Source organism: Eretmochelys imbricata, chromosome 4 (genome assembly GCF_965152235.1).
Source record: "Eretmochelys imbricata isolate rEreImb1 chromosome 4, rEreImb1.hap1, whole genome shotgun sequence".
In the NCBI taxonomy this organism is placed as follows: domain Eukaryota; kingdom Metazoa; phylum Chordata; order Testudines; family Cheloniidae; genus Eretmochelys; species Eretmochelys imbricata.
This window is the reverse complement of record NC_135575.1, coordinates 83,929,721-84,218,078: the sequence shown is the minus strand read 5'-3', so window position 1 is coordinate 84,218,078 and position 288,358 is coordinate 83,929,721. Positions and strand designations below refer to the sequence as shown.

At 40.2% G+C, this 288,358-nt stretch overlaps 1 protein-coding gene across 8 annotated transcripts; it reads left to right on the top strand.

Moving 5' to 3' along the window:
• Positions 1-140,014: 140,014 nt before the first annotated feature.
• Positions 140,015-262,337, top strand: SORBS2 (sorbin and SH3 domain containing 2). 8 transcript variants are annotated; one of them, XM_077814546.1, is made up of 20 exons: positions 140,015-140,111; positions 143,700-143,726; positions 145,122-145,246; positions 175,645-175,786; positions 178,435-178,610; positions 185,139-185,205; positions 186,354-186,398; positions 187,620-187,806; positions 193,856-193,970; positions 214,891-214,940; positions 218,106-218,284; positions 221,626-223,185; positions 227,624-227,715; positions 230,629-230,675; positions 232,357-232,471; positions 232,567-232,695; positions 236,739-236,942; positions 257,087-257,136; positions 259,484-259,590; positions 260,358-262,337. In XM_077814546.1, the coding sequence occupies exons 1-20, from the start codon at positions 140,051-140,053 to the stop codon at positions 260,417-260,419; spliced, it is 3,540 nt and encodes a 1,179-aa protein (XP_077670672.1). In that variant the 5' UTR covers positions 140,015-140,050; the 3' UTR covers positions 260,420-262,337. The 8 variants fall into 8 exon arrangements, with proteins under 8 accessions (XP_077670672.1, XP_077670669.1, XP_077670673.1 ...); XM_077814543.1 differs by having other exon boundaries at positions 140,051-140,111; positions 145,191-145,246; XM_077814547.1 differs by lacking the exon at positions 221,626-223,185 and adding an exon at positions 206,797-206,853 and having other exon boundaries at positions 140,051-140,111; positions 227,627-227,715.
• Positions 262,338-288,358: the final 26,021 nt, after the last annotated feature.

Here is a 288,358-nt window from a genome sequence, read left to right as displayed (position 1 = left end):
CCCAAATTCGAGCCGGCAAGGCCGATTGAAGCGCTAATCCACTTGTGAGGGGTGGAGTAAGGAAATAGATTTTAAGAGCCCTTTAAGTCGAAATAAAGGGCTTCATCGTGTGGACGGGTGCAGGTTTACATCGATTTAATGCTGCTAAATTCGACCTAAAGTCCTAGTGTAGACCAGGGTTAAGAGGGGAGGGAATGTGGTGTTTAGATGTTGCTTGTAAGTATTAGAATTGGGAGCACTGGCTGAAAGGACAGGAAGGAGGGGGGAGGAGTTGAAGAGGATGAGGGAGAAGTAAATGAGGGTTCAGCAGCAGCTTGGAAAAGAGGTTTCTACTTTGAAAAATAAAGTCCTGTTGAAGTTTGTTAGTATCTTGCCTGGCTACTACAACAGTACACTAGAGCTGGAAGTGTAATTTCCAGCCTGAGTAGAATAGCAATGCTAGCTGTAATTGAGCTAGCATGTTAAAAATAGAAGTGTGGATGTTGTGGCCTGGGCAGGGGGACAGGGCTAGCCACCAAAGTACAAATCCACCCAGGATTTTAGGTACTTGCTCCAGCACATAGCCTGTCTCACCGCCATTGCTGCAAAGACTACACTTGTATTTTTAGCACAATGGTTTGATCAGTGCTAGCACAGATATGTATACCTGAGCTGGAAATTACAGCTCCAGCTCCAGTGTAGACATATGCTTTGTAGTTAGGAACCAAAAGTAAAGGTCAGACACTGGAAATGTGGAGGAAGAGATCACAGTATGCTATTTTAAAAAAAAGAGCAAAAATCTGCATTCAAGAATAATGAAAGGAAAACGAGCCAGTTCCTACTTAAAAAATAGTGTCTGATTTCTTTGTGCTTGTAACAAAATATGGAAATTCTTTAATTTAAAATAGCTTTGCATTTTGTTACAAATGCCTTTTTGATGATATGTTTTGTATGCCTTTTTGATGATATGCCTATTTGTATGCCTATTGACATGATGAAGTTTGATTTGAGTGTTCTGTTCTTCTCTCCTGTGATGGGGTGTTCACCCTACACTAGCCTAGGAGTGGTTAATGAGCCTGAGAAGGGAACAATTAACCAGATAGGCCAGAGCTGAGGGGAATCAGATGGCCTAAGTAATCCCCTGAATGATGAAGGAGCCCAGCCGAGAATGAACAGGTGGGGTTAGGGTAAAGCCAGGAAGCTAGCAGCAGAAAGGGGCTGCTATGAGGAAGCCTCTACCCACTGTCTGGATATTAGAGAGGCAAAGAAGGAAACCTAAGTGGAGACAGTGTACAAAAAGCCTCATGGAAATGGCAGCAATTTTTAAGACCGTGCAGACCTGTCTGGGATTAGAGGGTCCCTGAGTTGGAACCCAGAGGAGAGGGTTGGCCCAGGTTCCCCTGCCAGCCAGTGAGGAAGTGACACAGTCTGAGCAGTGTATGGTAAGACTGTCATACTCTAGGACAGGGGTGGGCAAACTTTTTGGCCCAAGTGCCACATTGGGGTTGCCAAACTGTATGGAAGACTGTGCCTCCCCAAACAGCCTGGTTCCCACCCCCTATCCACCCCCTCCCACTTCCCGCACCCCTCAGAATTCCCGACCCATCCAACCCCCCCTGCTCCTTGTCCCCTAACCACCACCTTCTGGGACCCCCCCATCCAACCTCTGGAACCCTACCCCCTATTCAACCCCCCTGCTCCCAGTCCCCTGAGTGCCCCAACCCTTGTCCACACCCCTGCCCCCTGACCGGCCCCCCAAGACCGCATGCCTGTCCAACCCCCGGTTCCTTGTCCCCTGACCGCTATCCACACCCCCACCCCCTGACAGTTCCCCGGGAGCCCACGCCTATCCCGCCCCCCCGTTCCACATCCCCTGACCCCTATCCACACACCCCACCCCCAACGGGCCCCCCCAGGACTCCCAAGCTTATCCAACCCCCCTTTCCCTGTCCCTCCGCCCCATCCAACTGCCCCCTGTCCCCTGACTGCTCCCCAGGACCCCCTCGCCCCTTATCCAACAACTCCCCCCCCGCTCCCTACCCCCTTACCATGCCGCTCAGAGCATCATGTCTGGCAGCCGTGCTGCCCGGCCGGAGCTAGATGCGCTGCCCTGCAGGAGTACGCAGCCCCACTGCCCAGAGTGCTGACAGCACGGTGGTGTGGCTGCGGGGGTGTGGGGACAGCAGGGGAGGGGCTGGGGGTAGCCTCCCCGGCCAGGAGCTCAGGGGCTGGGCAGGACGGTCCAGCGGGCCGGGTGTGGCCCACGGGCCATAGTTTGTCCACCTGTGCTCTAGCAGAATATTATTTAAAAGAGACCCCACAGATATAATCACTTGGCTTTGAAGGGAGGTAATCTAATTTATGGAAAACCCCACAGATCATTTGGGAGGAAGGATTTTTGTCATTTGTCTTTCTTAAATTATGAACATGATAATTTCTCAAAACAAACAGAAAACCAAAGTGCTTCATTTTATTATGATGGACTGTTCTGCTATATCTGTACACTTCATATTTTCCCTGTGTACTCCTGTGTTCTCAGTCCTATCTGTGGCATTTATGCATATACAGCATTTGTTGTATTGTTAGTCACACTCATATGGTTCTGTAATCTGTCGTGTTTTACTGATTCTTAAAAGAATTAAATAAAATGTTGCTATGTATGGGGCTTTGTCTCTATTCTGAGAGTGATTAGGATGGAAAGGATGTTGTTTGTAGCACTTTGTCAGCTCATCCTTTACTCTGCTTGATACTCCTATATTATATGTGGGGGAACAAAGGATTAAATCCATACTTGGAGTATGGCATATGCACATTTGTCAACATACATTCTTCATATTCAAATATTAAATTGGGTCTGAAGATTGAAGATGGCTCAAGAAACAACATAGAGCTGTACTAGTATCTCTTTTGCTGTGTTGCCTGCAGCATTCTCTTGCAGATAAAACTAGGTGGTTCTTTTTTAGAAGTTATAAAGGCACCTTGTAAGAGCCACAACTTAGCTTAAAAGGGATAACTTCACTATTGACTTTCCTGATTTATAATCCTTTCAAAGGGTTGTTGCACTGTATGGTAACAAAGGCAGCAATAAGAATTCATCAGAATTTCCCAGCCTTTATTTTCCAGCACACTTGGGGACAGTTTTCTGTTCAGGTTGTTGTTCAAGCATATCAAATGTGTACTTTTCTACACCAGTTTCCACTGATCCATGTCATAATGTTGCTATGTCAGGGCTAGAATAATAATAAAAAAAAAGGACTCTCTGATCACTTCACTAAACTAGAGGAGTAATTTTCCAAGCAAGGGATATTCCTTGGCACCAAATTCATACAGATAAATTCAGCAGCATTAAGTTGGTCAATCTAACAAGAATTTAAAAGGTGGGCTGATTTTTCAGAAGTACACATCAGTGGCCTATCTGTGTTCTTACTGAAGGCAATGGTAAAATTCCCTTTTACTTCAATAGGAGCAGAGTTAAAATAATGCTGAGAACTTTTAAAATCCCACACAGTGTTTAATGGCTAGTCCTTTCATACATTTCCAGTCTTAAGGGTTTTTTTCATTCAGAAGCTATTAACAAATGAAGGACCTTTGTATGTTTTGGTGGTGGTTTAGGGGAGGGATCAATGAAATATAAGATGGAGAAACTCTAATTACTTGTATCACTGTTGCTACCATTTAAATTAATGGAGCCATATTTTGCATTTAGATACTGTGTTTAACTCCCATTGACTTCAGTGAGAGTTTTGTGTGTACATAGGGAGGGCAAATCTGGGTGGGTTTGAACAGATTATTTGCAATAATGTATTAAATATACAAATTACAGATAACGGTCTAACATTTCAAAAGTGATTAATGATTATGGGTGCCTCAATCAATTTTTCAGGCCAAGACACTTTAAAAGGGCCTGATTTTTTCAGAACTTGCTGAGCATCCACTTTGAGATTGAGAACGATTTGTGGTGTTTTAAGTTGGGCAATCACAAATATTAGTCATTTTTGTAGATTAGGGCAAAACATTTTGGGTGTGGTATCCTCACTTAATTTATGAACCATCATCATCTTTCTGTATTAAAAAAAAAATCTAAATTTTCTAAATGACCTCTGAAAACAAGAAAGGTTCTCTCCATCTAAACATAAAGTAAATTCATTAGTTTCATAAAAGGGTGTAAAGATGACAGCTCTATTTCACCATTGCTCTTTGGTAACTGTCGAAATTAATACTTCAGTGTTACATTATGTCAAGAAAAGAGGAGATTTCACATCTATTATTTAATTTTTCTTATTAGAGATTTTTAGATATGCCATCATTGATATAAAAAAGTCTCCTTTATATGCATTACATCTGAGCCCTATCTCTATCATCAAACTACGGACAACAGAACCGGGGTTTAACTATTCTGAACTCTGGGAAAAATTCAGATTCAGATCTGAACTTGGCATCTCTGGCTCATTCTTCTGGTCTATGGCTGGTTTTGCTTTTTAAGGAATCTGAAGCTGTGTTAGTGCTAAGTAAAATTATTGTTACTGTGTCCCTGTTACTATACATGAACAGTTCTGAAACTGTGGTCCATGGATGACCTGTTGGTGGTCCCTGGGCAGCTGGTTGGTCACATGATGTTAAACTCTCTTCATTTAGACCTGAAATATTCCATTAAAAAAAGCTAAAATAACATTAAAATATTTTAATCTTCATGTTCTATATAAGGAATTGTTCTAGTTGCAACATGAATGTGTGTGTCTCATATTAAATTGCAAGTTTTGGGGGCAGAGACCTGGCTTTCTGTATGTTGTATGAAGGCCCAATACACTCTGGGCACTATATATATAATAATACTAATTCCTCCACCAGACAAATTGTCTGACTGTACTTGAACATAAATTTCATTCTTCAGTGTTTTATATGCAGCGTTGTACAATCACAGCACTTGCTTTAACTCTATATTCTCCTTAATTTTGTCATGCAGGGTGGGAGAAATGTAAGGCCATTTAGTTGTCCATTAGGTTAGATTTAATTGTGAATAAATTATACTTAGTTGTTCCGCTCTTAATTTTTGACGGTTGTTCACTACTTTGCTCTTGAAACCTTGTCATAAATATAAAGGGAAGGGTAACCACCTTTCTGTATACAGTGCTATAAAATCCCTCCTGGCCAGAAGCAACATCCTGTTACCTGTAAAGGGTTAAGAAGCTCAGCTAACCTGGCTGGCACCTGGCCCAAAGGACCAATAAGGGGACAAGATACTTTCAGATCTTGCAAGGGGGGGAAGGCTTTTGTTTATGTGGTAGTTCTCTCTTGGGACTGAGAGAGGCCAGACAGAAATCCATCTTCTCCAACCCATCCTAATCCAAGTCTCCAATATTGCAACCAGTATAGGTAGGCCAGGCAAGGCGGATTAGTTTGTCTTTTGTTTTATCTGAATTTTCCCTGTGTTAAGAGGGAGGTTTATTCCTGTTTTCTGTAACTTTAAGGTTTTGCCCAGAGGGGGATCCTCTGTGTTTTGAATCTGAATATCCTGTAAAGTATTTTCCATCCTGATTTTACAGAGGTGATTCTTTTACCTTTTCTTTAATTAAAATTCTTCTTTTAAGAACCTGATTGATTTTTCATTGTTCTTAAGATCCAAGGGTTTGGGTCTGTGTTCACCTGTACAAATTGGTGAGGATTATTATCAAGCCTTCCCCAGGAAAGGAGGTGTAGGGCTTGGGGGGATATTTTTGGGGAAGACGTCTCCAAGTGGTCTCTTTCCCTGTTCTTTGTTTAAAATGCTTGGTGGTGGCAGCATACGGTTCAAAGACAAGGCAAAGTTTGTACCTTGAGGAAGTTTTTAACCTAAGCTGGTAAGAATAAGCTTAGGGGATCTTTCATGCGGGTCCCCACATCTGTACCCTAGAGTTCAGAGTGGGGAAAGAACCCTGACAAACCTGAGAATATTGGTAGCAGTGGATAAAAAAAATTCAGTAGTTTCCGGATTTGGCCATTCTGCTTTCTCAAGTGCCCACATGCACTGGTCCTTTGTTCCTTGCAGTGATATTTGCCTGAGGATTGGAAGTGTTTAGTTCTGTTTTGGGCATGAGTAGGTTCATGAAAGATTAAAAAGACTTGGAACAAAAACACATGTTCAGATTTTCTCTTTGTTAATGGGTGGGACACTTTGGCGAAGAGGATGTGGCAGTTCTGAGAAAGTAAACATTGTTTCTAGGAAAGGAAATCCCTCTTTTGTTTGTCTTTCAAAAAGAGAGAAAATTATCTGATTATGATTTTAAAATTTTAATCTATAGACATACCCAGGGCAATGTCTCACTTAAATTATGACCTTAACATCATCTTTGATTCTGAACTCTCCTCCGGTTCTCCCACATCTCTCACATTTTTTACATCTGCCTGTCATCACACCTGCAGTACTGCCTGTGCATGACACTGAAATCTCCATCCATCCTCTGCTCTCCTCTAGCCTTCATCATAACTCTATTCCTGAGTGTCAGCTCTCTGGGCTCCAATATGTGCAGAATGCTGCTGCCTAACTATTCCCCACATATAATGAAGTATAGCCGTTATCATCTCAAAACTCAAAGGGTTCCACTGTCTCATCATTTGAGAATCCACTTCAAATTGCCTTCCTTCTCTATTCCTTACACTCAACTGGCAGTGGCCTCTTCTCTGTTCCATGCAATCTCAATGCTGTAGGCAGATAAGAGATAATGCTCTCCCTTGTTTGCAGCTTCTGCCTTTTGAAGTACCTGTCCTCTGCCTTTCTACTTCAGTCATTGACTCATCATCTCAATTCAAATCTCTGCTGAAAACAACGTAAGGCCAAATTCTGTCCCTGCAGGGGCTTCCCACCAGTGGTATCACGTGGGTTCTGTTGTACAGTGGAGGGGCCAGATTCTGAGGTGCACCGCAGTCTTTGCACCGCACAATGCTCTCCTTCATGGAGGCTGCCTGTACATTCTCACACTGAGGAGGGCAATGTCCGAGAACCCACTGCTATGTGGATCATCCTGTCTTCACCTAGTTCCCCACAAATTGGCAGATAATGTCTGCAGAGGCTTTTGCAGCCTTCCTACAGGCTGGGGAGTAGAGCTGATTCTTCTCTCCTAACTCTACCTGCACAGCTTCTCAGGGTTCATCCAATGTTTGGGCTGTACACCTGCTGTGCATTTTCTCTATTGGTTCCTTCATAATTGTTGTGTCTGCAATTCTGTTTGTAGCTGTAAAGCATTTGAGATAGTTTGTATGAAAGGTGTAACACAAAGCAAAATTGTGTTGCATTTTGTCTTTCGCCGACCAGTACTCTGGTGATACGTCTCATAAAACGAATTAGACATAGCTTACAACTTTTAAACAAGAAAGGGTAAAGTGATGATTTGGTAAAGGAGTACCGTGAGGTCCCACTTCAGGTGCATCCTTCAGCTCCCAAGAATCCGGAGCAGAAAGAAGAGGGAAAAGCTGCATCTTCTTTGTTACATTACAATGACATAGCATAAACCGAGATTTTCAAAAGAACTAGTGATTTGGGTGCTTCCATTTTTGGGTGTCCAGTGTGCAATATCTTAAATGGGCCTGGTTTCCAGAGATTGGGTGTGGAGCATTTTCTGAAAATTGGCCCTCTTCAACATGACTCAAGTTGGGCACCCAAAAATCAAGGTGCCCAGAAGCCCTAGTCACTTTTGAAAATGGTATCCATATAGTCTTCTCTTCATGGTCACTGATAGAGGAGATTACCCATACAGGGAAGCAAATGGTGGAAATACACAGTTGTGCTTTTCGTTTTTTAATTTTATTTTGTTTTTCTGAAATAATGTCACTAAGTGGATTAGCATCAAAAGACAATGAAAGAGGAACAGTGTGCCAAAAGAGGAGGATTAGTAAATTGATGTCAAAATAATTTAGACAATATTCACTACACAGACTATCCACCTCCTTTACCACCCTAACATCTACTGTTTGGATGTAAGACTTTACTCCGTGCTATCTCCCTATAGCCCAGAAGTTAATTCTGGCTGTGAATCATTGGGCAGAAAGTGATGAACTAGCAATGCAGCTACAGTCCCGTGCTGCCTCGTGCGCTCTGAACATCAGCTTTTTTCCCCTCAGCCAAGAAAAGCACTATATACTTTACACAAATGTTTCAAACCAATAAAGATTGTACTACAGTTAATGGTACAGTGGGGAACTCAAATGGCAAACAAAAGCCATTTTCACTTGTTAACTGTCAAAGTAATATGTGATAAATTACTAAATATTTAATATGTTTATCTGTTAACAAAAATGACTTCAGCACTGATTTCCTGAGTCACTGTCTCAAAGGGCCAAGGATTGCACAGTAACTACAATGGCAGTGGGAGCACATCAGTATTTTCTAAACTTATTTTAGAGATTAAAGTCAGGGGACTCCAGCTCTTCCTAGAAGCACAAGTAAAGCTCTTCCTTCCCTAGCACTTCCAGAAGGACTTGCCAGGAAGAGGGGAAATCTGACAAGAGGAGAAGGTACCTTGCTTGAGGATGGTCTGTGGCTTAGGAATAATGCTGCAGAAGAAGAGGAGACATCCTTGGTCTCTTCATTTCCAAAAAGAACTATCATTTTTATTATGTATTTAAATACTGCCCACTATGTGCTAGGCACTTTGCAGTCACTCTGGAATTATTGTCCCTGCTCTGAAAAGCTTACATTCTGTGGACAGATGAGTAGATCCAGGTTATAGTAAGGGGAAACAGCTCTTGTGTATCTTGTCCCAATACTGTCATAACTGAGGTCTCAGGGAATCCTTAATCAAAAATTCAGTTTAGAAACAGAGCTGAAATTCAAGCCCATCCTTATACTTATCATTAATTCTAAAGAAAATAATTAATTAAATTAATATTAATAAAACTAAACCAATAAGCTGTTCCCTTCCCTATGTGTGTCTTAGATTGTAAGCTCCTCCAGGCATGGGACCAGAGTCCATTGTCAGTGTCTAATAAATAATATAAAAGGCCAAATATTGTATTATGATAATTACAATAATACTGCTGTGTAATAGCATCCTGAAGCATTTATCCCTTGAGAATGATATTGTGACCTGTTACAGATGAAATTACATATTCTCCATTCCAACAATCTGATAGGCATAAATAAAAACATATTAAGACATATTTTCTGGGTGATCAGTCCCATGTTTTATTGTCTTGCTGTGCTCAGCATTTCTAGTTAGAACAACGTTGACGCTGATCATTACTTTCATGACATAAGTTTTCTATTCAGCCTCTTCCTGTCTTGAAGCTTTCAAACTTCATATTGTCTGCAGCCATGGTAAGCCTACTTTGTGTCTAATTTATTGTTGCCTATTATTACTATGCAAGCCTGCTCTCACGTAAGTCAAGTGTGTACCTCCCAGTGGTGTGAAGCTGACAGGCCAACTTTCATCGAGTAGAAACTCAAGAGTGAAACACAGAACCTTCCACAGATTATGGGTCTCTTGAGGGAGAAGAAAAAGGAGACTTCACTGTATGGCTGTGTCTATATCTATAGAACCTGTTTTTCACAAAGGAAAACTAGAATGATATCCATAAGTATCAAAGTGAAAAAGAAACTCCCTGCAAAAAATGAATAGTTTGATGCTTAGCATTTCCATTAAAGGCACTAACAAATTGAAATCACTTCTATTTCAGATGTCACAAAGCATTTTTTTTTTGATTTGTTGATATTTTATTTTGGCATAGATCATCCTATTTTAACTTTTTGTGGATTAACACAAAGATTTGGTTCAATAAAACTTTGTCAAAAGTCAAGGCGGATAACATTACCAAATCACTAACCTTACCGTAAGAGATCTCTCAGGACGTGTGATTGATGGACAGTCCCTTTGTCAAGCCCATAAAAGTGGGCTCCTCCCAGAAGTCATAGGCCACAAAATCCTGTTTACCATTATTTTCCCCGCTGAGAAAATCAGTGAGTTCCCTACTGCCATAGTAATTCATTTAGAGGTGATGCCTCTCTGATTATGAAGAAAACCATATAAACAGTGGAGACACCTGATGTGGTTTCCAAAGATTCCAATGTCTAGCTGGAAAATTTTAGAAAACATGCCCAGATACAAGTATCACTGAATAGTTTGAATTGCAAAAAGCAGAGCTAGTCCAAGTCTGCATTTTAAGGATCATGGTAGTACTACATTTGATTGTTTTTTATGGCTACCTCCCAATTATCTGTGCTCACCAGGTCCTAAACACTACCTTTCCTGGACTCTGGAGGGTAAACGACTGCATGCTTAGATTGTGTGAAAAAGACAGTGTTGTGTGAAAGAGTCTTAGAGGTCAATGACTGAGACTTAGGAGGATCCTGAGGTCTTCTAGCCTGTGCTAAGCCAGTGATTCATTTGACCATGAGGAAGTTGCTTGACCTCCTTGTGCTTCAATCAAACCAAGGTAGGAAATTGAGTGAAAACTCAGGGCCTCGCTGAAAAACAGATGCATAGCTTATGACTGGAGAACTGCAAATATAGTACCTATTTTTAAGTGAGGACCAAAAATTGATCTAGGAAACTACAGGCCTGTTAGCTTGACCTCAGTTGAATGCAACCCCTTAGAACAAATCTTGAAAGGGAGAGTAATTAACAACATAGCGGTAAACAGTAATTGAGATAAAATCCATGTTTTTACAAAGGTAGATCGTGCCAGATGAACCTGATTTGTTTCTTTGAAAAGATATTGCATTTTTTTTGTCTGAAAAATTATGTAGGTCTAATCTACCTCGATTTCAGTAAAGCATTTGATGCAGTTCCACATGGGAAATTTAGTTATATTGGAGAAGATGGGGATTAATATGAGAATTGAAAGTTGGGTAAGGAACTGGTTAAATGGGAGACTACAGTGGGTCACACTGAAAGATGAACTATCCGGCTGGCGGGAAGTTATTAGTGGAGTTTCTCAAGGATCGGTCTTGGGCCCAATCTTATTTAACATTTTCATTAATGACCTTGGAACAAAAAGTAGGAGTGTGCTAATAAAATTTTCAGATGGCAAAGTTGGGAGGTATTAACAATACAGGAAAAGGCCAGAATGTCACACAAGAAGATTTGGATGACCTTGAAAACTGGAGTAACAGAAATGGGATGAAATTTAATAGTGCAAGGTCATACATTCAGGGACCAACAACAAGAGTCTTTGCTATAAGCTGAGGACTTGCCAGCTGGAAGCATCAGAGGAGAAAGAATTGAGTGTATTGGTCGATCACAGGATAACTATGAGCCACGAATATGATGTGGCTATGAAAGAGGCTAGTACAGTCCTAAAATGCAGTAGAGATAGGAGGTATTATAGGTGGAAGTATTATTACCATTATACAAGGCACTGGTGAGATCTTGTGGAATACTGTGTGCAATTCTGGTCTCCCTTGTTTAAGAAAGATAAATTCAAACTGGAACAGGTGCAGACAAGGATTTACAAGGATGATCAGAGAAATGGAGAACCTGTTTTATGAGAGGAGACTTAAGGAGCTTGGCTTGTTTAGCCTAACAAAATGAAAGCTGAGGGGACATATGATTGCTCTCTGTAAATACATCAGTGTGAAAATTACCTCTCTGTAAAGGGCCAGCACATGGCCTAATGCCACCTTGTTCCCACTTATGCACACAGTGGGGCTAATCTATTATGTTTAGCCTCCTGCACAAAGGTGAATTTTGCCCCAAGTTTACCGTGGGTGTAGCCCTTTAAAATACTTTGTTCTCTCATCTCCTGTTGCATTCTCACTGTACCTCACAGGTTCAGGGCCTATGTCTGTAATTAAAAAACACAGTAAGTGATCATAGCTCTGGCAGAAAAGAGAGCATGTAAAGAAAAGTGACCTTGTACAAAGTTCCTGAAACAATGGGCTGGCAGTACACACACAGAACTTGGTAAACAATAGACTCCTGATTTGTATTTCCTGCAAAATCCTTTTGCATATTTATGCTCTCTACATTTTTGTAATAATTTGAAATTAACATTTGAGCAGAGGCAAGTCTGTTTTACTAGCAACGTAACTGGAATATTATGTCTGTACAATTTATCAGTTGTAGTTGCAGTTAACACAGCTTTTTTAGTTTATGAGAATAAGGATAATAAGACTGATGCCAGTTAAATGTAATTGGCATAGGTACTGGATGTGGATTAACACAGATTATTGAGGAGCAGCTATACATTTTTGGAGTCAATAGCATGCTTTTTTTAACAAGCCTTTTGAAAGGTATTTCTCTTCATCCTGAGAATTTCCTTTCCTGATTTAATACAGTTATTTGGCATTCATGTTTGCTTATATGGCAGGAGTATTGACATCATAATTTTTTGAAGGATGGTATTCTCATGTAATGTCAGAATGAAGGTATCCCAGTATGTTTAATAATAATCCGAAACACATAGTGCAGTGGGTCTACAGGCTGACTGAATAATGTCATTCACACTTCCTTAGACATCAGGAGTGAAATCCTCATCTCATGAAGTCAATGGAAGTTTTCCCATAGAATTTGATGGGGCTAAAATTTCACCCTAGACCTGGTTTTCTGAGAATGTGATTGGCAGGGAGCCTGGAGTTCTCCAAAGCTAAATAATAATTTCCCAAGCTTTCAGAACTGATGACTCCTTTCCAGATTAAGAATGTTTTTGTGAGTGTTGTCTAACAAGAATCCAAATTGTGAGCAGGTGAAATTTTGTAATTATGACCATACCTGTTAAGTATGATGTCTGAAAAACAAATTTTATAAAGGAGATAAAACTAACAATTTAATATGTTGGATGAGTCTTTCTTATAGACAAAAGCTGTTCCATATAAAGTTGGATAGAGGAAATAATAGACTTAATTCATTTTTAGTTGATGGTCAATATCTAATTTTTATTGCAAGCATTGAAGATGTGGGAAAAGGTGAAGTACTCAATGCTTTTTTTTCCTCGGTCTTCACAGACAAGGTCAGCTCCCAGACTGCTGCACTGAGCAACACAGTATGAGGAGGAGGTGAGAAGCCCTCAATGGGGAAAGAAAAGGTTAAGGACTATTTAGAAAAGCTGGACGTGCACAAGTCCATGGGTCCAGATCAAGTGCATCCAAGGGTGCTGAGGGAGTTGGCTGATGTGATTGCAGAGCCATTGGCCATTATCTTTCAAAAATTTGTGGTGATTGTGGGAGGTCCCGGACGATAGGAAAAAGGCAAATATAGTGCCCATATTTTAAAAGGGAAGAAAGAGAACCTGGGGAACTACAGACTGGTCAGCCTCACTTCAGTCCCTGGCAAAATCATGGAGCAGGTCCTCAAGGAATCGATTTTGAAGCACTTGGAGGAGAGGAAGGTGATCAGGAACAGTCAACATGGATTTACCAAGGGCAAGTCATGCCTGACCAACCTGATTGCCTTCTATGATGAGATAATTGGCTCTGTGGATATGGGGAAAGCGGTGGATGTGATATATCTCGAATTTAGCAAAGCTTTTGATACTGTCTCCCACAGTATTCTTGCCAGCAAGTTTAAAAAGTATGGATTGGATGAATGGACTATAAGGTGGATAGAAAGCTGGCTAGATTGTTGGGGTCAATGGTTAGTGATCAACAGCTTGATGTCTAGTTGGCAGCCGGTATCAAGCGGAGTGCTTCTGGGGTCGGTCTTCTTCAACATCTTTATCAGTGATCTGGATGATGGGATTAATTGCACCCTCAGCAAGTTTGCAGATGACACTAAGCTGGGAGGAGAGGTAGATACGCTGGAGGGTAGGTATAGGGTCCAGAGTGACCTAGAAAAATGGGAGGATTGGGCCAAAAGAAATCTGATGAGGTTCAACAAGGACAAGTGCAGAGTCTTGCACTTAGGATGGAAGAATCCCATGCACCGCTACAGTCTGGGGACCAACTGACTAAGCAGCAGTTCTGCAGAAAAGGACCTGGGGATCACAGTGGACAAGAAACTGGATATGAGTCAACAGTGTACTCTTGTTGCAAAGAAGGCTGATGGCATGTTGGGCTATATTAGTAGGAGCATTGCCAGCAGATCGAGGGAAGTGATTGTTCCCCTCTATTCGGCACTGGTGAGGCCACAATTGTGTCCAGTTTTGGTCCCCGCACTACCGAAGGGATGTGGACAAATTGGAGAGAGTCCAGTGGAGGGCAACAAAAATGATTAGGGGGCTGGGACACATGACTTATGAGGAGAGGCTGAGGGGACTGGGGTTATTTAGTCTGCAGAAGAGAAGAGGGAGGGGGGGGATTTGATAGCAGCCTTCAACTACCTGAAGGGAGGTTCCAAAGGGGATGGAGGTAGGCTGTTCTCAGTGGTGGCAGATGACAGAACAAGAAGCAATGGTCTCAAGTTGCAGTGGGGAGGTCTAGGTTGGATATTAGGAAACACTATTTCATGAGGAGGGTGGTGAAGCACTGGAATGGGTTACCTAGGGAGGTGGTGGAATCTCCATCCTTAGAGGTTTTTAAGGCCCGGCTTGACAAAGCCTTGGCTGGGATGATTTAGTTGGCGTGGTCCTGCTTTGAGCAGGGGATTGGACTAGATGACCTCCTGAGGTCTCTTCCAACCCTAATAATCTATGATTCTAAGAGAAAACCGTCTCCTCAAAGTACAAGGAGGAAAATGACAACAGAACTTTCAAGGCACCTGCAAGTAAAGCTAAGTTACTAGAGAAAGTCAACTGCAGAATTTTTTCATGAGAGATACCTGTCAATTTGTCTTACAATGATCCAGTCAGTGCTGATGAGTCAGTAACATCTTGGATGCAGGGTCTTCTGATCCACTTCTTTCACATAGGAGTTATTGGGGAAAATAGTACTACAGCTGGGCCTGCAGTTCCTTGGGACAGTCACTTTCAATGGTCAGATGCTTCCTGATAATTCCTGGCTGGCTCCTCAGTTCCCTCCACAAAATCTAAGCCAAGAGGAAACTACTACAAGTTTCCTGCTTGTGCTCAGGAAGACCAAATTCAAAGTTTTCTGATGAATCACGCATGGACGGAACATTTGAGTTCCAGCCGTGGCGAAGAAAGCTCAGCTCATTCAGCAAGGCAGGATAAGCAATGACACCCAAAATGAATTATTGATGGACTCCACAAAGGGAGATTGATCATTCAGAAAAACCTTCTGTCATAAATATAAAGGGAAGGGTAAACCCCTTTAAAATCCCTCCTGGCCAGAGGAAAAATCCTCTCACCTGTAAAGGGTTAAGAAGCTAAAGCTAACCTCGCTGGCACCTGACCAAAATGACCAATGAGGAGACAAGATACTTTCAAAAGCTGGGAGGAGGGAGAGAAACAAAGGGTCTGGGTCTGTCTGTCTATATGCTGCTTTTGCCGGGGATAGAACAGGCATGGAGTCTTAGAATTTTTAGTAAGTAATCTAGCTAGATATGGGTTAGATTATGATTTCTTTAAATGGCTGAGAAAAGAATTGTGCTGAATAGAATGACTATTTGTGTCTGTGTGTCTTTTTTTGTAACTTAAGGTTTTGCCTAGAGGGATTCTCTATGTTTTGAATCTAATTATCCTGTAAGGTATCTACCATCCTGATTTTACAGGGGTGATTCCTTTACTTCTATCTACTTCTATTTCTATTAAAAGTCTTCTTTTAAGAAAACTGAATGCTTTTTCATTGTTCTCAGATCCAAGGGTTTGGGTCTGTGGTCACCTATGCAAATTGGTGAGGATTTTTACCAAACCTTTCCCAGGAAGTGGGGTGCAAGGTTGGGAGAATTTTGGGGGGAAAGATGTGTCCAAACTACGTTTCCCGGTAAACCCAGTTAGAGTTTGGTGGTGGCAGTGATTATTCCAAGGACAAAGGATAAAATTAATTTGTACCTTGGAGAAGTTTTAACCTAAGCTGGTAAAAGTAAGCTTAGGAGGTTTTCATGCAGGTCCCCACATCTGTACCCTAGAGTTCAGAGTGGAGGAGGAACCTTGACACCTTCACTTCTGCTCTTAAAATAAAGAGCTGACTTAGCTGTCATGAGGTGAAGTGCTGTCTCACTTCATCTGGAAAGTGGAGTTGGTTGTAAGAAGAATCCATGATAAGAGAGCAATGTCAAAAAATCAAAAATACATTGCATAGCCTTTAATAAAGTTCACTACTTTACAAGTACTCCTTTTCTTTTTGTAAAAACAGTATATTTCAGACTTCCAGGCAGCAAGAGCTTGGGAGCACATAACAAACTAAAGCTGTGAGGCTTTATGTGTAGTGTTTTGGATCCATGCGACTGGTCTGCTATTCTTATCCGTGAACACCTTGGCACCATCCATGCAGATTGCAATCCACCACTCCCACTGGGTGTGGAAATCTTTGACTTCTTCCTGCAATGTCTTGAATAAAGTAGTCTCTTGTTGTTTGTCCTGGCAAAGCTGTATATAAGAGTGTCTGCTTTAATAAACAATTGGAAACATACATTGCAACACTAGAAATTATGCAGCACCAGATATATCATTTAATTCATGAAGTTCTTGGGCATCCTCAGCCATGTCACTAATATGGTACAAAAGAGTAAAGCATAGCAAAAATTTTTGGACAAAAGAGTTTTAGCAGAGAAATGTAGATCTGGATAGACTAAAACACATTGTGAATTAATGTCAAATTTGTCTAATTGTTTTGGTGGGGGGTGGATTAAAAAAAATCACATTTTTAAAAATGCAATATTTCCATTTTTCAAATAAAAAAAGTAAAATAAAGCCTCAAAAATGAAAGTGTTTCATTCAATCCAAAACAGAACTTTTTTTACTTTTCAGTTTTCCAGAACATTAAAATATTTTTCCGCCAATTTCCCCCCCTCCGATCAGCTAGGGAACCAAAAAGATCAGTTGTTTGCACAGTTGTACATAACAGTACTATTTGGAAAACGGCATTATTTGGTAGCAGTTCAGGCCCTATACTTTTTAAAACCGATGGAGCAATGTTATTCCACCTTTACATTGTTGTATGGTTCGTAGAGATACCTAAAAGTCCTTGAAGGGTTCTTTGATAACATGGCCACACCAAGTAATCAAGTTTTGTTGGATTTTTTTTCAAAGCTTCCGGTTTTCTTGGGGGTGGGGAGGGTGAAGTGATACGTATTTGTTTTTTAAATCTCACAGTAAATTTGAGGCTTCGTGATCTTGGCTGCCAACACTTCAGAACACATTCTACCCTGTGGTCAGGGATCAGCACTGTGTCCGTGGTAAAAATTTTGAGGTCTGTGGTGATTTTTCAAAAAATTTAATGACTGAATGACGTAACCGCCCTTCCCCTCCGCTCCCCCCCCCCCCCCATGTACATATATATATATATAACAAAACATTTTGTATGGGACTTCTATTTTATATAAGGAAATCCAGACAGATGGGCACACATGCAGATACAGGTTCAATATTGTATTATTAGCTGAAGCTCTAGGAGTTTTCTGCATGCACTCTCATCTTTCACTAGACTACACTAATCCGCCAGCTGGGATTCTCAGGTTAAAACAATATGGTGTATGTCTTTAAAGGTATATCCTGTTACAGAGCTGACATTGTTTATACTTTTTTATTACCAAAAATGTATTGATACTTTTTTTTCCCAAATGTTTGTTTTTGCATGACCTCCTATGACCCCCTGAGCTTCCTCCATGACTTCCAAAGGGCTTGCACGTTATCCCAAGGGTGGCTATCCCTATATATAAACTTGTAGTCACTATTATATTGTGATTCTTCAACCACAGGCTATACTGAAGTGGAGCATATGTGGAGAGGCTGAGCAGCAGCAGGGTACCTCAGAAGCATTCTGGCTGCCTTGGCTAAAAAGCAAAAAAAGGTCTGGGAAAGTTCCATTCAGGAGAGAGCGCTCTGGCACCCTTTTAAAGAGTATAGTATGGGCTCCACTTCTCTTGCTCTGCTCTGCTCTCTCTTTCAGAAAGGGATGAGGGAGGTGGCCCCAGCTGTACCTTACGGTGGCCCTTTTGGAGATAGACTTGTATGCAGGAGAAAGCTCCTTGCACATCACCTTCTACCCTTGCAAATAAGCTTCAGGACTTATTTCTGCTCCCATTGAAATCACTGGAAGTTTTAGCCATTGTCATTAAAGAAAGCAAGGTTGGACCCTCTCTCCGGGTCTTCAATGAGAATTTATTTGGCTCACAGTGGTCAATCATAGTAGCACAAAGGCACAGAACTGAGGAGGGGATCTGCCCCAATGGACTTTTTTTTAGGTTTTTTTTACTCTTTTCTGTAATAATTCATACAGGAAAATGGGGCTGTCACATATAGGAGAATTATGTCAGAAATAGCACTCCAAGGGTGATCACAAAGTTGTGTAGAAGTAACACTCACAATAATAATAATAATAATTTACACCTGGTTATACTGTGCTTAAGTTATGGGATCTGAACAGCTTTCAAACTAATCTGGGAAATTTTCCAAAGGAGGAACAATTCTCCAGCCACTGCATACAGACAATTCCCATTGACTTGTCTAGGAGTTGATCATTTGCAGTGGCTGGAGAAGTAGGCCTAGGAAACTGTTTCTGGTGAATTCCTATAATTATTATATTTTCCCCTCAATAACTGTCCCAAACTCCCATTATCACTAATAGAAGGTATGTAGATATTTTGAAGAGACAATTGTCTCTGTATCTGTGCTTTGTGTCTGTTTTGCTAATAAACATAGGGATGATCAGATCTGGCCTGGAGAGGGCCAGATGGTATGTACATTTTTAGTAATATTTACAGAGTATAACACATTTCTAACTCACCATCATCTGATAAGATTTATATCCAGTGGCTGAAATGAATGATTAACATATACCAAAGCAGTACTACTGAGCAGGGTAGTACGTGCTATGAAAGATAACAGGTATGTTATGATTTACACAAAATAAATTGCAAAGAACATATAATAAACAATGTAAGGTGCCAAGATGGAATATGTGCTGATGGTAAATCAGGGAGCTCAATGTAGTGAATGGCTGTCTTCTGAAAAGATATATAGCACTGCATAGTAGCGGACATTAGAGAATCTTACTTCAGTAATAATTGGACATTAAGATACAGCTACAATGTTGTATGTGTGATATCGGTGTATAGTGTAATAGAGCTGAACTCTTCTGTACCTCTATGGATGAATGTTTGTGGTAAGATAGTGGTCCTAGATTGATTTGGCTGACATTCAAACAGTTGAGAAGGTGACTGAGCATCTCCTTTTTATAACATTTCCTTCATTCTAATCGTGTGTGTGTTAATAGGAACCGACAACTTAGAATGAAGCAATAATAATGCTTAACTTAGCAGTCAAATATTTAGTGGTTATGTTGTTTGTTAACAGTTGTTCTTAACGGGGCACTACAATGGTAAGGATCAGTTTTGTGAGAATCCTTCCCCTTACATAGAAGAGTAAGTTCCTTTTTGGACTTTGACAGCTTCATCACTGTGATTGGCCCTGCATTATGGTGTGTGAGCACGTTATTTTTAATTGGACATTTGCTCATTCGTGTTTTTGTTAAAATTGCCAATATATAATTGCTTTACCACATGGGTGCTTTATTGGGTTGCTGTATTTTTGTCTGATATCCTGACTCAGGCATCAGGGAAAACATTCCTCAAATGCCAGCCACTCTCAGACCATATATCAAAAAATCTGAAGCTGTCCAATGATTGAGCTCATAAAACCTATCCAAATGAGCAAACCAGTTAAGTAAAAATCTGAGCTGGATTTAAAGATGTAATAAAGCATTTTATAATCTACGCAGCATGGACTTGTTTTGGATCCAGGTTAGAAAGTAACTTCAGAACGCTATTTTTTCCTTCTGACGGAAATAACAGACTTGTGAAGGGCAGTCCACAGTGATGTGGTGGGATGTGAGAAGTTGTCTTGATGACGCACAGTAATCGGTGCCTGTCACAATTGGTAGGAAAAGATTTATAGAGGACATCCTGAAAAGCTGCTTCACATGACAGAAGAAGCGATTTCAGTTCACTGATGTTATCTGTAAGCCCCAAAGAAACCAGCTTTCATGCACCAGAAGAGCATGAGTATGAAGCTAAGTTTTTCTGTGATCAGTAGCCCAAATTGAGTAAATGCTTTGTTTTCCTTGTCATTTTTTTCAGTAGGTGCAGGCAGGTATCTGGGTAACTCCATTATGTCACTGAATGGTCCCTGGTCCTTACTGAGAAGACGAGCTACAGTCTCAGGCCACAGTCAGAAATATTTAGACATTCAAAAAATAGCACTCTTGACACTGAAAATTTAGATGCAAACTGAAAATAAACTGCTGGGAGACTGGATTGCCATCAGACACTGACATCACCTAGATCAAAAAAACTTGAATGCAAAATGAGCAAATGAGAAAGCCTACCAGCTCAGAGAAACCCTTTTGTGGAGATGGCACAGCATCTTCAGTGGTGATTAAACTTGAAGCTACTTTTCCAAGCTAAAAGAAAATATAGTGGTTAATTTCCTGAGCCCATAGGTAATATAGTCTTAAAGGCCCCAGATGTGTGTTTTACATTATTTTTCTGCATCAACATTACTTGTTCCTTCTGTTTCTTTAAATGAAAATTTGGACAATGCACAAAGTTGTTGTTGTGGGTTTCCTGATTTTTATGTGTGTGAATGTTTTGCATTTTAATCCTGACTGTAGGCAAACCCGTCCGTTGCTGAAAATAGCTCAAATGCTCCTAGAACAGTAGTACCAGCCAGCAGCTGAGATTCATTTACTCTCTTATCCCCTTCTCTGTTTCTCCCCTACAGATTCCTGGATTTGACTTAAACTTAAACCTTTGTAGTGCAAACCTTTAAAAAAGGCTAAATAAACAAGAACTGCATGTACAAGGGAAGAAGCACTTACTTCCTCTGCACTTGAGAAACAGCCAAGCTGGTCTGTCCGGTAAGTCATATATATTTTTTGTTAAACATATGTTCTATGTTTTCTTACTGCACTCATGACTGACTTTCTTGATGATCTAGCTAATATTCAGAGAGAACCTGCCACTTATTACTAGTATTTCTTAGCCATATGTTCTATTTCTGTACATAAGTGCAAACCCAATTATGTTGTACAGAAGCAAGAGTCTAGGTCCTGCTTTACTGTGCCTTTTTTGAGGGTCTCTGAAATATTCATCTAAAGTTGTATGTACTGAATTTTAGAATGGGCTGGGTTTTAAATTTTAATAATTTAGCTCTCAGGTTGTATCCAAATCATAAGAGAAGATCTAAAGCAAAACCCCAGATCACTGTATTTTTAGATTTCTTCCTGCTTTTAGTGTTTGAAAGTTAGTAGAATACAATCAACTATCTAAGTAAAGAGAATTTCTCAATTATAGCACATAAATCCTCAGTGTTTAAAATCATCTTTCCCATTGATTCACTAGTGTTGCTTGGTTTGCTTGTTTGTTGCATGTGGTGCAGAGACAATATATAATCTAAAACGTTAACATGTGCAATGTAAAATTTAATTTTTCTTTTACTGATGTTAATGTATGCACCTAGTTAATCTGTGGTGTTGGCACGTTTACCAGCAGGCTTCTTTAACCTACTCATAAAATATTTCTGTAACTGCCCTTTACTCTATTATAAGGATACTTGATGTGGCTTACAGTTTTCAAAGTGCTTTGATCTGTGTACTTCCAACATAACATTTAATTTGATTATGGGGTGTTAACGTATCTTGGGTGGGGGGAATGTTTTGCTATGGTGATATGACAACACCTTCTGAATAAAAACTTTGATTTGTCGACTACATTCCTGTATTCTTCCTTACTATGAACAAAATGAAGAAAATGTCTAAAAAAGCAAAACCAATTCTTCCATTTCTGAGATCAATCACTTTTTTGAGCTTCGATGATCAGCTTCCTGCTGCATGCTATGACTTCTCTAAGCAAGAAGCTAGCATTAAATGACAGCTTACAGAGACATAGTCCATCAGCTCACATACACTGTGGACCACTGGCTTACCATAATTACTATGTTCTTGTGTACTGTATGCCTCAGTTCAGCATAGTTGGTTTTTCAATCTTTGCCATAGAAAAACCTGGAATTAGAGTTCACATTTTAAAAAAAAGTTTCTTGAAACCCTGGGCCATATGTCAAAGCAAAGCTACATTTAAAAATACAGTAGTGTTCTGTCTTAAACTTTTCATGAGGGGAAAGTTGTTGGGGTCAATTCTTTTATTGAAAAGCTGTGACCGGGCTTCCTAACTCATTTAATTTAATTTTCAGTTTACTTTTTGTACAAGAAAAATTCACATAAAGTTATAAAGTGTGTATATCGTTTTTATTGTATAATATATATATTTGGTAAAAAATATAGACTTGTATAAAAATTAACATCTTGGGTGTCTTGTGATATTTGTTCAGAAATGCAGGTTTTGGTCAGAGCCCTGTGCTAGTGTTTCCCACTGCTATGGGAGACCTGGATCCCATTCCTGGACTCTTGCTCGCCTGGGCCACCAGGTGTTGATAATTCTGGGCAGGTAGCAACCTCAGAGCTGTGTGGGATTTGCATCACTCAGCAGACACACCTCTGGCTGATTGACTCTTCCTCACCTAATAAGCGCATTCAGATAGCTAGTGAGATGATGCATAATAATCCAGTGACCTGGTGGTTATTTTGTCCATTTAAGTATCAGACTAAACCACCTTGTCAAGCTACATTCCAGTCTCTGACCAAAAGGAATCAACTGGCCTGTGCCTCTCCGCAACAATCTGTCCTTCTTTGTGCCTCAATGCTGGGCCACCCCAGCCACCTTCTCCCATCCACTTCTCATAAACCACCTCTTCTACTCATCTAGAGCTCTTCTCTCCTACCTACTTGTCTTCCTGAACAGTGAGCCTGTTGCCTTCTTATCCCTCACCAAAAGACCCCACTTCCTCTTCCCCCAGCTTGATCACTCTTTTTTCACTGATGTACCCAGCTTTTCCAACGTGCAGTAATGACCGCTTATCTGTTAGCCCATTTGTGGATGGCCCATTATGAAGAGGTTTTTAAGGACCTCTGAAAGGAATACTGTTTAGAGAGAAGGTTGGTTGCTGTAATATGGTCCCCTGTGGAGTGAGCATGTGCTTGTAGATGAAAGTCAGGAAGAAATGTGTGTTTCTCCGCAACAGAGCCTTTTGGAGAAAAAAATACAACAAAACTATATTCTTGGCAAAACTTTCCAAATACTATTTTTTATCAGAATAATATCTGAGTTATGTAAAGTAAGTGTGAAGGAATGTCTATAACTGGGAATTTTCCACTTTAAAATGAAGAAACATTTCATTAAAAAAAATTATAGTCAAATAAAATTGCTCAGGAACTGAGACCAAGTAATGCTAAATTTCAGGTTAGCATTAATTTTTAGGATAAGCTCCAGCAATTAGGAGTCAGTATGTGAAATGCTGACACAATCTGAATTGTAGTGGTGTGAATGTGGCACCATAAGTAAATCAGCTGAATGAAGGAAGTCTCAGGAGAGCAATGGAATGTCTTTCTTTGCTTAAATATACCTCTGCATTCATGAAGAACACACAGTAACATTTTGTGCAGGTTTCTCCCTTTTGACAGTGTGTCTTTGTTCACTCTCCAAAGGTGATGTCAAATATGTCAGTGAAAAAATAATAAACTTCCTGGTTTACATTTTTTATTTTACTTAACTGATATGCTCCCAGGGAGCCTTATAAGTCTTGAATAGCCTAGTGCTGTTACTTGTAATGCAATGTGTTTGGAGAGTAAAGGATCACTCAGAGCAGTTAGTGTTGGTTGAATAAACAAATGTGACCTGTCACCACTGTCTATAAATTTAAACAGAGGAGTATGTGTAAGCTTTTGATAATGGAGCCTACACATCTGATCAAATAAGACATCTCAGAATTTCCTTGATTTGTTCCCGATGTACAGGTCTGTTTTCCAGATACAGTGATTGCTTTCAGGATGTGTTGCTTCTAGAAACAATTAAGGTTCTATCCTGATAGCTAGGAATACTTGTGTAGTAAGAATTTTTCACGCTGATAAAGAATTTGAATTTAACATCTGTTCTGCCATCAGTGAACATGGGTAGCTCCTGTGGAGATTACTGTGAGTTACACACACTTATCAATAGCAGAGATTAGTGGGTATTTGTTCTAACTGAATGTTGTTTAACGCTATGTGACCATGTTGAAACAGAAAATAAGACTGTTTAAAAATAGTAGAACAAAGTATGCAGAATGGCTGAAATTCATCCATTGTGTGAAGGGCAGCACACTGCCCTCTTTACTACTTAAGGATCAGAGTGGGGATGCACCAGGGTCAACTGGCTGAGCATGTCTGCCTATTTACTGCAAGCCACAAAAGTAGTCTCCGCACTGGGCCTACAAAGATCAGCACAGAAGGTTGAGGGTGATAGTGGATAGTTCTGGGACAAGCCCAGGGCAATGGTTCAGCATTGACATAGATAATTTGCCTCTATACCCAAGACAACTTGTGGAGAGGGATGCAGCTGCTGTTGTACCCTAGTAGTCCCTCTGTATAAGTCGAGTAAGGATAGCAGCTGCAGAGAGCTAATAGCCCTGCACTGGTGGCACTTCTCATACGTATAGCTGGAACACTCAGGTTTTATGTAGGTGGAATAAGTAATAAACTTGATTCTTCTTTCACAACATGGTGGAAGTGAGAGCAGAATCATGCTCACTATTCTTTATTTCTATTCACTCGTGTTATGGAATGAACTGAATGAAGACCAGATAGAGCTGTGCTGTTTGACTTCAACAGCTGGACAGCTATTTGTCATCTAATAAAGTCACAGAGTCACAAATTATGTCCTAATGTAGCATCACAGTGTTTACTTTGTCTAGTTGCACTGTTGCAACTCATCATCATTATGTAGAGCTGTAATGTTGTGACGTGATGGCATATTATGTAAGAACTTCATCTTTTCTCCCTTCACGCTGGCTGCTGGGAAGGGGGCTCCCCTTTTTCTCTTGTTCCCCATTACTGCCTTGTGGGAAAAAGAAGGACATTTCCTCTTCCTTCTGTCTCCTTGGCTTGGGAAACACCCTTACCCCTGGAGGGGCTCCAGTCACTTCAGAGCCAACAGAGTGCCATTAAGACAGAGGGTCTTGGAGAAAGACGTCCTGATAAGCCTTCTGCAGTTTGTGGGGAGTGAGTTAAGGTTGTAGTACCTTGTCTTTACAATATAATAGTCATCTGGTAGTGAGCAAAATTGACTGCAAAATTGTTTTGATGGCAATCTTCTTCTTTTATATGCTCATAACTTTCCAAAAGAACTCTTACCTTCTGGGCTGAAATTTCTGCTGTTTGGTCTCTGAACAGATGGGAATATCCACGATAGAAAACTTTGACTTTTTGGCCAAAAATCTAAAACCAAAGTAGTTCAATTTGTAAACACCACTGTGGTGCTTCACTGAAGGTGTAGTTTAGGTAATTCATATTCCTATTCTTCTCTACAGGCAAAAGTCTCTGATCAGTCTATCTTTCCCATGATGCACCATGGTTCCCCTCTTTGTGAGGCAAGGCAATGCATTATGGGAGTACTATGGTCATGGTGCATCATGGGAAATAAGTCTGACTTGGCAGCCCAGCCCAGAGGAGAATGGGGACATGAAGCATTAAAACTAGAATTTCCACGAGGCACTGAGATGGCATATCTGAATTGATATGTTTGTTTACAGCCAAAATATTTTGGTTTTCCAATGAAAGCTGGAGACTTTTCAGTTCTCAGACATTTTTTGGTGAAAAATTGAAATAATTGTGGAAAGCAGATATTTTTCCCCCCAAAAATAATGTAATAGAAAACTCAATTTCCCATCAAAAATAGTTTCATTGGAAAATTTTAACCAACCCTAGCGTATGGTCTAGTTTGAAAAATATTGATTGGTTAATAATATGTAGCTCTTACATAGCACTTTTCATCATAAAAGTAAAGTTATGAACTATACTGAAAGCTATCTTAACTGTGTGTTTCTTCTTATAGAGAGATAAGGCATGTATGTGTGCATTTTTTTAAGTTCACACCTAAGTGTGTATCTATTAGGTGCATCTTTGAATTTATTTTAGTAAGCCTCAGTTATCCTTAAAGAATTAATGACTTAAGTTCATGTATAAGAGTGTGCTTGTCTATGTATATTAGTAGTTTAATGACTAATGTGTGTCATTAGTGGTTTAACTCACTAAATATTCAATACTCTTTAGCATTTGAGGAGGCTTAAATACGTATGCCACCCTAAAGCCTAGGAAGCTTAACTGCTTGGTCCCCCTTAAAGATTTTTTCCATCCTTGTTTAAAAAAAAAAAATCAAAAAAACAGTGGCCAACTAGATCCATGTCTGGCAGAAACTCCCCATATGTGGCTCTTCTCTGGTCTTTGCAGAAATGTGAAAGAGGATAGCTGCTTTTGCAGCACCATTCCACTGTTCCTGAGACCCTACGATGGACTGTCTTAATGTTAAGGAGCTCTGAGACCAGCAGATGAAGCATAAATTGTATTTCCTTTGCTAAAAGCTTCTCCACGCTGTAAATGCTGTTGAGCTAACATTGCTGATGAGCCCTTTTTCGTTTCCTGTCTTTATCTGTCACCTTACCATTGTACCACCACCCTTTTTATGTAATAAGCAGATTGCAGATAGAACTGTCGATTAGTGAGAATGTAAACAAATCATATTACGATCAGGGCAATCTATGAAATACAACAGTAATACCATTTTGTATTGATTTGGGCCTTTTCAATGCCTAGGTTTGGCATTATCAATAATCTATTTACATTAGTTCAAAGCAGGACAGGCGTGCAATGTGGGTAACTTAATTTGCTACTGGAAGCCTGATTTTCCTATTTCCTCATAGGTCCTGAATCAGGATGTCAGATTTTTGCATAAATGTAATAGGGAGTGCTCCATATCAAAGTATTAACCTCAGTAGCTCACAGGGCCAGTTCCAACCTGACATTGTGCTCCCTGTGATTTGAGGCATGTGTTCCAAACCCAGGCTCACATACCTCATATCAAGGGATGTCATTCATTTGGGTTGGGTGGTTTCCTAAATTCCACACACATTTGGTGTCCTATCCTTTCTACTGCTGAAAATTGTTTACATCAGGAATAAAAAGAATATGAAACTGAGGTTACAGAAAGAGCGAATTAAACTAAATGAATGAATTGCCACCATAATTGGTTTTCTGCACAAATTTACTTGTCCATCTGTCCCCTCCCTCCCTTCCTCATTTTGGATGTTTGTCACACTTTGTGTTCCAGATTTTGGTGTTGGCAGTGTTAGAGGTATGCACACTGTTGGTTGTCATTCTTTGCTGCAGTGATGTTAAATTAATTGGACAAACTTTGAAATGTGAACGTAAAAGTCATTTCAAGCAACAATTTAAATTATAAATGTGCAAAAAGTAGCTATAATAAGTCGAGTCAACAGCAGCATAGAGGATAGAGACAAGAAAGATCATTTGAGATTATAGGCAATGGAAGGTAGAGGGAAGTAGAAGTGAGTGATAGCAAAAGAGGTGATAGGAGTAAAATAAGGGAGGAGAGGAAGTCCAATACAGAGAAAGGGAAAATGCAGAAGAGGTATTGGAAGAGAGACCACACTTCTTAGCAAGGAGCACTGCCTCAAAAGCAGGCATATTCAGGGGGCCAGATCCTCAGCCCCAATACACTCAGTGTTGGTGGCCAGCTGGGGATTCGCCCAGTGCATCCAGCTCTGCATGGGCCCACTCACAGCCCTGAGTATACGGAACTTGCTAGAGGGAGGGGGCATTCTCCTCAGCTACTGCAATGAGTCTTTGCTAAGTTAGAGCTGCCTGGACTGGCTACCAGCAGTCCTATACATCAGGGAATCCAAAGATGGAGTAAAGTCGCCTGTGATTCCCCCTTCCGACCAGGTCCTGTATTTGAAGATCAAGACCAGTAACTGGACTATTGCAGCAACAGCTGAGGCCCAAATTAACCTGGCACAAATGGGACTCAAACAGATAAAAGAAATTAACACTCAGTGGTGAAGTGGGAAGAGAGAACAGTGAAAAAAGAGAAGGGAGAGTCACATCAAGGGTTGGACTTTCAGAAGTGCTCAGTGTTGGCCCTGATGCTGCTCCCATTGAAGTCAATAGCTCCCATTCACTTAAACGGGAGCCACATTAAGCCAATGCTGAGTGCTTCTGAAAATCCAAGACTGTAGTGGGGGGAGGAAACCCAGAAGGCTGCCTCTGCTATAGGAACTCAGTATCGGAGCCAAATGTATCTACTTATGTTGACATTCTCTCTTGAAATGTCTAATAGTAGTACAGATATAGCATTTTGCACTAATGGATTTGCATGGAGGAAATTAGATTCAGGCAAGTGTTCAAATTAATTCATAGGTAGAACGGGGACTGTAATTCATAATTCCATGTGCTGTCAAGAAAATATAAATATGTCTAGGAAATAAATGTCAGTAGCTGCCCAGTTTTGTTTTTTTTTTTATTGTGAATTATATTAAAAAGCTCTAAATCCACTACTAGGTGAAATTCTGGGTAGTGGTTATCCTGTATGAAGTCCTAAATGGCCTAGGCTCAAACTCTATTCGGTACCATCTCTGAGTTATTATATGATCTGTGCTCATTGGAACCCTGAAACTTGATGCCATGTGAAGCTTGTGTATGGTAGTGGGAGCACTTTCTATGTAGTGAGCCTACATATATGGAATTCACTCCCTGTAGACATAGGATAAGCACAAGGCCGGTAGCTTAGAAACAGTTGCATGATTCACTGCTTTAGTGAGGACATTCCAATTGATTAAATGCTAGTTTCCTTTGTTATTATGTTCACAACAGATACACAGAGAAGTTAAATAAAAACATAGAATACTGTCTCTGGAAGGTTGTAGTGGGACACTGCACACAGAACCCAAGAACAGAGAGACAAAGGAAGGCTGCTCTCTAAAACAGACACAACTCACCCCTTCTTTGTATGGGCTGTTTGGCTGCATACTGATTGCTGCTAGGCTGGCCCAGATCACATAATTCTCTGTAGAGTCCCCAGCTGGGGAAAATAGAACCAGGAAATATCCTGGAATTTAAAGTGACAGACTACAGTTGTAAGAGTTTTCAATAAAACCTATCCTAGATGATTGGTAAAGCTTCAGGGAGAAGGTCAGCATGCTATTTGATCTCTTACTGAGATCTTGAAGGCCTCTTACACTGCTTAAATATCCATGGTGACAGGTGCCTAATAAATGCTTGTAAAAGGAAGTGATCAGAAATTCAATAAATGTTTGACAAACATAATAATTGGGAATGCGTGTATCAGATAAAGTGAAACACCAGCTGACCTAAACCTTCATCCAGAAGAACTCTAATGGCACCCAAACAGGACCTTTTTCAAGTTCAATAGTTTGGATATATGTGAAGATCTTTGTTTTTGATTTGTTTTCTCATTTTCGTTTTCACAAACCTTTGTATTTCCAGGTTCCAGTTAGAACCAGAAGCAGAGGTGCCAGTCTTTGGAACTTCAGACTTTCAAATTTAGCCTGTTACTAATAATTATGCAAACTTGGCCCAAAAACTAACTAGGACTGGACAAATGTTTCTGGTGGAAATCTGTGCCACTTGAATAAGCCCTGTCAGAGCCTGACAAACATTTAACATGACGGTGCAGGTTTGGCGAGCCTTGGAATCAGCTGGCAGAACTACTTGTTGCAAGCTGCTTATTTATTGGGTTTGGCCTTTTGTTTGTTTGTGAATTATCTGGGAATCCATCATAACTTGAAGAAACTTGGTTTTTATTCATAATTGTTCTAACAAAACTTTAAAGAATATATTTGTGTCTATTGGATTGTCATAAACTAGTGAATGTTTTAAGTACACTTAGTATTTTGAATTCAATCTGCTTGACTGGTCAGCTAAGTCACACAATGTAGTTCTTTGAGTGGTTGCAGATATGTATTCCACTCAGGTGTGCATGTGCCTGGCACATCGCAGCCGGAGAATTTTGGGTTCTAGACTTTCCCTGGCTACATAAGGGCAGCATTGCCCCAACTCTCCTCAGTTCCTTCTCACCACCCTCAGCAGGAGTCGGAGCATTCTGTGTGATGATTGACCTCACAGTGTTTTTCTCAGTTACAGTACCCTGGGAATTTATTGTATATAGCAGTCATGGCCAAACAGAGCCTTGCAGTTAAAGTATAACTCATGGAGCCCCCACCCCCATTCTTTGCCTACCAGACTGGGAGCAGGGGGGAGCTTGGGGCTTCTGCCCTGCGGTGGGCTGGTGGGAGTAGGGACTTCTGCCCTGCAGTGGGGTGGTGGGACTAGGGACTTCTTCCCTGCAGGGAGTGGGGTATAAGGGCTTTCGCCCCACACCCCAGCAGGCACCAGCTCACAGAACAAGTTGTGCATGTCTTGCGTCTTTCAAACTTCTGAAGATTATTGTATGCGGCTCGAAGGATTGGTTAGTTTGGCCACTCCTGGTATATAATTCATTGTAGTGTAGCTTAGTAGCACTTTTAGGTTTAGTTACAGTGGTTAGGATAGATAGTTAACGTGGGTGATGCCTTCGCTGGGGTTTACACATTGCCCATCATGTGGGGTAGCTATCCCCACTAGAGACTCTTCCCCCACCCCCCCACTCGTAGCGAGGTGCTCTATATGCAAGTCATTTAAGAAGCCAATGCAGGTGCGAGAAACAGCACCTCTAAGAGCGGGCCATGAGGTCTGCTTCAGCAGAGGACCTCTTCAGACCTCTTCCTATAGAGCTGACGGGAGATGTGGCTCCTGGCTCAAGATCCAGTGCTTCCCCTAACAGGAAGAGAGACATTGTTTTCCTTCTTTGTGTCCACCAAGGAAGAGACGCCATGAGACCAATTGGGACCAGTCCAGGACTTGAAAGGATTCCTCTTTGTCTTCTAAGAGGAGTGCTGACTGGCACTGAGAGTCATATGTATGATGGAACTGTGTCCTCTAACCGCTCTCAGGTACTGTGCTGAGATCAATGGGACTCTATACCATTGACTCCAGTTTTGGCCATGAAACATTTGTTGAGTCTGGTACTGACAAAGATATCATCAGCACCCACCATCTCCACGCCATTGACATACCAGGTGGCATCAATCCTGCTTTGCCTTTCCATTCCAGATTCCCCTGCAGTTCAGGGGCTGTCAGCTACCATGGTTTCTACTTCATTCTGCTGTGCCATTGGCCCTGCCAGGGCAGGTTGTGGAGCCGTCATGCTCGTCAGCACCCATTCCACACCGTCCAGAGTTCAGACTGAAGAGTTGCTGCCAGTGTCCTTTGTGGTGCCGAGGGGTTAATCGTGGGGATGCTATCTTTGGCACTGACAGTGTCCTTAACAGATGGTCTCTGCACCATCATTGGTCTGGTGCCAATTACAAGGGCAATGCCTCTCCCAGTACCAACAGCATCAACTACTCATTCATCTGCTGCACCAGTGCCTTCTCTGTATTATGTGCCGGACAAGGCTGACTGTTTGCTGCCTCAGGGGTGGTGCCTCCATTCACACTGGATGACTTCTAGGGCTCCTTGAGATCAGGGACTTCTTACTCTTCCCCCTCATCTTCGAAGCACCATTCTCCGTCCTTGGATCACCATTGGTACTGGGATCAGCACCGTTCCTGCAGTAGGGATTGCAGTCCCTAGCCTAGTACCTACTGCCCACCAATCGTCTCCTTGGGATGTACCTCAGTCTGGAAGATCCTGCTCTTTGATATAGTCCAGGTCAAAATCACTGATTTCAGCTGCATTTTCTATTCCTGAGCTGTCACAATATAGCTGCTTGCCCCTAGGTAAACACCAGCATCATATATTGCTAATGCTTTTGTATGTATTAAAAAAGAATCTCAAAAAGGGTTAAAGGTGTAAGTGTAAAGCAAAAAATTCCTTTGCAGGTAATAAAAGGCCAAAGGGGGAGGGAAGGGAAAAAGAAACGGGTTAACTCAACAATTCAGCTAGGCTCAAAAATGAGGGGCAAAACTGCCACTCAAGGCCCATGCACACAAGCTCCCTGCTGCTAAACAGCCAAAAGCCTATTTAAAAAAAAACCCCTAAACCAAACAAACCTAAAAAAAAAAATGCAAAACTCGTAAAAATGCAAAGGTTAGCAAATAAAAACATAACAGTCTTGTGACCCTAAAGCCAACATGTTTTTAAAATGCCAAAAAAGCCTCAAAAGGACAGTTTAAACTGGTACAAAAAGCGCAAAGAACAAAGGTCCCTAAGCAAAACGCCCCAGAAGAACCCAGGACTTAAAACCCTCCCAAAAGCTAAAGCGAGTTGGAGATCAACAGCAGACCCTGAACAACCCGTGCACGGGACAAGAACTCCCGTTCATCCTTCCCCCTCTTCTTACATTACATCCAGGCTTGGCCAGCCTCGGGTAGTGCAGGTATAAGTATAAAAGTGGGTTAGGGCTTGGGGCACTAACACTTTCTTCCTTCCTCTAAGTGGCGTGGAGAAGCCCCCCACCCAGCACTTTCTGCTGTTATTTCTTTTTATTTTATTTATAAAGCTTTAAAACTCAGTTACTTGGTGTGCTCTGTCATCTCCTCCCCTAACAATCCTGCGGCCTCAGCCTAATCACCTAACGCCTCAGGCAGATGGTAACAAAAATCTGTCAGTTTTGGTGGAGAATTGCCGGGAGGGGGGCCTGTGGAGCGCACCAACTGTTCTGCCCTTGGCATTTTATGTTTGCTCTATCTGGCACTGTTGGTATTACATGTTAAAAAACTTATAATTAAACATGTGCCCATTCTTAGCCGTAGTATGACTGAAAACCAAAGAAAGGTTTAGCATTCTTCTCTCCACCCTGGTTGGCGGGGGAAAGGTGCAGGTGGGTATACCCCCGGTTGTAGAAGTCCCGGGTAATAGGAGGAGGACTTAAAAATTCTTGCTCCAAGCAAACAATCCTCAGTGCATACACCCTCAGCAGTAGCATGCCTAAGTTAAAGAGGAGAACTTACCGTGTCTCGCTCTGCCCGGGAAGAGTTTTATTTGGTGTATGAACTCTCAGTGGTATTAGACCAGGTAATATGGAGGGAGGTTTAGCGTCTCTCCCTCCGGCCCGAAAGGGGAAGGGTGAACATTGTAAGCCCTGGTGCAATCGTGGGCAACCTAAAATTTCAAGTAACTAAAAAAACCTTAAAAGCTCTACTAACAAATTGTAACAAAAAAGTTATAAAAATTTAAAAAATTCATAAAAAATATGTTCAGGCAATATTTTCTATATAAAAGCCAACTCTAAAAGAGTGTGGGCAAACAGTGGTAGCACCTGTATAAAAATGTTTAAAAGGAAGCAATTCAAAGATAATACTTTGTTCAAAAGATTACTCCTTTTAAACAAATCTTGCTCTGTTAAACCAAAATCTAAAAAATATAGGAGTTTGGGCAGTATAGTATTTCTTGTAAGTAATATTATGGTAATTCCACAATTTAAAAAAAATGTTTAAGGAAAGGGACCAGAAGGGGTGGGGGCTAATTAAGTAGCCCACCCTCCATCCTAAATTGGTAGTAAAACAAAGCCTGTGCCCATGGAAAGGGATAGTGCAGCAAGGAAAACAGGATTGGGCTCAAACAAGCAGGCAAGCAACAAATAAAAAAAGTAAAAAACAGGTTAAAAGCCCTAACGGCATAGTTAGCAAAAAAATAAAAAACAATAAAAAAAATGCAAACATCAAAAATTCAAATCCCTAAAACAGTATTTAAAATAATAAAATCTAAATGAATTAAAATGTCTTTTTAAAAAATAAGCAAATTTTAAAAAATTAATTCGGCAAAGGCTGGAGGGATTAAGCAATTAAACATTGTAACAGTATTTTAAAAAATCTTATAAAAAAAATTCTTGGTTTCTTTGCAACCATTCTGAAGGAAAAATGGGCCCTTTTCCAAAAAAAAGTCTGTAAATAATCCAAGCAAAAAAAAAATTATCTTAATTACAATCAGTTAACTATAAACATTTAATCAAATTTGCTAAAAAAATGAAAGGGTTCTATTAAAACTTAACTGCCCCAAATGTATAAAAAATGTAATCTATAGACAGCTATATAAAAACAAAGCAGTGTATATTGTAGAAGGGGTAAAAAACATTCAAACATATCATGCTACTTAATTAAAATCCTAATAGGGCTCCAAAGAAAGCCACAATAAGTTGTGTTTTCTTTTTCAAATTTTTGTATGTTTTAAAAGCAAAAATTAAAAATAAACAGTAATCAAAATTCTGATAAAAGTTAATTGTGTGTCCCTTTTAAAACAAAGTCTCTAAGCTGCTAATGGCTTTCAATCCAAATGCAAACTAAAAAGCATCTGTGTTAATGGAAGTTACCTAACTAATAAAGGTAAAAGCCATTAAAACCTAGCCTGTGTATAAAACAAACACAGGAAAATATGGGGGTAATTCCTCTGTTTTGCCTGCAATCAGCAAAAATATTTGTAAAATATATATATATATATATATTAAGGAATAATCTGCCACCCCCAAAGGGGTAAAAATATGTTATTTTTGTCTTTCAAAAAATAAAAAAACACTAATGCCAGCTAAAAAGCAACCCAAAATACCATAGATCTACCGTCAAAATAAAAATTGTGTTCTATGTTTTGTCTTGTGTTGTTTGTCTTGTTGCTAGCACTGTTGTGTATTAAATATTGGAAAAAAAATCTTCAGGTAGCAGATACCATATTAGGAAAATTAATTTTAAAGCAAAAGTTATAAATACTATAAACCTAAAAATAATTAAAAATGAATTAAGCTCTCTGTCCCAGCTACAGGACAGCCTAATACAAAAACAAATAAAAATAAAAAACCATACTGCTATAGCTGTGGAATGTACTAAAATGCAAATACTTGCTTTGTCCACCTTAAAACACAATATGTTTTGGGTAATATCAAAAAACACTAAGGTTTTAATACACTCGCTAAAGCAAAGGAAAAGATCACTGTTTAATACTTATCAATACAAATAAATACAGTATGTTTCTAGCATAGTAAAGCCAAACCTTTTAATTAAAAAATTGTTATTAAAAATGCACACCAGCAAGCTCTAAAAGCAAAAATATAAGAAGTGAGCCCACTCCTCATATGGCACATGGAATCCTTCTGGCTACCCCAAACCTTAAGCCAGTGGGCTGGGGAGGGAGGGAAGCTATTAAACACCAGAGGTTGTACTGAGTGGACTCTTCAAAAGTGGGTGTGCTTGTCCGTGCCTATTGCTCCAAAGTAAAAACATTTCACTAAAATCCTGTGTATAAAATAAATTAAATAATAAAACCAAAATACTGTATAATGAGTAATGTGTATTTATTAATTCCTAAAAAAAAAAGCTGAAAAAAAATAAAAGTGTTAGCAACCCATTAATAAACAAATGTAAATATAATGTAAGTACTGGGTTTACCAATAATCACATTTACTGTTTGCCACAACCAAAAAAAATCTCACCTTTGCTCAATTAAAAAAAAAGCTATGTAAAACCCACAAAGCTATAAAGGCCGCTTTAAATAAAAAAAAAAAAAAAAGCCAAGCATAAAAAAATCATTACAAATATCCAAAAATGGCAAATTAAAAACAAGGTAATGTTGCAAAAGCTAAAAAAGGCAACCCACAGTCTAACCGCCAAGTGGGTGGGTCCATACTCCATTGTAAATTGCATCTCCCTGGTAGTGTACCACCTTCAGCTACCCGGTAAACTAAAATAAATGCATGCCAATCAGCTCAAAACATACGTTTTTCCTTAGGTTTCTGGTCATGGCCTTGTGGGCCTCGGTTATGGACCAGCCAGGACCTGCCTGGACCATCCAGGTTTCCATTTGTTCATAAAATTATCTAAATAATTATAATTATATATATAAAAAAATACCTCCAAAGGCTCTCCCTAGCTCAAGCTGTGAAAGGGGCCCAAGCCACAGTGTTGCGAAAGGCTGGAGGGGAGGTGCCTTAAAAACAATGCATAGTCTAAATAAACACAGCAAGGACACAGCAAAATACCTGATGGGTGGCCTCAAACCTCCCATGGTCCCATGGGGACAAACCCTATTCCTCCTGTGGTAGCCTTAAGTGAAATAAAAGGCCCTTTGGCAAGCAGTAGCAGCCCCTAATCCCTGAACAAAATATCATTGTTTTAACCTCCTGAACCAGGCAGACAACATCTATGACAAAAGTCAAAAAAGGCTGTTACAAAACAACTAATAATTTTTAAAGTTTTTTGTCTGTGCCTCAGTTTCCCCAGTAGGCGCATTTATGTTGTTCTTTTTCTTTCACTGTTGCTTTGTTAACAAAATAAGGCAGTAATTGTGAGAGCCCAGAGACACGCCAAACAAAAGTGGTAAAACCGCTTTTGCTGCTTCAGGCCTGCAAAATTCGTCAGGGCAAAACAATACAGATGCCTCCTCCTTCGCAGTGTTGCAACACACATTTAATTTGGAGAAAGCTGCCTTTGTCACAGCCATCCGGATGGGGCATCTATGCCAACAAAAAAATGTGCTATGTTATTTCATTAACAAAGCCAAAAGCTACTACTCGCTAGTGTAGGCAATCGTTCTCGCCCTAACAATTTTGTTTGTGGTATATTGCTGCTTGTGTAAAAGGCCAACGGTAACACTAGCCACCATTTCAGAGGGAGGGTAAAAACCAAAATGTTGATTCGGGATCAAGGGGGGGACTGTCACAATATAGCTGCCCCCCTCAGAGGGGGTCCCCTGGGTAAACACCAGCATCATATATTGCTGATGCTTTTGTATGTATTAAAAAGAATATCGAAAAGGGTTAAGGTGTAAGTGTAAAGCAAAAAATTCCTTTGCAGGTAGCAAAAGGCCAAAGGGGAAGAAGGGAAAAAGAAACGGGTTAACTCAACAATTCAGCTAGGCTCAAAAATAAGGGGCAAAACTGCCGCTCAAGGCCAATGCACACACAAACAAGCTCCCTGCTGCTAAATATCCAAAGCCTATTAAAAAAAACACTAAACCAAACAAACCTAAAAAAAAGCAAAAAACTAATAAAAATGCAAAGGTCAGCAAATAAAAACATAACAGTCTCGCGACCCTAAAGCCAATGTCTCTTTCCATCTCAACTGGGAATCAACTCTGGTGTATGCCTTCCCTCCAATCCCAGTCATCCCACAGGTCATTCTCAAGATGAAGTTAGGTCATATCAAACTGATTCTCATTCCTACAGCTTGTCTGAGGCAATGTCTGTTCTCTCTGATCTTCTCAGTCTGTCAGTTTGACCTCCTATATTGCTTTTCCTCTTCATTCCATCCTACTAATTCAGCACCACGGTGAAGTTTTGCATCCAGCACTCTACATCTCATGGCATGGATGCTACATCGCTAAATGAGGAAGAACAATGTTCAGAAGTTGTTCGACAAGTATTGCTTAACAGCAGGAAGTCCTCTAGTAGGATGACTTATTTGACCAAGTGGAAACATTTTTTGTTTAGTTGCTTGCTCAGGGAATTCAGCTAATGCTGGCCTGTATTCAGGACATTTTGTAGTATCTGTTACACCTTCAGTCTTCTGATCTCTCACTCAGCACACTGAAGATTCACTTGACAGCAACCATAGTGGTGAGGTTTCTAAGGAGAATCAATTTTCTCCACCTGACTGTATAAGAGCAGATTCTTTTGCTGGACCTTAATAGTGTCCTGGATGCCCTCATGGGTCCTTCATTTGAGCCCTTGGCAACCTGCTCTGTCCCTCTTGTGCCAGAAGACAGCCTTTCTTGTAGCTATAACATCTGCAAAGAAAGTATGTGAGCTGCATGCCTTAATGGCAGAGCCACTGGTGTACAGCTTTTCAAGGACAATGTGGCCAAACAGCCACATCCAAATTTTTATCAAAAGTGGTTCTGCAGTTTCTTGTTAACAAAATGATTTACCAGTTTTCTTTCCTAAACCACACTCTCACTGTGGATGAACAGCGACTTCACACCTTGGATGTGAGACGATTCTGGGCGTACTATCTGGACAGACCTAAGCCTTTTTGGGCATTGCCTTGTCTGTTCATCTCCTGTGCAGATCGGATGAGGGGTGAGGTGGTCTCTGGGCAAATGATTTCCAAATGGATAACTTCATTGCATCAGCATATGAAGTAGTTCACACCATATCCTCACAGATTGTGGGCTCATTTGATGATGTTAATAGCATTCCTCAGTGATGTTTCAATATTGGACATTTGCAGGGCTGCTCTCTGGTCTTCTTTATGTACTTTTACCAGACACTGGGATTACCACTGTATCTAGGTCAGATGCAGACTTTGAGAAGGCAGTTATGCAGCCATTCTTTGAGCAGATTCTGAGCCTCATATTTTGTAAGTACTGCTTGTGAGTCACCTAAGTGGAATACACATCTGGAACCACTCAAGGAAAAGACCATTACTACACTGTGTTGTAACTCTTGTTCTTTGAGATGTGGGTGCAGATGTTTATTCCACAACCCACCCTACATCCCCTCTGCTTTGGGGGTCTCTACTCCTGATGTTTGATGTGAAATAACTGAAGGGGGTCCAGGCAATACTGCTCTTAAATAGTCGGGGGGTGGGGTGAGAGCCACAGGATGTGAGTGCTGCCCCTATGGGTACTGCTAGGCAAAATTCTCCGGCTTCTATGTACTGGGCATATGCACGCGTGCGCACATACACATGGAATAAACATCTGCACCCACACCTGGAAGAACAGTTACTATACAGGTAAGTCACAGTCTTTTCCCATCCCCTAATTAGCTTGGACTAATCTTTGTGAAAAGAAGTAGTACCTGAAGAAATTATTCAGACACTGAGTCTGTTGAGGAGAGAACAGTGTGTCACGCTGCAGGCAATAAGCAAATATTGGCTATTTTAGATCATTTAAAATCTTTCCTTTTCCCCTTTAGCACAAAAAATGAATATTATTTTTGGATTTTGTATAAAGACCCCAGAGAAAGAAAAATAAGTCAGATTTATTGGCTGTCTTGAAGATTTCTCATTTAGTTTTCTCTTATTTGTTTTTTATTATTATTATTGGTAGATTTCCACCGTGTGTGTGAGAGGAGAGTGATGTATATATTTGACAGCCAAACATGCATTTCCAGATCAAATACTCTTTTCTATATAGAAATAAGTTAGTTACCAAGAGTATATTTGTATTTACTCAAATAAAACCTCCTTCCCAAACATTTTTATGAACAAAGTTCAGTTGCACAAATCTCTGTGGAAAAGCTAACGGGAAGGATATTCGCATGATTGGATCAAACTACAAATATATCTTCCCACTATTCATCAATTTCTAATTGTGATGTCATCATGTTGTGAAACCAGCCCAGAAGACCTCATGTTCCAGAAGTCTAAACCTGGATAATGGGTGTCAGATATCTGGCTGCATCTGATCAAGAAGAACACTGTGCTCACCAAGACCATCCTTAGAAACCTGAAGGAGATAATTAGCTGCTTCAGAACACCAATGGCTGTCTTCTGGCATATGAAACCTATGGGCTCGCAGATCATTGGCTATATGAATAGAAAATGGCACATACTAACACTCTGGAGATAAATTTTAGCATTCATGTTGTGCTGATCTTATCCCAATATCAACATTCAGAATCTATTTTCAATTAATGTCAAATTTTAGTGACTACCACTAACAACTGGCTGTTTATTTTCACATTGTAAAGTTGAAATGTGAAATTTATTCTATAAATTAAAAATAAAATCTGGTGCCTGCATCAGTAATACTTCTGATTCTGTCGTTATGGGAATGGAGTGATATCTTGCCTTAATTGCATCACTGCTGAAGCATATGTTTAATTATTTCAACTCATTTGCCACCTTCAAATTCCTGATTCGTGTCTTTATGCACCCAGACAAATTACATAATATTTGTGTTATCCAGCCAGCTAATATCACATCAGATGATAGTAGGCTGTGTTCCACAGTGAACAAGAGGAAAAACAGAGTATTAAAATAAGGCACTGAATGGAAACAAAACAAAGCGCCCTGTAGGCAGTGTATGCAGTTAGCCACATATGCATAGATTTTCTGACAGTAGTCTTTCCACTTGTATTTTTTTCCTATTTTTTTCTTTTGACTGAGAGCTTAACACATCTTAATTTAACATGCAGTTCTTTCTCTAAATCCATTGCTATATAATCTGTCAGTGCAAACACTATTCATGTTCTGCTGTGTGAAGTTACACACACTGATGGCTAACACTTGTAAATTCCCACCTGAAAACATAGTGATAATTCTTTCACTAAGGTGAGAAAAACTGATAGCAAAGGTCTGTATGGATTAACATCTCATTAAATCTTTTAATAATCATTCGTATTTATCTAAATGCAGCAGCAAAACATTAAAATACATTAATTCTGGCTTAGCTTTTAATATTTTATATAGAACTTTATTTTTGATAGATGATTAATTTTATATATATGCACTCACTAACTATATAATCAGTGTAGTGTTCATCTTTGAAATTTATCATGAAAATGTACCAGTCAGACAGAAAATCTGCTCTAGTTACCCTTACTAAGAAAATGACTCTAGTGAAAGAAGAATAAGAAAAAAAAACCGCCTGGAAAAACAGTTTACTCTGTTTTTGTGTAGCACCTACCACAACTGGGCCCTGAAGCCAACTGCTTACTGTAATACAAGTAATGAAAATAAATTTAATTTAGTCACCCAACACAATCAGTTTTTTGTTGTGAGCCAAGTGGGTGACTAGTAGTAGTATGTTGTGGTGATATGCATGTGGTAAATTGTGATGTGGTAAATTGCCTGCACTCTGCCTACTAATCCATTTCCTTCATGGCTTATTCTAACATCCCCTTGCCACCACTGTGAGATGGACCCATTTCAATCTCATGGTGATAAAATCTTTGTACCACACTACAGTAGAACCTCAAAGATGTAAACACCAGAGTGATGGACTGACCGGTCTACCGGACACTAGGGAGAACCAGAAGTAAGCAATCAGGCAGCATCAGAGACCAAAATAAAAAGAGCGAATACTGTATTTTGCCTGTACTGCATCTTACAGGTAGGCACATCTGCGTTGCCTGTCCCCACCCTCACACCCCCTAATCACCATCGCGCAGGGCAGCCGCTTACAGGTAGGAGGTGGTGAATGCTGTTTTCCCCTTTCCCTCCCCCCTGGCTCAGAGGGGGACAAGCTTGAAAGCTCAGAGCCTGGGAAAGAAACTTCCTGAGATGCTTCCGAAACTTGGAGTGTAAGCTGCTGGAGCGTGAGCCCAAGCTCCTGCCTGCACACTGCCCTCTGGAGGAGCAGCTGAGTTTTAAAGGACCAGAGCCTGCACCGCATGCCCACTGACACTGCAGTGCCCCAGGGTGCCTCACTCATAACTCTTGCAGCCAGGGGGCTAGAACCAGCTGCTTAACCCCAGCCCCACTCCCTGGGCAGGCACTGCAGAGCTGTGAGCCCCAGCTCTGAGCAGTCCGCCATGAGGAGCATCCCATAATGGCTTGTTCAGAGTCATGAACGTTTCAGAGTTACAAACAACCTCCGTTCCCGAGGTGTCTGTAACTCTGAGATTCTACTGTATCATATATTCTCTCTGTTTAGCATGTTCCTGTGTAGTTGCAGCTTATGGAAGAAATCTTCTGGCCATACTGTGTCTAGAAAAGGGGACTGACAAAAGGGTATGTTACTTGAAACTCCAAACTGAGGTGATTATTAATACTGATGGTAGCCTTTCCACCAATGGGAAATAGTTTTGTATTAAAACTCTACCCTGTGGGGACTGGAAATGGTCTCCGGTCCTTTCATCTCGAGATTCCGAATCTCAGTCTGGTCCAAGTAAATAATGGCCAAAATTTGTGACCATTGGATGGTGTTTGAAAGGTCTATGTGAAACAAATCTAGTACCCTTAGTTCATTTCCCATTGAATAAGTGTGCATATCACAAAAACTACCACCAGTGTTGACATTAAATGGCATCCCTCTTGTGTGTCTCAGAAGGGTGGCCATGGTTGGACTGGGCACTGAACTTAAACTATTCTTTCTCCTTTAGAAGAGGTCCCTCTAGGTTAAGACTGAGGCTTATTTGTCAGGCAGATTTGGAATGTTTATATTTGTGTAACTCATGCCTTACCTATGCTGTGAAGTAAATTAAGCACTTCATTCTTCAGAGCAGTGTATCTGGCCCATTTCATGTGTTTTTAAAAAATCAACCCAGTCATGTATACTTGTGCAAAGTGGGTGGAGAATTCTGATTGGGTAGCATTTTACACCAGCATGACACTCATTTAGCACAGATATAAGTGAAGGTTGTAAAGAATGTGGCACATGGCTTGATGTCCCAAAGTTTATATTGTAAGGTCCCAGTCATGAACCTTTGTGCTTGTTTGGAGAGAGACCGTTGTGCTTGTTTTGAGCCATGTTGACTTAAATGGATCTGTGTGAGAGCATTAGAGACTGCCTGGGAGTCTCTGATTGCAGGAGCGGGACCTGAATTTGGATGTGATATGGCAAATGGGGATAAGAAACAGAAGGAATGGGGAAGGACAATGGGTTACAGAAAAAAAATCAGTTCCTTCATTAAGGGACTGCTCTTGATGATATAATTAAAACTGCTTTTAATATATTATTTTTATAATGTTCCTCGAGTGCTGCAATAGGTACAAAATTAATTCAGTGTCTCAAATATAATCTTTTTTTCCTTCACTTTTAAATGGGCTACAGCATCTGCCACCCTTTTCTGAAAATAACTTTTGACCAGCCAGAACAATGATACAAAACTATTTGAGAGCATACAATTCTGTCTGTGATGTGGTTTGTTTGTCGTTCCATGGAGGTGACTGTTAGATAAATACTGCAAGTAATAAGTCAGTCATCAGTACAAAATATAAGAATAAAAACCTTCAGTAAATCATATTCTTTTTACAACTATATTAATCACTTGAGCAGCTATTATAGAAATGACCTTTTGGCTATTAAAATATTGTTGCTCAACAGATACTCTATAGTTTTAAAGTTGGCTGTGGGTAGTATATTATTATTTTTCTTGTAATCATTTGTATTCGAGATGGAATCCTGGAGGGGTCAAAACCATTTTCTCCTCTGTTTAGCTTGTTTCCCAAAAGGCCACCAACCTTTCACCATCAAGCACTGGTGTGCCTTCAGAGTCTCTCAACATTACCATTAATGGTAAAGATTCCATGACAGGCTTTCAACCCCTTGTTTATGAATGCACTGTCTGCCTACAGAGCTCATTACATATATCACTTATTAAGCATGAGTTCCTGGAAATTCATTTTCTAACAACAACATATGTTTCTTAACAAATCCTTTAGATGATTAAGATGTTTCCTTGATTTGTACATTTACTGTGCATCCTCACTAATCATCCAGTTAAAAACTGGTGACACTAGGCAGTTAGCAAAGAATAAACTTATGTTCTAATAAAATATTAAGAGTTAGATGTACTGTTGCCATTATGAGTTAGGTTAAACTGTTAAATGAATTAATTTTTTTTGTTTTAGATATTTAGAAGGTTGCAGAACTGGCAAAATAGGGAGCTAGAAACCAAGTCCTCTGTTTCCTACTGGATTTTACCACTGAGCAATTTGCTACTAAAGATGGCACTGTGACAATGAAGAAAGGTTAAGGAAGGCCAATAAACTAATTCAGTATTGTGTAGAATTACATGTGGCGCCCTCCTGTCTGTCACAGATGAAGTTGAAACTGAAATTATTTCTTAGGTTAGAACTAGTCAGTGAGCGGAAAATGAGCAGTCCGTGGCACTGACCTATCTACAGAAAATATGAAAGGTTTGAATCTAACATATTGTCTGCTTTGTCAAAAAAAATATTGGTGAAAGATATTCCTCTGCATTTGATTTCTGATCTGTGAATCACACCCTACGTGCAGGGCTGAACACATAGCTACACGTTCAATATATGCCCTACATGAACATAAAGCCTCATCCAGTAAACTCTCACGTGAGCAAATGCATGACATTTTGAACCTGCAAAAATGAGGATGGGTCAAGGTCTCATTAAAAATCAGGCCTATGGTGTGCAATTGAAACACACACATTCATAACAACAGGTGTGGTGCTGAAAAACCTGCCTTAATATAATAAAAAAAAATTAAGAGAAACTTCAGCAAGATAAGTGAGACTTGGCAGGTCTGTTAATATTAGTAAGTTTATAATTATACAACAGGATAACTACATGTCCATGCAGAGTGAAGGGAACTTTGGCTGCTATTCTCACTGAGAAATTCTCTTTATTTTAGGCCAATTAGTATAGTGAGTAGAGTTTTTTTTTTACTGAATCATTTCTCTTTTTTGTTTGTTTTTGTAAAAAAAGTCCACCCTGAGAAATACTGAACGAAACATTCCACCATGAAGGCAGCTCAAATATTCTTCTTGTTAATTGACAAGATATAAGGGGGAAAAACCTCCTTGAAAGGGCAGAGAAGTTCATTTGCTTCCGCAAGGCCTTTGGTGTAGTGACTCTGCATTTTCAGGGTGGTTTCTCTGCCTGACAGTTTGAGCACTATAGAGAAGGTTTCTAGAACTCTGCCTAAGAAAGCACATATTGCACTGCTTAAGTGAAGAAAGGCATCTCCCGCCTCCCTCAGGGGCTGAGTCACAACTTGTGGCAATCATTGGAGTCTAAATCCATTTATGAAATATGCTTCAGAGCAATATCAATAGAAGATCCCACAAAAACCATTCACGGGGATAGTATGAGGCATATACAGGATGCAAGTTTTAAAATATACCTTTTCAGTCCTAAAACACAGTATTATTTTTGCAGTCAATGAATGGGAAAGGAAAACAAAAATAATTCATGAAGCACTGTTTGTAGAAGGACGTAAAAACATAGCATATGTACTTGTTGTAGCTGCCCAGACCTAGGCAGGATTGGGGCCCTGCATTTCCGCATATGCACAAGCATTTCCGCATACTAGATCAGTAACTGTAAATACAAATGGGGGGGGTGGCGGGAGAGTGGTTACAGCACAGAAGACCTGATTTTACTCTGCCATGAGTTCACTTTGTCACTGTAATCAACTCACTTAACCTTATTGTGCCTTAGCTCCCCATCTCTGATTGGGAATAATTATTGTATTCATCTTTATAAACTGCCTTGAGATCTTTGGATGTGTAATGCAAAGTATTATTTATTAGTGCTTGCAAATGCATGGCTTTTTCAAGTACAGTGGTGTGTGTCCTGATTGTATCATTATTATGTGTATGGTACCATAAAAAGTGCATGGCATTCTGCTTTTAAAATTTGGCCCTAGGTATATCCAGAATATTCATTTTTTAGTAATACTCACTTTCACATCCATGAACAGTTTATAGCACAAATGTGTAAGTGTTAGGAAAGTAAAAATAGTGTGTTTTCCTCCTTGATCCTGAGCAGATAAGTTCTTGACTTGTTTCCTAATTGTGAATTTTATTGTTAATTTAAAACTAATAAATAAGGGCCAGTCTGACAAATACTTTGCTTATACTTGTTTTTTAAAAGTTACCGCATATATTTAGAGGTTGCAGTTGGCTTTAATACAGCATTGGTGAGTTATATTTTCAATCAGTGTGATCTCAAAGATGAAATCCTTATTCACAATAAACCGATTTTGACATATTGTATTATTTAGCCCTCATTCAAAAACTTTTAAAGGTGCAATAGACATACAGGTCATGCTTGCTTGGAAATGCCGTGATGCATTTTGTTTTGAGTGTGTATAATGCCTCCTGGGCAGTATAGTTCCACGCTGCCTGCAATGGCGAGTTGTGCCTAAATAGCTTAAATATAATTGAGCCCAGAAATAGTAAATGTTATTGTTATGCTTAAACAGAGCACATGTGATCTTTTTAATAGGGGAAAAGGCAACACGGTGCATTTATTGAGAATACAGCAATTAGTCTATGCTTTACACACACACACACACTCTCTCTCTCTCTCTCTCTCTCTCTCTCCTGCCAGTCGATGTTATAGTAGCCATTCCAGAGTCTGGATCAATCTGGTGGCCAGCCAGATTGGTCACAGAGGGGAGCTGGGCTTTGTCGGTCACGATCCGATGCTCCTGGAGTAGTGGCAAGACGAACCCAAAGTCCCATGCCAAAGCACCGTATTCTTATAGCCTTTTTTCTCCGTTGAAGTCTATGGATTTTGCTGCATCAGTTTGTGACCAGTTACTTCTTAATTGGTGTTTATCTTTTGATGGCCCAAAACACCTCCGAGAGGGTCATCCTTTCTGGTTTTGATTTAATCAATTATCTTGTGTTTTAAGGGTGCCAGCCTTCACCTCAGGGTCATCAGTCTGCCCTCCTCAAACATGGATGCGCGTTGATAGTTCTCTGTCATCTCTGAGTCTCTTCAGTTTCTTCACTCCTCCACCCTTGGCCATCTGGCTTCAAAAATGGCCTTGACACCTTATCTTTCCCTGATGCATACATTCCTCATTCACACAAACAGTTCTTTGCAGAGACCCTCAAAAGGTAACAAATAGCAGTGTTTTATGTTGAACAAGACAGACATCATAAATTAGACCTTACTAAATCTTGTAACTGTCCTCTCCCACATTGGGGCCTGGACCTCCAAAATTCCTGTAATCTAATTAACATAGACACAGACAAAATCCTGTCTGTTACTTACAAGGCATGAAAAGAAAATGGCTAATGCTAGTATCCATTATCCTATTCATTTATTCTAATACCTTAATTCTTACTATAAAACATACACTGTATATAGCCAGAACATAACCAATTATATAGCACATTACCCATGGTACAACATTATGGGCCTGATTCTGCTTTCACTGGTGTAAATCAGGAGTAACTCCACTGAAGTCAAAGGAGTTAGACTCAGGTAAAGGTGGGGAAAGTAAAATCAGAAATAGCCTATGTTTTGAACATTGCTGTGATGACAAAATTGCTGAACATGTAACTAATGGAAACCATTGCTGTCATTCCCTCTGCTGCTTTATTTCTTTATCTGGCTTTGCCCAAAGTTGACTTTTTTTTTTCCATTTGGATTATTTTCAGAGTTCAGACAGAGACCTGCACACTTAACTTAGTTTGTCTAAAATTAAAGGTGTTTTTCTCCTTAGTCCCATCAATTTGTCCAAATATGTTCATGAATTAATTGGCAGAGCAACTGGGTTCTTACTGTGACATTTCTTTCCAGTGAATCATTAAGTGGAATGAATGTTGTAGCTAACAGGGCAGATGTCATACTAGTTACATTTTTGTCCCTTTTCCAAATTATTTCTTCCTCATTACACAACTGCAATTTTGGCTAAAGGAGTACCAATAGTCACAGTAACAATAATGAAAACTGAGAATTTCTTAACATTGAAAGGAAGAGATCAGCCACACACATTAAGGACCTTGGAATTTGCAACACAGTGATAATAAAAAGGAATATATGGTCCAGTTCTGCCATCTTTGTGTTTAGTACCTTATTTCACCAGTAGTCATGCTGATTTCATTGAGGCTGCGCTTGGTCTGAGGTAAATGTGGCAGAATTGGGCTTGTACTGATCTAGAGAACCACAGGGTTTTTTGGTTTTTTGCTCTTAAGCAACACTGAATCTAGATATTTAGATCTAGAGATCTATCTATGTTATATCCCTGAACATACTTTTTAGCTTCCCAAAATATTTATTTCCAAAATATTGTGCTTTGTAAGAATATTATAGATATTTATTTTCAATACCGTCCTCTGCAGTTTATAACATTGCTATTTATTCCAGATAGTGTTCCACTCCATCACTGGAGAGGACATGCAGAAAAATTATCTACGTAAATGACTCAGCCCCAGTCCAAAAAATCTCAAATTTGTCACCCTCCTTAAATCTGGTGTACTAGTGAGCTGCTTTTTGATGCTTTATAACAATGAGGTGATGGTAGTTGTGCTTTCCCTCCTCTGTTGCCATTTGTTTGAAGATACAAACCACGGAGGACTGTATTGGAGAGAGATACTTGTTCTAGCAACGTACAGTATTGTTTGATGGTTTCAACTGTGGTCCTGTTCATCAGGTTGGAAGGTTAGGGAAGCAATCCACTTCAAAACCAAAGCCAACACCGTTTCAGTGACCAAACACCTGGAGCCACTTTCGTGCATACCTTTCCTCAGGATCCAATGAGAAGTATGAGTTCATGCCTGAAACTAGGTCTCAACAAGGCATCAGTGTTGCTGCCCAATCTGGCTTATTTTATCTACAATGTAATTTAATCAGTGAAATGTATTATAAGAAATTAAATTTAGACAAAGAACAGACTGTGATAAGCCCTGAATGCTTGAAATGTAGTGAACTGCTCATCTCTGTAGGCCACCAGGTTTCATGTGAACCTGCATAACAACAATGGCCTTGATAGCTTTTCAGGGAAGAGCAAAACTTGTACATATGTTTTATTCACTATTTTTAATTTAACAAACTGTGGCAATTTCAAGTAATTAAACTTAAATATACATGTTCTGTGGAGCGTGCTTCATGGTGAGAATCCTCACAACAGGGTAGGGTGGATTTGATTTAAATCAAATTGATTTGATAGCTCAGTGGTTTGAGCAGTGGCGTACTAAACCCACAGTTGTGAGTTCAATCCTTGAGGGGGCCATTTGGGATCTGGGGCAAAAATTGGGGATTGGCCCTGCTTTGAGCAGGGGGTTAGACTAGATGACCTCCTGAGGTCCCTTCCGACCCTGGTATTCTATGATTTAAATCACTAGTCAGGAAGACTCAATTTAATCATGGATTTCTACATAAAAGAGCATTCTTGTTGGTTGTTATAACCTTAGTACATATTCTTCACAACTCAGAGATTTTTGGAAGGTACACACTATACATTTTTAAAGTGATTTATTTTGAAAACTTTTCTGATTAGTTTTACAGCTATATCAGAAAATGAATGAATGATTGGTTATTTCATTTGCCAAAGGTAATTGAAGTAGATATTTATGAAGTCATTGGGAGGTGAACTATCATTAATATTTGGAGGATTTTCTTGCCATGTTGTATTAGGAGGAAAACAATCCTGTGCTTAAGTGACTTCCACCAGTTCACAGGTGTGACTTCTTTAAAGCATCATCAGCAAACATATATATTTTTGAATGGTTCTTGTTCCCAAACTGGGTCTCTTTGATGGCCTGCTGCCATTATAGGTTTTTCCTTTCCTAGTGAGAGAATTGTATGGTAGATCTCAAATCAATGAAGGCTACACTCAGAAAGACCTCAAGACTTCTGGAATATGTTGCTCAAACAGTTTCACTTTTGTTTCTACTGCCTGTCTCTCCCGTCTCACATTTATCTCCAGACTTCTTCTCCTTGTCCAGATCTATTCCGCCCCGAACAATCTTCTATTCATTGAACTTTTTGAAAATTTGCACTTTTAGAGAGAGGTAAGGGATTGACTGTGTACACAAATTTGCAGAGGGACAATAGGATTGTGGTCTGTTGTTTCTCACCTTTATATATTATTTTTTATTTTAAAACATTTTTGCTGTTAACAAGCATGTTATCTCTGGAGACACAAATCCACAAAAGTTTGAGAACTGCAAAACTAAGCATTTCTGATGGTATCTTCTAGACTAAGCACTGAGTCCCATTGGGCAGATAGAACGATTAACCTAAATAATCTATACAGAAGCCCCTGGAACTCCATAAGATTGGGTCCCTAATCCATGAACTATTGGAACTCATTTACAAAACTTTTCTTAAACATTACATGAATATATTGTCTCATACTATAGAATTAGACTTTATAATCCCTATTCCATGATGAGATATCTTTGAGCTATAATGTATCTTAATTAAAACTATCTTTAGATTGTTTTTTTGAGGAAAAACCATTTTATCAAAAAAATCCAATTTAAATAAAAAAATCGGATTTTTATATTCAGAATTATTGATTTTTATCCACGCTGCAACAGGGTGACCTAAAGTACCCTCAAGATGAGGAATGAGAGTAAAAGATTCCAGTAGTATTTTATCACTATGATGATAATTTTCTTAGTACCAATACATGACACACCACATCCAGCTTTCTGTCCTTGCTTTCCCTTTACCCAAAGGTAAATAGATGTTTTGAAAGACTGGAGGCAGCTCAGCTGGTATGGTGTCATTTACACTAACATACACAGGGCAGGCATAGACTCAGCTAAACAGCGGTGTAAGATACAAGTTCTGGTGTTGACACACTATGAGTACTGAGAGAGGAAACAAGAAGTTATGATATCTTTAACCCATATGTTATATCCTATTTACAGCATCCATCTTCCAAAATGTAGATTTTATTTTCTGAAATTAATGTGATCGTTAATAGAATACATCCTATGCCATAAAATGCAACCCAAATGAGCATCTGTATACAGTGAATAAAAAAAAAAAGAGGTTTCTAAAAGTCAAAGTTGTATGAGGACTTTTGCTGTTAAGAATGTGGGAGGGTATGTAGGATTATTTTATTGGACTGGGACTCATGATATCTGGGTTCAATTCCTGTTCTCATTATAAACTTTGTGTGTGAACTGGGATAAGTCATTTTCCTGTATCTCAATTCACCATTTGTAAAAAGATGATAATACCTACCCAACTTCATCAATTCTTGGGGTGGTATTCTGATGGCATAATGGTGAGGGTCATATAGATAGATTTGCTGAGCTTCTCCTCTACCTATTTGTCAGCACTCATTAAAAGTGTTAATATGGCAATTGTGAATTATTGAGCATTACTTGATGTTTATGCAGCACTGCAATGTGAAAAGGCAGAATCTTTAAGAGTGAAAGATGTCCGTGTATTGTGGAGAAGCCTTTATTACAATATTATTTGGCAAGAAAAATTAAAGGGGAACATAAGAATATCCTGGGAAACCTGGTTATATTTATGTAGTTTTTATCTGCTGCTACTTTTAGGTTGAGTTTGATTAAAACTTTAAAGTTGACACATATTGAACAAAAAGATTGCACTGGATTAGCTTCCTATAACTAATAGGTAGGACAGAGGGTAATCAAGATGGTAATACTCCCTAAACTGTTGTACTTAATGCAACATGTGCCTGGAGCTCTCCCAAGCAATTTCTTTAATTAGGTCAACTTACTTCTGAGTAAACTAATGTGAAGCGGGGAAAAGTACTGCATGTTACAGTCCAGATTGTGGCCTACCTTACACGTCTGCATAAGGAGTAAGGAGGCATACGGTGTACCTGGGGACATACACTGCACCAGGTATAAGGCTGATACTGGTACATTTCCACCATCTGCTCTAAGGGCCACCCAACTAGGTACTGACTCAAACATTTCCCATTGACTTTCAGTGAGATTTAGACTCCTAAGGGCCAGATTATTAAAGGTATTAAAGGCTCAAAGATGCATATAAGTGCCTATTGGGAATTTAAAAAAGCACCTAGGCACTGAACTTCCATTGATTTAAAGAGTCTAAGTCACTTTTGAAAATAGTTATCCTAAATCACCTACATGCTTTTGAAAATTTTACTCCTAAAGTTCATATTTAGGCACCTAAATCAATGTTTCTAATTCTTGTGCATTTAAAATTAATCTCACAATATTTGGGTTTTGTATAAAATCCCACCTTCTATAATCTTAGCTTTTATTTTTAAATAAACTTCTTGCCATTGTGATTGTAGGGGAAGATAGAAAATGTGACCCAATTGTATCCTAAAGGCTCCAAAACCCAAAGACAAAGTAAAAGAGAAGCCTAAATATACTACATTTTTAATATCCTGTGGTTTTTAAGCCAATCACATGATTTTGGGGGCCTACCTCATTATTTTTTGCATGCTTGGAGTTGGCAATACTGCATTAAATGGCCTGTCTGAGCACCCAATAACTCCCATTTCAGTCAAATTAGGCCACTTCTATAAACATCTAAAAATAATGATTTAGTGGCCTAACTTTAGGCCCCCATTTTTGAGAATGTTGGCTCATGCATCAAAGATTTATTTTATGGGACTGTTAGACCTTTAAGATCTATAAAAGTGATAATCTCCCTAATTTCCCATCCTGCTAGAGGAAAAAGGTATTTTAAAGACAATTTAGAGGGCTTAAAAGGTACTAGATCGACATTCCTGAAAACAAAAATTCTCTTTGATAACAAAATAGGGTGCAGCTCTGGAAGTCACAATGCAAGCTTACACGCTGTACTACGCCAGTGTCTCTCACCCTGTCCTGGAACCACCTCTAGAAGTATTGGGGAAGCTCTGTCTGTATGCATGCATTTAATCCTTGACTTCTCTGCTAGGACTGCGGACAAGGGTACCAATTAGTGCCAATTGTGATGCCTTTTCTTTGTGATGCGGATGCTTATTCATTTACTTGGAAAATCGACTGAGACCACAACACTCACTCCACAACTTTGGGTTTTTTATTAAGAACTCAGTTTTTATTTTTGTACTGAAAACAGGAGAATGCTCATAATTGTTCAAATGAAGCACATTATGAACCTGACGACTGTGAAATACAAGTAATACTAAATGAATGCGTGTGAATTTCAGAACTAATGTAAGAAAGATGAAAGTTGTTCTACTTGGAAAAAAGTGCCCAACTTTTGTAAATTCCAGTAAATCAAACTTCTCTCCTGCTTTTTTTTGCTTAAGCCATCACTGGGAAGAGTTTAAAGCATTTTATTAGCATTTTTCAGTAGATGCTTTTGCATTCATTAATTTTTGAGAGTGCTGAGTAAGATAAATCTGAAGTGTTTTTAGCTTTGCTGGATGGTTTTCCTTTCTGGAGGGAAATTGATATGTCTCTGCAAGGCTATAACAAAGTTACCTGTCATTTAAAAAAAAAAAGACAGACATTTGATTAAATTGCCCCAAGTAGCCAATTGTCTCTTCTGTTCAAGATTTTTAATAAAGTACATTGAATATTGAAAGATTATTTGGGTCTTGATCTTGCAAACACTTAGGCATATGAGTAAATTAATGCAAGTAAGTCATCCCAGGTCAAAGTGAGGTCCTTGGACACTGTTTGTATATTTTTGGTGGCCAAGCGGATTCTGCTGAAGTTTTCATAAATGAGACATTGTTTTGGATAACTATTTTACCTCTTGTTCTAACAGCGCTACAGAGAAAATTTATTTTTAAATATTCAGTTAACTTTAAATGGAACAGAACTTCTGAGTTCTCTGAATTTCTCTTCAACTGAAGCACTACATTAAAAATGGTGGGGAGAGGGAGCAGAGTCTTTTTTGTTGTTGATTTGCAATAGCATTGCAGAGGCAGAGAAACAAACACATTCATTAAGTCTAATTAGGATCAAATATTTATTAAGCACTGGTAGCTGAACTTGGTGTACTTACAGTGGATGGAGAAATTGTTTGTGGGTAATGTGCTGTACTAGTTACACATGAAGCATACACGATTGAATAAACCTGTACAGAGATTTTTCCCCTCTGTGGAATGTCTTTCATCTAAGTAGATGTTTTATGTACTTAGCTAGCATGTACTTTTCCCACCATTCTCCGATATCTGTATCAAAGTTATTTTAAAGACTAATTCATAAGATGGCTAGTATGTGTGCACTGTTTTAAAACAAAATTAAAAGTGAAATTGGCTGGTGAAGAGTCCAAATGGTTTATTAACTTTGCTTTTCCATATGTAATGCAATAAGTAATTAAAAATGGAAATTGGTTCTCGAGACATTGAGAAACCACCTAAATGTATGAGAAACTGATGTCTTGGCATTTTTATCATTTCTGTTGATAAAGTAAGTTGTGATGATGAACCAAGACAAGAAGCATCTCCACTGCCTTGTAATTCAATTGGGTGACCCTTTGTTCTTGTATTATGTGAAGGGGTAAATTCAAATTCTCCACACTATTCATGAATTTATAGACCTCTATCATATACCCCCTTTGCCATCTCTTTTCTAAGTTAACCGGTCCCAGACTTTTTAATCTTCATGTATGGAAGATGTTCCATGCCCCCTAATCATTTTTTGTTGCCCTTCTCTATACTGTTTCCAGATCTAATAAATCTTTTTTGAGATGGAATGCTCATGGTATTCAAGATGTGGTTGCACCATGGATTTATATAGTGGTATTAAGATGTTTTCTAGCTTCTTCTCTCTCTCTTTCCTAATGGTTCCTAACATGCTGTTAGCTTTTTTGACTACTGCTGCTGCACATTGAGCAGATGTTTTCAGAGAACTATCCACAAGGACTCCAAGATCCCTTTCCTGAGTGGTAACAGCTGATATATAGCCCATCATTTTGTATGTATAGTTGGAATTATGTTTTCCAATGTGCATTACTTTGCATTTATCAACATTGAATTCTATCTGCCATTTTGTTGCCCAGTAACTCAGTTTTGAGAACCCTTTGTAACTCTTAGTTAAGTCCAAAGCTGACTGCTATCTTGATTTATTTTGTATTATCTTTACCACCTCACTGTTTACTCCTTTTCCACATAATTTATCAGTATGTTGAACAGCACTGGTCCCAGTACAGATCCTCGGAGAACCCTGCTATTTACCTCTTTCCACTATGAAAACTGACCATTTATTCCTACCCTTTGTTTCCCATCTTTTAACCAGTTATGGATCTGTGAGAATCTGCCCTCTTATCCCATGTCTGCTTCCTTTGCTTTAAGAGCCTTTGGTGAGGGACTTTGTAAAAGGCTTTCTGATCACCTTTGTCCACATGTTTGTTGTACCCTCAAAGAATTCTAGTAGATTGGCTAGACATGATTTCCCTTTACAAAAGTGATGTTGACTCTTCCCCAACATATTGTGTTCATCTAGGTGTCTGATAATTCTATTCTTGAAAATAGTTTCAGCCAGTTTGCCTTGTGCTGGAGTTAGGCTCACCAGCCTGCAACTGCCAGGATTCTTTCCACAGCCTTTTAAATAATAATAATAATAATAACTTAAAAAAAATCAGCACTACATTAGCGATCCTCCCATCATCGGCTCCAGAAGCGGATTTAAGCAATACGTTACTGTAATGGGGGCATTTGACTCACCACCACTGTACCTCCTGCTGGTCATTCTTTGAATTAGCTCAGTCTTCTCACAGAGCGCCCTTCTCCAGTGGTGCCTTGCCTGCCGTCACCTCTGCTCCAGACCCATGTCGCCTCAAGGATTGCAGTGTCCTCTTCAGGACAGAGCCCTCTGGCCATGCCCCATTCCGTTTCCCCCCCCGCTCCCTTCTGGGGTAGTAGCAGTCCTCTATCCAGCCACTCACCTCTGTGGCCGACTGCAGCCCAAGGTTCTAGCTACTTGCCTCAGTGGCAAACTGCAGTCCTTTACTGGCCACTCCCCTCAGTGGCAAGTGGGGGGAGGGAGACCGAGGCCTGCCCACTACTCCAGATCCTAACCTAGGTACCCTCTAGGCAACAGCCATGCACTGCGTCTCCATTAACCCCTAAGGTCTGTTTCCCTGGGCTACTTCCTCATAGCTCTAGCACTTTCTCCGCCCCTGTATCCAGGCTTCAGTCTTTCAGCGAGTCAGGCTGGAGATCCATCCATCCATCCATCCCTCCCTCCCTGACCTGACCTGACCTGACCTGACCTGACACTGCTCTGGTGGTTCCCTCAGCCCTTCAGAGACCCAGTCCTTTCTCCCTGGGCTCCTAAGAGAGAACTGAGTCCTCTGCTCTGCAGTTCTCTTTATATATGGGCCTGCTCTGCCCTGGTTAGCTACTCCTTGCAGCCCCTCACTGATTGAGCCCTGCAAGGAGGCTATGCAGCCTCCCCAAGGCTGCTTTTAACCCTTTATCCACCTGTGTGGGGCAGACACCCCATCACAGTTACTTACCACAATTAGTAGTTCTTCAATTTCATATCTGAGTTCCTTTAGAACTCTTGGGTGAATATCATTGTAAAGACAGAAAAGATATCTTATTTATCTTCTGAAAGTGATTGAACAATAATTCTGGTTGTAGAAATAATTCCATTATCTCTTACTGGTGTGGAGGAGGTTCCTATAATACTGGGTAGTCACTCATCTGATTCTGTGACCTTCAGAACCGGTGTCTGATTTTCTAGGTTTAGCTGTGTGAAGCTCAAGCTCATTCATTGTCTCTTCAATAAAAGCAGGTGGCAACTAGAATTGAAACTGTTAACTGAAAGTAGACAAGAAAAATAAAATGAGTGGAGAAAACCCATCAAAGGCAGCATGTGTTTGATGCTCTTCCAAGTATAATAAGAAATGATCCAGGTCAGCTCTGTCAAGCTCTCTTGGTAGTTACCACGATACTACACAGAGAAGTTGACCCGCATAGTTATTGCAGAATAAACCATTCCACATTATCTATTACAGAACAGCCCTCTTTGTGGACACTCTATTCCTGAATAAAAATCACTTTATTCCAGAATTATTACTCTAGATCAATAACCACGAACAGTGTGTCCCCGCCAAGACAATTGGATAAAAACAGAGAGAGAGAGAGACATTAGAGCTGCTCCCCCCGCCCTTCCTCTCCCCCCTCTACAAAAGCATGACTCAAAGAGAGTTAGTTTCTGTGCTGTGTGCTGCCCAAACCACAAGGAAATTATCCTTGGAACCTAACAATGATAAAATTAAGCAATCCAGCCAGTGGCCAGATCTTTGAATGTAAATGACAGAGGCAGGGAAGTAGGTCATTTATTTGCTAACTAGACTCTTAGTCCTAAAATAATGACTGCAGCTGTAGGGGATGACGGGTTCTAAATGGCAAAAACTGAGCAACAGTAACAGGAAGTAAGAACATAATCTGAGTAGCCTAATAGGTATAGGTGCAGGATGTTAATGGGGTAGGCTTTATCCTCAGCACTGCTCAATTATCATTAAAAAGGTAATGAGAGGTAACTTTAGCCACTTATCATAAAGTGATGAGGTGGAACAAGTTGAGGGGGCCATATATACAACATAAAAGGGCTGCCTGTGAAAATCTTGTCTCAAAATAAAAGCCTATGTTTCCCTTAATGAATGCACATGTCAACAAACACAGCCCATGTTCATTACCACCAAGAAATGCAGCAGCATCACCAAACTTATTCAACCGCAAAGTAATGACAGAAAAGAGAAATCTGTAGTTTCTTGTGTCTAATAAGATTAAAAGTTATATAAGAGCAGTCTTGGTGCAGGTATTATCTTTAAGTAGACTAATGTGTACCAGCTAATAGATATTTCTCACTGTTTATTGGACACTTGGCCTGGTTGCTATTAGTGGCTGTATGCAGCTGCTTACATTAGTGTCCCCAAAATATATGCAATCTGGTAACCCTTACTTAGTGTAAGGACAGGTGATAAGTTAGGATGAGGATGATTCCGAATGAGTATGGGTATATCTATGTGAATGTCTGTGCTAAGCCTCTGAAGATTCCCATTCCTAATTAAATGTGTCCAGAAGCCTGAGCAGACTCAGCCTGAGCCAAGATTTTGGGGCTATACCTTCTGTCCTGACAAACTGGACTCCTGAATACTATTGTTGCGTACACTATTGTTGCGTAGCACTCTCTTAGTCTACCAAATTGTCTGGCCTCGAAACATCAGAAGTACAGCAGATCAGAAAATGTCAGTTGTAATATTTTTTTTCAATGAAAAAAGGGGAAAATAATTGCTTTCTGGCCAGTTGGGAAACTGCTGGAAAATGTTTTAAACAAAAAATGGGGAAAATTTTTCATAAAATATGAAAATATTTTTCTGTTTTGTTTTGTTTTTTACTTCTGCTCGTTGAAAGTACAGGATATGGCTGCATTGCAGCTTATTAACTGTAAATTGTAGAATCATGGAAAAGGTGTGTGGGAGAAAATTGTTTAAGCAGAATAAGAGTAGACTGGAAGCAGGTAGAAGGGAGAGTTGTTATATATTAGGGCTGTGCATGGAGGCTGCTATTTTTGTTAAGGTTTGAGGCTTATATTTGAATCTGAATCATATGACTATAACTTGCTGTCTCTCTCAACCTGGCCAAACGCCTTTCATGATTCCTGGGTCTGGGAAGCCTGGCAGGTTTTAGAAATTCAGTATACTCTGCCCAACATCTCCAGGTCTGTTTTAAGCCACAAAATCTCTTTGTAAGCTCCATTTTTTCCCGTGTGCTTTCCTGTTAGCATCTGGAAGTCTCTCAGAGTTTTCATGCCTAGGGCCTCATATGCAGACTTCCTTCCCTCTAACATTTATTAAGATAAATCTTATAAGAGAGGCTTCCTTCCTCTGAGGAGTGATAATTCTGCCATTTTCCCAGGTCCTACCTTGTGTACATTCAGTTCTGAGGCACACACTAGTTGGCAGATGGCTTCCCAGGAAAGTTTGTTGCAGACTCAGGTGAGGACCTTCCCTCATCCTTAAAGATAGTTCTGGAAAACTCACTTTCAGACAATCACTGGGACCAGCAACACAATGAATGGTGCAGGCTAGAAGCTCGGTGTAGAAGCTAGTACAATACCTCAGCATTAACCTGGGGCACAGAGCTTTTTTTAAAAGAAAACTTTAATTATTTTAAGGGCTGGAAGACACCAGCTTCAATGATATTTAAAGGGAGTGTAAAGGAGAAGGATGGAAACACAAAACATTAGGTTGGAGCCAACAAATGGCTCCTACAAATATATTGGATGAAATCCAGGCCCACTGAATTCAGTGGCAAAACTCTCCTGGATTTTAATGGGGCCAGGATTTCACCTATGGTATGAATTTTGCAGAGGATCCAGACTTGAAAGACCTCCCCATAGTTTTGGGCAAAGTGGTTTTTCAGGTGAGAAAAGTCTTTGCGCTTTATATTGTGCCTCATATTCATATATGCTCAATGCTCAGGTCTGACTGTGAAATTTTGCCTCATTGATGTTACCACAATATCCCCATACAGTATTTAGTATGGATAATACAATGGTAAAAATAATGACATGCAAATGGCAATTGTAAAAATTTTGTGGCTGTTAAATTTCTCCTGTGGTTTAAAATAGAAACATACACAAGTATTTTCCTGAGGTCATTATGAACAAGGTGTTGGATTCAGATGGCAATTGCAGGTAGACATATTCTGTCTATATAATTTGAAAAGATAACTGGCATAACTATCCTTAGGCTATATAATTTTAATAAATAGCTTTAATTGCAATTAACATAATTCTCTAGTTGTATAGTATTAAATACCACAGGGATTGTTAGTTGCATACAATGGTGATTAGGTACCATACAAATACCTGGAATATAAATACTTTATTTGTTGTTTGAAATAACATTTTTCTGTACGTATAGAAAATCAATAGCTGTTACTAAAACTCCATGTTCCAGTCCTAAATAAAGAATAATAAGTCATTTTATGTAAGAAGGGAAAATTCTATTCTCAAATGCAGTATTGCGCCTCACATACATATGGAGAGCTTCCATTAATATCTCTCTGAGATTTGTGTATATAGGAAGAGAAAATGTCAGATTTGATATCTGTTATGCAAATCTGAAAAGTTTTGATATAAAATTGTACAAACAAAAAATCACTTGACGTTTTTCCTTTCATGATGTTGAACCATTATCATCATTACCAAACAGCTGCTGTTTAATAACATTGAACTAATGAGAAGTATAGAGGTGAAGCCAGCAGCAGCCTATAGACTAAATTGGGATCCGATTGTGCAAGAAGTTTTGTTGATGAACATCTGAGAGTGATGGCCAGAAAGCAAAAATTATGACAACTGGATGAGTGAACACAGAAGACATTGCTGTGTCGTTGACTCTTGGATATAATAACTCAGGTCATTGTAGTTAGGTAGCAATTGCAGCAGTTTGTGAAGTATACTTGTGTGAAGTGTACTTGTGTGGAGACACATTTTCAAAACATGGCCTATAATTATATATGTGCCACTCTGTGTGTGATAGTGATTGCATGCACAATTTTGGGGTATGTCTACACTGTAGCTTGGAGTGTCTTCCCAGCAACAGGTAGACAAATGCACAAGCTATGCTCAAGCTAGTATGCTAAAAATAGCGGCGTAGCCAAGGTAGCATGGGCAGCAACTCAGGCTAGTCACCTGAATACAAACTACCAGGATCCCTTGGGTATATACCCAGTGAACTACTGCCCATGGTCCCTGGGCTGAGCTGCTATTTTTAGCATGCTAGCTAGCATGTGTACTTCCCAACATGGGTAGACAGGCACTCCCAGCTGCAGTGTAGATGAACCTTTGGTGCATTGTCCCTTGTGTGCCCAAATTATAGTATTGCTCCTTTTCAACCCAAGCAGCTAGTCTAGTTCATGATCCTAGGGATGTTTGAGTTGGGAGTAGAAATTGATGATGGAGTCTGGATTTTCTTTGCTGCAGTCTTGTTTATTTACAAGGTATGTACAAAGTCCTACTTCTCCAAATGCAGGATGACCCAAACACAGGATAGATTCTTTGCTTAGTGCCCCACTGTTCTTTAGCCAGCACCAAATTCAAAAGCTCTCTCTAGGTTTCTTCCAGGGTTATTCACTGTGCATACAGACTGCTGGTTGGCTTTCTTGCTCTGCCAGTGAGTCTCTCCCAGTTCCTTGTCTGCCCCCTGCCAGCTGGACTTTTTCCACTCCCACATATGCACCTACCCACCTGGTAAGAATAATACTCAGTGGAACCTTCCATCCACATGTTGCTAGTTTCTTGGCAGACTCCATTATGCCTTGTTTTAGGAGTTGACCCTGTAACCATCTCTTACAGCAATCTTAAGTGAAGGACACTCACGTTCTGGGGTGAAATTCAGGCCAATGAGAGGTTGTGTCACTACCTGTCTTATAACCCCGAGTGCCTTACAGTGCCTTGCTACTGTAGCTCCGAGCCTGGGTGCTTTCATCCAGCCTACAAGCATGCAGGTCACACCCTGAGTGTTTGTGTGCTTATAACTGCTGAATCAGGGCTGTCTGACCCCAGCAACCTGTCTACAGCCCTACTCTGGCTTCCACCAGCCTTGGTTGCTACTTGGAGGATGACCCCAACACATTCCCAGACCCAAGTTTTCCCAAAACCATGTACTGTGTAATGTCCAGCCCTCTCCTGGACGGTTCAGAGAAATAATAAGGTTTGTTTGTTTCCTTTAAAGACACAAAACACACCAGCTTGCTCCATTAACTGAAGTTGACATTCACTTTAATTCATACTCAGCACTGGTGCTTTAAATTAATAGTAAAACAAATTTATTAACAATAGGACATAGGTTAAACGATGCCAAGTAAAAGGAGTAAAGTTAGGAAGGGTTACAAGCAAATAAAAGTGAAAACCTGCATTTGAAAGTCTAAAACTTAATCTAGCAAGGTACAGGCTTTGTTTAAGATATTTCTCTTCAACTCCTCCCCCTGCCTCTTGGTTGAAGGACCCATCTTTTTGAGCTGGCAAGAGCTCTGTCCTCTTGTATTTGTCTAGTGATGAATGCCAAAGATGGCTTGTGTCCTTGCTTATATCTTCTAAAGTTCACTTACTTTTATTTCAAGAGGCAGGATGATGTTATGCCATTCTTGTCTTCCTGTGGGCTTCCTATCGCCCCTGTGTATAAATGGAACTTCCATCATTTTGATTCCACCATCCTTAATTTACATGAGAGAGGTAAATTCTCTCCCGTCTGGGAAGGAAACTGTTTCTCCTCATATCGCCACAGACTTTAAAATATGTCATTAAGTATCCATATTTCCTCATATAGTGTTAATATATACATTTCACAGTGATATTAATCACCAGTGTGTCATTAGCTTTTAGAAAAGACCTCACTCCATACACAGTAATATTGCATACCATCAGTTGATTCAGTTGTTTATCACTTGAGGTTCATCTCCTTGTCTTTATAGACCAATAAGCCTTTGAAATGGATTCTTTTGAGGGTTACCTCTCAAATTAAAGTTTATTCCAGCTGTGGAGAAGGCAACCTGGAGTCTGGTGGTGAAGAAAGTTCCATGTTCTTTCTTCTCCAGGTTGTGTTTGCTGAAATGCAGATTGTTCTGTTTCCTGCCATCTCCTCCCTCTGCTGTATTGATGGTCCTGTTTCTTGCTTATATGTAAATTGAGGTTAACACACATTCCTTTGTTTAGGATGGACGTCCCCCTGACATACCTGGTTTACACACACTTTTTAGTCCTAATTCCAGAATACATTCATAACCCATAACACATATCACATACATACATCACGCAAGAATATTATTGATCAGTGAGTTATTAGATTTCAAATGATACCTCACAAGGCATATTTTGTACAAAGATTATCGCGGTAGTGTTTAAGGTGTAAATATAGGGGTGCTTAGTGTCACAGATCCATTCACACATCAGTTTCAATGAGATTTTTCACTCAACCCATAACGAAGCTTAACCCAGCTCATAACAATAGCATATAAATAAGTAAATTTCCATGCATGTGTACAGATTAAACATGTAAGTGGATTTTGTACAAGTAAATTTTATCACTTGCGCGCACTGTTGTTTATGTGAAAAACAGAACACATACAAGTGATTGCATATGTGAAATTGTTCACACTAAAATGGAGGGTGGATTGAGATTGCTTTGAAGATTTAGTCCCAAAATAATATCTTGGCCCTTGTCTACAGGAGGAGTTATTCTGGAGTAGCTGTTCCTGATTAACTGTTCATAATTAGTCCAGAAAAAAGATGTATGGGATTAAGCTAATTTGGGATAAAGCACTCTTATTCTGGAATAAGAACATCCCCACATAGTTAACCAGGAATAGTTAATCTGTTTTAATTTACACCCTATTTTACTCCAGGTTATCTTTCCTGTATATACAAACCCTACATGATATACCACAAGTTTTATCATTTAAACCTGAATGTTCTGGTTACAGAAGAACAAATAACTGAATTACAAATTAACCACTGGACAAAATATTAAAGACAACAGAAAATGTTGGAATGAAATGTGTTAAAGGTTTGTTCCTTTATTTTTGTGCAATCCAGAAACAGCATCTGATTTTAAAGCTAATTTTTCATTAACTAGGTATCTGCGGTGTATTGCCATGCTATTGAACATGGCTGATCAGTCTGTCTATGCTAGTTTAAGAGCTCCATCTGTGGCCAGGCTTACAAATGTGACCTTGACATGCTTTGTGCTGCAAGATTAGCACAGTATAGTGGAAAAGGAAGGAGTCAGTAGAATATCTAATCCAGTATGGATCCAGAAGTGTTATCCTCCCAGACATACAAAGAAATAGAAGCTGAAAATTAAAATGACCAATCGATCACTCTTAAAATGTGTATATTGCCTGGTTTAATTTTGTTTTGGAATAAAACATAATTCAGTAGCATTCATGGTGTAGAAGCAGAGGTTTATTTTGGCTCTCAAAATCTTTTCTAAGGCTAAATGAAAACAGGAATAGTTTAGGAAACAAAGTACAGTAAGGCACTCAATGAAGACCTACTGAAGTGAGGTATAGTTCCATTTAAAGGATTCTTGCATTTCATGGGTAAAATGATTTTGGCCCTCTCTTAAATTAAGGCTATTTCCTATTTAAACTGAAGAGATGATGTTTTACATATGAAAAATGGTGATTCCTAACTGTTGTATTTTTATTGTCTGAAGTGAAATAATAGTAATTTTTTCCTTTTTGAAATTAGTGACCCAGGTTGAAATTGTCAAAAACCTCCTAAGTGGCTTAGGAGCCAAAGCCCCATTTAAAAAGTGAGTTAGGTACTTAAGAAGTTTCGGTACTTTAGCAAATCACTTAGGCGCTTTGGAAAATTTTACCCCTTGCCTTTATAAAATATAGGCCTTATAATCAGAAAGACAGGACAGTGCAATAACAGTGATTAAATACTTAATTTAAAGTAAATAAAGTTTTTGAAAATATCTTAACTTCTGTGATATTGGTATCATGGAAGATCTCTAAGGGCTATTAATATTACATTAATTAAATTAATACACTTCTATAGAACCATTCACCTAAACATTTCAAAGTGTTTTATTTATATCATTTTAAACTCACAGTGTCTCTGTAAGGTGAATTGTAATGTACACATGTTAAAGGTACTTTAGGTAAATTGAGAATATTAGCATTTTATGTTACATGCCCTGTTCGTAGAGTCGGTCAGTAACAGAGCCAAGAATAGAACCCAAAGTTTCTGACTTAGTCTCCTTCTCTAATCAGTAGACCACACTCATAAAATTTACCACAAGACCAAATATCTGTGTTTATTTAGTCTTTGTCTCTATTTCCCTTCATGCTTTTAGGATTGTGTTCTAAATGATAAACTGTATGTATTGAACGTAGAGTTTGTCAAAGAGTCATCATAAGCCACAGGCATAACGTCCATTTTTCTGCTGTCATTTAAAATGTGTGACTCCCTGGTAGCTTCTGCACAGAATTTTCAGTCCTTTCTTTGTGATCTGCCCATGTGTCTCTCTATAAAGTGAAATGATGCGTGTGTTTGAGGAACTGACAGAAGCCTGTATGCTGACTAGTTATTCCTGTCTGGATTCTGCCCTGCACTAAAAAGATGCCTTAGGCCAGAGCTGTATATCTTGAATCCTCCTTATGTTGGAATATTCCTCTCAAAAATTGGTATTTAAATCAAAAAGTAAGATTTTACAGAATGTATAAAATTTTCACATTCTATCATATGAAACTAACATATGTGGAGTAAATGTCTTGAGCATAATTTATTCCATACTGAAATAACCAGTGTGTCTGAATATCGGCAAATATTTAGAGAACTTTCTGGCTGCATATGACTATATATTTTCAGTGAAATCAGAAGCCCTAATGCAAAATTTAGTGCATAGAGCCATGGTGTAGATTCTTTCCACCCGTGAAGATTGTAATTATTTTCCCTCTTGAAAAGTGTGTGTGGGTATATAATTCTCTATATATAACTTTCACTGATGACTTGGGGATTAGTAACAGGGAAAATAGATTTTCACTTCTTAAATTGTTTGTTCAAATTAGGGCTGTAAAACTATTTTAAAAAATCACAGTCTCTAGATTAAAAAAAAGTCACGATTAATCGACATTTTAATTGCACTGTTAATAATAGAATACCAATTTAAATTTATTATCAATATTTTTGGATGGTTTGCTACGGTCAATTTACACTAATCATCTTGGGGAGCTGGAGTACCCGGGTCGACCGGAGAGCGCTCTGCCGTTGATTTAGCGGGTCTTCACTATATAAAAAAAATCTAAATTTGTAAATTGCATTTTCATGATAGATATTGCACTGCAGTACTTCCATGAGGTGAATTGAAAAAATACTATTTCTTTTGTTTCTTTTTTGCAGAGGAAATATTTGTAATAAAAATAATATAAAGTGAGTACTGTAAACTTTGTATTCTATGTTGTAATTGAAATCAATATTTTTGAAAATGTAGAAAAACATCCAAAATATACTAAATTTAAATTGGTATTCTATTATTATTTAACAGTGTAATTAAAACTGTGATTAATCGTGACTTTTTTTAAATCTAGTTAATTTGTTTTGTGTTAATTGCATGCATTAACTGCTGTTAATGGAGTGTCCTAATTGAAATCTGTCCCACAGCAGTAAGAGACAGAAGTTGCTAATATCTGACAGCTGTATCATGGAGAGTTGAAAGTTATGTGTGTTTAACGATATGTTTGTGGTCTTAGTCCATTTCCTAGTTGATGGTATTTTTTGTGGAGCAGAAAATGATCTCCCTCACCAACAGCGGTACCACAATCTCAGTAAAAATGTAGGCTCTTGGCCTTTATGAAAATGTAACTATGGGTCTCCGTTAAGTCATATTGGCAGGACAATTGGGAGCCCAAACACTGGTGCTTATCTAGGGACAATTAGATGTGGCCTAGAGAATTAAAATCAAATTCTACCCTGTACACATTCACCTTTTTAAAAAACAAAAGTTAGGGGAATGAAGGAGCCTTCTTGGTAGGTAAGATCAGAAATTCCCATACTCTCCAGTGATTGGTCATGGGAGAACTGCCTCTCAACATGTAATCCTATATATTTTAACACTGCCCACTTGCTAATTGAGACCAGTATACATGTCTGTCTCCTGCCATATGGCAGTTCCTTCACTCCCAGTGCAGGGAGGAATTCCTAAGTGTTGTATGATCCAGCTAGAGGAAAGTAAGAGAGAGAAATCCAAGTCCAGGATTAGAAGGTGTGGTGTGCAGGAGGCGTGGAGCTTGTTTACATGTTCTCTTCTCCTCCGTCCTGCGCTGAAGGAATGAGAGGGGGAGAGACAGGAGGGGTTGAAGAATGTGAGGTGCAGCAGAGGAAGTTGGAGGTTTATGGGGGGAAGGCTGTCAGCTCTGAATTCTCCCCTTCCCTGTGTGGGCTGGGATCTGGGGGACCCTGCTCCTCTGTGGGGTGCCTGAGCTCTTCTCCCTGTCCCTCCATGAGAGCTGGGATCTGGAGTGAGAGGGAATGAAAGTAACAGATTTAAACATCTGACATCTAGAAAATGAATAGTTAAGATACTCATCACCTCTGTTCGTTGGGGATGACTGTCCAGTATGTGTGGGAGGGACCAGGTTTGGAGAACAGGCAGACAGGGTGGACCTGGGGCATGGCTGGGGAAGTCTGGCTCCGCAGAGGCAGGACTCCTAGCTGGTTATGGGTAGTGGAAGTGTGGGGTCCAGCTCAATGTGCAGCTCAGGTTACATAACCAAGGTAGCATGAAGCCCTCCAGTAGGCTGCTGCCTGGGATAAGTGTTCATGGCAGAAGATGGAATTCTTACATAGTGGCTTGTACAGTACCAATTAATGACTTAATGGGATGGGAAGAGGAAAGGGAGCTAGAAATGTTGGTGGGGGTGGCTAAGTTTTGGTGCAGGTGGAGGAGGAGGAGACAGACACAGCAGTCTTCTCTCATACGCTTAGAGTTACTGTGATAACCAGGTAATAAAATTGTCGAACAGGTTGCAAACATTTCAAAGCATGACATCATCCCCATTCCACTGTAACAAAAAGTACAGGAGATGGGAGAGCACTGAGGAATCACATAGCAACCCTATGGCCTAGTGGAAAGCCCATTGGACTGAGACTATTCCTAGCAGAACCACTGGCCTGCTGGGTGACCTTGGACAAGTCACTTCACCTCTCTGTGCCTCAGTTCACGATCTGTAAAAAGGGATAATGTTGTAAAGTTCTTGAGATCTACTGATGAAAAGCACTATATTAAAGCTAGGTCTATTGATTATTACCTAGTCACGGTAACATACCAGTTCCAAATGTAGGTGAGGTCTACAACTGCCTAAATAACCATTAACTCCTACCAACAAACATTCCTCTTTCTGCTTAAAAACTAGGAAATTAAATGGCAAAAAAATTTCATTAGCACAGAGTTAAGGTTGCCTGGTAAAAACTCGTGCACTTCCAGAACGCTGAGTTCAGCAAAACTCTGATTTGTGAAAACCAGGGAATGCAGAGTTAAGGTAAACACCAACACAACCTTAATTCTTCCCTCTCCAAAACACACATTACACACATACCAGGACTCTGCCTTTCACTGTAAAGGACAGATGCTACTTGCACCTACCCTATGCTCAAACACTGAGCCTGCTCCCCTGTCAGAATACTCTAACAACCAATTCATATCCTTCTAAACTCTTCACATTAGCACACAGCATACCATCTAAACCTGTATTTTCCCCTACCCATCATTAAAGCCACAGACTTTTCATATGCCACCTGACTACTAACAATTCCCATGGCAAGAAGACCTCAGTGCCCTGCTGTTGATACAGCCTACACAATTCTGTATTGGAATGATGGAGACTAGAACCTCAAGGTACACATGCACCTCTTTCCTTTGATAACACACATGTGAGGACTCAGACCCAGGTCTCCTTCTGTCATAATCACAGCTCTTCCAAGGTGCTCCAACTTATTTCTCCACAATTCAGTATAATTACCCCAACACCATGAATCCAATTAGAGTGTGTATGGATAATTTCCTAAGGCTATTGCCAGCTCCAGGGGGACAGAGTAAAGGTTGAATGTGTGTTTACCTTAGCTATGTATTTCCTGGTTTTCGGAAGTTTGAGTTTCGTTGAGCTCAGCATTCTGGAAGAGCATGAGCAATCACTGGGCACCTTTAATTCTATGTTAATGAAGATTTTTGCAGATTTAATATGGTTTTTTTTTGTTCTGTTGTACAGGCCAAACAGTCTCCATTAACTTCAGTAAAATTATGCCTGAAGATAAACAGATCCCCAATATCTGTGGCCTTTCACAATATGCATGACCACAGATATCCTGTGGTGGATACGATTCTGGTGCTGACGTTTTACAAAGCTGTCTTAAGTGACTTAGATGTCCATTCCCTTTAAAATCAATTGGAATTATGCATCCAGATTTCCTAGGAGGCTTTTAAAATCTCACTATATACACTTTATCCTGCCATTTGGGCTCAGGTTTGGGAGATTCCCAAACCTGAGCCTTCTTTTGTAGGTGACAAATCTGAGGAGTTGTCACAGATGGAAGTGACACTGAAGGAGGTTTTGGAATTAATTGAGAAACTTAACAGTAACAAGTCACCGGGACCAGATGGCATTCACCCAAGAGTTCTGAAAGAACTCAAATGTGAAATTACGGAGCTATTTAACTATGGTTTGTAACCTGTCCTTTAAATCAGCTACTGTACCCAATGACTGGAAGATAGCTAATGTAATGCCAATATTTAAGAAGGGCTCTAGAGGTGATCCTGACAATTACAGGATCCGTAAGTCTAACGTCAGTATCGGGCAAATTAGTTGAAACAATAGTAAAGAATAAAATTGTCAGACACATAGAAGAACATAATGTTTGCACAAAAGAACATAATTTTTTGCGCAAAAGTCAACATGGTTTCTGTAAAGGGAGATCATGTCTTACTAATCTATTAGAGTTCTTTGAGGGGGTCAAAAACATGTGGACAAAGGGGATCCAGTGGACATAGTGTACTTAGATTTCCAGAAAGCCTTTGACAAGGTCCCTCACCAAAGGCTCTTATGTAAATTAAGTTGTCATGGAATAAGAGGGAAGATCCTTTCATGGATTGAGAACCGGTTAAAAGACAGGGAACAAAGGGTAGGAATAAATGGTAAATTTTCAGAATGGAGAGGGGTAACTAGTGGAGTTCCCCAAGGGTCAGTCTTAGGACCAATCCTATTCAACTTATTCATAAAAGATCTGGAGAAGGGGGTAAACAGTGAAGTGGCAAAGTTTGCAGATGATACTAAACTGCTCAAGATAGTTAAGACCAAAGCAGACTGTGAAGAACTTCAAAAAGATCTCACAAAACTAAGTGTTTGGGCAACAAAATGGCAAATGAAATTTAATGTGGATAAATGTAAAGTAATGCATACTGGAAAAAATAACCCCAATTAGACATACAATATGATGGGGGCTAATTTAGCTACAACTAATCAGGAGAAAGATCTTGGCTTCATTATGTATAATTCTCCAAAGACGTCCACGCAGTGTGCAGTGGCAGTCAAAAAAGCAAACGGGATGTTAGGAATCATATAAAAAGGGATAGAGAATAAGACGGAGAATATCTTATTGCCCTTATATAAATCCATGGTACGCCCACATCATGAATAGTGCGTACAGATGTAGTCCCCTCATCTCAAAAAAGATATACTGGCATTAGAAAAGGTTCAGAAAAGGGCAACTAAAATGATTAGGGGTTTGGAATGGGTCCCATATGAGGAGAGATTAAAGAGGCTAGGACTTTTTGGCTTGGAAAAGAGGAGACTAAGGGGGGATATGATAGAGGTATATAAAATCATGAGTGGTGTGGAGAAAGTGAATAAGGAAAAGTTATATACTTGTTCCCATAATATTAGAACTAGGGGCCACCAAATAAAATTAATGGGTAGCAGGTTTAAAACAAATAAAAGGAAGTTCTTCTTCACTCAGCGCACAGTCAACCAGTGGAACTCCTTGCCCTAGGAGGTTGTGAAGGCTAGGACTATAACAGGGTTTAAAAGAGAACCGGATAAATTAATGGAGGTTAAGTCCATTAATGGCTATTAGCCAGGATGGATAAGGAATGGTGTCCCTAGCTTCTGTTTGTCAGAGGGTGGAGATGTATGGCAAGAGAGAGATCACTAGATTATTACCTGTTAGGTTCACTCCCTCTGGAGCACCTGGTGTTGGCCACTGTCAGCAGACAGAATACTGAGCTGGATAGACCCTTGATCTGACCCAGTCTGGCCATTCTAATGTTCTCATGTTCATTATTTTTGTACAAAATTACACTTGTCTTCACTGGCAGTGTGGAGTTTGATAGAAGACGTGACCATTAATATGCACTTCTCTTTACAAGGAGAAATTCACTTAAAATTGCTTGATGTGCTTCCTAACTCTTCTTGGTAACTATTTCCATAAACTTTGTTACCATTGAAAAGAACTTTGCTTGTATTCTTTGCTTGCTTGTTGTTTTTGGTTTTTGTGTTCTAAATTTAATTTGTTTCTGCAAATGTTCTTCATCAGAACTTGGCATTTTTATTTATTCCCTTTGGTTCCTTTAATAAACCTAAAACCCACCTGATGGTCACAAATTTCCAAGTCTCTGTGTGTAAAAAGCAGAAGTATTTGTAGAATAAGGGGCTTTCCCATAGAAAGCTGAAAACTGCAGCTCTGTACATTACCTATTACTGTGATGTCATATTATAAGCAGAGTTTGTTTTTCTTTCTTGAATTAAGCACATGTATTTTGCTCTCCACTGTGTGTTAAAATAGATTATATAGTCTCCGCTTGTCTACATAAAATACGTGTACACAGCATATGTGTTGTATGTCTGCGCATTACACCTGCAAATATTGCATTGCATGCATGCATGCTGACTGGTAGTTCTGTCAAGGGCTTCAGTTTTCCACCATCTATATTTTATAAGTGCTGTTACTGAACCCATAGCAGAGGATAAAGTTTGCTTCTCCTGTTCTCATACCCATCAGGATGCTTGCTCATCGTATCTAAGGAAATGGATACAGCTAACTTTTTTTCTTTTAAGCCCAAATGACTTCAGTCAGAATACAGTAAGTGTCTACAGTGCCTGGCATTTAAAGATATGAGTCATAATTACTTCCCATACCAGAAAAAGGAGGACAGAATTAGGAAGTCGAATAAAAGGGAACGGGTCAAAAAACAGTTTTGGCATGCACGGTTTCTTGAAGTCAGAGAAAATGCTGAATGTTAGCAAACCATCCTTCAACAGCAGGCTTCTCATTTGGTCACTGATGTGGGGGCTTCTTTGATGTTGCCGATACTTTGATATGTTTGGGTTTTTGTTTGTGAGGGAAATGGTGAGTGTGTGTGTGTGTGAGAGAGAGAGTGAGAGAGAGTAAGCTCTTTAGAACAGCTAGTCACCCTCATCTTCATGTATAGGGGTTTTTTTCCAATTACCATAAATTTGATCTTTAATGTACTGTGCAAAGAGAAGGGACGAGAGATAGAAGCATGCAAACTCGTAGGGGAATGGTTTGTGTGTATACAGGAGCCTGTAAGCAAAAATACACTAATATAAGAAGTCAAATAATATTTAATAATCTTTCCTTTATTTCTTGTGTAGTTTAAATATTTGTTATCTATGGGTATGTCTACACTAGGAAATCAGGTCGAATTTATAGAAGTCGGTTTTTTAGAAATTGGTTTTATATATTCGAGTGTGTATGTCCCCACAGAAAATGCTCTAAGTGCATTAAGTGCATTAACTCGGCGGAGTGCTTCCACAGAACCGAGGCTAGAGTCGACTTCCGGAGCGTTGCACTGTGGGTGGCTATCCCACAGTTCCTGCAGTCTCCGCTGCCCATTGGAATTCTGGGTTGAGATCCCAATGCCTGATGGGGCTAAAACATTGTCGCGGGTAGTTCTGGGTACATATCGTCAGGCCCCCGTTCCCTCCCTCCCTCCGTGAAAGCAAGGGCAGACAATCGTGTCACGCCTTTTTTCCTGAGTTACCTGTGCAGACACCATACCACGGCAAGCATGGAGCCCGCTCAGGTAACCGTCACCCTATGTCTCCTGGGTTCTGGCAGACGTGGTACTGCATTGCTACGCAGTAGCAGCAACCCATTGCCTTGTGGCAGCAGACGGTACAGTACGACTGGTAGCCGTCCTTGTCATGTCCGAGGTGCTCCTGGACATGTTGGCCAGGAGCGCCTGGGCAGACATGGGCGCAGGGACTAAATTTGGAGTGACTCGACCAGCTCATTCTCTTTAGTCCTGCAGTCAGTCCTATTGAACCGTCTTATGGCGAGCAGGCAGGTGATACAGATTACTAGCAGTCCTATTGCATCATCTTCTGCCGGGCAGCCATGAGATGTGGATGGCATGCAGTCCTTCTGCACCGTCTGCTGCCAGCCGAAGATGTAAAAGATAGATGGAGTGGATCAAAACAAGAAATAGACCAGATTTGTTTTGTACTCATTTGCTTCCCCCCCCCTTCCTCCGTCTAGGGGACTCATTCCTCTAGGTCACACTGCAGTCACTCACAGAGAAGGTGCAGCGAGGTAAATCTAGCCATGTATCAATCAGAGGCCAGACTAACCTCCTTGTTCCAATAAGAACAATAACTTAGGTGCACCATTTCTTATTGGAACCCTCCGTGAAGTCCTGCCTTAAATACTCCTTGATGTAAAGCCACCCCCTTTGTTGATTTTAGCTCCCTGAAGCCAACCCTGTAAGCCATGTCATCAGTCGCCCCTCCCTCCGTCAGAGCAACGGCAGACAATCGTTCTGCGCCTTTTTTCTGTGCGGACGCCATCCCAAGGCAAGCATGGAGGCCGCTCAGCTCACTTTGGCAATTAGGAGCACATTAAACACCACACGCATTATCCAGCAGTATATGCAGCACCAGAACCGGGCAAAGCGATACCGGGCGAGGAGGCGACGTCAGCGCGGTCACGTGAGTGATCAGGACATGGACACAGATTTCTCTGAAAGCATGGGCCCTGCCAATGCATGCATCATGGTGCTAATGGGGCATGTTCATGCTGTGGAACGCCGATTCTGGGCTCGGGAAACAAGCACAGACTGGTGGGACCGCATAGTGTTGCAGGTCTGGGATGATTCCCAGTGGCTGCGAAACTTTCGCATGCATAAGGGCACTTTCATGGAACTTTGTGACTTACTTTCCCCTGCGCTGAGGCGCATGAATACCAAGATGAGAGCAGCCCTCACAGTTGAGAAGCGAGTGGCGATAGCCCTGTGGAAGCTTGCAATGCCAGACAGCTACCTGTCAGTTGGGAATCAATTTGGAGTGGGCAAATCTACTGTTGGAGCTGCTGTGATGCAAGTAGCCCACGCAATCAAAGATCTGCTGATATCAAGGGTAGTGACCCTGGGAAATGTGCAGGTCATAGTGGATGGCTTTGCTGCAATGGGATTCCCTAACTGTGGTGGGGCCATAGACGGAACCCATATCCCTATCTTGGCACCGGAGCACCAAGCTGGCGAGTACATAAACCGCAAGGGGTACTTTTCAATAGTGCTGCAAGCTCTGGTGGATCACAAGGGACGTTTCACCAACATCAACGTGGGATGGCCGGGAAAGGTACACGACGCATGCATCTTCAGGAACTCTGGTCTGTTTCAAAAGCTGCAGGAAGGGACTTTATTCCCAGACCAGAAAATAACTGTTGGCGATGTTGAAATGCGTATATGTATCCTTGGGGACCCAGCCTACCCCTTAATGCCATGGCTCATGAAGCCGTACACAGGCAGCCTGGACAGTAGTCAGGAGCTGTTCAACTACAGGCTGAGCAAGTGCAGAATGGTGGTAGAATGTGCATTTGGACGTTTAAAGGCGTGCTGGCGCAGTTTACTGACTCGCTTAGACCTCAGCGAAACCAATATTCCCACTGTTATTACTGCTTGCTGTGTGCTCCACAATATCTGTGAGAGTAAGGGGGAGATGTTTATGGCGGGGTGGGAGGTTAAGGCAAATCGCCTGGCTGCTGGTTATGCTCAGCCAGACACCAGGGCGGTTAGAAGAGCACAGGAGGGCGCGGTACGCATCAGAGAAGCTTTGAAAACCAGTTTCATGACTGGCCAGGCTACGGTGTGAAAGTTCTCTTTGTTTCTCCTTGATGAAACCCCCCACCCCTTGGTTCACTCTACTTCCCTGTAAGCTAACCACCCTCCCCTCCTCCCTTCAATCACCGCTTGGGGAGGCAATAAAGTCATTGTTGCTTCACATTCATGCATTCTTTATTCATTCATCACACAAATAGGGGGATGACTACCAAGGTAGCCCAGGAGGGGTGGTGGAGGAGGGAAGGAAAATGCCACACAGCACTTTAAAAGTTTACAACTTTAAAATTTATTGAATGACAGCCTTCTTTTTTTTGGGCAATCCTCTGTGGTGGAGTGGCTGGTTGGCCGGTGGCCCCCCAACCACGTTCTTGGGCGTCTGGGTGTGGAGGCTATGGAACTTGGGGAGGAGGGCGGTTGGTTACACAGGGGCTATAGTGGCAGTCTGTGCTCCAGCTGCCTTTGCTGCAGCTCAACCATACACTGGAGCATACAGGTTTGATCCTCCAGCAGCCTCAGCATTGAATCCTGCCTCCTCTCATCACGCTGCCACCACATTTGAGCTTCAGCCCTGTCTTCAGCCCGCCACTTACTCTCTTCAGCCCGCCACTTACTCTCTTCAGCCCGCCACTTACTCTCTTCAGCCCGCCACCTCTCCTCCCGGTCATTTTGTGCTTTCCTGCACTCTGACATTATTTGCCTCCACGCATTCGTCTGTGCTCTGTCAGTGTGGGAGGACAGCATGAGCTCAGAGAACATTTCATCACAAGTGCGTTTTTTTTTTCTTTCTAATCTTCACTAGCCTCTGGGAAGGAGAAGATCCTGTGATCGTTGAAACTCATGCAGCTGGTGGAGAAAAAAAAAGGGACAGCGGTATTTAAAAGACACATTTTATAAAACAGTGGCTACACTCTTTCAGGGTAAACCTTGCTGTTAACATTACATACATAGCACATGTGCTTTCGTTACAAGGTCGCATTTTGCCTCCCCCTACCGCGTGGCTACCCCCTCAACCTTCCCCCCTCCCCATGGCTAACAGCGGGGAACATTTCTGTTTAGCCACAGGTAAACAGTCCAGCAGGAACGGGCTCCTCTGAGTGTCCCCTGAAGAAAAGCACCCTATTTCAACCAGGTGACCATGAATGATATCTCACTCTCCTGAGGATAACACAGAGAGATAAAGAACGGATGTTATTTGAACGCCAGCAAACATACACTGCAATGCTTTGTTGTACAATGATTCCCGAGTACGTGTTACTGGCCTGGAGTGGTAAAGTGTCCTACCATGGAGGACGCAATAAGGCTGCCCTCCCCAGAAACCTTTTGCAAAGGCTTTGGGAGTACATCCAGGAGAGCCGCGAATGCCAGGGCAAAGTAACCCTTTCACATGCTTGCTTTTAAACCACGTATAGTATTTTAAAAGGTACATTCACTGGAGGTCCCTTCTCCGCCTGCCGGGTCCAGGAAGCAGCCTTGGGTGGGTTCGGGGGGTACTGGCTCCAGGTCCAGGGTGAGAAACAGTTCCTGGCTGTCGGGAAAACCGGTTTTTCCGCTTGCTTGCTTGCTGTGAGCTATCTACAAGCTCATCATCATCATCGTCGTCGTCTTCGTCCCCAAAACCTACTTCCGTGTTGCCTCCATCTCCATTGAAGGAGTCAAACAACACGGCTGGGGTAGTGGTGGCTGAACCCCCTAAAATGGCATGCAGCTCATCATAGAAGCGGCATGTTTGGGGCTCTGACCCGGAGCAGCCATTCGCCTCTCTGGTTTTCTGGTAGGCTTGCCTCAGCTCCTTAAGTTTCACGCAGCACTGCTTCGGGTCCCTGTTATGGCCTCTGTCCTTCATGCCCTGGGAGATTTTGGCAAAGGTTTTGGCATTTCGAAAACTGGAACGGAGTTCTGATAGCATGGATTCCTCTCCCCATACAGCGATCAGATCCCGTACCTCCCGTTCAGTCCATGCTGGAGCTCTTTTGCGATTCTGGGACTCCATCATGGTCGCCTCTGCTGATGAGCTCTGCATGGTCACCTACAGCTTGCCACGCTGGCCAAACAGGAAATGAGATTCAAAAGTTCGCGGTTCTTTTCCTGTCTACCTGGCCAGTGCATCTGAGTTGAGAGTGGTGTCCAGAGCGGTCACAATGGAGCATTCTGGGATAGCTCCCAGAGGCCAATACCATCGAATTGTGTCCACAGTACCCCAAATTCGACCCGGCAAGGCCGATTTAAGCGCTAATCCACTTGTCAGGGGTGGAGTAAGGAAATCGATTTTAAGAGCCCTTTAAGTCGAAATAAAGGGCTTCATCATGTGGACGGGTGCAGGTTTACATCGATTTAACGCTGCTAAATTCGACCTAAAGTCCTAGTGTAGACCAGGGCTAAATGTAATTGTAATTCTTTTGATTATCATCATAGAATAGTTATAAGCACCTCGCAAATGGCCAACAATTATGCGAAGTGTCAGTTTTTATAAATTGTTTAGGTCAAATCTTCAGTGGTTTCCAGAATCAAGTACCAAACATTAATTTATTGCTGAGCCTTACAGGAAATGTTTCACATTTAAGGCTTAGCATTTTTATTGCTTTCAAAGAAAAGGAACATCTTGCCCGTGTACAGCATTTTAATTTCAGAGTTGCATCAGGGCCTGCTTTTTTATTACTTTTAACATTTTGCTTACCTAGCTTATATTTGTGATAAAGTGCAATACTGTTGTTTCAGTGTTCCTCAGAATTTGAGCTTTACCTTGAGGCATGCTCAGTAATGCACTAGGAATGGTAGCCGCCAGCTTTTTTGGCTCATTATTCTCTTTTTATTAAACTTGACAGCTAATTTGCAATCTCCACTCTCCCATCCCCCACCCCCACCCCAGTTACAGTTTCTAATATTTTGACAGCTGATTCCTCTGACTTCAGCTGAATATGCAAATGCAGTATCGTACTAACAGGGTTCCCTTGTATAAGCAATTATAACCAATGTATTATTAAGTCTAAGATACGAATGAATTCTCATTTAGAAAGATGGAGAAAGAAGGATGACCATCTTGTGATTTCCTTTGGGAGTTTCAGTATTTGTGACCAATCAGATGTGTAGGAAAATCTCACTTAATAAGTTCCCACCTAATAAGTCTGCCCCTTTGTAACAACATACCGGAGAGAATGCTTTGGGTGCTTTTACTATATAAAGATATGTTCATGTCAAATAGTTTGAGTGGCATTTTTATAAACTGAAATAATTTGTTTATTCTTAGAAAAGGAACACCATCATGTAGCTAGGTATGGGAAAAAATATTTGGAGTGGACATTTTTGGAATGGATTAAGAAAAGGAAATAGTTTGTATAAAATCCTTGGCAAAGCAGAAAGCATAAAAATATCTCTGAACTGGCCCTGTTGCAAAACTGCAGGGTTGAAACTTCTTTTCCAGTACCCATAGCAATTAGAAAAACTGTCTAAACTTTAAGATAACTGTTTGTCCAGCAAGCTATGTGCAAGAGAAAAAAAATCTGCTTTCTGACCACTGACTTCAAACCATGGGTTAGAAATCTGTTTTATTGCATAATTCTTTCCTAGGCCCCATTCAGCAAAGTTCTAAAGCACATGCTTATGTTTAAGCATGTGAATAATCCCATCCTTATTCAGATTTATATGCTTAAATCGCCTTGAAGTCAATGGGCTTTAAGAACAGGCTTAAGTGTTTTGCTTAATCAGTGCCCTCATATTTTTGTGATTCACAAAGTTTTAAAAAGCCGTCACTTATTATAAATATTTAAAGTGTAAATCAGAACTGTCTCCTTCTTCTACAATATACACCGTATTTATGTCTACTAAAAGTAGCACCCCTTGAATGTTTGTACTATGTAATATATCAGCTGTGAGTCTGTTTAAAAAAAAAAAAGTCAAGATTTCATCTGAAGACTATGGCTATACCTTGGTATTTTTACCATTTCTTAACTTTTTAAACTTTTTAATCACAGATTGTGCCATATCTTATAAAGATGTCTGTGAAAACTGCCTTTAATACAGAACAATTACCATCTTGAGCTCTTTATAGAATTGATAAACATTTAGTTTACTGCTGGCCAAAGTGATAAGTAGAGAGTTTCTTCATGCTGTACATACTGTACCATTTACTGCTCTTGGGGGGAAAGTTCTGTATACACCTTCTGTATACAACATTACGCATATTGTGCAAAGCAGTTGACAGACTAGATGGAGTGGAAAAGCAAGGTACATGATAGAACTTGTTCAAAACCTACATGATGTTACGATTTTTAGCTGCTTCTGCTGTTTGCCAAACGTGGCCATCTTGGCATTATCGCATTTATTTTGTGGCATCATAATGCTGCATGCCAAAGTATAACCATCACAATATAACACTATGCCTACAAGTTGCAATATAATATCATAACTTGATAATATGTGGACACCAGATATTATGTTAGGACCCTTTAGGTATCTTTGAGGTATAGCTTTCAGGAAACATGATTGCCCCATCAAAGTTAAATAGGGTGGCAAGCCAAGTATATCCAAATTTTACGATGACTTTCAAATCCAGTCCTCTACCATTGAGACATTAATTCAGTTTCCATCACTGTAAAAAACACATTCTCTTGGGTTATTTCAGGCTGAGCTGGCAGATCAGCACACTGAGAGTAGCATGAAGACAAAAAGTAAAAGAAAACACAGAAAGAGAACACAAATTTCCCAAAGAAAACAGCACTGATTTACTCTCTCTCTCTTACATTCTTATGCTTTTTCTTCTCCCTCATCTGCTTTCATGGTTGTAGTCTACAGGGAAGACTCCTTATTTGGCTGCCTTGTAGGGATTAAACTGTTAAAAAGTCAGGGAAGATGGAAGTATCTACAGAATTTAGAATAAAGGAAATCCGTGAACAAATTAAAGCTCCAACCTGCTTAAAAATGGATGGAAGTTCTTTTTCTTCAGGTATGTACTAAAACATATCTAGCATCTCCTAGAGCAGAGGTGGGCAAACTACGGCCCGCGGGCCACATCCAGCCCGCAAGATGTCCTGCCCAGCCCCCGAGCTCCTGGCCCGGGAGGCTAGGCCCCCGGCCCCTCCCCCGCTGTCCCCCTTTCCCTGCAGCCACGCCGCCTTGCGCTCATGCAGGGCAGCGTAGCAGTGTGTTTGGCTCCGGCCAGGCGGCTGCCAGACATGCTGCTCTGAGCAGCATGGTAAGGGGGCCAGGGCTGGGGGGATTGGATAAGGGGTAGGGGGCCACAGGGGGTGGTTGGATAGGGCAGAGGTTCGGGGGGGCCAAGGGATGGGGAAAAGGGGGGATTAGATAGGGGGTGGGGTCCTGGGGGGCGGTTGGGGTGGGGGTCCTGGGAGTGGGCGGTCAGGGGACAAGGAGCGGGGAGGGGGGTTGGATGGGTGGGGGGTTCTGAGGGGGGCAGTCAGGGGGTTGGAAGTGGGAGGGGTCAGATAGGGGGCAGGGGCCAGGCCATTTGGGGAGGCACAGCCTTCCCTATCCGGCTCTCCATACAGTTTCGCACCCTGATGTGGCCCTCGGGCCAAAAGGTTTGCCTGCCCTGCTCTAACGTTTTGATGGAAAAATTTAAATATGTGAGAGATTGCAATTTCATGTGGGTTCCTAACCTCACATTTTTTATTAAAGTAGATGGTGCAGTGTTCTCCCTTCTCTGCTGGCTACTGTGGGGAATGATCCACAGGGTAATAGTCTGGCTTCCTCTCTGACACCTTCCAATTGGCTTGGGCAATAGGAAGAAGCAATCTCAGAAGATCAGAGGGACTGGCCCTTGCATAGGGGAAGCAAGGGAGAAGAGACTCTCTGCACATGCACATGCATGTACACATAGCCTAGTGCATATGCACCAAGTATAATCTTACTCTTAATTAAAGAATCGCAAACAACTTCAGCGACTTCCGGATGTGACACTCAGGTAAATAATGCTGCTGTCCAGGAAAATTGAAGCCTTTGAGATGAGTTGCTGGCAAAGACTTTTGCGTATCTCCTGTATGGAAAAGAAGATGAACACTTACATTGGAAATATAATTGGAAAGAAGTGGACTCTGCTATTGGAAATCAACAGGCACAAACTTATGTACTTTGGAGAAATGGAAACAACTCTGAGAAGTTTTCATGACTGGTGGTGCGTCATCACAGTAAGTGTCATTGAGGAGAGAGAGAGAGAGAGAGATGGTGTGCAGCAGATCACTTGAAGGCCATCTTCTGAGTGTTCCAAGTTAGCAATGGATGGAGAAGTCTTCTGAATATTCTGCTATGATGTCCCCAGTGTCCAGACATGAACAAATAGACTTTACAAACCACTTCAGGCAATATAAAAGCTGAACCTCTGAGGAGAATCTTATACTGAATGTGGAACAAATGTTTTGGAAGCTTACAATAGTTTTAATTTTTTTAAAAACTTTCTGATACTGTAAGCAGATTTTCATAGATATCTAGACACTTATAGATGCAGATAGGTGACCAACTGCCATTGACTTCAACATCTAGGTGCTTTTGAAAACCCCACTGTGCACCCTTTTGCATCTTCAATCACCTAAATACTTCTAAAAATCTGGCCCACAGCCTCTACTGGATTACATTGTACAGTGTGCACATTGCCAAAAGGACTTCAAAATAATAGGGTTTAGACTGTAAAAATCAAAATGCCTGGATAGACTCAAAAAATGCTGGTTCATTTGAGCTAGAAGCCATATCAAGTAATGGCTACCTTAAAGGTGTATTAATGGAACAGCTTTGAGACTGTATAGGGGACTCACATACTTGAAGACAAAGGGAAACTTCAAAGCAAAATCTATGGTATGGTCTTTTACTTGTTTCTTTTGATTTCTCAGCTTGACTTGAAAGCTGAAAGTCACTTTGAGCCATGAGTTGCTCTTTATTAGAGAAATTCAGATTATTGGGCTGAGCCCAAAGATGAGAACAGCAAATAAGGAAAAATGGCATTGATTGCTGTTTTAGTTTTAGAGAGATTTCTGTTGAGACCTTTAACAAAAGGAGTTTTATTTCCCAGGAGGAATGGGAGGAATGCCTCCAATGCTCAGTTTGTACACTAGAGAGCTTTGGAGGACTCCAAGTGTGTATGATCTTATTAGGGTCATTTCTTTTTCTAGCTGTATGAACTCTATGGTACAGCCACCAGTGGCCAAGAAAGGACCTTCACCACCATCACAGGTTTCCAAGCCATCGTGTATTTGGAACTGAGTTAGCATTAAGGAATTCATTGAGTCTTCCTTGGTAATCTTATTGTGATTCATCATTTTCCCAGAACAGAAACATTGATCAGCTGGTCATTCAATGAAGCAGCAGTCACAGCTACTGTAACATATTATTAGCTTGTAATAAAGTAGACTTAGAACAACAAAAAAGAAAAGAGAGGAAAAAGAGAGAAGATACGTCCATATAGCAGAGAGAGATTAAGTACACTGCTGTATATACCAAAAGGAAACATATTTGTCCAGATCCTCTCCTGTGCCTGAGCTCCACTTTATGCGGTTGAGAGAGGGGGAATGTCAAGGAGATAGTTCTGGCTCCCTGATTCTGAGGGCAGTCCTGATGCTGGCACCACCTAGAACTGCATGTACCACTGGCAACTCTTGCATGTACCACTGCTGAAGAGTCTTTAGTGGATCCCACCGATGGAAAATTGGTGTAGTGTAGCTCCCTGTGCTACGCCTTCCCCTCAACCCCAACATACTCTCTTTGCCAGGGGTTGGGAAGGGAGATGCCAGATCCAGTACCCAACAGATATGAGGAAATCTCAACTGGGAATTTGTCACTAGATTGGGTATATCTATACTACAGCTGGGAGTGAGCCTCCCATCCTGGGTAGATAGAGGCTTGCTAGCTTGTCTCAAGCTAGCACATTAAAAATAGCTGTGTGGATGAGCTGAGCCTGTACAAGTCTGTCTACCCAGTGTAGGAGGCTTGCATCCAGCTGTAGTGTAGATGTATCCATTGTAACCCCTATGTGCTGCCTGAATCCTACAAATGGGCTTGGCTGTGTACCTCACTTGAGGGTCTCACTTGATATTGTGATACTATCTGTCATAAACAGCAGACTAAAGTATGTATCATTTTTAAACCTTGAAACATACTCCCCTGCAATATTTGGTTTGCCTGTGTTTGCTGAATTCCTTTTATGGAGCATAGGGAGTCCTGCAAGTAGGACAGTAGCTTTCCTTCCTTTTCTGAGAGAGGAAAATGTCAAGATTTTAATGGTGGCCACTGAATATGTGTTTTCTATATATCAGGAAAAACACCACTTTAGCAGCCACAAGAAAACATGATTCTTTAAGAATGGGACATACAATAAGAAAATTACTCTGTGAAAGGACAAAACACAAAAAATAGATCAGACAATAAACAAACTGTGGGCCCAGTTAATAAATAAAGGAGCCATCAGCTAGAGTATTCCACAAGCATTTAGCAAAGTCAGTGAAAGAAAGACACAGAAGACTTGCAAAAGGATCACAATAAAACCACTTACTGCTTTGCTTTCCAGTTTCAGGTTTAAGTGATAATACCAGATATGTTTACTCTTTCTTAATCTTAAAAAGGGAAGTGGTGTTTGTTTTAGAAAATAGGAGCAATTTAATTGCACTGATTTTTTTTCCATTGAAAGCAGTTTAATAGACTTTTTCTAACAAGCTAGATAATTACAATTTGTTCTGTAATTAATAAGGGTTTAGCTATGCTTACTGAAATTAAGAGAAGCACTTTAGGCCTGTGTTCTTTTATTCACATATTGCCTCAATAGAAGATTTAGTTCTATTATCAGGAATGAACTTGCTAATTTTTGCTGCTTCTGTCACATCAATGAATTGGAAAAAAAAACAGACATTGTCAAATCAAACAAGCTCCTCTAATTACAAATATTCTGTGCAACTGTATAGGAAGAAGCTAATTATGGTATTTATTATATTCTTGATCACATTCATTTGCATTTGGAAGTCATTACTTTCATTGTGAGCCATCAACACTTTATATTAGCTTTGACACCTACTTGATTAGCTATAGTTGTACAGACATGAGTGCTGGATCATTATTGCAAATTTGTGGACACAATTAACAGGCTCGTTCACACCTTATAAAAAGAAACTAGAAATCCTTCTGATGAAGCTACTGTGATTGCATTAGTTTGCATTAGGATGAGTGATTCATGTAGTAGTTGTATTGTAAATCCTGAGAATATCAAGGTTCTTGGAATGTGTGAGTGGGCCCAGATGTTGTTATATTTAGTGATGATGAGACAAGTGCAGGGGACTGTGTTTTGAGGTTAATAGTCTGTTAGGAAGATAATCTGTAATCACTAATCTTGCTTCCTTTGTTCACAGTTCTTACAGTCTTCTTTATAGGGCACCCTGTTTAGTCACTCTGGCTGGATTCAAAGACAGCTCTAAAAAAAGAATTCAGTAGTTTTACCTATGGTAGACTGACATAGTGAGTGAGGTAATATCTTTCATTGATCCAGCTTCTGGTGGTGAAAGAGACGAGTTTTCAAGTTTACACAGAGCTCTTCAGATTCTTCAGACCTCAAATATCGTAGGACCTACATGGCTACAACAACACTGCATAAAACTTTTTTGGGGGGTATTCTTTCTGGAGCAGATTAAGATTAATTGAGGCCTGAATCCATCAAAAGGGTCGCGTTCCCAACACACCTGCAAATTTTTGGGTATGGTTGGTCCAATAAAAGATATTATCTCACCCACCTTGTCTCTTTAATATCCTGGGATCAACATAGCTACAACACCACTGCAAACCACAGTAGACTGTAGTTCTTGCCAAAAATGTGTTTGCTCACATTTAAGGATTTTTTGTCTCAAGGTACTAAAAACAGATCCCAGTACACACAGTTTCTTCTACTTTCTGTTTACAAAGCCTGCCAAATGCATACTAAACTGAACAATACAAAATACTGTAATTCTCTTTTTTTACTGCATCCTCTTATCTCTAAGAGGCATCTTCAACCTAACTATAGACGAGACACTACTTTGAAATTCACTCTAGGTTGGAAAGTTCTAATCCCATTTATTTCCTTTCCCAGCACATTCCTATCCACCATTCTCACAATGACCCCCAGCAGGACATTTTATGCCCTTTCTCTCTGCAGTGTCCAACCAGTCCTCCTCTTTTCCCAATGGTATATCAATGTTCATAGATCTGCCGTCTCCTGCTGGGCACAGCTGGATGTGCTATTCAAATCTCATGAGTTTTGAGGCATGACGCAGGCAGCCCAAGTTACGTTGTGTGCACCTGTGAAAGGTGAAGTTACTGAGTGTGCAAGATTGAACATATAAGAAGGGGCCCAATCTTGCAACTTGTAGGCATCAGAGTAATCCGTATTCATTTTAGTCCCATTGAATAAACAAGGACTGTCATAAGGTGTGATAGAGGGACCTGACATCAGTCAATACACCTGTATTTCTTGGCAGGGAAAAATGTGTTACAGATTTTAAAAGAGGCAAATCTATGCTACCTCTGTGATTAGCTAACATAGGAATTAGATTTGCTAAGTAGGAGGATATGATTTAATATAGCCAAGAGGAATGGACATGCAAAACAAAGTTAAATGCAGGGGAGAAATCTTGAGACCAAGGACAAAAGTGGATAGGGGCTGTAGGTGACATAAGGATTGTAGGATCTGGTCCTGCGAAAGGTAGAGAGCCTATTTGGGGAAAGGTGAGGGTTACAGAGTAGGAAGCGGGAGAAAGGAGGATTATCTGGTTTTCTATCATAAATGTTGAGAATATCAGGGTTCTTGGAATGTGTGAGTGGGCCCAGATGTTATGTTTAGCGATGATGAGACAAGTTCAGGGACTGTGTTCTGTGGTTAATAATATATTAGGAAGATAGTCTGTAATCACTAATCTCATACTGAGAAGGGATGATGTGAAGTCAGAGGAGGAAGGGAAGCAACTAAATGTTCAGTGAAATTTGGATAAGCATCTAGATCTTTATGCAACACAGAGAGTTTATCCAACCAGACCAAAGCTCAGAACATTTTATTCCTCAACCATCACTAGCCAACACCCCTTTCTGCTGCACAGAGTCCTATAATGAAATCTCTGGTACCTCTGAAAATATAGCACTCCCGCTGAAGAACTTCAGTGACCCTCCTCATATGATGGATAGACAATGGGGAGCTGCAGTTGCACATTAAATAACAAAAGTTATTGCAAATTGCTGAAAGGTCTGTGCAGTGTTTTCACTACAAATCCCCTTAGCCCCACCCCCCAAATATTGTGTACACAGACTACTCTAGTGAAGGTGTCACAGATGTCGTTTAAGAGCTCAGTATTTCATTGTTTCCTTGTATTCCCCTTTCTATTTGGTAGTATCCACCTGTTGTCTCTTGCCTTATACCTTATGCTGTAATCTCATTGGGACAGGAACTCTCTTTTTGTTCTGTGTTTGCACAGTGCCGAAACCAATAGGGTCTTAGTCCATGACTGAAGCTCCTAGATGCTGTGGTAATACAAATAAGAATAATGATAATTCTGCTCTTTATTAATTATTAACTTGGCAGGGTTACCAACATCTCCCTTGCTCTCCAACTAGCATCTCAGCTGGAAAAGTAAAATATTAAATTTTCATTATCAATCATCATTGTAAAGGGCTGGCAAAGAGATGATTTGCCTGGACTAGTACATTTTCGTTAAGGTTTTGCAGGGCTGACAAACTGTTAGTATGACCTTTTCAAAACAGCAAGGCACCCAAAACTGGAGTGATTTATTGTAGCACAGGTTTGTCAGTTGTCAAATGAGTGTGTAACACCGACAGACCCAGGTCATTGGCGGGCAGGATCAAACCTGGGACCTCTGAAGCTTAGTGCATGAGCCTCTACTGCATGAGCTAAAAGCCATATCGCCCTTAGCTAAGGCTGCAGAGCAGACTCATTAAATCCCTCTCTCTCTTGTCTCAGTGCCACTAGATGAGACAGAACATCACACCCAGGAAGTGTGTGGGATACAAGTGCACCATGGGCAGTAGTGGGGTTCTGATAGGATTGTTATCTTCTCCCCCAACTCTCTGATGTGCTTGTTTTTAGGTGTGATACCTCTTTATGCTAATGTAGACATTCCCCAGTCACACGGTTAAGGATTTGGTTGGGGAGAATGTGGCATTACATCTTTCTTATAAGGTCAGGAGTTTCACTTATCCACTCAGCTTGCAATATATGCTCTTCTGCTTATGGAGACATTAGCATGTCCATGAGGAGCAGTCAAAACCCTTCATCTCAGGTGGGAAGCTTGTTCCTGTTGGGATGAAATATCTTTGAAGTATTTAATATGTTCATTAAACAGCTGGTATCTTTACCATTTGGCTAGTAAATAAAATGATAATCAATGCATTGAATCATAGAATCATAGAATATCAGGGTTGGAAGGGACCCCTGAAGGTCATCTAGTCCAACCCCCTGCTCGAAGCAGGACCAATTCCCAGTTAAATCATCCCAGCCAGGGCTTTGTCAAGCCTGACCTTAAAAACCTCTAAGGAAGGAGATTCTACCACCTCCCTAGGTAACGCATTCCAGTGTTTCACCACCCTCTTAGTGAAAAAGTTTTTCCTAATATCCAATCTGAACCTCCCCCACTGCAACTTGAGACCATTACTCCTCGTTCTGTCATCTGCTACCATTGAGAACAGTCTAGAGCCATCCTCTTTGGAACCCCCTTTCAGGTAGTTGAAAGCAGCTATCAAATCCCCCCTCATTCTTCTCTTCTGCAGGCTAAACAATCCCAGCTCCCTCAGCCTCTCCTCATAAGTCATGTGTTCTAGACCCCTAATCATTTTTGTTGCCCTTCGCTGGACTCTCTCCAATTGGTTAGATTTGTTTCTTTTTGTCTTTGTAATGTAATTTGTATGTAGTTTTGCAGTGTCAGGTAAAATTTTTAGGCTGTCCAGTATATAGAGCACAGCTTCTAAATTAACATATGTCAAGGTTTCCCTCTATTTCCACCTAGAAGAAACTACTAAAGTTGCATTTCTTCCTTGAAGCATTCAAGCTCTAATAATCACCCCCCACTTTGTGTGTTCTGTCTTCTGTGTTCTACCAACTTTACTTTTCACATTGTAAGCTCATCTGGTATGGGAACCTGTTATCTGTTTTGCACTGACCTCCCACTCTCCGGGATTATGGAAACTTTTGGCGTCATACACGAGATTAGTAATAATAATTCATTTAGGCCAGCATTTTTTCACTCAAAGACAGCAACCCCATGAAATAATTGGAAAAAGCAAATAGGAGGGTAAAAAACAAGCCTATATGAATATATTGCTTTATGTTAAACCAGGATAAATTGTTACATTAATCTAAAAATCTAACCTAAACCTGAAAACAACAGAGATATTCCAAGTTGAGGCTGAAATTCCATGCTCCTATCATCCCATTATAGGCACATACAACAGCTGATCTACTATGTAAGATCACCCATTGTCCACTACTGCTGCAGTGCTCAGTGTGAAATCAATGGCAAAGCTCACACTAACTTCAGTGGTCATGACTTCACCCCAGTCTCTTACTACTACTTCCTCCCACTGCTATCTCCTTCTCAGTCGCCACATACAGTGTGCAGTTTTTGCGCCCACTTTTTCAGTTGGCTCCTTGGCTTCTAAATTGGATCCCAAGTTTCTTTTTTCCCCTCACTAGCTTATTTTGGTCTAATTAACCATGGTACTGAAGTGCAGGCGTGTGAGGTCAACAGCACTACTCACAGGCCTAATGTTAGGCATGTGCTTAAGTACCTTGCTCAATCAGGGCATTCTTCCTCAGCCAAATAAAGCCTCATGTAATTTCTGTCTTGTCTTCTTCTGATTAGTTTGCATTTCTAGTATTTATTTGTTAACCAGTGAAAATGTGCTTAGTACTGTACAATACAAAATCAAGGACAGAAAAGCTTCAAACCTAGCAGAGTTTAGACTACCAGCTAACACTGCCCCTACTATATTTCTGTTCAGCATGCACGTGCAGCATATGAAAGTTACAAGTCTTAGGCATTTTGCTGGTAGTTGAAAAGGACATACTCTACTTTTTTTTTTATGATTAAATTATTACTATAGCCAGAGTAATCTTGGAAATAATTCTGGAAATGTAAATGAAACTGAGCTTTGGGCTTTTAAGCACAGGTACTTTCTGATATTGTTATATTGATCGTAAATATTGTAATAAATGAATGCATTGTTCCTCTTTATTTTTAATAAGAAATCTAAATACTCAGAACTTACCCAATGTAAAACTCATTTGTATGTTCCTGATGTTAGCATTTATGGTCTTTGTGATTTGATTTTAAAAATTCATCGTTTCACAAACGAATTTTCACCAGGGAAGAATTCCTAAGGCTACTTTGTATAGGTTTTTTTTAAAAAAATTCCTGTGTACAGAAATGCGGAGACCATGGCTCTTACCAGATCATCCACTCCCTCATCTAGTATTGAAACACTTCCTGTGTGCCCGCCTGAAAACAATCATTACCAGAGTTGTGAAAGGTGATGCAAGCATGCAACAGAGAGCAGCTGTGCTAAGTGACAGGGAATCTTTAATCAGTTTAACCAATAAACCTTTTGGTAATTGCGTCTAGTGGAAATTAAAAACAGTGAATGGCTGCCCTCTTGCACCCATAGTTGTTTGCTCCAGTCATATTTGAAGGAAATCTGCATTTAGAATGCATGACAGTTATTTGCAAATGCTATGCAGCAAGTTGAAAAGTGGGCTCTTGAAAACAGCACAACTTGTTACATTTAAAGCAGATAAACTTTGTGTGTGAGTCATAGAAACAAAACAGTGTGAAACCAAATAGCTACTAAACATACCCAGCGGAGGGGCATCTGAGTGCTGTGGTCCAGTATAGTTCAGTTTACATTTTCCTTAGTGGGGTATTCTTTGAAGAGAAAGCAAATGGTTTTCTAGTCTTTTTCATGCCTTGCAGATAGATTAGAAACCGAAAACTCTTTGGCACTTAGATGTTTCAAAAAAAGTAATAGAAAATCTGAACTGCAGTTTTGACCCAGGTATGATTTCATTTTGCACCTCGCCTGTTATTTGGTGAGTACTTTGCCTTTTATAATAGGATCAGGCACAATGACACAGAAAAGTCTTTAAAGAGCCTATTGGCTTGTGTGTATTATAATGATTTAAAGGTAGTTCAAGGGATCAGGATACTTTTGGGTTTATTTCATCACTTTTTTTCTATCTGCTTACAAAAAGTCCCAGAAACAGTTCCATTTGCTTGTACATGGTCTGTTTGTTTTTTATATAAATAGGCTGATAGATTAATCTTGGTTGATTCAGTGGAATAATATTTTTAATTATTACATTCATTGCTCCTGAAGACAATAGGTCAGGTTTCTAGTTCTGCAGATAATGCTGATTCCTTGAAAAGTGTGTCTCTCTCTATGGGAAGGCTCATGAGGTGTTTTTGGCAGAAAAAGCAGCCACTGTTTCTGAGGTTCTGAATACAGAAGTTTACTAATTAAGTACAAAAATGTAAGGGGGTTGATGGTTGATTCAGGTGCTTATTTTTATGTCTGTTTAATTTAATTGTATGAAATAAACAAACTACATTGCTTGCCCTAAGATAGAGTACAACTTTTCAGTTGTGGAATTTATTCTATATTTAATGAATACAAAGATTTAAAAAAGGTATTTTGAGCCTACATGAGTAGAATTCATATATCTTTCACCTTTAAGGCAGGTTAAAGTAATACAGTAAAAGCTATGTTATCTGGCACTTTAGAGCTTTCCGATTGGTAGAAACCAGCATTTTCAGAGCGGGTGTGGGATGTGGGCTCTGGGAGGGAGTTTGAGTGCGGGAGGGGCTCAGGGCAGGGGTTTGGAGTGCGGGAGGTGTTTTGGGGTGCCCTATCTGGTGCTCACCTACCCCCAGCCCTGAGCCCCCTCCTGTACCCAAACTCCCTCTCTTAGTTAACCAGAATTTTTGACTTACTGGCCTCCCCTCCCCCCCAGTCCCGCAGCATGCTGGATAACAAAACTTCAAAAATAGGACCATACCATTAGTTGTTTTCTCCATTTTGGAGCTGGCTCTTATGTAATGGAAAAAGATCAAACCAATTAAGTTAATGCTGTAGTAAATCTCCTTGTTACATTTGATAATCACCAATGTATGCATCACATTTTGTTCCTATAAGCTATGTTTAAATATTAGCAGCAATATGGAAAAGTGGGATAGCAGAATTTCTGCATACATAGCAGCTCATCTGGTCCGACAAATTACAGCCCAAGTCATTCTCACTCATAATGAAGTATTGATCTTTGAAAGCTGGGTGGCCAGAGATATGCTGAAGTCTCCTAACATACACTCTATAAACACAGCAATCTACCTGTCTCATACATCACTGAGCCTGCACTGAAGAAAAGAACTTGACATACGTAATGTCAATCTTGTGTTAACTGTGCCCGTCACACAAATCAAAATTGTAAATTCTCTGAGCTGACAGGATCTGAGAACTATTTTGGAGCCAATGAATGGTGAGTGACTGCATCCTAGTGCTTCAGCTAGAAAGCTTCTCATGTTCTCCAACAATATTCAGGCTGTAATATTTACATCCTGTGTCAGCCTTCTGTGGGTACAAAGATATAACCTCTACACAATCACAGCTGTTCTGTCGCCTGCCGTCTGCTGCTCTGTAATAGAATAGCATAATCTCCCCTCCATGTAATGCTGACAGGCCATTACAAATTGTGATTTACCCAAGGATATTAACCATAGTCTTGTTGTACAGTGGGTGCTCATATATGATTTATTAACATATCAGCATTTTTTATTTACATAGTCCCTTGGGGCTTCAATTGCTGTTTCTACAGAATCAAGGGGTGTCTCTATTTGATCTTCCTTACTGTGTTAAGTGGTGAGAAAAAATTATCCATAGCACCAAAAATGTACATTTGATACTGAGTATCCACAACAGCAGCTCTCTCTCTCAACAGAAGTGTAACAAAGAGCCTGATCTTCAGCTAGTATAAACTGACTTCAATGGAGCTTTGTTGATTTATACTAGTTGAGAAGCTGACACAAAGTAGAAGGAAAATGGAGACACAGAAGAAGATTAAATATAACTAGGAGGGGAAATTAGGCAAACTTGTGACTTGAAAAAAATGTTCACTTTGAGTTTTTGACAGAGCTTTGTGCTGGTTCTTATTCCATCCTGATTTGTTCTCCCATCCCTAATAAGTCCCTGTGCACTTTTATTTATTCACAGCACTGAACTAGGTTCCACTTTCATGAGGCTGCCATACAGTTCTCTCACAAGACATTGTGTTGTACTAAGGATCGTAATGTTTTTTAATATTGTTCCCTTGTTTATTTTATTAGTGGAGTGTAAATGATTCTGTGCATACATATATAAATGCAAGGTCCGTGCCTGGAGAAACGTACATACTAACAGCCTGATCCTGCAACACTTTCTGAAACAAATAGTCCTTATATAAGCAAGTAGCCCCATTGGCACCCTTATATAAGTAAGACTACTCACAAAAGAGACACAGGATTGGATTCAAATTTATTCACAGATAGTAAAGCCCATATTGCACGCAGTAGGAGAAAATAGTTTCCTACTTCCATGACTACATAATTGGGAAGGAGGGAGTGGTTGACATAGGAGCCCCCGCATCTTCCTTCTGACTGGGGGGTACCAATCTTACCTAGGAGAAAGTGGCCACCCACACTATGAAGATGGGCAGCATGGAAGGGAGAATTACAAGCCACTTAGCAACCATCACAGGAGTCACAAAATGAAATAGCATGCTCGGTCCAGAATGGGAGGAAGGGAGTTGTGGAGAGGAGGCAGAGTTGTGACATCAGCATATTTGAGACCTGTTGTTTTCTGGCACATTCAACATTCAGAAGCATTTGGATCCCTCAGGCCAAAACTCAGGCCATTTGGGAAGGTTGGTTTGGTTTGGGTTTTTTTGCTTCCAGATGCCCAGTTGAAAATGCATTGTTAAAGCATTTACATGTCCTAATCCTCCATTCGGCAACACCATGTTTATGCTGGTGTAACTCCATTGAAGCCAGTGGTGAAAAGGAGTGCAGAACGAGTCCATAGTTCACCTTTAAAATGCATCTCCTTCAACATTCCCTAATGTTGCATTCTTAATTGCAACCTTTACATAAAACTGTCACCAGACTTCTCTCATATTGGGTAGAACGTTAAACCCAAACATCTTGGATTGTTTCTATGCCGAATTATGAGGATATGGGTTTGCTTCTATTAAGGCAAGTATTTTAAACTCATTTGTGTGGCTGGATGCCTGAATTTCAGTACTTTTTCTGGTTTAATTGTGACTCTCCTGCTTCCGGGGACTTCACAAACAGTCATTTTTCTGAGATTATGTGCTTCCCTTTATAGGTAGATCATATCTAAGCTTTGTAAAATGTTGGCTGTCATCATCTTCTTTCAGATTGTGCTGTATTGTGAAGCAGACACCTCTCTGTTGTGCAGAGGCCCAGATCCTCGGTTGTTCCTTCTCGTGGGCAGATTGTGCATACTGTAACTATCATTCACAATTCATCTGCTGGGCTTGCAGAGTGAATCTGTCTCTCCTTCATTCTGGGGGCTTTGGCTTCCAGTGCTGCTACATGTCACCTAGCTTTTGCATAAATCAAAAATATTGAAGTTACTGTACTAGAGAAGCAGAATAGCAGGTAAAACCTAAGGGCAGAGAGTGTAGCAAAATTCTGGTCTCATAAATCAGGATTGCAACTAAATGGCATTTTTGTTGACACTCTCAGGAGAGAGGCCAAGGATGGAATGGGCATGGCAAGAAAGTACTTCATTCTGCTTTAGGCAATCCCTGTAAGAGGGCTGAAACCAGGATGGAGAGAGGGGAAGCTTCCAATATCATTGGCTGGAATAACCTGTCTTGTGTATAAATAAAGGACTTTAGGTGCCAGGACTCTACTCCCCAAAAAGAAAGGAAAATATGTAAAATACTTCAATGACAACTTTCCTCACATAGCACCACAGCATCCTTAAGGGAGAATAAGAAAACGATTGTGCAAGCAACTCCAAGAGAGAGTATACACTGGATACATATCTTGATATTTTGAGTTCTTTGTTGCTCTTATTCAGTATTCTGAGGGAAGCTGACATGTCATTGATTTCAGTGGAAAATCTCTGGAGTTCCTGTGGCACTGTGTGGTGTTTTACAGTACATATATAAAATATGCAAAACACATTGGCTGACAAGAAATATAATCTGTGTTTGTATAATATAATTATTTTTGTCTCATCACACTAAGAATAATTTAATATAATAGTTGCAAAGTTTTAAAAAAATACTACCATCTGTTCTTTTTAATAATGTATGTTCTGCTTTGTCTTTGACTTTATATCAGATTTATCATCCTGTTGAAAAACTTATGTACCAGTGTTGTCTGGCTTTGTAATATGACTAATTCATCAAAATCTGCTAGCAGTTGTCACATCAAACTAAAAATGTATAAATTCTCCCACTAATATCTGTTCTTCTTTATGATTCAACATGATCATGTTGGTGGCTTTCAAAATAATTCACTGTTGTTTTGAGATACCAGTAGTTGACTACCCATGCAGTATACGTTGTCCTTGCTGGAAATGTACACATGCTGCATCATTTTAAGTCACGTTTTGTGAAAATATTCAAAGCGCTAAGGAAGCCAGTAGGTTTTTCATTTTCTGGATAATGGCAAGTACACCTTGACTCTTTAAAAAGAAATAATAAAGCATTATCCCAATAACTATGGATTTTCCAAGCCCATTTATTAATAATAATAATAATTAATAATAATGTGCTTCAAATTTACAAGGTGCTTTAGAGAACTTGTAGAAAACAAAAGTATTTCCCCAAAGAGCTTACAATCTAAGTTAGACAAATATGATACAAGAAGAAGAGATCAAATGCAAGAAGGTGGGAACACATTACCAATGAAACCAGTGTAGAAAGGCTTCACAAATGAAGTGGAGTAAGGAAGAATATGAAACACTTGAAGCAAAGGAGGTGGGTAGCTGTTGCAAGTTAGAATGGTGTGAAACCAAGAGTAGGGGAAAGAGACAAGGGCTTTGGCTTTACTGCTTTAAAAAAGAAAAAAAAAGTTTAGTTTTACCATGAGGTAAATTAGGTGAGGTCCACCCAAGGTGGGGTATAGTGCTAACCTTGCCCCGTTTATCTTCCAGTAAAATTAAGTGCCGTGTCTTCAAGGTTTTTGCCATGGGATATCTCATGCAGTAAAAACACATCCTTTTTTTTTTAGCAGCAAAGACAAGGCCAAAGGGTACAATTCTGAGAGAGGATGCAGAGGAACATAACTAATGAGAGGGGATGTACAATGAAATGATAGAGCTGATAGTGACGTAAAACTGTTTGCAGCCCTAATTTTGAGAACACAGAACTTGATTGTGGAAGCTCTTGAATTCAAATGGGGATAGTGATTTGGTTTCAGTGATAGGAGAAGGATTTTAACTGTGGTAATGTAGTTAAAAGGGAAGGTGACGATGAGCGAGGAGGAGGTTACAGTAATCAAACTGAGAGTTGAGAAAGGAGGAAAGTAAAAGCAGTGGAGGAAATGAGGAAAGGATGGGGATAAGACGGGAAAGACACTAACAGAAAATGTGGAAGTGGCAGAAGTGCTAAAGGACTTTTTGTTGTTGTTCCTTTTCATCAGAAAGTTTAGTAGTGATCAGATATCTAATATAGTGAACACCAATGAAAATGAGGTAGGATCTGAGGCTAAAATAGGGTCAGAACAAGTTAAAAATTACTTAGATAAGTTAGATGTCTTCATGTCAACAGGGCCTGATGAAATACATCCTAGAATGCTTAAGCAGCTTACTGAGAAGATATCTGAGCCATTAGCAATTATCTTTGAAAACTCATGGGAGATGGGAGAGATTCTGAAAGAGTGGAAGAAGGCAAATATGTAATGCCAATCTATAAAAAGGGGAATAAAGCCAACCCAGGGAATTACAGACCTGTCAGCTTAACTTCAGTACTCAGAAAGATAATTGAGCAAAAAAATCAAGCAATCAATTGTAAACACCTAGAAGATAAGGTGATAAGTAACAGTCAACATGGATTTGTCAAGAACAAATCATGTCAAATTAACCTAATAACTTTCTTTGACAGGGTTACAAGTTTTGTGGATGGGGTGGGGGATGCCATAGATGTGATATAATTTGACTTTAGTAAGGCTTTGGATACTGTCTCACATTACCGTCCCATAAACAAACTGGGGAAATATAGCCTAGATGGGAGCTACTGTAAGGTGGGTGCATAACTGGTTGGAAAACTGTTCCCAGAGAGTAGGTATCAGTGGTTCACAGTCAAGCTGAACGCGCATATCAAGTGGGGTCCCGCAGGGATTGTTCCTGGGTCTGGTTCTGTTCAGTGTTTTCATACATGATTTAGATAATGGCCAAGCAGAGTACACACGTAAAGTTTGCAGATGATACCAAACTGGGAGGAGTTACAAGTACTTTGGAGGATAGGATTAAAATTCAAAATGATCTGGACAAACTGGAGAAATGATCTGAAGTAAACAGGATGAAATTCAATAAGGACAAATGCAAAATACTCCATTTAGGAAGGAACAATCAGTTGCACACATACAAAATAGGAAATGACTGCCTTAGAAGGAGTTCTGCAGAAAGGGATCTGGGGGTCATAATGGATCAATAGCTAAATAGGAGTCAACAGTGTAACGCTGTTGCAAAAAAAGCTAACATCATTCTGGGATGTATTAGCAGGAGTGTTGTAAGCAAGACATGAGAAGTAATTCCTCCGCACTCCTACGTGCTGACAAAGCCTCAACTGGAGTATTGTGTCCAGTTCTGGGTGCCATATTTCAGGAAAGATATGGACAAATTGGAGAAAGTCCAGAGGAGAGCAACAAAAATTATAAAAGGTCTAGAAAACAAGAGCTATGGTGAAAGGCAGAAAAAAATGGGTTTGTTTAATCAGGAGAAGAGTGAGGGGGGACATGATAACAGTTTTCAAGTACATAAAAGGTTGTTACAAGGAGGAGGGAGAAAAATTGTTCTTATTAATCTCTGAGGATAGCACAAGAAGCAATGGGCTTAAATTGCAACAAAGGAGTTTTAGATTGGACATTGGGAAAAACTTCCTGTCAGGGTAGGTAAGCACTGGAACAAACACCTACGGAGATTGTGGAATCTCCATCCTTGGAGATTTTTAAGAACAGGTTAGACAAACACCTGTCAAGAATGTTCTAGTTATTACTTAGGGCTTGGCTACACTTGCAAGTTATAGTGCAATAAAGGAGCCCCGGGTGCACTAGCTCACTTCCCGTCCACACTGGCAAGGCGCATAGAGCACTCTGACTCTGTGGCTACAGCGCTGCTGGTACTGCACCTCAGCAAGTGGAATAACGTTTGCTGTGCCCCCGCTGGAGCGCCACGGCACCAGTGTGAAGGTGTTGCTTTACTGCGCTCTGATCAGCCTCCGGAAATATCCCATAATCCCCTGAAGTCAACAATTGTCATTGTTTGGAATCAGCTGTAGGAATGCGGATATGCCCTTTGAAAGCTTCGTTTCTGACAGCTGGCTGCTTATCTGCTCCGAGACAAAGCAACCATTAGTGTGGAATGCTGTGTGTGAAAGAGAGAGGCAGGTGGGCGAGGGGGGTCTGCTGCTGTCTGAACTTACAAGACAGCATGCTGATATGCTCTCAGCTGCCCCAAAACCCACTCTCTCTCCCCCCATGTACACGCAACACACTCCCTGTCACACTTCACCCTACCCCATCCCCATTTGAAAAGCACATTGCAGCCACTTGCATGCTGGGATAGCTGCCCATAATGCACCGCTCCCAATGCTGCTGCAAATGTGGCCACGCCAGTGCTCTTGAAGCTGTCAGTGTGGACAGACTGCAGCACTTTCCCTACTGCACTCTACGAAGGCTGGTTTGATTCAGAGTGCTCTACATCTGCAAGTGTAGCCATGCCTTAAGTCCTGCTTTGAGTGCCAAGGACTGGACTAGGTGACCTCTCGAGGTCCCTTCCAGTCCTATGATTCTATGAATAGAGCCCACAGCATGGAATTTACACCTAGTAGAAGACTGTAAATAAAACAACAGTTGAAGCAGACTGTGTAAATTGTTAGTGATGAAGGAGTGACTTATTGAGGTCCCTTCTAGTCCTACACTTCTATGACTCACTTCTATGATGGTCTTTAGAGGGCTTGTTTTACAGTAGGTGTCATGGAACACTCTCAACATACTCTGGTTTAGCTGAAGCAAAATCAGGCTTTATTCTGAGAAAAGTACCTTGTGGGGTCTAGAGCCAGGAAGCCATTGCATTGCGCAGATATGGACTGGTACTCACTGAGTTCTTAGGTAGCCAGTGTAGGAGGCCTCTGGTGGGCAACAGCCAATAGGGTGTTAGTTCTGCTAATTTAATTACACGCCCTGCACAGGTTGCATGAGTTCTATACAACAGAAGGAAGCAACAAGACTTTTTAATACCTATTTCTGCATCAGAACTAAAATAGCTCATTTATTCATTAATACTGTATATTAATTGATTAGAAATAGACTTAACTACTTTTAAAAGTCATTTTACAGCCCTTACTCAGCTTGGTGAGCACTTACTCATGGGTAAGACTGTAAGAAATTTGTGGGGTTTTTGGTTCAGCCAAAATTTGTGGGGTTTTTGGTTCAGTTGCAGCCAGTTTGTTTTAAGTTGTGGTTCAAAGCATGCGGACTATCCTCCGAGACATGGCAACAGCACAGAAGAGACACTGTATGTCCCGCTTGGCTCTCAATGAGAAATATGACAAAGAAGTGGCCAGGCCAAATTTGAGTGGCACTGTAACCCCATCTGCCAGGTCACAATGCCACTCACTCAAATATGGCCCATCCACCCCTCCATCATTTCAGCCCAAATTTGAGTGAGTGGCTTGGCACCTGGCGCACAGGGTCTCACACTGCTCAGATTTTCAGCAATTATAAACAGTTGCGGTTTCTGCAACAAAATCTTGGCCTGTGATTTCCTTACAGCCTTATTTGTGGGAATATTCTCTGTGAAGCGCATGGGACTGTCTACACAAGTAAGAGATCCACAAGGTGCTCTAATTGTTAGATACTTTCTGCTGCAGAATCAACAACCCATGTTCTTGTTTTTGTGGCTCTAAAACAAATCACATTTTGTTTTGAAAACCTTTATTGTCAGAGTTGTGAAACTTATGTTTTTAAATTTAGAATCATGAAGATATTTCCCACAAACATATAAAACAGTTGAGTTGAGATTATATAAATTGCTTGCCATGTATGCCTCTCATTAATTTAATTTAGATTAATAAGAAAATCACTGCATAATTATTAAATAATAAGAGATAATTTAAAGCATATTTGAAGACTAACATCTTCAGAGTGGTATTTTGTTCTACTGTCACTATGAACGTTCAGTTATTTTGATAAAAAACTACCTTCCAAAAGCCAGCTGCTCTTGCTGTGTATGCATTTTCTTATCACTTGTACTGACTAGTAGGGTTTTCAGTTATAACTTAAGGACCATCCTGGAAATGGTTTGACTTTGATTTCAAAAGCAGGAAAGAATTTCTCACTTCCAGAAGTGCCACTGTTCATAAGGTAAATAATTTAACAACTTGTGAGTGCCACTCAGAGCCAATTAGAACGTGATTTACCCATCAGGGCATTAAAGGAACACTGTTTCAGTTCACACCTTTGTCTGATTTTTGTTTTGTGCTTACTGTTAATTAACATCTAAGATTACTGTAGCTGAAAAAGAATAGAGAAAAAACAGTTTCTGTATATTCAGTTTATTAACTTGACAGCATTGTGTGTATAGTCAGTTTCACTGTTTCTCCTGTATAATTAGTTTGTTTATTGTTTGATTAACTCTTAAGTAAGGGAAGAAATATTTGTAAACAGTGGTTAAAATGTGCTTTTAATTCTCCCACAAAATTGGCAAGTACAATACCCACAACTACTTTTAACTCATTTTTAAATTGACTAGACATCCAATTTCATGGTGGTCCTTTAAAATGTTGAGCCTTTATCCTCTGGCTTTTTTTTTACAAGAGGAAAATGTTGCTTTTCTATGCATCTGCTGTAGAAATCTATTTCATAGTTTCATGCACATCCATATATATTGACTAATTGGAAATAATCGTCAAAAAGTGTTGCAGTACATAGGAACAGGACTGGAAGGGTCCTCTTGAGTCTTTGAGTCCAGTCCCCTGATATCACGGGCAACCCCATCAGACCTATTCTCTCTCTCTCTCTCTCTCTCTCACACACACACACACACACACACACACACACACACACACACACACACACACACACACACACACACACACACACACACACATCAAGCTTCATCTTGTTTGCCACTACTCCTACTGAAAGGCTGTTCCATAACCTCACCTCTCTGACGGTTAGAAACCTTCTTCTAGTCTCCAGTGTGAATTTATTCATGGCCAGTTTTTATATCCATTTGTTCTTGTGCTAACAGTCCACTAACCTAAATAGCTCTTCTCTATCCTTAGTGTTTACCTCCTGATGTATTTATAGAGCGTAATCCTATCATCTCTCTGCTTTCATTTTGGTAGGCAAAACAAGCCTGTTGTAAAATAGGCTCTCTCTTCCCCTATCATCCTAACAGCCCATCTCTGCACCTGTCCCAGTTTGGATGCATCTTTCTTGAACATGGCTGACCAGAATTGTATACAGTATTTCAGAGGAAGTCTTCCCTATGCCTTGTACAATGGCATTATTGCTTCCCTGTATCTACTGGAAATACCTTGCCTGATATATCCTAGGATCACATTTGCATTCTTCATAGCCGTATCATGTTGGTGGCTCATAGGCATCCTGTGATCGACTAATACACTAATTCTGCTCATCTGTCATTTCCAACTGCTGAGCCCTAGTTCGTAGCAGAAATTCTTAGTATTCGTCCCTAAATGCATGACTTTTCACTTTGTATTATTTCATCCCATTTCTTTTACTCTAGTACTCTAGGTCATCTGATTCTTCCTATATAAAAGTTTGATACTCTGTTGATTATGCCACTTAAGTTTGTGTCATGAGTAAGGTTAAGATTTTGTCATGGTTTTTTTAAACAAAACTTTTGGGAGCCCTGACCTGTCCATGACTTTTACTAAAATTAATGGGTGGAAAGAAGGGGGAGGAATGACACCTGGATCTCCATGGTGGGGACTGACAGCCCCAGCCCCACCACTGTGGGGGGCACAGCCCTGGCTGAGACTGGGGAGGTTAACACGACTGAAGCTATGAGTCGACCATGCACAGCCCGGCTCCGCCCTCCCTCCCCCCTCCACTGACAGCTGTAGCCAAAGTCACAGAGGTATCACAGAGTCATAGAGTCATATCTATGACTTCCCTGACATCCCGTGACTAAATCATACCCTTACTCATCTGCAAATTTCATTAGCACACTCCTACTTTTTGTGCCAATATCATTAATTAAAATAAGATCAATTCCAACATCAGTTCTTCAGGAACTTCACTAGTAACCTCCTCTAGTCGAATACCTTTTCTTTCAGTACAACCCAATGTCCTCTCCATTTTAGCCAGTTCCTACCACGTTACAATTCTTGTACTTATCCCCATTTTCTCTGTCTTAATTAATAATTTCCCTTCTGGTACCAAGTGAAATCCTTTGCTGAAGTTCAGATAGATTAGATCTACCATATTTCCCTTAAGAAATCATCTTATTAAAGAAAGATATCAGGTTCTATCTACCTTTGGTAAACTCATGTTTTATTTTATCCCATTTTCCATTTATTTCCATGTCTTCAATTATTTTTTTCCTTCAAATTTGTTCTAAACCCATGCATAATATCAAATGTGGTCAGGCTAACAGGTCTGTAGTTGCCCAGATCACTTTTCCCCCTTTCTTAAATATAGGTACTGTGTTTGCTATTCTCCAATCATATTGTACTACCCCTGATTTGATAGATTGATTAAAACTCCTTGCAATTAGTGGACTTTCAATTTCATGTGCTAGTTTTTTCTGGGATAGAGATTATCTGGACCCCATGACTTGAACATATTAAGTTCTTTGAGCATTTCTTCCACCTGGGATGTGGTAATTTCCATTTCTGTGCACTCATTCCCATTAGCTATCTTGTCTTTGCTCCTATGTTCTACTTTATGATCCTCATTAGAGACAGAAACAAAGTCTGTGTTTAGTTTTTTGGCCATCCTTAAATTATCTTTACTCTCTATTCCATTATCATTGCATAGTGGTCACACTTCTTTACTTGTTCTCTTTTTGTATATATGGCTAAAAACCTTTTTACCATTTGTTTTCATTTCCTTTGCCAGATCTAACTCAGCTTGACTCTTGGCAAATCACACTTTATCCATACACTTTCTGACCTCCAGTGTGCAGCTTTCTTTGCTGATCAGTCCCATCTTCCATTCCTCGTGTTTTCTGCTTGCTTCAAAAGGATATTAAAAGTCCTTATTCATCCACATCAGTTCAGTGAAAATATATAATCAATTCAAATAACAAAATTCCAAATTATTCTTACATAGCTGTTAGCCAGATATTTAAACTGATTAAAATAAAATTGCATGAACAAAGCAAGTCTAGAACTTCTTAATAAAGGCCTCATTTGACTTCAGTATTCTCATTGAAAATGCCATGTGTTTATCATTTCACATTCTTGGAAGAGCTAACTTCATCTCTATTGTTAATCATTTATTTTAAATTTCATGGTTTGTATAAAACACTGGTTGTGGAAACTTCGAAACTGCAGTTCTGAAGAAATATATAATTCAGATCCTGCGCATACTCAGGCACAGGCCTACTTCTGTGAGTAACACTAATCCCATGCTGAAGTGTCTGCAGGAACAGACCCTAAGCTTACTACTGTGTTTGTGTTTGCATCTACAACACTGTCGGATTTTTCTGCAATTTTAAAGGTCCTTCACCCATCTTTTGGCTTGGTTAAATTGTTTGCCTTCTTTGTTCTCCTTGATCACTGGGACTGCCGCAGACTGGTTCAGCCTTAAGTCTGTTCTAATTTAGGCCTACTAGTAATGGCCCCAATAGGATATTATGCCAGCTGGACATTGCCAGAGCATAGTAGTGCTCCTTCCTACCAAAACTTTGATATGACCCCTACCCCTAGGTTGGGAGTAGGTGGCAAAGAGCCACCTATGCTGGTTCCGTAACTCCTCAGACACCCCAATAATGAAAAAATCTTCAACTGCTTGGTTATGACACATTTACTGACACTCTTCCTTGCTATGGCAGTGCATAGGGGCTTATGCACAAAATTTGAATATCCCAAATCTCGATAGAAGTTGGATTTGAAAACAGACATCACATCTGGTCTTATTTCTATAATGGGCTAAACCAAACCCTGGCTCCAGTCATTTCCCAACTTTGGAGATGTTTGAATTCAGTATCAAGCTTTGTAGTTGGTACAAAGGATAATTCTGTGGCTAAGTCACTAGAATGCGACTCAAGTTCTGTGTTCTGTTTCATGCTATCCCAAAGCCTTTCTATGAGACTTTGGGCCAGTCATTTAAGCCAGAAAGAAAAGGAGTACTTGTGGCACCTTAGAGACTAACGAATTTATTTGAGCATGAGCTTTCGTGAGCTACAGCTCACTTCATCAGATGCATACCGTGGAAACTGCAGCAGACTCTATATATACACAGAGAATATGAAACAATACCTCCTCCCACCCCACTGTCCTGCTGGTAATAGCTTATCTAAAAGCCATTTCCAGCACAAATCCAGGTTTTCTCACCCTCCACCCCCCCACACAAATTCACTCTCCTGCTGGTGATAGCCCATCCAAAGTGACAACTCTTTACACAATGTGTATTTTACCAATATTACCAATGTGATTTATGCCATCATGTGCCAGCAATGCCCCTCTGCCATGTACATTGGTCAAACTGGACAGTCTCTACGTAAAAGAATAAATGGACACAAATCAGATGTCAAGAATTATAACATTCATAAACCAGTCGGAGAACACTTCAATCTCTCTGGTCACGCAATCACAGACATGAAGGTCGCTATCTTAAAACAAAAAAACTTCAAATCCAGACTCCAGCGAGAAACTGCTGAATTGGAATTCATTTGCAAATTGGATACTATTAATTTAGGCTTAAATAGAGACTGGGAGTGGCTAAGTCATTATGCAAGGTAGCCTATTTCCTCTTGTTTTTTCCTACCCCCCCCCCCCCCCGATGTTCTGGTTTAACTTGGATTTAAACTTGGAGAGTGGCCAGTTTGGATGAGCTATTACCAGCAGGAGAGTGAGTTTGTGTGTGTATGGGGGTGGGTTTTTGGAGGGGGGTGAGGGAGTGAGAGAACCTGGATTTGTGCAGGAAATGGCCTAACTTCATTATCATGCACATTGTGTAAAGAGTTGTCACTTTGGATGGGCTATCACCAGCAGGAGAGTGAATTTGTGTGGGGGGGTGGAGGGTGAGAAAACCTGGATTTGTGCTGGAAATGGCTTTTAGATAAGCTATTACCAGCAGGACAGTGGGGTGGGAGGAGGTATTGTTTCATATTCTCTGTGTATATATAGAGTCTGCTGCAGTTTCCACGGTATGCATCTGATGAAGTGAGCTGTAGCTCACGAAAGCTCATGCTCAAATAAATTCGTTAGTCTCTAAGGTGCCACAAGTACTCCTTTTCTTTCTGCGAATACAGACTAACACGGCTGTTACTCTGAAACCTGTCATTTAAGCCAAACGTTTCTAATTTGAGTGCACCTGTTTAGCCCTGATATTTCAGAAACCTTGAGTAGCTGGCAGCTCCCATTGCCTACCTGTGCCCTTCAGATTTCAGTGAGAGCTTTGTATGCCCAGCACTTCTGAAAATGAGGTGGTTTATTTAGGTGTCCAACTTTAGGTACCCAGGATTGAAAATTTTCAGCTTAATCTTGCTGTTTCCAGTTTCCATTTGTTAAATTGGGTTTAATACTTGCCTACATAACAGCTTGCTTGAAGATAAATTCTTTAACATATGTTGGGTGCTCAGATACCAAAATGATAACCATGACACAAAAAGCATATTCTAAAAATAATCTCTGATTTATATTATAAAATCTAGTGCCAAAAACCCCTGAGAGAACTTACCAAAAAAGACAAGTTTTAGATAAATTTCCTAAAATATTTTTTTTAATCATAGATTCATAGATACTAAGGTCAGAAGGGACCATTATGATCATCTAGTCCGACCTCCTGCACAACACAGACCACAGAATCTCACCCACCCACTCCTGCGAAAAACCTCTCACCTATGTCTGAGCTATTGAAGTCCTCGGTTCTTGGTTTAAAGACTTCAAGGAGCAGAGAATCCTCCAGCAAGTGACCTGTGCCCCATGCTACAGAGGAAGGCGAAAAACCTCCAGGGCCTCTTCCAGTCTGCCCTGGAGGAAAATTCCTTCCCAACCCCAAATATAGCAGTCAGTTAAACCCTGAGCATATGGGCAAGATTCATCAGCCAGATACCCAGGAAAGAATTTTCTCTAGTAACTCAGATCCCACCCCATCTAACATCCTAGTCATCTCTAAAGCTAAATCTAATGAGAGTGAACTGGGATAGGTGTTTTAAAATCCTTTTGCTATCCCACTGTTTTGTTTTGCTGACTAATGCTTTCTCATATCTCAATTCAAAATTGCATCTGTTGTACAGTTTGAATGCATCAAATTATCTTTTACTTACCTGATTTCTTATCCCATTGGAATCCTTTTCTACCACCGCAGTCTGAATTTTCAGATTGCAGGAGTATAATTTGTGCTCACATGATAGAATAGAGCCATCTGAAACAAAATTGCTTAAAGAAACAGACGGAATATATTTTTATTTCACCAAACCAAAATACTTGCAAACATACACTGAAACTTTTTAAACAGAGCATTATACATAGTTCTGTATTGATAAAGAAAGAAATCGGTTAAAACAATAAACTTCCAGTTCCCCCAATTACACATAGTAGAAAACTGACCCAATAAATATATCCTGCAAATCTCAAATAAAGTCCTCTCAAAAGAATGTCAATCCAAAGAGATGAACAGATTAAACGATTAGTACACTAAATTGATCTATTTTAAAGGTTTTTAAACAGAATAGAATCATAGACGGTAAACTTCATCCATGTATTCATTGGGTCACTTTTCTATTTCATCATAACTGGATGAAATAAGTATGTTATAACCTAAACGGAGAATGTTTGGATTAGTTAAAAGCAAAAAGAATATTGTTGCACTGGTTGTCTACAAGAGGTTTGAATGGTCCCAGTTTTTCAAGTATAATTTATATTTTCTGTAGGACTCTCACCATAAATTATCGTCATGGCAAAACTACAGAAATGAATTAATTTATATATTGCCAAAGTAAATGTTTCTAGCTTATTTTTAGAGAATCAGGCAAGCAAAGATCTTTGAGCACTGCTACTGTTAAATTATGAGTTGAGAACTTCCATGGGAAAACAGCTGACGTTTTTCTTCCTCAGCCCTTCACCAATCCCTTGTACAGGGGATAGATAAACTTGTCCCTTACTGCTATGGCACTTCCCAAGCCTTGTGTTACATCAAGGACCAGGGATATACCACATAATGACTGCAAAATAAAGGGGTAGAATGAGCCCAATCAAAGCAGACTGGAAGAAATGGCATGGAGCCTAGCTATATGCTTGGATACATCCTGCGATTGATACTCTTCTTTAATTCTGCTGCCTGTGAGGTCATAATAAACACTTGCTGGGTGGAATCTTGGTACTGTATCCTGCAAAGATTTAAACAAAAAGCTTGGTTTTAATGGAAGTGCTCATATGTATAAAGTTAATCATGTGCATAAATCTTTGCAGCATCAGAGCCTTGTTTCATAAAATGGGAGAACTGTGGGGCCATATTACAAATCAGTGTCATCAGATACAGTATTTTCCAAATAGTATGTCATTTTGCTATGTTATATCATAGCACTTCTATCTCAAAAAGCATTTATCTCAGTTTCGTTTTAATTTCTATCGGTGAACATAGGTTTAAATGTGTCTTAACAATATCTTCATGGTTACAGTATCAAGATTCTGTTTGGTTTCCTTTCTCTTCTGCACATCTCTGAGCTGTATACAGCTGAAAATAGAGATGTGCTCTAAAACATAGTGGAATTTAATGTGCAAGTACCAGTGGATTTTAAATGACACATTACAATGCACAGTAGTGTAGTTATAAAATTATAATGAGGTATGTGCGAACTGAGAACATCTGCTATGGGGATGACACTGCAGCCAAATTAAAAATAAAACTACATGTTGTAAAAATCTCATAAAAACATCTTGACCAGATTAATTATTAAAAATATGCCCTCTGTGTTTGATATCAGCTGGGGGCTAACCAATAAACAAAAACATTTTGTAATATTCCCTTATGTTACCCCCTCTTTCATGATGCACCTTGCACTTGATATGGGTGAGCAGCTTGTGTTGAAAATATAGATGCAACTGGTCTTCACATTTTCTTACAACAGATTCCAACTAATGCTTGAGCACCACATGAATTAGTTCAATGACACTTTTATATTCAAAACAGTAAGGCCTTAAATGGCACTTATGTGTATATTAGAAGAAGAAAAGAATTGGAAGTACATTTAGACAAATTTGACATCCTTGAAATTTCATTTAATTTGGGGCTGATTCAAAATCCATTAAAGTCAATTGAATTCTCCCAGTGACTTCAGGGCACTTTAGATCATGACTTTGGTGATTTTATAGATATCATTCTGAACTCAAAACAAGCAAGCACCATAATACAGTGCCACTTTATAAACAGAGACAATGCTTTTATAAAGGTTTTAAAATTTAGTAAGACATTTTATTACATAACCAATTAAAACACAGACATTATTTCATTTATTAAAGGTGGGGCTGTCAGCACCATCTATTATTGAAGCTTCCCAGGATTTCCCATTGTAAAACTCTGTTTTCAGTTGCTTATAATTTTGACAAATGTTAATAGTTTCGACTGAAATTTTCCATGTATCTGCCTCATGCTGAATATTTTTGGAAAATCTCTGCCATTTCCAAGAATAAAGGTAAAGAAAAAATATGCTTTTTTGTCCATGTTAAAAGATTCTGGTGACTTTTTCTTTGAGAAGCTCTAGTGCCCTGCTCACAGACACAATTTGGAGCTGGTGCTTGAAATTTGGCAGGGGCACAGCCTTTGTATCAGGGAGGTGTTTTTTGCTGTCCCTGTGAAAATCTTCCAACATTTTGGCCAAGTTATGAGCATCTGAAAAATCACAGTTTGCACATGCTCACTGGAGATTTGCTAGAGTTTAGCATCTAAAAATCTCTGAACATTCAATCCATGCTGAGCATGCTGAAGCCCAGGGTTTCAGGGGACTCATCTAGACTTTCCCTGCAGTTGCTGCTGTTGGCTGTGCTGAGGCCAGAGCCAGAACTGAAAAACTGGCAGCCTGTTTCCCCTGTTTTTCAGTGCACCTTGTGCTGGCACCCAGGCAGCATGGAGGAGGAAGCTACCTGATTTGAATGCAGAGGGACCAAGAGCTGAACCTGAAGTGGGGGAGTAGATTGGGACAAGGAGCCTGAGGATATGGGGAAGACCAAGACTGAAGAGTGGTGGGAGAGGAAAAGGGAAACTGCAACTGGCAATAGGGGTGGGGGAAGCCTGGGAGTGGGAGTTGGGAGGATAGCAAAGACTAAATATACGCTGTCTTTTTCATCTCAGAAGTACCCAGAGCAGGGGCTAAAATATGTTGTTATTCTAGTGACTAAACTATCAGGGTCTCCAAAAACCAATTAACCTTCAGCCAAAGATGGTTCAAGTTGAAAAATTCCTGATTCAAGCTCCATGTAGTCCTTAAAGACAAGAACAATCAGCTTATATATTATAAAATGTGAAAGATAGGTGCACGTTAACAGTGCTCCTAGATCTGGACTAGAGGAATTCCACTGAAATGGTCCTGTGGTTATAAATATATGACTGCTCGGTGTAATTTACTATTCAACTTATTGTCGTTACACATTCAGAATCAGGGAAGGAGATAATGTATTGACAGAGTAAAGGATGAACTTTGTTTCTGACCTTGGCTGTCTGGAATGCTGAGCCGATGCAGTAAACAGTTTCTCTCTCCACCTTTTAAGAACATTAAGAGATGTTAACAAAGAAAAGACTGATGTTATGCATTCTAGTATTTTAAGTCAGTGAGGCACGTGTGCCAATTTATCCCCCAAAATGCAATAATCAGCAAGTGAGATGAATGAACAAAGTATTTTTATTTAAAAGATGGCGAGAGAGAATGAAATAAGATGACCAGATGATAAAACATTTATCCCCAGCAGTAGAAATATATTATGGCTTCTCACAGGTGGAGAAATCAGAAACAAGAGAGAGAGTAAATTTCTCTGATCAGTAAGAATAAATGTAATAATTATCATGCTGTCTCGAATTCATTTACATGCTATAGTATGCATTACTTTTGAATAGAAAGTGTAAGATCAAAGTGTGGGAGATCCTGAGCAGTTACATGGATAACAGAGACTGATCTATATTGGAGACAGGTGGAGAGAGGATATCTTCTTTAGATAAACAGCGAAAATAAAAAATAAACATAATTTAAGAAACATTTGACACAAAAGCCTTTATTTTTGTTATTCTCTGTCAAGAGTTCCCTTTCTTCCATGCTGCTATAGGCTTTTGCTATAAAATCAGGATAAAAGGGACTTGAAATGATGTCCCAGTATTTCTAACAATGCCTGGCAGAACAGACATATAGCAGCATTCTGACATCATGACCATTTAGCCAGGGACTCTAGTAGTACACTCCTGAAGGTTGCTGTCTTCCTAGCATCCTAAATAACAAAGATCAAAAACTGAAGCGCACTTTTTTCCTACCCTGCCCACAGTATTTTCTTTGCCTTTTCAGTTCTTTTCTCTTCATTTAATGGAGATGTGGATGAGGCTCAATTCTATAGATTTTCAAAACGGCTTAACATCTTTCGCAATCTGAGTAACATTTGTTAGATTTACTATTTGAAAATGGTCTAACATGATTTTCCCAAGACCACATTGTCAAAATTGATAATGAAGGATGACATGGCTACTGAAGCAGAAAAAGATTAGAAAAAATTATTAGGCTGTTCAAACCTTTTGGCGAGACCTGCCTGTAGTCTTTGGAACATGTTGATTAGCGTATCTGTACATTTAAAAAAAGACTATCATTCCAACCCAGGAGTCACCATACCTGCCTAACTAAGTAGTTTGTCTATTCTGATGTCCCGTCTCTAGAAGCTGCATATTCTTGATACTTCCCAGGAAGGCACAAGTTCATAGTTTTTCCTGTTCTCCATAACAAAATGTCACTGGAAATCTTAAAAGAAAGGCATAGTTGAACCTGGTGCTTGCTGCTGATTAGTGGCCAGGTGTCCGGTTTTCGACTGGAAAGTCTGGTTGAAAAGGGACTTGACGGTATCCGATCTACTGAATGGACACTCAAAGTCTGGTTATTGCGGGTGGGGGAGACGGGAAGGCACCGAATCATCACCCATGTCAGCCCTACTCAGCTGGGGCTGCCTCTGACCTGCATTGGGTGGCTGCAGCTCCCAGCCCCGGCTCTGCAAGTGAGTCCCTCCTGACTCTCGCAAGGAGGGGGGAGAGGAGAAGAGCAGGGAGTGATGGGGGAGGGATAAAGAGTTGTGAATGGGGATGGGGCCTCAGGAGGAAGTGATGGGGCAGTGGTGGGGCCTTGGGGGAAGAGGCAGGGTAGTGGTGTAGTCTGGGGGAAGGGGCAGGGCAGAGGTGAGGTCTGGGGACAAGACAGGGTGGGGCAGAGCTCGGGGGGAAGGGGTGGGGCAGAGGAAGCTCCAGCACTCCTGCTGGAATGTCCAGTTTTTATATATTACAAAGTTGGCAACCCTACTGATGGAACACTTTCAGAACTGAAAGAGTGTTGGGGGATTTAGATAATTAAAAGGATGGCAATGGATCTGACTTTATGCTCTGATTTCATATGCAGTAATTAAACAGTACATATTCTGTGCCTTACTAAGATTCTTTATAATCCAGCATTAAAAATCTACATTAAAATAAGTCTTAAGAATGAACAACTTATCTTACGAAATTCAATAAAAATAGAATTTGAAAAGGAATACACCAGGAAAATAAAAATAAAAAAAAGATGGATCTCTAAAAACATGTGAACGTGAATTTTTGGACTGTAAAAGCTCACATCATAATATTTTTAAAAACCCTGCAAGGTGAATACATTTCCTGTGACCTTTTGCTCCCTTCTCTTAGCAGCTGATAGATTTCTTACTTATTTTATGGCTGAAAGGGCTAGCAGATACCATTAAGGCTGTAATGAGCTCCTCAGTGGAAATTTATCATCTCTCTCTCACACATTTGACTATGATGTCGTTTCGCACATTCTGTCCCATATCTTATAGTTTTCCTTTTATCCTTTATCTAACCCTTTCTCCTTTCCCCAACCAGTCTTTATACATTGATTGAAACAAATCTTATTTGTCTGAGCAATCTCTGTGGGGTTACCTATTCTTTTTTGAAATTTCCAGAGTTCCATTGTTTCTTAGAGTATTTATTTAGTACTGTTGTTATCATTGTAATGCACAGGAGCCCTAATCATGGACCAAGACCCTTGTGCTGGGTGCTGTACAACACAGAACAAAAGACAGTCCCCTTCTATGAGACAAAAGACAACACAGAGAGACAGACCAATGAGGGAATACAAAGAGACCATGAGATGATATTGGTGAGCAGGATAGGCAGTGGTCTCAGCACACCAGTGGCCTATTGAGGCACAGCATGCATCTACCTCTTTTTGTCATTTATTACAGGAGTGCTTAGAAGCCTCAACCAAGATTGAGGCCCAATTTCTTGTGTACACATAGTAAGAGACAGTCCCTGCTCTGAAGTGGTGCAGGTTGAAAACAGAGCTGCATAGAAAGAGGCCATCATCCTCCTGCTCCATGACGTTTATATGCAGCCCCAAATATTTTTGCTGCAACATTGCTTTTGAAGTTTCATATCTATTTCTCAGTTCTCTGTCATCCCTTGCTCTCTTTCAGAATTGCTGCTTTCCAGGTGCCTCCTTCTCATTCAGTATCTGGGTTTTGGATTGTTCTCCTCAGGTGATTACCCTGCATTTTTCTAAGCTGCACCGCACTTTGTTGTTTATTCTCCAGATTTCTAGTCTTGGCAGGTCTCTCTTTATTACTTCTCTGTCCTCACTGGTGTTAAAAACACTATTCAGTTTAATGTCATCTGCATGGCATTTACCTCTTATTCCAGATCATTAAAGAAGATGTTAAATAGGAAAAAACCTAAAGGAGACAGTTGGAGATTAAAAAGTAGGAGATGAGCAGACTGAAGAATAGGAGAAAGGGAGACCTTAAAAGCGTTCAGACTTAAAACCAAAGCTCAAAAAGTTTTGAGGTTCATGCAGCAAGTATAAGTAGTTAGTAGTAACTGTTTTTAATCATGTGAGTTTAACCACTGTGCCAAGTATAATTTTCTGAATCATGTTTTCTTTGTCTATTTATACTGGGGAAGAATAGTAGCTCTTTTGCTTTAAATAGGGGTGAGGCATGTAGGACTATATTAGGTATGAAACCAGTAGACAGCAGAGTGCATACCAGTTGTGTAAACAGTAGAAGCCTGGTCATTTTTAGTTGCTTTATGTGGAACAAAAGAGCAAATGGGGTCAAATAGCCCATTAGTATTAAAGTGAAAATTGGAGGTTACATAGCATTGCTGAGAATTTCCAGAAGATGTAGTAAACACTTTTCGAAAAAGTTGCAAAACTAATATTACATGAAACATAAGTTTGTTTTGGTGTATTGTGTATCAGCAGTTCAGCCATGTCTTGACAGGAGAGCATTATGTTACAGTTGCTAAACTCTCCATCTTCTTTCTGTCAACACTTTACGTAAATTCAAGTAACTTGAGTGGTACTATACTTGTGATAAATGCCACTTATGATTCTCTAAAGTTGGCACAGCACAAGCTAAGAGCTACTGATGACAGTACAGTACAAATAAATATTTTTAAATGTTTTTAGTGTTTTTAATTGAGCTTGACAAAAGGAAGACAGAAGATGTCATATCTGGGTTACATTTAGACATCCGAGTACACATTCTGATTCATTCTGGTATCATGGGCTAAGCATTAACTTAAATGCTCAGGATTTATTGTTCTGAAAAGAACCCCTGATAGATCTTATTTGTTTGTATTAAAGCACAATTCCATATAGCTAATTTATTTTGCTAATGGATATTAGACTATAGAAAGAAAAAAAGAGAAAGATCAAAGGGTGGGAGGCAGAGAATATACAAATATTCTAATGAATGTCTACTAAGTCAATATTAGCTGATTTGTGCTAAATTTAGAATAAATTAACTGTACACATTTGACCGTTGTGGAATACAATAACAATCTTACATACATAATTTTTGTTTTTATGGACCAGTTAGTAAAAACCTGTCATCTTCTTAGTGACCATGGTATGCCAGTTGAGTTTTCATTGTCCAGTCTTGCCTGACCCTACACATATTGGTCTAACGCTATAGAATGGAGCTAGTGCTACCCAAAGTGACTTAGGGACATGTGTATTTTGTAAAGGAAAGGCAAAGAGGACAGAGCAAGTAATACCTATAATGACGTCTTGGTGAAAGCACATCACTCTCATTAGTCCTCACAGAAGTGGTGTGAATAGAGGGACAAAAAGATGTCTATAGAGAGGAGGAGTTATAATTAGAAATGGCTATTTATGGATGTTTTATCTTCACACATCTTATCAGTTCCATACTCTGCAGGAGGGAGCCCAAATCCAATGTACACAGAGATACATAAATGTTGAAACTGCTAATGCTGCCTATTGATAATACATGAGAACTGGAAATGACCGATAGTTTGCAAAATACCGGTATACAACTGATGCAAATAAGCAGCAGTTATGTTCCTACTGTTTGTGCTCATTACTATGAGCTAATGAACCAGTTTTATTATCCTCTGTGTAGTGAGTTTTAAACCCTGGTGTAGCTACATTCATTTTTGCCCAAGAATAGGTTGTATGATGTCTTTCTTTTATTTAGACTTTGGGGAATAAACATGATAGGTGAAATTTTCAAAAGCACCTGACTCCCATTTTCAAAAAGTAATGAAAGTCCGTGGGGTTTAGGCTCCTAAGTCACTGAAATTCCTTTGTAAATTTTACCTGTTAATTTTAAACATAGTTCTCCAACATACAAAGCACTTTCAGCCCCTACTCTTTTTGTGAAGTGTTTCCTTATGCATTAACATGGGTGGATGTTCACATTGATACAATATAACACTCATGAAGATTCTTTTGTATTGTCATGGTGGATTTATTCTGATACTAAGCCTATGTTCTTGAGGGACATTGAGAAATATCTTGGACCCAGGAGCTTGTGGACTCATGCCACCTAAATATGCTGGACTGTTTTGTTTCTCATAGTTTTTATTAAATTAGTGAAATTACATTAAACTATGGGCCAGATTCTCCGCTGGTATAAATTGGCATAGTGCCATTGAAGTCAACAGAACTGTGCTGATTTACACCAGCTGAGGAGGCCCTAGATGTTTAGTATATTTAATTAATTAAACCTTTGAAGAAGAGAAATCACCTCCCTGTGATAATTTCTTTGGCATTCCAGAAGAGGGCTCAAAAAGACTGGTTGTTTCATGTCAGTGACAATGCTGATCCTTCCCTCTGCCTGTATTAAAAGCTAAATATTATTCTATTCATTTGTAAAAGAACTAGGTACCTACATTTAAGGCCCTTTAAACATCCTGACCTTCCTACACATCCAGTCTTATAGCTGATTTTCTGCCCTCCAGAGTGAATTCCATTGACCAACAGTGAGTTCCTGTTAAACCACATACATTCCCAGACCTCTAAAAATACTGTGTATGATTCTGTGTAATTAAAAACATAGTGGGAGCATGACAAAATAGAAAAGGGCAAGGAAATATAGAACAATATTTCAGGCCAATAACATAAGGAGATTGCTTTTATTCAAAAATTTTTTGTTTCTTTTATTTATTTTTCAAACAATAAAAAATAATGAAAAGCACTAACACCATAAAACTCCTGACTGAATTTCTAAATAAAATTTCCTTTACTGGGAAAGCTGTAGGCAGACTCTGAATGTAAAAAATATTTTATTCATGTCATTCTGTTTCCTTCTGCATCTGTAAAAATAGTCAGTAAATTGCACATAACCCTGTCGGTTTGTATAGCTTTCTTGAAATTTTCTCCCTCATGCTTGCATATGGTTTATTTTCAGAAATACATCCTGAAATTCCCCATGTTACTTAAAGTGTTTGAGATACATCTTGAGGGAGTGGGGAAATAATAAATGAGACAGTAACTGCAGATTTTGAATTCAAGTAGAAAGGTCAAGATCAACTTGTTGTTTTTTCAGTGCACAGCTAGTCAAATTCCTTGATAAATTGTTCTTTGAAATGAAAATAAAGTGAAGGAGGAGAGAAGACAAAACTCTGAGGTCATCAGCACCATGCAATGGCTTGAGGCATTTGTGGTTGTTGGTTGTTTAGTAAGTGGTACTGTATACTGTAATTGAAATAAGCCAAAAAAACTTCAAATCCAGACTCCAGCGAGAAACTGCTGAATTGGAATTCATTTGCAAATTGGATACTATTAATTTAGGCTTAAATAGAGACTGGGAGTGGCTAAGTCATTATGCAAGGTAGCCTATTTCCCCTTGTTTTTTCCTACTGCCCCCCCCCCCCCGAGACGTTCTGGTTAAACTTGGATTTATGCTGGAAATGGCCCACCTTGATTATCATACACATTGTTAGGAGAAAGAAAAGGAGTACTTGTGGCACCTTAGAGACTAACCAGTTTATTTGAGCATGAGCTTTCGTGAGCTACAGCTCACTTCATCAGATACATACCGTGGAAACTGCAGCAGACTTTATATATACACAGAGAATATGAAACAATACCTCCTCCCACCCCACTGTCCTGCTGGTAATAGCTTATCTAAAGTAATCGTCAGGTTAGGCCATTTCCAGCACAAATCCAGGTTTTCTCACCCTCCACCCCCCCACACAAATTCACTCTCCTGCTGGTGATAGCCCATCCAAAGTGACAGCTCTTTACACAATGTGCATGATAATGAAGTTAGGCCATTTCCTGCACAAATCCAGGTTCTCTCACTCCCTCACCCCCCTCCAAAAACCCACCCCCATACACACACAGACTCACTCTCCTGCTGGTAATAGCTCGTCCAAACTGACCACTCTCCAAGTTTAAATCCAAGTTAAACCAGAACATCGGGGGGGGGGGGGGGGGAGGAAAAAACAAGAGGAAATAGGCTACCTTGCATAATGACTTAGCCACTCCCAGTCTCTATTTAAGCCTAAATTAATAGTATCCAATTTGCAAATTAATTCCAATTCAAAACAAAAAAACTTCAAATCCAGACTCCAGCGAGAAACTGCTGAATTGGAATTAATTTGCAAATTGGATACTATTAATTTAGGCTTAAATAGAGACTGGGAGTGGCTAAGTCATTATGCAAGGTAGCCTATTTCCTCTTGTTTTTTCCTCCCCCCCCCCCCCCCCCGATGTTCTGGTTTAACTTGGATTTAAACTTGGAGAGTGGTCAGTTTGGACGAGCTATTACCAGCAGGAGAGTGAGTCTGTGTGTGTATGGGGGTGGGTTTTTGGAGGGGGGTGAGGGAGTGAGAGAACCTGGATTTGTGCAGGAAATGGCCTAACTTCATTATCATGCACATTGTGTAAAGAGTTGTCACTTTGGATGGGCTATCACCAGCAGGAGAGTGAATTTGTGTGGGGGGGTGGAGGGTGAGAAAACCTGGATTTGTGCTGGAAATGGCCTAACCTGACGATTACTTTAGATAAGCTATTACCAGCAGGACAGTGGGGTGGGAGGAGGTATTGTTTCATATTCTCTGTGTATATATAAAGTCTGCTGCAGTTTCCACGGTATGTATCTGATGAAGTGAGCTGTAGCTCACGAAAGCTCATGCTCAAATAAACTGGTTAGTCTCTAAGGTGCCACAAGTACTCCTTTTCTTTTTGCGAATACAGACTAACACGGCTGTTACTCTGAAACCTGTCATTGTTAGGAGAGTGGTCAGTTTGGATGAGCTATTACCAGCAGGAGAGTGGGGTGGGAGGAGGTATTGTTTCATGGTCTCTGTGTATATGATGTCTTCTGCAGTTTCCACAGTATGCATCCGATGAAGTGAGCTGTAGCTCACAAAAGCTTATGCTCAAATAAATTGGTTAGTCTCTAAGGTGCCACAAGTACTCCTTTTCTTTTTGCGAATATAGACTAACACGGCTGTTACTCTGAAACCTGCCAATTTACCTAGAAGACCTTTAAAAACTCAATTCAGGGTAATACCAAGAGGACAGTCAATTCATTTTCACTGAATCTCAAAGTAAAGAATGCCCCCATAGAAGGTACCATATTAAGTAGTCAAGGGAGAAAGAGTGACTTTCAACAGTAAATGTGTTCATTATGAGAAGCCCCTACACTGTGACTGCCTAACACATATGTGATTATGCGGTAAAATATGGTCCTGCTTGTTTAGGAGTCCCATATCACAGTTATCAGAATGTCACCCTATATCTCCTGTCTGCTGTACTTTGTGACTCCAACAGCACTAGGCCATTCATTACAGAGATTGAGGCCCAGATTCTCATTGTGCCCCAAAAGTGGGCTCAGCTGGAGATGGGGTACAAAGGAGGACCCCAACCCTGAGATCAGCTCTGTGCTAGCTGGATCCTTGGCTCGCTAGTCCCAAATGTTAGTTGGCTATGGCCCTAAGGGGGGACTTTCTCCCAGTTAGCCCATAGCACATCCACTTCATCAGGGTTTGGGAGAGGGTGATGTAAGAGTCAGCTATGCCAACTCTGACTGCCAGGGATTCCTAAACATTGGAATAGCTGGTTAATATAGCTTTCCAGCTGCTTTGAGCAGCACTAAGCAATTGGAGCAGGGGCTGAGGATCTGGCCCTGAATTCCTAATTCCCTTTCACACTCATCAGACTTGGATAGTCATGTTTTAGCTCCACCTCCTGGTCCTTGGTTTGGGGAGGAATCACAAAAAGGAGGAGGTGTAAGGGTGCCAGAAAGAAGATTGTTGGGGTGAGGGGTGTCCTGGGTGGAATCTCTGGTTGGGGCTACATATAGCTTACTGAGAGAGCTGAATGAAATGATTCCTGAAATGTGAGTAGCTAATCCACCAACATGGACCAAACGCACCCTGCTTCCCATACCTGCTGCCCTAGATTCAGATAGTGATCAACTTGCTCCTCCAGAAGATCTGCTCTGCTGGGTGGGGGACAGAGTGAGTTGGGTCTTATTGGTCTTGCTGATGGGAGGAGGAAATCTAACCTTACAGTACTTCTTCCCCTAAAGATCATATGACTAGGGGAGGAAGAAAGGAATGAGACTTTATTAGATTCCTTTTCCAGAATATACTACTGCTTAGCTCTGCTTTTCTGCTTTCTGTTTCTCTTCCTTAGAGGGACACTTTGTGTGTTTTGCCAACCACTAACTTCTGCATACAGCTAGAAATTGTAGTTTAGACATACTCATTCCACCTACTGCAGTGTCGGAATATATGTAAGGAAGGGGAGGCTTCCTTCTTCACAAAGACGTTTTCACATTTCATAAACTACTTTCATTGTCCCTGTTAGTGTATCTACAGAATGACGAGCTGTCTTTCCTCCAGGAAGTAGAGCATATTAAACTGATGCTATTGGATGAAAAACCTCCATCTACAACTCTTTAGAGCAGTGATACTCAGACTGAGGCTCTCATGCCACAAGTGGCTCTTTTATGTGTCTCCCAGGGCTCTTTGCAGCACATGATATTAACACATGGTGTGATTTAATTATTCTAAGTTCAATCTAAGTTCTGAACCAGTCAGGATATAATTACTATGTTATTAACCAATTGTAGTTGATAAAATAATAATCCTTGGTCGGTCATTTTGCTGTGAGGTGTGTGTATGTGTGCGTGCATGCACACAGCCACAGGGGAGAGGGAAAAAATAACATATACATGCTATTCAGGTCTTGCATTTTAATAGCGTCATGGGAAAAAACAGGTCATTATTGGTAGTATTGTCTTTAACAACTAGGCCATCTCAGGTTTTTATCCTTATTTGTCTTTGTAATTTAGTAAAAAGTATACTAATATATTTTAGATCCCCCCCCTCCATCTTCCTGAAGCCATCCACCCAGCTCCCCCTAAGTTACCCCTCCTTTCCCACTCAGATCCCAGAAATCCCTTCCCCTACTCCCATCGTTCCCATGGATACTCACCAGAAACCTAGCTGTCTCAAGCTTCTCTACCAAGCTATCCAGCTACACTCTGACACCCTCCACAACAACTGATACCCTCCGCCACCGCTATCCTGTACCTCCTGGACATACCCACAAAACCCAGCTTCCCCTCACCCCAACTTTTAACCCCAGCCACTGAGCTTGCTCCTATTTTACCTCCAAGCATCTGCACAAACACTATTTCCCTTTATTACCTCCCAGCTACATCAACTCCACCCCACAATGTTTCCTAGTTAGCCCCAGAAACCCAGCTTCCCCAACTTTCCCCACTCAGGACCCACCTACTCACCATACACCTTTCCACACCCATGCACCTGCCACAGTTGCCAATTTAGTGCTGCTTCTTCTCCTACCACTTCCTGAGACAGAGTTTATTGATTTTAAACTTAAGTTTATGGTCATATACAAATTATTTGCTGGTGGTTCAATTATTTAATTACATTATTAGCATATTTGAAAGTACTTTGCATAAAAATCACATATGAAGCTGTGCAAAAATTGACATCTATGAGGACTGGCCCCACAGTCAAGAATTTGAAAGCTAAAATAACAGAAACCTATTAGACCATTTTCTTGTGCTGCTTTAGCTACTTGGCTCCACTTAGCCAAAATGACTTTAATGGGAGTTCAGTGCTCAGTTCTTCACAGGACTGGGCAGTATGGCCAGGGGCCAATAAAACAATGAAGCAGATGCTGAATTTTAAGCACCTAAGTAAGCCTATGGGTCTACTTCAGCATGTGCTTAAATGCTTTACTGAACTGGGGCCTAATACATGCATTCTCACTGTCCCACCACTGCAGTCTGACTACACTGTATATTAAATCCAAGGGAAGAAACAAAACCTCTTTGTACCTTTTCTTATGACTTATTCATATTTTTATCATTTTCAGTATTTTTTGTTAACTTATGCACATACATAAACAAAATCCATAGAGATGATTTTTCTTGCCATGGTTTGGATAACTGTGGTATGCCTGTGAGCTCACTATCAAATGTATTTTCATATAAATCATAGCTTTGTACACTCTATTTTCTGAGCACTGGGGCACAGCAGGGCAGGGATTTCTTGTCTTCACAGCTTCACATATGAGTTGCCACTGACATGATCTTATCATTTGCAATTTGTCATGCTACTTTCGGTGCCTCCTGTCGCTGCAGTCTCATCTCCCCCATCCCTCTTCCGTTAGCTACGGGTCTGAAACAAATCTTTTGAGGCTTATGGAAAAGCCTAAAAGAAGAAAAGAAAATTAACAGGCATCACCCACTCCACATGACCAGCAAAACCTGAAATGGAAGCACCAATTGGCACTATTTATACATTCTGATGATATTGCTAGTGTTAAGTCCATCACTGCTACACAGTCGAACAAAATAACTGGTTTTAGTGTGGTGCAGCTACCTGATTAAAAACATTGTTGCATGCTGTGGTATTGTAACCATGTTCGTCCCAGGATAATTAGAGAGACAAGGTGGGTGAGGTAATACCTTTTTATTGGACCAATTTCTGTTGGATAGAAAGACAAGCTTTCGACCTACAAAGAGCTCTTCTTCCGTAATTTCCCAAACCTGAAGAGGAGCTCTGTGTAAGCTTGAAAGCTTGTCTCTCTCACCAACAAAAGTTGGTCCAATAAAAGAGATTATCTTATTTACCTTGTGTCTCTGATAAAAACCAGTGATTTTAGAGAGTGCCCACATTTTCTTTCTCCTCCATTAAATATATAAAGTTGCAAACAATAATACAGCTATTGAAGAGAAAAGGCCAGGAGTATTACCTGACTCTTTAATCCCCACAAAAATAATTCCCTCCTCATTTGCAAAAAGGGTTCTGAGCACCTGGTAGTGAGTTTAGAGAAAGTGCAGTAGAACAGCTTCCACAGTATTTGATCTGATTTTGACTATCCCATCCCTAGTGTAAATTCAGAGATTAAAAACTCTCCCGTCAGTTTTGCAGGTACTTTAACCACCAGGCTGCAGTCCTTGGTAGGAACTCAAGCGGTGAATCTGTCAAACAAGATTAGTGGAGATCTGACTCCCCCTTCCTCTCACAAATCTGAAAAGCCCGTTCCCTCCCCACCCACTCCTCAAACATCTGGATGTTGCTGACTACCTAACAAAAACAAAATCAATCATTTGCTTGCCAGATCTCACAGATGTATATATCCTGCTGCTTCGCCATCTGCAACCAGTAGTAAGTGGCCATTGCTTCATTTACCAAAGATGTTTTTTGGTGGAATTGGGGGAGGTAAATAATCCATTGTAGTGATGCATTCTGGAATTCACTTCATGAAAATAAATTGTCTGCCATAAAATCATATTTTCTGTTTGCTAATTTTTGTACTTCTGGGAGAAGGGTAGGGGATAAAGCAGAGAGATTTATTTGAACTCATGAATAAAGCGTCAGACCCTTACATTTCTGGGTGGCATCCATCCATCTTGTGGAAATACTGCTGAATGCTTATGAGAAAATATTTGATTCAGTCAGTCATGTTCAAACAATTCACTTGGGTTCTTAAAACCAAGAACACATTTTTGCAGGTAATTGATCCATCAAATGATACACTAATGGGGACAGGGTTTTTGTTTGTTGTATGTAGTAGTACTGAATATTTTTCTGATCTACCCTTTTCATCCCAAAAGAAAAAAAGTGTGTTAAGTAGTAGCGATAAATGACAATTACTAGGGCTGTCGATTAATCGCAGTTAACTTATGTGATTAACTCAAATGAATTGTGATTTAAAAAATTAATCATGATTAATCACAGTTTTAATTGTACTTTTAAACAATAGGCTACCGATTGAAATTTATTAAATATTTTTGGATTATGTTTTTCTACATTTTCAAATATATTGATTTCAATTACAATACAGAATACAAAGTATTCAGTGCTCACTTTATATTATTATTTTTATTACAAATATTTGCATTCTAAAAATGATAAAAGAAATTGTATTTTGCAATTCACCTCATACAGGTACTGTAGTGCAATCTCTTTATCATGAAAGTGCAGCTTACAAATGTAGATTTTTTTTGTTACATAACTGCACTCAAAAACAAACCAATGTAAAACTTTAGAGCCTACAAGTCCATTCAGTCCTACTTCTTGTTCAGTCAGTTGCTCAGACAAACAAGTTTCTTTACATTTGCAGGAGATAATGCTGCCCGCTTTTTGTTTACAATGTCACTGAAAGTGAGAACAGGCTGTCAAGTTTCCTTCCCCACTCTGAACTCTAGGGTACAGAGGTGGGGACCTGCATGAAAGACCCCCTAAGCTTATTCTTACCAGCTTAGGTTAAAAACTTCCTCAAGGTACAAACTTTGCCTTGTCCTTGAACCCTATGCTGCCATCACCACGCGTGTTAAACAAAGAACAGGGAAAGAACCCACTTGGAGATGTCTTCCCCCAAAATATCCCCCCAAGCCCTACACCCCCTTTCCTGGGGAAGGCTTGATAAAAAATCCTCACCAATTTGCATAGGTGAACACAGCCCCAAACCCTTGGATCTTAAGAACAATGAAAAAGCGATCAGGATCTTAAAAGAAGAATTTTAATTAAAGAAAAAGTAAAAGAATCACCTCTGTAAAATCAGGATGGTAAATACCTTACAGGGTAATCAGATTCAAAACATAGAGAATCCCTCTAGGCAAAACCTTAAGTTACAAAAAGACACACAAAAAAAGAATATACATTCCATTCAGCACAACCTATTTTACCAGCCATTTAACAGAAGGAAATCTAACGCATTTCTAGCTAGATTATTTACTAACTTAACAGAATTTCTAAAGAGCATTCCTGACCTGGTCCCGGCAAAAACATCACACAGACAGACAGACCCTTTGTTTCCCCCCCACCCCAGCTTTGACAGTATCTTGTCTCCTGATTGGTCATTTTGGTCAGGTGCCAGTGAGGTTATCTTAGCTTCTTAAGCCTTTACAGATGAAAGGGTTTTGCGTCTGGCCAGGAGAGATTTTATAATTCTGTATACAGAAAGGTGGTTACCCTTCCCTTTATATTTGTGACCCAGGCCTTTGCATGGCACTATTGTAGCTGGCTCTTCAGATTCTTAAACTTGGGTCGAGTGCTGTAGCTATTTTTAGAAATCTCACATTGGTACCTTCTTTGCGTTTTGTCAAATCTGCAGTGAAAGTGTTCTTAAAACAAACAACATGTGCTGGGTCATCATCCGAGACTGCTATAACATGAAATGAATGGCAGGATGCAGGTAAAAGAGAGGAGGAGACATGCAATTCTCCCCCAAGGGACTCAGTCACAAATTTAATTAACGCATTATTTTTTTAATGAGTGTCATCAGCACGGCAGCACCTCTGGAATGGTGGCCGAAGCATGAAGAGGCATACGAACCTTTAGCATATCTGGCAAGTAAATACTTTGCAATGCCGGCTACAAAATTGGAATTGGAATTGGAAAAGGTTCAGAAAACGGCAACAAAAATGATTAGGCTTCTGTATGAGGAGAGATTAATTAGTCTGGGACTTTTCAGCTTGGAAAAGAGACGACTAATGGGGGATATGACTGAAGTCTATAAAATCATGACTGGTGTGGAGAAAGTAAATAAGGAAGTGTTATTTACTCCTTCTCATAACACAAGAACTAGGGGTTACCAAATGAAATTAATAGGCAGCAGGTTTAAAACAAACAACAGGAAGTATTTCTTCACACAACGCACAGTCAACCTGTGGAACTCTTTGCCAGAGGATGTTGTGAAGGCCAAGAAAAATAACAGGGTTCAAAAAATAAATAAATTCATGGAGGACAGGTCCATCAATAGCTATTCGCCAAGATGGGTATGGATGGTGTCCCTAGCCTCTGTTTGCCAGAGCCTGGGAATGAGCAACAGGGAATGGATCACCTGATGATTACCTGTTCTGTTTATTCCTTCTGGGGCACTTGGCATTGGCCACTGTTAGAAGACAGGATCCTGAGCTAGATGGACCTTTGATCTGACCCAGTATGGCCGTTCTTATAGTCTTAAAAGTGCCATGTGAATGCCTGTTCTCACTTTCAGATGACATTGTAAACAAGAAACGGGCAGCAAATGTAAACAAATGTGTTTGTCTGAGTGCTTGGCAGAACAAGAAGTAGGACTGAATGGACTTGAAGGTTCTGAAGTTTTACATTGGTTTGTTTTTGAGTGGAGTTATGTAACAAAAAAAAATCTACATTTGTAAGTTGCACTTTAATGATTAAGAGATTGCACTTATATAAGGTGAATTGCAAAATACTATTTCTTTTGTTTATCATTTTTACAGTGCAAATATTAGTAATCAAAAATACTAATATAAAGTGAGCACTGTGCACTTGGTATTCTGTGTTGTAATTGAAATCAATACACTTGAAATGTAGAAAACAACCAAAAATATTTAAATAAACAGTATTCTATTTTTGTTGAACAGCGCGATTCATCGCCATTAGTTTTTTTTAATCACTTGACAGCCCTGGCAATTACTAATAACCTGATCCACTTATTTAATTTCACCCAACGGGTTCTGAGCTGCCAGTATTATATTACTGTTCATCTAGACCCATTTAGGCCCATATTCAAAAGATATGAAGGGCCTGCCTAACTTAATCACGCGAGTAGTTTCATTGACTTCAATGGGCCTTGTTCATTTATTTATTTAGATTTAAAATAATTGAAAAGATTCCTTCCTGAGATTCTAGACACCATAACACATCATTAATAATGCAATAAAATCCTAGCAGCATTAAACTAATCATTCCAACAGGAACTAGCCAGCCAGCTACCTACAGAAACTCTTTTCTGACCCTCCATCGTTGTGGGAAGTATACCCTCAGCCCTTTCCAAACATCCTATTGAACCAGTGGCTTTTGCAGCATGCAAAATTAGGGCTATTTTGTAGCACGTGGGGGAGCAAGTTCTGGAGTACCAATGCCCTGACAGAGACAGCTGTCTCCTCTCTTTTATAATGAGAGGGATCCAGCTCAAGCACCCCTTCTTATCGCAACAATGGGACAGGGAGATGTGGTCTGTAGAACAGGCCAGTCTCAGGCCATTTTGGGTTTTATAGGTCATAACAAACACTGAATGCATCCGATGAAGTGAGCTGTAGCTCACTAAAGCTTATGCTCAAATAAATTTGTTAGTCTCTAAGGTGCCACAAGTACTCCTTTTCTTTTTGCGAATACAGAGTAACACGGCTGCTACTCTGAAACAAACACCTTGAACTCTACCTGGGAACCAGTAAGTCACCAGTGCAGATCCCAGAGCACCGACGACACATGCTCCCAGGGAGATGCCCTCTTCAATAGGCAAACGGCAGAATTCTGCATGTGGTTTTAAGGTGTAGCCACATGTAGATCACACTGCAATAGTCTAATCTTGATGTGACAAAATCATGAATAATAATGGCAAGATATCTTCATGTCCACGGGGCACACCCACACAGAGTAATTTTGCAGAAAACAAACCACACACAAAAGAACAACACTCAGGAAACAAAAGGGAACTCACTGTTTTTCTTTTATCTAATCCCTTTAAGTTTTATAGACTTATTAGAGATTGCTTTAAATAATAGTTAATTAAAAAATCAGATAGAGGTGTCACTTTTAAGTTCATGATGTCCCTTAAAATTCTATTACTAATATTAGTAATGTTTTAAATGTCCCTTAATACTCAATCAAGAGTTTGAAAATCATTTTAGATTAGCAGCAGCAATTGGTTAAAATGCACGGCACACTTTTGATAGGTGTGCAGCTTGAATTGACTTACATGCATGCACGCAAGACCAAAATTTGCCCCTAAATCTTTATATGTGTACTTGAGATCAGATTTTTCAGAAATGTGTTTGGTGATTTGTATGCATCCTCCCATTGGCTGACTGTATGCAGCTTGCTGTAGAGCGTAATCTCCTTAGACCTATACAAACTTTCCTTGGTTCAGAGAGAACAACTTCCATTGATAACATCGTTTGTTTTAATTTTAGCAAGAAAAAGCAAAGTACTGTGTGTGAAACTTTGGCATGAACTAAACACACTTTATGTATATAGATCAAATCCACCCGCTGGAAATCATTTTGACATCTTGGTGTAAAAAAGAGTTCTGTACTTGGTGAGTCTTTGCTGAGTCTGAATAGTGTTGCATTTCATAGCCTGTTTTCATGGAACCACCATTAATTCAGTTCCAAGCGAATAGAAAGGAAGGAAGACAAAAGGAAGAAAGGAGAGTAGCAAAATACGGACACTGGACTTCAGAAAAGCAGGCTTAGACTCTCTTAGAGAACTGATGGGCAGGATCCCCTGGGAGGCTAATCTGGGGGGGGCAAGGAGTCCAGGAGAGCTGGCTGTATTTTGAAGAAGCCATATTGAGGGCGCAGGAACAAACCATCCCGATGTGCAGAAAGAATAGCAAATATGGCAGGTGACCAGCTTGGCTTAACAGTGAAAACTTCGGTGAGCTTAAACTCAAAAAGGAAGCTTACAAGAAGTGGAAACTTGGACAGATGACCAGGGAGGAGTATAAAAATATTGCTGGAGCATGCAGTGGTATAATCAGGAAAGCCAAAGTACAATTAGAGTTGCAGCCAGCAAGGGATGTGAAGGGTAAAAAGACGGATTTCTACAGGTATGTTAGCAAGAAGAAGGTGGTCAAGGAAAGTGTGGGACCCTTACTGAATGGGGGAAGCAACACAGTGACAGATGATGTGGAAAAAGCTGAAGTACTCAATGTTTTTTTTGCCTCGGTCTTCACAGACAAGGTCAGATCCCAGACTGCTGAACTGGGCAAGACAATGTGGGGAGGAGGTGAGCGAAAGAACAGGTTAAGGACTATTTAGAAAAGCTGGACATGCACAAGTCCATGGGTCCAGATCTAATGCATCCAAGGGTGCTGAGGGAGTTGGCTGATGTGATTGCAGAGCCATTGGCCATTGTCTTTGAAAATTCATGGTGATCAGGGGAGGTCCCGGACGATTGGAAAAAAGCAAATATAGTGCCCATATTTAATAAAGGGAAAAGAGAACCTGGGGAACTTCAGTCCTGGAAAAATCATGGAGCAGGTCCTCAAGGAATCCATTTTGAAGCACTTAAAGGAGAGGAAGGTGATGAGGAACAGTCAACATGTATTCACCAAGGGCAAGTCATGCCTGACCAACCTGATTGCCTTCTATGATGAGAAAAGTGGCTCTGTGGATATGGGGAAAGCAGTGGATGTGATATATCTTGACTTAAGGAAAGCTTTTGACACGGTCTCCCACAGTATTCTTGCCAGCAAGTTAAAGAAGTATGGATTGGATGAATGGACTAGAACGTGGATAGAAAGCTGGCTAGATTGTTGGGCTCAACGGGTAGTGATCAACAGCTCTATGTCTAGTTGGCAGCTGGTATCAAGTGTAGTGCCCAGGGGTTGGTCCTGGGGCCGGTTTTGTTCAACATCTTTATTAATGATCTGGATGATGGGATTAATTGCACCTTCAGCAAGTTCGCAGATAATCTTAAACTGGGGGGAGAGGTAGATATGCTGGAGGGTAGGGATAGGGTCCAGAGTGACCTAGACAAATTGGAGGATTGAGCCAAAATAAATCTGATGAGGTTCAACAAGGTCAAGTGCAGAGTCCTGCACTTAGGAAGGAAGAATCTCATGCACCGCTACAGGCTGGGGATCGAGTGGTTAAGCAGCAGTCCTGCAGAAAAGGACCTGGGGATTATAGTGGACGATAAGCTGGATATGAGTCAACAGTGTACTCTTGTTGCCAAGAAGGCCAGTGGCATATTGGGCTGTATTAGTAGGAGCATTGCCAGCAGATCGAGGGAAGTGATTATTCCCCTCTATTCGGCATTGCTGAGGAGTATTGCATCCAGTTTTGGTCCCCCCACTGTAGACAGGGTGTGGACAAATTGCAGAGAGTCCAACGGGGGGCAACGAAAATGATTATGGGGCACATGACTTACGAGGAGAGGCTGGGGGAACTGGGGTTATTTAGTCTGTGGAAGAGAAGAGAGAGGGGGGATTTGATAGCAGCCTTCAACTACCTGAAGGGAGGTTCCAAAGAGGATGGATCTAGGCTGTTCTCAGTGGTGGCAGATGACAGAAGAAGTAGTAGTGGTCTCAAGTTGCAATGGGGGAGTTCTAGGTTGGATATTAGGAAACACTATTTCACTAGGAGGGTAGTGAAGCACTGGAATGGGTTGCCTAGGGAGTTGGTGGAATCTCCATCCTTCTAGGTTTTTAAGACCCGGCTTGACAAAGCCCTGACTGGGACGATTTAGTTGGTGTTGGTCCTGATTGACCAGGGGATTGGACTAGATGACCTCATGAGGTCTCTTCCAGCCCTAATATTCTATGATTCTATGACTACTTTAAAATGCTGTCTCCTGTAGCAGCATGAAAACACTCCAAGAATTGGATGCTTTCAAGAATAATTTGTGACTGTTGTGTAAGCCTAAAGTTACAATCAAAGACAGTTTATCAACACTGAAGAAAATAGATTGGACTTGCTTTAATCTTTAAATGGTTTACTGAGAATTCTCAGATACTAATTTGCTGATACAGCAGTTTTAGCATAAATAGGATGGCATGAAATTTTATTAGTCATCCCAGTATTATCCCTTAGCTTCTAGGGTGGTCCATTTCTGTAACATATGCCTGTTCCTTCCCTTAATGTATAGCAAAAGGAAATTGGCTTTTAAATAGTATTAGCAGTGTTAAAGTGTCTTATTTGAGTGAGGAATCAGTATGATCATCTTATGAGGCATCATTAAAAATAACATTGAATTTCTACATTAGTACAAAGTACATTCTGCATGGGCATCAGTACAGGAGAATAAATTGCTAGAGGTTTCAGCCTCAGAGGTGCTGTTCACTCAATCCCTGTTGACTTCAGTGGGAGTTCAGGATATTCAGCCCCACCCAGTCTAAGTCATTTTATTTATTATTTATTAATTACAGTAGCACCTCGAAGCCCACCTGAGATTGGGGTCTCATTTAATATGGTAGTACATTGTAACCAATGTGCCATTCTAATCATACACACCATCGTTCTTTAAAGTGGGCGGTCGAGGGACAGCATATGGTAAAAATAGTGGGGAAACTTGTAACAAACCATTAGTTTTGTATTAAATATGAAAAATTCCAATTTTCTTTTTTCCTAACCCTGTATTTGCTGTAGAAACAGGGAGGGAGGAAGAAAGGATGATTTAAACCACTCTTGAACTCCAACTCTTGGCCCCAGTAGTGTAAATTAGGGCAGCCTCTAGATGTAATAAGGTAGCTGAGAATAGCCAGAGTGCAGTTTGTTCTGGACATGTCCCCTCCTGCACCTCAAATACACGAAGCTGAGAGGGAAATGAAGAGCCATTTCAGCAGCAGTGTGCTGGCTGGGCCACCCTTTTGTATCAGAGGTGTTCCCTGGGGAGCCTTTCTGCAACTCTCTGCCTCCACCCACTTTATTACGCCTTTATGCCGGTGTAGCATCCTGAATGGGCCAGACAGAAGAGAGACTCTAGCCTCTGAACCATTGAATAACATTAGAGTTGTGACACAAACTGTCTGTAGTGGGGAAATTCAGTTCAGGCTTGTACTTATCTCAGATCAGCATGATAAACACCGGCACAACATCAGGAGTTAAGGGCAAAGTGTTGGATTTAATTTAGGATGTCCTTTCTCCTCTTTGGTTGTTAAAAGAAAAGGAGTACTTGTGGCATCTTAGAGACTAACCAATTTATTTGAGCATAAGCTTGTTTAAGCATAAGGTTGTTGTTTGCTTGTTTGATATTTGTTTGTTTGCTTGTTTATATTTGTTCTCTTGGTGGTTTGTTTTTAAATGTCATAAAGTGTAAGAATTCACAAGCCCAAGAGAATCAAACTGTTCCTGCTTCCTGGATTAATGTATTTATAATTTGTTTCTATGCATATTATTATCCTTTAAGGAACAGCCAGGTGCATTTGGAAACCTTCCTGTGTTAGGGCCTGATCTTGAATCTATTAAAGGCAATGGGAATTTTGCCATTGATTTCCATGGGAGCAGGAACAGGTCCTAAGTCAATAGTTAGTACTGCAGCAACCAATGGTGAAAATCACAATGTCAGTAAAAATATCCATATTAAATTATAAATAAAGCTACACTTCTAGCACATTAATACTGGGGAAAAGAGTTAATAACTTTTGGCTGTTAAAAAAATGTTCCTAGTCTTTTTTATGTATATCTGTCTATAGGTTTTATTTGATGCTTTTCCATAAACAGATTTTTTATTTTACACATTTCTTTAAGTGACCTGCTCTTTAGTTGATACTCTGGAGACCAAAAGTCAATTGCATTGGCAAGATATTTGCAAATGTTTATAGATGAGATACTAAATCTTTGAAAATAGAGTAGGTTATAATGGAAGTGTTGGCTCAACTTTAACTTTAGAGGCAGGCACAAGTGGTGCCAGTTTAACTAAAGCCTGTGTTTAAAATAGGGCTATCCTTGTTATGACATTGATTCACCGGTGTCTCCTCTTCTCCCACCCCCCAAAAACACTGATGACATTTTGTACCACATACCATTGCGTTGTGACAAATTAATAGATCATTTTGTTTTCTGCAGGAAAACTGAAGACTTTTATAACAAAACCTCCAGTGTCAAAATGAATACAGGTATGCTGTTTCTGTGAGATTTTTCTTTACTTTTCTATCTTCTATATATATATCTTTTAGCAAACTAGGGGCCAACTTATTAAATGTTCATGCACAAATTACACTAAACTGATATTGAAATTAAACTAAATAGTATGTTTGTATATGTATATTTATATGTGCCACATACATATATAAACATGTATGTATATTTTATATGTGTATATATATGAAATATGCATGTTTATATGTATATAAATATATATAAAATTGTACAATGCATATATATGTTCTGCAGCACAACGGCATACATAACAGTCAAGGGAAAATAGCATCCCTTTATCTTTGGAAAAGAGTACTATAATGCTTCCTTTTCTGTAAATATCCTATTATCATGGTATATTATTAGGTGAGTTTATATATAAAAAGAGGTTGCTATTTAATAAATTAGTGGCTATACTGGATCACAAATTGAATATGAGCCAACAATGTGATGCAGTTTTAAAATAGGCTGGGGTGTATTAACAGGAGACGTGTAAGACACAGGAAGTAATTGTTCTGCTCTACTTGGCATTGGTGAGGCCTCCGCTGAAGTTGTGTGTCCAGTTTTTGGGCACCACACTTTTAGAAAGATGTGGACGAATTGGAGAGAATCCAGAGGACAGCAACAAAAATTATAAAAGTTTTTTTAAATAATATGGTCTGTGAGGAAAGGTTAAAAAAAGGCATGTTTAGTCTTGAGAAAACAGGACTGTGCGAGGGACCTGGTAACAGTCTTCAGATATGTTATGGGCTGTTATAAAGATGGCAGTGATCAGTTATTCTCCACGTCCACTGAAGGCAGGACAATAAGTAAGCAAAATTAATCTTCAGCAAGGGAGATCTAGGTTAGTTTTCCGGAAAAACTATCTATAAGGATAAATAAGTACTGTTGTAAAATCTCTCTCATTGAAGGATTTTAAGAATAGGTTAAAGAAACACGTGTCAGGGACTGTCTAGCCTAGTGGTGGGCAACCTGCGGTCCGTGGGTGCACGCACCCCAGCAGGGTAATCCGCTGGCAGACCGCGAGACAGTTTGTTTACATTGACCGTCCACAGGCACAGCCACCCACAGCTCCCAGTGGCCGCGGTTCACCATTCCCGGCCAATGTGGGAAGTGGCGCAGGCTGTAGGGATGTGGATTACCCTGAAAGGCCGCAGGTTGCCCACCACTGGTCTAGTCTCCACACAGTGGGATGGATACTAGATGATCTCTCGAGGTCTTTTCCAATCCTATATTTCTATGATTCTAATTACATTATCTTTCAGACTGCTGTGACAGAAATGTAAAATCTGGTCTTAACCAAAACACAAATTGTAGAATGTTTGTTTGCTTTATGGCCTATTACAAAGTACAAATTAAAACTGTAGCTTGATCCTACAGTATTGAAGTCAATGGGAGTTATGCCACTGACTTTAAATAGGGTCTGGATTGACCTGTGCAGTAGACAAGTAAAATCCTGGCCCCACTGAAGTCAATGGCAAAATTTATAGTTACTTCAATGGGGCCATGATTTCACCCAATGTGTACATAAATAACTAATACCACAACCTCAGGTTTACTCTGAGCTATTATAGTAGAGATAGTGGATTCTCTGAACACAATAATAAGCAGCATGAGCAAATCAGCTCAAGTAACTTTTTATTCATCTGAAGCTTGTATTGTTTTGTATTCAGTAACTGGTGGGTCACACAAGAGTTTAATAAGGAAGACACTATTTATTGTAATAATATTCAGAATTTTTCTCTGCCCAGTTTTATACTTGTTTATTTGTGAGAGCTGAAGTTACAGTATACATTTTTATCCATATATTTATATTTTTTGAAATTAGGGTAGTTATGAAGTACTCCTTAGCTGATGGAATTATGATGTGAGAGGTAACTCAGCTAATCATTATCACACATATGATTACAATTCAATTGTATATTGCAGTCTCATGGGTTCAAATCTAGTAAATACTATTTTGTACATGTCTCTCCTTTTAAAATGTCACATTTCATTGCTCTAATATCACAAATGTGAATTACAGCCTCCTCGTGACATCATAGCTGACATATGGGTTAATTGTTCTAACTTCCAGTGAGGTTTTTGCTACAGGTTTCAATGTAGTTGAATTCCTTTTGTTGTGGCCTTTAATTCTAATGCCTCCAGAGAAGACTTTGATAACTACCTACTGAAACCCCCTAGGATTGCCTAAACAAACATGTCATCATGAACTTACACTGAACTTACACCTATTGCACATTTACAAGTCCAGGAGCACATCACTTACTTGTGAACATCTATAGCAATTGTCCACAATTACCAGTTCCACTAAAAGAAGAAATTACCCAGTGTGACGGGTCAGCTGTCCCTCACTGGCTGGCAAAGGATTAATAGCAGCCCTTAGAGTGTCTGTGCAGAACCCAGCCAACCAGACAAAGGCTTAGAAGCAGCCAATCAGGGCCAGGCTGGGCCCTATAAGAAGGGCTGCAGGGCAGAGAGGAGCTGAGGGAAAAGGACTGGTTGCCTGTAGAGAGAAGTACCTGGGACAGAGCAGTGCTGGGCAGGGTCAGGGGAGCAAGCGGAGCTCCAACTGGCTCTCAGACTGAGGCCTTGATACAGGGGGTGAGTAGGTGCTGGGGCTACAGGGAAGTGGCCCAGGGAAAGCAGGTAATGGCAGAGAGGGGAAGGAGAGGCAGTGAGCGGCTGCCAGCTATAGGGTCCCTGGGTTGGGGCCCAGAGTAGCGGGCAGGCCTGGCCCTCCACCTTTGCCTCACTGGCCGCTGAGGGAAGTGGCCAGCCAAAGGACTACAGTTTTCCCCTGAGCGAGGGGCTGAACTAGGGGCTGCAGTTCGCCACTGCTGCGAGAGGCCAGGTGAAAGACTGCCGGTTCCCCCGGGAAGGGAGGAGACAACGGAGCTGAGGAACAGCCGGAGGGCTGTGCCCTGAAGAGGACACTGCGGTCCAGGAGTGACGCAGGTCCCCACAGACAGCAGAGATGGTGGAGAAGCAGTGATGGAGAGTGAGACTCCACAAGAGGTGAGCACCCTGCTGATGGACAGAACTAATTCCTGGAGCAACCAGAAGGAGGTGCTACGGTGGTGAGCACGACCCATTACACCCAAATAAAGTAATATTTCAAATGTAGTTCTATTGATGTAGTCTGCAACCCCATGCAAAAACCAAGATAGATTAAGCATAAGTATTGAGAGTTATTCCTGGCGTAGCACCAGGAGTAGAAAACTGAGACGGCACTTTCACTAAACATGAGAGCGGTTGAGATAAGCGATACTCAGCATAGTGTACTTGGTTACATAGAGCTTCCCGACCCTCCTACACATGGCACCTTGAGTGCTGTTAAATTAAAATAATAGTGCAGCGACCATCTTGGATCTGTGGATTTACTAATGCTTCATAGCAGGAGTCTGTGCATGTACACAGCTGTAGGTATTAGGTACTACAGAATTGTCACCAGTGTCTAGTAAAAACTGGGTCATTCCACAAACTACTGGTCTACTTGAAGAATAAATGGGTCCCCTGTAGCTCTGGTGAATCCTGTAAAGTCATTAGATGGGCAAATTAAGCTTAAAAAAAGAAAAAGTAGAATCTTCCAGTCCAGTGTCCCCTGTGGATGTAGACTTGGCAGGCCATCTCAGCCAGAAGCTATATTAGTCTGCAAAGTGTGTGTTCAGTTTTCACTTTCTAATGGATGGAAGGGTTGGTTTGTTTGTTTATGTTTTTTGTATTTGATACTAATTGTTTATCAAATGCTAGACAAGCAACTTCCCCAATTTAACAGCTAAAGGCAACAAAAACATTTTTGTAAAAAGCAAAGAAATAAACAAGTTGTAGGGGGAGATTTTCAAAGGCACAAAGGGGAGTTACACACACAATTCTCATTGGTTTTCAAAGTCCTCCATAATGTATAGAGAGAAAAATATCTACATCTGTGCCACCACTTGTGTTAGCTGCCCCACTTCTGGGGCTAGCAGTTGGTGCAATTCACTTAGACTCAGTCTCGCTAACCACTCTCACAGATCCCCAAGTGCATATCTGAGTTCCTTATAGGACAAGATAGCATTCCACCCTTAACCTCCAATCATATGCTCCTTGTGACCACTCTTGCACCTCTCCATGATGGATTTATTACAGGTTTACAAAACCTGAGAAGCTAGTATAAATGAAATGGTCCTAAACCAACTCCTGCTCACAAGGCATAAAAGAAACTTACAGTTCTCTCCCATGAACTGTCCTCCTCTCACCCCTTGTTTTATCATCCTTTTAAACCCACTTTCAGATTCACATCCTTACACACAATTGTTTTACCTGTTTTATCTACCTACTGCTTCTAGATTATTTATAAGTGATCGCTCACTATGTTATCTAGGGGGATAAATACTTATCTGTGTTCATTAGATTGCAATCTTCCCAGTGCAAGGACATAATTTTATATTGTGCCTATTAAGTCAGGTGCAGACCTATGGCACTATATTGATAATAATAGGATTGTGATAGACTCTGAAAATTGGAAACAATATAGGATCGAGATCTATATAGGCGAAACAAAAGATATTTAAAAATAATTGCATACAAAATTGCATGCAGTGTTATTTTTAATTTATTTGTTTTGTCATACTGGACTAAAAAGAAGTTAAGTAGCGTTCAGAGTTCACATGAAATCTGCGGAAGAGAGAATTCTTCCTAGATGGAAGTAATTGCATTGTTACTTCACCTGTATTTAAGACAAATAAATAGTTGTGTTTTTTTAAATTCACAAGTACTCAGTAACTTCTCAAAATGCTTACCAACTGCTTAACACGTAGGGTGGGATTATTCAAAGTGTTCAGCATTGATAACAATCCCACTGACTTCAACAGGAACTGAGTTAAGGCACCACTGAATGCCCTAGAAAATCCCACCCATCATTATAATAATGGCCAAGCACGTCAGAATGTGTGACTATAGGCTATGAGAAACTGAGCGAGTATTTTCTCTCTTTTTACGTTCTGTGAAGACTGGAACAAAATAGCTGCAAGAGAGAGATCCTGGATATGTTGCCTCAGAACAAGGTTTTCATATGGGCAACACTCTCTTCTGATTATGGCATATCTGTGTAAAGCTGAGAACATCTCCATGTTCCCCAGAGTAGTGTGCTAATAGAATGTGTGCTTTCTTAGAATGTGTACCACACTAAGCAGGAGCGATCAGAAGAATATTAATGATAACTTAAAATGTATGAAGTGCTTTTCATCTAAAGATCTTTAAGCGCTTTAAAAATGTGGATAAGCGTCTTTATCCTCATACTAGAGAGATGAGGTGAGTGAGGTAATATCTTTTATTGGACCAGCTTCTGTTGGTGAGAGAGACAAGCTTTAGAACCACACACAATTGTTCTTCAGATCTGCAAAAGGAACTCCCAGTGTCGCAGCAAAATGCAAGATGGAACAGGTTGTTTAGCATAAGTAGTTAGCACACATTTTAAGGGGCCATTCAAAGGAGAGTGGCCTGTTAACACCTCTCCAGTCATAGGACAAAAAGAGGGGGATAGTGTGTCACAGATTGTTGTAATAAGCCATAAATTCAGTGTCTCTTTTCAGTCCATGACTTTTGTTGCCTAGCAGAGTAATGAATTTAAGCTCCCAGGCTTATCCTTTGAAAGTGTTGTGAAGGTTTCCTTTGAGGATGAGGACTGAGAAGTCAGATATAGAGTAATCGCTTTGTGAAAAGTGTTCACCAACAGGCAATAGGGTGTTTCGGTCTTTTATCATTTTCTATGTGAGTTCATTCAAGAGCATAGTGATTGTCTGGTTTCACCCACATAGTTGTTATTGGGGCATGTAGTGCACTGGATGAGGTACACCACATGTTGTGATAGGTATGTGTAGGACCCATGGATGTTGAAAGGTGTGTTGTAGGTAGAGTTGCCAGGTTTTCAACTGGAGCACCTGGTTGAAAAGGGACCCTGGTGCCTCCGGGTAGCACCACTGACCAGGCCGTTAAAAGTCCATTTGCGGCGCAGGGGGGCTGACAGGCTTCCCTGCCCAGCTCTGCGTGGCTCCCAGAAGCAGCGACATGTCTCTCCAGCCAATGGGAGCTGCGGGGCAGCGCCTGTGGGAAGGGGCAGTGCGGAGAGCCTCCCTGGCCGCCCATCCACCTAGGAGCCAGAGGGACAGGTCGCCGCTTCCAGGAGCTGCCTGAGGTAAGTGCTGCCCAGAGCCTGCACCCCTCACCCCCTCTTGCACCCAAACTCCCTACTGGAGCCCCCACTCCCTCCCGTACCCCAACCCCCGCCTCAGCCCAGAGTCCCTCCCACATTTTGAACCCCTCAGCCCAACACCCCAGCCTGGAGTCCCCTCCTGCACGCCGTAACCCCTCATCCTCGGCCCCACCTCAAGCTGAAGCCCTCACCCCCTCCCACACCCCAACCCGCTGTACCAACCCGGTGAAAATGAGCTAGTGAGTGAGGGTGGGGCGAGTGAGCGATGGAGGGAGGGAGGGTGATGTGAGTGGGGACGGGGCCTCAGGGAAGGGGTTGGGCAGGGGGCAGGGCAAAGGTGTTCAGTTTTCTGCAATTAGAAAGTTAGTAACTCTAGTTGTGGGGCGTGCTGATCATTGTAGCAATGGAAATATGTCTGCAGGTTTTGGATCTGTTGTTCCGACAGGGTCTGCTGATGCTTTGAGTTGGTGTGTCCTGCTCTGAGGGGAGCTTGCTTCTAACGATGAACGTGGAGAAGTTGAGGGATTGTTTGAAGGCCTGACGTGGGCGTTCAGGAAAGATTTCTTTCAGCTTGGGGTGAAATCTTACCCTAAGAAAGCAAAGACTGAACCGCTGTGGATTTACAGAGTGAATAAACATACATATCACATATTTCATAGCAGTATGCAAATGTTAATATTGTCTTTTGGCACAGATGGATAATGAATGGTCTAAGTTAATTTGCAAAAACAAATCCTTGGTGTCCACCCATAAATATTTTAGTCAGGAGTTTCACAGAGATAATATGTGTGGTAAATGCATCTAATTTTAAAATGATTGAACGAGTCAACTGCTAGCAAATGAAGCACATAAAAAGCAGCCAAGGAAAGAGACTACACAATTCTGGAAGGCTGCAAAACGTAGGTGCATTAACTTTATTAATGCAAGTCATCCCATGATGTACCTCCTAGCAATTTATCCAATTTGTTTGGGAGACAAGAACAGAAATACTTGGTCCCTGTAGAGTCTCTGACTCGGTCATAAAGTCACTTTTGGTTAAATGAAGGAAATTATATTATCTTGATCCTCTAAGTCAGCCCTCTTCTACAGAACTTAATAATAATTATTTCACTAGGCACTGTACAGAGTAATAGACAGTGTCTACCCCAAAAAGCTCAAGATCTAAATAGACAAGAAAAACCAAGGGGAGGGGAAAGGGATGCAACATACTCGTAGAGTAAACAGAGTGATGGCTGGCAAATGTCATGTTAGGGCCACTATTTTGGGGAGAGAAGGTTGGTGGGACTTGGGTTTCTTTTCTTTTTAATTCTTTGGGTAGATGATTAGTAAGGGAGGATTAGCTAAACAGAAAAGCAAAGGAAAGGAGGGAGGTTTAAGAAGGGGAGAAGAGGGAGGGAGGGAAGGAAGGAAGAAGGGGAGCACTCAGGGCAGGTACAGTAAGACTGAGATGAAGAGACTGTGGGTGAGGGGCTGGAACAGTCAATGTCCAGAGCAAAAACTGTTGAAAACAGTCTGATAATATCATCAATATCCAACAGTTCCTTCTACAGAACCTGCTGCCACTGCTTCTGTGTCTGCTCCTGCCAGCCATTGTTTCTCTGGCCCTCAGTGGCTGGCTTCTGCCTAGAATTTCTTTCTTTCCACAGCCCGTATGACTCAGGAAAGGGGGATGCAACATGAGTCCTAGTGTTCCCAGAGGAAAGTGAGGGCCATCCTTGCACAGATCTAGACAAGGGAGATAGCCGCCAGCTATCTTTCATTCTCCTTTCCCCCTTCCCCAAAGTTGTAATACCTATTGAAGCTGGTTATTCGTCTGCTCCTCTTTCAATGAGAGTGGCATGTTCAGAGGGCTTGCAAGAGTCTATGATAGCATCTCATCAAAATATAGCTCCTGATCAAAGCTAAGCATGCTATTCAGCGAACAGGTTATTCAGTTATGAATTACTAATGTTTATGCTGCGTTAGTGTCTAGAAGCCTAATCAGAATCAGGGCCCCATTATGTAGGCATTGTAGAAACACATGAGAAGACATGATTGCTACACCTAACGGATTTATAAGAAAACAAGAGACATGAAGGATTGAGGAGATGGAAATTTTATATATAAACAAAATATATGTGGGTATAATTTTATACACATATAAACATTTTAATTAGGTGTATATATGTATCAGATATCCTTATTTGCCCCTCAACATAGCAGTTAAGTAGTATGGGGGTTACAGCAGACATGGGTAATCAATCAATGAATTAAGACCATCTTACTGTTTGTGAGTTAACTACAAAGAGACTACTTCTTCTCATCCCAAAGCATCTTTACAGATTTGGGGAGCAGTACCGTATCACTGTTCATTCCTGTCCATGGCTTGTTCCTCCTTTAAGCCCAGCCAGATCATGTCTTTTTGTGTACAGAGTCCCACCATTCAGTCAGTGGTCGGCCTCTAGGTCTGACTGACCTTTGTTGAATTTTCATTATTTTCTTTGGCATCCTATCATCTGTTTGTTTTCTACAGTGTCCCCACCATTGTAATCTTTTTCACTGCAGCCAATCCTGTGCTGTGATTTCACATCCTACTCTGGTTCTAACTTCTTCATTTGTCTTCAAATCATTTCACATTTTACCTGCCATCTTTCGAAAAGCTCTCATCTCTACCACCTCCAACCTTCTGATGTCTGTTTCAGTCCATACAATAATACGGTTAGTACACTGGTTTGATAAATTTTCACTTTGGTATCAAACAAAGGATTTTATCAGTCCATAATTTCATCAATTCCTGAACAGTACTTGTAGCTAAAGCACATCTCCATTTAACCTCATCCTTGATGGAACTATCAGCACTGATCAAGCTTCCTAGATACTCATAAGATTTTACTTGTTCTACAACTTCACTGCTGCTGCATTTCAACACTTTTCCAAGATACAACCACTTTGTCCTCTTGCCATTTATTGTAAATCTAAGTTGACTGCACCAATCGTGTATGTGAAATCGTGTACGTGTTCGTCTACATCAAATCGTGGACGTCAACGAATGGCTACACAGGTGGTGTCGGAGAGAAGGCTTTGGATTCTTTGACCATGGGATGGTGTTCCAAGAAGGAGGAGTGCTAGGCAGAGCTGGGTTCCACCTAACAAAGAGAGGGAAGAGCACCTTCCCAAGCAGGCTGGCTAATCTAGTGAGGATATGTAGGAGGTTGGACTTGATGATCATGATGGTCCATTTTGGCCTTAAAGTCTATGAGTGTAAGTTATACAAGGAATGTATTTGGGATAGTATTTCTTGAAATTATAATAGTGAAATATTTGTTCAGAATGACATATTGTAATTATTTGCTGAGCTGACTTTGGCTTGTAGATGCAGTGGTCCAACCTGCCTCATTCTTGTGCAGTGTCAGCAGCATTGTGTTTCCCTACTCTTCCATACCAAGGAACAAATTAGCAATTTTTGTCACTTGTGTTTAAAATATTCTATATAGATCCAAAGTACACTACAAAAACACTGTCATGTAATAAAACATAAGCCTGTCTTGTGAATATGCCTTTCTTATGTGTACAATAAAATGGCTTTACAGTGTTGATTATTCACAAGTATTATGCAGCTTTTAATCCTTCATCTTGATTAACTATTTATTGTGCATTATTAGCTATACATAAGGCTAAGATTTTGTCAATTTTTAGTAAAAGTCATGGGCAGGATGTGGGCAATAAACAATATATCACGGAAGCCTGAGCCCCTCGGTATGGGGCTAAAGTCATGGAGATCACATAAAATCACAGAATCCATGGCCTCCCTGACCAACTCGAAGCCTTAGTTCCTCATGAGCAGCCCTTCTGGCACCAGAATGCACACATTGTCACAATGTATTAAGTACTGAATACTCACCATATTAGATACTCTGAGCTCCTGAAACCTACAGTGTAGTCTGCTAATCTGTGGGTTTTATAAACAAACAACTATCAGCAGCAATTCCTACCTGCACGTGTTTTTTGATGTACGTTTGGCATATCTCACACCATGTAATATGTTGCATGTGCTTGCTTCCTTTGTCTTGGGCCTGTGTCTATATCGTTTTGTGCTTCCAGATAGCGGTGGCTGTGCTCGCAAACGTGCTGCAATGTCTGTCACATTAACAGCTGTGAAGAGAGTCCAAAGTTCTCCAAACCTATTGGCTGCAGGTATAACTAACCAGTGGGATACCACCCTTGAATGGCTTTGTGTAACATTATAGGTTTCTGTAGAATTAGTCTGCCAGGAGGGTAATGAAAATGGCTACTCCACTGGCAAGGTCTGATTTATATAGTTTTATGATGCTGAAATCTCTGAACATATTTTGTTTCTGAAGATGTAATCTTACTTTTCCTCTGGCTATATGTAGTGGACATTGAAGGATAGGTGAAACCTCCTGGGAAATTTTGAAAAGCTATTTTAATTAAAAAAAAAATTAAATCTTACCTCTGTGGTAAGTATTTTGGGTATTTTCCCTTTCTTCGCACCAGCCGCCTCTTAGTCCCTATTTTGTTAATAGGAGAACTTGCATGAAAACTGGGGTTTGTTTCTTAAAATCTCAGCGACTTCTTGATTATCACTACACAAAGGTTTCCCCCCTCCCCCGCTCTCCTGCGGGTAATAGCTCACCTTACCTGATCACTCTCGTTACAGTGTGTATGGTAACACCCATTGTTTCATGTTCTCTGTGTACATAAATCTCCCCACTGTATTTTCCACTGAATGCATCCGATGAAGTGAGCTGTAGCTCACGAAAGCTTATGCTCAAATAAATTTGTTAGTCTCTAAGGTGCCACAAGTACTCCTTTTCTTTTTGCGGATACAGACTAACACGGCTGCTACTCTAAAATTCTGTTAAAGTTATAATTCTCTGGTCCTGATGTTTCAACCAGTTTGAGACTATTGTGCTATCACAAATGGAAGATTATAATTTCAGTTGTGAAATAAGCAATAGGAGCCAAATTAACTTTCATAAAACAAAAATCCTATTTTCAAGAAAATGTTTCTAGAAATTTAAAAACAGAATAAAAACACAGAAAATATGCAATAGAGGCAAAACTATTTCTTAATTAGAGGACTATACTGACAGCTAGTTTAAGGAAGTAAAACTTGAATGCATATCTGTTGGCCATATTCAAGGTGACTTAAATCATAGTATAAATTACATGCTAGGTGTAAATAGGGCAGAAAACCTATGTGATTACCTTACACCAATTTGGCATTCACTGGCTGTGCCAAACAAGTGTAATACACAAAGGCAGAAGAGTGAAGGAATGAGAGGTCTAAAACGAACCTTCAGCCAGACCACCATTTTATTTACTCCAGTGTTTCATTGTATCCTTGTGGTCATTCAACTAGAAAAAATCCTCAAAAACCTTGAGGGTAGAACTGTAAACATTCTTCACAGAATGAGTGCAAAATTTCTCACAACACCTAGGAGTTTATCATAAGATATACTGATGTTTTCAACAGATTTTCAAAGGAAGTAACTTCCACACTTTGTCACCAAAATGATACTACTATAGCAATTACAATATATCTCATCCTGAATGCATATTAGCACATTCAGTTGAAGCGCGTCCATCTGCACAGCTCTGGTTAAAGGGCTGTCAGAAAGTGTAAACCTCTCTATTTAGAGATAAAATTTCACTCCTGGCTGAAACTTGCTATGCCAACTGTCAGCCTGCCAGCTTTTCTGGAGTGTTTAAAATGTACAAAAGACAAAGAACAGTCATTTTAGAACATTTCTACAATTCAGATGCACAAACAGCTTTTGGTATTTTTAATGTTATGTTTATAGATGTTCTAAATTGTGGACTAGCTCAAAAAATAAATATGAAATAGGAAAAGTTTATTTTTGAAAATTTCACAAGAAGTCCAGATGTGAACATCTAATCCACAAGGACAAGAATCTAGTTGAAATGAGTGGGACTACTTTAAAATAAGATGGTACTCAGTGTGAATAAGGGTAGCAGAATTTGGCTTTTAGTAGGTTATTTTGTGTGTAACCATTATAGACTTCATAAAATGCATATTATTGGCCTGATATTCCAAAACACCTCTTGCAAAGTCAGTATGGTTTATCATGTAAGCCTGCAAACTGAGACTTTTAAAAGGTCTTGTTTACTGTATTTAATAGTCCATAAAGGTAGTGATGGTCCACGGTGCCAATCCTTATTTAGATCATTTTGGTTAGTGGATTATTAACCTAGTGGATTGGATTGTTGCACATGAAGAATCCGTATGAATTTTTGCCAAAGGAAAAAGAATTCCATACATGTGCATAACTTTTTCCAAATTAGTCCACCTTTAGATCATCTAATAATCACACACCCAAACATACCCCATGCCAATATACTGTTTACATGGACAGAATTTCTGTCTTTTTCTTTGCCAAACACTCTATAGACATCCTGCAGATTCCCACATTCTGGCACCATCCAAAAATCTCACATCACCCAAGTATGGCCCCCTTGTTTTTGAATGAAGCCTCTCCATACCCTCTCAAAGTAGTGTCATTTCTCCTGGTATCTAGATTTAAGAAGACAATAAATTATAGAGTTTACTGAAAAACCAGGCAACAATATTGTTTGTTTTGTTCCTTGTCTGATGTAGCAGTGATTTAAATAACCACAATGTAGTAATTGTCACAGCACAATGTAATCCTTGATAAAATGTAATTTTGTTGAGCAATAAACATTGGGCATTTACAGTGCAATATTCCGAGGTGTATATATAGGTAACAGAGGGCAAGTTGTGAGTATGTAATTTCAATAAAACAGTACCTATTATATCGATCTTTTCCAACTGTGCAACATCAGAGAAAATTTATTAGAAACATAGTTTTTTCTGTATAGTGTAAACATGCTCTTCTGAGACTATAACAATTACTGTTGAGCTTCCTTAAATTAGATTAATTTCTACACATAGAATTACATCAACTCCTTTAAAACGGTTGATGAAATTATCTTTAATTCAACACAAAGAAGACTCAGTGGTGATGCATTTTGAAAATATTCTTGCATACTGAAGCATAGGCAATTAAAGTTGTGAGGAAAAAAAGAATGATGATAGATATAGAGATAGATAGATAGATATAGAGAGAGAGAGCTTAAAATCAATTTCTCTATGACAAGGTTAGTTTAACTGTGGTGGAGGCTCACTGAGTGTGTGACCTCATGGCTAAATTCTCTTGGTAGCAGCAGCTGCTGCAGACTTTAAAAAGCACCATCGCTATTATCCTTGAGTTTCCATTAGATTCTCTCAGATTCCTTTATTTAATTAGCCCAGTACTCAGAATGATTCAATATTGTTAGGATCGGTGGTTTTGATTATTAAGAAAATGACTTCATTTGGTAAGACAATATGGATCAAATTCTGACCAAGTTACACTATGCACCCCTAGTGACATCGCTGGGCCAGCGTGGGTATAAATGGGTACAGAATTTGACACCATATACACAGAACAATAACAGACACATCCATCAAAACATCACCCAACCTACTACAATTTGATCAAAATTGCTGTCTTTTTTAAAAAATATATGTTCTTATCAAAGTATACTGTGAGCCTAGTCCTACAATCCTTGCATATCTTAAAATCTCCCCAAAATCAATATGAGGTCTGAGTGTGCAAGGAATGTAGAACCAGATCCAGTGTCACAAGCAGCATACTGTTCCATCACCAGAAACGCTGACAGAATTGCCTACAGTATTTTAATTTCCTGCACACACTAACTTGGCTATTTCTTTTTTAGGACCTGATTCTCAGTCTCCAGATTCAGGTAAATAAAACATGATTTTTTTATGCATAAGTCTACTGGTATTGTACATGTATGAATTATAGCAATCTTCCATTTATATAGCATTATGCATTTAAATGGATCCCAGTGGACCTTACAAACTTTACTGATTTTTGCAAACTATCTCAGGTGAAACCTGTGACTGAGATCCTCCAGCAGACAACCACCAGTCCAAAGTGACATCAGGGCTTCCAGGACAATTTTGTCCAACAGTTAGTTAGATATCATATATGCCATACAATCTGTTTTGTTCCTGTTTCTATGGGATGCGTAATACAGAATGCTTACTAGTAAGTTCAGTAAGTGCGGCCACCTCTAGACTGAAATGCAGCAATGTTTTAACAATGCATCACAACAGATCAGGACAGAAAGTGATAAATGTCTTATCAAACTGAAATTATAGGGGAGGAATACAGGGAGGAATTTAGCTAGAATACTGAGTCTAACACCTACTCTTAAAGAAAGTGCTACTGAATCTTCAATAATTACAAGTGATTAAAACCTCAAGTTTATGTCTCATGCAAAAGATAGCATTTCCAGCAGCACAGTAGTGTAATACAGTAGTATTGGCTAAAAACTGACTTAGATAGAAGGATACAACCTACTGATTCGCCATCATGCATTCCAATGGCACTGAAGATTTCTTTTGAAGTCTCCCGTGCAAATACAGAGAATACATATCCCAATCATTACCCTGAGAACCCTGCTTGCATATTGTATTCCTTTTCCCCACCCTCATCTTATCTTCCAGGCTATAAGATATTCAGGTCAGGAATGTGTCTTCATTTATATTTGGACAATAACTAGACTATGAGGAACAGAACTCTGAGAATAGAGGGTTCTTCAGTCTAAAAAGACAAAGGTATAACAACAGGATCCAATGACTGGAAGTTGGAAGACAGATTCAGATTATTGGAACAATTGACCATCACTGGAACTCTTTAAATATAGATGAGATGCTTTTCTAAAAAGGTATTCTAGTTCAACCAAAGCTATTGTACTTGAAGCAAGAATGAATGAAAGTCCTGAGTTATGCAGGAGGTCAGACTAGATGGTCACAATGGTCCCTTCTGGCCTTAAAATCTATGTGTCTATGAATCCATGAATATTTGTGGGAGCTATCAGAATATAAGTAAAATAATAACAATATTGATCTAGGCTGATCTAGCTGACAAAATCACAGCTTGAGAAGTTGTAGCTTCAGGCTTATCCATTTAACTCTCCTTTTGAGTATAGATTGTCAATAGTAGTAATTCTAGCTACTGACTAGAAAGTTGTCATTTCACCAGTTTGTTCAATAGGTAGATTTATTATGGTAACATGGATACATAGGGACTGTTTACCAAAAATATGTTTTGATTTTTTTCCTCACAAAAGCTTGGACATCTTACAATGATGGCAGTAGAGAGACATTGAATGGTGATGCTAGTAGTTCATCTCTTGCAGCAAAAGGCTTTAGAAGTGTCCGGCCAAATCTACAAGAAAAGAGGTCACCAACTCAGGTAAACCTTCACACACACAGTTTCATCCTTTGGTATTAAGTATAAGTGTTAGCTTATGAGTGCATTACATGCAGGTGTGAAGCCCTAGAGTGAATTATCCAGATGTGTTCTTGGTAACACCTGCACCTGTTATTACGTGTTGTATTATCTGTTTTTGCTGTACACATAAACATACACTATACATGACACAAGTCTGCTGATTCAGTAACACAACAAACTACTTTCAAAGAACAAGGCTGTAAGCAAATAAAAGTAGGCCAGGTTCAATCAAAAACCTTATATAATTGTATTCGGACTTCGAAGGGTATTGATTAATATTTTACACTTCAGAGAAATACTTTCTTTATGGAATAAATAATAATTGATTATAAAGTTGAATTAGATTAATTTAAGAATAACCAGAAGTACTGTTCTTCAGCTAACTTTGCTAAACTATATAACAATTATAGAAAATGCCATGAAACAATATGCCTTAATTCAGAAACATACTTATAATAGTATTTGCATTACTATTTTAATCCAAAAGTTTTAAAAGTGTGTGTGTGTGTAATATGTATGTTACTCATAAATAGTAGCTTGTCAGCTAAAATGGTATGTTGAGTACATTTTATGAACTATTTAAGTCTCTGTAAAATTTGCTGATAATTCTCAAACCGTAGTGTTGGTGCAAAATAGAATATATTTGATATTATGGACCCAGTTTGGATCACAATTCACTCTTTCCATTAACAAATGGAATCTGTGATTTCCTAGACATCAGAATATAATATTATCATCAGGTGCGATGCAGTACCTGATCCAGAGTCTTTCCATTGTATTGAATGGAGTTTGGATCAGGCCCTTGTTCTTTTGTTTAAAGTTAGGAGTCTAACTCAAGTTATTTCTCCTGCTAACATTTACTTTCTCTCTGTTTCTTCTTCAATGTTATTTTGCTGTGTGTGGATGCTTTTGGCAAATAAGGCACCCCTGCCACCTCCTAGAAAAGAAAGTTTTTGTAGATCTGGAATAACTAATCACATGAGGGATGAAATTACTTTTCAGTCAATAACGACCAAGCCAACTAAAAAACTCCCCTCAGATACTGTCTACTGTACTAACAAGGAGGCTATCCAGAGGACAATGTATTCTAAAAAATCTAACACAAGTGTATCCTATGCACAAAGAATCACTAAACCACTGCCCTCAGTCTCCAACACAAGCACAAAAGCAGTAGCTGGCATTAGAGCTACTCTTCATCAAGGCCACAGACAAGCATCTCAAAAACGCAGAGTTTCTACCTTGAAATTAACCCGGACACAAGACTCACTGAGTAATGTTCCTCGTAATACACAGCAGCAGCCCAAGTCTAATGAAGTGCCAACGTTTCCACAAAGGCCTGTCTCACCTACCTGTAACCCTGTGCCTGAGATACACACAGCATCTCTTTCCATTCAGATAGCTCCCCTCCTTGACAATAAAGCAGAGCCTGAAATCCAAGAACATCCACCTAGGCTTTTTCCAGAAAATCCACAGATGTCTCCAAAAGATGTGGGACAAAAGTCTACAGCTCCTTCTTCTGCACAGTCCACAGAATGCAATGTGGTATATTGAACTTTTCCATCTTTTGTTTTAGATCTTTCCTGAATCACTTAACACTTTTCTAGTTAGTATACTCACATTACCATGATTACAGCTTGTGTTTTCTGGGTAAAACTACCTGTTGCACTATTCAAAGTGGGGCTCCACTCTTGATTGGCCCTTAGGCACTCCCATAATAAATGTAATTAATAATTATATTAGAGGTGCACCTCCTAAGTGGTACTGCTTGCTGGGATCCTCCTTTTGAAAGGTAGTATGCTGCCACTAGTGCTGGAAGGAGGTGCTGGGAACTGGCTCCTGGTGCATCTTTGAAAAGATGTCACTAGGATTCCTATAAGTGCAGCTCTGCCAATGTTCTGGTATGACACCACTCCACCAAGTCGTCCTCCTCTGGGACCAGCTAGGGCTTCCAGCAATGCTGATTTTCTGTACTCACCAGCTCCTGGCAACCAAATTACAGCTGCCCTATGCACAAGAGATGGGTGGGAAGGGAAAGATTATTTGTGCCATCTGCCTCCTCTGTGCAGGACGAGACATGACATGGCCCTACATATTCTAAGTTGCGCATTTTCCGAATTGCTCTTTGTTTATTGAGGGTGAAATTCTCTCAAACCCACATGGATCCCAGCTCCAATTAGCATGCATGGGAGTTTCAAATGGCAAGAGCCAGGATATCACAGACGTAAGCACATTTTTGGATGCTAAAAATATAATAATATTGAGATTACTTTTGTAGATCTGAGAGTTTGGACTTTTTTTTTTTTAAGTACCTGGTCTAGTGAACCCAGTTTTAGGCTGTCTGGCACACATGAATCCATGTCATGTGCTACAAAACCCAGAAAGGAGATTCTTCTTTCTCTTCTTTTTTTGTTTAAAAAACAAGGGCATAAAACATTTCAGAGTTCTAGTAATCCTCTAAACCTCTTCTTCATTTTGGCAGAACATGGTTTATTAGGGACAAGAAGAGATCTTCCCCAATACCAAACATACAGTATTTTCATTGGACTTTAAATCAGTCAGAATAACTTGACATAACTATCTACAGTACACGATGTACAACGTATATGAGAGTAGATTTCCAATAAATAAAGGGTAACAAGGGAATGTACTCCATGCAATTTCGTTATATATCATTATGATTAGACAGAGGGTGTACTTATTACAGAGTGCACTTATTACTGGTTCATGGGTGAAAAACCTGCAGGTGGAATGTTATTGATTTTATGGCTAAATATCTCCTCCAACCAAACCCCACCCCAAATATTGTTAAAACAGATTATTATGACTTATGCTGGTTGAATTAGATATATTTCAGCTATACCTGCTATCCACTAGTGAAACCCATTTCAACATTCACAGTGGAAACCATTAAAAACTGTAGATGCACCTCAGTTAAAACCCATGATCCAGACATCACTGAATAAAGAATAGTCCAGATCCCAATAATGCCAAGACCCATCTGTGTTAAAAGATTAATTCTCTGTATAGATAAACTTGTGAGGTTTCTAGAAGAAACAAAGGAAATCAACCTTGCACACTATGGACCACATTCATCACTGGTGTAAATCCACTAAAGTCAACAGAGTTACTCCAGGGATTAAAATGGCCCCATATCTTGCATGCTTGAAGCTCCCAGACAACTCTGTCCTTTTCATCCGTCACAACAATACTACTCTTTGACATTGTCATTTTTTCAGAACTTCGTATTTAACCAGATCTTTGCTTCTGGAAGCACCAAACACCTACACGAGCTGTAGGAGATTTTAAAATAAAAGTTGTATGCAGAATACAGCTCTGTGACATTAAAATAGCAACATTTGAAAACCCTTCTCCTGAGTAGACCCAGCCAAAACAGTGCATGAGGTATAGGACTGATGGGCTCCTGTGGGCTCTCTTGGGCAGAAGTAGTGATCTAACAGATATCATAAACTGCCCTACCAGCCTATGTGAGATTTTGGGGACCTTTGAGAAGAACACATTGTTCTATCCTGGGGAAAGTGTAATTCACCACTCAGATGAGGACTAGGTACACCAGAGAAGTTGTTTTTTTAGTTTTCGAGGGTTTTCTCATGTGTCTACGTTAAGAGACTTAATTAAAGCTTAATATAATCCTCAGCAGGGACTGTTCCGGGAATGCTATGAAACAAAGTCTGTGAGCCATCACAGATGCAGAAGAGTCTACAAGAACAAGCTAGGTGTAGTACAAGTCTTTCATAATACATAGTACAGTATTGTCCTTTAACAAATAATAATAATAATTAATGATCAAATAGTAAGACCTACAGGATTTAGAATTCCCCATCCCAGTAATTGGTCATCTTCACGCCTGGGACACAGGCAGTTTTTCAGCAAGGCAGAATGACCATTTTTTCAGCATAGAATCACTGCCTCCTCACAGTAATGAAAAAAGTGAGGTGTGAATGCCAACATTTTTCTGTTCCATGATTCAGGTCAAAACTGTTGTTTTTTTCAGGATTTGCTGGCATTTGGTAATTTGCCACACAAGTTCTAAAAATATGATTTTCTTTGCTGCCACATCCATGTGGGTATGAGGGAATTGCAGGCAATGTTAGATGCTTGGCTTTGAATGCATCACTCTCACTGTTCTTTTTAGGTAACCTATATGCCTACGATTTTGGTGGCTATGTGAATATGGACTGGATTGTTGGAGGGATATTAGCTTTCTTAAATTGAAGCATTAGGCTTCAACTTTGCCTCTTGGACTGAATGCGGTTAGGCTAGAAAGTGTTTGCTCTTAATGAGTAATAGATATTAATTAGTACATTGAGTCACCAATACTTCGCTGCTGCAGCTACTGCTGATACCTTATTGCTGATACGTCTAACAGTGTCAGGCTCTGACTTAGTGATTTTTATCCAAGTGAGTAAGTACAGTTTAGGTGACACCAAAAATGAAGAAACAAGTCAGGGACAATAAAGGAAACTGAGCCAGAGCTTTTACCAGCATGTGATATAGCTAAACCTTAGAACTGTAAGAGACAGGAAGGTGTTGAAAACTTTTATCAATTTTATAATCTATATCCAAAAATACCCTCACACAGTGGAATATGCATCAGTGTGGACCATATGAATTATGCCCCTGTACATTTTTCTTCTCACTGTTATGTCGTAGTTGCTCCCACTGTTAAATATCTGATGCATCATATGTATTCATTTAGGTAAATTGAAGAGTCTCGCCTAAACTCGGCATGCTCTTCAGACAATTAAAAAACATATTACACTAGATAGTCTGTACCCAAGTAATCCATAATAACGTTTGTCCAAAATATAATCACAATTACCCATAATAACTCACCTGCTAAGCACAGTCAGAAAAGATGGACTTTGCAGCATGTCTGAAATTTTAGAAATTGTTCTGGGATTGTTGTTATACATGATGGGCTGACAAAGAATATCAGCATAAAAAGCAGTATTCTTTTATATTGGTTTGATAATTCTACCTTCTTCCTTTTCTGCCTTTTCCTTGCTTCAGTGTGTAACGAGCATGGTCACATACTTACTCCTTCTGAGATTTTTATTAGATTAATACAGTGGTTCTTTAACTTATTTGATCAGGCCCCTCTTCTTCTTTGTGTCTATCGTGTTTATGCACCTCCAAGCATAGCCCCAGTGTGGCCAGCAGCACCACAGAAGTAAGGGAGGCAATGTGAAAGTGACATTTGTCAATATCACTTTTCACAGAGGACTTAGCGTCCCATTGCCACCCTTACTTCTGCGCTACTGCTGCCACCCTGGGGCTGACAGCTAGAGCCCCGCCACCTCCGGGCTGCCTTTCAGTGAGGAGTGGAGGGGTGAGGTGGGAGGAGAGCCCAGGCTGCCTCCAGGTGACAGGACTCCAGCTGTCAGCCCTGGGGCGGCAGGACTCCAGCTGTCCTCTTGCTCCCCACCTCCCAGGTGTGCATGGCCCTTCTGCACGAGCCCCAGCCACTCAGGACGGACAGTCAGAGTTCTTTATTTAAAAAAAACAACAACCCACATAGCTTTTGGGATACCCACCCGATTGTTTGAGAACTGGTGGACTAATAAATTAATTAATTCCAAAGTCAGAAGGGACCACTTGATCATCTTGTCTGACCTCCTGTATAATACAGGCCATAGAACTTACCCACAATAATTCCTAGCGCAGATCTTTTAGAAAAACATCCAATATTGATTTTAAAATTGTCAGTAATGGAGAATCCTCCCCAACCCATGGATTGTGTTATGCCTTTCCCTGTCAGATTTAAGAGCCCATTACTAAATATTTGTTCCACATGTATATACTTACAGACTGTAATCAAGTCACCCCTTAACCGTTTCTTTGTTAAGCTAAATAGATATAGCTATAAGACATGTTTTCTAATCTTTTAATCATTCTTGTGGCTCTTCTATGACCCCTCTCCAATTCATCAAAATCCTTCTTGAACTGTGGGCACCAGAACTGAACACAGTATTCCAGCAGCTCTCGCACCAGAGCCAAAGTACAGAGGTCAAATAACCTCTCTGTCCTGCTCAACATTCCCCTGTCTGTGCCTGCAAGGATTTCATTAGCTCTTTTGGCCACAGTATCACATTGGGAGATTTTGTTCCAGCTGATTATCCACCATGATCCACAATTCTATTTCAGAGTTACTGTTTCCCTGGATAGAGTCCCCCATTCCTGTAATTATGGCTTACATTGTTCTTAGATAAATACATTTACATGTAGCCATATTAAAACACATAATGTTTGCTTGCAACCAGTTTACCAAGTAATCCAGATTACTCTCTACAGTGACCTGTGCTCTTCATTATTTATCACTCCCCCAATTTGTGGGTCTGTAGTTGGACTCCGTAAGCTGTGTGAGTTTCACCAGCTGTATATATGGTACTGCTGTAGAACTGAGGCAAAAGCCAATGTGAGAGATAATGTAGATCAGTCCCACTTCAGGATATGTTTTGGGAGGCAAGCTGACTTGGATTGCTATGGGAAATTGATGTTAAAAATATACTTATAAAACAATCTATTGGTAAAATCTTGACTCCATTGAAGTCAGTAACAAAACTCCAATTGACTTCAGTGGGGCTAGGATCTCACCCTATGCCTTTTACAACCAGATCCTACGGTGTTATTTTTCAGAGTAGTAGCCGTGTTAGTCTGTATCTGCAAAAAGAAAAGGAGGACTTGTGGCACCTTAGAGAGTAACAAATTTGGAGTAAATAAATTTGTTAGTCTCTAAGGTGCCACAAGTCCTCCTTTTCTTTTTATGGTGTTGTCACAAGCAAATGTCTGAGAGAGACAAAAACCCCATGCATATGCAGTGCAGCGACATCACTTTAAAAGTTCGATAGACTTGCGGGTTCTACAGGATTTTGAACCATAAAATGCACAAATTCCTTCATACATAGCTCATAGGTGCCATCTTGAAATGGCTTCACACTGGATTAAGTCCACCTGACATGTTTTTGGAGCTTTTTGTGAGCACTTTTTGTGAGCACTAGCAATGTTCTACCATGAGGGAACACATCCTGTATAGCATTGCAAAATTCTACAGTTAGTCTTGTGCATGTGAAGGAGAGTAAAGTGGAGGTGGGCATGGGACTGGGGTAGTCAATATTTCCTAAGTGATGCCAAATGAGAGAGGTAGTGTAGACTAAGTACTGAATACATGTGATGCCACATATGGAAAAGTATGATTGAGTGTAAATAAGAGACAGCCCCATGTTGTCCAAGAATGATGCACAACAGCTTTGCTGTAAGCCAGAATATGTCAAAGTTTTCTTGTTATGTCTGAACTTTTATTCACACTTCATTTCAAGACTCATTTGCTAGAATTTAAGAGCAAGCAGAAATGTGGTATGACTCACTGAATGACATTTTATAAACACACCTCCTCAGAGAAAGGTTAAACCCCTCAAAAATATATAGCATATAACAAGCAAAGCATTCCAGGGGGCGTAGTAGTGTTTTTTACATTCCTTACTGCCTTCGTCTGGTAGAATATTTTGAAAGATACTGCTGCTCCATAGGATACTGACAAAAAATCTAAGGGGAAAAGCTGTTTAATCCATTTTAATAGGGAACTCAGAATTTCTGAAGACCTGACCTTTGTAGAGAAAGTACGTTACTTATGTCCAACTGTTTACAGGCTAACAGAGAGCAGCAGAGGGAGACAGAAAAAGAGGGTTTATGGTTAAGCATTGAGAGACATTGCTCCAGATTGACAAAGTGTTATGCGTCTCTCACCTGTGAATGTGAAAAGTATATCCTTGAAGTCCTCAGTTTGTGCCTCAGTCCCTCATTGTTCTATAACTGGTTCAGAAGACTTAAGTGCATAGAGTATGATCTTCAAAAACAAGTTGTCTTATTTGTTTGAATCACACTGAGATCTAATCCCAATGTATAGCTGCATGCTTAGTACCAGTATCCTGGTAGAATAAAAACTCTTGTGCCCTTTTTTTTCTGGTGAAAACATTTCAAAGCATTATGTAAGTAGGAAAATGAACTTGGAATTCCTAAAAATGTTGCTATATAGTTTCAGAAAATGGAGACATTAATATTTGTTAACCACTGACAATGTAGCAAGCACTGTACAAGACAAGATAGACAGACAGACGGACACTATAAGCCTGTAATCTCTTTCGGACAGGGACTGAGCAAAAAACAAAGGTAGATTTATAGTATTTTATTCTCACAGTGTGAAGCTGAACAAATAATTTTATTAAGCCCTGTGGACTGCTCTGTCTCAACTCAGTTGCTTCCACTAACTCTACTAGTTCCCTGTTCCAGCAGCGTCCTATCAATAACAGTGACTCCAGGGAACATGGGTCTTCTGACTCCAGTTCCACTGATAATGATACAACTTCCCTATTTTACAAACATTTTAATAAAAACATTAAAAACAAATAATTGAGGCCCAGATCCCCATCCCAAGTCCCTTTGGCTAGAGGTTACTAGCACAGAGCCAAGTTGAAGTCTTGTCTTTACCCCCCGACTCTGCTGGTTACATAGTCTTGAAGACAATTTGGTCTCCTCAACAGGCTACACACCAGGAGTTACTTATCTATGAGACTAGCAAACCAGCTCTCTGTGCAGTTTCCTGCCTCACTTTGAGGTTGGCCTACAGATGGTTGTCTGACTCTCCATTCTTTGACGATCTCTCTATCTCTGCAAGCTTTCTCTGGATGTTGTCTACTGGCTCATAGTGCCTCCTGTTCTTTCAGATCACTTTTCCCTCTTGGGTAGTCACCTTGTATTACCTGCGTACCACTGCACCCTTTAGTTCACTCCTTCTAGTGTCTGTAATGGCTGGACCCTCACGAGAATAACTGTTTCCAGGGTCAGTAGGTCCTTGGTTGACCTGTTGTACTCTAGTGCCTGCTTTCTCTGATTGGTGGCCATCTCCTTTCAGCGCTATCTCCGGCCTTCTGGCTGCAAAGGGTTTCCCCACGTGGGTAGCAAGGTTTTTGTCATTCATCCCACCAGTGCCTGCCTTGGACTGTTTTGGCATCCCTGTGATGGCGTTTTCCTCTTTGCCAAAAATGCTAACACAGCGTCTGAGCCAGCCTTGTGTTACAGTCTCTTGGAGGTTTCCACAGCTGAATCCACCTTACCATTACTCTGTGCTGGGGAGGGAGGTATGGTCAAACTTCCATTTTCTGTGCAAATTCCTTGAAATTGGTGTCTGTTGTTGGGGAATACAGTGTCTGCGATGCCATGTCTAGCAAACTGGACTTTCAGTTTGCCAATCACTGACTTGTTTCTTGTATCAGGCAGGACATCCACCTCCCAAAAATTTGATTAGTTGCCCACTGTAATCAGGTATTGTTTTTCACTGAAGGTAAATAAGTCTGCTCCAACCTTTCCCATGCTTGGGGTAGGTCACATGATAAGTGGCTTTCTGCTGGTGTATCACAGGAACAGACTTGTGTATTCATTACCAGCCTGTAAACACACACTTCAACCCTTATAAGACAGCTGTCAGTGCCCAAGTGAAGGCATGTCTTTTTTGCATGACATCCTTACATAATGAGGTGAGGACAACTGCTCTCTGTCCCTGGGAAATGATTCTGTCCTGCACACTCAGCTCATCTTTAATTTGAAAATATAGTCCTGCTCCTACTGGTACTTGGCTTTTGTCTTCTGGCCACCCTTCTGATATTGCTCTCTTGACAGTCTGTAGTTGGATGTCCTTTTCCATAGGCTCTTGGATTTCCATCAGCTTTCTTGTTGAAACTGGGAGATAGTGCACTATGTTAATGGTTTAAAAGTCCTGATCACCTTCCTCCAAGTCACTGATGCTGGGTGTATGTGCCTTGCTGAGGGTGTCAGCTAACAGCAGTAATCATCCTGGACAATATCTGATCTCTACCCAGTAGCACTGGAGATGTAGCAACATGTGCTGCAATCTCTTTGGAGCACAAAGATGGGGCTTTTCCATGATTTTCTCTAGGGGTTTGTGGTCTGATTGCACTGAATGGCTGTAGGTGTATGGATGGAATTGCTCCTCTCAAAATACCATAGCCAGAAACTCTTTTTCTAGTTGTGTATACCCCTGTTTGGTCTCTGATGGGGCTCTGCTGGCATAAGTGACCAGCTGCACCTGCAGAAGAACTGCATCCACTCCTTTCTCTGATGCCTCACAGTGGAGTGTCAGTCACTCTGCTGGCTGGTGGTGCTTCAGGACAGGGGCATCCCTTATCATTTATTTCAGCATGTCAGATGCTTGTTTGTTGAGGACTTTCCTGGCACCATTCAGCATCCTGCCTTGTGAGCTGTTTTGGATTCTGCTACTACAGCCAGGTGTGGACAGAATTTGGACAGAAAATTTATCATTCCTCTGAAGCGTTGAACCCCTTCCACATCCACTAATGCTGGCATGTCTTTGGCTGCCTTGATCTTGTTGGGATCTGCTTTCAGTCGTCTGCTGTGAGTAGATGTCCATTATATGTCACCTTGCACTATTTGAGTTGCATTTTTTCCTGGTTGAGTTTTGTGTTCTTGCCTCTGCATCTCTCTAGAAAAGCTTGTAGTTTTGTCTCACGGTCCTGTTCAGCTTTTGTATCATTGCTTCCTTCACCTACAATGAGGTTATCATCTGCAGTTATTTTCAGACCAGGCAGTCCTTCCAGAACTTGGGTGAGTCTTCTTTGGAACATGTCTAGTCCTGGGCTTATGCCCATTGGTATGCACAACTATCTGTAGGGACCAAATGGTGTTTGCAGAGGTTGTCAACAGGCTGGACTCTTCCCGGGCTTATCTGCCAAAACCTGCTCCTCACATCACAAAGTAAAGATCCATACTTTGGAAAGTTCTGGCAAGATGTCATCAATTGTGGGCAGTGGATCTTTTCAGTGCCTGGTTCAGTTGGCTTTGGGTCTATGCAAATGTGTAATTTGCTTGATGACTTCTTTACCACCTGCTTACCCAGGGAGTATTGGCCTCTACAGGTGTTACAATACCCCTGCTCTGCAGACTTTTGAGCTCCTTGCACACTGGATTATGCAAGGAGTATATGCACTCGGGTATCCACTCGGGCTCTACTGTGAGGTCTACTTCCAGTTGCAGCTGTCCTTTGAGGCAACTGTCACCTTTGAAAACGTCCCCATGTGCTTTTAAAATTGTCTCAATTTGTCCATGGGACTCCCTTTTTTTGCTTCTTGTACTGCAACAATAAAATTCTGACACTGCACACTGATCCGATCCATGGCCTGTATGGCTGTATTCCCCAAGAGTGGTCTGTGGTATTTACCATCCAGCACTACAAACTTCAGGGTATCATCTGTTATTTGCGGGATAGTTACTATGAAGCCACATTTTCCTGTGGACTGCATTATGTTCATTGTACGTTATTAAATCGCACCAGCTCTTTGTAATGGGTGTGTTTGAGTCCAGTTCACCCCCAAGGAATCACATTGCAAAAAGCCCCACTATCCAGCTAAAATAACACCGTTATTTTCCCTGTTAACATTGTTGCATGCATGAAGGATAGTTTTGTCTCTTGTTGCTTTCCTGTGCCAGCAGCCTTGAACCTGTTATGCTCTCAGACGCAAGGAGAGAGTCATGATGTCATCACTGCTGTCTGCTGTGCCATCTCCCTCTTGTAGACGTCTGCATTTTTTGAGCCCTTCCTTTGCTTTTACTCACACCACTGAAATGGTTCAACTTGCCACATTCCTTGCAATGCTCTCCTAGTGCAGGGCACATCTTGTTTGCCTGCTCACCCTGTCTCCCACAGTCAATGCATCTCACTATGTGTGTGGAAGCCTGGGCACATGCTCTCCTTTGCTGTATGTACTTCTGGGGATGTATGTACTTCTGGGGATGCTGTGTCTCCCAGTGCTTTCATCCTTCCTCTTGAGGCTTTCGCTGCATGTCCCATGTCTAAGCAATCTATCTAATGTGAGATTGCCTTCCTGGAGCAGCTCTGAAGTTTGAGCCAGTCGTGAACTTCAGAGTGCAACAGTCTTCTCTGCCTTGGTCCCCAATAAGGTGAAATGACAATTTTACTTTCCTGCCCTTGTTGTCATCCTGCATGGCCAGCTCTCTGTACAGCACAAAGTCCTCCTTCCACTAGGTCCATCCCTGGTCTGTTTTGTATCTGCAAATTCTGGGGCTTGTGGGGGCTTCAGACCTAGTTTTATGGCTCACGCAGCCACCTGCTGCCCTTCAGCAAACTCACAGTTCAACTGCTGCCACCATATTTCATTCGTAAAGAGTGAAGCTAAATGCAGATTAAGTTGAATGCATGAAACTTTATTAAACCTTGTACACTATTCTGTCCATATGGCCGAGTTGCTTCCATCATAGCATCCAGTGTTCCCCGTTCCATGGGTGTCCCTTCAGTAACAGTTCCTCCAGGAAACATGGGCTTTCAGACTCCAGTTCCACTGATCTTGATACGGATAAGAAGCTCAGGGGAGAGAACAACTATCATGACTTTATTATTATTTATCATTGTTAATTATAAAATATTATTAGTACTAATTTTTTACTCTTTCCTTGTGGGCCTCATGGAGGAAGTGAATCTTTAGGATGGATCAGAGGAAAGGAAGGTTACCTTGACAGAGCAGAATTGGGAGGCAATTCCACAGCGGGTGTGGTGTGGAAGGGAGCATGGAGACAGCTAATGAAAAAGCAGAGTAACGACGTCAGGGCTGGCATCCTTAGCATAGCACTGGAGGCAAGGATGAAATTTTACTGTAGTTTATTTGTTCAGGAAAGCATATCTTAAACTGGTATTATAATTTCGGATAGAATATACTTTTTAAACCATATATGCAGCTAAGTTAACAAGGCATAATGAGATCAAATGCTGTGGCCAACACCATACGATAAGCCATTGACTCAGCTAGAATTATGATCTAGACTCCCAGTTGGTTGCTCTTGCTAATAAACTATATAGCCACAGATGCCAGAGCACATAATTGCTTAACTGATATTTTAGTATATTTATTTGGGTCCTTGTCATTGCAGTAGTGTTATTGGTAACTATGAAATGCAGACTTGGTTAACGTTGTTGCTGCCTGTAAAGCTTATGATTAAATACCATCTGTCTCTCTCCTGGAAAGGGCGTTAGATGATGACTATAGCATTTTGTGAATTTCTATGTTGCAGCACAGGGAAGTATAATTTTCAGTTTTATATTGATCTACATTGATTTACATTTTTGTAGACATATTTGATAACAAGGCTAGACAGCCAGAAAATGTTTGGTGCTAACCAAAGGCAAAGGGCAAATAGAGTGAAGGTGAAATATTAGCTTAAGCAGTGCTACTTCCCCAAAGGCCCTTGTTCTGCTTTGTTACTGGGCAAGCAAAGGAGTGCTATACCCACAAGTAAAAGAAGAAAATAAAAGGATCTCAAACTTAGTATTTTGGGAGGGTTGGGGGGAGTCAGCAAGGTGAATCTGTGCACGGACAAAGGTATGAATATGTGCGTGTGTACACAAGTATCTATAAGGGTATGTGAATATACATGTCCAGGGAGGGGTATAAGGGTACATGTGCACATGGAGGGCATGTGGGGAGTGCATGTATGCCAACAGTTTGCATATATATGTGTGCATATGCATGGAGGTGTGGAGGCTGTAGTTCAGGTGTGTGCATATGAATGGATGTGTTCATAAAATATGTGTGTGCACATCCATGCATAGTTTCTATCTTTCTGGGAGCCACTTTCCTGTGTCTTCGTTGTATATGTGATTACCCTTTTCTTTTCATTGTTAGGCCCCATCAGGCCCCCCTTTGTGAAGTGCAGAGACACAGCAGGTTTACAACCTGAGGGCCCTCACCACAATGTAACATGAACATGGGTTAGGCAAATTCATGCTGGAAATAACATGTACATTTTTAACGGTAGGCATAATTAGCCATTGGGACAACCTAGGGTGGATATCTCATCACTTCAAGTCTTTAAATCAAAATCCTGTATATCTATGATACTTATCTGGCCCCATCACCATAGTATCTGACCACTTCATAGTCCTTAATATATTTCTCCTCACAGCACCCTGGTGAGTTAGGGAAGTGCGTCTGTCCCTATTTTACTGAGGCGCAACAAGAATAAGTGACTTGCCCAAGATCACACAGGAAGTCTCTGGTCAAGAAAGGAGCTGAGCCCAGGTTTTCTGAGGCCCACCCACTTCACCGTCCTTCCTCTTGTAAAAAAAATTGTCTTCTAAAAGATAAGCTAGAGCTTATCCAGAAGTTATGGGCTTGATGCAGAAACTATTGGGCGAAATTCTATGGCCTCTGTTCTGTAGGAAGTCAAATTAGATGATCATAGTGGTTCCTTCTGGCCTTAAAATCTGTGACTCTATGGCTCAAAAATAAATAAATGCTTACTTAGCTTTTTAAAAGATATATTTTTTAAAAGAGTTTTATTTCCCTGCAGGTATTTTGTTTAATTTTTAACTCAGCAAAGCAAATGATAAGGAGAAGGGAGGAGAGGGATGGAGGCAAGTGATAGTTCATCTGCTTTTGAGCAGCTTTCGTAAAAGGGCCATACATCCTGTGAGCTTGTAAAGCCCTGGCAAAGACAGCTAGCGGCCTTCAGAGCTCTAAAACTTGGCTTATCACAGGCACAAAGCACCAGTGCTCAAAGTTCAGTATTAGCTGTTTGTGGGATTGATGCTATTTGATGCAAGCCAAAGAGCTACCTACGGGCCACTTCGGGGACAAAAATCAGATGCTGGATGAAGCTCGTTTTCAGGGCTGAAATAAGGCAAATGTAGAGACCCAAAGCCTAAACTATTTCTTCCGTGTTTAGTTTTCTTTTATTTGGTCTGCATTTTCCCTATTCATTTGGAAAACCTGATAAAACACCACAGTTCAAGAAGTGTACATCTAACTTCTCAGCTACATTATTCCTCAGAACATGTGCATCTAGAAGAGAGTTCCAAAGAAGCAACAGGCTGAAATTCCTGTAATTCTCACCATCTGAACAATTTAATCGTATATGGCATCATGCATAGAAAGCATTACAAATCCTTTTGTATGAGAGAGATGAAGGGAAGCTAGAGAGTGACACAAAGAATGTGGCACAATGGAGGAGAGTGTTTCATTCATTGAGACTCCTGGAAGTGAAGACTCGCAAGAAATTGAATTAGAATTCCATGCTAAACTACTGGCTTCAGTTCAGTTCAGCTAGCCCAGAAGGAGGCTTGATGACTAAACTGGGACTTTAGGATGATACAATGACTGCAGAGAAGATTTAACATTTTAAAAGTTTTCTTCAGCATCATGTCTTAACAGGCTGACAAAGCACATGCTATGTATAATAGAGCTAGTCAGAAAATGAGTATCTTTCCTATGGAAAATTACAATTATTTGGCAAAAAATTGAAAATGGAAATATTTTGCTTTGGAAATGCTGCTGCAGTGATTTATGAGAGCTGTGGTTTGAGTGCTTCATGCTCCCAATCTCCACTGTAGGCTGGTAAATGGTAACACTATATTTCTCCTGATGCACCATAGTCTCCCCCTTTTGGAGAAGGAAGGTGGTGCAATGTTTGGAGTCCCTGGCCATGGTGCAGCATGGGAGATGTAGTCAGCTGAACTGTTAACTCTCATGAGGCACTGCAGCATTAATTCCAAATCAAAATAGTTCAGGTTTTGGACAGATTTTTTCATTACAAAAATCAATGGAAATCAAACAAAAAATCCATTTGGTTAAAGACCTAATTTTCTGTTGAAAACCAGTTTTAACAGAAAATTTTCTATCAGTCCTAAGGTATACATTTTCCACTGGGTATCAGGATCACACAAGCAATATTTCACTATTATTGCAATAACTGGCAGTTTTACACAGCTCTGACTGCTGCTCCTGAATATGATTAGATGTTTGTGTGGAGAACGATCCCTTCAAAAGCATGCATGACATTAATAATTCCTAGTAATTCCTAGCTTTTGTGTAGTGCTTGTAATGAGTAGATCTCCAACCGCTTCATAATCAGTAATTTTTAAGAATTCCAATTACAGTAAAATAGATTAAAATAACTGTTTTATTACAATGAAACCGCCAATCAGATTTTGCTTTTTAAAATGCATTTAATTGCAGATGGCAACACTTACCTTGACGTTTACCAGTAATTCTGCAAAAAATCATTCAAATATAATGTCTCTCCAAAGTTTTCAAAATTGGATGCCTAAAATCATATTTAGATCCCTAAATAACTTGACTTGATTTTCAGAGGTGCTTAACACGCAATTCTCATTTAGTTTAGGTATCTAAATATGGATTTAGGAGCATATCTTTCAGCAGTCAAGTTTTAAAATGTTGGCCTCAGCTTTCAACAATTAAAAATAAGAGGTATTTTTACCCATTTGTAAGAGTAGGGGTGTAACTTTATTTTTGTGTACTATCCTGTGTTACAAATTAACAGAATGAGTTCATTTATTTATCTTTGAATCTTCTCATTTGTCTCTTGACTGTTGAAGCAAGGCCAGCAATTTGGTGTCATTATTAAACTTGCACCATACAAAAAACCTCATTGTGAAATACCAGGTGACTGTCTTCAAAGAGCATACTGTAGTTAACATCTGCCTATTTTATATTAATTATAGAAATGCTATCGATTTCATGCCTGACATTTTGCTACATATTACTCTTATATCGAAGATGATCTGCTGTAGCCATTTAGAGTGAGCACATGAAAGCAAAAGTAAAAAACACTTTATTTGGGACTTTTAATGGGGAGGTGGAGGAATATGTTAACATTTCTTTTTCCTTCACAAGTAGCAGTAGTGTGAAGATCACATTTAGTAGCTCCACAACCCATGATAGTTATCTCGTTCTGCTCACACACAGTTTTTCAACATCTATAACTTCCATTTTCAAAATACCTGCCCAGTGATAGACCCAACTGAACTTCTTCTCATACTTCTTGGATATGGCCATAATGGGCCTGATCCATAGTCCAAATCAATAAATCAGTATTTACAAATTTCCTGAAGTATTGTCCCCAACATGGTACTTTGGGGAGTGTGTCCACAAGTTATGAAGGATCAGAAAAAGATGACACTGTGCTTTGGGTAGGTAGTAGTCTGGGTAGTTAAAATACTTACAGATTACCAACACTCCATGTTGAGGGGTAATCATGACTTTTAGAAATCGTTTGGTCCATCTTCAAAAATAATGTTGTTTTTTATATCAGCTGAGACACATTTGAAAAGGAAAAAGGGTAATGGCTTTCCCCATGACATGAACTCTAGTACTGATCAGAACATTAATGTTTTCACTCACAGAGTTGAGAAACCTCACAATGGGAGAATTCACTAAAGAGCAGTACTTAGAATTCCAAGGCTCCTTCTGCACCCAGTGGTGTTAGAGTGACACCATTATGTTCTTTGATAGCATAGTCATATTTACATTTTTGTTTCATGGAATCTGTGATCATTTGTCAGATATTTTACCTCTTTTGGACTGATTTCATCTTCTCTCTGGATGCACCCTGAATGTCTTTCCTTGTGTTGTCCACCTCTGACCTCTCCTTTTCTCAGGCATGCTTGTAGTGATCCCAGCTAGGAGTCAGAAGACTTGCTAGATTGATTAGTACCCAAAGTTGCCTTTATCGCCTATACAGTAATGTAGACCTTTTAGTTCACAAAGACATTTAACCATTTCTTTTGCTTTGGCTGCTTAGAGGACACCTAATCTCATGAACCTTAGGGCTCCCTGTTTTCAGGGCCTTATGATTTATTACTTGTGCTATCTAAATTTTCTGAAGGGTCTTGAATTGACCTGCCCGGTATTCATCAGCACTAATGATGGATCTGTCTTTCCATTATTACCTTTGTATCCAACAGTGCATGGAGAAAGTTATGTAAACACATTAATGAAACCATTCATATATCTTAAACACCTGAAATTTTTCTGCTGTGTAACATATTGTTTCAGGTTTGCTTGTGAATGTTTTTATTGGGACAGGGTGTTAATATAGCTTAATCTTCACAATTGCCTTAGCTATTCTTTTGGCTTCCTTTCTTTGAGAGACAGTTTCATTGATAAATCAATCATCTCTAAAAATCAAGTTTCTCTTTACAGTCACTCAGCCAGCCATGGATTTTCTATATAGGAAACTTTCTGTTTTAAGTTAGCTTATGAAAGAATTTTGATTTCATTTTTGAGTGTAGCCCTGAAATACCGCTCAGAATAAGCTATGATTCTGAACTTAATATGATGCAATGCTCCACTATTATAACTCCTTATTTTTGTATGTACCATTAATCCAATAATGCCAAATGATTTTTTTCATTTGGAACAAGTAAATTCTTTCACCTGTTTAAGAATCAGTTCTGTAACCTTCACTTCTAGGAGTGGTTCTACTTACTTTAGTGGGACTGCTCGGGTAAGTTCTTGTCAGTGTGAATAAGGGTTCTTCTTCAAGTAGTGTCTCTATGGGTGCTCCACTGTCGGTGTATCTATGCCTCTGCATTTTTAATCGGAGAATTTTGGTAGCATTGTCACTTCAGCCTGTTTATGCACCCTCCCTCCCTCATGGTCTGCCTTGAGGCTATCTAGCACGGCATGGGCGAAACGCACTCAGTTCCTTCACAACTGCCCTTGGCCTGAGACAGAGCGAGTCTCAGTCCAGTTTATTCACTTACTTTATATCTGGATAGTGTTAGTTTATAGCTCTCTTTAGAGTTTCCATTCTTTGTTGCAGTATCTTTAAAGTTTCTTTTCTTCAATTATTTAAAAAAAAATTTTTCGACCCATTTTCCCACCTTTGTTTGGGATTGCCCCCCTAGGGGCATGCCCGTTTCTCCCGGTTTTAAAAGGAGCCTCTCCTATAGGGAGGCAACTCATGTGGGAGACAGACACTCTTGCTGCATCTGGTGCCTCAGAGAGGGACACATCCCACAGAAGTGCAGCTTCTGCCAACAGCTGAAAGATAGGTCCCTAGAGAGCCGAGAGCTAAAGCTGAAACTCCTCGTGGAGGGTGCTCTTAAATGGGCACCTGACCACGGTCCTGATCTGCATCCTGGAAAAGACTCGTCCCCAGACCCATCAACCTCCAGAGAGGGAGAACTGCAGATAAAGTCAGCTGACTCCCCCCACAGAGCCTCCAGGAAAAAGGCTGCAGGCCCCCAAACAGAGCTCCTGACCAGCCAGAGGAGATCCTTGGCACGTTCGGTCACTGTGGCACCAACGGTTCTGGGCCTCAGGACCCTAAAGAAACAGAGACCCCCAGGTGCAAGCTCTGCCACAATGCCTAAAGACCCGAGATTCAAAGGCTCTGAAGCAGCATCACCACCTGCCAGAGACAAGAATAGAGACCGTACCAACTCTACTAAATCAGCACCACAAAAACATCCTTGGCACTGAGTGCTTCAAAGTAGCCCTTGTTGAAACATGCCTCCCACAAAAAAAATCAGTGCCGATGAGTCAGCACCGGCAATCCCTAACAGCACCAAGTGCAACAGCGGGATTGTAGAAGTTCCTGCTTCTCTAGGGACTGCAGCAGTTCCTGCTTCCCTAGGGACCTTATGATCATGGAGGAACTAGAATCCCTGCTACACAGTACCAGAGCTCTAATACAGAGCATGTCTCATTCCCCAGAATCACCATTAGCACCAGGGAGCTCTCTTTCAGCGACCCTGTCAGCCCGACCCTATTCCAGCAGGGAGTCAGTGATCAGCAACAACATGCAGATTCATTAAGAGCATGGGAAACCTCTTCCCACACATTAGACCACCCACACCAACGTGGGATCTCAGTCTGGTTCTAAGAACCTTGACTAGACCATCCTTTGAACCTATGGTCACTTGCTCCCTTCCACACCTGTCCATGAAGAAAGCATTTCTAATGGCTATTATCTCTGTATGACAAATAGACAAGAAGCAATGGGCTTAAATTGCTGCAATGGTGGTTTAGGTAGGACATTAGGAAAAAATTCCTAACTGTCAGGGTGGTTAAGCACTGGAACAAATTGCCTAGGGAGGTTGTGGAATCTCCATCATTGGAGATTTTTAAGAGCAGGTTAGACAAACACCTGTCAGGGATGGTCTAGATAATACTTAGTCCTGCCAGGAGATCAAGGGACTGAACTTGATGACCTCTTGAGGTCTCCTCTAGTCCTATGATTCTGTGATTCTATTAGTAGGAGAAATAGTGGCACTGATGGCACTCCCATCATGAGTAGTCTTTTTTTTTAAGACAAAATCACCCTGAGACCAAAACCGAAATTCCTCCCCAAGATAACCTTGTCCTTCCATATGAACCAACTCTTTCACCTCCCTACCTTTTTCCAAAACCACATTGTGACAACAGGGAGGCAATTCTTCATATGCTTGATGTTATGAGAGCCCTAGCATTCTATTTGGACAGGACTAAGGACTTTAGGAAGTCCCCTAAACTCTTCCTTCTGTTCTCAGAAAAATTCAAAGGCTCCACAATATTAGCTCAAAGACTCTCCAAATGGGTCTCCAGTTGAATTAACCACAGTTACCATGAGCGTAACCTATTGCCCCCATCAGTGATCTGCACGCATTCTATGAGATCCGTTTCTACCTCCAGTTGTATTTGTTAATGATGTCCCCATCTCAGAAATCTGCAGGGCAGCAACTTGGGCCTCTGTCCAAACTTTCGCAGAACACTATACAATTAATCGAGACTCCGCCTCTGATGCCAACTTCCGCTCCACAGAACTATTTCAATAACAGACTCCACTCCGAAGCCCCAGCCCTCCAGGGAGGCTACTGCTGTGGAGTGACCAACAGTGGGGCACCCAACGGGATACTACTACTTGAAGTGGTTACTCACTTTGTGCAGTAATGATGGTTCTTCGAGATGTGTGTCCCTATGGGTGCTCCATAACCTGCCCTCCTCCCCTCTACTTCACAGGTCTTGACAAGGGGCTCTGCAGTGGAGAAGGAACTGAGGGCAGTTTGCCCGCACAGCACTAGTTAGCCTCAAGGCAGACCTTGAGGGAGGGAGAGCACATGTGTGGGCTGAATGAACACTGCTACCAAAATTCTCCAATTAGAGGTGCTGGGGCATACATGTACCTACAGTGGAGCACCCACAGGGACATACATCTTGAAGAACTATCAGTATTGCACAAAGTGAGTAACTTCCTCTTATAGAACTGGACTCTTAATGAACTCTCATAAGCAGCACAATCTGGGTTTCGTACCAAGTATGCTATAAAGGCTTTAAATGATATTTTTAGACTGTGGATAAAAAGTCCATTTCAAATGCTCACCAAAATCTGCCTGATTAAAACATTATCAAAAGATGAGAGTTACAGATTCCTGTAGATAGGAATCAGAGTAACAGCCGTGTTAGTCTGTATTCGCAAAAAGAAAAGGAGTACTTGTGGCACCTTAGAGACTAACCAATTTATTCGAGCATGAGCTTTCGTGAGCTACAGCTCACTTCATCAGATACATACCGTGGAAACTGCAGCAGACTTTATATATACACAGAGAATATGAAACAATACCTCCTCCCACCCCACTGTCCTGCTGGTAGCTTAGCTTATCTAAAGTAATCGTCAGGTTAGGCCATTTCCAGCACAAATCCAGGTTTTCTCACCCTCCACCCCCCCCACACAAATTCACTCTCCTGCCTGACGATTACTTTAGATAAGCTATTACCAGCAGGACAGTGGGGTGGGAGGAGGTATTGTTTCATATTCTCTGTGTATATATAAAGTCTGCTGCAGTTTCCACGGTATGTATCTGATGAAGTGAGCTGTAGCTCACGAAAGCTCATGCTCGAATAAATTGGTTAGTCTCTAAGGTGCCACAAGTACTCCTTTTCTTTTTGTAGATAGGAAATAACTGTGTATGTCTGACAACAGTGTGGGAACTGTTGATTATTTTTAATGGTAATCAGTGTGTGGTATAATATTGTCCTAAAATTTATATTGTTTGAATATCCTCAGCATCCTTTCTCTAGAGTGATGCAGCAGCTCCTTGGCCCTCTGAGAAGTGAAATCATTAGTGTTGAAATAAGCAGCATTATTTTAAAATGTTTCAGTTTCACATATAACATGTCACTAACTTATAGAAAACGTGCGGTTGGCAGACAGCATGGAGAGGTTTTGTATGCCTGCTTAACAAGGGGTTGTTGCCAGTATGATTTTCATGCAACTTTAATTGAGATGGGAGAAGCTGGTACAAAAAGTGAGTTTCTGGATTAGTTCAAGCCCAATATGTTATGTCTGTTACCAATCATCAGAAAACAAAGCTCATCAAGTATGTGGCAAATTTTCAGAAGCACTGTCATTTAAAGATGTTGCCTTGTTTTCTTAAGAATACCACCACTATAATTTTGAAGCCAACCAAGCAATATATTTGTTTTGATATTAAACCTTCCCTATCCAGCTCTCTTTCACCATCCCTCCTGCTTCTTCTCACATTTAAACCAGAAAACCCTAACAACTGGGCTCTTTTCCTTTATACATGTGGTGCTCCAGTAGGTTTACAGGGTGCCTCCAGGGGTTGATATTCAAGGACTATCAAAATTTATTTTTGTCAATGAGGCAGTGAAAAAAAATGTAATTGGTTCCAAGAAGCAAAAACTCCACAATCCATTTCTCACAACTAATGTGAATGTTTGATATTAGTGTTTGAATTAATTCTGTCCCCTTTTAATCCATATTATGCTCTGTTTCCAAAAGATCTGATGGAAACCTCTATTATTTGCAGAGGAGGAAAGATGTATTTTGTGACAATCAAACAAGCTGATGAATTAACAGTGACACTCTCCAATGTATATAAGTGTGACCCTATTCAAATCTCAACTCAAAACATGAAAACATGGAACACATTATGAATATTCATCCTAGCACACTCTGGTTACTGGCTTTGCTTCCAATAATACTTGACAGGTTCATTTCCTTCATGTTTTCCTTTTTTAATATAGAGTGTGGTTGATTTATTTCCTAATCCATGCGAATGTGAACTTCCTAGGACAGCTAAAAGCATGTGTTTTGCAGCTTGCCTACACACAGCAAAAGGCAAAGGGAAAGTTTGTATTAATTTGGTAATATGTTTTCTTATTTTTTTTCTCATAACTCAGCTTGGAAACCAGAAAATAACTGCCAATGTGATGGAGGTAAATGCTTCACAGACACACAGACAAACAGCAACAGAAGTTTCTTCACTGCCTCCTCCTTCTGTGGTACCAGTTAACAGAACCTCTTTCTCACCAGACAGTGGCACCCACCTAGCATCATTTATTTTGCCAACGCTTGATGATTTTTTGCCTTCACGCTTTTATAAAACCCTGGCCCTCTCACATTTTTCATATAAATACCCTTTCCTAGCTCCTGAAAATACTATCCACAGGAATGAAACAGCCTCTGTAATCACAGACTCTGCCATGAGTGAGTACTCCTCTCGCACGGTGAGCGAGTCCTCCACAGCCATTCTAGATGAGCTGCAGACTTGTAACTATGATACTACTGACTGTTCTGAATCACCTTCCCCAACCTTGAGCCAGATGTCTGCTGTGTCAGATGGCACCACCTTAACCACCACTGCTGCCACTTCTCATGTAATTATCCTTCCTTTTTCCTCCAGTTTGTTCAAACAGGTTGCCAAAGGGGAAAAGAACTAATTCTTGTCTGTTATCCCATTACTCGTATGAGAACGGTGTCAGTTGTTTATTCAGGTTCTGCACAGTCTGGTAATATGTTTTACTACAGTAATTTACTATAGTAGTGACAGATTCCGTAAAAGCCACTCAAAATTGTGCAATTTGTTCTGTAACTCTAATTTCAACTAAGATATAGTGAACAGTTTGTTTACAACTAATGGCCAACTTCACTCTTATCACTCAGTCCAAATATGTTAAAGGAAAGCAGACTGAGGAATTTAAGCTGATCTACTTTAAAATATTTAATTAGTTGCCGTACAGAAAGAATGCACAGGTTGAATTTTGAGAGAGGCTGAAAACTAGCTTTCAGCTATCATTGAGGTACATCTGTCAGGCACTAATATACCTCAGAGATTCATATTAATAGGGTTGATGAGAATACTTAACACAACCTTGTTTTCCCCTAGCCATGACCACTGACTGCATGAAGCTGTTTCTGTTTTATCTCCTCTGACTAACGGTTCCCTTTCTTAAGCACAGTTGTTTTACAGGAATGAACTGTATAAATAATCTTAGATTTGGATCCTAGGAATTCTGTTATTTTTCAGGGCTGCACTTTCTCTGGGTAACTCAAGGAAAATAACCAAGTCTAAATACATATGTGTTCATATATAATGTATAGTATATGTATATTTATATATGTATAGATAAACAAAAAGGTATAGAATATGGGTCAAATTCTGCTCACTTTACCCATGTAAGTACTTCTGTTTACTTCAAGGGAACTGCATGTATGATTAAGGTGAATCAGAATTGGTCCCATATTTCAATTAAATAACAGATCACTGAATTACAAAACTATAAATATTCTTAGTGGGGGTTCTCTGATGACATGATGATAAGCTGAGACCAGAGCTCTACTGCGTCAAAATGTTGCCATATTTATAACTTTGACCAAAGCTTTTTTGTTTTATCATTTACATGTAGTAACAACAGCAAATTTTAACTTACTATAAATGTCACTTTAAAATAATATGTCTTTTTAAGAACAGTTTTACCCCAAAGTTGCAAATAATCACTTTGAAGAGTTGGGGTTCAATGTGCTGAATGCTTTTTATATTATATGACAAAATTATGGACATGTCAAGTAAAACCAGTAATTCCCACCCATGAAACATAAAAATTTCAAGACATTGGAACTACAAATCTGTTTACTGCCTCCTAGTTGTAAGCAAAGATTAGACAATACACAGATAAAAGAGCATCAACACAGGCTTTAACCAACCAACTCAGGGGAATGTCAGGTGCCTACATTTGTGTGCAAACAATTGTATTTGTTCTTTTTGAACAATATTTTTGGTATGTTAAAAAGATCATGATCTGTTTTTTTGCTAGCCCTACCACCTCTTATTTTTTGGCCAATCTTCCCTCATGGAGATCTGTGATCTGGCAGCCACTTCCACCCTTAGCCACAGTCATCCTTGTTAGCATGAGGCCAGATGGATAGACATCTTTTCAGTGCCATCTGTCCCTTTAACTGCCAACAAAAATTACTCATCCCTAATGGGGAAGGGGGAAGAAGGAGCCTCCCTCTGAAGGACATAAAGAAGAACCAGTCTGGGAGCCCCACAAAGAGAGCGGGCTGCTGCAAGGAGCCACTACTGAGATGACGAGGAGCCACTGCTTCTGTTACCAACCTTTCCTCCCCGCCTTTTCTCCACCTATTGAAGAGGGTTATTGAAGAGGGGTTAGATGACTGCAAATGTTTCCAGGAGCTGGGAAGTTGATAGGAAGGTTGGCAGCAGGCATGGGTGTTCTAGTACTGACTCCATCCCCTGAGGTGGGGACACTAACCTGCTCAAGGGTGACTCCTTTTCTTTCATGGAGGACACAATCACTGGAGGAACAGTAGGGACTGGGTGGTCTTACACCATCCAACAGTTTACAAGAAGTTTTGTAGCTCTCTGACAACTCCTGTGTCCAGTCCCAGTATGTTCAGCATTTACTCAATATTACCACAAAATGGTCTCTGAGAAAGCACAGTTATTTCCTATTCTACATGTAGTGAAAAGCTGTAATATCTCAAGCACCATTATATAGCTACTGCTGGCAAAGCAGACTTTAATAGTGACCACTGTATATCTTACTTGAACCTGTTCCTCCTCTCAGTAAGTCTAAAGTGGTCAATGTTATAAAGTCCACAGTAGCCAGCAGATACCATACAGTTATTTGCTATTCAAAGTACAGTGAAAAACTATAGTACCTCAAAGAAAAGGAGGACTTGTGGCACCTTAGAGACTAACAAATTTATTTGAGCATAAGCTTTTGTGAGCTACAGCTCACTGAATGCATCTGATGAAGTGAACTGTAACTCACGAAAGCTTATGCTCAAATAAATTGGTTAGCCTCTAAGGTGCCACAAGTCCTTCTTTCCTTTTTGCGGCTACAGACTAGGACGGCTGCTACTCTGAAATCTCTCACCTACAGTCTGTATTCTCTAACTACATAAACTTGCAGCAAACACAATGCTAAATTAGAACTATTGCTTTAGCCACTGATTTAGGTCTTTGTGAAAGCCTAAGGCAAGAGATGAGTTGTAAAGCAAAGCTCTTATTCAAGTGCGTGTATTTGGAATTGTAGTAACAAATACAGAGAATAACTGGCAAAATAAAGGGCTTTGAAAAATTTTCTCTCAAGTTTAACCCTATTATAATGATTTCTCTTTAAAGTTCTTTTCACAGAAATCTATCTTTTGTGTAGTTTTAAAATATGAAAACAAAAGAAATTGTAAGTGACACGTGTGAGAGTTGTTATATCTCACCGTAGCTGCTAAAAACCCAGTTTAGCTAAGACTATCACAGGCTTGGAGAATTGATCCTGAGTATTTTCAGTCATAGCCAAAGTCCTGGACGCTGGGGGTGGCTGTAGCACTGCTGCACAACACCTCTCCAGCTGCTCAGACCTCTGTAATCAAGTCTTCTCTCCTTTCGCTCGCTGCCTCTAAGAATCAGCAGGTGGCTCCTGTCCCACCTGGCTCCATCTCAGCTGTTCTGAGTGGGAACTGAAGGCAGCTGCTCCTTCTGAACGTAAGAGTCTAATGAGGTGCCTGGCTCGAGGGATGAAGAGATGATCAGCCTTCTGCCTGTCACCTGGTTGGGAGGTTCCTGCACCTAGGCAGTTTGGCTCCCAGTCAACAGAAGTAGAAAGCTCTTCCACAAGGAGAGCCCAAGTGTAGTATAATGGGGCAAAGAGTGAATGGGGCAAGAGTGAGAAAAGGCATAACTTTGAGATAAATTTGGAATATGGGATTCTAGCAGGCCCCAGCTACCTCTGTATTTTGGTGACAAATTGGTTGTTTTCTCTGCCTTTTTCACTCTTCTAAAAAAAATACATATGAGTACAAAATCTAAAATTTACCAGACAGCATACACAAACTTTGATTTAAATGGGAGATGAGGGCACACACCACCACTCAGGACTGGGCCCTAAAATACAAGCATCATATCAGAAAAAGCATCATTGGTTACTCAGTGATTCTGAGGGCAGGGGACTGTTGACCAGCAACTTCTCAGAGCTAGCTTTTAAAAAACAAGCCCCTCTCATGGGTGTAAAATACATCAGCTGCTGAAGCTCAATAGCAATGACAGTGTTCACATTGTATTTGCTCAAAGGGAAATTCTGTTAATCACTAACAAGTAGTTTTAGCTGAGGGATATAAGCAAATATTAATATCCTGTAAGATTTCTAGCACAAAAGAACAAGAATTTATTCTTTCATTCTCCTGCTCTTGGAGTGTTTACTTCAGATCACCCTTTTCCAGTAAGCCTGGTCTCCTGCTGGTTGCAGCCTGGTCTATATTAAGGCTGAGGCAGTCAAGGATGGAAGCCATGCCATCCCTCCAGCATATGCAATGTCTTCTTCATCCAGCTTTTGCTAGATCAAATGTGTAAAGCTGGCGGGCTGGTATGAACTCCAACATATGGAACAGATGGCCAAGCTACCTGAGCTGGCATTGAGTCACTCTGGAAGACGTTGGAAGCTGGTTGGTCCAAAGCCTGACATCCTCATTCATAACGTGATGAAACCACCATATGTCTTCAATACATCATTGCTGTTTCACATCAGAAATGTCCAGCTGGCCCATTTGCACCTCTGCGGTGGCCTAGGTTTCAGAGCCATACAAAAGGACAGAAGCCAGTGCTGTTTGATAGATTCACATCTTATCCAAGTTGATATGTGGTGTTGATGCCATAGAGGCTTCCAGAGAGCTTGCACAACACCAAGAAACTTGCTGATTTGATGTTTCATGACAGCAAGGCAACCACTTTCCCTGGTAACAATGGAACAAGAATGTCACATTTTTATGTCTGTCATGTACAGTCATTCCTGATGTCTGTCTAGCTAGGTAAGGCCCCCATCATCATATCTGACTACCAAATAGTATCGAGGCATCTGTCCAATCTGTCTTATCTCACTGTCTGTCACAGGCATTTGTAAAGTGTCCATCACTGTAGAACCTAAGTGCCTAATACAGAAATTTAAAGGAATAATTTTTCCAGTCCACAAATGATCTGTTAATTCTGTTCCTCCAACCAGAAGAAGAAAATCTTATGAAGTGTGTATGGAGCATGTGTGCATACCCTCCACTATTGGGAGCGGGTCTTCTCAAAGAGATAGTTACATTTAGTTCTATAATAGGAGAGATTGGGCTCGCTCTGGTTTTAGGAAAAAGGAAGGTGCCTCACATCCAGTGGGCCTCAGCTGAAAATAACCTTTCCCTAGCTCCTGAAATAGTCTCCCAGGGTTCATCCAGCTCTTGCGTTCCTATGGCTAGAAGTATTTTTGAGGGATTATATAGAGTGCAGTAGTTCAGGTGTAGGATCTTAGACTGAATGTGAAGTCCTATCAAGAGTCAGTGACTGGCACAAAGCACCAATGTGGAATACTATTGCTCAGGTGTCCTATCAGGAGTTGAGCTACAACTTGCTGTGGCCAGGGACATTTTTGATAGAGAGTGTTTCTGTAAAGTGATAATGGCCTATATTCCAGTGACCATACTCAGGTTCTTTTTAAAACACAATGCTGTGCACGTGATACTAGAATATTCAATAGTCATCTCAGCCAGTTGGGCCCTGACAACTGACAATAAAGGGGCGGACATCCTACTGGACAGTTGCATGTGTAAACACTCGACGTGTATGAATAAATGTGACAGTTGTGAGTTCAAATTAAGCATGCACACACATGCACTAGGATTTTGATATTTTGAAAATCAGACCTTTATTTGGGTTATTTCATTGTAACTGTTTTTTAAGGAATTTAGAAGAAAACACATTTACAATAAATCAATGCATTTTTTTAAAAATCTGTTTAAATGTATGTTCCTGCATTTCTACAGGAACAAATCTGGGCAAGCAAGCTCTAATGGACACATTGGCACAACCTTAACTTCAGCTACCTACTCAATTTACCTCTAAAAGATCTCCATAAAATGTAATGCTCTGAATGCATTCAGGAGTTCTGATGACATATACTTAGGAGCTAGATCTTCTTTTTCTTACACAACTGCAATTCCTATTGAGGTTGTAGGAGGGATGGGGTGTGAGATGTAAAAAGAAGCCTAAAATTACCGATCCCCAAAATGCCCATTTCTTAAACTACAGGAGAGAGTGAAGCCAGTCGCTTCTTATATCACAGGAGAGAATGAACCACATTTCATTTATAAAGAGTCTAGCAATAATGTACATTCTTTTTAAAACTGAGGCTTCTTGTTCCTTGCTTTTCTGCTTCACACCCTTACCTTCATATTTCACAACCACAGCTTTCAACAGAAGTAGAACATAAATCCATTCTTCTTTAATTGTTCTCTATTATCCAAAACTAGACAAAGGTAGTTTTCAATGCTCAGAATTTTGTTTAGAGTTTTAAAAATAATTGCATGGAAAAAGAGACCTAGAAAATCGCAGCCTTGCCATCTTTTTAAAATGAAATTAATGATTGGCTATTATAAATGGATTTATTTTTTCAGATTCTCGACTCTATAATCTTTGTAGAACTCTCCAACTGTAGTGTGGCAGCCCAGCTGTGGAGGTCTAAAGCCATGTGGTGGTGGAATAGGACACATTGCTTTAGAGAAACTCTCTGAGAGCAAAGTTCAAGTGGTTTGTGATGTCAACAGAATCCCTTATTGTACTGCTTACTTGTTTTTTGTTTACAAGATGCATTGATGCACTTTTTTTTGCTATAATATACATTACACACAAGCATCTCACAGTTGCCCATGTGCTGGGTGCCACCTTTCAAAGAAGTTTCAGCTCACTATGTCCTTTCCCCTTCAGTTTGCATACACAGTTCCACTAATGTCAATGGGAGCTAAGTATGTGGAACAAGCTGTCCTTTAAAGTGGGTGATCTGAGGCAGCCTTTGTTACGTGATGAGAGCAAGTTTCACTGCCACCTTCATTTTATACTGACGTTAGATCCATGCAGATATTTTTTATGCAGCTCATCCTGCTGCCTTGACCATAGTCCTTCTGTCCCCTTCCCATGACTCCAGCATTCTTCATACAAGACCTTTATAAGGACAAAGGGGGAGGCAGAGATTCATACAGAGCACATTGCACTCCTCCTATGATGAGTTTTGTATTTCAGTGAATACTGATCCCTGTTGCGGCTAAGTACCTAACAACTGGGCATTGTCTTGTGGTTGATGGTCTTGCATCATCCTTTATTTGCGATGGTATTCAGAGAGCTTTGTATGTACTTTAATGGGATATTGTTGTGTTTCTCTCAGGCCCAGATAACAGTGAATGGGAACGCTGGCACTGCTGCCAGTCCAATGAGTCACTTTCAAAGGCCTTTTTCCCCTTCTTCAGTTTACTCTCCACCAGCTTCACTTAATTCAAACATTATCATGCAGCATGGCAGGAAGATGGGTAAGCCTTTCATATAATGTTTACTTTATACATCACGCGACATGTTCTGATTTGTGGGGCAAGAACTGCAAACAGTTACCGAGCATTCCACATAAATAAAGGTATTATCTATTCATGTACTTTGGGAAAATTACAAGCAACAATACAATTTATTGTTAGACGCAATAACATTCCTAAACTGGCTTTACTACAGTCTTATTACTTTAAAGCAAGATTCTTACACATATGTGACTCTTGCAATAATTCCACTGGTTATACTGAGAGTATATTAAAACTGCATGACTTTCAGATATTCCTGAATGTGTATCAAAATCCCCTTAGGTGTCCCTTATCCTCATTAAGGCATTAGGGTCCAGTTTTGCATGGTGCTGAGTTACAGGTCCCTCAATTTGCACTATCTTCAGTGGAAGTCACCTCCTCACAAGTTGTGAGGTCTTGAGATTTTAAAAGCTTAAAGCTTTGCCAAATAAAATTTCATGTGTATTCTTTAGAGTGTCATAAGAATAGATCACACTTTACAAACATAAGGACAAGATCTCTGCCCCATGGAAATTAGTCTAAAATGATTTCTGTTTTCAAAAAAGCACATATAAGACCAAACATAATGTCTCTCCATTAATCTTTGTATGTGCAATCGCGTGGGTTTTCCAGTTTTCTCATCAACATTTGCATACTCAGAATCTATATGCACAAAAACATTTGAATATGCATAATGAGTTTGCTCCTGTGTTACATGGGAGGTCAGATTAGATGACCAAAATTGTCCCTTCTCACCTTAAAATCTATGAATTGTATAAATGCTATATCATCTGTGTACAAGTGATAACAGCAAAAATTGAGCATGTGTATCTGCACAGACAAAAATACAGGTTCATTTAAAAACACCTGATCTCTGATTTAGAGATCTGAGTGTTTATTAACTATGCTTCAGAAATTGTTCCTAGACAGTCCTTTTTGAACATGATTTTTAAGAGCATTATCTCAGGGTGGTTCTGAGTTTCTGAGACTTACAAAACAATGGCCAGATCTCACATTCATTGTACGCTCAAAAACCCTTCGATGCCAACAGATTGGGCCCTGCAAGGAGCATAAGATCAGATTTCAAAAGTTTTCTAAATTTAGCACCATATATATTTGAAAAAAAACCCAGATATTCAGACATTTGACACACACAGATGCATCTCACCACGTATGTGTAGTACTGGAATATTTACAGGCTTTCAGACTAAGTAACTGAAAAGGTTGCATTAAATCCAAATTCTTTCCAATAAAGAGGGAGAGAAAATATTCACATTACACTCAGAGCCGCAAATCATCACAGTCTCTTTTGTTGTGTTATATCACAGTTCTTCTAGTGAAACATTAAAGACTGCAATACCTACTGCATTGGAGGGAAGTCATAGTCTCCACCAGCAGTGCCAGAAATCTAGCTTTATGCCTAATTTCAGCCATCCTGCAGCAGAAACGTGGGTAGTACAGTACCTGCTGTTGCAAACCATGCTTATATAGTCATAAAGGCCCACTAATTAGCCACCGAAATCTGTTGCCTGAATGACTAGAGAATCTTGTTATGTTTCTTCTGTATGCAAGATTACATCTAAGCACATCACCTTATGACAGTACAAGGCTTCATATGACATGTCCCAGCATCTTAACATTGTGTCTTTTTGTTAATGACTTGCTGTGAATTTTAGAGGTAGGTAGTGGTAGCTAGTATTAATTTCAATAATTAAAAGAACAGTTGGGGAGGGAGTTGCAAAATTATCTTCAGCACCAAAAACCAATAGCAGATTGCAGTTTTCACCTCAATTAATGTAGGTGGCTCATTGGCATGTCTGCTACAGGGAGAGGCAGAGTTATTGATGTGCACATGGCATATTAGCCATATAAAGCTATTTAAATAAAGGTACTAATATATACCTTTTTATATAATTTATATATAATATAAATGTAAGGATGAAAAGTATCTGTAAAAAACATTATAGACCTCATAATTCATCTGAGTTCCAAAGCTGGTAACATTAAAGGGAGTTACCTGGGTAATTCTCTCACAGCAGAAAAGCAGGATCCAACATATGTACTGAAAATCTCTGTGGAATGTTTGAGTAAATTCATTACTACACATATAGAGCAGAAATTGTTTTCAACTCTTCCATGCTTCTGGGAGCAGAAGAGTTCACATTACTGCAGAGCACTCATTCATAGTATGGATGGCAAAGTGGCAAGTTTAGTTTACAGAAAAAAAGTCTGTTCTGCTAGCTTCACTAAGAGTTTTGTTTGTCTGTGTGTTTGTCTCTCTCTTCCCTCAGCCAGCCCTTAAAAGCAGCAAAGCCAATTTTGTTTTCGAATATTGTAAGTTTTTTCCTAAAAAAAAAGTCTCTCTTAACCTGAGAGATTTTGAGCTCAGCACAGAGGTTAACAAAATAATCCACATATGTGTAACTCCTTGAGTAGAAGGTTTTGCAGCGGAAATCCTACTAAACCCAGCTGCTCAGGCTAATGTGTAGTATTATCAGGTATTCTGTATGGATGTGGTTATCAAATTTCCTTTAATGCTTGTAAAGCACTTTGAAAATGTAAAGCGTGCTCTAAGTGCTACGTATGATTATTCTATCGCTATACAACATTCTGTCGCATTATCTTTACAGACTCCACAGAGACATACTCACAGTATGCTCAGTCTGTTGGCAGCAGCACCACTCCCAGTACAATACCAATCTGTAGATCTTCAGAGGAAGAGAAGAAAGTCACAGTCATTAGAGCACCACATTATGCAGGGATTGGCCCGGTAGATGAATCTGGAATCCCAACAGCAATTAGAACGGTAGGAAATGCCAGGGAGTGTGTGTTTGTGTGTGAGAGAGAGCGAGAGAGAGTGTGTGACAGAGAGAGAACTCAGACAATGAACTGATTGTTAGTAATGGGTTTTTCACATTCTTCTAGTCTTATATAATGTGGAATAGAGTATGTGTAATCAGAAGGCTCATGAATATAATACTGTGTGTTGCAGGAAGCATAACTGGGCAACCTCATAGTTCTAGTTTCATTATAAATAGTCAGAACTGCAGTTTTCGTTCTTGTTTCTATTATTTTCCCTGCCCTTTGTGGTGTTACGCTGTAATTTCATTTTCTGTCTGTCTTGTCATTCTAAACCTGCAAAGTTGGCTAATTTTTGCGATTAGCAAATAAACCTCAGGTGCCTATTTTTTCCCTATGGCTCCTGTATTGAAATTAACAGACTTGATCCAGTAATAACCCCTTTGACCACTATCCCAGTGAAATGCATCATGACCCACCATGCTTTTCCACAATCTTTAAATGAGCAGCATGGAAACCCTTTCATTGTCATTAGTCCAGGTTTGATGACTTGCCACTAATCACTGCTTGAGCTGTCCCAGGATGTCAGACGGAATGGTTTTGTTTTTACTATGCTGAAGCATTCTTTCCACACTGCTGTCAGGGCAGCCCCTTCTGGCTGGTCCAGACAGTAGCAGTGAGTCTACAAAGGAGCAGCTCACTGGCCTTCCTGGCTGGAGGAGAGGTGTTGTGCTAGACGGAGAGAGTAAGAAGAGTGGGAGCCAGGATGAAAGCAGCAGAGCCCTTGCAGGTGAAATCTTTGTGAAGTGCACGGATGTAGCAGCTATTGGATATACTTTGCCTGCCAACACCGACATATGGGGTTGTGTAATTGCCAAGAGCTGCTTCACCGGATTGAAAAATTAGGGGGAAAACAGGAATTGATGGAGAAAAGCAATAGGAAAGATTTCAGAATAAGTGGTAAGACTGGGATATTTTGTGTAAGGGGGAGGAGGAAACTCTAGCATTTCTTGCTTTCCTTTCCTTTGATTTCGGCATATACAAATGATACAATAGAAAGCTTTTAAAAAATGAGTAACTCGCATTAGAGCCAAGCTATAGCTTCCCATCCCTACTAAGCAGACAGCCCTGCCTTTTGTGTAGGAAGTTATTGTTTTGTTGTGCTTTTTTTAAGACTAGCAGACTGATTCCGTAAGGTGGATATTAATTATATAAGAGTATAACTGAAATCCCCCAAGTGTATTTAATGTGGCTGGCAAGCTGCCAACAGTGTATTTGACTTCCAGATCTGATAGTCTCAGGCTCTTAAGATTTTCTCTGAAACTCATGTATGCCATTTGGACTTTTTTTTTTCAAGTTTGGGATTGCTTTCTTTTCAGCTCTGTGCTGCTGCATCAAAAACTTATGCAGCTTGTAATATTACTGTTATGTAAATGAGTCTCATGACCCGAGTGAGTTAAAAGTTGCGGTCTGCTAGGAATATACCATGTAAATAAGAGAGTGAGAGAGTGTGTGTGTGTGTGCTGTCACTTCCCTCACACCCCACAGGAGTTAGCTGGAAATGAGAGTCAGTTCTCAAGGTACTGATCTGAATATACACTTTAAAGAAACTGAGGGTGATGTGTAGATCTGAGCATATCCCAGCAGTGAGAGAATGCAGGTGGTGGTGGTGTCAGCAAACGTCCTGCACCATCCCATCCCTCAGAAATGCAGCACCATCCAGGAACATACAGAAGTGCCACGGCAGCCTTTTCAGTGAACAAGGGAAAACAGGAGAGTAGCACTTGCTCTGTTTTCCAAGGGTCATTGGGCACCCAAATATCCAGCTTGCCCTTCAGTCTTCTGGTGGAGGGACCTGGATGTTTCAGTTCAGCTTATCTCAGCAGTACAATGAAAGTTTCAGAGTTTCTTCTACAGATTAAAAAGACAGCTGCCTGCAGAGTGCAGTAAACATGAGTTCCAGTGTAATAGATAACGTTAAAAAAGTCTGCCCCAAGCCACAGATGGCTCATCACGCTGATGTGGTTTAATGTGCGTCTGTATCTGTTTCCAAAGCTAACAGTACACGAGGGAGTTAAGTGACTAGCCTTGCATCCAGCCGTCTTTGACTTTCTTAACTCTGTGGTTAGAAGTTGTCCAATAAAAATATTATCTCACCCACCTTATCTCTCTAACCCTATGGATCAGGTATCCATTTTGTAGCTGGGTGAACTTGAGGAAGTCTTTCAGTGTGAGTTTGAACCCACAACCTCCAGGATTGTACTCAAGCCCCTTAACTGCTCAGCTACTGCACCTCATTGTAAATAACATAACTATTGTATATTGAGACACTGTGCTGCACAAAGAGAGGCTTTCAAATGAGGGTTTAGAAACAAACTTTTTGCAGAATGTAGTGCTGATGATCTCCTCCCGTTTTCCCTTTATGCCCCCAGTCCTCAAAGCTCAGTGCTGTCCTGCCAAGAAAGGCTGGATGAAGCTGTCTTCAAAATCCATCCTTCACATTTCTGTCTCTCAAACTGGAAGCAATCACTGCAAAGCTCTCCTTACTCCCAACATCAGAGTTTGTTGCCTTGATAGTATTTCAGCCCCTGCCAAACCAGGAAGCATGGGAGTAAGCCAAATTCTGGCACTCAGACCCTTGCATGTTAAGGTACTGCAATACGACCAAACTACCAGTATAGCCCCCGGCATTTTGAAGTGCCAGGGCAGAAAAACTTAGACTTTGGAAGTTTGGAACTTTGGAAGTTGAGTTTTCCGTCAAATTGTCAGCTGTGATTTTAATCCAGTTTTCAAATTATCCAGCTAGTTTGGGAGCAAAATAGTATCTATACTGTGTTATTGCTAAGCGTTTGAATCTTTGAGGATGAGGAAAAACAAGATAACTGTAAGAATCTAATCATGTATGTCCTCAAATTTGAGCATTAGCTATGTTGTTGGAGATCTCTGGTTCTTCAGCTTCTATAATATACCAATATTTGGGAATAAGAATTTACAAACACAAAATGTAATGTTTCCATATCAGTAAGAAACAGAACTTTTAAATCAAGCAGTAAGTGAATTAGGCTATTTTCCTAAATACAGTAATAAATATAATATGTGCAGTATCAACTGTATCCACAAGCAGAAATTAAAGTGGTACTGTACTAGACATCACTAAATTTAAATACCATTACTATGGTTCTAACCAAAAAAAAAGTCACTAAAATGCAGTGTGACTGCATATTTTTTATCCACAGTATCCAAAATAATTGTTTCACAGTTAACTATCAAATTATTCTGTATACTAAAGAGGCCTTTCTTTTGTGTGTAAATAACAAAATGCAGTCTGACCAGATTTCCTTCACTTACGCAATGATGGAACATTCCAGCTAGAACTGATTTCTTTTAATGGATTTTACTCACTGATAATTAGGAAACATTTTAACACAAAGCACTGTTTAATTATGGGTTGCTTCATACGTGAAATAGAATGTAGGGCAAAATGAAAAAAGCTCCACTGAGAATCATAAATGCCTGCTTTAACTGTGCGCTTTCTGATGGATTGTTACAACACTGAAAATGATTACAGAGTCTCCCAAGTACTACTTGCAGATTTTTCTTTTCTTTTTTACTATCTTTTCCTTGATTATTCATTCAAATATAATAACTGTGTCTCACCATTTAATTGTAATAAATGCAGTGCATGTGAATCAGCATGGTATCTAAAATGACCAGATGCATGGGTGAACTTGGATAATTTGCAGTGTAATGCATGGCTTGTGGAGTTAGCTAATGTAAATTGAAATACTATATTTTAAAAAATTGATTTATCCCTCCTTAACTCATTTAATATTTCCCAAAACATAGGGTCAGAGAATTGAAGGGCAAAACCTGTTCAAGTAAACAAAAACATGTTTGGGAGAGGAGAACTGAAACTTAATGATATGATGTCATGTCCTGTCCCGTTCTCCCCCCCCTCCCGCCCCCCCACCCTCCTGGCCCCATGAAAGCCTCTCCACATGTATTCTGCATGATTGGATTTCCATAGATTTGGAGGGGATGTGACTGTCAGCAAGGGAACTGGGCCTGGGGACATCTATGCACCTTCATTCTCTGGCAAACTGTGAGGACATAACCATAATGATGAATGGTGACACTTTTGCATTAATTCCCATAGATTTTCACCACCATCTGTTCAAACTCAGTTGGAGGATCATTTCTGGCCCAGTACAAGCAGGGAGATGTTGGTGGCATGAGTCCATTGGCTTCTTCATAAATCAAGCTCAATTATCCCTCCCCAGAGTCTTGCAAGTACAGAGATATAACCAACCCTGGGGAATTAATGTTAACAAGATCAGAATTAATCCCTGTGAGTTAGCAATTAGCAATTAGCAATTTTGTGAGACCTAATATTTTTTTCACAAAAAGTCTTGCAGATAAGCTTTGTGATAGGGAGTAGTTTCTGTCCGGTTACTTACAATTATAGCTCCTCAAAGTGCAGTTTTAGGGGTTAACAAATTAGAGGAGTTAAATATAAGGTAATGACTATAGCAAGGAGCATTTAAAACAACAAAAAAGTGCCTCTTTTAACATAAGTAAGCAAACTGCTGTTTTAAAATATTTATTAGTGACTTTAAAAAGATGGTGAACAGTGAGGTGATAAATATTCAGATGTCCAAATTATGTAGGTTAATTTGGACTAGAGAAGACTTTGGGGAACTTCAGCGGGTGAATGTGAATGGGCAGCATGGTAACAGATAAAATTCAACAATGGCAAATGAAAGTAATGCACATTGCAAGGTATATAGTGAACTTTTGTGAGGCTCCAAATTAATTATCACCACTCATCTAACAATGTGGGCTTCATTGCGGACATCTGAATAGGAAGCTCTGCTCACTGCTCAGCAGTGGTCACCAAAAGCAAACAAAATGCTAGGATATAAAAAGAACAGGATAGAAAATAATCTTGAAAATGTTATTTTGCTATTATATAAATCAGTGAGCTCTCCTCACCTACAATACTGTTTCAGTTCTGGTCATCCTATCTCAAAAAAGATATTGCAGAAATAGAAGGGGTTCAAAGATGGATGGTGAAAGTAGTTAGAAGTCTGGAGAAATTTCCATAAGAAAAAAGATTGGAAACTGAATAGTCCCAGTGTTTTCAGAGGAAAGAATGAGAGGAAACGTCAGAGAGGTGTATCAAATAATGAGTGGTATTCAGAAGGTAAATTGAATGTTCCTGCTTATCCTTTCTCCTGATACAAGGACCAGGGCAACAAATGTAAAACTGATAAAAGGAAATAATTATGCATTATGTAAAAATAGTAACATATGGAACTCATTGCCACGATATGTCATGAAGGTCAAATTCCTAGTAGCATTAAAAAAAGATGTTTATACAGGTAATGAAAATTTCCACAGCTGTATTCAGTAGCAATTTTATTTTAAGATAATTTCATGTTCACCACTAACTGCCTGGACTTAGGAAGAAATGTTTCCTGTGGGCTGGTAATTGCCTACTGTTAGGTTTCTTGCACTTTCCTAGAAATAGGGCACTAACAAATTCACGGCCCATTTTGGTTAATTTCATGGTGATAGGATTTTAAAAATTGTAAATTTAATTATTTCAGATATTTAAATCTGAAATTTCACATTGTTGTCCCTGTAGGGGTCCTGCCCCAAAAGGGGTTTGTGGGAATGGGGGGTCACAAGATTATTATAGGGGGGTCTTGATATTGCTGCTTTTACTTCTGCGATGCTAGTGGTGGCTCCTCTGTCTTCAAAACTAGGCTACCGGAGAGCGGTGGCTGCCAGCCGGGAGCCCAGCTCCAAGGGCAGCACCGTCCCTAGCAGCATCGCAGAAGTAAGGATGGCATAATATGGTATTGCCACCCTTACTTCTGCACTGCTGCTGGCAGAGTGCTTCCTTCAGAGCTGGGCGCCTGGCCAGCAGCCGTCACTCTCCAGCCACCCAGCTCTAAAGGCAGCACAGAAGTAAGGGTGGCAATGCTGCAGCCCCCCCCCTTCAAAAACCTTGCAACCCCCCTGTGGTCCTCTTTTGGGTCAGGACCCCCACTTTGAGAAACCTGTATAATATAGGGTGAAATCTGTATAATATAGGGTAGGAGTTCACAAAAGACCAGATTTCACGGTCCGTGATGCATTTTTCACGATGTGAATTTGGTAGGGCCTTACCTATAAAGCATCTGGTACTGGCCACTGTCAGAGGCAGGGCATTAAATAGATGGACCACTGATCTGGAATGGCAATTCCTATATTCTTAAATACTGTCTTTGTATCCAGGAGCAGATTCCAAACTCCAAAAGATATTTAGGGCTGAGTCAAAGATTCATAGGAAACCTTGCAGCTGTACAGTGAATAAGAAAGTGTGTGTATGGGAGGGATCAATAAGGGACTGACCACAATGGGCCAAATTCATCCCTACTGAATCTCTTTACAAATCAGTGGAATTACAGTGGAGATGAATTTGATCTAACATGACACCACTGATCTTTTTGTTTCTTTAGCTAATTGTTGTAAACTGTATTTTATTTAGACAGTTGACCGGCCAAAGGATTGGTATAAGACAATGTTCAAGCAAATCCATATGGTTCACAAGCCTGGTAAGTATACATTTTTCTATTTGTTACATAACTCTTCGTAGCATTAAGAAATGCACTTTCCCTGCATTCTGGTGGCTTGCTCTCTGATAATAACAAAGCTTATGATCACTGACTTGTAGATATTGAAAAGAGCCCAATGGGAATTTCTCCAAGCTAAGTCAATGTGATGAACGTTATTACGCAGAAATGTTTTTCCAGCAAACGGCTATGTACTTTTCTGATGGATTTATTTTTAATACTAACGAAAAATAAAGGAGAAAAGCCTATCTGATCATGTACAGCACAAGAGGTCAGTGAGATGTTCTGAGCAGCAAGAAACATTGCCTGTACCCATCTTCAGTCTGAGTGACCAGGACTTGGCTGGGTACAGCGTGGTCATTGCTACCTTCTGTTACAGAGCTCCTATGTGCTAGAACAATGAGGCCTACTGAATGAGAAAATATGCTGCCTTCACTTATTTTCCTCTCTCCTCCTATTAATTTCTAAATAAATTATTTTTTGAAGAAAAGGAGCCTCTGACATATGATTAGTCTTATTAATATCATATTTTTGCTTACTCTCCCTTTTATCCAAGGATGTCAAGGCACTTTACAACAATAATTATGCTTCATTATACCTCAATGAGGGAGGGAGTTGATATTATTCCAATTTTACTGATTGGGAAATTGATGTAGCTAGGTTGATTTGCTTGCGGTCATAAACAACATCAATGCAGGATCAAGAATGGAAAAAGACCAAAATTATGTCTCCCAGTCCCCTGCTCTAGCCACTGGACAGCATTGCTAGATGTAAGAAGTTGCTTTTCATAGTAGGAATGATACGTTGCTGTCCTGTAATAAGGGGAAAGAGAGAGGAGAGGGAATGGCTGGGATGAGATGGGGGTTGAATAGAAAAGAATGAGTATAACTCACAATTTGGGGTGAACCAGTAACTGTGCAATCTGGTGTCATGGCAACAATATGCCATTCAGATAGGAAGATAAAAATAGCCTGTGATAAGTGTAAAGGGCAAAGACAGACTCCAGAAAATACGAGGGGTGAGAGCTGATTGCCTACTGATCTTCTGTTTGTATTTGCAAAGACAAAGCTGCTTACTATGATATACTGAAAGCTATTGCACTACTGTAACATATATATTTCTCTTTATAGACGACGGCACAGACATGTATAATGCTGCATATGCATATAATACTGGTAGGAGTTATTCCCTCACTTCCAATGAGTCTTTTGTTAGTGTTAGCAAGCAACAGTGGTAGCTAACCACTTAGGCCTGCTCTTATTAAGTTTGTGTAACAAACAAAATTTCATCATTCTTTTTTATTTCTGTTTGTGCATGTTTGTGTCTTTGTTCACCAAATGTGGCAAAGCCTCATTTTGGTTTCTTTTTTACTACAGAATTAATCAGACATGTAGTGCAGATGGGATATACTGTAATGTTGTAATCTCTGACTAAATTATATTTATTCTCACTAATGATAGTGAACAGTTTGAGTCTTGAATATTAAACTAAAGAGTAAAGTGCAGTATGAAAGTGTTAACTGTAAATACATATACAGATGAAGATAAGCACGGTGCAGTATGTTGTATACAACTGCCATATTTTTAGATTATACTACATTAAGAATACCAAATTATGATGCTTCTATTTTGTTATCTTATTAATTTTTCGTACTGGAATTGACATTATTTAGCACTAAAAAGGTAATATATTATTCCTATAACAGATATATAAATTTCAAATCTTTCAGAAGACAGGAATCATACTGCAGAGATATTTTACTACAACAAAAACTCCTTATCATGTGAATGAAATTTACACACACAAAGTATTGTATGTTATGCAAAAAGCACTTTTAAGAGTTCTTTAATTTAAATTTTCATATTGCTTTCAATGGGGCTCCCATGCTGATATTTTATGTGTTATCAAGAATATGTGTGTATATCCAAGGTTCATGACCCAAATGGACTCTTGAGAGCTTAGCCAAGACATTTGTCTGGGTAATTGTCCACAAATCTAATTATGTAGAGATGCTCTTACATACAAACCCAAAGAACATTCATTAAAAAGAATGAAAAAGGCGTGTCTATTTCTTTTTCCTTCTCAGCCTATGACACCAATAACAGCTGAGGGCAGGACAGTTCTGAGGGACTAATAACAGGTTGCAGTTAATTGCACCTCAGACATTATCTCCCCCCAGCTGGTGATTAATTCCCATGTAATGTCCTGAGCCTCTGGGGGTGGGGCAGGTAAGAGGGGCCATATATAGTTCTATAATAATTATTTGAAAATGCACACAATACTCACCGATGTGTTTCTAAAACTTACAAGGTTTCGACGTCCCAGATTTGTTAAATGAATGTTTGGTGTTTTACTGAGATGCATTTTGGTTGTTTCTATGTTCTGTTTTACTTTAGGTAGCTACAGCCCATCCCTCCCCACTCAGCCACACCCTGCTGCAAAGACACAGACATACAGACCATTGTCTAAAAGTATTTCTGACAATGGCACTGATGCCTTTAAGGTCTCCTCCCCGATACCTCCTCCACATGTACCACCTCCGGTCCCACCACTTCGTCCAAGAGAGAGGTCTACACTAGAAAAGTAAGCAGATTTACTGGGAGGGGGAAACAGTCTATAGTAAATACAAATTGTAATCAACTAATAAAAGTAATGGCTGTAGAAGTAGCATGAGACAGTTGGGTTTGTGATCATCGGGAGAACTGCATGGTGAATTGCCTGGCAGATACAAAGGTTGCGGTCCTCTTGAGACATATAGATAGACGTATATGCAGTGCCGGGTAGGTGCCAGTGGTCGTGGTACATTTAGGTACCAGTGACATAGGAAAAGGAGGATAGAGGTCCTGGAAGCCAAGTTTAGTCTACTAGGTAAGAGATTAAAGTCCAGGACCTCCATGATAGCATTCTCTGAAACGTTTCCAGTTCCACCCGCAGGCTCAGTTAGAGAGGCAGAAAAATTGCATTATCTCAATGTGTGGATGAGATGATGGTGTTTGGAGGAGGGATTTAGGTTTATTAGGAACTGTGGAACCTTTTTGGAAAGGAGCAGCCTGTACAGGAAGGATGGGCTCCATCTAAACCAAAATGAAACCAGATTACTGGCATGTAAAATTAAAAAGGTTGTAGAGGGCTCACATGAATCAGACAGAGACACTCCTTAGGAAGGGATTTATTAAAGGGGATATCCTGTATCCTAGTAAATAGGACTGGATAGAAGTTGATAAAGTACAGGCAGAAACTGAAGAGAAATAGTCAACTGAAAATGAGTCCCATTCAATTACATTACATGAAGGAAGATGACTAAATATTGACAATTTTTATATTTCCACACTTAAGCCATTCTTTTTAGGTGACAAATCTAAGGCGCTGCCCCAGATTGAGGTGTCAAGAGAAGAGGTTTTGGAACAAATTGATAAATGAAACAGTCATAAGTCACCAGACCAGAAGTTATTCACCCAAGAGTTCTGAAGGAAATTAAATATGAAATTGCAGAACTGCTAACTGTGATAGTGTACATATTTCCTCTCTACCAGATGACTAGAGGATAGCTAATGTAACTCTGGTTTTTAAAAAAGACGCCAGAGGTGTCAAAGTTTGCAGATGATACAAAATAAATGTATTATAGTTAAGTCCAAAGCTGACTGAAGAGTTACAAAGGGATCTCAAAACGAGGTGACTGGGCAAAAAAATGGCAGATGAAATTCAGTGTTGATAAATGCAAAGTAATGCATATTGGAAAACATAATCCCAATTATACATAGAAAATGATGGGGTCTAAATTAGCTGTTATCACTCAGGAAAGAGATCTTGGATTCATTGTAGATAGTTCTCTGAAAACTTCTGCTCAATTTGCAGCGGCAGTCAAAAAAGCTAACAATGTTAGGAATTATTAGGAAAGGGATAGATAATAAGACAGAAAATATCATAATACCACTATAAATCCATGATATGCCCACACCTTTAATACAGTTTGCAGATCTGGTTGCCCTATCTCAAAAAAGATGTATTTGAATTGAAAAAAGTACAAAGAAGGGCAACAAAAATTGGGGTATGGAACTGCTTTCATATGAGGAGAGATTAAATGACTAGAACTGTTCATCTTAGAAAAGAGATAACTAAGGAGGTATATGATAGAGGTCTATGAAATCATGAATGGTATTAAAAAATTGAATAAGGAAGTGTTATTTATCCCTTCACACAACACAAGAACCAGGGGTCACCCGATGGGCAGTAGCTTTAAAACAAACATAAGGAAGTATTTATTCACATAACGCCCAGTCAGCCTGTGGAACTCATTGCCGGGGGATGTTGTGAAGGCCAAAACTATAACCGGGTTCAAAAAGAATGAGATAAATTCATGGAGGATAGATCCATCAATGGCTGTTAGCCATGATGATCATGGACACAACCCCATGCTCTAAACCTCTGACTGCCAGAAGCTGGGACTGGATCATCTGATAAACTGCCGTTTTCTGTTCATTCCCTGTGAAGCACCTGGCATTGGCCACTGTCGGAAGACAAGACACTGGGCTGGATGGACCATTGGTTTGATCCAGTATGGCATTCTTATGTTCTTATGAGAACAAGGCCATGACTCAATGGGGCATTCAGATATTAAATGATGTTATTGTTCCAGTGTGGGCACCATGCTTGATGCTGTCTTGTCTGGCACTGGTATTTAAGGAGCCTAGGAAGTCTTGTGCAAATGATACCTTATAAAGCATATTGAACATCCATTCTTTTCCATGGAACTGACCTGCCTCCTGTATTTCAGAATGATCCAAGCTGTAGTGACCATTTCTCACTATGACTTTGTGCTGATGCATAAAAGTAGTTTGAGACCTTGGGTACATCTGCACTCCAAAAAATCACCAGTGGTGGCAAGTCTAAGAGCCTGGGTCTACAGACTCTGGCTCACCAGGCTCACACTGCAGCACTAAAAACAGCTTTGTAGATGTTCCCATTCAGGCTGGAGCTTGGGTCCTGAAACCAGGTGAGATGGGTGGGACTCAGAGGTCCAGCCCAAACCCAAATGTCTACATGGCTGTTTTTAGCCCCATAGTACAAGCTGTGTGAACCCATCTGAGATGTTTGTGGGGCACATCTTTGGAGACATGATGAGGAAAATTCCATATCCTCCTCCCCCTTTCCCTATCTCTTCTTTTGAAGCAGAAGAAGGGTTTCAGATTGAAGGGACTTGGGCATTTTCTCCCCATTTTCCTGCCTCTCTTGCTGCAGTAGCACAAATCATAGTGTTGGAATTAATATTCAGCCCCCCCAAGAGCTAAATTCTGTTAGTTCAGGAAAGAATCCCCTCTCCCTTTAGTCAAAGAAGATCAGATTAAATGAAAAGTGCTGTACTATTTATTGCAATTACAAGTTCCAGTGCTGGAGCAAACTTTTTATTTTCATACATGCAGACCCTAGAAATTTCAGCACAGTTGCAAGTACTATTTCAAAATCCAGTTTTACATTAACTGTTTCTAAATATTAACAGCAATGCGTTTTAAGAAAACAAAATGCGCCAAATTCTGCTCCAAGTTATGGATGCAACCTCCAGTATCTTGGATGCACCATATAAATGAGAGCAGAATTTGGCCCATTCTGTCTTGTTGATAGCAGGAAATGTCTTTTATATCTATAAAAGGAATGCTATTCAATGAATAATAAACTTTATCAGACACTGAATTTGAAAAACAACAATCAAACAAAAAATCCCTTAGTAATCTACTGAATGTATTGTAGGAAAAGAAAATTAGGAGCTTTTGAACATTCAACCAATTGATCCTATCATTGCAGCTTTTCAAAATACCTGTATATAAATACTTTCTAAAAGATAACTAATTTGTTTTACTCTATTATCAGTGTGAGCAAAGAGTAGAATGTAATGTATTTTAATCTCATAATATTGTAATATTCTATGATCATATAATAATGATTCTAATAGCGCGAATGAACCACTCAGGAGTAAGCACTTGGACCCAAGTTTAATTGGTTTGGTTTCTGTTTTAAGAAATGTCTTATATCAGGTGAAAATAAATTGCTTTTGCTTTCCTGTCTGTCTTCTGTACCTTAGGGCCTTAGTTTTTCCAGAACTGGATACATTGTTTAAGCTTGATGGCTGTTGCCATGGTCTGGTTGGCCAGGGCAGGATAAGAACCGCTACTAGCGATTACAGTGTAGGTGCCTCACAAAGGCTTTTGTTAGCATGCCGTACAGAGAACCGCTTACCTCTACCCAAATTCTGGAGTTGCGGTGATAGTCCTGCCACCTGGCCAGATAGAGTGAAGATCCTTTTAGGAGCCAGGAACCAAGGTCTCTTGCAATTCATTCTGCTTGGAGGAAACCATTCCAGCATTAATTTGGATATGTCACCTCTCTATTTTAATCTTGTGGATGACGAGACTGACAGAAGAAATCCAAGTTCTCCAGATTGGGGAATTCTGAAGTCTTTAGCTTTGTGTACTCATGACCAGTCAGCCATGGCACCAGCATTAAAAGAGTGAGTCTTTCTTGCCACTAGGAGATTTTTAATTGTCTATGAAACCAAAGCATTTAAACCCTCACCTAAGAAGGTTTAGGGTCCACATGCATAACATCTTTGGATCTCGGAGGCAAGATATGGTATGCTTCACATTATCAGTTAAACAGAAGAAGTCACAGCACATAAGGGTTTAAGGGCTAAAAATTGTAAATGAAGTAAAATGAGTATGAATGTAAATTTTAATGGCATCTTTTAGTCTTTAAAATGACTTAAATTCTCTGAATTATTTTGAATAAAATGCAGCCTATACAGAACACACTTTTGGGAGGTATAATTTCAATTTTCTGCTCTGAAACCATAATTTCTTCCCAGTTAAAATATACAGTAAGTGAACGAGGTGGTTTTACTTTGCTTGAAATGTACAATAATCCAACAGCAGAGATATCTGAATCCCAGCACTTGCTCCTGCAAACATACCTGTGCTGTGTACTTTCAACAGAAAAGCTACTGTGTAGATATTTTTTTTAAGCACATGATAAAACATGATATGTGCTTTGCTTAATGTCAGGTCACTTCAAGCTATGTCACATCATATGATGCAACATAGGCTGACATAATTTACCAAGGTTTGCTAGCTTTTACTGTGAACACATGCAGCAATTACCAGCGACTCTTCCCCATGAGTTACTGGTGGGCCATTTGCCACATTTCTAATTAAAAAGACACGTAGGCTGCAGTCATCCTAAATACAATAAGGCTAGCAAAGGCAAAAACTGCCCTGAAATGAAAGTTCCTGCCATTATAACAACTAGCTGACAACCACGAATGAAATGTAGTCCAAATAAGTGCTGAGATATTATGGTGAGGGATGCAATATAAGAAACTAATTAAAATAGAATACAAGTGATTTCTTTTAGTGGATAGCACCAACAAGCTGCTAGGCAATTTATAGTTATGAAGATAATGGATGAAATCTTGGTGCTATTGAAGTCAACTCCCATTGAATAAGTAGGACCAGAATTGCACTCAAGGTGCCTGACCTGAAGAGCTTATAAAGATGAACTGAAATGATCATTTATTTGATTAAGCAAACTTCCAGTTGAACAGTGTATCTGGACACAAACAAGTGAGAAGAATACAGCTACAGATCAGCATACAGAGCATCCATTATATTATTTTCTTTAAATATTGTTCCTGAAGTTATCGAGCATGAAACATTTTGCTAACTATGTAATTTAATCAGTATATATTTGTGAAAGCTTTGTCCAGTGACTAAAGCATTTAGCATTTACCTATACAATTAAAGCATCTTTAAGTTTTACTGGATTTATATGTACGATACAATAAATGCTTCTGATGGCCACCAGCATTTTAACTACTGTGTCATCTCAACCTGCTCAGAGCTGATACACCCAGTATAGTGGTAAAAATACTGGTTGTATCCTGTCTACATTACCACTCCCACCATTGCTATGACATATGGAACAACAGTGGTGGGAAATGTATATCAATAATTGATATCAATATCTATAATAATATTGTGAGGGGATTTAGTCATGTTTACTACTTTTATTGTACATTTCAAATGCATAAAAACCTTTCTATATACATTTCAGATTTACTGTGGAACAAACATTACGCTAGCATCTCCACTATTGCTATCACCAGTAAAGCCGCACCAGTGCTAGCAATAGTAAGAAAGAAAAAGGCCAGTGTAGACACAGGCATAGACACATGGAGTAAGTTACGGGGGCTAAGCTTTGCTTAATTCATATTCCTTCCCTTTGAGGGTTATGTCTTTGTCTTAATATTCTATTCATGCATTTTGGGCCAAATCCTGTTCACTTTCCTCTTGTGAATAGCCCCTTGAAGTCAATGGACTAACTGTGTGAGTAAGACAAGCAGGATTTTATCTCTAGTATGTACTAAAAATGTAGAATAAAATCCACATCCAGTAGACTAAAATCTGCATGTTTTCTGTCATTGCGGAACCTGGTGAGGTTGGTTGTAACTTTCATGATTGAGGGTGGGAAGAGAGAGCAAGTTGTATGGTGCAGTGTAACTGCTGACATATGTATATGCCTTTTACAGAGCTGCAGTGTTGGTGGAAAAGACAATCCCACTCAACTGTTTATGTTTGTTATTTAGAAATGACTGGGATCCTCCTGACAGAAAAGTAGATACCCGCAAATTCCGTTCTGAACCAAGAAGTATTTTTGAATATGAGCCGGGAAAGTCATCAATTCTTGAACATGAAAGACCGGTAAGAGGTGTATATGAAACGTGTTCCCACAACAAAAGGCTTAGTGAGAGTTAAATTTGTGCTTATTATTTTAACTGCAAATTATAACTAGTTAGTATTGAATATCCACTTTTGTATTTGGAGTTTGGTCAGCTCACATGGAAAATTCTGCCTTGATCCTCCTGGATGGTTGTGTAGATAATTTGGGATTGGTTTGATTTACTTGTTCAATTTAGCTTCTTTGGCATTAAAAAGAAGTCAAAGAATCACTGTGAGAAATTAACCTCCTTTTAGATTTCACATGTTAGATGTAAGTTCATGGAAACTACTTGTTGCAATTTGAATGCATATCCAGCACTCAGTTTGTCACCTGGTTACAATAATTTTATCAACACATATGATTAACATAGGAGTTATGCACCTGCCTGTGGTGGTAAGTCACTAGATAGTCCAGAAAAAAAATCCTATAGTGTGTTTTCTGGATATGTGCCTAATGGTATCCTCTCAAGAACATTGTGTTGCCTGTACACTAACCTGTGACTAAAAAATTTTTATTGCTGTTTTCTGAGCCATATGTCTGTAGTTGTGAGATTCCTCACAAGCATGTCTAATAAGGCTAAAATCTAATGCTTGCAAAATTATCACTAATCTTAAGTTTCCATTCACTGAAAAGGCATATGCAACCAGCTCTTCTACTGTACCCTGGTAGTGTTCCAATACCCCGTCATTTATGGAGATTGATGCATATCATGTTATCTTTTTTCTGCGAGATGCAATGGTTGATGGAGTCATGTTTTAAGGGGGAGTTTATGTAATTATTATGCATAGTATTATAATATTAGTATTATAACATTATAATATAATTATTATGTTAGTATTATTATACATAAATTCAGAGGGCTCATTTTATTAATCGAAAAATAAATAAATGTATCGCATGCATGGATTGTGGCATATATAGTATGTCAACAGTATGTTAAATAATTGCACTGATGGCTCTGTTTCATCATATTTCTCTATGGTTTATGTAATAATGTGGGTCCAGTTAACTAGCTTCTATAGCAAGCTGTGTGACTCCATGAAATAGGGCTCTTACAGAACTGGGACTTTCTTTCAAAGGGAAATTTCACTTTTCAGCACAGGCCATTTAAACTGACTGAACTAATTACTAGTTCTAATGATTTACCAAAATGTCCCTGACTTATGAGAGTTGGTAATTTTACTGTCAAGCTGAATTTACAAATCTGTGAAAAAGTAATTATACTTTTGCTGAGTGATTTTTCTATCACAGTGGCTGTATTACGGATAGGGTCATTTACCAACCTTTTCAGTTGAAGACAGTCTTCAGCAAGTGAGAGGTAGCAGGCTGAAGGTAAAAACTGACTTTTTGAAAATTAGAGATATTTCATGTGAGGACACACATCTCTAATAAATTTGATTTTCTGGTATGAAAAATAAATAAGTAATTTCATACTGGGCCTTCAATGCTGAGGAATGTGATAATATAATTTTTCAACTTTAATAGAGAGATGATTAAATAAGTTTTAAGATTTTAAGAAAATAAGATTTTTTATCTAAAAATATTTGACCATTGCTGGAAATTTCTTAAGCAAATAAAATAAGCTTTTCCAGTAGAAAAGCTTTCCTCTTTTCTGATTGGATGGGGAGGATTTGGGGCCTAATCGTGCAACCTTTTCTTTCACAAGTAATCCTTATACAGACTCTTTGCAAGTCAGTGAACTACTCCAAAGGTTGCAAGATCAGACATGGCTGATGTAGTTACAGGCAATCATCTCTTTGCACAGCAAGTGTTCTCAAAATGTGACAGTGTAACTACAGTATTAATAAATTCAGGGGAGGGGAACGTTTCAATGCTATGTATTTCAGTTTTCAAAATGGTAATGAGGAATTTATGTAAAATACAGTAGCAAATACAGTGTGCTGCCCCTAAGATGGCTTCCTTTTGAGCAGATTCTAAATTCACACAGTGCTAAGCTATCAGAATAACATCAGTTTAGAAATTTCCACTGAGTAACTGTTATTGATTATAAAAGTTAAGTTACATGAAGTAATATATTGCTTTTCTGGCAGAATTACAATATTAATGGATGAAGGAAAGGCAGTATGCAATATACAATACATTTAGATTTAATTAAAGCATTGTATACTGTATTCATTAAATCTTACATGGCAAATTCAATTGAATACTGGCTAAAAAACTAGACAAAGGAAAATGATACATGGCAGTGTATCAAGTTGAGAGAGTAGACAAGTCTGCTAAAATCTATGTTAGGTTCAGTATCATTCAACATCTTCCTCAGTGATCTAGAAGAGGAAGTGAACAGAATGCTAGTGAAATTTTCAGATGATACTAAATTGTGACCATTTCAAAGAGAACTAGAGAGATTAGAAACATAAGAAGAAAATAACAAAATGAGATTCATCTTGGAAAAATGCAAACTAATATGTATGCAGACAAATAATTCAAAAGCCATGTACTGAATGGTAGGGAGCAGCCTGGGAAACAGTAATGCTGAAAAAGATTTATGAGTGATAGATTACAAAATCATGTCTGATTTGCTATGTGCTATGGATACAAAAAAGGCCAATGCAATTTAAGGCTGCAGCATCATGTGTGCAGCAGCCTCACATCACAAAGGAGGGAGGTAATAGGTCCTTTCTGTGTGACTCTATTGTGACATACCTGGCATGTTGCTTTCAATTCTAGGCACATTAGAAGAAAGATATTGACAAAGCTGAGGGAGTCCAGAGAACAGCAACAAAAATGATAAGGGGATTGGAGCAGATTGGCTTATGAGTAAAGATAAAATGACTGAATATGCATAGCTTGGTAAGAGACTATTGAGGATGTCTACCAATATTGAAGAGTATAAACCATGAGGAGGAAGAGGAATTATTTAGGATGCTGCTTTGGAGAGTATAACTAGGAGCAACAGAATGAAATTAAAGAAAAATAAAAGACTGAATTTTAGGAAAAGCATCTTCACAGTGAAACGTATTAGGCTGTGGAATAGTCTCCCAGCAGCTAAATACCAGGTAAGGTAGTATCTGATTCAGTAGCCTAATAAATACATAGAATTATCACTTACTTATGAATTTAAAATAAGGTAGTTAATTAGTATTTAATACTTCGGATTTATTTTACTCTTACAAACTTAAAATTTTGTTCTCTACCAAATTAATCCTTTTGCATTTGGCAAATATATTTTCCCAGGTTTCTAATGGAACTAAAGGTGATTTTCTTTGCTTATTTGTACACCAGCATCACTGATGTTATGCCAGGCCTAGGAACATGGTATTAGTCTACATCTGCAATAAAGCCAGCAAAGAAAGTTTTTGGTGATCCTACAAAAAGGTGCTTATAAAAATGTTTGATGTGACAAGTGGTAGATTTTTAGTAGGTATTTAATGCATATTATATAAGGGCGACACCAGAGTTTGATAATTTCACATTAGATCAATTTCAGGTCTGAACTTTTTTACAATGGGCCTGATCTTGCAGTTGTTTTAAATGTAAAATTCACATTGACTTCATACGCAAGAGGACTCATTAATCTTAATATGGACAGAAATACAAAAGTATTACTATATGTCCTTTAGCAGTAACAGCAAGGAGCCGTAAATTTTTTTGTGCCTGTGTGGAGAAATTTGGGTCTGATTTTTTACCTACAGCGTTCAGGTTTGTTTGGCTCTGACTTTACAAGCTTGTTATTAGAACACACAAAATCAGCGTCTGAACTGGAATGGTCCTTTGTATCAACCAGGAATGTTATTTTAAATTCCTTGAAGCTGGAATTAGAAATTCAGCTCTCTAACTCATTAAAGAGATGCTTTGTTGTCACAAAGACACAAGAACTAACCAACCTGTAATGGACCTGGAGCCAAAACAGCCATAAGAAAACAAGTAGAGTGATTCCTTTTAGGGACCAAGAATAGAAGGGGCAAATTAAGACAAAGTCATGATAAACACACTGGCCATATTTCCAAAGAGACCTCAACCTTGCCTCTGAATATCCATCCACAGAATGTTGGATTTTTGTACAAGGAAATCGGGTCAGTAGCTATTTAACTGCACATTTTTCAGATATACACGTGGTTTGTGCCTGTAAATGCATGTTTATGTAGATCAAAGTCACCCAGGCAAAATTCCAAATGAAAATATAGGAGCCACTTTTGAAAATGCAGTCCATATTGTCCATTAATTTTTCCTGTGTTTTGAATACATTGATAGAATGTTGTGCTGAATACTCTTTGTAAAGGCCACAAGAATAAAGAGTCTTCCTAAATCGTTATGCATTGTGGGAGAAATTCTCAACCTGCTATAAGTAATTAAAAATGTATTCAGTGTTATCTGTGTTAACTAGCATGTCATAAAGGGAATAGCATTCTTCTTGGATGTACATGTCCTTGTTACCCCGGATCTATTCAAACCTAGTTTAGGAGACAAAACCAAAATTTCTTTTCTTGTGTTAAAATAGATTTACCCTTCTATGAATCCTAGTGAGAAGAACAAAGAAAAAAGATCTGTTCAGTGGGGGAGGGGTACTGACAGCCAGGTGAAAGCAATTGGCCTTATACGATCCTAACACAGGAAATGCAGGATGTAGTTTAAGATGTACATTTTCAAAGCCCCAAACAGACTTTTCAGACAAATGATTCCCATTATAGTCAGTGGGAGTCATATGGCCAAAGCTCTATTCAGTACTTGAAAAGAGGAAGAGCTCAGCGTCCAGCAAACTCACTATGATTGCTACAAAAAACTTGTAACCATGTTCGCTATAGTTCTACCACTTGCACCATGCCCTTTTGGTTTAATATGGTGCCCTCTGCTGCTGAATATGTAAACAAAACAATGTGTCTTACCTGCATGGAGAAAGCCTCGTGTTATTCTATTTCTTTGTGTACTCATGGTATTCTTCGCAGGATATTATATAAGTGTCCTGAACAATTCAAAGACTGTGAAACTCCAGACAAATCTGTCATTTCCAGCTTTCTCTGAACAAACAGAAATACAGCCTTCTGTTTGTTTTTAAATCAAGATGTTTTAGGATGGCGAGAAGGAATGGTAAGATTCTGGCCTCCACCTCAATTCCTATGGGCTGCTCTGGTGAGTCATAACAGTCTGGAAGACCATCCCTGAAGCTGCTTTGGGCTGGCATACGTGGCCCCACACTGCCCCCTCTGGCCGCCCTGTTTCAGGAGATGCAGCATAGAACCGAAGTGTCTGACTGATCCATTTTCTGTAAGGAGCACCACTGACTTCTTTGTTGGTATAGCCGGAAATGTTGTTATCCAGGACACACTGATTCACTGTATGTTAACTCTGTGAATTTCTGAACCAACTGTTAGGCTACTCCATATGTCAATGTGACTTTAAGGAAAATGCCCTCTTTGGTATGAAAATCTATATAAAATGCTCTTCTGTCTTAAATATAGTGTAACTCAGGGCTTGTCTATGCCATGAGGTAATGTGCTTTACAGAAGTGTGTTTTCTAAAACGTTCTAACATGATGTGCATTAATTGGTCCATGCAGACTCTCCTGTTGTGCACTAAAGGTTCCCTAGTGCACCTTAACATAGTACTCTTTCAAACAGCACTGTGTTAGAGCACCAGCAGGATCTACATGGCCCAATTAATGCACAGTAAGTGCACTTTAGCAATCATACTCCTACAGAGCACATTACCCCACTGCGTAGACAAGCCCTTAGGCTATGGGAATGAGGACAAACCAGTAGTTTTTTACTTTTTTCCCAGGTTATCTAGTTCAGAATCATGGTGTGTTTCAGAAAGGTGTGCAAAAAATGGAATAGTCCAAATATTGTAATTTGAAGAGTAGGAAGTACTACTGATTAGTTCTCTGCATTCATGATTTTTTTCAGATGTTTTCCTTTGTACTGTCTTCATCTCTCTTCAGTTATCATATACTAGACTTCTATAGTTAATGTGCTCTTCTAAAATAGACTAATAAAGTAGCAAATCTGGACTGGGCAATTCACGAAGCCAAATTCAATGTAATTTTTCTATTAAAGTCTTGGAAGGTATGTTGTATTGAATCACAGCAGATTGCCCATAGTAATATTGAACTATAAATATTGTAGAGATGAAGGATCTTATGACTGGAGTATAAGAGTATGACTCAGGAGATCTGAAGTCACTTCCTTCTCTGGTACGTGATATAGGCAAGTAATTTATCTCTGGGCTTCAGTTCCCCATCTGTAAAACTGGAATAACATTTCCCCTACATCTGAGGAGTGCTATGAGAATAAATCTGTAGTCTTGGGTAGTGCTCAGGTGCTATAGGAATATCTTATAAATACCTAGATCTAGATAGTTCAGTAGTGCTCTTAATTGTTCAACAGATCAAGATTGGTGATCTGTTGTGATTAAATCAAACCCTCTGAATTTCTGCTAGAAAACTGCCATGGAATGTTTAATTACTGTAAATGGTCAAGACCTCAGCGTTCTTTTTCATGAAAAAAATAGCGCTGTGCCTAGGGTGATCATATGTCCCTTTTTCATAGATTCAAAGATACTAAGGTCAGAAGGGACCATTATGATCATCTAGTCCAACCTCCTGCACAACGCAGGCCACAGAATCTCACCCACCCACTCCTGCGAAAAACCTCTCACCTATGTCTGAGCTATTGAAGTCCTCAAATCGTGGTTTAAAGACTTCAAGCAGCAGAGAATCCTCCAGCAAGTGACCCATGCCCCATGCTACAGAGGAAGGCGAAAAACCTCCAGGGCCTCTTCCAATCTGCCCTGGAGGAAAATTCCTTCCCGACCCCAAATATGGCGATCAGCTAAACCCTGAGCATATGGGCAGGATTCACCAGCCAGATACCCAGGAAAGAATTCTCTGTAGTAACTCAGATCCCACCCCATCTAACATCCCATCACAGGCCATTGGGCCTATTTATCATGAATATTTAAAGATCAATTAATCATGTTATCCCATCATACAATCTCCTCCATAAACTTACCGAGTTTAACCTTAAAGCCAGATAGGTCTTTTGCCCCCACTGCTTCCCTTGGAAGGCTATTCCAAAAGTTCACTTCTCTGATGGTTAGAAACCTTCGCCTAATTTCAAGTCTAAACTTCCCAATGACCAGTTTATATCCATTTGTTCTTGTGTCCACATTGGTACTGAGCTTAAATAATTCCTCTCCCTCTCCGGTATTTATCCCTCTGATATATTTATAGAGAGCAATCATATCTCCCCTCAACCTTCTTTTGGTTAGGCTAAACAAGCCAAGCTCCTTGAGTCTCCTTTTGTAAGACAGGTTTCCCATTCCTCGGATCATCCTAGTAGCCCTTCTCTGTACCTGTTCCAGTTTGAATTCACCCTTCTTAAACATGGGAGACCAGAACTGCACACATCTGCACTCCAGGTGAGGTTTCACCAATGCCTTGTATAACGGTATTAAAACTTCCTTATCTCTACTGGAAATACCTCGCCTGATGCATCCCAAGACCGCATTAGCTTTTTTCACAGCCATATCACATTGGCGGCTCATAGTCCTCCTATGATCAACCAATACTCCAAGGTCCTTCTCCTCCTCCGTTACTTCTAATTGATGCGTCCCCAGCTTATAACTAAAATTCTTGTTATTAATCCCTAAATGCATCACCTTGCACTTCTCACTATTAAATTTCATCCTATTACTATTACTCCGGTTTACAAGGTCATCCAGATCTTCCTGTATGATTTCCCGGTCTCTCTCTAAACTGGCAATACCTCCCAGCTTTGTATCATCCGCAAACTTTATTAGCACACTCCCACTTTTTGTGCCAAGGTCAATAATAAAAAGTTTAAATAAGATTGGTACCAAAACTGATCCCTGAGGAACTCCACTGGTAACCTCCCTCCAGCCAGACAGTTCACCTTTCAGTAGGACCCACTGTAGTTTCCCTGTTAACCATTTCCTTATCCACCTTTCAATTTTCATATTGATCCCTGTCTTTTCCAATTTAACTAATAATTCCCCATGTGGCATAGTATCAAATGCCTTACTGAAATCTAGGTAAATGAGATCCACTGCGTTTCCTTTGTCTAAAAAATCTGTTACTTTCTCAAAGAAGGAGATCAGGTTGGTTTGGCACGTTCTACCTTTTGTAAAACCATGTTGTATTTTGTCCCATTTTTGGCTAGGCCCATCCCTTTTGTAAGCCTTGTCCCGACTTTTTGACAAAAGAGGCATTTGTCCCATTTGCTTTTACCAACTTGATCAGTTGGCAAGAGCAAAGAGGACAAATGCCCACTTTTGTCAAAAAAAGTGGGGTGTGGAGGAACATGCGGGGGGAGGAGGGTGTGAACAGTGATGCCAGCCCCATGCAGGAGAGGAGGCAGGGCTTGGGTGGAGGGTAGGCAGGGCTTGAGCTAGCAGCGATGCCTGCACCAGGCTTGTGGGGGTGGGAGGGCAGGCAGGGCTCGGCCAAGCAGCAATTCCAGCCCTGTGTGGGGTCGGGGGGCAAGGCTCTGGCAAGCAGCTCAGGCCAGGGTCTAGCCCCATGCGGTGTCCCATTTTCCCTTTGGGAAATATGGTCAACCTAACTATGCCCCATAACATCATATTGAGACATTGGCTCCAACTTGATTCAGGACAGTGTTGCCTACTGAATCAACAACATAATTCTTCAGGCAGGCATTGGGTTAGTTAATTTCTGAGTGGCAAAGAGTCCTGTGGCACCTTATAGACTAACAGACGTATTGGAGCATGAGCTTTCGTGGGTGAATATCCACTTCGTTGGATGATCCACGAAAGCTCATGCTCCACTACATCTGTTAGTCTATAAGGTGCCTCAGGACTCTTTGCTGCTTTTACAGATCCAGACTAACACAGCTACCCCTCTAACGTTAGTTTATGATATATGATAAACTGGCATACTATAGCTACACATTACTACATTTTAAATACAATCATATGAGTTTAAGAATAAGGGGGGGGCTGTATTTCAGAAACTTTAAACTAAGAGTATGCCGTACCTTTCTGCCAAATGACAGAGCACTTTAGGCTGCACAAAAGAATCCAATACCCTTTGGAAAGTATTTTAAAAAACAAAGTTTAAAATAAATTTATCCCACTGGAGCTGCCAGTATTTTGGACTGTTGTTTTTTCCTGCTGGATGAAGAATTCTGTCACTTACTTTTCTGCTCCTTGGACAGTTTCCTTTAAGCTATTTTATACCACTGAGGTGTGTGGTACAGGGTCCCATTCAGTGCCAATCCACAGAGGACATGAGGTTTTACAGCCCCGAGCTACAGAGCCTTGGTTCTTTAGCTCAAGTTGTAGCAGCTCATGTATTTAACTTTGGAGATCCTCATTTTAGTCCCAGATGTGTTGGCCAAGGTGGCAGCTCACTAGCTGTAATTCATACTTGTTCCCATTTTTTGCCGCAAAATGTAAACATTTTCATATGGAAATTAATGCATTGACGATATAAAAATAATGAAATCAAAAGGCCTGCATTAGACAAAAGATTTGTTTAAAAAACCAAAAGCACTCAGAATCCATAATTACTACTAATATAAATTTCAAATAAGATGATTTAAATAGATAGCAGACTCATTACATAGGCTGAAATGGCTTTTTAACATAATTATGCCTGCATGATGCATATTGCTTATCTGTGCTGTGTGCTTAGCTTAAGGTTGAAAAGATACAGAATTAACATGCCTTCTGTCGTAAGAAGACCAAGAGTGGCTGAAAGCAACACTGCTAAAATCATGTGTGTCTATCTACCATTGGTCAGTCTGAGTACTTTTTTGTACACACTAAAGAAGAAAACAGATTTAAATGTTTTCTTAACAAGGAATCTTCATATGCTGCCATTAAGTGTACTGAACAAAGTGTTATACACAAAACAAGCAACTAGCCATTATATTTGTTCTATAATTATGATCCTTTCTTTTACAGGACACATAATAGGTTCTAGATCCTAATTGTTCATGCTGCCAAAGATAATACTCAGCTTTTGAAAAATTATTTTTAAAGTGCTTGACATTTTCCATATTCTGTGTAACATTATGCAATGACCACTGGAAGAGCAAGCTGAAAAAGGAGGCATTTTAAAACAAGTGGTCTGTGACAAAAACAAACATGTTCCATGTAGAATCCCATCTTCATTCTTGGGTTTATTTCATTCCCTTTCCCCCTATTATTTGTTTTTTGTGTGTGTGTTTGTCGTGTTTATGTGACATGACATTTCCAGCACTTTGCTCAGTGTGTGCCTTTTCCTTCCCTTTTCCTTCACAACGGCTCCAGACTGATCATATAAACCCAGATGACATAGATTTAGAAAATGAACCCTGGTATAAATTCTTTTCAGAACTGGAATTTGGATGTCCGGTAAGTGAGGATAGAATATTAATATTTAAACATCAGGATAATATATTGCTAAAATACAATTCACCAAATACCAAAGAGACGTGTGTCTATCTTCCTCATTACATTAAACTCATCAGTATTACATCTTCATCAGTGTATGCTAACATTTGTTTCTATGTAATATGGGCCCAATTTTTGATTCACAACTCAGGAAAATAGCCTACTAAAGTCCGTAGGAGTTGTACCTGAGAAAGAACAGCAGAATTGGGTCCAGTGTATACATTCGGCCATTTTCTTTATTGAGTGCTTAATCTGCCAAAACACTGATTTTAATCACTAATTAAGGTGCATAGATTACATAAAATAAGGGGTATATACAAGTTGCTAAGTGTAATATCAGTTGTATATGAAACATAATTGATTACGACTTTTACTAAATTTTTGCAATTTGAAAATGAAATTAATTAAATTATCAAGAGTAGAAGACATTTTTAAAAATTATAGATTCCAAACAGACTAAAGCCAAAAGCACTCAGTTTTGTATGAAGGAATGTGTCTACTTTTAATACACATACACACCCACACACAGTGGACGCCATTTAGAAACTCAACATTGGTATGCTTGTCACGATGGCATCTCTATCCTAAGTATAGTAGATACTACAGTTAATGCAAGAGTCTGTGGCAATAAATGTTGACTTTTGGAGGGTAGAGGTTGAAAGAGAGGTGTGTGGGATTCAACATTTATTGACACAGGCACCTACAGTAACTGCAGTGTTACAGTGACAAATACACCAACGTTGCATTTTTAAATGGTGCCTGTTTTGTGTGTGTGTGCCTCACCCACACACACATACATGCAGGATATATAATTTTATAGTTAAATAGGTGATGGTAGTTTTAATTTAAACTAGACATCTACTTGAATCTGCATACTGTTTGGGTCTGCTCCAGCTTTCACTAAGGGTATGTCTTCACTACCCGCCGGATCGGAGGGCAGCGATCGATCCAGCGGGGATCGATTTAGCGTGTCTAGTCTAGATGTGATAAATCGACCCCCGAGCACTCTCCTGTTGACTCGTGTACTCCAGGGCCTTGAGAGGCACAGGCAGAGTCGACGGGGAAGCAGCAGCAGTCGACTCACCGCGGTGAAGACACCACGGTAAGTCGATCTAAGTATGTCGACTTCAGCTACATTATTCACGTAGCTGAAGTTGTGTAACTTAGATCGACTCCCCCCCCCTTCCCCGGTGTAGATCAGGGCTAAGTCAATAACAAAACCCACATTGATTTCAATGAAAGCAGAAGCAAGCGCTTTATATGCAACTGAAAAGGACTGCAAACCTATATATATTAATACAAACCATTCAATTATTTTCAAAGCTTTAGATATATAATCCTAATTTTTCTTTTTCACTGAAACAATGCATTTGATATTCAAGTATTTTTTTTTAATTTATAGTCCAACAGTCTGTAATATATCCTCATATTTTCATCAAACAGACTAACCTTAACCTCATTTTATCTAGCTTTTAAAACTGTTTTTAATCATCATTCATCCATATGTAGGCAGGGCATAGGCAGGTTAAAAAATTTCTATCTAGAGACAAAAATATCACTCATTGTCATTATTATCCTCTGTAACAGGGGTGGCCAACCTGCGGCTCCGGAGCCACGTGCGGCTCTTCAGAAGTGAATACGCGGCTCCTTGTACAGGCACCGACTCCAGGGTTGGAGCTACAGGCGCCAACTTTCCAGTGTGCCGGGGGGTGCTCACTGCTCAACCCCTGGCTCTGCCCCAGGCCCTGCCCTCACTCCACCCCTTCCCACCCCCTCCCCTGAGTTGGCCGTGCCCTGGCTCCTCCCTCTCTGAGCCTCCTGCACGGAACAAAACAGCTGATCGGGAGGTGCGGAGAGGGAGGGGAAGATGCTGATCGGCAGGGCTGCCAGTGGGCGGGAGGCACTGGGAAAGGGGGGGGCTCCCCATATAGAAATTTCACCAGCAGGCAATAAATACTCAATCATAGAATATCAGGGTTGGAAGGGACCTCAGGAGATCATCTAGTCCAACCCCCTGCTCAAAGCAGGACCAATCCCCAATTTTTGCCCCAGATCCCTAAATGGCTCCCTCAAGGATTGAACTCACAACCCTGAGTTTAGCAGGCCAATGCTCAAACCACTGAGCTATCCTTTATTCTGCATTCTTCTGTCTCACCCGTTTTTAAACTGTTGGTATTAATTCAACTATCCACGTTTTAAGCTGGAAGTTTTACTCACTAAAATTACTAATATTTTATTAAGATGCTTGATATTATTGCAAAATTATTGTACCACGCTCTTCCTTCCAGTCAACCCCCATTTTGCTGCATATGTGTCACTCTTGTATCTGATGCTGTCAACACTCAGTTTCTAACTATGTCACCTTCTCCACATGTTTCATTCCTTGCTGCCATTGATACTCCATTTCATCTCTACACTTCTGCTTATATGGTGCAGCCTCCTAAAAAGCTTTTGGACTATGTTCAAGACAATTCTCCTGGTGTTTCCAATGAGGTAAATGAAGTATTCTTTCTTGTTCAGACAATTTGCTTGGGAAACAAGAGCATGACACTCACTAGTAATATCTGAGTTTGTTAATGTTTAGTGGTTTCCTACCAGTAACTCCTGGGCCATTCATAATTCGGTATCATTTTATCTTTGTCTTCATATCTTTCCAGATCACTAGTGCATATGGATGTTGTTCTTATTACACTAGAAACTGAGTCCATATCCCAAAACCATCGAGAGTCACATTCAAAATTACAAAATCAACCATACATTTCTAAATCTTGATATATTCCTGCTTCCTCAGTTATACATTGATTTTAGATACCCATTAACCAGTCTACAAGAACAGGATTGGTAATTAATATATCTGGCGGCAAATTATAGCCTTCAAGTGAAAGTCATGTTGGATGAGCTTTTTTTCACTGAAATATTTATAATTAGGTTTCCTAGCCAAGAAAACCAGCAATGAATTGTGGCTGTAAATTAGTAACTGAAAAATTGATAGTTGTCATGATTCTGATTAAATAACATCAGAATTAAGTATAGGACTGACTGCCATTTCCCTGCACTAAATGGGACAGATCCAGATTTTCATTTTTTGTCCCATGTCATGCTGTACTTGAGCACAAGACAGTGTCCTGTCACAATGTGGTGTTAAGTCATTCATGATTCTTGATTAGCTTCCATTCCCCCATCCCAAAAAAATTAATGTCTTCAAGGATTACAAGAAAAACAAGGCTCCTCATTGTTCACTGCATTGCAGACTATTCAAGTGTGCTTTTAGTTTCAGCAACCTGGCAAAACCTCAACTCCTTAGCTTCAAATGAGAATTGAGGGCACTCAGTCAATAACAGAGGAAGCCATTTGAATCGCCCAGGATATGACCTTTTGGGGTTTGTGTCCAGTAGAGCTAGATAAAATATTTATAACTACTGTGTTGGTTTTGTGTTTATTTAATTTACAAAACTTGTCTGTTTTTTAAAGTGAGTGTCTGTGAAATTGCAGTGATTCTTGAAAAAATATTTCCTCAAATATTTTTTACTTTAGATGTTCATGAAAATATTTAAAACAACAATACTTTGTTCAAAAATACCATGTTTGTGAAATTTAGTGGATTAAACAAAATTTCAGGGAGCAAAGTCATGCCAAATAAATGGCCAAAAATTTACACTGAGTTTCATGGGGACACACAAAAACTTTCAACAATTTTTCCTAGCTCTGGTATCAGTCACTATAAAAGCCCTGATTTGGCAAAACAGCCCATGGTCAGGAAAGCAATCAGATAAGGACTTAACTTTAAGCACCTGGTTACGTGCTTTTCTGAATAAGGAGGAATTAAGAATGTGCTGAAGTGCTTTGCTGAAAAAAAATTAACATTTTGTCAAGCTTAATTCCCATATTGAGCTATTTTACAAATTACCCTTTTATTAGTTGGCAGTATAGGGAGCAGGTGCACAAGAACGTTAGGTAGTACTGAGAGTATGTGTAGGTGGGTTGATGGATGTGGCTTGCTGTGCATTGGACAGCTCCTGGAGGTGGCAGAAAGGACAATGATGTAGCAACTAATGAACAGGATCCCTACACTGTTGCTAGAAACACTGATACCAGCTCCAGTCCTTCCGAGACATAATGCCTTCCACCACAAAGGGCACATCCTCCCTCCTTTAGCCACCTTTTACACAGCTTCACCTGTAGGAGCTTTGTGAGCAGTCAAATGTATACGCTCTTCACTTATTTTTAGAGGATTCTGTACATGAAAATGTAAAACTATGGTGTAAATTAGTACAATGCAGTGTACTATAGCATCCTTCATATGCACAAAATGCTTCAAAGAGGGAGTCGAACACAAAGAGAAAAGGAAGGGTAAGATCAAAGTGATTCAGTGTCTTGAACGGAGGATAGGAAAGAGCTCACATAAGGCAGCCAGCATGCACCTTTGTCTGTCTTAGTTTGATCACACTCACGTACTTGTTTACCAGCCTGGAGAGTTTGTTGGACAATAAACTAAAAGCTTAAAAGTTAAGGGTTCAGTTGTGTGATTTACACACAGGGCATCATAGGAGACAGGATGAAGTCATGCTGCCCCTGAGAGCACCCAGAGAGAGTGTACCTCAGGGGGCACAATCCCGCTAGGATTCATAAAGACTAGGGCTCTGACTTGTTAGGCTGCTGACTGGGGGACAAGACCCTCCCTCCTCCCTACTTCAAGCCCTGATGATTTGCTCATGGGAAAGAACAAAGACTGAGCAGTCACTACTCACAGGGACTACTATTGTGATGGGCCCTTCTGTGGATCAAGGCGGGGGTGAGAGGCTATGTCACATCCAATCAGTCTGGCCCAAATGCTGGGTAGCAAAAATTGTTGTTCAACTACCAGCCTCAGCTGGCATAGCAGTTCTTTACATTTTTAATGGGCTCTGTCCTCCTTGGTTCAGGTTTGGCTAGAGTTTATATTGTAGTCCCCACGGTATGTACTCCTTGAAGGGCCACTACAAGTGATCTAAAGTCATCGCTCTCTCTGTCGTTGGGTGGCTAATACCATGTGAATTGATGGTCTCACTCTGATTTCTAGAGGAAAGGGGATATCATAAGAAAATCCACCTTTAGTATTAATCTGCAACTGTTATGTCAGTGAACATAGCTCTAACTAGGACCACACTTAAGCTCAAACTTTTGTATTAGTGCCTACTGTATGATTATGATTGGTGCAATACAGATTAGACAGCCACATGTTGTCAGTCCTGAGACCAAGACTGGGTGTGGGAGCTAAGTTACCTTTATTTACCTCATATAAATGTGGTCCCTCCGCATGCTTGACATGCATCAGTGGGACAGTATGGGAAAGCATACAAAACTGCTGAGGACCCTGCTCTGTTATGCTGTGCAAATAAACAGAGAACTTTGGTTTCTATGCCTGTCAGTGTAACTTCCTCAGTGTTGGCAAATTCTCACAATAGTATTCCACGCATTGCTATATTTGGGGTTAGTTTTAGAATCCCAGCGTCTGGAGTCAGGCAGCTTATTTGAGAATCTCAACCTCCATTTTTTTAATAAGTAAGTTTCTAGCCCTCATGGTTGCAGAAAAAAGTTTGAAAACATGAATCATAAAGGCTAAAAAGCCAGGGAGCAAATAAAAAGCATTCAAGTTTTGTAATGTTTTTAAAATGTCTGACTCATGATTTTTGAACATGCCAGGGTGGCATTCTTCATCAGCCCTAAATTAATTCCAAATCTTTAGAAAATGAAATAAGGACAATTTCCTGAGATCGATAAACATGTTTAATATCTATGAAAACACTGAAGTATTATTAATAGAGCTTGGTAGTAGATTTGGCTCAAAAATGCAGTCCTCTATTTCAGCAGCATATGGAGAGGTTGTGTTGTGATGCTTTGTTCCCTGTAAAACATGGATTATTGGAACTAGTTTCTCACTGTAAGCTTCACTCTAATCTACAGATAAAATGATTTCTTCATATGGCTTACCAGGCCTCGGAGACTTAGGTCTGCATTCAGCTATTTCTGTTTTTCATTTTTTTAATCCAATTCACTAATTATTTTATCTCTTCCAAAATGCATTACACTAATCAGATAGCAGCAGGCAACAATATAAAATAATGAATTAGCACATTAGCAAGCCAGATGACAAAAAGATTTGGAGACCCATCTTTCTCTGGGACGTTGAAACCTGCAAGCAATGTCTTTCCGTTGTTAGCAGAAAAAAGTGTGTCTGTAAGAAACAAAAGAGAAGCTAATTTAAAACATAGTTCGTATTGTCATGTCCAAAAAGGACTGTTCTAAGAGCTGAAAGCTCTCCTCTCATGGGAAAGGGTGTATATGGGGTACACAAAAAGCTTCATGGGAAAAGGACACAATTTGTAGCAAACCATCTTTGCTGATGTATGCTCCTAATGTTAGAAAAAGCCAGGCACATGACGAGCAATAGTGGCACAGTCGTCCACCGAAAGGGCCATTGCTAAAGGAGTCATGCCATGTGGACAGAGCCATACTTCTGGGAACAGTGGTCCACACCATCCATCATTCCATGAATGTGTACGGTTCAGCACAGTGCCTTATGACCAAAGCTGGTAGAAGCAGTGGATGAGGAATAGAGAAATCTGCTATATGTATAAGCCACACATTGCAAGTTAATGTTGCCTGAGGCAATGTTAATGTGCAAAGCCTAGCTCCTGTAATAACTTACTCCAGATATCAGTGGTATCATACATATTACTTTTGCTGTCACCTACTACTTCCTATTGTGTATCAGACAGCACTTTTTGGTTGCATGTACATCCATCATGCTCTCGTGTTGCATATGTTTTGGGGTTGTTTTGGGCATAACACATGCCAGCAAGGCCCTTTGTGTAGCACAAGTGCTTAGGCATCCTATTTTGTTTTCATTTTCAGCTATCCTCTTCTCTCTGTGGCACAGGAGCACAGTGGTATGCCACCAGTATTTTTACATGGGTTTCCACAAAAATATTTCCCCTTAGTTTGATAAACCTTGTTTTCCAATGGTGCATGCACTGCAGAGAGGAAGGATGAGGGACAAAGGATTCAATTCTTTTTTCCCCATCAATTTAAAATAAATGAAAATACCTGCCATTAGGTGCAATCTGGTGCATGTCAACAGTATGCTATTTGCTCTTCTGAAGCAGTTTAAAAGCCCTAGGGAGAAGTCATCGCTGTCAAGATGCTATAACAGTGTCCAGAGGGATAAACTCCATCACAGGTAGTGAAATCGTCCCAGGTCTCCCTTCAGTGTGGTGACAGAATTTTAACAAAGGGACTCCAAGCAGTTCCCCAAGAGTACCCCAGTGTAGGAATATGGCCTGTAGAAAACTTGTGTTCTTCGTTTGGCAGTATTTTTTGTCTGTGCATGGATGGCAAGATTAGTTGGTATGAACACAGAAATAGTGAAAACTTTGAAATGGAACAGTTTTCATGGAGGATTCCCAATTTAGTCTCACAGCTCGTTTCATTTCAGAATGAATTGAAAGAGAACAAAATGGGAACAGCTAGTGTATATATTTTGAAAGCTGGTCAAAAATGTACATTTTGAATGGGAATTTTTAAAACTTCTTTTTCTCAATTTTCTGCAAATTTTGGGGAATTTTTTTGAAAATCAAAACGTTTTTGTTTTTACTAAAAATTTTAAATTTTAGATGTTCCACTGAAAAATCAGAAAATTGCGAGGGAAACAAATATGTTCTTTTCCTTTGAAAAGCCAGTTTTCATCCAAAAAAAAGTTTTGAGAAAAATTTTCAACCTGCTCTTAACAAGTTCATCTCAATAGCTGATAAGCATTGTGGCAAAATAGCTTGTTAGCCTCAGTAGGCTCAGTCCTTTTAAGCCTTGGAGACTCAAGTTTGGGGCAAGACGAATCCTTATAGGTGGCACAGGGTCCTGCTACTCCTCTCCTCAGTCAGTCCCTTGTGCTTGTTTTCCTTCCCTTCTGGGGAGCGAGTGTGGCCTCCCTACTGGGAAGGTTTGGGGTCTTGCTGCAAACAGCCTACTGACAGCTTCCCTGCTCCTCTCACTCCCTCATTCCTCCCCTCCTTCCACCCAGGGGAGGGTTTAAAAGGGTCCCAAGTAGTTGGGAGTCAGCTGAACCTAATTGGTTCCCTAGCAACCCCTTTTCCAGCTGAACCTTATTGCCCCCTGGTTCTCTCTCCTCAGTGGATAGGGAGGGGCCTTTTCATCCCCTGGGACTAATTACTACCACCCCACACTTTTGTAGCTTTTTGTCCTGGGTTTACCACAGCATATTAAAATCTAGCAGTGACTAGAAATAACAGGATAGCACTTCTATAGCACTTTTCATCAGTACATATCCAAGCACTTTACAAAGATACTATCTTTATCCCAATTTTATATTGGGGAAACTGAGGCACTGAGCAGCAATGAGACTTGCACAAGATCACACAGCAGTCCAGTGGCAGAGCTGGGAATACAATCTAGGTCTTCTGAGTTCATACCTAATGTCCTATCCACAAGGCTATGCTATCTTCCAGTGAAACCTCAGACTTGTTACAGTCATGTCTGTTAACATTATATCCTGCCACTTGTGGCACTCCCAGTTGAAATCAGCTGACCAAGAGCAGCATGCAAAAACTGATAGCAGGATATTGCCCTTAGATTATACACTGTAAATAATAAAGGTCTTCACTGGATCCAGTTCTGCCATAATGTATATAAGAGCAAAACCAATAACTGTCTTTTGGTTATGGGGCAAGACGATGATAGCTGGCACTTAGGTTATGTATTTGTAGTAATCAAAACTTTTTTCAAATGCATAAAAATGTACATAGTAGATGGTATCCTCTCTCTTCATCCTTGTCTTCAATTGTAAATTCTGTGCAGCAGAGATTGTGTTTGTACAGCACCTAGCACAATGGGACCTTGATCCCGATTGGGGACTCTGGACACTACAGTAGTATAGGTATTTATTAATAATGATGATGAATACAAATAAATATTGATGAGTAATGCAAAAAGTTCATTTCAGATAAACATCCACAAGTTTTGGTCCTCATCCAGCGCTAATCTGCAAGATCAGTTTCAGAGGAAAGAGCTTCAATTACTTTCAGCTACTTTCATCTCAACTTCCATTCCCATCTAAAACCAAAAAGTTCTGAATCACGTTAATGAAGCTGTTTAAAATGTCTGGGAAAATTTGGGATCAGTTTGGTGCAAGTTTTAAGCAATGTTATGTTCATATTTTATCCAAATTTGTGTGGCTTTCTCAACTTTTAAAATGTGATAAAGTTTAGTGAATAATCTAGGAAATTATGTTCGTTTGTGTTTTCGTGGAATTGTTTAGTATGTGATCTGAATCTAAAGAATGAGGACTATTGAAAACTAATTTCAGACTACTGGCTCTGAAGAGTCTCGGGTATATCTGGTCCTTACAGAACCCATTATATTTAGGTATTGTTGACTGTGATTATAGAATGCACATGTTGTGCTGAATGTCTGTAGTAATGCAAAATCTATTCCTAAATGTTTCTTAAACCAAGGACGACCTCTAGAAGTGTGATTACATGTCAGTTACTAAAAATTAGTTGGGCTATATTTTTTAATGAACTTTGAATCCAATCATTTTTAAAAAATTGATATATGCAATGACAAAGCATTTAAGAAGACCATAATTTTTCTATATGATTTCAGCCCACCATATACTTTTCTATACAGAGAAAAGTGGATCCTGCAGCATATAAAGCCATGTGAAAATTCTATTTCCAGTTCACTGGGTCATCTTTGAAATGATATAGCATGAAATGTTTAACATTTCACTGGCCTAGCTTTGTGCCCAGGAAGAGGCGCCATGGGGACAAGACGATTCCTTTTCTAGCTACCACAAACTAATGCTACATAACTCTAATTCTGGCTGCAGTCTTGAAACCTATTAAGTGAGTGGTTTAAAAGTAGTTGTCACTTAAGATGGAATTTACGTTGACAAGTTAAAAATATTTCAGGGTAGCACTGCATTCCATCTTTCAAGGGTTATGCAATAGCTACTGTTAAAGCAATGAAAAGGCATTAGGCCTTTGTGAAAAGAACGGTTCTTAAAATTAATTTAGAACAGCCAGCAAATGATGGCTCTTTCAGCTGCATTTACGAAGAGTTTCCAGCTTTAATTGACATTGATACTTCGGTGAGTAATTGGAGGAAATTCTGTGGGTTTTTATATGCGGATGAAAATTTTCTTTTTAGATTTTATATATTTCCACTTTTAATCAATCTCAACCACAATGTAGCAAATTATGCAAAAGTGAATAGAAAGTCCTGGATTGGTATTTTAAATGGAAAGATATAACTGAAATTTTATGGAGCTCTTTTGAAAACGGTATAAATTCTCTTGTGAAATATCATTGAACCTGTAGTCTGCAGTGCATAGGACATTAATCATGATAGTCTGATTTTTATGGGGCTCATCATTGGGTCACTAATTTAATGAATGGTCCCAGTCGATATCCGTGGAAAATGTCACACTTTTTTCCAGTGCAAAAGTTTAACAGATTGACCTATTTGTTTTCACAGACCTCCTTATATCACCCTTCTCCAGACAAAGGCCTGGACAGACCTTCTAGGTAAGAAACATGATGTGTCCTTGCAGTAGACAAGCTGACCAGTCTCACAGAGGCTAGAGGCCTGTTGAGCATCCTGAAGTAAATGGGAGTTGAGGGCACTCTTCACTTGCATAGCACTTCTTGGGATCCAGCCTACAGCATCCCACATATGAGATAATGACAAAATATTGAGTGTGGGTTCTTTTGAGATTCGCAGTTCTTCCTTTTGTTTTAGAAGAAGATACTGCCTGCTATTCAGAATGTCACCCAATCCTTCAAACCCCTCCACTGGCATCCCTCACCGTCTGTATTAATGTGTAGCCTCTATCCCTCATTTTCAATGCACTGCATACAGTACTCAACCTCTCCCAACATCTTTGTGCTCATTTTTTATTACGCCTCTTCTTTGTTCCACCCAAGCATCCAACCTCACTTCTATCTTCATATCATTCTCCTATTCTCGTTTTTGTGCTTGGAACTCTCATCCCAGCGTGCAAAATTACCAGACTCTCTTCATTCAAATCCCTCTTTAAAACTCCTGTATTTCACAACACCTACTTGTGTTAACCCTTAAATTAAATCTATTACCTAATTTAAAAATGAAAAAAGAATAACCCTGCAACACCTTAAATTAACTTTCTCCTCATCATGCAAAACAATCTGTGACTGTTTGATACATTTGTCTATTTAGGCGGTGATACTGGATCCCGAAACAAGATCCCTGTGCTCTTGAGTGCATGAGATCCCATTCTTTTCTACTGACCTTTTTCAAGGGTTTCCTCTAATCTGTCCTTTCTTAGACATACCCCATGACTGCTCTTTATTTCCTGTATAACAGCTCAGCTTTCTAAGCATTGTCTATACTTAAAATGGCTTTGCCAGTATAAATATACTGGACAACTATACTGGCAAACCCCCCTAGTGTAGACACAGCTTAGTCCAGCAAAAGAGTTCTTTCGATAGCATAGTTTAAACCAGTTCCCTGAGCAGAATAAGGCATATGGATAAAAGGACTTTTTTGCCAGTATAACTGTGTCTACATTAGAGTTTTTGCCGGTGTAGCTATGTGAGTGGAGTGTGGGATATTTTTTTTCACACTCCCAAATGAGATAGCTATGCCAGCAAATTTTTCTAGTGTAGCCACACCATAGAGACCAAATATATAGAGGGCTTGCCAAAATGTGTAGGAAAGAGCAAAGATGTGAGGTGACGACAGGTCTGCACTGGGTCTAAGGCTCGTGTGGAAGATGATGATAACATGACGTCTCTTGTGGATGATAATGTCTCATGTCCTTACCACTGCTCCTGACCTAAAGGAAATCCGCAATCCCCTCATCCCTTCCCAGCATTCAGCCCGGGAAAGTTTTGCTGGCTGTAGCTGTACTCAGCTCCATGTACCTGGCCATCTGTTCCAGCCTCAAGTCACTGGCTCTGAAACCTGAAGCTTTCCTGGCAGGGCAGGATTGTGCTATTCACATGGGAACCTTGATTACTGCTGCTGCAATCACTGCACCTTGGTGCTCCTCATTGCTAACAGCAAAAGTGAAGGGTGGCTGCAGGGCTTGGAACAAATCATGAGGGAGAGTGATAGGGCAAAGAGCACAGTTCAGGCAAGGAGCCTGTGTAGGGTGACCATATGTCCTGTTTTGGCTGGGACAGTCCCTTTTTTAAGCCCTGTCCCGGCCGTCCTGACTTTTTTGGCAAAAGTGGACATTCGTCCCGTTGGCTTTTGCCAAATTGATTAGTTGGCAAGAGCAAACGGGACAAATGTCCACTTTTGTCAAAAAAGTGGGTTGTGGAGGAATGTGTGGGGTGGGGGACGGACTAGCGGCAATGCCAGTCACCACAGGAAGGGGGAGGCAGGGCTCGGGCAAGCAGCGGCGCCAGCCCCAGTCTCACACGAGGGAAGGGAGAGGGGAGAGCAGGCAGAGCTCAGCTGGTGGCCCCAGCTGTTGGGAAATACGGTCACCCTATCTAGTATGTGCGTCGCTGATCGACAGGCCCCGCCTGCCCCCCGTCCTGCACCTGCAGGCAGGGGGTCTTGGGTAACGGGCTTGTGCCATTCCCTTGGAAGGGAGGGGCAGGGGGAAGAGCTCAAGCCTGCACGACATGGTATCCTGTTTTCCCTTTGGGAAATTTGGTCACCTCAAGCCTGTGTAGCATGAGGACTGGTCATTTGCAGGTGCTGAAGCCTAGAGGCTGTCTTAGACAGTTATCCCAAGCAAGGCCAGAGTCACTTACGCAGCCCAGGAACTGCCTACTGCTGCTTCAGTGCCAACAGCAGTTCAGTCCTCTGCTTACTGGTTCTGAACAGGCATTGCAAACCAAGTGTGAGACAATGCAAGGGGTGGGGACAAAGAGAGACACCGAGTGAGACCAGAGCAAGCCAACATGCCCACCAACATGCAGCAGAGGGAGGAGCTTTCTTTGGACAGAATCAAGGGACATACACCCACATCCCCTGTTGAAAGCTAACATTTCCACCATTGTATAAGATGAAGGACTGGGTTGCGGTCAGAGAGTGGACATAGCTGTTGTACCACCTATAGCACACAGGGCAGCCTCCCAGCACCAAGAGATGCTGTGGGGGCAAAGCTGCCCATGCCCCTGGCAGAGCAGCAAAGCCTGGGAAGAAGCAAACTACCAAAACTAGAGACTGAAATTTTTAAACAAAGTCCTTCAGTCAAAACATGGCCTTCTGTGCAAAAATTTGTCAACAATGTTGAAAGTTTGTTCACAGAAAATGTAATGTAGTGTCTCTTAAAATAACCTTGAAAATGTTTACAGAAATGTCTCAGTAAACATTTTGATCATGTTGATAAAGTTTTAGATAAAAAATATCAGGGAAGAAAGTGAAAAATTTTGGATAAACAAAAGAAGGGGTCAAACCTTTTCAAAACCTTTAAAGATGAAATGGCTTCAAAATTCTGAAATTTTTCCTGAAAATAGATTTTCATTTTTTTGTCAGCTTTAGTACAAATGGGGCTTCATTCTGCAAAGTATGCAGTTCTTGGGGGAGCTGCGAACAGTGTCTTCATATATTTTTAGTCTATTCATTCACGCAGTGTTGGAACTGTTAAGTGGGTCACAGCTAAGGGGCCTGCTTATTGATCCCTGAAGAGAAAGTATTCAAATGAGCCCTGCTCACAGGGTTTAGACTGGCACTAATATTGATTATTTCTTTAGTTCTGCAAGTGACTACAGAAAAAGGAGGAAGTCGGAGCCTGCTGTAAGTCATCAGAGGGTGCACAGTGATCAAAATGCAAACAGGACTAGCCTGGGCCATGCAGATATGCAGGGCACATACACTACCCTTAGAAAACCTTTAACTAGCTCTTCTCCTTCTTCTCCATCAAGAGCAAAAGGTAAGAGACAAGCAGATTAGCGAACAGACAATAACCTTGTTAATACTGAGTTCTTATTGCATACGGTATTAAATGTTAGTAATAACTGCCAGGTACTATATGCTGTTGCTCAGACACAGTTCACTGAAGAAAAAACAACAGCCTTTAGTTTCTAATGAAAGGCTAACCTGTTTGTTCTTGATTCTATTATTTCAGGCTGATTCAAACCTGGATTTATTTTTCCTATGTAGTATCTACTCTATATGTATTCAAAGAAAATCAGTCAAAAAAGAATGTGATTTGTAAAATTTTACATAATTTCATAAAGTTACATTTCATACATTGCTTTCTTGCCAGCATTTATGAGATTATTTGTAATTTTTAAAACTCTTCTAGTATGCCCAGAACGTGAAGTAAGAGAAACAGCATTAAAGATCACTGCCATGCAAATAAATCCTTAAAACTTTCCTTTCCTCCTTCAAACCTACATCTGATTCTTGGCAGCTGATAAGTTCTAGGAATCTAATTCAAAAAAGAAAGTGCCCCAGTATGAAATGAGATGATGGATTTTGTCAAAAATTCAAGTTAATGGGTAAGATACAACCCATATAGTTTCTGATTCTTATGTAAGATGATTCTTTTTTAATTGCCAGTCACTCAAACCTCTCCTTCTTATATGTCTAGTATTTCTTACCTGCAAACGGGTTTTGTTTCTTTAAAGTAAGACAAAAGGTTTCAAGGTATTAGTGATTTTTTACATTGGGAGTGCATATATAGTTCTGTACCTCCCCCATGATCCTCTTATTATTTTTCATTTATTTGCATTATAGTAGTGGCTAACATTTCCAATCAGAGCCTCATTGTGCTAGGCACTGTATAAACTTGTAAAAGCCCATGAGAGCTTACAGCTTAGGTTACAACAGAACATAACAAGTGGACAAGGCAAACAAATAGTAGGGAAGATGTTGGAGGATGAGTAATAGGAAAACAAGCATAGCTAATCACAGCAAGCATTAAGGTACGAGTATTCTCTGTATTGCGGGATGGATCACTGTAGAGCATTTTCCACAAAATTGAGTATTATTTATATGGGTATCCAGCCTGGAGCAACACTATATTCCATTCTCTCATAAATAAATAATATCCTACTAAAATATTACATTTCTTGAAGTCAAATACTCTTTCAAGTAAAAAGTGTGTTATAAGATTTTTGATCAACATATCATTTCAGATTGTCTCTTTAAAAGGCATATGAAGTTAATGTATTTTAGGTAAAAATAATGAGTGGAGAGAAGTCTGAACCAAAACCCTAGATCCAAACATCCTGAACTCTGCAAATGTTTGAAATCCAGATCCAGATTGTAATTTTGCAGGTGATTTCTGTTTTGTTCAAATTTGACCAACCCAGACTATGGGCTCTTTGAAATCTGTATCCTGAACTGAATTTTGTAGCATTTCTGTTGTGAAAAGTGACTCTGACTTGACTCTCAGTGACTTCAAGATCAAATGTGCTCAGGTTAGAAGTAAAAGTATGGCTTTTCTAACTTTCAGCCCTGAAAATTCAACCCTGTATCTGAAAAACAAGTTGAATTCTTTGGTTCTTGCACATCATCCCCAGATTCTGCAGGCTAAATTATATCTTCAATTACACCAGTGCAATGCACCCTATTGTTTTTAGATTATGCCCCCAGTGACACCTGTGTAAACCCATTTCCTTCATTATGGTTTCATGGGTGTAAATGACTGGCCTTTCAGCTTGGGGAGAGATTTTCAAAAGCACCTACACCATCTAGGTGCACAAATTCCATTGACTTTTATTTATAAGTCCTTGGGCATTTTGAAAATATCTCATTTGGAATTTAGCTATCATTTCTGTTAATAATGCAAATGAAGTAGAATCCAGCACATTTCTTCTGTTGGTCTTGTGAGTGTAAGAGGAGTAAAAAATAGTAAAAACATTTTACCTACAGCAAATAGGGATGTAGATGTGTTGAATAAGATGTGTTGAGTAAGTAGGAGCCATTGTTACAGAGAAGCTGCTCTTAATAGCAAAGAAGCAGGTTTTCTAACAAGGCATGAGTTATGAAGTTGCACTGTGGAGTTCTACATTTAAGTTGTTAATACAGTGAACCTTTTGCGGGACAAGTAACCTTAATGCACATCAGAAAGCTTAAGAGCAGGTTAGCATCTCAAAGTAGTTGTGACATAGTGTCATGTGGATTGCCCACATTTGGGATTCAAGATCAGTTCATTACTTGAGCAAGAGCACTGCAGAGTGAACCTGACAGCCAGCTGGGGAGCAACACTGATGGGTTCCAGAGACACCCATATCCAGCTTCACTCAGAAGGACAGTCAGCTAAGTAGGGGAAATAAAAGGAAAAATGGTTGGAACTTTGGGAGGTTTTCTGCAGGAAACATACCCACAAGTACACAGAGAAATGTGTCTAATGAGGCTGCTGCATTGTTCACATATTATGCTGTTGTAGTGTTCCTTCCTAGTCCATTCAAGATCCATTCATCACATCGTTTTACCACACATATGCTACCTGAGAGACAAGAAATCTCCCATCCATTCCTATACAGAGATTTTTCTTAGTCATCTCAGTTAAATATGCAGCTGCGGTAAACGGTTTTCATACACAACATTGTTTTCCCTGGACCAAACACAACTGTGTGCAAAAGTCAAAATCCAAGTGTACAACAGGAACTTTTTGTCAAACATAAATTTACATTTGCTCATTTTTGGCATTTGTTTTTGATGTTATTCTTTAACATCTATATTTTGGTAGTACCTAAAGGCCAGACCAGATTGAAAGCCACAGTGGTAGGTGCTGTACAAACAATAGATTATGGTTCCTGTCCCTGAGATGGGCCTGAGACAAAGTTCAGTTCTGCCTCTGGATTCATGCTTTCCCAGAAGTAGGGTGTCTTCAGATCCAGACTTTTGGTTTGGCCCCATCTCTACATCTTTTGTATTGTCTTTCTACCAGCTTCAGAACCAATGGTACCTTTTTATATGTGGCACTTTTAATGTAAAGATGTGCACTGTTTTAACACTCTAGTATTTAAATGTGTTTTATTATTAATATAAACGTATGGCACTGAATCCTTTCTGATGTTTAAATTATATAAAGTAAATTTTTACAGTTGGAAAATTAAGTAATTGTTTAGCATGGATTATTTGCTTTTCTCTTCTAATCTTTAGCAATGTGTATGCTGTACTTGATTGCTAGATTAGATACAGTAACTGCTTTCTCTTTTCTGTTCTTTCTGATATTTACTGACATTATTTCCACCTTTTTGAACCTGTTAATTTCTGGCAATGTCTCTTTTTTACCATGCTGCTCAATGGATTATAAAGGTGGAGATATTAGCCAAGTGTATCCATCCCTTTTCAGTTATTCAGTGTACAATCACAACACTTCAAATGAATTAGATTATTGTAGCACTTATAGACAGCATTTGGCTGTTCCAAGTGATTCAAGAAGGGCAATCCATTATAAGAATGGCTGGCAAATGACTCGTCAGAACGCAGAAGTCTGGAGCAGCACAGAAGAAACTGCCTCTCCTAAGCGGAAATCTCGTAGCTGTGATGATCTGTTAACAGATGATCATGATAGCTTCCCTGATGCACAAGCCAAGTCTGAAAGTATGGTATCTCTCATTTGCGAGGAGGATTCCAAAGGCTCATTGACCTGGGCCTCCCCATATGTTCCTGAGAGCCACAGTACTAGTCAGTCAAGAATTCGTCATAGATCTGCACATGATACCCCAGGGTTCCTAAAAATGTACAAGAAGATGCACCGCATCAATCGCAAGGACTTGATGAATTCTGAGGTGATTTGTTCTGTAAAGTCCAGAATATTACAGTATGAAAAAGAACAGCACAAAGGCATCCTTCAGGGTTGGAGAGAGTCTTCTACTGAAGAGGTGCCCAGGGACATGGTGCCTACCAGGATATCTGAATTTGAAAAATTAATTCAAAAATCAAAATCAATGCCGAATTTAGGTGATGAAACATTATCAACAGTAACACTAGAGCCTCCTAAAAATGGCTTATGTTCAAAGCGGCGATTTTCTATCGAGTCCCTGTTGGAGGAGGAAAATCAAGGTAGACACACCATTCAAGTACAACGCAACTGCAAGCCTAAAACTCTGGTGCCAATTCATATTGAAGTGACCAGTGATGACCCACAAAGATCACATCTGGAGTTTTCTGACAGTGATCAAGATGGAGTGGTCTCAGACCTCAGTGACTTTATCCAGATAGAAGGTTCATCCTTTTGTAGTGAAAGTGACTTTGACCACTTTTCCTTTACATCTTCTGAGAGTTTTTATGGATCAGGCCACCATCACCATCATCACCACCATCACCACAAGCATCTCATCAGCTCCTGCAAGGGGCGATGCCCAGCATCCTACACCCGCTTCACCACCATGTTAAAACATGAAAGGGCTAAACAGGAAAGTACTGAAGATCCAAGGAGACAAGAAGCAGAATCTGGCCTCTCTAAGATAGCATTCCTAGTCAGTCCAGTGCCTTTCCGGAGGAAAAAAAGTTCAGCCCCTAAAAAACAGTCTGAGAAGACTAAATGTAAATCATCTGTGTTCAACGCACTAGATTCTGCTCTTAAAGATATCTGTGACCAAATTAAAGCAGAAAAGAGAAGGGGAAGCTTGCCCGACAACAGTATATTACACAGACTTATTACTGAATTGCTTCCAGACATACCTGAAAGGAATTCATCACTTAAAACTCTTAGAAAAAGTCCCATGCACCAGCCTTTTCATCCACTGCCTCAAGATGGTGCCATTCATTGTCCACTGTACCAAAATGATTGTGGAAGACTACCTCTTAGTGCCTCTTTTCAGGACATGGATACAACCAACAACAACAAGCAAGACAATGATAGTGCACTGTGTTTCCAAGGTGGATTACCTTCCTTTCCTTTATTCTTGTGATTGAATCATCCACCCTTGTTCCTTTCATTTCCAACCCTTTGTCATTTCATTTTTGAGTATTTATTTATGCAGTTTAGAATAAGTGTTTATAAAAGGCATGATGAAAGGGTATTATTTTTACATAACTATATGTGATAAATAATATAAAATGGATAGAGTGTCTATCCACAACAATGTAGTAATCTGGTTATAAAATTGTGACAGCATTATTTTACACTTAGGTGATCAACACAGCAAAGTAATATAATGCAGTAAAATAAAAAAATTAAGGGAGAATCCCTTTTTTCAATAATTGGAGCCTTACAAGGACACAGGTTTTCTGATAATTAAAGGGCTTCATTGTATAATAAATATATGCATTATAATGTGATGACCACTGCGGAAAAAATGGAGCAGCTCTTCCATTTTGTTTATAATAACAAATGTGCACTTCACATTAATAATATTAAGAAATAATGTCATACTGACAATATTTTTATGTACAACAGATGAAAATCTGAATGTTTTATAATGAATTCTGTCCATTTTATAAAATTGTATTCAGTTCTGTCACAAAATTATGCTACCTTTGAGCAATGCAACTTTTTTGTGAATAGACCTCCAGGCTATTTATAGTGAAGGTTCCATTTCCACTGCTCAAATGATACACTTTGCAATTTCCATGGCAGCAAAATTATTGAATGTAAAATGTCTTCATTAAATTTTGAGAGAGACACTATCCCTTCAAAATGGCAAACAGAAAACAAAAAATAATCAAAACTTGAAGGATACTGTCAAGCTGAATACGAGTAGAAACTGATCTCTCTTGACAGGGATCCTGTTTTAAAGTTCATACCATGAGGAGTTTATTGTTCCATTTCTCTCCCTCTTTTTTTTTTAATCATTGCTTGAGTTTAAAATATTTTTAAAAGTTTGACCGTGATTGTCACAGTAAGCAAAACACTGTAATTGCATGTGTGCACAGACTGGCAGACTCCAAGAGTTGAATGTCTTTTGTAAAGACATTTCAAACCTGAGTTTTTTATTTTAAAAAGTGATCAGACTACTCAAGGTAAGAATGTCAAAATGGACTGCCAAAGAATTCTGGGTTTAGACATACCCTCTTTAAAGGTGTCTCTTCAGTTATTATGATGATCGCTTTATAAGGCTTTTCCTGAAATCATGTAACTGAAGAAGGGGGAAATCTATGGCTTTTATATCAATTGTGGAGTATACTCCTCTTATTTTTTCTTTAATGTTCTTGTCCTGTGCTGAAATTTTTGCTAGTGCCACATTTGCCAAAAAATATCAAGTGAATTCTGCAAGACTGCTGCTGTGTTATCTTAATGAGTTAAATAAAATACACAATGGAGTCAATAAAACCTCTCTTGCAAAACATCATTAGTTTCATCAGTTATGGTTTTGAAATGTCTTTAATTATTTACTGGCATTGAATCACAATGAGTCATCATAAAAAGAACCAGAAATGTGTATAAAAGGCTTTAGATTCAGCTCTCATTTGTATTTGCAAAAATTGGAAGTAACTCCTTTGACGTCACTGGGTTTACCCCAGATTTACAGTGAAGTAAGTGAGAGCATAATCTGTCCCTATTTTTCAAACCTGCCCCAAACAGGTTTTCTTCTAGAAATAATGATCTCGGGAACTCTACCATTGTGTGTCCTGTATTTTTGCAATCCACATTATTTTTAGCTGATCTATATGTTTTATTTGAAATGCACTTTTCAGAATGTATTGATATTGAAATTCTACACTTCGGATTATCAGCAAAATGCTGCCCTTTGCTGTGCTGATGTGCAAGGGTAGAGAGAGCGGGATCTCTCCCCAGGACTCGAGAGCAGTAGGAGGTATTACAACTAGCCTTCTTGTCCATCCATCATATCTGCAATGGGACGTGGACTGCAGTGAGAGGGGCATGTCCAGCAGCCCAGCCAGCTAGCAAGCGTGTACTGTTCTCCTTGCTCTGAGAAGCAGCAAAGTACAGTCTCTCCATAGTGTTTCAGTCCCCAATTAGAATCCTGCCCTAGTCAACAGGATCTCATATCAAACATGACCTACCAAATATTGTCTCTCCCCTCCCTCATAATATTTATAGATTTAAATTATAGCTTGTCTTTCATACATGTGATATAGGTGAAGAGGGGACAGGAAGCACCCTAGAATACCAGGGCAAGAACAGGACAACATATTGGCTGACAACTGACTAACCCACTATAAGGGTGTCTTCAGCATCTGGAGGTACGATCAGCCCTCCAGCAGCTTGGCCCTTACAGAGCGCACACCACTCCATTTTGGAGCAGCAGTAAGAAGTAACTGCGAGCATGCCACCTCTAACCCCTCCAGCCATTTTCACTGCCCAGGTAGAATGGCTCAGTAAACCTCCCATTGGCTACTACTGCTTTGCTCCCCCTTCAGACACACACATTCACACAAACACAAAGGTGACTCAAGGACAGTTTAGTGCCCATTGTATGGACTGGATAGAAAGTCCCACTAATACTGATAGATGTGTGCAATTCCAACACAGAAAAGCTATTTTGTGTAACTGCTTGGGTTGCTTAAATAAAATGACCACCAATACAAACCTTAACAGATAGGAAATTCACACTTAAAAAATAACCATTGTGTATAATGGCTTCAGTGACAATGCAGGACCTGATATGATGAAGATGGAAATATTGCAGTGACACTCAGTTCCTTAATATATAGTATACAGTGCATGTTAGCAGGATATTCCATTGGCCTCATACCCAAGCCGATAATAACCAAAGCATTATGCTAATATGTGCTTCGTTCCATGCTATATATTGTGGGACCAGTTGTGTTTCTGTGAGGCACAGCTGCACTGAAAGGAAGGGAAGAGAACACCTGTGCCGGGGTCTCTGGTGTCATGCCATAAAGAATCATAGAAGGCCTTCTTATAACTTAGAACAAGGAGCTTTAGTGAAATAAACTAAACTATGTTATTCCTTAAGATGCAGTGTTTGCTCTGCTCCACTGCAGAGTTTCTGCCCAGAACCTTCCCAGCACCCTTCCTACGTGGCTTACTACTACAGTTTTAAAGATATAGTGCATATATCCCAACACCTGGAGACTGTATGCCTGTGCAGGAAACATAGGCCCTCATTCAGGAAAGTACCCCTAATCCAGGAAAGCACTTATACATGTTTAAGGGCTTTCCGGAATTGTGGCCACAACGTACCTGCTGCTGTTAGCAACCTTACGATGAGTGATTAATACACTTTTCCACTCCCCATCACTGCTCTACAAACCTCCATCAGTCACCTCAGATCTATGCTTTTTAGAGTGCAGTATACCAGAGAGCATTGAGATCTCTGTTTTTTCTGTAAGAGTCAAAGAAGTTTGACCCCAAAGTGATGAATTAAATGCTTTCAGTTCTGTGTTCCCAGTAGTACTTCTTGACAGAGGGATAGGCTGGGTAGGAACGGATCATGTGAACTGAGAAAAGAGAAGCAAACATTATTATTGTTCTCTTCACTGGCAGATGTCAATGTGGCACTAGGAAAATACAGTAGAGGAACTCTCATGAGTAAGAGGAGATGGTTCATTTAATCCACAAAATTTCAGTAGGCTTGAAATAATTCCCTTTATTTTAATTTCACACAAGCAGCACACAGGACCATATTGAGTGCAAGACTTTCATTTAAGAACTCTTCATTTTATTTTATTTTTTCAAAATTTATTAAAATAAATATGCATATAATGACAATAGCAAACTGTGCTTTACAGCAAATATGCCACGCAGCCTGGTGAGTAATGATTTATAGTCCATATCTTAACATAAAGAGTTATTTTATGACAATAACAGACTTAATTTTCCATGTGCAACCTAATGAATGCCTCAGGTAAAAGGGAAATCCATATTGCAGAAAAAAATCTTGTTCATCTTTCTCTCATTGTGGCATGCTTTAAACATTGTCCATGCATGTAATTATATGTTTACATTGTTATCACTCAGACATGTTTCTTGAACCCTTCTGAATTCTCAGTAGACTGATCAGATTTCCCTTCCTCCAGTTGCTCCATTAGATGTATAGTTTATGATGTTTAGGTAAGGTGTACAGTACCCACTGTTGCTTTTCCAGGTTATACATATTGGGTCCTCCATTTGCACCCAAGATGTATTTGTTTATGTTGATAGTGCAGGAACTATACTCCATCTCTCCTGTGGGTCAGATGAACATTTGTGTCTTTGTTTTTTTCTTTAAAAAGGATATTTTAATAATAATTTATGTCATGTAATTTTTCTGTTAAAGGGGGATGAATAGACCCAAGCTCTCCATTTTTAGGTGTAGTTTCCCTTTAAATAAAATGTAGCAGCACTGCAGAATTAACTTGCTTCCGACTTGAAATTTATGCAATGACATTTTATTTGCAGCAGACCAGGAGTCTCCTGGGAGCTATTCTTCTGCTTTGACTGATGTGGGTCGATATACTCCACGGGAGAGAAGAGGAATTCCAGACAGAGAGGTAGTTAAACAGGAATGAATAACTGAACAGCATCCAAAGCCAAAAGAGAATTTATGAGGCAATCCAATAACATTTACAAGATAAAGTTTTGTGTGATGCTAAGAAACTGTAACGATGACGATCACAGGAGCAGTTAGACAACCAGTCATTAAGAGAGGGTAATAGAAATTGTTTTTAATGTTGTATGAAGAACAACATTTAATGATTAGTACTTTAAGAGATTAAAACAATGTCAAACATTAAGATGAAATTGTATTTTCTGCTGACGTTTAAATGGACCAGGACACTCCTGAAGGGGGTCTGCTGATATTTTATGTCAGAAAGGACTGAGAGATGGCAGATGGGACAATAATCTATTCTAGAGGAAAATGGCAGTTCTAACTGTGAAGGCTCTGATGAAAACCAATGACTATGCAGGCTAATATCCTGAGTAACCGTCTCCGGTGGTTTTAGGACCACCAGGAAGATGATTTCTGCTCCAAAATCACTTATATTTTTTACTATGTAAGAGTCTGTTTGAGTACTTTGAGCACTGTCCCTAATTTCAATGGCAAAATATTTTGATTGATTATTCTAATTATATAGGTTTCAGAGTAGCAGCCGTGTTAGTCTGTATCCGCAAAAAGAAAAGGAGGACTTGTGGCACCTTAGAGACTAACCAATTTATTTGAGCATAAGCTTTCGTGAGCTACAGCTCACTTCATCGGATGCATTCAGTGGAAAATACAGTGGGGAGATTTATATACACAGAGAACATGAAACAATGGGTGTTACCATACACGCTGTAAGGAGAGTGATCAGGTAAGGTGAGCTATTACCAGCAGGAGAGCGGTGGGCCGGGGGGGAACCTTTTGTAGTGATAATCAAGGTGGGCCATTTCCAGTAGTTGACAAGAATATCTGAGGAACAGCAGGGGCGGAATAAACATGGAAAAGTAGTTTTACTTTGTGTAATGACCCATCCACTCCCAGTCTTTATTCAAGCCTAAGTTAATTGTATCCAGTTTGCAAATTAATTCCAATTCAGCAGTCTCTCGTTGGAGTCTGTTTTTGAAGTTTTTTTGTTGAAGGATTGCCACATTTAGGTCTGTAATCAAGTGACCAAAGAGATTGAAGTGTTCTCCGACTGGTTTTTGAATGTTATAATTCTTGACGTCTGATTTGTGTCCATTTATTCTTTTATATAGAGACTGTCCAATTTGGCCAATGGACATGGCAGAGGGGCATTGCTGGCACATGATGGCATATATCACATTGGTAGATGTGCAGGTGAATGAGCCTCTGATAGTGTGGCTGATGTGATTAGGCCCTATGATGGTGACCCCTGAATAGATATGTGGACACAGTTGGCAACGGGCTTTGTTGCAAGGATAGGTTTCTGGGTTAGTGGTTCTGTTGTGTGGTGTGTGGTTGCTGGTGAGTATTTGCTTCTGTAAGCAAGGACTGGCCTGTCTCCCAAGATCTGTGAGAGTGATGGGTCATCTTTCAGGATAGGTTGTAGATCCTTGATGATGCATTGGAGAGGGTTTATTTGGGGGCTGAAGGTGATGGCTAGTGGCGTTCTGTTATTTTCTTTGTTGGGCCTATCCTGTAGTAGGTAACTTCTGGGTACTCTTCTGGCTCTGTCAATCTGTTTCTTCACTTCAGCAGGTGGGTATTATAGTTGTAATTATATAGTGATTGCTTATGCTATTGCTTATGCTTCAAACAAAAAAAATATTAAAACCTTAAAAAGAGAGAGAAAGCATAAAGGCAGCATGAAATGCCACCATAGTAGAAGGAATGGGAGACCTTGGAATGTATGTATGGAACGTATCATTTAGTCTGTTTTAGAACTTTTCTAATTCTAGAACCAAGAACCTTTCCAAACTTTGTTTTGAGGGTTTTTCTCTCATTGCTATGGAGGTGGGTAAATTTTCATAAAGCAAACAATGTCTTTAGACCAGAGGTTGTTCAACTGTTTCATAGAGCCACATTGATAGAGAAATGTATATTGTGTATCATCTTCGCTCTCACTCATGAGTTCACAGACTGACTACCCTCTCCTTCACAATGAGACAGACCACATTCTCTCCCTCTCACGACATGGGAGACTAGTAGTAAGAAAGTATTTAACTTATTTTAAACTGCCGTTTTGTGTAATTTAGCAGCCAAGAACAAGGTGAGTTGGTTACAGGGTGTCAATCAGCGCTCCTCAGGCAATGAGTGGTCCTGGACCATAGCTTAAGAACCTTTGCTTTGGGCCAATCTGCTGGTTTAATGGTAGCGTATAATGTTATTACCTAGGAGATTTGAGATTAGATCTACTAGGTCCTAGGTTTCATAACACTACTGTTATGTAGCTCCTATTGGGAGAAGTAGAAAGGAGTCTAGTTTTTGTCCTTGATTGAAAGAAATTGCCACACCATGAACTAATTAATGGGAAAATAGGCACATTCCAAGTCCAGGAACAATGTTCTGCTATTCCTTCCTAATCAAATTGAAAATCACATTTCAGTCTGAAACTATGTACGGTAACTACTAATGTTACAAGCAACCATTAAGATTATTCTAATGGAAAAAGATTAGAGGAGAAGAAGAGCATTGCAGAAGTATGCTGAGTTTGCTAACTTTAAATATAAAGGTAAAAATGTCTGCCTAAAGTTAGGTTCTTACATCTATTTTTCGGCACCTAAATAAGTGGTCTTCTTTTCAAAAGTCCTGAGCACTCAGCATCTCACATTTACTTCAGAGGCTACTGGATGCTTTTGAAAATAAACCCACATATGCAAGTGTTTGAATATGGATTTAAAAGAAGTGTAACCTTTAGGCACCCATCTTTGAAAATCTTGGTTTATTTTTTTACAGGCTAAACATTATTTTTATAATATGATAATATTACATGTAAGTACTAATCACTTTGCCTGCTTTTCAGAGGCTGCCAGCACGAGCTGTATATGACTTTAAGGCTCAGACCTCTAAGTAAGTATTAAAGTTTTGTTGGTTAGTTCAGAGTATGTATGAATGCAAGGACAACCTGTCTCACCTGTTCTAACCAGGGGTCAAAGCTTGTGACAGTGTTAGCAGTACATTTCTGTTGGGGGGTACCAGCCTCAAAGAGGCTACCCAGAACTCTGCTCTGCCTGAGCGGTAGCCCATGAATAAGTAAGCTGTGTAAGAAGCCATTTCATGTTTAAAACATTTGAATGATGAAATACTTATAATATTTGTTCAAATCTGGGAGTGGCTATGCATCCTCAGCACACATTTTTATCCTGTAGACTATAAAAGATCCAAAAGAGTACCTACATTCCATCATCCATGTTGTCCCATAAGATTCCCAGTGTTTATCTCAGTTTTTTTCATAAATGAAGGGCTAACATTATGTCACCTAAATTATGGTCTTTAAATTTAAGGGCATCTGGAATTGTGTGGGGAGTAGGTTAGGGGATGTGGAGCTTGGAAAAGCAGAGGGATAATGTAGGAGAAAAGACAATGGCCAAGATTTTCAAAAATCACTAGTGATATTGGATACCTGGATATTGAATTTTTGGGTGTCCAACTTGAGATACTTTAAAGGGACTTGATTCTCAGAAAGTGCTAAGCAGTTGCCAATTTGGGCACCAAAAACTGAGCCAACCAAAATCACTAGCCAGCTTTGAAAATCTCGTTCAAGATTTTCAACGTAGACCCGTTTCAAAGGGGTATATTCTGTGAGAATCAGGACAAAAAAAAATACAGTAGACTAAATTCTGCTCTTGTTAATAGTCACACAACTCCACTAAAGCTATTGAGTTAAGTTGGGGTAAATGAAAACAGAATTTGAACTTGTATTTAAAGAAGAGAAGACAAATTTGGTAGGGAAAGGAAAATAAGTTCATATTTCTTAGAGTATTACAAACAGTTGAGATCAAAAGATATTCAAAAGCTACCCTGACAACAACCCTTTACATTTAAACAATGACATAGATCTTTCATCATGTCTTTTGATGCCTTTTTGACCTAAATTTAAAGGACTGTTATGTGCACCTGTATTAGTAATTCACACAACGATCGCTATTGGCTGAATCTTCATGCACAGTAGATTGAATGTTTGTTTTGACAGAACATAATCCTGTCCTTTACACAAGTGAACCATGCAGAGTGGGCTGAGTGGGCCAGGGCAGGAGGGTGCCTGACAGGAGGGTGCTGGGGCAGGGTAGGGTAATTCACGGAGACGGGGGAGGAATATGTGCACCTTTCAGCTTTTATAAAAGGGAGCACTAAAAGGCTCTCCTATCCAGCTATGGATCAGCAGCTGAAGTAGCATCCGCACAGGAGGGACAGAAGACACCAAGCTTGCATGCAGATCCACATGTATTTGGGGCTATGATGTAGATCAGGCCTATCTCTTTAATGGACCAAAACCAGAATCCAAACCCAAATACCCCAAGTTTCAGATTCAGATCTGATTCTGAATCCAAACTTTTCTGCTTGTGCCAATTTGCAATTTACAATTATTTTATTATATATTATCCACTGGGATACGCAGTACTGCTACAATACTCCTTCCTCAGATATTTGTTGTTAAATTACATGTGTAAACAACACTGGAATTTCTGAAGTAATTAGACATTTTCAGATTTGTGATTGAGCTGCTCTGACTAAAATAAATCTGTTACAGGGAACTGTCCTTTAAGAAAGGAGATACTGTCTATATCCTCAGGAAAATAGATCAAAACTGGTATGAGGGAGAGCACTATGGAAGAGTTGGAATTTTCCCAATTTCTTATGTTGAGGTTGGTCTGTTGTTTTAATTTCTGGGATTAGTTTTTAAAATAGATGCACAGATTACATGGAAATAATGCAAAAAAAATTCATGTTCTCCTTTCAGAAACTTTCTCCCCCAGAAAAAGCACAGCCTGTCAGGCCACCTCCTCCAGCACAAGTTGGAGATATCGGAGAAGCTATTGCCAAATATAATTTCAGTGCAGACACAAATGTGGAACTATCATTGAGAAAGGTAACATCTAGAATTATCTTCAGTGAAAAACATCCACACTGAATAACTGTTTATAAATAAAACAACTTAAAAACTTGAACATAAATGCTATTGTTTCACCTACTCTGAAATCACAGAAGGGCTACGCACAAAGCAAAATACTCGTAGTGGGATATTTGCAGAGAACTTAATTAACCTTCTTTGCTTCATATTTCCAGGTGTCTGTCACTATATTTGTGAATGGTGTAAATGTGTTAGTCATGCAAAACAGGTAATTAGGTTGTACTTGCCTGATTTGCACATGCAAACATGTACAAATCAGGTAATTGGGTGCCTAATTGCCCAAGTTGCATGTAAATTACTCATCTACACATTTTTCAATTGCCTCTTCCTTCAACCACAATTGTGGGGCCTGCAATTTTATAGGTGCGCCCACTGTTATGGGTATATAACAGGAGATTTTAAAATTGTGATGGCTTGTCTATGGACATTTTTGGAAGCCACCCTGACATTTTGTGGATTACCCAAACCAGTAAGGGGTTCTGTCACAGCCTGCCTTATAATTTTGGGTTCCTTAATACTGTGCTGCTATGACTCAGAGCCCTGACATCACCAGCCAGCCTACAAATGGGTCTCAACCCTGGCTTCCACCTGCCTAGTTACTTCTTGCAGGATGACCTCAGCAACTTCCAATCCCAAGTCCCCGCAGATCTGTCTCCCTGAGTTCTTAACTACAAGGTACTCAGACTTTTCCTCTCTGGTTTGGCGCCTCTGAAGGAGTAAAACCTGCCCCCAGTGATCAGTTCACTTTGACACACACACTTCACACAGTTTGCATACCAGAGACCTGCTTGGGGTAAAAATAAACAAAAAGTTTATTTAATAGAAAAGTCACAGATTCAAAGATGAAATAGTAAGGGAGAGCAAACGAATACAAGTTACACAGAAAATAAACAGGAAGACACAATCTCACGCTTTACACTTCTATGTTAGCTAAATTCCATTTTCTAATACAAGTTACCTATTGACTCTGTGAAGTTTCCCTGCATACCCCCTGCCACAGAGGGGATCCAGTGTTTCATGGACAGCTCCCCACTTAGATGCTGGACCTCCATTTCTGGATAGCTTTCACTTCAGACCCCTTCCTGTCTGACAGGATTTGCAGGATTGGTGGGTTTGTTTTTACTTCTTCTTTCTCTCAGACTATGGTAATTCATGGTTACAAAGTTCAGGGAAACTGCCTTCTTCCTTAGGGCTTGTCTACAGTACGAAGTTAAATTGACGTAAGGCACCTTACATCGATTTAACTGTGTAAACATACACACTACAATGTTCCTCCCACCGCTGTCACTCGCCCACTATGTCACCCTAATAAATCCACCTCCATGAGAGGCATAAGGCTTAGATCAACATAGTTCACGCAATGCAGTGTCTGTATAGATACTGTGTTACTTGCATTGCCTGTTGGCTCTCAGAGTGACTGACAGCCAGAGCTGTGAAATTAACAAGAATGTCAGTTTCACTGCTGGTAGGGTTCCTGTTTTGAAACTGAGCAGGAGGTGGGGGTAGAGAGGAGTGAGGGATGGGGGATGAGGGAAGAATGTTCCAGCTGTGAACCCCCAGTGCTGTTGAGAGCCGGAGCCTCGCCTGCCCAGTGCTGAGAGCCCAGGCTGTGGGCTCCCTGCAGAACTCCCAACTGGATTCCGGCTGCAGCCAAGGCTCTCTGCTCCTCACACTGCTCCTCTTAAATCAGTGCAAGTGCTCCTGGTGAGGACACGTGCCAGTGACAGAAGGAGGGTAGTGTAGACATGGAAAAACCACAGTAATTACAGTAGTGGCAGTAAGTCGACCTGTAGTATAGTGTAGACATGGCCTGAGTTTTCCAAGGCTGGTTTTTTTTTTTTTTCACTTTCAGTGTCTTCCCATTAACTTAAATTGACTACCATTGTCTTTCCCTGGGTTGTACAATGCTAGGTGCTTGGAGCTAGTTTCATGTGAACAATTAGCCTGAGAGGTACCCCTCTCTGCCTTATTGCTTCACCCCCACCCCCCGTTGTGAAGTGATGCATCCTAGCTACAGTTACAATGTTCTACATATACATAACCTGTATACATATCTCCTAATGACCATCAAGTTCAGAACATTACATGCTTTCATAAAAGATCTTACTTGACATAAAATTATACACAATAACATTGTATGCAACCAGTTCAGTTGCTTATTCTTTGGGGTTCAGACACCTTGGTTTCCCTTTGGGTTGTCTGGAATCTGAATATCACAGCAATATATTAAATAAATACTATTCCATAATTCCAAGTTTTAATCTCATATTATTGTCACACACTTGGGATATTATTTTAAGAGGTTTTATTATAATACAGACTTCTGCTGTTTGGAATCTATTATCATGGCTGTAAGATATTTGGTGCAAGTTTCTAATTAAAGAACTATTTCTTCTTGCATTTAACACCAATATTTTCTTTCTAAGTGTAATACTAATTCTTGCTGGTTCAACAGCATATTGTAATTTAAAATACAGTAGGTATTCTTAAACATAAATCTACAAATCTAACCATATTTACTGAATAATTCCAAATTAGGCATAGCAAGATACTAAATATTAATGTATTTCACCAAGTGATACATCTTTATCGTAAGATGTTTAATCCCCAGATGATCTGGTGATGAAAGGGCATTATTCATATACAGAACAAAGGTTACAAAAATATGGATATGAAAACACCTTCCACATAAAACCTACTACACTGACTAGTAAAACAAACGTAAAATTGAAAACTTTGGTTCCTAAATCTAGGTATCATAAGCCATGATTAGCAACCAAAATAAATGATAGTTATATTCATAACCCATAGTGAAATGACTGGGAGCTGAAGAGTGCTCAGTATCTCTGAAAATCAGTTGTTTATCCAGATGCTTAACATTAGGTATGCAGGCTTGAAAGCATTTGCCATTAGGACTATTTAAACAAAACAAGATTTTGTACTGGTAACACGTAGAAGAATTTGTATCCATAGGGCAATTCTGCCGCATTCACACTTTCCTGGTGAAAAAAGGCTGATGCCAGATGATCTGGTAGGAAGGAATACACTGATCTATTTTTCCTCTGATATGACTGAGCCCAGGACATGACCTTATTGATGGTGATTTAGGGACTGATCCAGCACCCATTTACTTCAGTCTTGCTGGATCAGGCCCATGCTATGTTTAGTATGCCCTAAAATCAGGAAGAGGGAAGTGAAGGATTAATTTTGTCAATGTGAATATTAAACGTGAGCATTATAATGTGAACTTCTGTTTATAAACATTGTAAACATTCATGTTTATCGCTCCTGGATTTTCTATTCACCGGAGTTGGTATCTTGATAGCCTGGTTTTGACGAAAGAGTAGCTGGCTTTTGTTTGTTAACTAGAGATGCTTTTATGGTATTCACAAATCAACAACAGAAACAAAATCACATAAAACTAAGAGGGCTTCGAGATGGGAGGGTGGGGATTGAAAAAAAGTTCAGGAGACATGATAAAATCTATGTTATATAAAACAAACAGGAGTCCATAAAATCTTAATAAGAAGAGACGTACGTTAGTATGGCCTTTTTCTTAATCTTTACTGGATTTTCAAGAAAAATACAAAACCAAACAATGTGAGGAGCAAAACATTTAAATTAATACAACAGTCACTATTACTGACTGCAGAAATGGGCCAGGTCAGTGGTCTAGTGGAAGAATAGTGTACTGCCATATAGGCATCTAAGTTCTGAGCTTGAATTCAGAACTCAGACACCCACTGAGCAGAACACCTCAATTGTTGTTTAGTATCTGGTATAGGAATGGCATTCATAGACCAACACAGGCCCTCTCTTGCTGGAACGATAGCATTATATGAAGTTAATGGGAAAGTGGGGGAGATTCTGAAGGCTCTGACCAGGGCCATAAAGGACCCCCATGGAAAAATACTGTGATATGTTGAGATAAAAGTACAAACTATTCAGAAAACAAAGTTATCACTTGTCCACTGATAATTAATTTTGATAATGCATTACAGGGAGACAGAGTAATTCTTCTTAAGCGAGTTGATCAAAACTGGTATGAAGGTAAAATACCAGGAACCAACAGACAAGGCATCTTCCCTGTTTCCTATGTAGAAGTCATCAAAAAGAATGCATCAAAAGGTGCTGGTGACTACCCTGATCCTCCATTACCCCAAAGCTATTCTAGTGATAGAATACACCATTTAAGTTCCACTAAGGTAAGGATGATTTGTTTTTCCATCATGCCTAGTGTATGTTAATACAATTTGTAAATCTTTGGTAAAATAACCAATAAACAGTTCAATATACATTTTTTAAAAATTCATGCATCCCACCCACAGAAAATATATTTACTACTTGGTCTTTTTCTGAAGATAGAGTTGCATTGCCAAATTTTCATTGTACAACTTTATTTTTTACATTTTTTAGGATACACTATGGCATTTAACACTCTTGCTGGTTTACACTAAGTCTATAAAATTCAAAGTGTAAAATCTAGGACATAAAAGGCTTAATTTCCAAAGATCTTTTAAATATCCTTCATGCATCCCAAACTCCGCAAGTCTAGTAATTAACCATTACATTATCTAGAGAATGGCCAGGCAGAGTTTGGGCAGCAAATCAACCAGAACAAAACTTGTTTGGCAACTTGGAACAGATTTGAGCATCGTGGGTTATGTTCAGCAGACTGTTATGTTGCGATATGAACATCTTTTTTTATGACAAAGACCGGAAGATCTTGCAGTCCCCTAAAAGAGAACCCATGAGAATAGCATGAGAGGGCAGTTTGCATGAGGCCACAACACAGCTGGCCAAAAATAGCCCTGTGCTCTCCCTGTCCATCCTTGGGTGCAAGGAGAAGGAGTCAGCCAATGTCTTCTTTGTGTGACTGGCCTCCTTTTGTCACCCACCCTGCAGAAATGGATTTTTGTCATAGAGCAGACTCCTTGGGTGATTTTGTAACATGATAGCACTTGTGTTAAGCTATAATGATGCAAATGTCATCACGTTGCAATACAGTTCAGGTTCAGATCTTTATAGCTATAACCTGAAACCAAGCTTCTTCACAGCTTCTTACACCTAGTCATGAACACTCGCAAACCTTTCAGAAGTGTTTGAACCCCCCCTCCATCCCAGTCTATGCAACCATCACAAGTTATGTTGTCTGATGGGAGAAAAGTTGGTTTCCATTGAAAGTTCTGTTCTTGATGAGGAGCAGGCTTTGATCAATTACTCAGTTGCTGAATTATTACTACCTTCTCACAAAGATTTGTACACAGTCTCTTTAATGGCAATAGAAGCATGAAGATTTTTGTATGTGGCTTCAATTACTGTTAATGAGAGTTATCGGTCTACAACTTTTGAACATGAAGGAGAGAAAAAACCCTTCAAATGTTCACTTTCCTTACTTGTTTATCTCTTTAGAGTATGTTCTGTTTGTGTGTGTAGTTTGTAAGCTCTCTTTGTTCAGTTATTGGTGTATTTTTGTTTCATGATGTCAGTAATATATTACCTTGCTTCTTTTCATCTATATTTTGACAGTTATTCATATATTAGTGCTAAGTTACAATGTTAGAATAGGAGAAGCTTCCCAATTGTTACCAAAATGTGTCCCTGATGGACAAGCCTGACCTGTGAATTTTGTGCCTATGGATAAACACTAATAGCATCAAATGTGAGATTTGCTTGATCAGGAGATGGTTCTTGATGCCAGCTGCTATTTTTTCACACGCAATAAAAGTTTTGGGTTGGAGGTAGAAACAATTTAAGTTTTATAGTATTTAGCCAACTTCAGATCCGCCTAGTTCCAATTCTTTATCACATAACTCATTGCTAAGGTTCTCATCATTCCATTGAGAGCTGGGCTGTGGTTTCAAAGCATTTAAGTTCAGATGAGACTCACATTTAAGTTAAAATCACCCAATAATTCTTTGATATTTAAATATTTTACATCTTCCCTCACTTCGAAGTTGAAAAGACCAACTCTAGGGGAAGAGATTGGAATCAGAAGGAGTTTGGATGATGTCTTGAAGGGTCTCCATCTCTTGGAGCTTAAACAAGAAAACAGAATGTCTGTCCCTGATCTATATTTGTTCATATTAGTTGCTGGTTAGTTCAAATTATCTTTGTTGTGATAGAAAACTACACATAGCAGTGGGCAGATCCTCAGCTGATGTAAATGTCATAGCTCCATAAATGCCAGTGAACTATGGCAATTTCCACCAGCTGAAGATCTTCCCCTAAGACTGCTCTGATAAAGCATCCTTCCTTGACCAGGAGGGAATAGGGCACCAAGAGATGTGTTAATAACACCATGCAGTGGAATTTTATAATGTTACATACAATGTTACCACACATAGAATCATAGAATATCAGGGTTGGAAGGGACCCCTGAAGGTCATCTAGTCCAACCCCCTGCTCGAAGCAGGACCAATTCCCAGTTAAATCATCCCAGCCAGGGCTTTGTCAAGCCTGACCTTAAAAACCTCTAAGGAAGGAGATTCTACCACCTCCCTAGGTAACGCATTCCAGTGTTTCACCGCCCTCTTAGTGAAAAAGTTTTTCCTAATATCCAATCTAAACCTCCCCCACTGCAACTTGAGACCATTACTCCTCGTTCTGTCATCTGCTACCATTGAGAACAGTCTAGAGCCATCCTCTTTGGAACCCCCTTTCAGGTAGTTGAAAGCAGCTATCAAAGCCCCCCTCATTCTTCTCTTCTGCAGGCTAAACAATCCCAGCTCCCTCAGCCTCTCCTCATAAGTCATGTGTTCTAGACCCCTAATCATCTTTGTTGCCCTTCGCTGGACTCTCTCCAATTTATCCACATCCTTCTTGTAGTGTGGGGCCCAAAACTGGACACAGTACTCCAGATGAGGCCTCACCAATGTCGAATAGAGGGGAACGATCACGTCCCTAGATCTGCTCGCTATGCCCCTACTTATACATCCCAAAATGCCATTGGCCTTCTTGGCAACAAGGGCACACTGCTGACTCATATCCAGCTTCTCGTCCACTGTCACCCCTAGGTCCTTTTCCGCAGAACTGTTGCCTAGCCATTCGGTCCCTAGTCTGTAGCGGTGCATTGGATTCTTCCATCCTAAGTGCAGGACCCTGCACTTATCCTTATTGAACCTCATCAGATTTCTTTTGGCCCAATCCTCCAATTTGTCTAGGTCCTTCTGTATCCTATCCCTCCCCTCCAGCGTATCTACCACTCCTCCCAGTTTAGTATCATCCGCAAATTTGCTCAGAGTGCAATCCACACCATCCTCCAGATCATTTAGGAAGATATTGAACAAAACCGGCCCCAGGACCGACCCTTGGGGCACTCCACTTGATACCGGCTGCCAACTAGACATGGAGCCATTGATCACTACCCGTTGAGCCCGACAATCTAGCCAGCTTTCTACCCACCTTATAGTGCATTCATCCAGCCCATACTTCCTTAACTTGCTGACAAGAATACTGTGGGAGACCGTGTCAAAAGCTTTGCTAAAGTCAAGAAACAATACATCCACTGCTTTCCCTTCATCCACAGAACCAGTAATCTCATCATAAAAGGCGATTAGATTAGTCAGGCATGACCTTCCCTTGGAGAATCCATGCTGGCTGTTCCTGATCACTTTCCTCTCATGCAAGTGCATCAGGATTGATTCTTTGAGGACCTGCTCCATATTTTATCAGGACAGTATTGACGAGCAAATTGTGAGTTTTCAAATGATACCTTATAAGACATACTTTGTACAACGATTATTACAATAGTATGTAGGATGTGGACATGGGTATATTCTGTCAGTTACCTCTCTATAAAACTGTAACGAAGTGGAGAATCAGGCCCAGAGAGTCTAGAACAGATCTCTGCACACATGCATGTCAGTGAGTATCTGTTTTCTAAGAAAAAACTCAAGGTCTTTTATGTGACAGAGGGAATTTCTGCAGCAGTTGCTGCACTGACATAAATGGAAATACTGTACTAAAATCTCTCAAACCAACTTCTCATCCATTAATTCTTTTATATATTCAGAAGAGGCTACGTGTGTGGAAAAAGTGTCTTAAGTCTTCTTTTCTTACAATAGCTGGAGAGGCTTTAGTAAACTTAAGCATTCCCAACTGAGTACTAGGGTTTAGCATGATCAGAACTTCAGGGTTCTATTTATTCTTCCTCCTCCTATTCATGTATATAACATGTAACCCATTGTATTACTTTCTGCCTCTAGAGGCTCCTTCTGTTGGGGGGCGGGGGAGAGAGATAATTCAATTGTGTTTGCGTTATGTGGGATCTGTTCATTGTCAAAAACAAAGAAACTCAAAACTATTAAATTTTGCAAGAGGACTGGATATCAGGAAATCCTATACCAAAGAATTGTCTAACTTCTCAAAAATAAAGCCATCTACCTTGAGAAAACTTCAGTAGGAGGTAAGTAATTTGCCCTCTTCTCCACAGTCTGTCTCTCAGGTTCAAACTCTGTATAAGTAATAAAGCCTTATTTTCTTTTCTACAGTAATAATTAAAATCTAAAGTAGCCAGATAACTAAAGAGATGTGCAGTCTAGAATTGTTTTAGATTATTCTAACAAGGAAATTAAAATACTTTTTTCATGCCAGTTTAATTTTGAGGATTACTAGTAACAAAAAATACATTTTCAGTATTTACTGAAGCAATGGATATCTACAGATGCAGTGTATGTATGACTCACCAGTCTATCATTCGTACAAAAGGACTTTTCTTTTACCAGAAGGATACTTCAATCAATATTATGTAATGCTACTCAAAATATATTGCTACGTACTGTGCTGTCACCATCTTAAAAAGGATTGTTTACTATCTACTTTCTATTAGATTTAAGTGTATGTACCTTAACTAAAACTGTAATTTTATTTGTTCACAATTACATCAATTTTAAATAAAAAATGCATTATGTAACTATTGATGCCTTAATAAAAGTATGCAGTGTATTTAAGATGTTTCTTTAAGATCACCACCAGAAGGTGCAGCAAACATTAACATTAGGAAAATTAGAAATTATTTGGTTTGTTCTATTTGTATTAGTGTTTAATGGCACCCACAGTGAGCAAGGTGCTTTTAACAGTATGACTGTTCTGAAAATAATGGTTTGGGGAAATCACAGCAGTCTTGAGTGTACTATATAACAACTTGTGATAGGCTCACTAGCATAGAGCAGTAAATAACATAATCCTAGCAGATCAAATTTAGGCTCCCCTTCATGACTCCGTGATTCAGATCTGTCTTGATGTTTGACATTTAAGCCCTAGGCCAGAACCTGATATAGTTTCACTTTTCAAATCCAGCTATTCTGATTCATGTAGTAATGATTTCAGACATTTGTGCTCACTGAAATAATATCCTATAATCCAGAAGATGGCACATAACTTTTTTTGCTTACGCTACTCATATCTTAGTCCAAGGTCATTTTGTTTGTTTATTTATTTTTAATTCCTATGCTTTTCCTTATTTCTAAAGTTGGCTTCCAAAGCATCATCCCCACCTCCCAGATATCATTCCTCTCCTTGGTCAGATTCTAATAAAGGGAATCTCAAGGCTGTCGCCAATGAATGGTTGTCACTGACTGTTGGTTTTCCACCGTCAAGCACGCCTGCCCCAACTCCTGCACCTTTTCCTGACAGCTTTCATTGTGATCTAGAGGAACTCAACTCTTTGGGATTAACTGCATCCCAGTCTATTCCAATGCCCACTGCTAATATTACTTGCCAAGTTAAGGATGGTCATTTTGTTCCATTTACATCACCAAAGACCTCTCTCAGGTCTTCTGAATCTCTTCAGCCCTTCTCTGCATGTACTTTTGTATCACTTCCTCCAACAATCCAATTTCAGGACATAGCACTTAAGCCTATAGCAAACGGTATCAAAATGAATGAAAGAAAATATAAAGATCTGAAAGAGATGATTGGATCGCCAGCTGTCAAAGAAACCAGAAGCTTATCAGATACTACAAAAGCATGTGGAACCATGAGCACGGCTTTTGCTGTCTCTGAGCCTTCTAAATGTGGCTCCCTAGCCAGAATGCTAGTGGCAAGTGATGAACAGGAAGAGGAAACCTGTGAGGTGCGCCTGTCAGTAATCCAAGGGGGTCAGCCAAAATGTCAAGATTCAAATTTCTACAGACGTGCACCTGATGTAACAGGACAAATGCCAGGACTGTATATAGAGGAGACGCTGAGACATGACAGAATAAAATCTCCAATAGCAATTAAAAGCGAGCATATGATACCTTATGAAGTATATAGTTCATCAAGTATCAATAAAGAGGTATTTTGATTTCTTACGATTTAGCTTCTACATTCATACAGTTCACTCCCAGTATAATTAGTATAGACTTTTCTAATATATTTTTGTGTATCTATACATATACATACAGTATTATAATTAGGGTTGTATTATATTAAATAAATTATATATGATATTCTTAATGACAGAGAAAACAGTACTCCCATCTCAAATCTCCCTCTTGCTGAAACTGAGAGAAATATCATTCTAGGTTACATGGTGCCCTTGTTTTCCAGTCTTCTCTGCTGCCATCACAATAGTAATGACCTGAAAGGCAGAATGCACAGCTTTCTTCACAGGCCCATTAGTGCTACCTTTTGAATTATCTGACAGAATGGGAGCTCCCAAAAGCAAAGCTTTCCGCGCACTCCTGAAAGAATGAGGAGGAATCGCCTGCGGAAACTTTTAGCTATTCACCTCTCAGATGTGTCATTTGGCCATCTAGCTAATTATAGTGTGTTCATGTCACAAGAATATGACTAATAACTAGGGGCCAGATTAAGTTTGGCCATGAAACACATGCTTTCTAAGTCATGATCCCTCCCACAGTTCCCCCTGGACCAGCACAACTCTGTAGTGCCCCTAATGCATGCCAATGTCTAAATGCCACAAGATGGCCCTGAATTAATTAACACATGATATTTATATAAAATTAATTCTAATGTTTCTAGGCAAAGTTTTAGTAACTTTTTTTTCTCTATAAAATTTGTTTAAACGGTCAGACAGTTAAAGCAGTTAATCTGGTTCAAACCAATCTATAACTCAGATATATGGGTAACAGGTGATCCCTGATAGATCCCTGTAAGATACATAGATCCCTGATAGATCCCTGTAAGACTTTGCAGCCCTCATAACTTGTTCTCATGGCTTAAAAACTACAACGTAACCCTGAAAACAAACTATGCTGTGGTTATTTCAAGGGACACTGCCAGTATAAAAATTATAGCTGTTAACTAATACATTCATTTACTTAAGATATTAAAACATTTACATTATTAAAATTGAAAGTTGTTGTTTTTTTACAAAATTCATTTTGTCAGTGTATCCTCTTTTCTCAGTTCCTTGCATTTCTCTTGACTTGCAAAATGAAAATCACGTTTCAGAGCAGCAGCCGTGTTAGTCTGTATTCGCAAAAAGAAAAGGAGGACTTGTGGCACCTTAGAGACTAACCAATTTATTTGAGCATAAGCTTTCGTGAGCTACAGCTCACTTCATCAGATGCATTCAGTGGAAAATACAGTGGGGAGATTTATATACACAGAGAACATGAAACAATGGGTGTTACCATACACACTGTAAGGAGAGTGATCGGGAAAGGTGAGCTATTACCAGCAGGAAAGCCAGGGGTTGGGGGGAACCTTTTGTAGTGATAATCAAGGTGGGCCATTTCCAGCAGTTTACAAGAACAGTAGGAGGGGAAATAAACAAGGGAAAATAGTTTTACTTTGTGTAATGACACATCCACTCCCAGTCTTTAGTCAAGTCTAAGTTAATTGTATCTAGTTTGCAAATTAATTCCAATTCAGCAGTCTCTCGTTGGAGTCTGTTTTTGAAGTTTTTTTGTTGAAGGATTGCCACATTTATGTCTGTAATCGAGTGAGCAAAGAGATTGAAGTGTTCTCCGACTGGTTTTTGAATGTTATAATTCTTGACGTCTGATTTGTGTCCATTTATTCTTTTACATAGAGATTGTCCGGTTTGGCCAATGTACATGGCAGAGGGGCATTGCTGGCACATGATGGCATATATCACAAAATGAAATCAGTTGAATCAGTCTGAGCTCTGTTTTATAGGCAGTGTCTTGTTCAGTGTCTTATTTCTGCAATGTTTGAGAGTGTTCACTCTGTCAGATAATTCGAAGGGTAGCACTGGTGGGCCAATGAAGAAAGTCACGTATTCTGCCTTTCAGGTCAGAATTATTGTGATGGCAGCTATCTAGCAGAGAAAGCAAAACTGGAGAAAATAAGGGTACCATGTAACAGAGAATGATATTTCTCTCTGTTTCAACAAGAGGAAGATTTGAGGGAATGTGTTAACGAAGAACAACTGCTTTAATTGTAATTTCTGAAAAACTTAAAGTATTAGGTTTTGCAAAAGTTTCTTTTGATAACATTTAAAATTTGGACTTAATTTAACCCAACAGTGCCTCTTATAAATAGTATATTTAAAGGCAGGTTTCATTTTGAAGTTTTAACAGAACTTCCTGTGGGGCCCAATCCTTCAAGATACTGAGCTCTTGGGAGAGAAGCACCCTTGACTTTCATTGCGGAGCACTTCAAAATGAAGCCTAAGACATATTAGAGGGCCTCCAAGTATACAGTTATGATATTACAAGAGATACACCTACTCCCATCCCATATTTGTGTTTTTCAAATGAATGAGCCTAAAGACAGGGTAGTAGTAGGAAGTAAGTAGAATATGATAAGACTATGAGTGATTTCACCTCAGAACATTAGATTTACTGACTTATGATGAATGTAACATCAGCCTGAGTACAGCAGTTAGGGGTCTCTCTGTCTCTGCTTGTTAGTGGTATATTACTCTTCTTTCTGCACTTTATGTCCTTCACTGATGGTTGTACAGCATGATTACTTGTTGTCTTTCTTAAATGTTTAAGCCAGCCCCACTTTCCTCTGGGACACAAGCGCCTTCTGCTTCTCCTTCTCATCTTCCTTCTAGTCCTCCATTTCACTCTGCCAAGGCACCTCCCTCTCAGTCTGTCTCCACATCTTCCCAGTCTGCTGTTCCCCACTCACCTCCTCTCCTTTCCAAACTGTCCTACCGACAGGAGATAAACTCACCAAAGTTAAAGGTAACTGCACTTGTTGAGTGTGAATTGCTGCATGTCTCCATGTGTGTTTGACAAATAGAAGGAATGATGCTAAGATTGATCTTTTTTAATTTTAAATATAACTTTTCAGTTACTAATATTTCATAGCATAAGCATGTAGCTAGCTCGAATGTTATATTAGCAGTGTAGTGCCTTTTCAGATTAAATAACAATGTCAAGTAAGAAAATACTATCATGAAGGGACTGGATAGTTCAGGAAAGGATTAGCCAGATAGCTCAGATATAGGATGTGGGAGCTTTTAATCTCTAGATCGTGTGTCTGAATCCACACTAGGGGTTTGATCTAGCTCTCATTGAATTCAATGGGTGGTTGCTGATCTCTGCAATAAGAGATGAATCAGGCTCTAGGTCATTAGGCCACTGAAAAGTTACCAGATGTTATGCGAAATGAGTTTGTAGTTTCAGTCCAATTCCTAAGGGGCAGATGTGTACTTCACAATAACCCCATCACACTTACCCATTAGTAGCATTCTTGTTGTCAGTCTCATTAACCAAAAAAGGAACAGATCTAGAGTATGGGTAACTTTCTCTTCTCAAGACATATTTCCAGGTCAGGTGTAAAGCACTGCGGCAGGGCAGTGCAGAGAAGTCTGAAATTATGTCACTTGCTTTCTAGGTCTTTAGTGGGTACATAGAAGGAGTCAGGCTCTAGAGATGTTAATTTCATGAGCATTACATTTAGTTTAAACAGAAAAGAGAAAAATCACCATAAAAACACTATGATTGATTTTAAACAAGATTTAAGGTGTTCCATTTTTCCCCAGCTGAGAAAGAGATATGTTGTTGACAGCTTCAGATCTCTCACCTAAGAGACCACCTCTCTCCCTGTGATACACTACCTAGAGTATCTGCAGTAAGTAGAGATGTGGATGCAAGATCCCCATCCTATAATAGAGAAGAAGTTGCAGGTTGGAGTGTACTCCGACGGGACCCTGGGGGCTCTGATATAACCTCCTCCCTGGTCTAAAAATTGCCATGATTTGGTTACTTTGAGGGCATGCTAAAAAGACCATTTGTTGGTTTAGAAGAGAAGTGAGAGGACTGTAGTAGCGGCCTGTGTATGTGGTTGGTAATAACTGAGCATGTGCTGCACCTTGCTAGAAGGGGTGAACTAATTGTATTGCATTTTGGTTATATAATTTTGAATAATTGACAGGGCACTTAGTGCTTATGGATGGGTGCTTTTACTTATTTTAAATCAAAACAAACAAAATTCAGGAAATGTTACCAACTAGCACAAAGTCTTTGAAATTAGCTCTAGGGGATCTTGAGATTTTTCGTATAAATTGAGCATTCATCAATAAATCCTAACAAGGAAAATTAATCCAAAATGAAAGGAAATATAAATTCAACTCTTTGAAATGATACAACAAGCTGAAAGTTCATACACATCAGGGCGCAAATTTTGACTTTGGATTTTATTTTGTTGCTTTTCATTGGAAGTGGTGAAGGGAAAGAAGTGCAAATTATCGAGAGAGGGACATTTATTGTCTCATTTTAAGACAATGCAGATTAAGCAATGATAAGAACTAGAAGACGGGGTTTTTTTCTTACAGAGGTCGATCCACAACTCTAAATTGTCTTTCTTGATTGTCCCCAGTTCTCTGCCTGTTCCATACTCTAGATGATCTTTGAAGGCCAGTGAGCAATTCCCTCTGTGGATGTCATCAGTATAGGCCCAAACCAACCCCCCCGGAAGTCAACAGGAAGACTCCCATTGACTGATGAGTTTTGATGAGCCCTCTGTATCTGTTCTGGAGACAACACTTCCTGCCTCTGATAAGCAGGCAATTCTATGTCTAGCAGCAAAGATTGAGCACAGCAATGGGCAGGTGAACTAACATCCCAGCAGCTTGTAGTAAGTCAAAAGTATAATGCTTAACATTATACTGATCCATTTGGCTCTCACAAACCCCCTATCTCTAGGCTATGAATTGGATTTCAGAAGAAGGGATAGTTCCTATTCCCATTCCACTTGTCTATATCAGTGGGTAACATGCTGAACTCTGCATGGTTATGTATTAAGAAGCCAGGCATTTAAGTCTCTTAACAACTAATGACACCAAAGAGTACAAAACTAAAATACACAAGATGAGGGAAAGCCCTACAAGGTAAAGGGAATAATAAGATTAATATTGTGATAACTTTGCTCATGTCAGACAAAAGGTTGGTTCACAGATATATGTAGAAGCTTGCCAATACCCTTAGAGGAGACTAATGACAGTGAAATATAAGAAACTCTAGGTATGATTTTTAAAGGGGCAGTAGGTTTTGCCATCACTATAAAAAAAAAAAGGTGTAGTTTTAGCTCAAGTTAGCTGACATATTAACAAACTTGAGGTAAAATCCTAGTGAAGACAAGGCAGTTTGTAGTTTTCACATGAGTTAACAGGTTGACTCAAAGATTAGGCTCCCCCATAGGCCTTAACTTGTGTGAAAACTACAAATTGTCTATTGGAGTCACTAGGATTTTACCTTGAATTAGTTAGCATGTGTTAGCAAACTCAAGGACACACCTTTTTTCACAGGGAAGATGAGGCCTCTGTGTCTTAGGTATCCAACTCCCATTGACTTTTAGTGGAAGTTGCGTGCCTGTCTGCCCTTTGTTCCTTTGAAAATCTTCCCTGTGTGATTATAAAAGTATTGGGGAGATGATAGTGGAAAGTCAAATCAAGTCTAAGCCAGTCTCATTAAAAATATACAAAACTAGAACATTTATTTTAGCTCTTTGATTTTAAAGTCTCTTTAATGTCGTCATTCTTTTAGAGCCCTTTATCTTGCAGAGAGAATGTAAGTATTTAAAGGCAGCGTACACCCTGTTGACCCACATATGGAAAAGTCCTTTGACAAACAGATCATCCCTTGCCTGCACAGTGGGAGGCAGGTCAGTTTCCTAAGCAGCACTATGTTTCCTAGTCCTGGATGTGAGAGTAGGGAGCATGTGGCCCGAGCAATGGGCAGGCTTGGGGACAAGGAGAACATTATGCAACACATCCTCCACATCCACAGTATGTAGCAGTGAATCTGTCACATTGTGGAACCCCCTTTAAGGGAGCCAGGCCTGGTGCAAGATTTCCAGCAGATCCCTGGATATCCATAGGGCTTGGAAGTCGAACACCAGACTCTTCCATGGTGGAGAAACTTTCATTTTCTGAAGGAAGAAATCAGAAGAAACCCCACAAAGGGAATCTTAAGGAGTTTTTCTCCCTTCTTGGCCCCCGTCTAAGGCTTCTTTGGGTTTCTTGTTGCATTTGTTGTTCATTCTTCCAGTTTGTAAAAGGGCCCCATTCTTCACTCTCAGTACAAACATTTCAATTACAACTCTTCACAAAATCCAAAGGACCAGGCTTCCAATGAGGATATTACACTTCACCATTTCCTTACAATTAATTCTCATTTTCTTCACATCCCCTTCGTCTGACAAGTTTTGATTTCTATGAAACAATTAGCTTTGAAAGCTAATTTACATAGGCACCAGCCTAACTGATATCCTTTCATTTATCATCCTCCACTGACTTAAACATGCACTCAGAAAGGGGGTCAGATTTTAGCAGTGCTTTCAGTTTAATATCAAAGTGCTATAATATCAGTTGCTAGTATTTCCCTGTTCACTATGAACTTTCTGCTGTGTGCTTCTGAGTGTTCTATATTATTAATAGTCACTTCAATATTTAAATTTGCAGTGCTAGATCATATCCCAAAAAGGTCTTGGGTGAATAATCTTGCAAGTTGTAGTTGTAAATGTCCGTGCAACTGCCAGAGCAACTAAACAATGCTGCAGGTGATACAATAGCAACAGCACAGGTGTGCTGGACTAACAGATCAGCTTGTTCTTTGCATTTTAACACATGGGCCTTTTTAATTAAAGAAATAGTATGTCCAGTTTGTATGCGCAAACGAAGCAGCAAAAATCCCCTGTAAGGCTTTGTACTTAAGCTATGAACTTATACAATTTTTATGGTTTTTTCAGGCTGATTTAAAGAGAGAGATATTTGTTATGGGTAAACCTCCTCGTAGCCCTGTGATGACTAAGAGATCCTGCAACTCACCTGTCAGAGGTCACAGCTATTCACACAGGGTATGGTACTGAATGCCCAGTGTGTGATGTCAGCATTCTCCCCTAGTATAAGGAGTTTAAATAGCTAGTCTCCCTGTTCTTTGTTTGATAACATATGTTTGAATACTATCAGTACGCTGTGCTGCAATGCTGCTGTCAAACTACAAAAATGATTTGCATAAAATCATAATGAAATTCTTTGTGTACAGCACCTTATGTTACAGTTCTGTTGTATATTGTATCTCCACTGGATTGCCCAGTGTTCACAAAACATCAAAAATGACAGAATTCTTTACACACTTTAGTCTATTTTTTTTCAACTGTTTTCTAAATGGCTCCTCTTGTTTCAAAGCATTTCCAGATTATTAAAATGTCCTTTCTGATAGCCAAAAAAATCTAGACTTTATTGCATGTAATGTGGCTTCTGTAATGTGTTCAATATTCCTTGATTTTTTGCATTCATATTCTTCTTTTGAAAATATTTTGTTACGATAGCAATGTGTGCTGCACTGACTTGATATCATGTTTTCCCCAGCACTGCTATTTGCAACTGTGATTCTCTTCAGCGTTTCCTTTCGTAACAGTCAGTAACTACATCTATTGCATTTTATCTAAAGATCAAATTATTTACAGAGTGTACGTATTGGTCTTATATTATGTGCTCTAATATTCAAGAAGATTCTAAAATGAAAATATAGTTTGTGTGTTATGCTTGGTTTTTTTTGGTTAGGACCAAAATGCTTTACACGTGTATCTTAACATTCAGTGCACTTTGTCTCAAAAGCATCTGAGACCGCTTTTGCCTCTTACTGTTGATAGCAGAATGGATTTGCAATGGAGCACAGAGATCTTTTGCTGTGCAGTTGCCCTTTGATTTTACGTTTGTCTCACCCCGCTCTGGCTGCTACGTGTAGGGGAGGTGTATTCTCCTCCCCCCACAAGATATTTGTGTTTCTCTAGTTTTGCTGGATCCTTGTTTCCCATTACAGTTGCCAACCCTCCCAGTTTGGCCAGCAGTCTCCCAGAATTGGGCTTGATATCCTAGAGGCTACAGAAGCCAATCCAGGAGCTTTTAGGCCACTAAAAGTCTGGCAGCGCAGCGGGGCTAAGGTAGACTCCCCCTACCTACCCTGGCGCCGTGCCACTCCTGGAAGCGGTGACATGTCCAGCAGCAGCTCCTGGGAGGAGGGACGGCCAGTGGATCTCTGCATGCTGCCCAAGCGCTGACTCCACAGCTCCCATGGGCCGGGAACGGGGAACCACGGCCAATGGGAGCTGCAGGGGCGGTGCCTACAGGCAGGGGCAGCACACAGAGCTGCCTGGCCGCCCGTGAGCCTCGGAGCTGCTGCCAGACATGCCACCCCCCAAGGTAAGCACCAGCGAACCCCCCCTTACCCTAACCCCCTGCTCCAGCCCCATCCCGCACCCAACCTCCTGTCCCAGCCTGGTGAAAGTGAGTGAGGGTGGGTGAGCGGGAGCAGGGCCTCAGAAGGGGCAGGGGCGTGGCCTTGGGGAAGGGGCAGGGAAGGGTGTTTGGGTTTGTGCGATTAGCCAGTTGGCAACCCTATTTCCCATTGAAATGGTATGTACCAGAGACATCACAAAAGGACAAACCAGAAATTAGGTGGTAGGCGGCAGTGATATTGCTTGTTAGCAAGCAAATTAGGAGATAGATTCTATTCCCACTAAAGATTTAGGTCCTATGTTACTCCGCATGATGGGATGCAAAAAACAGTAAAAGGATGCTATACTGGGTAGTATGTGTTGTGTATTCTTTATGGGCTTAATTCCCAGAACGAGGCACCCATAATTGCACACCTAATTTGCATGCTCAGTTACAATAAATGTGCCCTAATTGGCCATCAGCATGCCAAAATGCCTTACATGCAGACACATACATGCAAATGAGATGTGCAGTTGTGTATATGTTCGTGTACACAGTTGTGATTGTGCACTGTTGAAATTAAAGTCCTAAATCTTTTACTCCTACACAGGAGGCAACATGGTCTAGTAAACTGAGCCATCGGATTGGAAGCTAGAAACTCTAAGTCCCTGCGTAACCCCAATCACTCTATTGCCTAAGGGTATGTCTGCACTGTAGTTAAAAACCTGCAGCTGGCCCACGCCAGCTGACTCAGGTTTGCAGGGCTTAGGCTGCTGGGCTGTTTGATTGCAGTGTAGACTTTTAGATTCGGACTAGAAACCAAGCTCTGGGACCCTCCCACCTTGCAGAGTCCTAGAGCCCAGGCTCCACCATGAGCCCGGAAGTCTACACTGCAATGAACAGTACCCCATCAGCCTGGGTTGTCATCCCAGCTCTGCTCCTGACCTGACATAGACTAGTCTCTGCTTAGCCTTTTTGTGTGTTTCTGCATCTAAACAATGGAGATAAAAGTCCCTATTTACCTTGCAAGGGCATTGTGATGCTTTATTAATTGTTTCTACAGTTCATAGAATATCGGGGTTGGAAGGGACCTTAGCAGGCCAATGCTCAAACCACTGAGCTGTCCCTCCCCACAATTCTGTGAATATCTAAAGCATTATGTATTTGCTATGTACTATTATTTCTAATTAAGTTTGGAATGTAAAATTCTCTCTTGCCTTGAGTACCAATGCATTTTACATTCTGTCGTGTCAACGTTATTTGACTTCAGCAGTGATACTATATTTAACAGGTTTCAGAGTAGCAGCCGTGTTAGTCTGTATTCGCAAAAAGAAAAGGAGGACTTGTGGCACCTAAGAGACTAACAAATTTATTTGAGCATAAGCTTTCGTGAGCTACAGCTCACTTCATAGTGTTGGAATTACATGGAGAAGACGACAGTAGTATTACTTTGCTTGACTCATTTCTTCCTCTTTTGGCATATGTTCAAGGTATTCAGTCATTTATAATATTGTTTTTGAGGATGTTACCCTTTATTGTTTGCAGAAAAAACGCTCAAACAAATAAAAAACAATCCATCAATCAGAGTTTAAAAGAGTGTATAGAGCCTGCCACTGGTATTCAAATCACATTCAAGGGTCTGAGGAAGGGCAGACAGAGCACAGAGTGGGAGCACGTGTTGAATCCAATCCTAATACCTGTTCCCATTTCTGCTTGATCAGTCAGATTTTGATGAGTGTTTACCAAAGTCAGATAATATGTTTTGTTTTATCATTTGAATTTCTCACCATTACATGGCAGAAAAACAAAGATACTTTAAGAATGTTTTATGCACATCACATAAATAAACAGGATTAATATCAGGAAGGACAGACAGACATGTAGGGCCAGATTTTCAATGGTATTTAGGCAATTAATTATGCACCTGAGTGCCTAGCAGGATTTTCAAAGTGCCTAACTCCTATGCCAGCTGCATCTTTAGGCAACTAAATACCTTTGAAAATCTGGCCCATAAACTCTATAAACATGAAATTGAGAAGGTGTGCACTAATGTAAAAATAACCTTGTGTGCAACAATAACATTATGTGTAATTTTAGCCACATGAAAAACTGTGATGATTATAATGTGCAATTAGTAACCCTTAATCAAAATGTGGCTTAACTTGTTAGCTTCAGTATAAATCTGTATGTGTTCCACTCTAATATGTAGTGTTGCTAGCTGTCCATTTATTTTTTATGTTACGATTTTTGCACTGGGAGTGCTGCAAAATACTCAGACAGTCATGTGCCGAGCAACAAAGGAGAAAGTTGTCTAGAATCACATGACAGCTAGGGCCAAATTGGGATGCAAAGGGAGTTTTGTCCAGTCTTCAACTATAAGGTAGACATGGAGTGGGGGCTTTGAAATGGGTCAAAGTGTCTGTAGAGGGAAGAATTTGTATTTATCCACCCAAGGTACAGAGGGCTCCTCAAGAAAAGGGAAAAAAAAAACCACCACCTTTAAATAACAATTTTGTTTGAAATCTTGTATATATCAGTTGCTATTATGGATGCAATTGTCAAATCACAGGACGGATCATGTTTGCAAACTGGTTCAAGAGAGATAGACCATCATTTTACCTAACCTAAAAGCTTGCTTTAAAATGACCTAGTGATGCATGTTTAAAAAAAAAAAATCAGATGGAAAAATTAGACATGGCTGTGAGGAAACTCTGTGAGAGGAGAACACTGAAGTAGTTTTGTTCTTATCTTTTTTTAAAAGAGGTGTGGCTGGCTGTCTCTCTCTGAACCCTTTAGTTTGATCTGCTTAGCTCTGGCAGCACTATTAGTAATGAATTAAGATTGAGCAGTTGTCAGTGTATAAAGCAGTGGTCACCAAGCAGTCAATAGCAATCGACTGGTCGATCCTGGAGACTCTCCCACTCAATCACGATCTCCAGCTGCTAAATGTACAGTGGTGCAGCCACTAAAGCAGGCTCCCTGCCTGCCCTCACCCCGCACTGCTCCCGGAAGAGGCCAGCATGCCCCCCGGCCCTGGGGGAGGGGCAGGGGTCACCATGCACCATTCCTGCTTGCAAGCACTGCCCCCGCAGCTCCCATTGGCCGGGAACTGGAACTGTGGCCAATGAGAGCCCGCGGGGGGCGGTTCCTGCAGAGAGGAGCAGTGTACAGAGCCACGTGCTTCCCCCAGGGGCTGCAGGGGCACGTTGGCCCTTTCCGGGAGTGGTGTGGGGCCGGGGCAGGTAGGGAGCCTGCCTTAACTCTGCTGCTTTACCAACCGGGAGCCACCCGAGGTAAGTGCCGCCTGGCGGGAGCCCGCACCCCAGCCCTGAGCCCCCTCCTGCACACCGAACCCCCTCCTCCAGCCCTGAGCTCCCTCCCAGAGCCAGCACCCCATACCCCCTCCTGTACCCCAAAACTGTGCCCCAGCCCGGGGCCCCCTCCTGCACCCAAACTCCCTCCCAAAGCTTGTACCCCTCACTCCCTCCTGCACCCCAGAGCCCCCTCCCACATTCCAAACACCTGCCGCAGCCCGGTGAAAGTGAGTGAGTATGAGGGAGAGTGAGCGACTGAGTGAGCAGGGCGGATCCTCGGGGACGGAGCGGGGTAGATCCTGGGTTGCACTTAAAAGTGATCTTGTGCATAAAAAGGTTAGAGACCACTGGTATAAAACATAAGTAGCCTGTAAAAAGGGTGATCATGGTATAAAGTTTTTTTTAAGTTATTGAGGGAAACTTTGAATAGCATAAATTCTGAGTATTCGCTTTTAAACTTCTGGGCACTGTTCCTTAAAGGAGTACTCTTAAATTCATGATCCAGCAACTTAAGACAATTTAACATGCTGTCTGCCTGTTCTTATATGCAGCAAAGTGCATATGGATGGGAACCTCTCTAAGCACTTCCATTTTATGTCAAGAATTAGGATTTCCCTATGCTCCCTGCTAGTGTCAGATTTCTGTTGCCATTGTGATGAGGGATGCAATGGGAAATACCAGCTCCCAACACTGGCAGGATCATTTAAACTTTTGACATGAATTCTTCCACAGAATGCACATATTAATCATCAGTAACTTTGGTGGGAGTTATGCTCACTAGAAACGGATCCTACTCTTGATTGCGCAAACTCCAACTACACCCCAGGCTAACTGATCCCTTTGGCCATGGTGTGGAAGACTTGCAGGGGTTCTGTGCCCATTCTATAATTAGAAATAGTCCCATATGGAAACTGACAGCAGTGAACTCTCTTGAACTTGTGCTATGTAGTTTGCTCACTCTGTTAGGAAGGATACCATCTCACCTACAGAGTCAGTCTCCCATGGCTTTATTCCTTAGTGCCCCAGATGCTGTTATGTAGCTGTTGAGAGGCAGGAATCCCACCAGAATAAACATTTTTTGAGATAAAGTGACATCTTGTCACAGATTTCAGTGTTATTTGGCAATCACCTGTTATTAGAGACTATCCCACAGTATCCTTAAAACTACAATGTACCATTCTATTTCATCTTTATTAGAAGAACATCTTTAACAAGCACAAATTTGTGTTGGCCCCTTGAGTAGTCACTTCATGTAGGCAGGTCCCTAATTAAGTAACGATTTATAGAAATGAGACCACCTCTTGAATTTCATCAGGAGCAGTTGAGAAACCAGTGCAGTTCCAAAGCACAGAAGCAATGACATCATACTGTGTTTCTTCATTACTGCAAGTAAACAAGACATTATGTTTTTCCCTATTTGAAGTTTCATCGTGACCTTCAAGAGTAACCTAAAATAAAGTGAACTGGAATAGTCAAACCTATTCCAAAGACAAAAGTATGGACGAATATGATAAAGTCCATGACATCAAAAAAAGTCCATGAACACTTAATTCAATCATTCATAGGAGAATATGTGGTGTGAGTTATCTTTGGTACCTAGGTATCAAAGACCAGTTAAGGTTCCCAAAGTACTTCCAGACTGCAAATCTCTTTGGTGAGGGGAGGGCAGCCTCCACTAATAGTGTAATCACAATCCTAGTTATTGCTTTCCTCTTACAACCAGCAGGTCCTCCATCTTTTCTGGATTGAGTGTAATATGGATATAGATATAAACAAATGACTTTCTATTTCTTCATAACATGATGTGCTCTTTTTAGAAGTTACGGTTTTTCACTTGCAATATTAAAAGCATCTGTTACATAGTGGGGTGGTGCTAATTTAAAAAGGAAGGGAACTCTTAAAAGGTCATTGCACTGGAAATAGCTACCAACTTTTCCCTTCTAAACTAAAAATGTTACGTATTGACATAATTAGTTTGATTCTTCTAAAAGTGTGTGTGTGCGTGTATACTGTATGTAGGACTAGTGTTTGTCTAGAGAAATCATACTGAATGGATGCTCATATTTCACTGTGAAGAATGATTTCTGGTTCCTGTTTTGTCTGAGAACACACTTCAGGCAAAGATTGTATAACAACAGGCGCTATTGCCACTGGAGTTTTGTGGTATCTCCCTGCACTGTTAGTGATATTTGAAAAAGCAGTCGGGCTCAACTCTGACCTTTTCCTTCAGCATGAAAAGCTTTAGACTGGATAAATTAAAAGGTGTTCTTTTCTTAATTTTTACTGTGTCCTTCAAAACAGTCTAGTCTTTAAACCTGTACAAGTTCTAGTGTTTGCTCTTTTCTTTATCTTTTAAAACAGAATGTGTGTCATGCCAGTGTCCTACTTAGACTTCAATCAGTAACAATTTTAAATCTTTATTACATTTCAAATCATTTCATTACAGCCACAGCGCCCTGTGTTTGCTCATGAAAACATACACAGTGGGGGGGAACCGTAAGTATATTTCTTATCTACTTAACCAGAGATATAACACTTGAGGAAGGGGAACAATAGCCAGCATATCTTCCAAGGAATCAGTAAACTACCTAGTAGAATCATGGGATAACACGGTTATCCAGATAATGTCGGAAGACATCCAAGAAACCCCTGATGGCAAAACTGAGTTATGAAGGTATATTATCTCACAAATTAAAATAAATGTACTATAGCATAGTTACTCACAAAAACTCCTATATTTCTCCATGTTTTACAGTTAAGATGGAAATTAATTTAAAAACCAGTTCGTGGTCATTTTGTGGTTCCATCACTTTTAGACTTCTTGAGCAGAATGCCAATTATCAAAGATTTAATAATAATTCAGCTTGTCTGCTACACTGGCCCTGAACTATCTCCTGTAAATTATTGTTTATCAAGGGATCCTTCAGGATTAGAAAAGTGAGCAAAATGTAGGAAGTGAATGAAGTGATAACAAGAATGCTCTATCACATCTTACAGGGGAACTTGGATGAGCAAATGATAAAACCTAGATAAAGAGTAAAATTTTCAAAAGCATCTAAGTAACTTAGGCTCTTAAGTTCAGTTTTCAAAAGTGACTTAGGCACTCTGGTCCTGATCCAAAGCCCAGTTGAGTCAATAGGAGTTTTTCTGTTGACTTCAAAAAGAGCTTTGAATCAGGCCCAAGTAGCCTAAGTCTCACTGACTTGAAATGAAATGAGACTTAAGCCCCAAAGTGCCACATTTTTACAAGTATTTAGGTGCCTAAAGATGCGCACAGACACCTATTAGGTTTTTATAAGTGCCAGGGCACCTAACTCCCATTTAATTCTGTTCAGGCAGATCATTATTCCATTAGTTCGCTATTTCTAGCACTGATTTATAGACCCCCACCACCAGAAGAATTAATCGCCCAGTTTGGAATTCCTTGAAGCCAATGGGAATTTTGTGTGGATGATGAGTGCCTAAAACTTCCTCCAACCTAAGAGCCAGATTATAGCTCATCATAAGGGAAAATAAAAACCTACACACATGCTGCTGTGTAGCATCCCTGCATTTCTACTGTACGCCAAAGGGGAAAGCTGTATGCTCAGCCCTGCATGGATGGACAGGGAATGGACAAAGTAGTATAGTGGAATGTGGGGGGATCTTGACTATACCCCCACAGTATGCCAACTGGCACAGTAAGAGTTGTTGTAATCTGCTACTGGGGTGGGCCATTAGGAGACTATTCCTCTTCCTGAAGAAAGAAAGGAATTCCATCCCTGAGATGCTCCTCAGCTGCTGCAACTACATGTGACTCCTTGAACAGGACTGTTGTATAAGCAGTATCTAGCCCTAGTAACTTAATACACTATTCTTTCACCTCTAACACAGGCACTGAAAGAAAATGAGTTTGGTGGTCTCATTTCTCTTGCCATTTATCCATCACACACACCATCGCATAACTGAAAGGCCAGGATTGAAAAAGTAGAGAGTACTGTAAGGTAGAAATGCGATAGAATGAAAGACATTTGTGAAAGCTAGCACAATTTGTCCTACATACTGCCTGATTCAAGCCATCACATGCATGACAACTAAATTCACTCATATATGTAAAATAAGAAATTAACCAGGTGAAATGTCTAATGTTCCACCCCCTCCTTGTATGTAACTGCAACTAGCCTTTTGCCTTCCTTTTAGCTTCTCATTTCTGCCAGGGATATACTGTACTTTTTCCTTTTTATCCCTTCCTTTTCTCTCCCACTTTCTCCATTTCCATCTATTTTTATTTTATCTGTCCAGCCTCCGAGGCTGCTCTAACTTACACTGAGGGCCAGACCCAGAATCCAGGAGGAGCAAAGGGGACATACACCACAGGAGGAAGTGGGAGAAGTTAGTTATTCTCCTAAGATATTGGGACCAGCATCTTACTTTCCTCTTCCCCCCACACATCGTTTTACTCTTTTCCCCTCCCCTTTAGGCCATGGCTACCGCACCACTATCTTTCTCAAAAGCCTCTCCCTCGGGGGTCTCTCCCCTTCTCAGAATAGAGTTGAGAGGAGTTGTGCATTAGCGTCTTCAGTTACATTGCGTAGCAGTATGAATCCCACTGTAAACAATTTAGTAATCTCACGTGAGTTGTCTTTTACATAAACTATGCTGTGTATTCCAGTCTGGACCTGGTCCCATATGTACTTATACAGGCAAAAGTTTCCTGCATTGCTGTTTTCCAATATGCAGTGTTGTAGTTTTTAGTGGAGTATATTACTTTAAAAGTTAATTTAAATGTTTGACAAGCTCCTCTAGCTAAGTAAAGGTGAAAAGAACTTATTTTTTTTAAAACACACTGTTTGTCCTGTTTAAGGTTTCAGGCTCTATATAACTATACTCCTAGGAACGAAGATGAACTGGAGCTGAGAGAGGGAGATATCATTGATGTGATGGAAAAGTGTGATGATGGATGGTTTGTGGGTATGTTTTATTTTGGTTGGTTGGTTTTTTTAAAAATTTGAGAAATATTTGCTGCCCTCATAGTTTGCTTATATTTAGATAATTGTATAATTTGATGTGTTCTAAATGGCAAATTGATTGTAATTTGTCACGCATCATAACCCTGATTATGCTGAAGTCTTTGGGGACTAGCCTGACCCAAAGCCCTCTGAAGTCAATAGGTAGCTTCCCACTTATTTAATGAAGAGCACTATCATGCAGCCCTCACCTAGACTGAGTGGAATGTACTCACGTAATTATCCATAGATTTCAATGGGACTACTCGTGTAAGCAAGTATTACTCTCTGTGAGTAAGGGTTTAACTGTCCTGCTAATCCTAAATTATCTTGGAAATCCTACAGAACTGCTGATGACATCCACCCTTATGCCAGATTATTTCACTACAATTAATATTGTTAAATATCTTTCAAGGGTACTAGCTCAATATTTTAATATGTTAAAATTAACACAAATTATAATCTGGATACACATAATTGAAATAAAATAACATAACTATGCCTCTTGTAGTTGCTTTTCCTGTGCTTATATTGAACAGTTTATGACTGGGAAATGTAATTCATCAAGCTATGCAATGCAAAGGGTCAGTTTGGCTTTCTACAAGCATAAAAAGTCTCTCCTGTCCTAATATTTGTAGTGCTAATGAAATTTCATAAACTGAAAAAAGGCCACACATGCATAGTGATTACTTACTGTTACTGCCATCTTTCATGTATTACTTCTACTTTCAGGAACCTCAAGAAGAACCAAATTCTTTGGTACTTTCCCTGGAAACTATGTCAAGAGGCTGTGATTTTTTTCCCCTACTTATTTATGCTGCATCTCTGCAACACATCTGCATAAAGCTGCTAGAAAACATGCTACAACAGGCCTTCTGTTTTCTTGCTTTGCAGTCTCAAATAAAGGTCATCTAGTTCATCATCATCCCCATCCTCATCTGCCAAACCGTTCCAGCCGTATTACAGCAACAACTAAAGTGTGTGAATAACTAAGTTTTTATGAAACAAGAGGAATTGTTTCAACATTTTAAGTACTTTCTCCGGTTTTCCTGCTTTAGTTCCCTCCCTCCCCCCCCCCACCCCCATTAGAAACAAAAGAATAGGAAACCCTTGATGGAAGGTACACAGGTGAATCTCCACGGGAAAACCGGCATTGTTTGGGACATTTGTGGTACTAGCATTAAATGCTATGCAAAAAATTTGATTCTCAGCTTCCACCTGGTACAAAGAGAAAGTTGCCATTTACTTTTTAAAAAAACTAAAAAGTTGTTTGAGTGTCCACTTTCTTTTTAGCTTGGCAGCCTATGTTGCTTTCCATTTGCTGTATCACAAGTTTGCCTATTCTACTGGTTTACGATATATGACAATTATAATATAGATTTTTTTTGCCTGCACTTATACATTGTAACATATGCACAGTGATTGTAAAATTTCAAGGAAGAGTAGTTAAAATGGGGGAACTGCAAGTGTGTTGGATGGGTGTGACTGTATTAGTTAAATCTCATTTTTTTCAAATAAGCTATAGTGCTTTCTGTTAAAACTAAAGAAGTGCAAGAGGCATGAAATCTTGAGAGTTTGTGGATAATGATGAGACGAGCTACGAAGATAGACGACAATAGCAAACTACTGATGTCTAACGTTACATGACTGTATCTAAATTTGTTATAATAATCAGCAACATGAAATTTGAGAGGTTAGTGTTTTTATTTATAAGATGAAGTTACAGAACAAAAATAAACAGTGTTAGTGCAAAGTTGTATTCTAACATAGCCACCTGAAAAAATATGCACAAATTTACTGATTTTATTTCACTATATATATATGTATACGTTAACAAAATCTGAATTATGCATTCTTGTTTAGGAATATAGTACACACAAAAACAAAGTCACAACTATTAAAACTGATACATTTTAGTATTTTTTTCTGAATGAAACAAATATCTGAACACACCATTCTTTTTCCTTAGGTAAGCAAAAATAATATGTGAAATTACGAAACAGGATGATAATGACTGTGGCTTTATACAAAACAATTCAAATTAGGTTTCTTCAGCACCTTATAGATGGCAAAAGCTTCTGTTGCATTTTTCTGGTGGTAAAGGGTTGATCTTATCACTATGTAAGTAGTCTAGCATTTTGTACTTTTTTGTACAGAACCATTTTGGTGTTGATTTAAAAAAAAATCAGAGTTCCTCATTTGATCTTTGCCCTTTTCATAATACAGAACATCTTCAATGCATTTTTATTTACTTGCCACTCTTACCATAAGCACACCTGGATAGTGCAATTCTGTAAAATAGCATTTTATGCAAAATTTTATTAATGGTTTTACTAGCCAACTCTAAATGTACATATGACTTTATTACAGAAAAATGTCATTAAGACAAAGGTAAAGAAACATCTTTGTGCAGCATACCTTTATTACTGCAAATTTCATGGCAAAAGCTTTATATTTCAAAGGCTTTCCATTTTAATTTAGATCTGCATGCAGCTTTGCTGTGAGATTCATACCGATCTTTGATGCCATTTATGATGGAAGACTTAAATATCTGTTGCCTGTGATATTTAAAAAAGTACGGTTTCTACTCTGTAACTGATTTTTAAAAATACAAGTTTTTCATACCTGGCTTTCAGGTAATTGACTTTGCTTATACGAATTTAAAGGGTGTCTGTGTTTTTTCTTGAATAGACTTCTAATAAATTCTGCTTGGAGTACACTTCAGCTTTTTTCTCTGTTATTTCTTGATTTACACCATCACATATTTTTACCCTTAGTTCCTTTGTATTTGAACTAAAATGAACCCAGCTTTATCTGGGGACACAATCGCAGAGATTTGTCTGCCACCAAACGTAGGATTTGTTGTCAATTTAAGTAATCCTACACTTTCAGAACCAGACACATTAGATTTAAAAAAAGACAAAAACAGCACTACTTCACTCAGATAGCTTTCCTCTGATGTTAGTTATGTATAGCAGTCTTGTTCCACACTGGTACTTCAGATAAGTTACATTATGGAATTTGCCAGCTTTTAATGTCCTTTACTCATATTAATATCTCCTAAAATATTTGCTTCCAGAAGGAATTTTCAGGAATGACATTTCTGTACCAAAAGTGCTAGTCTTCTGGGACTGTGCTGCCATTCCCAGAACTACCTGTACCTCTGAGGAGATGCTGGTGTAAGGGGATACAAAAACAACCGTGTAAACCCTTAACATTGGCCAAAGTTCCTACATTTAATTCCTTTCCCTAACTTAGATGAGCCAAAACCATGCCAATCCTGTAAAATGAAAAAACACCATAGTAATTTTACTTAAAGATGACAAAATTATAAATAAAGTTGGTTGGGCCCCCACGAAGCTACATTGGCTCAGGCTTCAGCCCCGGCTGATGGGGTTCAGGGACCTGGGTTTCAGCCCCATGCGGTGGGGCTTCGGCGTTCTGCCCTGGGCCCCAGCGAGTCTAATGCTGGCCCTCCGGAACCCTGGTTGAGAACTACTGTACTATAGCACCTCTGTTGACACAGCTATGCCAACGTAGTCCCCTAGCATAGACACAGTGTATGGCAACAGAAGCACTCTTCTGTTGTGGGAATAAGTTTTATGTGCAGACCAACTCGAAGCCTACAGTAGGAACACTTTACCAGTATGGGAATACCGGTAGGTTCTACACTACCAGCAAAGCGCTCCTAGTGTAGACACAGCTCTACTGACAAAGCTGGGCTTTGTACCAGTATAGTAAAACCACCCCTTACCAGCAAAACAAGCTATTTGGGTAAAAAGCAGAGTTTGCCAGTATCACTGCATCCATCCTACAGACCTCTGCAGGCATAGCAATGTCAGTCAGGAATTACACTACTGACCAACATTGCTATGCCCCCAGAAATTTGTAGTGGAGACCTGGCCTGACCATTTCCACTGGGAACAGCAATCACCTTGAACTGAAGACGTATGAATTGCTCCCACCTCAACACAATGTAAGTAGTCCTATTGACAAATCTAGCTTTTTGTTTGTGCTGTCCCCCAACATACACCTCAGTCTTCGTTTTGGAGACACGCACACTTTGTACAAAGAGAAGTTTTCTGAAGAACACCCAGGCTTTGTTGTAGGTCATTAATTCTCTTAGGCCTGGTCTACACTTAAAAGTTTTGCTTGCATATTGACATGGCTATGTCACACCCCTAACTACTAAAGCTATTGCAGCAAAGGCTGTTGTATAAATCCAGTTATACTGGCAAAAAAGTCCTATTGCTGGTATCGCTTTATTTCTTTTTGGGAACTGGTATAAACTATACCAGCAAACAAATTATTTTTCCAGTAAATGCTGTGCCTCAACTAGGAGGATTTGCCAATATAGTTATATTTGCAAACTCTTTCTAGTGTAGACAAGGCCTTTGCTATTCATTAATCTCTATAAAATGCCCGGAACCTCAACTGGTGTTGTTTAAGGGTGAGATTTTCAAAAATGCCTAAGAAATACAAATATCCTAAGTCATCGAGGGTATGTCTAAACTGTAATAAAAGACCAGCCGTGGCTTGGGCTGCAGGGCTATAAAATTACAGTATAAGATGCCCAGGCTCTGAGACCCACATAGCCTGGGCTCCAGCCCAAGTCAGCTGGCCTGGGCCAGCCACAGTTGTGCTGTGGGTCTTATCACGGTGCAGACATACCCATAGGCATTTTTGAAAATCCCACACTAAATCAACACATGTAGTAGGATAGCTACGTTTTTGTGTCTGTCCTCTGGCCCACTACTCTAAATGCAAATGACACAGCAGGGGATAATATAAGTACACAAAGTATCCTCTGCATTCACTGTTTCCTAAATGTCTGGTATAAAATAGCTATCACGCTAAGGATATCAGAGAAACTTCCTCCTTGGATCACATCATCTGATTGTAGATTAGATGCATCCTGATTTCATCTGAAGGCAATCATAATCCTAATAATCATCCATTGTAAAGGCCCTATAACCTGTGACACAGGAGACCTGAATTAGGCAGCAGGGTGCCCTATAGCCTATAGTCGGCATTGCCCCCTCCGTGATCCAGTATGGTACCAATACTACAGTAACCCTTGTGCTGTTTATTTTACAGTGTGCCCTCATTTTCAATATGCTGCAGATTTTAATATGTAGAAGCTGTCAGAGGAAAGCTGCAAATTTTAGCAACCAGGCAAGGAACATCTGTGTCTTCTGGCACTTAAGAACGTAAGAACGGTCATACTGCGTCAGACTAAAGGTCCATCTAGCCCAGTATTCTGTTTTCCGACAGTGGCCAATGCCAGGTGCCCCAGAGGGAATGAACAGAACAGGTAATCATCAAGTGATCCATTCCCTGTCGCCCATTTCCAGTTTCTGGGAATAGGTGTGGCAACCTAAAATAATCTTCTGTCTACAGAGCAGCTATGGCCTGAACATCATATTTCAACCCTGAGATAAAGAAGACAGTTTGAGAGATAGACAGCTAATCCAGGGAGGACATGTAATGTCTCTGCCAATATTGCCAATTATGTGTTCTGACAAACTCTTTGGAATAGTTTCCAAAACTTCTCCCAAAAAAAGACTCCACTGAAATGATAAACCCGAATCTTGCAGACCCTTTTAACCTTCCAGGCCTTATTCTGATTGTCCTTGTTGCAACATGCTGGACAACATATCACTTTGTTTCAAGGGTGAAATTAACCCCTTTGCAGAACATCTGCACAACAAATATGAATCAGTTTGTGCTTAAGTGGAACTTAAGCATGCTGACTCTCTATGGAAGGGTAAATTTCGCACTTCGAGTCCAAAATAAAACCGTCCATCCTCTGTTTTCAGATATATAACCACAAAGTACCCAATAGGTCTCAGCATATGGTGAAACTATAATTGTTATATGAGTTTGTTGTGATCATTTGTGTGGAAAGCACAAGCTATGTAAAAACAAAAGGATGTGGGTTGAAATTTCAAGTAATGGTATATTTTGACCTAAGCCACAGGGACAGCATATGAACATGTGCTCAGCAGTTTATTAAGACACTGTTGCCAACAACTGAAGCAAGGCATGTTGTCATGCCATTTTGTAATGTTTGGTATTTATTACTTGCCTTTAAATGCCAATGTACAAAGTGTGATAGGAACATAAGGTGCTTCCTGTACATTCGAAAAAGCACTGCACTTACCTAATGTGAAACAGATGAGAACTATCAGCTAACTATTAGGTAAGTAGCTCTAGTAGGGCCTTAGATCACTGCTAAAAATATGCCCTAACAGCAGTTACAGATAGGAAGGGTGAAATCCTGGCTCCGTTGAAGTCAAATGTCAAACTCCCATTGACTTTAGTGGAGCCAAGACTTTACCCATAGAGTTGAATTTGTATTCAAGTTTCTATGTTAGCCTGAAAAAATTGAAACACAAAATAGAAGTAGCTAAACCATACACATCTGTTCATTATAAGGATTTCTTGTTTAATTGCTCCTACTGCATACTACAGTATAAGTTCCTGGAGTCAACTGACATCTGTTTAAATATTACAAATAAAAGCCACGTTATCATAACTAACCCCTTAAGTCACTGTAGAATATCAATAGGTCAAGACCTCAGCATGGGAAATAGCTTTAACAAATCTGAAAAAGTGTTTTAGATCAGAAAGTGAAAAGATGTGCATAAAAATATCCCTGAATACATAATAATATAGTGAACATAAATTAGATCAAGAGCTGAATCTACCAAGAAAGGTCATTTTATGGAAGCTGAAACTCCAATACTAAGATCTAGAAATCAGAGCTGAACAGTAGCTGAACAAAAAGTCTCACCAGCATGCCAGCAGGCAAGGAGCAGGCAGCAGCCAACTTGTAGGTGGATATTTGGAAGATGTAGATTTCTTATAAAGCACTACAGCAATCTCAAGCAGGTTTGTTGGGATGCAAAGACAGTGGTTGGGTTTGTTTGGTGTTGGCCAAAAAAGTACTTTTCTACATTCTGGTTATAAATACCCTGGAACAATTACTATTACTGTGGTTCAGTCTTCTGAATGACATCTATTAGCCAGTCAATATCTTTCTCCATAAAGCCACTGAGAATAGAGTGAAAGTCCATTCAAGGGGAAAGTTGTTCTCTCAGTTTAGGTAATGAGTGTCTCTAAAGATGCCTTAGTATACATGTGAAATGCTGTTCAAAGCAAAGAAAGTGTACTGCACTGGCATATGAGATACATTATTTTCCTATTCATAAGCTATATGTCATTCCCAACATTCTAAAAGAACACTATAAACGTTCGTGCAGCACCTTTCCACGTTTAGTGAGCACTAGAGGAAATCATGAAATCAGTGAAGCGCATGAACATCATCAAGCTGTAATTGTTGGTCTAATCCTGGTAGTTGCTTGCATTCAAGTCCAAATCTTTAGCAGCTTTGTGAAGTAAATTACTTCATATGTGAAGCAATTTACAGAATTGTGCCTTCTGGCATTATATATAACACCTACACCTCTTAGAGTCATATAAAGAGTAAAGTGTAATTTGCATGTGGTAGCAAATATGAACCAGATGGTATCAAAAAACAGAAGAATGTACAGATCTCACCAGAAAGTAGTCATTGGTTATATTAAATGAATGGCCTTTATGCACAGAACTGTAGTAGGGGGCTCATTAAGAACAGTCATTACACAGATAGGTCATATCTAATTCGGATTTTGATACATGAAGGTTTCCCCTTGAGCAGACTGGCATTACATCACAAATAGTACTGCAGAAAAAAATGTTGACTGACAACCAGGAATGTGTTGTTAGGTTTATCTTCAATACAGACACTCCGATGAACAATAGGACTATTTGTTCCAGGATATCTATAGCCAGACCTCAACCATGTGTGTCTCTTGCTGCCAGTGAAAATAACTTGAGAACTTTTGTGTGCACAGTTTTCCAGGAGATAGGCAAGTTGCTCACACCCACAAAAACAAGCACACACAGAGGTAACCCTATTCTGTCTTCTCTCCAGCAAAGAAGATGTAACACATTATTTCGACAGATGCCTGAAGAACAATTTAAAGAAAATACATATCAAATTTCTACTTCCACTAATGATGAATTACCAGACAGTTATATATAATTGCAATGAGTACCTGGCAATAATAAGACAGAGATGAAGTTTACTGTTTTAAGTAATTGTTTTCCTTTATAAGGAAGGTTCATGTACTCACTTGGGAGCATTTTAAATCTTCAGTGAATGCAACAGTAGCAGCTGGGGTACTGTAAAAGCCCAACATGATAGGATTAGTCAAGAATTTTCTGTCAGAACTATTTTTCTTTTTTTGACAGAAAACTATGTTTTTTACAAAATGATTTTTTTGTGAAAAGTGTTTGCTTTCTGTGGAAAATTTCAATTTCTGTCAAAAAACCAAATACCTGAAAACTGATAATGCACTGCAGCAGAATACCCAGTCTGGCCAGGAAGTGGAACCCACACCATAGAAAAGAATGAGTCATGAGGCACCCAAATGACAACTCCTGTGAGATGCTGTGGTGGCGTTTTCAAATCAAATTTTTTGGGTTTTCAGTTTTTGGATGAAATTTTGGGGGTTTTGATATTTCATTGAAAAGTCAATATTTTCGGGGATGGGGAGGATCATTTTCCTATCAGATCTAGAGCATGAATGTAATAGATTATCAGCAGAATATGCAAGCATGGATGGAATGATTAATGTTTGTATGCCCCCTGGATATCATAATTATCAGGAATTATTCTAACATGGCAATGGCCTGTAGGTGGTGCATGCAAACTATCTGGATGCAAATAAAGCTATTGCACAATACAGATGAAGCTACTACACAATACAGCCTACTGAGAACTATTGCAAAGAAACTAATCCTTTGAGAACTTTCTTTACTGGGTTTTATCTTGTATTGTGTTTGAAACCCAATTTTTAACATCTGGTCTGCTGGCATTGATACTATTTTTATATTTTAGAAACAACATTTGTTATGAAAAGGAACACAAAAATGAAAAATTATACGGATTGTGGAAACTAAAACAAAGGAAAAAAGGCAAGCTAGGTTACATTTTTGGCTTACTATCATTAATGATGTCCTATAATACCAGCAGACGTATATCTAGTATTTCACCTTTATGAGTGTATGACAGGCTGTAAACATGGATTGTGTAAGATATAACCATGGGGTTGCCAACTTTCTAATGGCACAAAACCAAACAACCCTAGCTCCACCCTGAGGCCCCAACCCCTGTCCAGCCCTTCCACAAGGCCCCGCTCCCCGCTCACTACATTCCCCCTCCCTGGTGGTTCGCTGTCCCCCACCTCATTCACTTTCACTGGGCTGGGGCAGGGGCTTGGGGTGTGAGAGGGGGTGAGGGCTCTGACTGAGTGGTGGGGCCAAGGGATTTGGAGTGCGGAAAGGGGCTGCAGGTTGAGATGGGGGTTGGGATGCAGGATGGGCTGAGGGCTCTGGGGTGGGGCCAGGGTGTGAGAGGGGGCTCTGGGGTGGGGCAGGGGGTTAGGGTGCAGGTGGGGTGGGGGCTCTGGGCTGGAGGTGGGGATGAGGGGCTTGGGGTGCAGGAGGGGGCTCTGGGTTTGGCGGAGCTCTGGTCTGGGGCAGGGGGTTGGGTGTGTGGAGGTGTGAGGGCTCTGGGCTGGGGGGGCAGACTTTAGACTGGGGCTGGGGATGAGGGCTTTGGGGTGAGGATGGGGCTCCAGGTAGGGGGGGGTCTCAGGGCTGGGGCAGGAGCATGGGCTTACCTCGGGAGGCTCCCAGTCAGTGGCGCAGCAGGGTTAAGGCAACTGGCCAATGGGAGTGCGGTGCTGGTGCTCGGGGCAGCAGCAGCGTGTGGAGCCCCATGCCCACCCCTGCCACCTAGGAGCCAGACCTGCTGGCCACTTCCGGAAAGCAGCACAGTCCAGCCAGGATAGGTAGGGACTAGCCTACCTTAGTGCCGCAGCACCGCCGACTGGACCTTTAATGGCCGCCAGCGTCCCTTTTTGACCAGGTATTCCATCTGAAAACTGGACACCTGGTCACCATATATAAGAAAATAGTTTCTTGAGACAAACACTGATCTTAGTTGGGGTCTCTAGGTGCTATTGGAATGCATATAATAAATAATAATTAGTGGATTTTTGGTGGTATTCCAGTAAGAAAACATTAACAAAATATCACTGAATACAGTAACAGAGAAAGTAACCTGAAAACACAACCCAAGAAGCAACATTATACATGCTGAAAAACTAAAGTGACAAATTCTTGCATTTGGGCAAACTTTAGGTAACAGGGAACATTTGGAGGCCTCTGGGTATTTAAATAACCACTGGTGATAGGTCAGGTAGTTGAAATCACTTCTTAGCACTAGGTTCTGATCAATCTACACAGATCTGCACACAGGAGCTTGGATCTACCCTCTTTCACGTGGAAGGGGACAAGGGAACCCCCACAAATGCCTATCTGCTGGAACTGCAAATTTTGAAGGTGGGGTACAAAACAGAGATAGAAGAGAAGAGTTGCTGCACTCTGTTCTGTGCCCAAATTTCTGCACAAAATAAAACAAGTGAAGGAATACAAGTCAGAGATGTACTACTCTCCAATAGGCCCCCACTGTGACTGCAAGTGGGTCAAAGTGACAGCAGCATGGGTCTACCAGGAACCTCACTGCCAGGTGTCTTGGAGGCCACCAAGTAACTGCTGTGTCTGTGGGATGGCTCTGAGCTTCACATAGTAGAGGAATCCCTTTCCCTGGGGTCTTATTTATCCACAGATTGGGGAGGGAATGTAGCATCAAAAATCCACCACTCCCACCACAGTGTTTTTCTCTCCCTTTAACCCACTCTCATGGGTCAACCATGAGAAAGGGCAGGAAACAATCTAGGCCAGTATACTCACATGTGAAATATATGGGGCAAAAGAAAACAAAAGCATGAGCAAGTAAGCAAGTTATCAGGCACTTCTGAAAATCCCACCTAAGTGATTTAAGAACACAAATCTCACTGAAAGTCAAATGAAACTTGTGTCCCTAAATCATTAGGTACATTTTAAAATCCCATCCATTAACCATTCTTTAACAATGCTCCTAATCATTTTAAATCCTATTTTGACCCCTTTAAAAATGACCCAACATCAGTGCGGAAACACTGAAATATATACAGACAAACAGTGAAATAGAGAGATCAAGCCGATAAAAAAGATATCAAATCATACGTTTAATCAGGGTGCCTCCACATGTTAGACTAGTGCTAAATGAACTAGAGAACAGCACCACAGATAAGAAATGAGAAACAATGGAGGTTACTGAACATGTTGGTCTAGTTAGATCACCACAGAATTATTTAACACAAGTATATCTATAGCTGTGATTCACTGAGAAAACCAGAGTGTTTAATGACCCTGAGTCAGGCTTCCTTCAGTGTGGAGTAGTGGTCTAGGGTTAGCACACTGAACTGAAATATGAAACATGTACCGATACTGCCTGGCTCAAGACCTGCTAAAGGTTTTTTCTTACACTGACACTGATTCATCTGTTATAGATAGGTATTTTTACTTGAAACATTGGAGATATGTGAACAGATAAGCATCAGTCCCTTCCCTTCTTAAAGACCATAAAAGAGGATAAATGTGTCCAAAACATGTGTCTGAGGTAGCAAAGTAATAAAAAGAATGAGTGACATTTATATAGCACCTTTCATCCAAAGAGCTCTACAAACTATCCACAGGGATCCTTTCCTCCCCTGCTAAAATGAAGCCTTCTCTGAGGTGGAAGGCAGCAGCCATTTAATAGCATAAAACAACACTACACACTTTTTGAGAGAGAAAGTGAAGAATATCATATCCCACTGAAATAGCAGGGGGATATTTACTAGTACGCTAACATTTTCAAACAAAATGTAGCACATAAATCCTTATTTAGGCACTTAAGCCAGTGGTATTTTCAGAGGTACCAAGTACCCACGCCTCCCACTGAAGTCATGAAGTTAGAAGTTTAATATAGCATCTTAGCTGTAGACCACTGAGCATAACACAACAAATAAAAATTTTAAATCAACACAACTCCAAAAAAGACACAAATTTTAAAAACACAAGGTTAGCCCTTTCCTAAAATCAGATACACCTTTAAAATTACCACCCCTAATACAATATATGAAAATATGGTAAAACAATTGGGAATACATTGTTTCAGGAGTTCTCAAACTTCATTGTACTGTGACCCCCTTCTGACAACAAAAATTACTACACAACCCCAAGAGGGGGTACTGAAGACTAAGCTCACCCGAGCCCCACTGCCTTCGGTGGGGGGGCCAAAGCCTGAGCCTCACTGCTCCAGGCAGGAGGTGGGGGTCAAAGCTGAAATCCAAGGGCTTCAACCCAAGGCAAGGGGCCTGTAACCTGAGACCCACTGCCCAAGGCTGAAACCCTTGAGCTTCAGCTTTGGCCCTGGGCTGCGGGGCTCGCACTTCAGCGCCAGGCCTCAGCAAGTCTAAGCCCTGGTCTACACTAGGACTTTAGGTTGAATTTAGCAGCATTAAATTGATGTAAACCTGCACCCGTCCACACGATGAATCCCTTTATTTCGACTTAAAGGGCTCTTAAAATCGATTTCCTTACTCCATCCCTGACAAGTGGATTAGCGCTTAAATCGGCCTTGCCGGGTCGAATTTGGAGTACTGTGGACACAATTCGACGGTATTTGCCTCCAGGAGCTATCCCAGAGTGCTCCATTGTGACCGCTCTGGACAGCACTCTCAACTCAGATGCACTGGCCAGGTAGACAGGAAAAGAACCGCGAACTTTTGAATCTCATTTCCTGTTTGGCCAGCATGGCAAGCTGCAGGTGACCATGCAGAGCTCATCAGCAGAGGTGACCATGATGGAGTCCCAGAATCGCAAAAGAGCTCCAGCATGGACCAAACGGGAGGTACGGGATCTGATCGCTGTTTGGGGAGAGGAATCCGTGCTATCAGAACTCCGTTCCAGTTTTCAAAATGCCAAAACCTTTGTCAAAATCTCCCAGGGCATGAAGGACAGAGGCCATAACAGGGACCTGAAGCAGTGCCGCGTGAACCTTAAGGAGCTGAGGCAAGCCTACCAGAAAACCAGAGAGGCGAACAGCCGCTCCGGGTCAGAGCCCCAAACATGCCACTTCTATGATGAGCTGCATGCCATTTTAGGGGGTTCAGCCACCACTACCCCAGCCGTGTTATCTGACTCCTTCAATGGAGATGGAGGCAACACGGAAGCAGGTTTTGGGGACGAAGAAGATGATGATGAGGTTGTAGATAGCTCACAGCAAGCAAGCGGAGAAACCGGTTTTCCCGACACCCAGGAACTGTTTCTCACCCTGGACCTGGAGCCAGTACCCCCTGAACCCACCCAAGGCTGCTTCCTGGACCCGGCAGATGGAGAAGGGACCTCCGGTGAGTGTTTTTTCCAAAAACCACACACACAAAGAGTGAGTTTGTGTGTGTGGTTTTTGAAAAAAGGGGGGGGGGGGGGGTTGAGAAAACCTGGATTTGTGCTGGAAATGGCCCACCTTGATTATCATACACATTGTAAAGAGAGTGGTCACTTTGGATGGGCTATTACAAGCAGGAGAGTGAGTTTGTGGGGGCGGGGGGAGGGTGAGAAAACCTGGATTTGTGCTGGAAATGACCCAACTTGATTATCATACACATTGTAAGGAGAGTGATCACTTTAGATAAGCTATTACCAGTAGGAGAGTGGGGTGGGAGGAGGTATTGTTTCATGGTCTCTGTGTATATAATGTCTTCTGCAGTTTCCACTGTATGCATCCGATGAAGTGAGCTGTAGCTCACGAAAGCTTATGCTCAAATAAATTGGTTAGTCTCTAAGGTGCCACAAGTACTCCTTTTCTTTTTGTTAACAGCAAGGTTTACCCTGAAAGAGTGTAGCCACTGTTTTATAAAATTTGTCTTTTTAAATACCGCTGTCCCTTTTTTTTTCTTCACCAGCTGCATGTGTTTCAATGATCACAGGATCTTCTCCTTCCCAGAGGCTAGTGAAGATTAGAAAGAAAAAAAAACGCACTCGCGATGAAATGTTCTCCGACCTCATGCTGTCCTCCCGCACTGACGGAGCACAGACGAATGCGTGGAGGCAAATAATGTCAGAGTGCAGGAAAGCACAAAATGACCGGGAGGAGAGGTGGCGGGCTGAAGAGAGTAAGAGGCGGGCTGAAGACAGGGCTGAAGCTCAAATATGGCGGCAGCGTGATGAAAGGAGGCAGGATTCAATGCTGAGGTTGCTGGAGGACCAAACCAGTATGCTCCAGTGTATGGTTGAGCTGCAGCAAAGGCAGATGGAGCACAGACTGCCACTACAGCCCCTGTGTAACCAACCGCCCTCCTCCCCAAGTTCTATAGCCTCCACACCCAGATGCCCAAGAACGTAGTGGGGGGCCACCGGCCAACCAGCCACTCTGCCACAGAGGATTGCCCAAAAAAAAGAAGGCTGGCATTCAATAAATTTTAAAGTTGTAAACTTTTAAAGTGCTGTGTGGCATTTTCCTTCCCTCCTCCACCACCCCTCCTGGGCTACCTTGGAAGTCATCCCCCTATTTGTGTGATGAATAAATAAAGAATGCATGAATGTGAAGCAACAATGACTTTATTGCCTCTGCAAGCGGTGATCGAAGAGAGGAGGGGAGGGTGGTTAGCTTACACGGAAGTAGAGTGAACCAAGGGGCGGGGGCTTTCATCAAGGAGAAACAAACAGAACTTTCACACCGTAGGCTGGCCAGTCATGAAACTGGTTTTCAAAGCTTCTCTGATGCATACCGCGCCCTCCTGTGCTCTTCTAACCGCCCTGGTGTCTGGCTGTGTGTAACCAGCAGCCAGGCGATTTGCCTCAACCTCCCACCCCGCCATAAACGTCTCCCCCTTACTCTCACAGATATTGTGGAGCACACAGCAAGCAGTAATAACAGTGGGAATATTGGTTTCGCTGAGGTCTAAGCGAGTCAGTAAACTGCGCCAGCACGCCTTTAAACGTCCAAATGCACATTCTACCACCATTCTGCACTTGCTCAGCCTGTAGTTGAACAGCTCCTGACTACTGTCCAGGCTGCCTGTGTACGGCTTCATGAGCCATGGCATTAAGGGGTAGGCTGGGTCCCCAAGGATACATATAGGCATTTCAACATCCCCAACAGTTATTTTCTGGTCTGGGAATAAAGTCCCTTCCTGCAGCTTTTGAAACAGACCAGAGTTCCTGAAGATGCGAGCATCATGTACCTTTCCCGGCCATCCCACGTTGATGTTGGTGAAATGTCCCTTGTGATCCACCAGAGCTTGCAGCACTATTGAAAAGTACCCCTTGCGGTTTATGTACTCGGCGGCTTGGTGCTCCGGTGCCAAGATAGGGATATGGGTTCTGTCTATGGCCCCACCACAGTTAGGGAATCCCATTGCAGCAAAGCCATCCACTATGACCTGCACATTTCCCAGGGTCACTACCCTTGATATTAGCAGATCTTTGATTGCATGGGCTACTTGCATCACAGCACCCCCAACAGTAGATTTGCCCACTCCAAATTGATTCCCAACTGACCGGTACCTGTCTGGCGTTGCAAACTTCCACAGGGCTATCGCCACTCGCTTCTCAACTGTGAGGGCTGCTCTCATCTTGGTATTCATGAGCATCAGGGCAGGGGAAAGCAAGTCACAAAGTTCCATGAAAGTGCCCTTATGCATGCAAAAGTTTCGCAGCCACTGGGAATCATCCCAGACCTGCAACACTATGCGGTCCCACCAGTCTGTGCTTGTTTCCCGAGCCCAGGATCGGCGTTCCACAGCATGAACCTGCCCCATTAGCACCATGATGCATGCATTGGCACGGCCCATGCTTTCAGAGAAATCTGTGTCCATGTCCTGATCACTCACGTGACCGCGCTGACGTCGCCTCCTCGCCCAGTATCGCTTTGCCAGGTTCTGGTGCTGCATATACTGCTGGATAATGCGTGTGGTGTTTAATGTGCTCCTAATTGCCAAAGTGAGCTGAGCGGCCTCCATGCTTGCCTTGGTATGGCGTCCGCACAGAAAAAAGGCGCGGAACGATTGTCTGCTGTTGCTCTGACGCAGGGAGGGGCGACTGAGGACATGGCTTACAGGGTTGGCTTCAGGGAGCTAAAATCAACAAAGGGGGTGGCTTTACATCAAGGAGTATTTCAGGCAGGACTTCACGGAGGGTTCCAATAAGAAATGGTGCACCTAAGTTATTGTTCTTATTGGAACAAGGAGGTTAGTCTGGCCTCTGATTGATACATGGCTAGATTTGCCTCGCTGCACCTTCCCTGTGAGTGACTGCAGTGTGACCTAGAGGAATGAGTCCCCTAGACGGGGGAGGAGGCAAATGAGTACAAAACAAATCTGGTCTATTTCTTGTTTTGATCCACTCCATCTATCTTTTACATCTTTGGCTGGCAGCAGACGGTGCAGAAGGACTGCATGCCATCCACATCTCATGGCTGCTCGGCAGAAGATGGTGCAATAGGACTGCTAGCAATCCGTATCACCTGCCTGCTCACCATAAGACAGTTCAATAGGACTGACTGCAGGACTAAAGAGAATGACCTGGTCAAGTCACTCCAAATTTTATCCCTGCGCCCATGTCTGCCCAGGCGCTCGTGGCCGATGTGGCCAGGAGCACCTCGGACATGACGATGACGGCTACCAGTCGTACTGTACCGTCTGCTGCCACAGGGCAAGGGGTTGCTGCTGCTGTGTAGCAATGCAGTACCACGTCTGCCAGCACCCAGGAGACATAGGGTGACGGTTACGTGAGCGGGCTCCATGCTTGCCGTGGTATGGCGTCTGCCCAGGTAACTCAGGAAAAAAGGCACAAAACAATTGTCTGCCCTTTGCTTTCACGGAGGGAGGGAGGGAACGGGGGCCTGACGATATGTACCCAGAACCATCCTTAGCCCCATCAGGCATTGGGATCTCAACCCAGAATTCCAATGGGCAGCGGAGACTGCGGGAACTGTGGGATAGCTACCCACAGTGCAACGCTCCGGAAGTCGACTCTAGCCTTGGTACTGTGGAAGCACTCCGCCGAGTTAATGCACTTAATGCACTTAGAGCATTTTCTGTGGGGACACACACACTCGAATATATAAAACCGATTTCTAAAAAACCAACTTCTATAAATTCGACCTTATTCCGTAGTGTAGACATACCCTCAGCCAGCCCTGGTGACCCCATTAAAATGGGGTTACAACCCACTTTGGGATCTCAACCCACAATTTGAGAACCACTGCATTGTTTCATTAAGGTCAAAGGTAGCCTCCCTTTCACATACTGTTTTTTTATTTTTATGACCAACCAAGCAAACAGGGTGACAGCTCATATAACTGAAATATTATCACTATATAGCAAGTATCCAGCTTCCTGAGGTGATGAGGTAAAAGGCATCTGGACCAGGAACGGAGATAAACATTTGTTTCTTGGGTGGCTGGACATGTAACAAGACAATAAACAGTGTAGTAAATCTTCAGCCTGGCCAGACCCACATATGGACAAGGACAATTATGTCTCAGTACCAGCATACTTCCCTTCCAAATAGGTTGTCTGCACAGTTTGGAAACGGAAACTTGTACAGATCCTCCTTAACAAACTGTTGTTCAAAATAGCCAAATGTTTCTCCCAACTGTGAATATTCTTTAAGCGAGAAAGCAAAGGAGACATATTTATTGTATGACCAATTGCCATATCCAGTTGTTTGCAGATGTTTTCTGCTCTGAGTTTAATTAAGGTTTTCACATTTTTGCATGCATTTCTAACTGCATCAAGTTCTGAAAAGCCAGAATAATGGAGAGAATGGTGAACCTGCAAAACCCAAGGGAACTTTAGAGTATTATCCTATTGAGCTGTTCCTCAAGACATGACCTTGGAAGGTGCTGTCAATTCATATGCCGAATACAGAGACAACAGTTAATAAAATTGGGCTTTGGACAAAATAGCACATTCCCCTACCTCTGTCCACCCACTGAAATCATGGGGAGGTCAAAGGGGCTGAGAACCGAGGAAAATTAAGTTACAGTAGAACCTCAGAGTTACAAACACCTCAGGAATGGAGGTTGTTCGTAACTCTGAAATGTTCGTAACTCTGAACAAAATATGATGGTTGTTCGTTCAAAAGTTTACAACTGAACATTGACTTAAGACAGCTTTGAAACTTTACTATGTAGAACAAAAATGCTACTTTTCTCTTTATTTTGTTAATAGTTTATGTTTAACGCAGTACTGTACTGTATTTGCTTTTAGTGTATATGTATGTCTCCGCTGTTGCCTGATTGCATACTTCCAGTTCCAAATGAGGTGTGTGGTTGACCGGTCAGTTTGTAACTCTGGTGTACATAACTCTGAGGTTCTACTGTACTCATTTGCCCACATTTGTATTTAAACACCTAACTTTGGGCAACCAAGTTTGAAAACAATGGCTTTAAATAACCTGAAATGTTCAGGACTTCAGTTTTCCATCTCTATTTAAATACAGCACTTCCAGCAGCACAGCATTCCTAACTAATATGTGGCTAGATGGGTGACAGCTGAGACTATTGCTTACCATGCAAAATGTGCTCATTTTACTGTTATCTTCACATCCCTGCCTTCCCATTTGTCTGCTTTACTAGACTGTGAGCTCTTGAGGCATGGGCTGACTTCCTGTTATACATTTGAGCACAACCGGCCTTGATCTTTGATTAGGGCCCTTAGGCACAACTTCAATACAAATAAATAAAAATAACAACACTACTGAATGAGTGTAAATTGTGTCACTTACTAACTCTATTGTATTCAATTCAGGGTCTTTCACTGTGCCTGTCACTATGGTATCTATTAATTCACGTTTCCTGCAGCATCTTGGTTATCCTTAGCATGCTTCCAGGAAATGCCATGGGTGCAGTGTGGCTAAAGCTTGTAAAGCCACAATATATCTTAGAATGACAATTTATACAGTACATGACCATGCCCAGTGATTAGAAATGTTTGACTGTAAAAATATGTAATTTTCTCTTATGTGCAGAGACTTTTGGAAGTTATTTTAAGCGCTGCAAACAGGACAAGAGTTCTACTATCACACAACCCAAATAGCAGCTGTAAGTTTGATGCCAGCAGCTGACAAAAAGAAAAGGAGGATTTGTGGCACCTTAGAGACTAAGGTGCCACAAGTCCCCCTTTTCTTTTTGCGGGTACAGACTAACATGGCTGCTACTCTGAAACCAGCAGCTGACAAGTTCAACTCAAATTTTCTCTTTGGTGTGTATCTTCTGGCCCATCATAGCACATCCAGAACTTATGAGAAAATTAGAAATGATGGAACCTGTCAGAATCAGAAAGTAGTAAGGACCTGTAGTTGAATGTTTGAATTCTTGGATAATTTGAAGAGTTTATTGAATTCTTTATATTTCAGAGTCATTTAACAGTGCAAAAACACTCAGTGTAATTATTTGAAACATGCCTTAGTATACATTTGAAGGCCCTGAATGTGTTTCTTTTGTCAAGAATATCCACTATATATTCTAATACTTATGCTGCTCCTGACAAACTATAGTAAAGCCCAGTCACCAGGTTTTTTAAATGTGTTATATGAGCAAAACTATTCTAAACTTAGTGTCCACATTTTCCTTTCCTAAGGAGGAGGATTTTCCTAAAGAGGGGGATTTCACCAAGAAGTAGCTTTCTTGAATTTTGCAGCATAACAAGTTGCAACGGTTATATGAATCAAATTTCCCCATTCCAAAGAATGGACTTTCAATGTGAAAAGCCCTACTCAAGTCCAAAATTATCCTATCTGGAATTCAACAGTATTAAAAAAAACTCAAGAACTAAAACTTCAGATTGTTGTGTTAAGTGATATTCACAAGATTCTCAACTTGGTATTACTCAGATATATCCTATGGCTTTGTAAAGTTACTTCTAACCATCTAGGCCCAGATCCTCAAAGGCACCTTGCATTAACAGATATAAATGCATTAATTTTTGGTCTAAATATTTTGTGTGTGTGTGTAGATGTAGATACACATACACTGGTTATAATCTCACAACATATTTTCATGTGTATATGTATATCTATCATGCAATAATTTTATATAAAGAATTTGGGATGCAGGAATTGAGCAGACACTAACAGCCTGTTAAAAATGCCTTTGACAGGGATGCTGGGTTTTTTTAAAACATACTTATGTTTATTTCACAAAGTACTTTCAAATGTGAAGCAACAAATGTACCCTTAGAAATATACATACCCTGCTGCATTCACAAAAACCTACATTTTCAAATGCAGTTGTGAGATGCACAATTACTTGTTTGTATACAAAATGGGTGAAGGTTTTATATTTTTCTTGCCTTAAGTATATTTTAGATCTGAACAGGTTGACAATGGGTGGGATTCACCAGAGGGACTTACGCTGAGTGGGACCTTCGTAGCACCTAACTTTTAGGTGCCCTGCCACAAAGTGGAATTCACAATGCTGTGTTACGTGCCCAGGCTTCCCCTACAATGCATGGGGAAAGTTAGGTGCCTAAAAATGTATTCACAAAAGCCAGAATGCTGAACAGAGAGCCACCTAAGTTAGTTTTTAGGAAATGCTGAGGAGAGGGGTGTGAACTAAGTCATGCCCTTCATAGGGATTAGGCACCTAACCGAAGGCCGGAGGACCTCCCTTCACTTGGGATTTGTAGCCTTTCCTGGAACCCCGGAAGTTATGCACCTAAAGCGGGTCAGCTGTTTTTCAACGAGGAGGAGCATGTGAGACCCCCCAGCCCTGACAACCTTTAGCTTAATGGTTCCAGCACTCAGCCAAGTTTGAATTCCCCCCTCTGTCTGATGTGGAGCAGAGACCTGAACTTGGGTCTTCCACCTCCTACATGAGCACTCTCACCACTGGACTAAGGGGTATTCTGGGGGTAAACCTGTCTTCTGATTAAGCTGTTCCACTTTGAATAAAATACTTAAGTAGTCATTGGGCCAGCAACAGGATGAGATTAACTCTCTAGCTCAGTGGTTAGGGCACTCACTTGAGAGATGAGAGATTCAAGTCCCTGCTCTGATGCCAATTTACTGTATATACTCGATCATAAGCCAGTTCATTTATAAGCCAACCCCCTCCCAAGATGGATAAGTAAAAATGGAAAATTTTTATGACCCATTCATAAGATGACCCTATAATTCCAGGGTCGGCAAACTTTGGCTCCCGGCCCATTAGGATAAGCCGCTGGCGGGCCGAGATGGTTTGTTTATCTCGAGCGTCCACAGGCACGGAGGTAAACCTAAGTAAACAAAGTGTTCTGGCCCACCAGCAGCTTACCCTGACAGGCCGGGACAGCAACTGGTGGAGAAATTTTGGGGGTCAGGGGAGTAACCCCTGTGACTATCCCCCATATGACCCCACCCCTAGCCCAGGACCCCCACACACTTCCCATCCTATCCCTTCCCACCTTAGCTGGGCAGGCCAAGGGAGGATGTCTCTAGCCTAGCCAGAGCTGCTCCGGCAGGCCAGACTGGGTGGCACAGTCGCAGCCTGCTCTGGCAGGCGGTGCCGAGCGGTGTGGCTGCAGCGTGCTCCAGCGGGTGGGGCTGGGTAGCGCAGCCACAGCCTGCCAGCCCCAGAGCTGCAGCTGCTTCAGAGGGTAGGGGGAGATCAGCATGGCCAGAAGTGGAGAGACTCTGGCCCTGCCTCTTCCCTTCTGGCTCTGCTGGCGGTGCTGCCTCTCCTTGTCCCCTCTGTTAGGGGAAGAGGCTGTGTCCCACCTCTCCCTCTCTATACCTGTTCATAAGCCGACACCCTTCTCTGATGCTTCCCTTTGTTACTAAAAAAATTCAGCTTATGAACAAGTATATACGGTAAGTATTTTATACAAAGTGGATCTGCTTTAACAGATGAGACAGAGAAACCCACCCTAGAATGCCACATAGCCCAGGAGGATTATGACTCATCTGGGAGGTGGGAGACCTCCATTCAAATCATTGATCTGCATCAGGTGGAGGAGGGATTTGAACTCAAGTCTCCAAAGCCAGGGTGAGTTCACTAACCACTGGCCTAAAGTTTATAAGGGGGCATCCACCACAGCCTTCGGTGGTGTTTTGTGCAGGGTCCAATACAGTAGACATGTTTTAAGGCAGCCTTTGAGTACCTCCACTAGATTGGGCGCCATAGGCAAGGGAATACCACTGAGGTTTAGCAATGAGCTGGGCACAGAGCTCATCAGTGGCATCACGACTGAAGCAACTTTGTGCATGCCCACTGGTAGAAATTTTGGGGACTTTACCAGTGGAAACTTCGGCACCTAGGGAGTTTAGGCATCTACAGGTTAAGCGGTGGCTGACTCGGGGTTTTGAGAATCTAAATTTTGGACTTTGGTGCTAAAGTGGCAGTTAGGTACTTAAGTCTCCCTAATATCCCTTTAATAAAAGGATTATATTAGAATTATAAAGTTACTATTTATAATAATGGCTAAGATCAGGAATTCAATCTGAATAACTACACTGCAGACCAGCACTCTCAAAGGTCTCAGTGCGATTAGTTACATTCTGTGGTTGCTGCTAACTGGCTTGCATCCCATTCTTATACTGAAAACAGAAAGCCATATTTGTCTTTCAGCTGTTGCTGTTTGTTAGGACCCAGTAAACATGGCTAACTCTTCCATAGTAACCACTGCTAAAATGTTAGACCAAAACCACAAGGTGAAAGAAAAACTACTGCTTTCATTAGCCATTTGTTGATGAAAGATGAAATGACAATTGCAAGTTTCAAAATTCCTGATGCCTGCTTCTTGGAGAAAAAAAATAAGAAAATTCTCACATTGCTGTCAGCAAATGAAGACAATCATACAAATGATCACAACATTTGTTTGTGTATATAGTCTGGTCTCATGGTAGACTACCAGATATATGAAAATGTAAATCCAGGAGTTCATTGTATGTTCTGGAGAAGTCCTGCGTTTCACTGCACATTACAGCCCTCCAGTATAAGATAACTAAGGGAGTCTCTTACAAAGAAAATTAGATACTGCATATTAGATACTGTAGGTGTAAATTCCTGTGACAACAAGCTACGAAAGGAGGAGGGATGGGGATCATCATATCAATTAAAGTACAAAAGTATTATTTCAGAGATGCCATGACTAAATTATCCTGTGAAGTGAAGATATATTCTTTTCACCCATCAAAAAGAATACTGAAAACTACCAAGGAAGCCCCATGTAAATTTAGAGGAACTTATGTTTAAATAATATTTTCAATATTTATAAAATTAATTCCATTCATTTATAGAACTGGAACACGTCAGTGCTGACAGTATAAGACAGTCAGCTTGGCAAGCACAATTATTGTCCTGGTAACTTCAGTAAACAGAACTCTTTTTGCAGGACTCAGTTTAAATAAAACAGGCTGGGACAGACTGAACAGTTTAGTTAGCACTTCCAACCTTTCAATAGCTAGTCCAAGGTATGAATATTTAAACTACGGTATTTCTAAGATTAAGAGGTTAAGAAATAAGTTTTCAGTAGCTTTTGTACAGTAAATATGGTTTGCCTTGTGAGTGTTAACAGCTTTTCCTTTTGCCACAGTAAATCTACTGGAAATATCATAGCACCAGTTAAGGGTATATAATAATACAACAATTTGCTCGTATATAGAATCCTTCATCTAAGGATCTCAAAGTATTTTATAAACATTAATTAAGGGTCATTAATTAAGCAGAATAAGGACAATGGATTTTTAAAAATTAACATTAACAAACTAAGAACACTGGTAGAAAATGTAAGGGAAAAACAAGTGCAGGAGCACTTGCAGTTTATCAAAGAGACAATAGTAAAGGCACAACAGCAAACTATCCTGATTTGAAGGAAAGATAGGAAGAATAGTAGGAGGCTACAACAAGAGCTCTTTATTTACCTGAAAATCAAAAAGCAATCCCACAAAAAGTAGAAATATGGACAAACTGGTAACGAGGAGAACAAAAGAACAGCACAAACATGTAACATAAAACATTCCATTTGCAAATACCTGGAAGATGACATTCTCATAATTAAGCTGGATACATACCATTAAGTGGATACTTAATTGGTTAAACAACCGCAAACAAAGAGAAACTATTAATGGAATTATGTCAGATTGGAAGGAGATCTCAAGTGGGATTCCACAAGGATCTGTTCTGGGCCCAGTGTTATTTAACAACTTTATTAATGACCTTCATGTAGGAATAAAGAGCATACTGATCAAGTCCGCAGATGACACAAAGCTGAGAGGGTTATAAACACTATGGAGAATAGAACTAAAATTCAAAGGGATCTTGATAAATTGGAGGACTGGGCTATAGATAACAAAATGAAATTCAACAAATGTGAGGTACTACACTTAGGGAAGAAAAAAAAAATGCACAAATACAGAATGGGGGATAACTGGCTTGGCAGCAGTATTGCTGAGAAGGATCTGGGAGCTGTTGTAGATCACAACTTCAACATGAGTAAACAATGCAATGCTGTTGCAAAAAAAGCAAATGCAATTTTGGGTTGCATTAACAGAAATATAGCATGCAAGTCACAGGCGGTGATATTACCACTCTATGGAGTACTATGTCCAATTATGGTCACTGCTGTATAAAAAAGGATGTAGAAAAACTGGAAAGGATCCAGAAGTGAATGACAAAAATGATGAAAGTGATGGAATGTAAGCCATATGAGCAAAGGCTGAAGGAACTAGATATGTTTAGTTTAGAAAAGAGGAGATTAAGGGGGGACATGATAGCGGTCTTCAAATACTTGAAAGGCTACTATAAGAAAGGTGGAGAAAAATTGTTCTCTCTTGGCACAGAGGGTAGTACAAGAGGCAATAAATTCAACTATAGCATAGCAGAGTTAGATTAAATCTCAGGAAACTCTAAAAACAGTAGACAATGAAACACAAACTGCCTAGGGAAGTCGTAGAATCTCCTTCACTGGAGGTTTTCAAAAAAAGGCTGGCTACCTCTCTGTCTTGGATGGTTTAAACTCAGCAAATCCTGCATCTTGGCAGGATGTTAGCCTAGATGATCCTGGCAGTATCTTCTAATCCTATGGTTCTATGATTCTACGTAGGGACATCATCAGAGAGGTTATGGCACAAAATGAGTTACACCTAGCAAGGAACATAAAAGACAGTAAGAAGGGGTTATATAAATACATTAGGAGAAAGAAAAAGATGAAGGAAAGTGTAGGTCCATTGCTCAGCTAATAACAGACAACACCAAAAAGGCTGAGGCATTTAATGCCTATTTTGCATCAGTCTTCACTAAAAAAGGTTAACTGTGATGCTTAATACACTTAATATCAACAACTAGGGGGAAGAAACAAACCAAAAATAGTGATAGAACCGGTTAAAGAATATTTAAATAAGTTAGATGTATTCAAGCCAGTAGGAGCTGATGACATCCATCCTAGGGTACTTAAGGAACTAGCTAAAGTAATCTCAGAACCATTAGTGATTATCTTCGAGAACTCATAGAGGACAGGTGAGGTCCCAGAGGACTGGACAAGGGCAAACAAAGAGGACCCAGGGAATTATACATCAGTTAGCCTATCTTCAATACCCAGAAAGATACTGGAACAAATTATTGAATAATCAATTTTTAAACATCTAGAGCAATGGCTTTGAACCTTTCCAGACTATTGTACCCCTTTGAGGCATCTAATTTGTCTTGCATGCCCCAAGCTTCATCTCACTTAAAAACTACTTGCTTTCAAAATCAGACATAAAAATACAAAAGTGTCAAAGCACACTATTACTGAAAAATGTCTTTCTCATTTTTACCATATAATTATAAAATAAATCAATTGGAACATAAATATTGTACTTATATTTCAGTGTATAGTATATAGAGCAGTATAAACAAGTCATTGTCTGTATGAAATTTTAGTCTGTATTGACTTCGCTAGTGCTTTTTATGTAGCCTGTTATAAAACTAGGCAAGTATCTAGATGAGTTGATGTACCCCCTGGAAGACCTCTGCATATCCCCAGGGGTACAGTTGAGAACCATTCATCTAGAGGATAATAGAGTGATAAGTAATAGCCAACATGTCAATCAGAGAGGACATATCTAGTGGAGTCCCACGGAGGTCTGTGCTAGGCCCAGTACTGTTCAATATTTTCATTAATTACGTGGATAATGGAGTGGAGAATACACTTGTAAAATCTGCAGATGACACTAAGCTGGGAGGGGTTGCAAGCATTTTGGAGAAGACGATTAGAATTCACCATGTCCTTTATAAATTGGAGAATTGGTCTGAAAACAGTAAGATGAACTTCAACAAAGACAAGTTCAAAGTACTTCACTTAGGAAGGGAAAACCAAATGCACAACAACAAAATGGGAAATAACTGGCTTGGTGCAGAAAAGGATCTGGGAGTTACAGTGGATCACAAATTGAATATGAACCAACATAATGATGCAGTTGCAAAAAAGGCAAATATCATTCGGGGATGCTGTAACAGGGTATACAAATTCTGCACCAGTAACTAAGGAGTTAAGCAGCTGCTCTGGGACCAGGCAGCTCAGCCTGCCACACCTGCAAAGCATGCATGTCTTGGAGGAGGAGATCAAAAGGAGAACAGGCAAGTCTAGTGGGGTAGCAAATAGTGGAGGTGGACTGGCCTACATTCTGAGTTACTGGGAAGGAGCATTATAGGAGCTCCTGCAGTCTGAGGACTGGCTGTATTGTTGTTGCCAAACCCAAAAGGAAGAGACTTGTGATTCTCAGGAGGCCTGAGACTTTATTTTTGATTCCAGTTATTTAAGGTCTACTTTAACTGTCGAGAAAGAGGGGACTGGAAGGAAGTGATCCAGGGAGGCAGTAGTATAGCACTTTGGTGATGGAGGACATTGCTGCTTACACTGGTCCCTGGATCAGAACCTGGTGGAGACAGTGGGCCCAGGTTTCCCTACTATCTCCCAGAGGGTGCTGAATGCAGAAGTCTACCCATGATATTAGAAATCTAAAGGAGAGAAGGCCATGAGGACAGAAGGGTCAAGATCCCAACACCTCAATCCAGGGGGAGACTCAGGGTTCCCTCTCCTAACCCAGAGGGCAGACGTAAACATGTCCTGGCTGGAGGGCTGAGTCACAGAAGGAACTGACCACCACAGGATCAGCATAGCTGTCAACATGGGGCACCAGGAAAGATGAGAAACTCTCAGGCCCTGCGCAACCACTGGGTGGCACTATGGAGATCGTTCTCCATAGTCATATATAGGGCATGGGGGTAATTGTCCTGCTCTGCTTGGCATTGATCAGGACTCAGCTGGAGTAGTGTGTTCAGTCTGGGGCATTGCAAACTGGTGAGAGTCCAGAGGAGAACAATGAAAATGATAAAAGATTTAGAAAACCTGACCTATGAGGAAAAAACTGCACATTTATTCTTGAGAAAAGAAGACTGAGGGGGGAAAGGGGGAACATGATAACAATCTTCAGGTATGTTAAGGACTGTTATAAAGAAGACAGTGATCGCTTGTTCTCCATGTCCACTGAACGCAGGACAAGAAGTAATAGACTCAATCTGCAGCAAGGGAGATTTAGATTAGACATTAGGAAAAACTTTCTAACTATAAGGATAGTTAAAGGAGGCTGTGGAATCTCTATCACTGGACGTTTTTAAGAGCAGTCAGACAAGCACCTGTCAAGCCCTCTCTCCACCCACAAGGAGGTAGAGCATGTATACTGACACTGTAAATTCCCCACGCTACCCCACCAATTTCACTCAGCTCTCACCTGAAGTGACCATCTCCAGGACCTGGGATAGCTCGGGCTATGTCTACTCTATAGCATATGTCGGCATAACTTGCATATGTTGCTCAGGGTGTGAATAAATCACCCTCCTGAGTGACATACGTTAAACCAACATAAGCACCAGTGTGAACAGCGCTATGTCAGTGGGAAAGCTTCTCTCGCCGACATAGCTTTTGCCGCTCTCGGGGGCTGAAGTAGTTAAGCGGATGGGAGAGCTCTCTCCTGTCGGTTTAGAGCAGCTACATTAGAGAACTTACAGAGGCACAGCTGCATTGGTGCATCTGCGCCGCTGTATAATCTCTATTCATCTAATCATACAATACAGACAATTAAATTAAACTTCAGCAGCACTGAAATCAATTCCACAGGACTGTGGCTGGCTAGCCACCTGCCCCTTCGTCATCTAGGAAGCACATGATCAGCCCTCTCTAGAGACCCTATATTTTGCAGAGTGCCTGCAAAGTCACCAACTTTTGGTTATTTCAGAACAAGAGAGGGAGCAAGTTTCAGAGTCCTGAAGCCCTCATAGAGAATGATCTACCAGCCTTTTATAATGAGGGGGACCAGCCTGAACAGCCCTGCTGGCCACAGCTATGGCAGTATGGCAATGGGGGAGGCGATCCCTCAGTTTAGGCTAGTCCCAGGCTATTTCGGGCATTATAGATCACGACCAACACCTTAAACTCCACTTGGAAACCAATGGGAAGCCAGTGCAGGTCCCAGAGCAATGGGGTCACGTGCTCCCAGTGAGATGTCCCTTCAATAAGAGAGCATATACATTCAGCACAAGCTTCAGTCTTTGAGTAGTTTTATGGTGCAGACCACATTGCAATAGTTTAATCTTGAGGTGACAAAAGCATGGATACGCTATGGAAAGAAAAGGTCACAACCTCTTAGGCAGTCAGTTGTTTATAAATGTTATAGTACGTTTGTTGAAAACAACAGGCAATATAAGTGGAGTACAGTGAATTATTTTT

What these genes read in the sequence shown, in the direction of transcription:
- SORBS2 (XM_077814546.1), top strand. Translation starts at nt 140,051, where the DNA reads ATGTCTGTCACATTAACAGCTGTGAAGAGAGTCCAAAGTTCTCCAAAC. An exon ending in TTCTCAGTCTCCAGATTCAG is followed by an intron (nt 143,727 to 145,121) that starts GTAAATAAAACA and finishes TCCTCACAAAAG; the next exon opens with CTTGGACATCTTACAATGAT. An exon ending in GCAGCATGGCAGGAAGATGG is followed by an intron (nt 175,787 to 178,434) that starts GTAAGCCTTTCA and finishes TTATCTTTACAG; the next exon opens with ACTCCACAGAGACATACTCA.